We start from the raw sequence: 269,563 nt of genomic DNA, 5'->3' as shown, positions 1-269,563 counted from the left end.
GCAAGAGTACTGGAGTGGGGTGCCATTGCCTTCTCAGTCTAAAAACAGTGAGCAGCTACCAAATATCAGATTTTGCACTAGGGAAGTGGGCCTGGTCAGCGTGGACACGGCCCATATAGTATACAGAAGTGCTCCCGCTTTTTGCCTCAAAATCAAATTTTTAAGTCCTAATAAGTCATCAACCACCCTCACTTCAAAGTTTTATATCTACTCATAGATGAGATTTAAAAGTTGACAGCAGATTGTGTCATACTGATAATGGCTTAACCAAGATCTGATTCCTTAGGGAAAAGTTGCCCCATCCCTCCAGGGCCCCACAGGGCAACCTAAACCTTAGGAGAAAGTCCAGGTGTGGAGAGTGCTGCTTTGTGTAAGCCATCGAGCCCTCAATTTCCTCCAGAAAGCCCCCGGGGTCCCCTGAGTCATCACAGACCTCAATTATTTATTCAACAGGCACATCAAGGCTTCCTCTGCCAGGAACTTGTTAATCATTCAGTAAAGAGCGACTTTGTGCCTCCTGTGTGCTCAAAACACACAGGTAAACAAAGACCCCTCCCTCGTGGACTTTCCGACTCGGGGATAAAGCTGAGAAGGATGGATCTCCATCTGCACGCAGTGGAGAAGACAGACTCACAGAGAACTAGAATACAAGATGACGAGAAGTTTACCTACAATACCGAAAACAGGTCTGCCAAAGCCTGGGGAATAGGAAGCCAAGGAAGACTGCACAGTGTATTTGGCCTTATGGATGGTCCCTAGACTCCACAAACTGGGGCAAGTCTTTGCCCTTCTAAATTCTTGCTAGACTTAGATATTTGTAAAAGAAATGCTTTGGGGATCAGCTGCCTTGTCCTGAAGCCTAGCTCAAAGGCATCAAAAGCAACACTCTTCCGCCTACCAACCTTCCACGTAGCTGGGAAAAAGGTATTATGGAAATGTGTCTTCTCTTTCCAATGGAGAGAGTAACCCCATGGCCCCACACAGGGTCCAGCCTGAGCTGGGCTGAATTCATGAAGCTTCACTCACTGTGACTGACACTCCCTTGGGGAGAAGCCCTTTGCCCACAGAGGAAGCTGGAAAGAGGGAGTTGCCAGGGCTCTGGAGGGCTCTCATCTCAGGAAATAACTCTGGGACAGAAATGGATGACCACTTCACTATTTTTTGGAGAAAGAAAAAAAGAACCCTCCCTGTTTCCACTTGTAGATGGTGACAGAGAGCAGCTGCTATAGACATGAATCCTTTCAGAAAAAGCACAAGCACTGTTTGGGTAAAAAAACAAAAAAAAAATGACATGTTGGCCAAGGAGAATTCCCTCCTACATGACAGCTATTTGGACATCGGCTGGATCAACGTTTTTGTCTTGGCATTATAAACGTTTCTGCCTAAACACAAAACAACTGTGTGAATTCAGCTTTACTCCCCAGCCTAGAGGCATCCATGGGCTTGTCTGAATGCAGAAATGGTTTGAATTCTTGGTAACAGAGGGCAGAGAAGAGCTAAGCTCACTTCCTTGAATGGGAGCCGCAGTGCCCAAGCAGCCAAGACAAAGTGTCTGCAGCGACTTTGTGCTCAGGAGGCAGTGGGCTCCCAGCTTTGGTCCACCCCAGCCTCCAGGTCCACTGTAGCCCCATTGTGCACCATCCCACCGCCCTAGCCCACCACCAGCCCACCAGACACCTTGCCTGTCCATCCTCACCACCCTGGACTTTCAGGATGAAAATGGGCACACCATGCAGAGGGGAAAAAATGCAGCAGTTTGGTTTATGTGGGTATCTTGCATCCAATAAAATGCTTTGGGACCCTGGGGAGCCCTTGGTTCTTCCTAAAGCATGTGATGGCCTCTGACGTCCCGCCCTCCACAAGTCCTGGACACAGGTTGGGATCTACAGGCTGACACTTGCTTCCACTTGGGTCACTCCAGGTGCAGGTCGAGTGACACACAGAAGGAAGGGAGGCAGAGGGCTCAGAGGGGTGTTTCGGGCCAAGGCAGCAGAAGAGCAAGAAACCCCGGGAGACCAGGCTAAGTAGAGGCTGGAACCAGTTCCCCTCAACTCTGCCCCCTGCTCTGCTCCGCTTCTAGGTAGTAACTGTGATGTCACTTATGAGTTTTCATTGGGATTATCATTTTGTTGTTGCTGTTGTCTTTGCGACCCCATGGACCACAGCACACCGGGCTCTCCTGTCCTCCACTATCTCCTACCCATGGACTGCAGCACACCAGGCTGCTGCTACTGCTGCTAAGTCACTTCAGTCGTGTCTGACTCCTAGCGACCCCATGGACTGCAGCCTACCAGGCTCTTCCGTCCATGGGATTTGCCAGGCAAGAGTACTGGAATGGGTTATTCCAGGCTACCCTGTCCGTCACTATCTCCCAGAGGTTGCTCAAATTCATGTCCATTGAGTCAGTGATGCTATCTAACTAGCTCATCCTCTGTCATCCCCTTCTCCTCCTGACCTCAGTCTTTCCCAGCATCAGGTTCTTTTCCAATGAGTCAGCTCTTCACATCAGATGGACAAAGTATTGGAGCTTCAGTTTCAGCATTAGTCTTTCCAATAAGTATTCAGGGTTGATTGCCTTTAGGATTGACTGATTTGATCTTCTTGCAGTCCAAGGGAGTCTCAAGAGTCTTTCCAGTACCACAATTTGAAAGCACCAGTTCTTCGGCCTCAGCCTTCTTTATGGTCCAACTCTCACATCCATACACGATTACTGGAAAAATCATAGGTTTGACTATATAGACCTCTGTCGGCAAAGTGATGTTTTTGTTTTTTAATATACCTTTTAAAAGCCAAAATTATAGTGCTACCAACAAACCCACTGTGATTTAAATTTGACCTTGCCCTCTGGTCTTTGTGCTAGTATTCTAGGTCAAGAATTATGGCTATAACATACCCAGGGTAAGAAGACTACACATGGTAAACACAGAAGTATAAGAAAGCTGTCACAGAAAATATAGAGGATGCAGGTTTTTCCCTTTTCTTCTTTTGCAAGTTGTGCATAATTTAAATAGATTTGCAATAAATGTTTCTCTTAATATCAACAATTTAGAGTTCCTATAAATTTATTTTCCAAGCATATCCTGGAACGAAGGAGAAAAAGAATTTGGCTTCCAATAGCATTTAATCATTCAAAAGATACTTTCCCTAAACAAAAGCACCTTTGCCAAACTTTGCCAGGTGGCTCAGTAGGTAAAGAATTCTCCTGAAGTGCAAGAGACCCAGGAGACGTGGGTTCGATCCCTGGGTCGGGAAGATCCTCTGGAGAAGGAAATGGCAACCCACTACAGTATTCTTGCCTGGGAAATCCCATAGACAGAGGAGACGGGAGGGATACAGTCCATGGGGTTGCAAAGAGTTGGCCGTGACTGAGAAAATGAGCATGCACACACATCCCAAACTAGAGACAACATTGTCACCCATATCACCGAAGCAGCATCTTTCATTTACAATGGGAAGAGTTTGAATGTCTTCTTTCTGAATATAAATCTGTTTTTTAAAGACTCAGACTGAGTGTTACCTCATCTAGGGAGCATTCTCTAAATCTTCTTGTCAATTAGATGGACGTTCTTGATCTTCAGGTTTGGGATTCACTTTCACAATGTACCTAACAAAGTTCAGAGTACTTTCTGCATCGTAAGTTTCTGATCCTGCAGCATAGGTTGCTAGAGTATAGGGACTGTGTCTTTTTAGCTGACACATTGTATTAACAGATGTGCGATATGTTTGCTGACTAAATGAAGAAAAGACCTGTATGTTAATATAGTTAACATACGCAGGAGTTATGTCTCAGTCCCCGAGTATACCCAAGACAGCAGAGATATCTCTGAGACAAAGGAAAAAAGGGACATCACCCGTGATGATGTGTCCATATGTAATTCTGAGGTTAGATTTATTTAATATTAACTGCAAGCAGGACCATATTCATCTCTGAACTAATGGACATAGCCCATTGATGAGTGTATTGTCTCCCATTATTTTCTTTCTAATTCTCATGAGAAGTCCATTTGTAGTTTTCAAACCATTTAAGACGTTCTCTTCCTTGATATGCCAGTGTAACAAAAGCTACCACATCTAATTCTCCAAGAACTCAACTGTAAGCATATTTAGATAGCTGAACAAGCCTCAGTCCCCCAAAGGGGACTGTGGTCACCATAAGCATAAAAGAAATTGGTAAGAATTGAAGATGGATTCTTTCTGTCACTCCTAATTCTTTAAGAACCTGATTTTCTTGCCTGAGTATTTCAACTGATGGTAATAAATATTCCGTCTTATTTCAAGAGCCAGAACCAGACCATAAAGACCATGTTCTGATCCATGGGTTACTGTCTTCTGCATCTTAAAGTCAATTCACCGACCCTTTCGCTAAGTTCAGGAAGCATCAACTCACAGATTAATAAATGTGTCAGTCTTGCTTCTCTCCAGCTTCAGTGCTAATGAGTCCCCCAACTCTTACTTAAACACAGGCTTGAAAATGACTCATACCCATCTCCTACTTCTCTGAACAAGCCTCATCTTCTAATTAACCATAACGCTCTCAGGTTCTGTATGAATTGACACAGCTCAACCAATCTTTCTTAGAATACTAAAAATGGACTCCTGTTATTATATTACAAAAGTCATTCAGTAACATCTCCCAAAAAGAACAGAGACTATAAGATGGTTTTCGTCTGCTTAGCTGTGATAATCAGGGGCTAATCGTGCCTTGTAGACCATTTTATGTTTCCTCCTCCTGGAAAAAATACCTCTCCATTACTCTGCTGGGATGGCGCTGTCAACAGAGGCAGAAGGGGGCATCTCTCGTAAACCTCAAGGGAGTATATTAAAACCTGCCCGCTCTTCTATGTCTAGGAATTTTACAAGCACAATGCCAGTCTTAAGTCTCTGAAACTTTCCGGAAACTAGGGCTCTGCTATTTCTAGTATGGGAACATCCTCTGCAAAACTAAAGGTGACACTCGATCAGCTGTCTGACAATAAAAGTGGCTACAGCCTTGTTCTCAAATGGCACTCCTCATTCTCTATCGCATCCTGAAATTCAGAAAATAACCATGGTTGTTCTTCAGACATACTCCAGTGCCATGCGTGTAGTAGGCACTCAATAAACAACTAAATAAAAAATTGGGATTTGCATCATTCAGAACCCTGTGGCAAAATGAGGGTTTGGCTAACAGAATCAGACAAAGGTAGACTCAAGGATAATTACAAGCCAGATATTGACAATGAGATGTTCTTCTTCATAGCTTTTACTTTTTGTGTAGAATCTAAGCAACTACATTGGAAAGACTGATATTGAAGCTGAAGTTCCAATATTTTGGCCCTTGATGCGAAGAGCTGACTCACTGGAAAAGACCCTGATACTGGGAAAGATTGAAGGCAGGAGGAGAAGTGGACAACAAAGGATGAGATGTTTGGATGGTATCACCAACAGAATGGACATGAGTTTGAGCAACCTCTGAGAGATGGTGAAGGACAGGGAAACCTGGTGAGCTGCAGTCCATGGGGTCGCAAAGAGTTGGACCTAACTTAGTGACTAAATGACAACTAGAGCAAGAAAGGTATTACAGTAAATTTGGGAGAGAATAAATGTGTGAAATATTATCAGGACCAGATTATATTTCCATACTATTGATGTTAATTATATGCAAGAGAAAGTTATGAGTGACAGCTGTTTTTGTCTCCAAGTTTACATGCATGCGTGTCTGTGGCCAAATCACCCTGAACATGCCTGAGCTCATCAAATTTACATGCATGCCTCCAAAATTACATGAATAACAAACATTTTTAGATTAGTCCTAAACCTTGAATGAATAAAATGAATCTCAAATGTGGCAAAAAATAAAAAAAAAAAAAATGGGATTTGATCTAGTTAGCTAGTATTGACCAGCTGCATAGCCCTGTATTAGATGCTATGGTAATTCCCAGGCTGAGAATAAATCACTTTTCTTTTTTATATAGTTATTTTTCTAGTTGATGAGACCTTGCTACTCAACAGTATGGTGGTTCCTCTCAGACCAGTAGCATGGACAAGCACTTGGGAGCTAGGAGAACTACAGAGCTCAGGTTCCATTCCAAAATGATCCATAAGAACATAAAAGTTTGAGAAATGCTGGTGTAAGTGATATATTATGGGAACATAAAAGATGAAGAGGTGACTTCTGGAAAGATGCTGAAGGAAAACTTCAAGAGGAATTGACATTGAAACGGGCCTTGAAAAATGGGTAGCTAGAAGTATGCACAAAAACTCAGAAATAAGAAAACAGATTAGAGAACAAACAATAACCCAGTAGTCAAATGGATTGTAAGGAAGTGGGTGATGAAACTGAAAGACCCTCTAGAACCAAACTAAAAGATTGGACTTTTTTTAGTATAGATATAGATTTAAATAGCAATAGTAGTAGTAATAAACTTAACAATAATATATTATCAAAATTAAAGTTATAACTGGTATATCATGTAATGGAATATTACATAGCAATGTAAAGGAAAGAACTATTGATACACTCAGCAGAGTGAGTGAATCTAAAATAAAGTATGCCAAATGAAAGAAGATTACCTACTATATGACTCCATTTATATGATAATCTTGCAAAAGAAAAACCACAGGGTCAAAGAACATGGCCTGGAGGTGAGAAGAGGATTTGACTATAAAGAAGCATAAGATTTGTTTTGAATGATGGAACTGTTTTATATCTTGATTATAATACATTGATTTATACATTATAAATACTTGATTTATACATTGCCAAAATTTGTAGAACTATACACTAAAAAGGGTGAATTTTACTGTTTGCAAATTATACTTTAATTAAAAAAAAAGTGTGCTGGGGGAAATATAAAGTTATAATACCAAAAAAATAGATTTTTTTTTCTAAGAAACTAGAAACAAAAATGAGTAAGCTGGAAGAAATGATCTTGGCTTCAAGGATAGCTATAGCGGAGGTCATGGTATATGAGATTCTTGGCCACATTGAACCCAGAGAGAGCTTCAAGCTTAAATGTCAACTCTAACCCCATGGTGACTGCCAAAAAAATCCCCAAGGAGCCTAGAAGTTTAAAGAACTACTCTTCAATCCACAGCGCGTGGAGTTATGTCAGATATAATCTAGAATTTAGATATGGCTCTGGCTCTTAAGAAGCTCTCAACAAAACTGAGAGATGCTGTAAATATAAAGATAGCTATTGAGAGAACAATGAATGAATGGAGTCCAGAGAGTTTTAATAATGCCCTTTAACACAGAACGAAGCACACCAGCTGCCTTCAATCTCTCAAATCCAGCGAGCAACTTCTTGGACTATATCTGATGGGCATTTTTCACGGTGGGGTTTTATTTGTTCTATTGCCCAAATTGTAAGTTTCAAATTTCTCAGCATACTGTTAAACAGCTTCCTGGCATGCTTATATAAAAAGGGATTTGGTAAAGTCATTGAATTTTAGAGCTGGAAAAAAATCTCATCAAATCTGTCCATTTTTTATTTGAATGAACTGAACCCAGAGAGGTTAAGTGTTTAGCAGAGTGATAAAGATAGATAGACTGTGGTTGACTGGGACCTCCTTACTGAGTGTGTGTGCGCGTGCATGCTAAGTTGCTTCAGTTGGGTCTGACTCTTTGCAACGCTATGGACTGTAGCCCACCAGGCTTCTCTGTCCATGGGATTCTCCAGGCAAGAAAACTGGAGTGGGTTGCCATGCACTCCTCCAGGGACTCTTTCTGACCCAGGGATCGAACCCATGTCTCTTGCATTGGCAGGCGGATTCTTTACCACTAGCGCCACCTGGGAAGCTCTTACTGAGTGTGAAGACAAATTTCTTCATCTCACAAAGCCTTTATTTCCTCAACTGTAAGATGGAAAAAATAATACCAACCCTTTCAGGATTATTGAGGAGGGTTATATAAAATGAAACCCCTGCAAATTATTTTACACATGGTAAAACGGTCAATAAATAGTGGCTATTATTATTATCGCTGTTTTATCACAGTGCCTGGCACTAGTAAGCATTGACTAATTAATAGTAAGTGTGGTTTTTACTGCAGAGGTTATTTATTCAGATATTAGAAGCAGAACCCAGATAGCCAATATACCTAACTTATCTCTTTCTAAAAAGACTTGTATTTAAATAATCAAAATAGGATTCCCTCCCATAATCACAGGTTGAGTGGCCTTAGCCAAGAATTTCACGAGAGAAAAGCGCCACAATTTCTGTTGAATGGCCGTCTGCTTGTACTATTGTTATGCATAAAACCAAGAAGTAAGCAGTTTTCTTACTTTGGGGGAACAAACAGGCTGAAAGATTGCATAGCACACGGGGGAAATATCCAGCTTCCTTTGATAGAAATGTGAATCTTATGTGGCCTTACACTTTGGCAACAAGATATAATCAAGTTGCAAGCTGCTGAAGGAAACACTGCAAGAGTTTTTGTTTGTTCTGTTTTTTAAAACTTTTTCTTTTTGTTTTTGCTTTTAAACTGGGCTTTCCAAAACAATTTACATAGCAATCAACTAGGAATCACCTGAGAATCAGGTTTCAAGGTACAGCCAGACGGTCTGCATTTCCAACAAGATCCCCTGCGATGCTCATTTTGAGCAATTCAGGAGTGGTTACAACAAGGTGTTTGGAAGGCAGAGCCCACTGAGGCAAGAAGAGTCTGGGCCACAAGCTGAGCAGAGATTTGGTTGTTATCTTAGTTGCCTTGCAAGCCCAACCAGGGAGAAGGTGCAGCCCAGGAGCCGTGCCTCCGTCTCAAGCCCTGTGCCAGGTGAGGGCGAGGGCAGCATCTGACAGGGCTTCCGGCCTTTCCTAAGAAGCCAGGGTTTGAGTTACTTCACCTCGAATGTCAAGAAACTGGCATAACTGCTTTTCCCCCACCCAGAAGAATCCCTTTGGGTTAAGGATCACTAGGAGCTCCAAAGGGCACTATATTTTTCACATTTTAAAAATATGTATTTATTTGACTGCACTGGGTTGCAGCATGTGGGCTCTAGTTTCCTGACCAGGGATAGAACCCAGGCATTGGGAACTCTGAGTCTCAGCCACTGGACCACCAGGGAAGTCTTATTTTATGCATGCTGGACTTAAAAGAGGACTTAAATCTTTTGGAAATTCTTTGCACAATGTTTTGCAACTCTTTGAAGTTCCATCAAAATTTGTCCAAGAAATTCCATCAAAATTTGTCCCAAGAGGGATCGATCAAGAGAGATTTACTGATCTTGTCAACTACACCTTGTAGCATTTCTTCAGTGTCTTCCTAACAATGAATCATTAATTCATAGATTTTCCTTTGGAAAAGAAGCGCAAGTCATGGTATTCTCCCAGATAAATCAACCATTGGGCTAAGCAGAAAAATTTAGCCTGAATTTGAATAAATGCCTCAAAGTTACTAGGTTCCTATGAGACATGACTCTAGCCACAGCTCTGCACCCATATGACTTTGGTCCTTTTTTAAAAAAAATATTTATTGGAGTAAAGTTGCTTAACGATGTTGTGTTAATTTCTACTATAGAGCAAAGAGAATCAGTATATATATATATGCCTTTGGTTCTAATCAGGTCTCACCACCAACCAAATCATTCTGAGTACCAGCCTCAGAGTCCTCATCTGCTAAATGGGAACAAGAGTGCCCACCTCATGGACTTCATTGTAGGTTAAAGGAGCAGCCCAGCCCGTGCAGAGCACAAGGGCCCCAGGATATGCCAAATGCTCAGGAAACTTCAGGGATGATAATCCTTCCTCTAGTGAAGTGGAGAAGACAGGTATTAAACCCAGAGAATCATCAGGATTAAAGATTGAGTTCCCTACAGCTGCATTTGCAGTAGAGCGGGGACAAAGGAGATGCAGGGGCAAATAAATAAGTGGTCTTCGGATCTGGGTTGGCCCAGGAATGAAGATTCCCCTCAAATGTTACTAAATAGTTGTCCACCACACTTATTGTGCTCAAATGCTAAGTATGTTTTCATTTCCGAAAAGAAGGAGAGAGAGAAAGAGAGAGAGGAGGAAGGTGGGGTGGGGGGAGAAGGAGGGAGAGGAGCAGGGAAAGGATGTCCCAGTTCCCTTCTGCTGTTTGATGCAGAAATGGGAGTTTTGAGTGGGTAATTAGAGAAGGAGAATTGCTGTAAGAAACAGATCTGTTCACCAATCAATAAAACCAGGAAATATAGCAGAGCTTGAATTATCAGTAGGAAATCAAGCAACACTTTGAGCCATCACTAAGGGACCTGGCAGTGCCAACAATGTGTTTCCGGAGCATTTGTCTGCCCTCTGACTCACCCTCCCTGGGGACCTGGCACCCACACACCCAATTTGTTACAAGGTTACTTCAGACTCTCCCTCAACCTTATTGGCACTCTTTTCATTCTTCAAAGCTCTAGGCTGTTTACTTCTATTCTCATGAAGTAGGTGGAGCACAAATCATTAGTCACAGTTTTTTTCAGTATTCCCATTTTAGAGAGGAAGAAAAGAAAGCACAGTCACATCAAATTACTTGTTCTCAGTTCCAAAGCCAACCTCTCACAGACCAAAGCCTGCACTAGTGCCAATTCTGACCCCATCACCTTTGAACTCCATTATCGTCTGAGGCAGGCAGTTGGCCCAGATCCATGCTTTCAACGCGTCCTCCAAGGTCACAGGTGACCCCATGTTGAAGCGTTAAACCCTGCTACCCACCCTCCCCCAGGCTCTGCTCTGGGACCCCCCTACACCTCTAATAACCAGCACCTCCATGTAAGCAGCTCTCTCTGGAATCAGGCTTCCCACATCCTCAACGGCGGAACAGGATGGAAGAGACTGCCTGGCTGCCTTTGCTGCTTGTTTTTTCACTCCTGAGTTGGCAAGGATGGAAGTTGTTGATTTACAATTAGGAGCAGCGTGCTTCTTCAAATATTAATATTAATAACGACGGTGCTGAACACATGAAAAGGCCTTTTCATCTTCAAAGCACTTTGCAGACATTAACTCATTAGCTCTCTCTCCCCTCCACTCAGAAACAACAGGTAAGGAAGAATCTCCAGTCCCCCCACCCCTGCCCGGCCCATGCCTGCAGAAGCAAAGAGGTTTCTCCTTAGATAAAAAGAAGGTGTTGCCGTCCAGACTTAACAGCTGTCGAAAGAGTCAGAGTGCCAGGCGTTTTACAAATCAAATGGAGTTGCCAGAGTTGCCATTTCAGAACCTGGATTTCCCGTTGTTTAACAAATATCTCTCTTTTCAGTTGCACAGGAATGGTATGAAGTAGGAGGGGAAATGGCCTTGTGATTTAAAAAAAAAAAACTTACCCAAAAGGTGATTAGGAAAACCTGCAATCAAATGCCTTGATCTCGGTAACCCAGCATCTTTTGAACAGTTCACCTACATGAAACGCAACTTTAAAAGGGGGTGACAGGGATGTTTTCATAACAGATGAAGAGCCCCAAACAAAATGAGATTGCAGACATAAAAATCACCAATGGAAGAGGGTGGCCATCCACACCCCTTGCTTGTGCGCAGAGCTGCCCAGGGATTCAAGCTCTAAGAAATACCCACCTTGACTTTCAAACTCCTCCTGCCACAAGTACAGTCCAAAAGAAGAAGTACAGTCTCTTGGAAAACTGAGTCACGAAATAGGTAAAAAAAAGAAACACCAAAAGCCTAGTCTGATTTGCAAGACTCAAACCTGTAACAATTTTCTCACAATGTAAGCAACTTATGAAGCTGCTGAGCTTAAAATAAAATTTTTCAAAAATTTCAGAAGTCAAACAATGGCTCACTAGGAGTGAAAGAGAAAAAAGGAAAGAAATATCTACATTTAACTACAGCTTTATTTCTTTGGAAGAGCTCCAAGATGTGAAGAAAATTCAGTTTCTGACAAGTAATCGGCAAGTGTCTAAAATGTGCGTGATTTTGCTCTTGTGAAACAGGAGAGAAGGGGAGACAGTCTTGATTTCAGACTATTCTAACAAGGTTAGGAAGTATTTTTGAAAATGGTTCTTAAGCAGTTGAATGAAAAATATAGAAAAAATGTGAAAAGAGAAAGAGAAAGTTGCTTGTATCCTGAAAGTCCCCATCAATTTACCGGTTAATTCCACCAAATGAACAAAAAAAAAAAAGGAAAATGGACCGCAAAGTTTCAGGCAGAAACTCACACCCCACTCACTTACTACTTTGCCGGAGAGACTGGGTGAAGAATGGGTCCAGAGTGAGCTCCCTCAAAGTCTATGGTCTCTTCCCAACTACCTGCGGGAATCCTCTGCTCGGAGGCTAAAGAGGATGCAGAGACCATAATGTTCCTAATAGAGCGACCTCCTTAAACTGGGGGGTGTGGTCAAGCCCAGAAAAGCTGGAAAAAAGGCAGTGTTCCAAGGGCCCCTGACTCCACGAAAGCAGCCACTAGGATAGGCTCTGCGGTCTAGAACGAAATGCAAATCATATTACTTATTGAGATAACACCCGATCACACCTTAACTCATACCGTTGGAATTGCCCTTCAATTAAATGTAATTCAGCCATGGATAGTAGCCTGGAGAGACGTGAACTAAAGAGAACTGCAAAGGGATAACTCTCAGCGTTTGCTCTAGCTTTAGATTTAGTCTCCACTGAATATGTGAATATTCATGACTCACATTTCTTGACTTTCTCAATGGAGACCCCATTTAACCTAGACCAGGGGTCAGGAGAGAGTTGTAAGGGTCAGGGCAGACTAGCAGAGAGCAGACTGTCTACCACCCCATCACCAGCTGAGCTTATCTCTAGGAACCAGGCTTTATCTCTAGTAACCTAACGTGAAATGTGATGTTTCCTAAGGAAATGAAAATAACTCTATGGAAGAGAGCAGACCAAATTGAGAATTGGGAATTCTGAAACTAAGCTAAGTTACCCTCCATGTAAGAGTGGTTTTAGGTGAACTAAAATAGATTAGTTGCAGTGACTCTGACTCCTAGTCCATGGTTCAGGAATAAAAGGGCAGAAATATTGAAATATTCCTCATTTAGAGAAAATCTAAACAGTGAGAAACTCTTGTTCTAGGTGAAAACACACAGATTCAGAAAAATATTAATATTTTTCTGATAGGATTATTTCATTACAGATTTTTTCTTCTTTCAGTCAGTATTTGATTGTGTAATTTAAGACTTTTATCCTAAAAATTTCCATTTACTTTGAGGAATAGATGGGAGTTAAAATGTGCCATGGTTGACTCCTCGCCCTTTCTAAGGAAGACACAAATGCTCAAGTTTGAAAAACTATGAAAATATAGTAAATGTCCTTCCTAGAGCAATATTATCTTTATCCTTTGTTGTACAAAAGCAGCAGTGCAATGAAGATGGTGTTGTCGTGAAAACAAGATTTTACTGCTTATCGTGTGCCTTTGCCCATTCATTGACTTAGAGGAGAGAAGAGATAGTGGTACTGGTTCAGTTTTAATAAATATCTGTGCTGGGCACTGTGATAGGCTCGGGGGAAAATGTCAAGTTCACACTGGAGTGGGAAGACCGCCACATCAATTGATCATCTCAATCGAGTGTAACGCATGCTATGAGAGCATCTGTGAAGAGGGCTACAGATGCTTCAGCCTGTGCCCTTAAGCTGGGTCAGCTCCCGCACACTGCCCCGCATCAAAAGCCCATGGCCAACTGAACCAGTCACAACCAATTATAATTGTATTCACTATATTTGCAAGAGAGCTTTAAAAGAGAAAACAATGTAGAGAAGACCTGGATTCTTGCCTTATGTGGGTGTACAGTGTGATTTTTGAAGAGCTCTGGAGTCTGGCGTTGTCTACACAGAGTTCACATAGACCTTCAGAACCTTAGGGCCAGCCTCTGCCCTTGTGTATCAGGGTGGCCGAGAGCATAAGCTAGAAATCTAAAGAGCAGAAAATAAGCCACAAACCTGCTGAAGATGGCCTGGTGAACACCTAGGAGAGCAGCAAGTGTTACCAAACACGTGTTACCAACTAATGCTATAGCATCGCAAAAGAGTGAAGGGAGACCCGTACCTTACCCCGATGTAAAAATTAACTCAAAGTGGATCAAAGACCCAAATAAAAGCTAAAACTATAAAATTATTAAAGGAAAACATAGACAGAAACTTCGTGACATTGGGTTTGGTAATGATTTATTAGAATCACACCAAAGGCACAGACCAAAAAACGAAACGATAGACAAGTTGGACTTCATCAAAATTAAAAAAGTTGGTATTGATACATAAAAGAACACCATTAACAAAGTGAAAAGGCAACCCACAGAATGAGAAAAAAAATTCAAATCCCTTACAATTTGGATTACAGAATATATAAGGAACACTTGCAACACAATTACAGCAAGAAATAACTCCATTAAAAAGTGAGCAGAGGACTTGAATAGATATTTTTCCAAAGATATACAAATGGCCAATAAGCACTTGAAGAGATAGTTAACATCACTAATCACTAAGGAAATGCAAATCAGAACCACAATGAGATACCATTTCATACCTATAAGGATGTGAAATTTGATATATTTCACACCTGTATCAAAAAAAAACAATAAAATGACAAGTGTTGGTGACAAAGTAGAGAAATTGGAAGGTTTGTTCATTGCTGATGAGAATGTAAAATAGTACTGCCAGTATGGAAAAAGTATGGTGGTTCCTTATAAAATGAAACACAGAATTGCCTTTGGATCTAGAATTCTAACTCTAGGTATATGCTCGAAAGAATTGAAAGCAGGGACTCAAACAGATATTTGTACACTGATATGCATAGCAGGATTATTCACAATAGCCAAAATGTAGAAGCAACCCAAATGTCCTTTGACAGATGAATGTATAAACAAAATGTGGTCTACAAAACAATGGAATATTATTCAGCCTTGAAAAGGAATAAAATTCTTCAACCTGCTACGACATGGATGAACCTTGAGGATAGCATACTAAATGAAATAAGACAGACACAAAAGCACAAATGTGGCATGATTCCACTTATAAGAGGTATCGAAAATAATCAAATTCATGAAGACAAAAAGTAGAATAGAGGTTACCGGAATCTGAGGGAAAGGGGGACTGGGGAGTTAGAGTTTAACGGAGACCAAGTTTCCAATCAGGATGGTGAATATGGATCTGGAAGACGAGGATAGTTAATGCCACCAAACTGTGCACTTAAAATGGTACATTTTAAATTACGTATATTTAACCAAGGCAACCCACTCCAGTGTTCTTGCCTGGAGAATCCCAGGGACAGCGGAGCCTGGTGGGCTGCCGTCTATGGGTCGCACAGAGTTGGACATGACTGAAGCGACTTAGCAGCAGCTGCAGCAACCAAAGAAAAAAATAAATTAATATATATACTGTCCTAAAGGAAAAATGTATAGCATTGGGGTTAAGAAGGCCTCCACAAAGAACAGGTGTTCTCAGCCATATGGATGGTACAGGGCAAAGGTGAGAGACCCTCAGAAGAAGAGGGTCTTGGCTCACAGGAGGAGCAGAGCTCACTCTACACAGAGTCCCCAGCTTCATCATCAGTCCAATGGGGGCTAATGACACCAGCCCAACTGCACGCACGAGATTGTTGAGATTACTGTATTTTGGATGATTACTGAAACAGTAAACTGAAAAAGCAATATTGGTTGTTCTTTGCCATGTTCTGCAATATTACATTCTACAGAGAAGGACCTTAGTTGAGATGATTATATGGTTTAAAACCTTTAAGAAAAAAAATTAAAGCCCAGGATCTTGGGGACATGTATCCATTTTGGCTCCCCTGTCAAAGATTTATATTAGAAGAATCATTTACTCAGAAATGAACTCACAGAGAGCAGACTTGTGGTTTGCCAAGCTGAGGGGGAGGGATGGATCAGAGTTTGGGGTTAGCAGTTCAGTTCAGTTTAGTTCAGTCGCTCAGTTGTGTCTGACTCTTTGCGACCCCATGAATCACAGCACGCCAGGCCTCCCTGTCCATCACCAACTCCCGGAGTTCACCCAAACTCATGTCCATCGAGTTGGTGATGCCACCCAGCCATCTCATCCTCTGAGGTCCCCTTCTCCTCCCGCCCCCAATCCTTCCCAGCATCAGGATCTTTTCCAATGAGTCAGCTCTTCGCATGAGGTGGCCAAAGTGTTGGAGTTTCAGCTTCAGCATCAGTCCTTCCAATGAACACCCAGGACTGATCTCCTTTAGGATGGACTGGTTGGATCTCCTTGCAGTCCAAGGGGCTGTCTAGAGTCTTCTCCAGCACCACAGTTCTATTACACAGGGACCGGATCAACAACGAGGTCCTCTGTATAGCACAGTGTGTGTTAGTGCTCAGACTCTCAGTCTTGTTCGACTCTTTTGCGACCCCACGGGCTGGAGCCTGTCAGGCTCTGTCCATGGGATTTCCCAGGCAAGAATACTGGAGTGGTTGTCATGCCTTCCCCCAGGGGTCTCCCCAACCCAGGAATCGAACCTGCGTCTCCTGTGTATCCTGCATTTTAGGCAGGATCTTTACCCACTGAGCCACCTGGGAAGTCCATAAAGCACAAGGACCTATACTCAATATCTTGTGATAAGCCATAATGAAAAAGAATATATATATATATTTATTTATAACTGAATCACTTTGCTGTACAGCAAAAATTAACACAACATTGTAAATCAAGTATAAAGAAAGAAATTGTTGACTTCTCTGAAATACCCTAGTCTTCATACCCTATTTAGACACAGTTGGAATAGAGCCTGAATGAATCCGGAATAATTACCACCAAGCTCTTTACTGTTTTTACCTTGAAGAAATCTTTTTTCCTTTTCTCAGCATGACAAACAACACTGCAAGTTGAAAGTGAAGGCCGCTCAGTCAAGTTCAACTCTTTGCCACCCCAGGAATTATGCAGCGCCTGAACTGAACTGAACTGGAATTCTCCAGGCCAGAATACTGGAGTGGGCATCCTTTCCCTTCTCCAGGGGATCTTCCCAACCCAGGGATCAAACCCAGATCTCCCACATAGCAGATGGATTCTTTATCAACTGAGCCACAAGGGAAGCCCAAGAATACTGGAGTGAGTAGCCCATCCCTTCTCCAACGGAACCCTGCAAGTTAGTATCTCCTAAGAGGAAAAATGTGGATTTAAATTCTGAGAAACTTAGACTTTCCAGGATGTTCAACCCTTCCACCATCAACCTTCCCGCCCTCCCACTCCAACACCGGAAATGCAGGAACGCACTTCACAGTGAACTACTTCGATTCTTTTTAAAATTTTATATTGGAGTGTAGGTGATTAGCAACATTGTGCTGGTTTCAGGTGAACAGCAAAGTGATTCATATAGTAGTATGGATTCTTTTTCAAGTTCTTTTCCCCTTTAGGTTGTTACAAAGTATTGAGCAGAGTTCCCTGTGCTGTATTGTTGGTTATCTATGTTAAATATAGTACTGTGTGCATATCATATACAGTGATTCTTTATACCCACTGCTGCTGCTGCTGCTGCTGCTAAGTCGCTTCAGTCGTGTCCGACTCTGTGCGACCCCATAGACGGCAGCCCACCCGGCTCTCCCATCCCTGGGATTCTCCAGGCAAGAATACTGGAGTGGGTTGCCATTTCCTTCTCCCCTATCAGCACATAAAAAGGAGTAAGTTCCGAATTGAACAATGACATTCAGTTTAATGAGAAACAGAATGAAATCACCCTTTATTGTCTTCAAATGTTATCTCTTCTTTCCTTCCAGCTCCCTTGGAAAAACTTCTGATGCTTCAGAAGGCTCCATATATGCAAGGAAGCAGTATCTAAATGAATTACGAAAACTGAGGAGGCGGTAAACCCAGAGACCTGTACAAGCGCTGTCGTCACCAAAGACAGAGGAGGCTGCAGATTCTAAGATGAAAGGGAAGCGAAGAGCAGAGAACCCTTGTCTATTCACACCCCAGCTCTGGGACTCCTTATCCTGTACTCCGTAATGAATCGATCTCCTTTCCAGGATCAGACGCCAAGCCTTTGTCTTGCGCCAGATAGATCAGCAGTGGCCCACGTACGTGTGAGCACACATCTGGCTCCCAGGTGCAGGGCCTTCTGTGGGCCAGGGAGCCTGTGGAGAGTCTGGGGTTCTTGGCAGAGTAATATTAGGGCGGGCCACCCTATGAGGGCTTGAACCAGCTTTCTGTTGTTTCCTAGCTCTCCACAAGGTACTTGACATTTTGTGGGTGGGAGAGGAGCCCCAGAGGGACACCCTGCAAAGTAGCTTAGATAAAGCTGTGGAACATGCTTCTCGTTCTGGTTCTCTTGGACCCACCAAGCCTCCTTTAGATTCCGAATTCGCAAAGAGCCAGCACGGATGGTTGCAGGACACACCAGCGCCCACTGAAACCCACCTCTAACCACCTCCTTCTTTGACTCTATTCCTTGCTCTGCAATTTTGTCACGCGGCCCCCATTCCCTTCTCCCTCAAAATACCTTTGCTTTTCCCCTCTGCCAATCGAACTCCTACCAGGTCGTTTTTAAAGCTGCTTTTAATCACAAAATTGGTATGCGGTCCTAACTTATTCACACATTACAGAAGAGGGTGAGTTAAAACCTGAAATTCACCTAAAAGCCCTGCCCCCTTCCACCCAAACTCATATTGAAAAGTTAACTACTGTTCACAGTTTGACGTGCAGCCCTCTAGAATTGTTTCCTACATCTTTTCCATGGGATTTTATTATAGGTGTTTTCCCTCAACTGGCTGTCAAGCACTTGGCAGTGCATTTACTAGGGTCCGCTTTCTGTGTTGGCCCCATCTGAGAGACCTCATTCATTTCAGCAAGTCCTGACCCTTCATCGTATTTCATCAGTTCCAACTCGAGTGCTTTTTCCTCTGTGCCTCCTCGATGCCCCAGGCTTCTCTTCCTTTGCATTCCCACAAAGGCATCATCTTGCTCATATGTTGTCACGTGGTGCTATGGATGCGCTCTCCATGCGCTCTCCCTCTTAGGTACTCCTGCTTATCTCCCCAACTAGGCTGTGATGCTGGGAGGACAGCCATTATCACATCATGTAACGGGCCTCTTCAGCATAGTCCCTCAACATAATGCACATCCACACGGACTGGATGAGTGTATAGAGTTACGGCTTGACAGGTCAAAATATAGTACGTGCAAAACGACATCTTTTTTTTTTGAGATCTAAATGCACAGATCACCTAAGTATTAAGTAGTCTTTTCTGGTGGCATGGGAGACTTTTATTTTATTCATGTTATACGTCTGTGTTTTCTGATTCTCCTACAATGTCTTCTTCCATTCAGGTGACGGAAGGAAGGGCATTTTATTTTTAAATATGTGACTTTATTGGCCTCAGATGGCAGGAGAGCACAGACTGATAGCACAGACTCTGAGGTTCAGTTCAGTTCAGTCACTCAGTCGTGTCTGACTCTTTGCGACCCCATGAATCACAGCACGCCAGACATCCTTGTCCATCACCAACTCCCTGAGTTTACTCAAACTCATGTGCATTGAGCTGGTGATGCCATCCAGCCATCTCATCCTCTGTCGTCCCCTTCTCCTCCTGCCCCCAATCCCTCCCAGCATCAGGGTCTTTTCCACTGAGTCAGTTCTTCACATAAAGTGGCCAAAGTATTGGAGCTTCAGCTTTAGCATCAGTCCTTCCAATGAACACCCAGGACTGATCTCCTTTAGGATGGACTGGTTGGATCTCCTTGCAGTCCAAGGGACTCTCAAGAGTCTTCTCCAACACCACAGTTCAAAAGCATCAATTCTTCAGTGCTCAGCTTTCTTTGCAGTCCAACTCACATCCATACCTGACCACTGGAAAAACCATAGCCTTGACTAGATGGACCTTTGTTGGCAAAGTAAGGTCTCTGCTTCTTAGTATGCTGTCTATGTTGGTCATACTTTTTCTTCCAAGAGGCAACCATCTTTTAATTTCATGCCTGCAGTCACCATCTGCAGTGATTTGGGAGCCCCAAAAAATAAAGTCTGTCACTGTTTCCACTGTTTCCCCCTCTATTTACCACGAAGTGATGGGACCGGATGCCATGATCTTGGTTTTCTGAATGTTGAGCTTCAAGCCAACTTTTTCACTCTCCTTCACTTTCATCAAGAGGCTCTTTGGTTCTTCACTTTCTGCCATAAGGGTGCTGTCATCTGCATATCTGAGGTTATTGATATTTCTCCTGGCAGTCTTGATTCCAGCTTGTGCTTCAACCCAGCGTTTCTCATGATGTACTCTGCATATAAGTTAAATAAGCAGGGTCACAATATACAGCCTTGACGTACTCCTTTCCCAATTTGGAACCAGTCTATTGTTGCCTGTCCAGTTCTAACTGTTGCTTCTTGACCTGCATACAGATTTCTCAGGAGGCAGCTAAGATGGTCTGGTATACCCATCTCTTGAAGACTCAGGCTGAATCCGAGCCCTGCTTCCTTCTGTGTTACAATGGGCATTTAATGAAAAATTTCTGGTCTTTGTTTTCCTCGTATGGAAAATGAGGACAGAGATGCATGCATCTCAGAGTAATGAGTGCTCAGTATTGTTTGTACTCAATAAATATCTTATTAAACAATTTTATTTATTTATTTATCGCTGTGCTGGGTCTTGCTGCTGCGTGGGCTACTCTCTGGGGGCAGTGCCCAGGGTTCCCATTGTGGTGGTGTCTCTTGTAGTGGAACTCGGGCTCTGGGGCATGCAAACTTCAGTGGTTGCTGTGGGTGGGCTCAGTAGTTGTAGCTTTTGGGCTCTAGAGCACAGGTTCAGTCAGGCACACAGGCTCAGTTGCTCCGTGGAAGCATGTGGGTTCTTTTGGGACCAGGGTTTGAACCTGTGTCTCCAGTGTTGACAGATAGATTCTTCACTACTGAGCCACCAGGGAAGCTCTGTACTCAATATTTTTTACACGTTTATTTGTTTGTTTTTAATCGGAGGATTATTGCTTTAAAATGTTATATTGTGGTCTTATTGTTCAGTCTCTGTGACCCCATGGGCTGCAGTATGCCGGGATTCCTTGTCCTTCACTGTCTCCCTTAGTTTACTCAAACTCATGTCCATAGAGTCGATGATGTTATCTAACTATCTCATCCTCTGTCATCCCCTTCTCCTCCTGCCTTCAATATTTCCCAGCATCAGGGTCATTTCCAATGAGTCAGCTGTTCGCATCAAGGGCCAAAATATTGGAGCTTCAGCATCAGTCCTTTCAGTGACTTTTCAGGGTTGCTTTCCCTTAGGATTGACTGGTTTGATCTCCTTGCTGTCCAAGGGCCTCTTAAGAGTCTTCTCCAGCACCGCAATTCACAAGCAACAATTCTTTGGCGCTCAGCCTTCTTTATGGTACTCAACAAATATTACCCATCATTATCAAGAGCATGGCCAGAGCTAGACCCACGGCTACTATTTCCCAGCCCAGCACCATCCTCCTTACACTCCACGAACCCTCAGAGGAAAGTCCAGGGGTTGATCGTCCCTCCTGGCTGCAGTGCTGTCTGCTGATCAGGAAGCAGCAGACTGATGCCGCCACCAGGAGTGCAACAAGATGCCTGCTGAGAGAGGAGGAGTCCTCCTGAGTTTGTAGAAGCAGCAGCTGCAGCTTGGTGAGTTACACCAAGTAACATTGACTGTGTTAATGTGTCCCTTTGAAACTGCACTGATTACAGATGGAGGCCAGTCTTGGAGTCAGACCTAACTCCCAAAGATTATAGCAAGGCTCTCCTTTGAAGCTTCCAATCACATTTTCTACTCTTGATTTAGAAGGCAAGCCCATTTTTTCTTTCTTTCTTTTTTTCTAATTGAATGAAGGATTCTTTGAATTCTATAGTATTTTACAATTTTCAAAAGTTTCACACACAAGATTTCATATAATCCCATAATAACACTAACACACTAATTTGAAAAGATACATGAACCCATTCATAGCAGCATTATTTACAGTTGTCAAAACATGGAAGCAACCTAACACAGTATCAATTGCTCAGACAAAATACGCTTCCTTGAACCAGACCATCATGATCTACTTATTCTAGAAGCCATAAGATCATGAGCTGGGAAGAGTCTTTAGGGATTTTGCAGCTTAACTGCCTTTTTAGGTAAGCAGACAGAATCAGAGAGATCAACCTCTTGGTTAAGAGAATGTTCCGTTCCGTTCCGTTCAGTCACTCAGTCATGTCCGACTCTTTGCGACCCCGTGGACTGTAGCCTACCAGGCTTCTCCGTCCATGGGATTCTCCAGGCAAGAATACTGGAGTGGGTTACCATCTCCTTCTCCAGGGGATCTTCCCGACCCAGGGATCGAAGCTGGGTCTCCCGCATTGGAGGCAGATGCTTTAACCTCTGAGCCACCAGGGAAGCCCCAAGTAAATTTACCATGCATCTTCAAAGCTAAATGATTAGCCTGTCTGTAGGAACCATTGTCAGTTGTGTATGAAGTATCTTGGGTGAGTTGAAGTCTGTTTGCAGCTAGAGGAACCAGGACTGAAGGAGCAAAATTCAGATTAATTGAACTGTTGATGGATTAATTCTCTCATTTTCACATCAAGTGCCTGGGGATTCAGTTGCTAGCTCAGCCCCCAGTAAGCCAGGAAGAGGAAAGAGCGATCTAGATTCCACAAAAGATCATCATGAATTTTGCTGTTTCAAAACATACTTAGGACCAAAAGTCCAATAACCACAGTCAGCCAGAGCCATAAAGGCACTGAGAGATTTATGGAGAGCAACACCATCAGTGGGCAATGTACTCTTTAGTTTGGCCAGGTGCTCATGAATGATTAGCAGCAGACTCGTTTGTTTTTGAGCTTTTTTGGAATATCATTTCAATCAAATGCTAGTATCCTGGATACTTCCCTTTCTTCCTCAATATAGCCAGGATGGTCCCTGAACTCAGGGACCAAAGAGACAAGCTAGGAAGACCCAGATGTCCCAGACATTCATCTACATCTGGTTTCGACCTGAATTCTACCTCTGCAAAGAGACTTCCTCTGAACACCCCTGTCTCTTCTCTCACTGGACTATGTCATCTCATTGTGTTTTAATAATGCATGACTTTCTCTTTTGTAGCATAAATTATACTGTAATTATTTGCGTAATGTCCATCTCCTTTGTTTATTGTAAAATCACAGGGGCAAAAAATAGATCAACCTCATTCACCATTGTCCCTGTAACCCGTATCATTGTTCCAGAAAACTGAAGACTATTTGAGTATCTGATGGGGATGATGAATGAGTGGATAGAAGGATGGATGAGTGGATGAACAGAAGGAATGACAAGTGGATGGATGAATGACCGGATGGATGGATGGATGAACAGATGGATAGATGGAAATTTGAACGTTGGCTCTATAGTATCTAATTAACTCATAATTTCTTAACTTGGTTCTTTGACCTTTAATCTTTCTCCCATTGCTCCTGCTGTTGTCACATAGCATGATATCAAGTTCTGGCACTCAAGTCTCTCTATAGCACACATCTCACCACTGTTCCAACATGAACTTTTTTTTTCAATCAACACAAAAATAAGCATGTCAGAAGAATAACTTATCATTTACATAGCACAAAGTGAAAAACTGACAATTAACCAGAAGATTCAGGCTGTGTAAACAGCAAGAATGAGTCACCACTTTGCACCAGATTTCTTTTTGTCTGTTATCTGGGTAATTCAGCCGACAGCTGGTGTGTTTTTCCCTTACCACTTCAGTAGTTGCCACAACGCATCTTTCATCTTATTTTTCCTTAAGGATAAGCAAAATGGAAGCAATTGACTTGTGATTGCTGGACTGAGAATCTAGAGTTTGGATTTTTTTTTTTTCACTCCTAGTTTGTTTTCTAAGAGTTACAGGTTGGAAAAATTCCTGAAATATCTTACTCATTCTTATCTATGACTATTGGCCACAGAAAACTCCTCACAGCATAGAGGTGTGTAGAAATGGGATCTCAGTACTAATTTGGAATGGGGCCAGCATGAAGAATGGAAAGAAACATTTTGGTTGACAGTCCAGTATTCTAACTCCCCAATAAGCACACAAATGAGTTACTTACAGCATCATTTGTTTTTTCAAAGAGGCGGTGAAGGAAATCACAAAAGCTTAAACTCAGCCTTTGCACCATCCAGAGAGTGGAATAGCAAAGATGCTGTCCTTGCCCCAGGGAGAGAGAAGCTTGTGACCAGAGAGAATCAGACTCATTATCTAATGAAATTGAACTCCCAATTAGGGCTGTTTCTTGCAATGTTCTTCACAGTTCATCCTTGGTCAGAGTACAGCAGGATACATTCCACCACTCTTTATCTTATTTTTGTGGCATTTCAGAAGTGAGTTTTTAGAAATTCTGGGTGTTCAGATAGCAGATACTTCCAAAGAGGTCCAAAAGAAACAAAAAATAAATAAAAGTGAAAAAGGCATTGTTACTTCTAACTTAGAGTAGGGCAAAATCCTGTGATGGGTTAGAGGTACAGAGTCAGGTCTCTAGTCTTGCAAAATCCAAGGAAGCTAAAAGAATTTATATTGAAGTTATGCTCTTACTCTTATATCATGCTCCAAGATTCACATTCAAAGACTTTAACCTTGACTCCAAGAACAATTCTTCCTTCTATCTCTTTTTCCAAGTACTTATTATCCTTTTTAATCCAAAAGTAATCCATGTTTGTTGTTTAAAAATTGAGAAATATGGAAAAAATAAAAACAGATTAAATTTATCTATAATCACCTCCCCCATCCAGAGATAGTCAGTAATAACATTTCCGTGGCTAACTTCTTTCCAGTCTTTCTATGTAGATAGGTATTTTTATTTTATATAAAATAAAAAATAACATATTATACATGGTATTTTAGCCTATTTTTTCTTAATTTATAAATCCTAAACCTACTTTTCACGCTATTCAACGGTTGCCCTTACAGTATTTTATCTGGTACGCTCACATGTATTCCTAAAAACATCTAGAAATTTAGCTTAAGATTGAGCCTTCATTTTATACTGACTCTTTAAGCAATGAAAAGACATGAATTCAATTTCTAGTTCCACGGACTAGTTGTGTGTTTGGAGGAAAGTTCTCTGGACATTGGTTTTCTTATCCATGAGATAAGATTATATAGTTAATTTCTAGGAAGTCCCAGAAGAGGACTTCCGACACAAAAGTCATAAAACGTACCGTTTAACTGCTCCTCGTTGCTATTATGGACACTCCATATGAGAGGGGTTTCCCCTTTCCCTTCCTTCTGTGATTTGCTTTCCCTTTATTTTTCCATTTCCTTTCCCCTGAAACAATGAAATGTGATGCCTTTGATCTGCTCACCAGAAGATGGGTGGCTGGCCTCTTCCCAGCTTCTGCAAACTCAGCACCAGTCACCCGCTGTGAGGTACAACGTCTGTTTTGAGCCCCAAGCTTAAGGCAGGTACTTCCATGTGTATACTGGGGGCTCATCTGAGCTCTGAGCCCCTGGGGTAGAAACTGACTCCCAGAACTTGAAGTCTCTGCTTTCTTTAAGACTCCAGCCAGAGAGAGACTATGAGAAAATGTTAAAGACACATTCATTTTCTTTGGACCAGAAACAGAAACATAAGTATCTTCCTCTTTTAAAGGAGCCAGTAAAGATTCTGTGTTTCGCATCCAAAGGAAGCAAGGGAGAGACAATGTTTTCCACTGTAGAAGATGAAGATGGATGGGAGACCTGATTCACCAGTAATTTGGAATTCAAAGGAATCCCTGAGGTCTGATAACAGTAGTTCACAGTTGTGCCAGGTTTCCTGAGTTCCAGATACGATCCTGCACTACTGAGTTCTTAAGGTGTTTCTCATGCCCGTGGCCTGAAAGAAAGGACATCCCTCTTTGCTTCCCCACCCTTCGGGTCTAACCAAGTTGCTCACAGAGCTGGCCCAAGACCAACAAAGATCAAAAGATGAAATACAGACTTGAGTTTTATCTCTGCCTATTTTCTGGAGCCTGCCAATTTGGGTATCTCAAGAAGAGCCAAGCATCTCATCAGAGAGCCTTTGCAGCACATCTAGAGAAGATATGACGGAGCTTCTGATGTTTTGCTGTTTTCATGAATGCCATTGACCCCAGAGACTTGAGATTCTGGTATGAAATAGGAGCAGAGCAAAGGAATAGCCCTGGTGCATTGCATATCTCAGGAGGCACTGGTATTCCTGCGTATCAGCAAGCAGGCTTCCAAAGCATGGCGGCATCAGATCACTGAGCACCCTAAACATATATCTTGATACTAAACATAAATCTTCACGGAACTAGACATCTCTCCTTGCTGTTGCATACGCTCCTAGCAGGTCTTTTCTTATTGAGATGTTGAAAAATAAAATGAGATAATAGAGAAAATGCTTTGAAAGTGAAATGGTTTGCACATGAAAGGGACTGGAGATTTTGTTTATGATAGCTCCGATGAATCCTCCCTTGTCTCCCTGCAGCAGACTGTCATAATATTTCATTGTGGGAATTGAAATTGCCTCATAATAGACAAGTGTCACAGAACTTGGATCAGTAGATAAATATTACAGGGAAGCATATTTCAGATCAAAATGATGGAGTGCTTTTGAGTGTTTGGAGAGCTTTTAAAGATGTGGAGCCATTCAAATGAGAAATAAGAGCTTGGAAAAGCTTTGGATTTGGAGGGCCAGCCAGCAGGGAGGCTGTAGAGATGTTTCTTCTCCAGGGCTAGATGACAGACAGGATTCCATCCAGCTCTAAGAATCTGTAATTCCACTATTTTTGATGAGCTCTCATGCTATTTTTAAATATATAAAGGGCTGTCATGTGGAAGAGGAAGTAGTTCATTTCAAATGCATCAAACCAGGCCCTGTTGATAGAATTTATAGGAAGATGAACCTTCACACAGCAGAGGAACAGCATTCAAATGTTTGGATAAGCTACACAATTAATTGTTTCAAAGTCAAGTAGATGTGAAGATCCGTCTTGTTGGAAAAGACCCTGATGCTGGGAAAGATTGAGGGCAGGAGGAGAAGGGGGTGGCAGAGGACGAGATGGTTGGATGGCATCACTGACTCTATGGACATGGGTTTGAGCAAGCTCTGACAGATGGTGAAGGACAGGGAAGCCTGGCCTGCTGCAGTCCCTGGGGTGGCAAAGAATCAGACATGACCGACAACTGGACAGCGATGGCAACAAGTAGATGTAACTGTGGGAGAGTAAGGTGACCAAAGCTACCTTACCCGTGTTAGACCACAAACTCCTGATGCTTAATCCAGCTCCGGTTTTCCTGTTTCATATGTCTCCTCCAATCCAAGGCCACACACACTGTATTTTAAAAATCAGAAGAAAGCCATGTGTAGTGACCATTTACTTAGAGTCCTCCTCTGGTCCTGCTACCTTATAACTTCTTAAGCTTTCTTTTTTTGGGGAAAAATAAAGGTAGTTAGCTTGTGTTACTCTTGCTGCTGCTAAGTCACTTCAGTTGTGTCCAACTCTGTGTGACCCCATAGACGGAAGCCTACCAGGCTCCCCCGTCCCTGGGAATCTCCAGGCAAGAACACTGGAGTGGGTTGCCATTTCCTTGTTACTCTTAGATCTATAGAAATTAAACTGAATTGAATAAAAAGTCTTGATGGGAATGTTCTATTTGTTGTTGGGTATTGCATATGGTTGCTGCCATTCAGAATGCTCTCCTCTGCCTTCCCCTTAGCAAAATCATATTCAGTCTTCACCTCCTATCCTCTCTGAATCTCTCCTGACAGATTTACCCTTTCACCAGTAACATCACTACAGGATCAGGTATTCACATTCCCAGTTACCTTGTCCATAAATCCAATAAGGATTTGCTGCCTTGTGTTGGTTTCTCAGCTGTGTCCGACTCTTTGTGACCTCATGGACTGTCACACTGTCACAGCCGCCAGGTTCCTCTGTCCATAGGATTTGCCAGGCAAGAATACTGGAGTGGGTAGCCATTCCCTTCTGCAGAGGATCTTCACAGGGACCGAACCCTGGTCTCTCACATTGCAAGCAGATTCTTTACCATCTGAGCCACCAGAGAAGCCCCTTATATATTGGCTGTTTGTTTACACTTAGGGCTCATTTATCTTTGTATCTCTAGCATCTCAATTAGTGCCTGGCCCTTAGGAGTTTCTCATATACCTTTATTTCGTTGAAAACACGCATACGTTTTTCATTTATTTTAGAGCCTAGAAAGTTAGCTGCTGTCCTCTGACAGCCTTCAATGCAACAAAACATGAGTACAAACTTTTAGATATGTTTATAAATCCCCCAAATGCCTTTCTGGGCTAAGATAGGGATTAGAGAGCAAGGAATGTCTACTGCAGGGCATTTGCACTTGCTCTTTTCGGCTGCAGTTCCATGAAGTTCCCTCCCTTGCTTCACACATATCACATGAAGATGTTGGCTCTTCAGTGGAGTTCTTGCTTGACTCTTCATAAAATAAAACCAACCATTCCAACTCTCAGTACTTCCTATCTACCTTCATCTGCTTTCATTTTTTTCCATAGTAATTTCTACGTAACGTGCTGTGTATCTACGTGTTTATTTGTTTCTTCTTTGCCTCCTCTCTCATCAAAAGAGAAGATACTTTGCAAGTTTTGTTCATTGATTTACCCCCTAGAAGAATGCCTGGCACATACCAAAGGTTCAACAAACATTTACTAGACAAGTAAATGATCAGTGAGTGAATAAATGAATTGTTTAAAATGTGAAAATGTGGAGAGAAACAGGAGTGCTAATTTTCTTCTTTCATATGGCATAAGGTCATAGACATTGTCTAAAGATGATGAATCAAGGAATTAAAAATTGAGGTGTATTATTCAAAGTTATAATGATAACTGAAAGAAAATAAAAACCTTAAAACATTTAAGCATTGGGAAACCTTGGAAAACCCTGGGGTTGGGTGTAGTGTAAGTGAGTGACATATTTTGTTTTATATTGATGGTCAACTGGTATTTTTAAAGTGATTAAGTCAAGAAATAGCAGTAGAAGAGTATTCCATATAATGTGGAATGAGCTAGCAAAAAGCTGAAAATACAAATAGTTGTTACCTCTATGGGGTGTGACTGGCTGTGGGATGAGACTATGGACTTTCACATTGTATTTCATAATATTTTGTTAAGTCAGACTTTTCAGTATCTCATGATTGTATTATTTTTATACTTAAAACAGAAACAACAACAACAAAAAAAAACCCCTCTGACTTTTAAAAGAGAAGGCCATTTGTACTGGGAGATGCTGGCCTGTAACCATGTCCCTTATGACATTTGGTGTGTCAGGATGAGAAAAATCTCTTACCAAGAAAGTTCTAAAAATAAAAATGTGCTTTATTTCTCTCGGACTTGGTGTTTAAGGAAGCTATGAGGACCTTTAAAAGACTGTAGACTTTGGAATCAAAAGAAACAGTAATCCTGGAAAAATCTTTTCGGACATTTATATGCCTTCATCTTCTAACTCTTCAATGGTGGCTTTGCCCATAGCATTCTACTCTTTTATTCAGGGTTCCAAGGAGATGAGATGTGCAAACTCTAAGCTATAGGAAACCCTGACAGCATTTTTCTCAGACTCTATGAGCCAGAAACTATGGTGAAGAAAAGCTAGTTCTCTTGAATTTCAGACATGCAAATGAATGCGTCAAACTTTGTTTAAAGGATGTTGTTGTTATTCGGTCACTAAGTTGTGTCCAACCTTTTGCAACCCCAAGGACTGCAGCACACCAGGCTCTCCTATCCTCCAATGTCTCCCAGAGTTTGCTCAAACTCATCGTCCATTGAGTCGGTGATGCTATCTAACCATCTCATCCTCTGCAGCCCCATTCCTTTCCCTTCACTCTTTCCCAGCATCAGGATCTTTTCCAAAGAGTTGGCTCTTCACATCAGGTGGCCAAAGTATTGGAGCTTCAGCAACAGTCCTTCCAATGAAAATTCAGGGTTGATTTCCTTTAGGGCAGACTGGTTTGATCTCGTTGCAGTCCAAGGGACTCTCAAGAGTCTTCTCCAGCACCACAGTTGGAAAGCATCAGTTCTTTGACAGTCAACCTCCTTTTGGGTCTAACTCTCACATCCACACATGGCTACCTGAAAAACTGTAGCTTTGTTTAAAGGACTCGGTATGATTTCCGAGTCACCAGCCCCGAAGATCTTACTGCATGAAGATATTCTGAGGAAGGTATTGATGTACTGAACATGCTGCATTCAGAGTACACCTGGGAAAGACTCATTCTAGTGCCCTGGGCTCTAAAAGACAGTAAAGTTGCCCTTTAGGACCTCTCCCCGACTCTTCTAAACAAAGGACTCTCCGGTTCCCCTCCCTGGAGGGATGGCCATTCCTCAGGGGTGTGCTGGGCTGGGCTGGACAAGAAATACACCGAAAATAGAAAACAAAAATGATTTCTGCAAATCCTTACCTCAGAAACCTACATTCCCAGTCGCCTGCATTTATAATATTAAGGGGGAAATTACAAATAAGGCAGTCAATGAGTTAGTATGAATCAGATCTTTGTTCCTTGGCAAACCCTGCCTGGAACCCTGAGTGCAGGCTTCTCACTGACTTGCAGCATTGATTTTTATAGAAAATGGCTTTGAAATGTGCCTGACACCCATTCTTCTCCCACCAGGCCAGAAAGTGTAAGAGAAGGTGACTCCATGGCTGGATCCTCTTTGGTCAGGCTTAAGAAAGGAGCAACCGCTATGCAGTGTCTATGCATTCCTCCCAAATTGGGAAGGAGGTGAGAAAATGGTCCCTGGAGGGACCTGGGAACAGAGGAAGGCAGCCAACAGGCACAATTGTTCTGGCTCCATTATGTGTCACCCACATCCGTGGGCTAGATACTGTCTCTGAGGTCAAACCAGCCATCCCCAGTTACCCTGCAGCCAAATGGAGCTGAAGCAGGCACCTGGAACATTGCACAATTCAGACAAACAAAAGAAACAAGACTTTGGGGTTGGAAGAGAGGGAGGAAAATCATTTCAACTGCGTGTTGATTCTTTTCCAAGTTCAAAGTGCTTACATCTTTTTTTATGGCTTTTTTAGAAAAATTTTTAACACCAAAAATATTTTGTACCAGGGTATAGCCAATTAAAAATGCTGTGATAGTTTCAGGTGAACAGTGAAGGGATTCCAACAAAAATCTATTTTATAGCACGTGGAATTCTGCTCAATGATATGTGGCAGCCTGGATGGGAGCAGGGTTTGGGGGAGAATGGATACACGTATATATATGTAGCTGAGTCCCTTCACTGTTCACCTGAAACTATCAAAGCGCTTACACTTTTAACTGATTTGTCCTCCAGGTATATTTCGAAGGCAAGACTGTATTTTCTCCATTTCATAAATAATGACATCAAAGCTCAGATTTGATTCAGATCATAGCCAATTTGCCCAGACAGGACTGCACTCTGTTTCTTGACCGGCTTGTTTTCTGGTCTTTTCCCAAGGCCACGTTACCAGTAGATGTCATTATCCGACCAGCAGACAAGTGCTTGACAATAGAAATTCCAACTGCTTGGCTGGAAGCTAAGGTTTGGGGAGGATGTTCGCTAGAAGGGAAAGACTTGAGCCCCATCTTCCCCACACAGAGTTTGGGGACTAGACCTCATATCAACTTCCATCACTATGACTGCATCCTTTTTTTTTTTTTTTTTACAAATACTCAGTGAATGAATGGCCTCAGCATCATTCAGATTTACTTCTCTCAAGCCCCGCCACCAAAATGGGAGAGGTATGGACTACATGTTTCCCCTGCAGATCTAAAGTATAATCCCAAGGGGTTTATTTTTATATTATTATTATTGTTGCCATTATTACTATTATTTGTTGTTACTTATCCCTTCTAGTTGTGAGAACGACACACCCTAGAACAGGTGGGTTCCAACACCTTCCATCCTAACTTTAATTTCCACACTAACAATACGTGGTGGCCTTGACTCCTTATTTTCCTTTGCTGATGGAAATTAAAACTCAACCTTTCTCACACTGAACAGCTCGCTGTTTTGTTGCTCCTGCCACTGCTAACATGGCAGCTGTCACAGCATTTAGTCATGGAAAGACCCATTAGCTCATCTGATCCCATCTCTCTGCCAGAACAGGATATAGGCCCTAAAAAATGCTTCCTGGTCTAATGACTGCTTAGGAGGGTATTTATCCGAGGTTACAGCAAACATGGCTTCAAAAAACAGGAAACAAGACCTCACCTCAGCTAATTATGATACCAGTTATAACAATGCAGTGGAGGCTCTAAGGAAGCCAAGTCTGCACTCTCAGGCAAGACTGTTGGAACCTCATTGGCTGTCCGGGACTTGAAGTTGCAACTCTGATCATCCTCATAGGATCTTGGGAGTATTGAGTATTCCTACTTTCACATCCCATCAGATGGGTGCCTAATCAGAAATAAAGAAAATTGTATCAGCTAGTGAAGTTCCTAAATTGGTCCCAATTCACAGAACCCCTTATGGGCAAGTCCTTTGTCTCATTTGCCTTTGATTGTTACCAAAACTTAAAATACGCAACAGAATTTTAATTAAGACTAGATGTAAAGGAGCGCACGTTTATCAGAGAGGAGGGAGAGGGGAAAAGGACACAAAGATTCTGGGTTCATTCATCTGGGGAGTGTCTAGGTGTGTAAGAGCTCAAATTCAAAAATAATTTCTCCTCCTAATAACTACCTGGTTGATATTAGGAACTGATGGTGAGATCACTCACCTGGAGCCAGATGTCCTGGAGTGTGAAGTCAGTGGGCCTTAGAAAGCATCACTATGAACAAAGCTAGTGGAGGTGATGGAGTTCCAGTGGAGCTATTTCAAATCCTGAAAGATGATGCTGTGAAAGTGCTACACTCAATATGCCAGCAAATTTGGAAAACTCAGCAATGGCCACAGGACTGGAAAAGGTCAGTCTTCATTCCAATCCCAAAGAAAGGCAATGACAAAGAATGCTCAGACTACTGCACAATTGCACTCATCTCACACACTAGTAAGTCATGCTCAAAGTTCTCCAAGCCAGGCTTCAGCAATACGTGAACCGTGAACTTTCAGATGTTCAAGCTGGTTTTAGAAATGGCAGAGGAACCAGAGATCAAATTGCCAACATCCGCTGGATCATGGAGAAAGCAAGAGAGTTCCAGAAAAACACCTATTTCGGCTTTATTGAATATGCCTAAGCCTTTGACTGTATGGATCACAATAAACTGTGGAAAACTGTTCAAGAGATGGGAATACCAGATCACCTGACCTGCCTCTTGGGAAACCTATATGCAGGTCAGGAAACAACAGTTAGAACTGAACAGGGAACAACAGACTGGTTCCAAATAGGAAAAGGAGTACATCAAGGCTGTATATTGTCACCCTGTTTATTTAACTTATACACAGAGTACATCATGAGGAACGCTGGGCTGGAAGAAGCACAAGCTGGAATCAAGATTGCCGGGAGAAATATCAGTCACCTCAGATATGCAGATGACACCACCCTTATGGCAGAAAGTGAAGAGGAACTAAAAAGCCTCTTGATGAAAGTGAAAGAGGAGAGTGAAAAAGTTGGCTTAAAGTTCAACATTCAGAAAATGAAGATCATGGCATCTGGTCCCATCACTTCATGGGAAATAGATGGGGAAACAGTGGAAACAGTGTCAGACTTTATTTTTTTGGGCTTCAGAATCACTGCAGATGGTGATTGCAGCCATGAAATTAAAAGATGTTTACTCCTTGGAAGGAAAGTTATGACCAACCTAGATAGCATATTAAAAAGCAGAGACATTACTTTGCCAACAAAGGTCCATCTAGTCAAGGCTATGGTTTTTCCAGTGGTCATGTATGGATGTGAGAGTTGGACTGTGAAGAAAGCTGATTGACGAAGAATTGATGCTTTTGAACTGTGGTGCTGGAGAAGACTCTTGAGAGTCCCTTGGACTGCAGGGAGATCCAACCAGTCCATTCTAAAGGAGATCAATCCTGGGTGTTCATTGGAAGGACTGATGCTAGAGCTGAAACTCCAATACTTTGGCCACCTCATGCGAAGAACTGACTCATTGGAAAAGACCCTGATGCTGGGAGGGACTGGGGGCAGGAGGAGAAGGGGACGACAGAGAAAGAGATGTCTGGATGGCATCACCGCCTCGATGCACAAGAGTAAACTCCGGGAGTTGGTGATGGACAGGGATGCCTGGCGTGCTGCGATTTGTGCGGTCGCAACAGTAGGACGCAACTGAGCGACTGAACTGAACTGAACTGAACACTCCGCATACTTCCTTCTTGTTCTGTCCTAAGCTAAGCATTTTAAAAAATATTTATTTTCTTGTTTGGCTGTAAGAGGTCTTAGTTTCGGCAGATAAACTCTTAGCTGCAGCCTGTGAGATCTAGTTCCCTGACCAGGGATGGAACCCAGGCTCCCTGCATTTGGAACACAGAGTCTAAGCCACCACTCTAACAGGGAAGGCCCCTGAGCTAAATTTGACCTGTATTATCTCATTTAACAGTCCTTCAGGGAGGGGGTATTATTATTCTCATCTTGCTGAAAGAATAAATATGAGGCTCCAAGAGGTTCAATAATTTGCTTAAAGTCATATCCAAGCAAATGTGAATTCAAATTCAAGTTAGTCTGGCTCTTCAGCCCATATTATTGACCACTGTATGGTGCCGCCTTTCTGCTTCTGGTTTATTTTTGGAGAAGCGATGCTTTCAGAGAAGAGAAGTGAGAGGTAGTATCATTGTTGCTATTCATCATGTACTTTTAACTCGGCCCTCACTTCTGAGAGGTACCTGTCCTCCTTTCCCACCAGCCTTGGTCCTCATCTGGCCCTCACTATGACTTTCATTGCTCCACTCTCTCTTTTTTAGCCTCTTTTCTATCAAAACCCTAAATCATGGGTGAGCTAGAAGCATGGCCATGGTCAATGACCTTGATGAATCACTTTCCTTCCATCCTTGCCTCAAACTCAGGAGAAGAAATAATCCTCTGGACACTAACTTTTGTGAATCAGAGTTTAATTCAATTTTTGTGTTCACTTCATTCTTACCGTCTTGTTGGATGGAAAGGACAATCATTTAAATTAAGCTAGGCAGGATCGTGTCCAACTCTTTGCGACCCCATGGACTGTAGCCCGCCAGGCTCCACCATCCATGAGATTGTCCAGGCAAGAATACTGGAGTGGGTTGCCATTTCCTACTCCAAGGTGGGATTATTAACCTATTTCACAGATAACAAAACTGAAGCTCAAAAGTAAGATACAGTTGGGATATTTTTTTTTGATGTGGACCATTTTAAAGGTTTAATTGAATTTGTTACAATCTGGCTTCTGTTTTATGTTTTGATTTCTTGACTGTGAGGCTTGTGGGATTTTAACTCCCCGACCAAGGAGCGAACCGACACCCTCTGCATTAGAAGATCAAATGTTAACCACCAGGGCAGTCCCTATAGTTGGGATTTGAGTCAAATCCGGTTCCAGATCTCACTGGTTCTCTACAAAACTATGAGAACCTTTAAGGAGAATCAGTGCCTGCCCGCTGACACCATCCTGACACAATGGTCCACTTCCTCTGGTGGACGTCAAGATTCACTCCCTGTAGCACTGGTGTCATTCGAGCTGGTGAAGAGGTTTCTGTGATTCTCGTGTTTATGTTGGGCACAGGATTATTCTTTTCCTTGCACGTAAACAACATTTTTTCATTTCCTTTAGTCATTTCTGCATTGCTTTAAACATTATCTTGATACAAATGGGAAAATACAACGTCTCAGGTATCAATGTAAAGTTAATCAAAAGTCCAAACAGAAACATGCATCTATAAATATGGAGTATGAAAAGCAGTGAAATGTGATTCAAAAGATCTGGATTAGAGCCTAGATTTCCCAGTGATTGCTGGGAAGCCTTGGGAGGGTCTTCCAAGCTCACTAAACCTCAGTTTCTGCAAAGAAAACAACAGTGGTGGGCTGGTGGGTCCCTCCAGAGCCCTCTCAGCTTTAAAATCTCAGGGTTTTAAAGAGCTCTGGCCATGCTGACTCTGATGTGAGCAGAGGAAGAAGGTTTGTTCTGAATAACTGCTGTTGCAGAAGCAATAGAAAAGGAAGGTGTTTTCTTCCTGGAGTAGCTAGGTGAGAGGTGGAGGTAAGATGATGCCCAAGGAACAGAAGGTGTGCTGCAGGGCTGATGTGAAAGAGCTGGTCTGCTGGAGAAAGGACAGAAGTGCGGAGACCCTTCTCCTAAGAAAAACTCCTAGCAGCCCATGATTCTCTGTGTGTGTCCTCAACTCTTCCTTATCAGAAACCTGTGACACCATGGGCTCAGCAGGGTTAACTCACCCGAACAGCAACTGGGCTCCAGATATTTTATAAGAACTGAAAATAAAAGATAAAGTCCGATCTGTTCTTAGAGCTTGACATTTATCAGGGGGATGAGTGAGAAGATGATCTAAATGGTTACCGGAGGCTTGTATGGAGTTAGAGGAGGGAAGAACTAGGGATACTAAATTTGATCTTCTTGGAGGATGCTTTCATTTTCAGATTTTGTATAATTGCTTTTTCTATTTGAATATCTTATTATCTAGGGGATTTTTAATAGATCAGAATATAGTTAAATAGATCAATTATCAGTTCAGTCAGTTCAGTTCAGTTCAGTCGTGTCCGACTCTCCGCGACCCCATGAATCATAGCACGCCAGGCCTCCCTGTCCATCACCAACTCCCGTAGTACACTCAAACCCATGTCCACAGAGTCGGTGATGCCATCCAGCCATCTCATTCCGGTCGTCCCCTTCTCCTCCCGCCCCCAACCTTTCCCAGCATCAGAGTCTTTTCCAGTGAGTCAACTCGTCGCATGAGGTGGCCAAAGTATTGGAGTTTCAGCTTCAGCATCAGTCCTTCCAATGAACACCCAGGATTGATCTCCTTTAGAATGGACTGGTTGGATCTCCTTGCAGTATAAGGGACTCTCAATTATAATTTAATAAATTATAGTAGATAAATTCAATAAATAATAGACATAGTAGATAAAAGTAAAATATTTTATAATATAAAAATGTGATAATAAATTTAATAGATCAGAAGAATTTTTATTCTCCTCATTTTCTTCCTACAGGTCTGAAACACTGTATCTAAAACCCTACTGTTCCCTACAACCCTGTAGTTTGGCAGGATACATTATTTCATTAATATATCAACTCATTATGTCCATTAACTATTTGATGTATGGTAAGTCTTAGTTCCCCAACTCCATGTAAAGCTTCTGAAGGCAGGACTGGGAATTTGTTCAACAACACCTAACCTGAAATTCAGTTCAGTTCAGTTCAGTTCAGTTGCTCAGTCGTGTCCAACTCTTTGCAACCCCATGACCCACAGCACGCCAGGCCTCCCTGTCCATCACCAACTCCCGGAGTTCACTCAAACTCATGTCCATCGAGTCGATGATGCCATCCAGCCATCTCATTCTCTGTCGTCCCCTTCTCCTCCCACCCCGAATCCCTCCCAGCATCAGACTCTTTTCCAGTGAGTCAACTCTTTGCATGAGGTGGCCAAAGTATTGGAGTTTCAGCTTCAGCATCAGTCCTTCCAATGAACACCCAGGATTGATCTCCTTTAGAATGGACTGGTTGGATCTCCTTGCAGTCCAAGGGACTTTCAAGAGTCTTCTCCAGCACCACAGTTCAAAAACATCAATTCTTTGGTGATCAGCCTTCTTCACAGTCCAACTCTCACATCCATACATGACCACGGGAAAAACCATAGCCTTGACTAGACAGACCTTGGTTGGCAAAGTAATGTCTCTGCTTTTTAATATGCTATCTAGGTTGGTCATAACTTTCCTTCCAAGGAGCAAGCGTCTTTTAATTTCATGGCTGCAGTCAGCATCTGCAGTGATTTTGGAGCCTAAAAAAATAAAGTCTGACACTGTTTCCACTGTTTTTCCATCTATTTCCCATGAAGTGATGGGACCAGATGCCATGATCTTCGTTTTCTGAATGTTGAACTTCAAGACAAACTTTTCACTCTCCTCTTTCACTTTCATCAAGAGGCCTTTGAGTTCTTCACTTTCTGCCATAAGGGTGGTGTCATCTGCATATCTGAGGTTATTGATATTTCTCCCAGCAATCTTGATTCCAGCTTGTGCTTCTTCCAGCCCAGCGTTCCTCATGATGTACTCTGCATATAAGTTAAATAAACAGGGTGACAATATACAGCCTGACGTACTACTTTTCCTATTTGGAACCAGTCTGTTGTTCCATGTCCAGTTCTAACTGTTGCTTCCTGACCTGCATACAGGTTTCTCAAGAGGCAGGTCAGGTGGTCTGGGATTCCCATCTCTTTCAGAATGTTCCACAGTTTATTGTGATCCACACAGTCAAAGGCTTTGGCATAGTCAATGAAGCAGAAATAGATGTTTTTCTGGAACTCTCTTGCTTTCTCCATGATCCAGTGGATGTTGGCAATTTGATCTCTGGTTTCTCTGCCTTTTCTAAAACCTGCTTGAACATCTGGGAGTTCACGGTTCACATATTGCTGAAGCCTGGCTTGGAGAATTTTGAGCATGACTTTACAAGCGTGTGAGATGAGTGCAATTGTGTGGTAGTCTGAGCATCCTTTGGCATTCCCTTTCTTTGGGATTGGAATGAAGACTGACCTTTTCCAGTCCTGTGGCCACTGCTGAGTTTCCAAATTTGCTGGCATATTGAGTGTAGCACTTTCACAGCATCATCTTTCAGGATTTGAAATAGCTCAACTGGAATTCCATCACCTCCACTAGCTTTGTTCGTAGTGATGCTCTCTAAGGCCCACTTGACTTCACATTCCAAGATGTCTGGTTCCAGGTGAGTGATCATGCCATTGTGATTATCTTGGTCATGAAGATCTTTTTTGTACAGTTCTTCTGTGTATTCTTGCCACCTCTTCTTAATATCTTCTGCTTCTGTTAGATCCATATCATTTCTGTCCTTTATTGAGCCCATCTTTGCATGAAATGTTCCCTTGATATCTCTAATTTTCTTGAAGAGATCTCTTGTTTTTCCTATTCTGTTGTTTTCCTCTATTTCTTTGCATTGATCACTGAAGAAGGCTTTCTTATCTCTCCTTGCTATTCTTTGGAACTCTGCATTCAGATGCTTGTATCTTTCCTTTTCTCCTTTGCTTTTCACTTCTCTTCTTTTCACAGCTATTTGTAAGGCCTCCTCAGACAGCCATTTCGCTCTTTTGCATTTCTTTTCCATGGGGATGGTCTTGGTCCCTGTCTCCTGTACAATGTCACGAACCTCCGTCCAGAGTTCATCAGGCACTCTATCAATCAGATCTAGTCCCTTAAATCTATTTCTTACTTCCACTGTATAATCATAAGAGATTTGATTTAGGTCATATCTGAATGGTCTAGTGGTTTGCCCTACTTTCTTCAATTTAAATCTGAATTTGGCAATAAGGAGTTCATGATCTGAGCCACAGTCAGCTCCTGGTCTTGTTTATGCTAACTGTATAGAGCTTCTCCATCTTTGGCTTCAAGGAATATAATCAATCTGATTTCGGTGTTGACCATCTGGTGATGTCCATGTGTAGAGTCTTCTCTTGTGTTGTTGGAAGAGGGTGTTTGCTATGACCAGTGCGTTCTCTTGGCAAAACTCTATCAGCCTTTGCCCTGCTTCATTTCGTGCTCCAAGGCCTGAAATTAAGCATGTCCAATTTTTTTTTTTAATATAGTTGCTTTACAGTGTTGTGTTAGTTTCTGCTGTAAACGAAGTGAATCAGCCATACGTATACATATATACCCTCCCTCTTGGACCACCCATCCACCCCACCGCTCCATTCTGCCCTTCTCGGTCATCACAGAGCTCCGAACTGAGCTCCCTGAGCCATACAGCAGCTTCCCACTAGCTATCTGTTTTACACTTGTCAGCAGCACCTCCAGTTTATTCACCAAATAAAGCTGGCTTTTCTTTTTCAGTGTAGCTTGTGGTAGAAGCTCACTTCCCTGCGCCCTTGACGTCGGGAGTGGCCTTAGGACCTGTTTTCAGTGATGAAATTGGAGCTTTTCTGGCAGACGCTTGGAGAACCCACAAAGAGTCTCAACCATTCTCTTTTTCTCTTGGGCATGTGTCAGGTGGCTGCTGCTGAGTAACCCATGGCCCTGGGTGACTCAGATGCCATGGCACAAAGCCCCTGCCAACCTGCCGTGCTTGAATAGCCTGAGTAGCAGTGTAGCTTGAGGCACTGAGGTTTAGTGCTTGTCACCACAATGTCTCCTGGCCTGGCCCGGTTGGTGCAGAAGTGTTCCATGAGTATTCCCTGAGCTCTGGATCAACTGCTGGATTGTAGCCAATTTAAGTAGGAGGTAAATAAATTAGGTTGGCAACGCCTTAAGGAAAGCTACCGCCACTGGAAAAGACTTTGCTAGGTCTGTCTAATACATTCTTGTTCTGTTTCTAGAAAAGAGCCTTTCAAAGCTGCCGACATTTCATATTTTTCTGCGTGTCTTTCGCTTTGAGGCTATTTTTTTTTAGCAGGGAGGGTCTCTGTCTTTGCCTGCAGAAATTAAAAGTCAGAGTAAAGAAATGCCATAAGTTGTCCTAGAAGATGGCAGAGAACTCTGGGGAGAGTTAGAAAGAGAGAGATTGTCTGAGGGAGTGTGCGAAGACTGAAAAGGGAAGAAGGTTCCACTAGAGAGCTTGCTGGGTCCTCAATCAGAACCCACTGGGACACTGAACTCAATGGTGTCAGCCCAACCTGACCTCGAGTTCCAGCATTTCATTCATTGCCTGGGTGACTCTGGGCAAGTTTCTTCAAGCTCTCTATCCACTCAGGTTTTCTCTTCTGGAAAATGGGGGTAAGACAAGAATTCAGTTCTTAAGGTTATTGAAGATGTAAGAAGGTAATGTTCCTTAATAATAAGGAAAAAAATATGTTATATGCTTTTTAAAAAGTCTTAAATAAAGATAAATGACATCGTTTTCTAGTGCACTTAGCATAGTAACTAACTACAGCATAGTTAGCATTCAAAAAAAAGGTCTAAGGAAATAAAAGGATATGGAAACATTCACCCAGGGCCCTGGAACACGACAGGGAGCTCTGCCCAGGCCGAGCTTCCAGGAAACTCGAACACTCTTGCCCAGACCTCACTGATGTGGCCTTTGGCCCATGCACAGGCAATGATGATGCTTTTCCCAGATAGCAGATCTTACCTCCACCTCCACCAGCTAAAAGCTAGGAAGTGCTCGATAAGGTCTTCAGAAATGAGGGAGACCGTGATGACTGATGGGGTTAAATCAAGGAAGAACCTCATTTTCCCCAGGCTGAGTTCCAGGACATTCCAGAAAGTTAGAAGCCGTTAGCCTTTGTTCTGTTCACCTGACTTTGAAACACTGGCCAGAGGCCTCGGGACCAGTGAGAGCGTCAAAAGTCATTTGTTCCTCATCTGGGGCTGTACTTGTCCTCCTGTTCTAGCTGGAAATGGCCCCAGAAAAGCAGGAGGAAAAGTCTGCTTTAGTTTCCCAGCCTCCCTTTTCATTACCCTTTCAAGGGATCCTACCTGGACCCAGGCATCCAAGGCTGTCTTAAATATGACTCTCTCCATAGAGTGGAGAAAACAAAAGGCTTTAATTAAATATCTAAAGCTGAGTGCTCTCACATCAGCTCTTTTGTTTATTGTCCCAAAGCCTGTTTCCTGGAAATCGTAATAACCACCTCAAAGTATAATAATTACTTGATTACGTTATAGTAGTAACAGATTTTAGTTTGATTTGAACAGCAAAGACCAAGGAAAAAAAAACACTCAAGCAAACTTCATTTCTGCTCCTATAGGTTAAATAAAACCTTTCCAACTGGATGAAATTCCCTAACTTGCTCAATCCCTTTATTCTTCATCAGTCCCTTCTGTCAAGAAACATTTATTCTGTGACTGTTATTGAACTAAACAGTAAATGCTGAGGACGCAATGATAATTAAAACAAAGTCCCCAACTTCATCGAGCTGACAGCCTGAGAAAGGAGCCAGAATCATAAATAAATTGTAAAGCAAGGCAGTACACGCAGTGTTTGAAATATGGTCTGTGTATCTCAGAGGAGGTCCAGCAATCCGCCCTCGAGAGTTCAGGGAAGACTTCCTGGAGGAGGGCACTACTGGCCTGAGTGTAAATGATGCCTTAGACTGAAATAGATAAAAGAAACAGAAGAGAAGAGGAAGCAGGGATGGGATGAGAGAAGGAAAGATTATTTCAGGCAGAGAGACGAGAAAACAAAGTGGCAAGGAAAAAAAAAACATTTCCATGTAGCATCAGGCAGTTGGGGAAAGATGAAAAATAGAGGTTTTCCTTGCACTCAGTAAACCTTCATTTTAGAAAGGAAACTGCAAAATGCACAGCTCTGCCCTGGAACCTCCTCTGTATCCTGTCCTCCATGGATTCCCACGTACATTTAATTCATAGTGAAAATGGCAGAAAAAATAAAATGTGATGGTCTAAATGCTCAAAGCTCTCTTCACCCCTCTCCCTCCTGTTTTCTGTTCCTTGTGAGCACCAAACCCCAATGGTAGGAAGCATTAGTCTAAAAATAACCCCTCTCAAAGACCCAATTTTTTCTGAGTTTCATAAAACATCTGCTGAACAGTTTCCTATAACTGTTTTTGGCCATTAAATCAAAGCAGGGAGAAACAATGTCCTGTTTCTGCCTTGAAAGCAGAGAACTGCCATGAGACCTTCCTCTCAGACCGACGACAATGGAGCCAGAAATAGCCGCGGAGGCTTTGAAACACCTTAAGGCCCCAGTCGGAGCAGAGTTACTGGGGTCTTGTTTTTCTTTCTTTTTAAAGAAGCTGTTCACCTCCCAAGAGCAGAAAAGAAACTCAGATAGGCAAAACCTCATGGGAGAGGGTACACCCCGCCATGCAAATTGCCACCTGCAGGAGCAGAGATGGCAAACGTTTGGTGCTGGGTTGGCAGGAACAGCCGCTTGGGGAGCCTAGGGTGTGGGGAGACGGCATCTGACTGTGGGGTCGGGCTTGGCTCTGGGTTCTCAGTAATTGCAGGGTGCCCACCGGTTCATTTTGCACAGATGTGGGGGTTTGCTGGTCCAGGGGAAAACTATGTCTAAAGACATAGTAGGCACTGTCCAAACAATGCTCCAATTAGCCCAGGGTCCCGGGCAAGACATTTCTCCTCTCTGAGGTGTAGGCCACCCCTAAAATGAACAAGCATTGATGTGAAAGCTTCTGGGACTGGCAACCGCGGCAGATGGAAGAGGAGAAAGAGGAGAAGGCCTGGAGTGATGTGGTCTGGGAAGCCGCCTAGGACCAGACTGGCCCAGTCCAGCAGTTGGGAGGTCAGGGTCAAGTGCAGCTCAGCCCTGGAGGGCCGCCAAGGGACCGATCAGGGCAGAGCTGACCTCACCGGCTTATCCTGGGTACTGAGATGTCGGAGCTCCTGTACAAGATCCAGTTGGGGCTGGGAGCACAGAAAGCTGGATCTGGTTCCCTGGGGAAGAGGAGGCAGAAGTGGGGTAGGGGAGAGGGGGCGGTGGAGAAGGAAAACTCCTCTCTCTAGGATGGGCCTGCAGGCTCTGCGGCTGAGTTGAGGATCAGGCAAAAATGTTCAAGTCAACCTCCTGGTGCCAAGGAGCAGTCGGGACAATAGATGAGAGGACATGTGACCGTGAGGTTCCAGAGCACAGAGGGTTCACTTGTGAGTTGTCCGCTGACCTCCCTTAGCGCGTGCTTCTGGCCTCAAAACGTAATGCTGCCTTAAACAGGCAACACTGTGTCACTGCCCGACAGCTCGGGGCGGAGATGGCCCAGGGACCCAGCTGCAGGCACAGGTGTGGATGGGTGGGCCTGGGCAGAGCCCAGTGTGCCAGGCTGATGGGGGTGGGCTTGGGGGTGTTGATCTATGGCCGCCCCAGCCTCCTCGGGATCCAGCTCCCTGTGGGTCTGTGTGCGATGCCCCCTTTCTCCCAGAATGGCCCTAGCAGGTTGGGGTGGACCCTGGATTCCACGTTCTACCACCTTCTGACTGGCTCGGAAGACCGGGACGGCTGGCCGGTCTCTGTGGGCACAGCTGGTGGGTGCTGGGTCTGAGGTCTTGGAAGCAAAACCAGGAGCTGGAGCTGTGTGCCCGCATCGTGGTTTGTGGGCTTGCCCTGAGCACAGAGCAGAACCGGAGAGACAGCGAGACCGTTTTCTGCCTGTGCTCATTCTTTCCTTCTGTCTTTCTTCTCTCCGACTTCCTCTCTCCCGCCCGCCTTCCTTCCTTCTTTCCCTCTCAGTAGATGCCAGTTGCTATCAGCATTCCGAGAAGAGTGTCATAAAAATGACATCGATTGAGACTTTATCCCCTAAACCTTTATCGGGGCCAGGTCGTGGGCACCGGGTCAGGGCGCGCCCCCCAGTCTCTCGGGGTCACGGGTCAGGACATCCTGCCTTTGGCCGGCGAGGGCAGCCCGGTCCCCCCGGCTCCTGAAGCGCCGGCAGCGCGTACTCCCCACCCTGCCTTCCTGCAGAAAAGAGCAGCGGGTCCTTCTGGGGCAGCTGTGGGCCTGACACCTGCTGCGGGCGGGCGGCTCGGGGACCGTTGGGCGCTCTCAGCTGTGCCCCTGAGGGCTCGCCTCACGGAGCAGGGGCAGCTGCTGCTGCTCAGCTGCGGGGTCTGGACACGATGGACCCTGCGGTGGGAGGGGGCTCAGGTGACCGCCTGTGCCCCGCAGGCTCCAGCCTCCGGGCTGGCCCCGTGCTGTGTCCGAGGACACAGGACTTCTGGTCCTTCGTCCCCTGGGAGGCCCTGGGCTTGGTGGAGCTGAGAGGGCTGCAGGTAGTAATGGGGCCTCACGGGGCTGGGCACCGGGGCCTCCAGAGTAGGCTTCTTGAGAAAGAACCCTAAAGAGGAGGGAAGGAGTCTCTCCTGCCAGCCTTTGCTGTGCCGGGGTCAGTGGAGAAGCCAGCTGTGGATGGACCACCACACGGGATGCAGCTGCCTGCACAGTCTGGCACTGGGGAGAGACACACAGACACTCATGTATGCACACACACACACACACACACAGACACACACAGACATACAGACACACACACACAAACACAGAAACACACGGACAGGGATACACAGACACGCACTCATAGACATACACACATACAGACAAAATACACAGGCACACACACACACAGACACACAGAGACACACACAGAGAGACATAGGCATACACACATACAAACAGAAACACACGGACAGAGATACACACACACTCATAGACATACACACACACAGACACACACAGACAAAATACACAGACACACACACACAGAGACACACAGAGAGACATAGGCACATACACAGACATACAGACACACACACACATACAAACAAAAACACACAGACAGAGATACACAGACACACACTCATAGATATACACACACACAGACACACACAGACAAATATACACAGACACACACACAGAGACACACAAAGATACACACAGAAACACACAGACAGAGATACACAGACACACACAGATACACACAGAGACATAGACATACACACAGACATACAGACACACACACATACAAACACAGAAACACATGGACAGAGATACACAGACACACACTCATAGACATACACACACAGACACACACACACAGACATACACAGACACAGACACACACAGAGAGACACAGACACACACTGAGACATACAGACACACACACTCATAAACACACACACACAGAGACATAGATACACACACAGACATACAAACACACACACACATACACTCACAGAAACACACGGACAGAGATACACAGACACACACTCTTAGACATACACACACAGACAAATATACACAGACACACACACACAGAGACATACACGGACACACATAGAGAGACACAGACACACACTGAGACACACAGACACACACACTCATAGACACACACACATTCATAGACACACACAGGCACACACAGACACAAATATACACAGACACACACAAACAGACATACATAGACACACACAGAGACATACAGACAGACACACACATACAAATACACACACACACAGAGATACACAGACACACACACCTGTCAGGCAGACCCAGGTTCAAGCTTGGCTCTGCCACCTGGTCCTCTGTCTGTGGGCCAAATACACAGCCTCTCTGAGCCTCATATCAAGTAAGATAATACACAGAATGTGTATTCACAGTATTCAACCAAAATGGATCAAGAGTCCACTCTCCGCAGGCCTCTGCCAGGGCTGTGAACACCACAGAGAACAAAGCCGACACGCTGGAACAGGGTCACAGCTGGGGAGACAGACAACAAACAAGTGAGCAGAGAGGCAAATGTGAACTTACAAGTTGTGACAATGGGCCTGAAGGAGAGGCCTGGCAGCCAGCGCGGGAGGGTGGGGTGCAGAGACGCTGCCCGGTCGGGGGTGCTGCCTCAGGAAGTGGGGTTCAGGGCAGATCTGCAGGCGAGAGGAGACCAGCCTCCAAAACCAGCAAAGCTCCATCCACTGCAGAGCCCCTGGGATGCCTCACTAAGTTCTAGAGGCTGGGAGACAAAAGTGGCGCTCCACCTGGGGAAGGAGAGAGGTCGTGAAGGCCCTTGGCAGCAACATGGATGCAACTAGAGATGATCACACTAGTGAAGTAAGTCAAACAGAGAAAGACAAATACCATAGACTTACATGTGAGGTCTAAAATATGACACACGTGAACCTGAGTCAGAAACAGACTCACAGACATAGAGGACAGACTGCTGGTTGCCAAGGCGGGGCTGGGGGACGGGTGGAGTGGAAGGGAGTTAGCAGATATAAGCTTTTCATATAGAATGTGTCCAGTGTCGAGAGGAAGCTCAGAAGGGGCTGGATGGAGACCAGTGAGACAAGAGGAGGCCCAGAGGGAGGGCGTCCCCACGGTCCAGGGAGGAAAGCACAGCAGGGAGGAAAGGAGGGAAGGACGGTGTCCCGTGGCACTTAGGGTATGTGCGTGCATGCTCAGTCATGTCCAACTCTCTGTGACCACATGGACGGTAGCCCACCAGTTTCCTCTGTCCGTGGGATTTTCCAGGCTATAATACTGGAGTGGGTTGCCATTTCAAGTGGAAAACAAAAACAAGGTCATTCTTTTTTGAGTCACCTGAATGCCTCCAAACCTCTTCCCCCAAACAATTGCCTGTTCTTGGTGGTACCCTCCCCACCCCCACCTGACAACTGCAGCATAGAAGACCCCCAGCACGGAACAAGGATGGGTGTTATCTCCGGGGCACCACTAATGGAAGGTCAAGTTCCAAAACTGCAACCAGCCTTTGCCCATGGACTCACAAGTTCACAAACGTAAGAGAAGAAGGATCACAAGGAAGTGGAAAGAAGCCTGAGGCAAGGGGCTGGCTGACAGGAGCATCTCAATAGGGATGGGATGGAGAGTGGAGACAGCCCTCCACACTCTTTCAAACAATTTTGAAACTTCCATCCAGTGCCTAAGCACCTCTCAGCTAAGGGGAGGAAGAAGGAAGGAAAACTAAAGGAAGCCCTGCATTAGCATCAGATAGGCAGCACCTGAGGACAGGGAGGCATGGAGGGAGCACACAGCCCCGGGAGTAATTTTCCTGCCCCACTCCAGGCTGTTTATGGGTAGGAAGTTGGCGGGCTGGACCACAGAGAAGAAAGTCAAAGCCCCGCCTGCTCGCTGCTGATAAGTGATTCTGCAAGACAAGCAGAAGGAGTCCAGACCTAAATCTAAGAAGATCCAGATGCTGGTACAGGGGCCAGTTCCTGAGCTATGACAGTTCCTGGGGTGAAGGGCCCTGACCCCTCAGCTCAGAGCCAGACCCCTAGGCAGAGGAGGGGACCATGTCTGCAACCTGATCCACCCCCTCAATCCTGGCTGCTTCTTCACTATACTCCCAAAGGCATGGCCCACGCTCTGTACAATTTGCAGAATCAGATGTGAGGGGTTAAGTATATGCTTAATAATTGGAATGAGGGGAGTGGGTCTGGCACCTGAATGGGTGTTCTAGATACCTTCATAGAGTCCATCCTCACACACAACCTAGGAAGTCATTACCAGTCTGTTTTCATTTGACCAAGGAGAAAATGGGGCTCAGAAGGACGAAGTAACTTTCCCAAGGTTGCCCAGCTAATTAATGGCCACACTGTGTGTGATTCCTGCTATTTACATGGTACCTCCATGCTTATTCCCTTAGCCAGCCACTGAGCCTAGATCCCTTGATATTCAGGGGAGAAGGACCACTCAGATATTACATGTCATTTTTCTACTCTTTAAGTATTTTGCATCAAGAAAGAAAGGGAGAGAGGATTTAACAAAGCTAGGTACTACTCACCAAGAAGCACAGTCCAGATGTTCCTGGATCCTCCCATCTCCGCGTCTTCTCTTCTCCAGCAAAAGAAAAATAAATTACCCAGTTCCTTCTCCCACGAGTTTCCCAGAACAAAGACAATAGGACAAAACCGGGCAATGATGAAGTGAGAGGCACAGAACTGTGGCAAGTCAACTTGACCCATATCAAAAAGGCGATAATTGAAACAAGATCTCTCCACGTGCCTGAAAAAAAAAACAAGCTGCTCTAGCAGAAAGGCTCTCCTTCATATCTTGTGACCACTTGTCATCCCTCAAGACAGACAGGACAGAAACACCAGGAGGTGAGGAAGAGCAAAGGAATGGAGAGGTGGAGAACGAGGAGCGACAGAGAGAGGGAAAGCCTGGCGGGGGATAAAGATGAAGATCAAAGGACTGGGTACGTTTATCTTTAAGCTCACTTCCAACCTTCCAAGTGTGTGAGACCTAGTGACTTGGGGGATGACCCTGAACGTGGGACTCCAGGGCTTTCATTGGAATAAGCCAAACGATAAAGCAAAGGAAAGCGTCGAGGTTTTCCTTTGATAAATAGGAAACAAAGACATAAAAAGACCAAAGACTAGCAGAGAGAGAGAGAACTTAGCAGCAAATTGGGATGTAAATATATGAGAGTGGATCAGAGATGAGAAAAGAAAGAAAAGTTATTGAAAGACAGGACAATCCTTGGGTGGGGTGGAAGAAGGTAAGCAGGATGAATCTGGTCACCTTAGACATATCTCATACTGTTCAAAGTTCAAAGCAGAGGCCACACATTTCCCCACCCTGAACCCTGTTGTTCCTTCCAGGCCCTAGAATCGATCTGTAAGTCATGATCTGGTGACTTGTTCAGGGTTCTGATATCCCCAGCAGACTGTGAGCTCTGTGAGAACACAAGGGGTAGTGGACACTCAGTAAACACTAGTTGGAAGGATGCATGGATGGATGGGTAAATGAACCCAGCATGACTGGTGCTCTGCAACTGTATCTCAGACACCAACCTTGACCCCCGGGCTCCGAGCTGTCTTTCCCAGGACTGTGCTCCTGTTCAGGCGACTGCTCCTCACCCCTTCCTGATTTCCAGCTCTGCCTCTCCCAGTACTAGGTGTGAGGAGTCTCCTGCAGATCCAGAAGACAGAAAGGGAACTGGCCCAGAGATTCAAGGGGAGGACTGGCAGAAGCTTTGTCTTCTGTGTTCGTTCATCTGCCAGCTTCCAGTCTGTGCCAGGGCTGGGGCGATCAGGAGATGGGGAGAGGAACTTTGCCATGGATATTGAGAGGAATGGAAAATTTGAGCCAAAGCCAGACTTTCTGTTGCAAAGACTGAGAGAAAACACAAGACGGCAAGAACATCCCCTCCAAGCTGACTCCTGGCTCAACACAAGGCAAAGGCAAACAAGCTCACAGTGTGTTTGGAAGGCCATACCCTCAGGTCCTGGACCAACTGGCCTCTGACTTCCAAGTCACGTCCACAGCACATCTTGTGTGGATTTCAATCAAGAACTTCTGCCCTGGGCCTGACACTGTGTGTTCTCAGCGCTAGGGACAAAGCAGAAAATAATACCAGCTAGGACCTCATCCAAATGGTGCATAGGGCCACTGGGGGAAAGCGTGTAAACAAGGAACTAAGCACACAGTTACACACGTGTGCAAAATACTGCGGAAGAAAAGCACGGGATGCTCTGAGCAAGTGTCAGTGGGATCTGACCCAGGAGGGTCAGTGCCCCCCCGGCAGTGACTTCTAGCATCCCCCAGGGATATGGAGGGTGAGTAGGAGTGACCCAGCCCAAGACAGCAGGAAGGGAGGTGGAGTGGGAAGGCCCTGGCTGGAGGCAGCCTGGCCCTCCGAGAGATGAAAAGCCAGAGTAACTCCAGTGCAGCAAATAAGTGCCCAGGGGGCTCCACTGAGGAAGGAAAATAGAAAGGCTGGAGGACTCCCCTGGTGGTCCAGTGCTAAAGAATCTTCATGCCAATACAGGGGATCTGAGGTTCGATCCCTGGTCCAGGAAGATCCCACATGCGGCAGAGCAGCTAAGCCCATGTACCACAGCTACCAAGCCCGCACTTCATGGCCCGGGAGCCGCAGCAAGAGGAGCCGCCACAATGAGAAGCCTGCGAACCACAACTAGAGAAAAGTCCAGGCACAGCAATAAAGACCCAGCGCAGCCAAAAAAATTTAAAAAAAAGAAAGGCTGGGGGCATGATGACACTCCTGCTAGTGTCATCAAGGTGGAGGATGCTGGAACTAATCCAAAGCAGCAGTAGATGTTGCAGTTATGTCAAGCCGAGGCCTGACCCCCCCCCCCCGCCCCGCCCCGGGAGACTGTGGCTCAGAAACCAGGCTAGTGGGCCTAAGTGGCCCGTTGTGCCTTGGTGAGGGGTGGGTGCAGGAGAGAGGGCCAGCTCCATGGAGCCAGAGGCTGGAGGCCCTCCCAGCTAGGGGCTGGGAGCCGCATGTGTGGCATCAGGACCCAGGCCAGGCTTGGGGATAAGCTGTGTGTAAACAAATACTAAGCAATGCAAGGCAGACCAGAGAGACTGCAAGGATTTGCAAAAATCCTTAGGCTGAAAGAAATAGAGGCGTCTTGGAGAAGGACATAGAAGAGGTTAGACTTTAAAAGCAAAAGATGGGCTAATCTTGGGGAGTTCTAAAGAGTGGGGCACATTCCTGGGTGAAGGGGGAGCGCTGAAGGAGGTCTATATCCCCAAAGGGGAGAACCAGATGGAGTGATGGGTCAAACCGCTGGGGCCCCCACCCAGGGCCTTTTGACTTCAGGTCAGAAGATTTCCATGAGGGGCACTGGAGGTTTTGAAAGGTGGGAACCAGTATAAGTGTAGGTGAAAGAGGTTTTGTCAGACAGTGACATAAACAGAGCAGGAGAGGTGAGAGAGGCTAGTTAGATGGCACAGCCGTCTAGGTCCTAACAGGTGGCACGGGGCTGGGGGTCAAGGGCCAAGGGTCTGGGACCACAGCAGGTGGGCAGGAAAGTGCCAAACCCCAGAAGCATTTCCATGGCAACAGGCAGGATCCAAGGACTTCCAGGTGGCTCACTGGTAAAGAACCTGTCTACCAATGCAGGAGATGCAGGAGGTATGGGCTAGATCTCTGGGTCGGGAAGATCCTCTGGAGAAGCAAATGGCAACCCACTCCAGTATTTTCGCATGGGAAATCACACGGACAGAAGAGCCTGGCGGGTCATAGTCCATGGGGTCTCAAAGAGTCAGACACAACTGAGCAACTGAGCAGGCCGCACGCATGCAGGCGGGATCTGGTGTAGGCAGGAACCGTGCTCCTCCCATGCTCTCAGACCTGGGTCTTCATGCTGGGAGGACGGCTGAAACACTGCAGGAAAGCAGGAGGGGCGGTGGGGAACAGATAGGGGTGGGACACTTTAACTAGGGATATTTTAAATTTCATCAAAGACAGTTTCAACCCAAAGTCAAAGGTTGGCAATTTTTTAAGTGGCCGAAAAAATCTTAGGAGGAAACTTAATACATAAACTATGAGTTTGGCCAAGAAGTTCACTCTGTTTTTCCTGTAACATCTTCTGAACAAACCCAGAGGAATTTTTTGGCCAACCCAGTAGATCAAAGGGAGATGTGCTAGACTGAAACTAGGCGGGCCCCCAGACGTTAGCCCCTCCACACACCCCCACATCTCAGATCCCAAGGAGAGAGAGAAGAGTGTTGGTACCCACTGCTGGGGGCAGCTGTATATCAGACTTGGTTGAGATTAGAGTCAGATGAAGATTTGAGGTTCCCAGCACAGAACTGGTGACTAAAGACATTTAGTACATCACTGAGGGAGATGGAGTCCAATGCTGAGCGTGGGACATTGCCATTTAGGGACAGGGAGCAGAGATGACCCTCAGCCAAGCGTCCAGCCTGTGTCACCATTTCAAAGCTAAATCTCATGTCGGAGACTTAGACACGTCTTCTCTCCTGGATGCTCTCTCCCTCCCCCTTCCCCACTCTGAGTCAAGGCTCTGACTCCACCCCTCCCTCTCCTTGTGTGGTCTCCTCTCCCCTTCTCCTCTTTCCCGCTTCCCCCCCCCCTCCACTGCCACCCCGTCCTCTCCCGTCCCCACCCCCGCCCCTTGCCCGGGTCTTTTTGGTCACGGTTTATTTTTAGCTCCTCTGCCATCCTGAGGATGTGAACCGTATTCCTGAGTCATGTTTTTTGCAAGGAAGCAGGGACAGACGTCTCCCTCAACATCTCTGAAGATCGCTTATCAACCTCTAGCCAGATCAGCAGGGGCGAAAGCGTAATTTGCCAGTTCCTCTTCTGGTTGGAGCCCCCAGCTCAGCCTCTTAGGCTGAGAAGCAGCTGCTTCTGCTGGTCCCTGGGATCAACTTGAGCTAAACTCACTAGGTCCACATCGCATCCTCCAAGAGAATCAGTTGCTGTCTGTGGGATTGAAAGATTGAAAGCAGAGAAAAAGCCTGCTTAGAGAAGGACAAGGCGTAATTGACTCTAAAGAGCATTGGATCAGAGTCTGGAGACGTGGGTTTTAGGGTCCTGAATAGCTTGTCAATGTTACTGAACAAGTATTTACAGGATCTCCCCTCTGTGCGAATTGCCAGTGAGGATTCTAGTTTCATCTGGGTGAAGGAGACAATTATACTAGATTCTAAGAAGAGCTGTTATCTATTGATTTCCCTACACAACATGTGGCTTCCCAGGTGGCTCACTAGTAAAAGAATCTGCCTACAATGCAGGAGACCCAGGTTCGAGCCCTGGGTCAGGAAGATCCCCTGGAGAAGGAAATGGCTACCCACTCCAGTATTCTTGCCTGGAGAATCTCATGGACAGAGGAGCCTCGTGGGCTACAGTCCATGGAGTCACAAGAAGTCGGACACAACTGAGCAACTAAGCATGCCCATGCAACATACGAGATCCTCAGAGATGCTCTGACATTATTCATAGAGAGAAACTTTATCTCAAAGAGTTAACAGAACCATAAAGCAACAAATTAGGGTTTAGAATCACCGTGTGTCTGTGCTAAGTCACTTCAGTCCTGTCCGACTCTTTGTGACTCCGTGAACTGTTGCCCGCCGGGCTTCTCTGTCCATTGGATTCTCCAGGCAGGAACATGGGACTGGGTTACCATGCACTCCGCCAGGAGATCTTCCCAGCACAGGGATGGAACCGCATCTCTTATGTCCCCTGCATTGGCAGGTGGGTTCTTTACAACTAGTGCCACCTGGGAAGCCCTGTCGTGCCATCCACATCGGAGGCATTTTCAGGTCTCTGTTTCCACCCTGCCTCCCCGGACCTCTCCCAGCCTCAAGCCTTACCTATGCTGATGCAGAAGAATCACACTGAGTCAAAAATGCATCCACTTGCCGGGGACTCGGGCTGACAGTGTGAAGTTAGGGCGTCAGCAGCTCATGGTGATGAGGGAGTGGGAGACCTTTCTCCCTCTGGACAATAACGGAGCAGATGCCATGTTTGTCTGGCAGTGGGGACGAGCCCCCATGTTAGCGACAACCAGTTAAAGAAGTAAACACACCACATCCCCTACTGGTCAATATCCCCAAATGAGGGAGAAAGAAATTGTGTTTCTGTGACAATGTTTCACCCAGTCCTACAACTTAAACATCTACAATGGTACCACATAGTGTCAAATGTGACAGGATTGTTGTTCTATTGCTAAGTCCTCTATGCGACCCCAAGGACTGCAGCCCGCTAGGCTCCTCTGTCCTTCCCCATCTCCCGGAGTTTGCTCAAACTCATGGTGATGCTATCTAACACCTCATCCTCTGCTTACCCCTCTCCTCCTGCCTTCAATCTTTCCCAGTATCAGGGTCTTTTCCAATGAGTTGGCTGTTTGCATCAGGTGGCCAAAATACTGAAGTTTCTGCTTCAGCATCAGTCTTTCCAATGACTATTCAGAGTTGATTTCTTTTAGGATTGACTGGGCCATCTGTTATAATATTACCGCATTATAATACTGAGAGGAGACTCAGCCTCTCCTTGGCCATTCCACTTCTTTCTGGGTTGTTTCTTTCTGTTTCTCCTTTTTCTTCAGCACCACTCCCTTCCCTTCATCCAACATTTTTATACCTTTGCCTGCAGCTTGAGAATCTCTGTTTGGCTTTCAGATGCTTTGGGATTTCCCAACAGAAGATATAAAATGATGTGTAAACACAGGCAGGGTGAAAGAGAATTTTAAGTCCTGAATCTGTTCTTCTGTGACTAGTTTCTTCCAGATGGACACGGACGGTCCCAGGAGTTTTGCTCTAAGAGGGGCTGATTTACTGACCTCAGTGCGAGTCCTAGGACCCGGAGGATCCCTGTAGGATATTAGTCACTCTATAAAACCTCCAGGCCACTTTCCCAGGCTGTGGGGGCCTATAGAAAATTTCCCATAGGGTTCCAGAGCCTGAGAACATATGCATCTCACAGCTTGGCCATGGGTTCGTGTTGCATCGGATGTGATCTGTCTTTTAAAACATGACTTCGAAAACGTCCCCAGACAAAACTGTAAAGTTTCTCAACTTCTCTCCCACCCAGTCACCCTCCTCTGGGCCACAAAGCACAGCAGAGCCCGGAGGAGTCTGGAGTCTTTGATGCATGCTTGTTTCCAAGATGGCACATGGGGAGCCTGGGGATGGCGGTGGAGCAGATGAGGGGCAGAGAGAGCTGGGGGAAGCAAGTCTGCTCCCCCAGCAGGGAGCAGTCCTCAGAGATTATCCATCATGAATCCTTCCCACAACATCCCTTTCTTGGATTTATTTCTTGGATCTTGGTTTCAAATCCCCCTTTCTCTCCCCAGAAGCCAGCTTCACCTGTGAAGCCCTTTCCAGGTTATGACATTTTTGTTGTTTCTTAGTTGCTCAGTCATGTTCAGCTCTTTGCCACCCTGCAGACTGTAGCCTGCAGAGTCTGCTGCCCATGGGATTCTCCAGGCAAGAATACCAGAGTGGGTTGCCATTCCTTCTCCAAGGGATTTTCCTAACCCAGGGATCGAACTCACATCTCCTACTTTGGCAGGCGGATTCTTTACTGCTGAGCCACCTGGGAAGCCCTCTGCAGCTGATCATCAAATGCAAGGGAAGTGGCAGCCACGTCTCAGCGACAACCAGCGAGATAACACATTTATTCGCTATTTGTTCCCTCTCTCAGACCTCTAGGCCGCTCATTTCCACAGAAAGGAATTCTGATTCAGAAGAGGCGAAGAGATCAGAGTGGATGGAGGTTGGAAGATGAGGAAGACAGAGGGCATGTGTGCTTGCAGCGGACCAGTGGGGAGAAGGCTTATGCCGGTTAGACGTGTGGGCTGCACCCTGTCACCTGACCTGGGGGAGATGATCCAGGCTCAGCCTGCGTGTCTAACGCAAGATGCTCTCGTCCTGACGTGAACACAGGCTGCAGGCGTGACCCCCTGGTCTTGTTCTTTTCTTCCTGCCCTGATCAGCAGCAGTCTGAGTCATCGTGTCTGTATCTTGATCTACCCCCAAAATAGCAGCTTAGGACAAAGTGAAAAGCATTCCTCCTAAAAAGCACGACTGGTATTTTTAGAGTATTTTTACTCCTGATGGTGAAATACATGGATGTATCACTTTGGTTCTAAGGCTGCTGTTTGGAACAAATAACACACAAGCACCCCTAGGTTCTAGGATCTGAGACCTTATCCTCCAACTGTGGGCAAAGAGAGAAGTCTTTAAACCCCTGGGAGGGGCTCAGCCTTCCTGCCACTGTCTCTTCCTCCAGGTCTCAACCAAAAAGCCTGAGTCTGACTCGGAAGCCGAGTGAGGACAGGAAGAAACACTCAGGCGTCTGGAAGAGGCAAAAACACACCAAACTTGCGAAGTTTTACACCAATTTTCTGAGCACTAATGAGATCTAAGCTTCTGGGTTTGGGGCTGACACCAGCCTAGGGTGACTTCCTGTTTTTGAAGAACCAAGGTGGGTAGAAACTCAGAGCCGTGATCTGGGCATCAGGCTACTTTGACACCGCTCTTAACCACCAACGTCAGCATCACTGGAGCTGATACTCTTGGTGAGATGCTGTTAGCCCCAGACAAGAGGTTTCTAAAGCCAGGTGGCCATGGGCTTTCTTCGAGACGGGAGGAGGCCAAGACAGGGTCAGGCCTTGGGTCTCGCTTGAGCTCCCGGCTGATGGCTGGGGAACAAAGAAAACAGTGCTGAAAGAGAGTGACAAGTCAGAGACACGTACTCACGCTGGGAGCTGCTGTCTCACTAATCGCAGGAAAAGATCTAAGGGAGGATGGGGACACCTGAGCAGGGGCCTTGAGACTAAAGGGCACCATCCGGTCAGCAGGAAAACACACCTACTGGATTTCCTGGGCAAGAGCCACTTTCAATTTGCTGTCTGAATGGTCCAGATACAGAACCAACTGGCAGACCACAGGTCCTACTGCCACAGCAGAGGGGAGCTCCATGCCCACGGGCTGCACTGGTGGTCAGCTCGGACCTGGCTGTGGGTCAGGGATGCCCCACTCTGTGAGGCTTCCCAACAGCTCCTTGGAGAACGGTGTGAGCTCCACAGGCGCTCCCTGCTCTCCACACTCCTCATGTACAACAGCCACTGTCACCACCCAATGTGATGCCGAGTGGGTCTTCCCCCCACCTCACCCCCAAAGATAGTAAGGCACTCACTCAATAGCGGTTAAAGGAGTAAGTCCGTGTGTGTGCATGATAAGTCACTTCAGCTGTGTCTGACTCTTTGTGACCCTATGGACCATACCTCCCAGGCTCCTCTGTCCATGGGATTCTCCAGGCAAGAATACTGGAGTGGGTAGTCAGTCATTCCCTTCTCCAAGGAATCTTTCTGACCCAGGGATCGAACCTGCATCTCTTATGTCTCCTGCAGTGGGAGGCAGCTTCTTTACCACTAGCACTACCTTATCCCTCCCCAGCCTAAGCTTAAGAATGGGGCCTGCAGCTTACAATTGTGTCCCTCCCAGTGTCTTGTACATAGTAGGTGCTCTAATGTGCAGACAGGGGTTGATTCTAGTGGATTCTAGCCCTGGAAGAAGGGAGAAGAATAAAGAGGAGCCAAGCAGGCAGGAATCATGCTGAGTCCTTCCAAGAATGCACCCACCTTCGTACCCCTCACTCAGCAGTCCTCAACCAGAGTCCAGTCTGACCCCAGCTCAGAGCAACTGAAGGCTGTGTGTTCCCCTCCCCCGCCAACTCCCAACCCCCTTCCCCCAACACTCCATTTACATAAGTGTTTCCACACTTCACTCAGCATTACCTGGTCTCCACAGAGTACCTGAACATCAGTTCAGTTCAGTCAGTCGCTCAATCGTGTCTGACTCTTTGCTACTTCATGGACTGCAGCACCCCAGGCTTCCCTGTCCATCACCAGCTCCCAGAGCCTGCTAAAACTCATGTCCATCGAGTCGGTGATGCCATCCAATCATCTCATCCTCCGTCGTCCCCTTCTCCTCCTTCCTTCAGTCTTTCCCAGCATCAGGGTCTTTTCAAATGAGTCAACTCTTCGCATCAGGTGGCCAAAGTATTGGAGTTTCAGCCTCAGCATCAGTCCTTCCAATGAACACCCAAGACTGGTCTGCTTTAGGATGGACTGGTTGGATCTCCTTGCAGTCCAAGGGACTCTCAAGAGCCTTCTCCAACACCACAGTTCAAAAGCATCAATTCTTCGGCACTCAGCTTTCTTTATGGTCCAACTCTCCCATCCATACATGACTATTGGAAAAACCATAGCTTTGACTAGACTGATCTTTGTTGGCAAAGTAATGTCTCTGCTTTTTAATATGCTGTCTAGATTGGTCATAGCTTTTCCTCCAAGGAACAAGCATCTTTCAATTTCAAGGCTGCAGTCACCATCTGCTGTGATTTTGGAGCCCCAAAAATAAAGTCTGTCACTGTTTCCATTGTTCCCCCATCTATTTGCAATGAAAGGATGGCACCAGATGCCATGATCTTAAGTTTTCTGAACGTTGAGTTTTAAGCCAACTTTTTCACTCTCCTCTTTCACTTTCATCAAGAGCCTTTTTAGTTCCTCTTTACTTTCTGCTGTAAGGGTGGAGTCATCTGCGTATCTGAGGTTATTGATATTTCTTGTGGCATTCTTGATTCCAGCTCATGCTTCATCCAGCCCAGGATTACACGTGATATACTCTGCATATAAGTTAAATAAACAGGGTGACAGTATACAGCCTTGACGTACTCCTTTCCCGATTTGGAAACAGTCTGTTGTTTCATGTCCAGTTCTAACTGGACATCAACCATCACAATCCATGAACCCACTCCTGCCTGATCAACATCTAAAGACACAAAAGCCTGGTTTCTACCAGCAATCCAGACTCAGCGCACTCCTTTCCCCAGGAATGAGCTTCTCTGAGCAGAAACCATGATGCATTTGGGCTGGGACGGGAACTGAGAGTGGGAAGGGGGTAACAGGCCTCTGGATCTCACTCTCTTCTGATACTGAACAATGGCGATCATTCTCTGATGAACCTGCTTTGCACTTAGCAACTGTCCTGAGCACTGCCTGCTGACACTTCTATCTCATTCTCAGGATTGGAAGGCCAAGGGCTCACACGAGACCCAACCTGGGGCCCAGGTACTCTCAGCCCTGGAGTCCCGTGCCAGGGCCTAGGGGAACCACAGAAACACTCAGACTTTGGGCTCAGACAGACCTCAGTCTGAACTCCACGTTTGCTAACAGTGTGACCTTGAAAAGGAATTAAACTCACTAAGCCTCAGTCGATCTTGTGTGAAAACAAGAAAATAAGATCTAACTCCCTGGGTGGGTGTGATATTTCAGTGAGTTAGCAAACAGAAGGTGCCTGGTTGGAGTCAAGGCACGGAAGATATTTGATAATGCAAAAGTCAGCATGGCCATCTTTCTTTTTTTTTTTGGTAGAATGCCAGGTACTATAGAGGTCCCAGTAGAGATTTCAAAGATAATTTTATAAACTAACAAGAGAGGGAAGACATGAAGAGGAAGACAAAGAGGGAGAAAGAGAAAAAGAAAACAGCACTAACCAGTGTATCTGAGTTGAAATGATAAGAACAATAGTCAGCCAGCAGCTTTGTGCAAGGTGAAAATTGGTAGCAACGAGCAAGGCTGCAAGGCTGTCACACAGTGAAAACTAAAGTGTGTCTTTATAGACGAGGAAGAATCCAACAGGAAAAAGAAAAGGTATTTCAGGCAGAAGGGATCACACATGCCAAACGCCAAGGCGGGATCCCTGGTCTCAGGTGGCCTGTTTCATGGTCTATGGAAGGAAAGCCACAAGAAATAGAAGAGAGTCGTCATGGCCGTACTGTGATGGGCCCACCTTGCCTGAGCAATGGGACTTTAATTCAAGTCAGATTCCCGGTGGGGGAATGGGGGAGATGGTGGCAATTCACTCCAGTATTCTTGTCTGAAAATGCCTTGGACAAAGGGAGCCTGATGGGCTATAACCCGTGGGTTGCAGAGTTGGAAAGACAGCGATTAAACAATATCAGCGGGGCAATGGGGGAAACAGGACCAGATTTGCTTCAGGAAGGCAACTCAGCTCGGTCAGGGGGGATGTGTAGGGGAGGAAGGGGTCCCAGGGGAAGGGAAGTAGGGGCAGAGGGAGTTAGCAGCCTTTCCTAAAAGGAAACCACACAGGCTGATGGCCCCATACAGTCAATGAGTATAATCCACAAAGCCAAAGGTGAGCACCAGACTGGATAAAAATCTCCAGTATGACTTGGGTTTCTTGGTGTGGCTGGTTTCTCCTGCCCTCCTATCTCTGCTTCCCAGCTGCTTTCTAATCCCAGAGATAAACGTGAGTAATCCAAAGGAAAAGGCCCCCAAAACCAAAGGGAATATTTATTTTAAGTAGATTGACGTCTGTAGGAAGGGAAAAAAAATAAAAACCTACCAAGGCCTGAATGGGGAACCATGACATTCACACAGCCAGGCCATTGTGTAAAGAGAAAAATTCCTCAAGATTGTGTTTGTCCAAGAAATCAGACAGTTTACGGTCCCTGAGTCAAAACACTCAAAGATTGGAAGCCAGGGTTTCCTGGGCTGAACCCAGTTACTAAATAAAATGAAAAGGAAGGAGCAATTAGATGCCGCAGATTGTTGGGAAGTGGGTGGGGTCGGTTCCAAGGCTTGAATTCAGCAGATGTGACAGAGAAATGCAGGGAGGAGGCCCTTGGGTTTGCCAAGCCCCCCTCCCTACCCAAACTAGTGCTGCTGTGCCCCACAGCGAGGCTTTCTGGGGGCTGGAGGTGCCCGGGGCCGCGTGGAGGCTCTGAGCCTGGCCAGGTCTTACGAGGCAGCCAAGCTTATTGCAGAAATCAAAAGACACTGGCTCTCTTCTCGCTCATTTGAGGAGCTGTCTTTGCTGGTGTCCTGCAAAGAATGACCCCCATGGGAAGTCTGCCTGTCTTCCTCCAACCTTCCAGAAATGTTGGGAGAGTGGGGATCAGGGACTCTATCATCTGTGAGGAAAGGGATTCATGGCAAAAGTCACCAGGTGGGAAGAGTGGGAAAGAAAGCGGGACAGAGAGAAAGCAGGACCATGGGGAGGCTGCCCGGTAACATCGGGGGCTCCTGCCCTCCTTCCGCCTCCCCCAGACCTGCACCCCATGAGCTCAGACGCCACACTGCATGCATGGCAGCAGGGCGCCTTTCAGGACCACCCTGGCCGAACACTAAGGGAGGAAAGGGGCTGGGTGAGAATAGGACATGTCTGTGCTCCTGACCACCGACTATGAGCTGCTAGTAGGAAGTTAGAGTCCAGCTGCCTCCTGCCTGGGAGGAAAAGACACCAGCCACGTGGAACCTGGCTATGTGTGTTTGGGGTTGCCCAGTGACCTGGCTGTTGCTCAGATGATTCCCAGAGGATCACACCTCAGTGGTCTCCAGAGGGTGCTCTTTCTGGGCTGGGGTTACTGATGGAGCAGTGAGGTATAGACATTGGAAGATTCTCCAGGACTGAAGTCCAAAAGATGGACTCGGAGAGCTCCTCCAAGGGTTTTCTTGAGCTGAATTAAGGACAAGGTTTAGCCCAGTGCTTCAAGTAATGGCAAATTCAGAGGGGGTGTGAAATTTCTTCCCAAAGGTAAAGAGCAGAAACATTTCATAAACAAATGATAGAGGAAAAAAAAAAAAAACCCACCAAAGCCTGTAAAAGATTAACTGTGTCTCTGATTTCTTTTTTTACTCTAAAGTCGTTTTGAAGGAAAGCTCCATTTTTACAACTGACCCTTCCAGGAACAGAAGTAGGTGGTTTCTAGAGTCAAATCTGATTTTCTGTGTCCCTGAGTAGTGTTTCATAGTCACCCATACCTCACGGCAGAAAATAGAATGTACTGTCAGACCTCACCGATGCCTTCAAAGGGCTTAGGAGACGTACCACTAATATTCAGGTCTGTCTACCTTTCTCTGCTGACTTGGGTAGGTGCGGAGGGCGAGGTTATTTTGAAACAGTGTAGATGGCCTGGACTGAAGCACAGTTCAAGTCACCGAGGTGGGCTGTGGACCCATCCTCAGGACCAGGCTCTACTGAAGGCTCTTCTGTGCCTTGGTCCCTGCTCCTCCTCATTCCACTTCCCGCTCCTAATTTTTGTCAGCAAAGGAGCAGTAAGCTAGAATCACACAAAGATGTTAGGGACGAAGTCATTCATCCCTTATGGAGGCATTTGCATTTTATACAGTGGAAGTCATGCCAGGGCTGCATGAGATGGACATAAACATGAAACCAGGAAGGCTGAGGCCAGAATCAGGGCCTGGGGGTGACCTGTAGAGGCCTCTGTGTGCACCCTAGACTCCGCCAGATGGGCACCGATGGCTCTGTCCAAAGGCAGAACCTTTGGAAAAAGGTGAACTTTGGACAAAGGTGAACTTTGGACAGTGAGGGGAGGCATGAGTTGGGGGATGGGGCGGGGGGAGACAGAGGGAAGAAATTTTAACAGCAGGACCCTGGAAAGCCCTGCAAGAAGAGAGGAGAGAGAGCCAGTGAAGCTGAGTGATCCATCTTCAGCTAAGATCTGGCCATTAAAGACTCCTGGACTTACATCAGAGGACCTAGAACCTCCCAAAACCCTCGTAGCTGAGTGGCATTCTGGCGACCTTATCCCTCTGTACCATTTTACGGGGTATAGAGATTATTTACAGAGTACAGAGATGGTCACAGAGATTGTTGGCAGAGACAAAATGGACTAACGTAGAGGTCCCCAACCTTTTTGGCACCAGAGACTGGTTTTGTGGAAAACAGTTTTTCCCTGGATGGTGGCCGGGGGAGTGGTAGGGAGCGGTGATGGTTTGGGGATGATTCAAGAGCACCACATTCACTGTGCACTTTATTTCTAACCTAATGCTGCTGCTGATCTGACAGGAGGTATCGGTCTGGGGCCTGGAGGTTGGGGACCCCTGGTCTAATGCATTTGAAGGTGCCTCCATTCAGAGCTGGGCAGAAAATGCTTGTCAATCACGTCCAGGAGCAGTGGGATTGGAACTGTTTTTTCTGGAGCCGGGAGCTCTTCCATACTTAGCCTATGCCTGGGAGGAGAGAGAAATAGCGACCATACGAGCACGCACCATTTATGGGATAAAAGGGTAATCACGGGGACTGTGACAAGTCTCCAGGAGGCTGCTGGTGGGGGCCGGCATCAGGGGTCAGTCCAGGGAGCGGGAGGGTAGGGGTGTTAATGCCCCAGGTGAGCACAGTGGGTTCTTGGAGCATCTGGACACTTGGCCTTTCTTGTTGAAAGTTTCCAGGGAAGCCACCCGGTTCAGCACTTCAAGTTTGGCAAATAAGCAAAGGGTAAATTGCTCTCAATTATTTCGCAGGACTCCCATTCTCTCTGACGGGTTAGATTCCTGTTAGCATTAACCAGAGACAAACATTTGTCTTTTCTCTCAGTGGTCAGCCAGGCTAAGACTCCGTCCTCCACAAGGTTAAAGCTGCAGAGTCTGACACTGTTTCCAGAGGGGTATGTGTGTCTGTGTGTCTGTGTATGTGTTTTCAGGTAGCTTTATCCTTTTTAAAGTACTTGGAGCAAAGAAAACAACACACGTTGTAATAACCTTCACTTCTGAAAAGTCCCCTTCTTCCTGCAAGGGGGCAGTTTTGTTTTTGTAAGAGCTGCTTGTCATAAAGACAAAAGTCTTAGCAGTTGGGATTTCAGCCTGAGTTTCCTTTTCCTTTCCTCCTGTGTAATTTCTGAGGTCCCTGGGCCTAAACTGGGTGAATGCAGCTCAATGGTGCCCTCTGAAGGCCAATAAGAAGGAGTGCAGCAAGAGGGAGGAACCTGCAGGAACCAGCCTGGAAAGAAGAGGGTCTCTGCAGGAAGGTAGAATCAGCAAAAGCGCTCCTTTCCAAGTCACTTCTTTCCTCCTCAGTTCTGTGGTCACCCAGCTGGCTATGCAGGTCAGAAAGAGGCTGGGCTTTGCATAAAACAGGCTTGGATGAGATTCCAGCAAAGATCAGTTGCTCAACCTGTCCACTTTCCTTTCTGCTTAACATGGATGCAAATAACATTTTTGGGTGGCTTACTGTGCAGTAGGCTGTAAGTGTTTGGCATGTGTTAGCCCATTTCATACTCCCCCAAACCCTGTGATTTCTGTGCTATTATTATCCACTTCACACCAATGAGAAAACTGAGGCCCAGAGTGATTTAGAAATCTTCACAGCTGGTAACTAGAAGAACCAGGTTGGAAGCTGGGTAGTGTGGTTGGGAGCCTAGAGTCATCCTGCTGCCCTGCAAACTTCCAGGCAGGGCCCCTGGAACACTGGGAAGAGAAATGAGAACTGCTTCACTCTGAGCCTGGCACAGGGTAAATGCTCAATAAATAGGAGATAGGTTTAATAATTATTAGGTTATATATACTAGGTTCCTATTATTAGATTCCCAGTTTTAGTCAACTCAATTTCTTCATCTGGAGAATTCTTATAGAATCTACAAGACAAAACTATGTCACCTCTCAGGACATCTCCTGATCAATGAAAAGAAGTGATGTGTGGTCCTTAAGAATACCTCGGGTTCATCCCTAGGGAATTCATGTCGATGTAAGGCAAAAACCACCACAATATTGTAAAGAAATTATCTTCCAATTAAAATAAATAAATAAATTTTAAAAATAAAGGTTATACAAAATTTTCCAAATTTCAAAAAAAAAAAAAAAAAGAAGAAGAGATAGATGGCATTAAGGAGATGGTTACTCACCTAAGAGGGTTCATATCTGGGTTCTTACAAGCCAAAGTCTTAGAAGAACAGAGACCAGCAGCATCCTGAAACCCAAATAGGCACATCAGAGGTGACTGTTCTTCCAGATGTATAAAAGGACAATTTTCGTCTTTCCTATTACAGTTACCCCAATATTTCACCTTGTAAACATCTGTCAATATAACTGGCAGAGGTTATTATAAGGTCTCATAGTTTCATTAACCCATCAAGATAGTTAATAAATCCTGACTTCTTAAAAAAAAAGAATGCCACAGTGACAACTAAGCCATTTCTGTTGACTCTAGAGAATGACACAATGCATCACGTCTACAGATATGAAAGCCAAGACCTGTGGGTTCTCCCCTCAGCTCTGCCCTTGCTCAGGGTTCTTGGACCCTTTGTAACAGGAAGGCTGGTTAGGAGTCCTCACGAAGTGATGAGGACGCAGGCTTGGAGAGAGGGTGGTGCAGGGGCTCACTGGTGTCCTGACCCCCTGGGCACCGTGGGTCCACCGTGTAAGACAGAATCAAGGCTCTCTGCCACCCTCACCTCAACAGGACATGGGGTCAGGGGAAGAATGCGGGCTACGGTATCGTTAGCTGAACCAAGCTCCTCTTCCCACTCTTAAGCGGGAGACAGAACCCAAAACGAGTTAATACTCAGCAATAACAGTTTCCAGTCACTCAGGGAACTGGTAAAAAAGGGTAAATAAGAAGATGCTTGGGCTTCCCTGAGGGCTCTGCAGTAAACAATCCACCTGCCAAAGCAGGAAACACGAGTTCGATCCCTGGGTTGGAAAGACTCCCTGGAGAAGGAAATGGCAACCCACACCAATATTCTTGCCTGGGAAATCCCTTGCACAGAAGCGCCTGGCAGGCTACAGTCCATGGTGTCACAAAATGTCAGACATGACTGAGCAACTCTCTTTTTCCAGCTCCTGCATGACTGGCTTATTTTACTTAGCACACTGTCCTCCAGGTTCATTCATGGTGTCAAATGGCATTTTTTCAGGTTGAATAGTATCCTATTGTATACACAGACGTACCACATTTTCCTTATCCACTTAGCTGTCAATGGGCCTTTAAAGTGAAAGTGAAACTCACTCAGTCATGTCTGACTGTTTGCAACCCCATGAACCCCTATAAGTCCATGGAATTCTCCAGGCCAGAATACCGATGTGGGCCAGAATACTAGCCATTCCCTTCTTCAGGGGATCTTCCCAACCCAGGGATTGAACCCAAGTCTCCCACATTTCAGGTGAATTCTTTTCCTGCTGAGCCACCAGGGAGGCCCAATGGACCTTTAGGTTGTTTGTGTATCTTGAATACTGTGACAGGTGCTGCAATGAACGTGGGACTGCAGATCCTGATTTCAATTCTTTTGAATTGAATTCTTCAAGATCCTGATTTCAATTCTTTTGAACAAATGCCCAGAAGTGGTAGTATTAGGTCGTATGTTAGTTCTATTTTTAATTTCTGAGGTACTTCCATACCGTTTTCCATAGCAGCTGTACCATTTTGCATTCCCACAACAGTACACAAGGCTGCCAACTTCTCCACACCCTCGCCAGCACTTTTTGTCTTTTTGTGTTTTTGATAACAGCCATCCTGACAAATGTGAGATGCTATCTTACTGCGGGAAAATAGAATATGAGAATGATGTGTCAAATTAAACTAGAAAATGAACAGGTAAACGGTGTTTGGTCAATTGGCATACCACATCCAGATAAAATTACGCTATGATTCAAAAAAACATAATTAACACTTACTATAAATTCTTAGTATGCTGACTGTTGATATTAACTCGTGACAATAGGAGAAAAATTCAGTTCAGGAAGAAATTCCCAATGATACATGTTATATACACATACAAATGTTGTTATAAAGAGAAACTTCTTAATAGATGTAAGCTATTATATATAGGATGGATAAACAGCAAGGACCTACTGCATAGCACAGGGAACTATATTCAGTATCCTATGATAAACCATTTATGGAAAAGAATATTTTAGAAAAGAATGTGCATATATATATGTATATATAATTGAATCACTTTGCTGTGCTGCAGAAATTAATATTGCAGATCAAGTATTTCTTCAATTAAAATAAATCATGTAGCCTAATTTATATTTTACCTTACCCCATGTACTACAGTACATGATAATTGCCATCATAAAATAAATTAAAATAATTTAAATAATTAATGTATTTAATAAAATAAACATTAAAAATAAAATATTTAAATTAAAATAATTAAAATGTAAAAAAAATTAAAGAGAGAGAAACTCCTTCCCTGTGTACTTTATTTTCACAAAAAAGACTTTTGAGTTTAGGGCTAGGAGGGAGATGAGAAGCTGTCTTCCATGGGGAAGGGTCTTGCAAGCACGCCTTCCATCTGGAGGCCAAATTTAGGAGCCTTTCTTTGGAGACAGGAGAGGCAGAATTCCTCTCTGTACAACAGTGAAGCCAGGATTGTCCAGGAATGTTGCTCCTCACTAGACAAGGCTCCTCTCCGCAGCTTCCCAGGCTCTAGCTCAGGGAACCTGTGTTCTGCGCCTGGAGAGACCCCTTCTGCTCAAACGCCGGTGGTGCAATGCAGGAGAGGCTGAGATCTCACAGAAGATGCTGAGAAACAGGCAAGGCCCAAACTAGTGGCCCCGCAGCCCCTCTGGTCCCTGATGCGTCAGGCACCGCAATGGCCTTGCTGTGTCCACCGTAGTCCACGCATCATCCAGCAAGCTCAGCCAGGCTCCCACTCTGGGCGCTCCTACTCCCACAGGTGAGCAGACGATAGGACCCTTTCCCTGAGATGCTCAGAGCCTGTGGCAGGCAAGAGTTGGCATGCATGACAATGCCGTGGTGGAGGGTCCTGGCCAGGGGGCATAGCAGGGCAGTGACCACCCTGTTGGAGGCACACACAGAACCTTATCAAAAGAGGAACCACTTGAGCTACTGGGAAGGACCATCAGCCAAATACAACAGGGGAAAGAGTGGTTGGTCAAAGGAGAGTGTGCAGAGTCTTGGGGACCTGGGGAGAGGGACTCGGCACGGGGGAGGAGGGAACACATGGTGGAAAAGGTAGAAGAGGGGTGTGGTGGGAACTCACACCGAGGGTTAACAATTTGTCCTAGCTTCTTTGGTTTTTTAAAATATGCTGGAGATTTATAAGAGAAACCTGAGCCTCTGCTTGGAGGCCTGCCTGGCCTGGGGTTGGAATGATGTAGGGACAAAGTAACAGGGCAGTGACCTCCCAAGGAGCCAGGGACATCTTCTCTTAGCCTGAGTTTCTGTTTAAAAGTCATTTATCACCTCTCTCCTGGGCACAACATTCTGTTCTTATGACGAGGGATCTAACTAAGGAGCCCCAGTCAACTCCTGATCTAAAGCACATAATCACCAAAGAAAAGCCCCTCCCACCATGGGACGCTGGGACAACCAGAATCCAACTAGGAAAGGACTTGCCACAAAACAGAGGCAAAGGGACAAAAAAACCCACAAAACCCCAAAAATGTTAAGAAAGAAAAGCATTACTAAATTCACCTCTAAAACATGCACTGTTTTTAAGAAAGATTAATCACATCCACACAGCAACACCGGGTGACCTTTGTAAGAGAAGAGGTGACAGCTGAGCCAGAAAAGAAATGACTCGTGTCCACAAAAGCCCATACCTTTAGCATCTCTATGGTTTTTTCTTTTTTAATGCCCATGAGGAGTGGTCCCTATGAAACCCAAATGGAATAGCTGATCAGGAATAAGAAGCTTCGATCCCAGCTCAAGCAGACCCTGGCCTCAGGTGGCTCGTTCAGCAGATGCTCGGAGGGGCTGCCTGTTCTTGATGCCCTGGGCTCTGGGCACTCCCTTCTGTCTCACCATCCTGGGAAGGGAGAAGAGGGCAAAGTCCATTTGGCAAAAAGGACCAAATGGAGACTGCCACAGCACCATTCATTTACAAAGAGCACCGTTCACCGAAAACTCATGGAGTGCTACCCCTCGCCAAGCCCAGGGGGTTCCCCAAAGCCTGGCGCCTGGCTGGCTTTCACAAGCTCCTGTTACCAAGCAGGGGCTCCCAGGCAGGTAATGTGATCCTGCCCAGGTCCCCAGCCCATGGCTTTCTCATAACCCTGGCTGCCCCAGGGCACTCAGACTCAAAAGACAGCTCTCTTTCTGAGAAGGAGCAGGAAATAGGGGCCCCTGAGATCCTGGGGGAGTCCCTCCTCAAAGGCTCTTGCCAGACCAGAGGTGTTCACTTGTTAGGAAGGCCGCCCACTCAAGTCCCAGAGTCCAGGGAGTCACAGAGAGCCCCGAGTCTCCTCCCATCCAGGGTGCAGTTCATCCCCACACTCGCCCCACCCAGCACGGTTCTCAGCATGCACCAGGTGCTCAAGCACTGCTCACCGGGTACACTAGGTTGACAGCAGAGGTATGACATCTTCTTCACCACCATCAGCATCTTCATCATGAAACACAGCAGGATCTAAGCTCTCACAGTCCCCATGGCCTGGTACCAAAAGCTTGGTGAAATCTCCCAGCAACCCCATGAAGTAAACACAGCTATATCCCTCTTTACCGGTAGAAAGTGGCTATATGACAGCAGAGGCGGCCAGACCCACCTGCCACCTGCACACAGGTGTGCTGCCTCTCAGAGACACGCCCTCCTTGCCCAGTTCACCAGGGGTCTCAGGCATTGCTGGAGAGACCTGGAGAATGGCCTCCTTCCAGGCCAAAGAAGTAATGAGCCTGGATGGGGCTTCCTCCCCACTCACTATTGAGGATCAAATATCGTGGACATTTGCCTCTTTTCCTGCCTGGGCTTTCATTCACTTTGGCGAATAATCACTGGGTGTTTATGACGTGTTCTGCTAAACATGCCACATGTGGGTCTTTGTAGGTGTGTGATTGTGTGCTTGAGAGAGGAGGTTGAGCATTGGAGAGGGGTAAGTAGGAGCTGCCATAACTAAAAAGCTGTTTTGACTAGTTTTCTTGCCTCTAACTTCTAAAATTCCCTCCCACCTACCCGCAACACCATCTGCTTTTTAGAACACATCCAGAGAGGCATCTAGGTACCTCCCAGACAGTTGGCTCCTCCCATCAGCATCACATCAGGAGAAAGCACAGATGTTAGAATAAATAAAACCTCTGAATTCTAGCTTTGCAGTTTGTTAATTGATGTCTGTCTTGAGCCTCGGTTCTCATCTGTAAAATAAGTCTCCCTTTGGTGCTCCTGGATGAGCTGACGTCCCTTGGAAAAGACAGGGTTTGGAGTGGGTCTGAAGTATAGGTCAGGAGAGGGAATGGAGACCCCAGGTAAAAACTGCTCCGGGGACGGTGGACACAAAGAGCAAGAGGGCGGTGGGGAGGGGGGTGTCCTTGAAAGAGGCGGTGGAAGGTGGGGAGGAGTTTGGCACCTCTATAAGCCAAGAGGGATAAGCAACAGAGAGAGAGATGCTAAGACATAGGAAGAGAAAGCCACAATTCCTGGAAAACACAGGAAGAGTCAGGTGGACAGGGGTCCAAGCGGCACTGGATGGACAAGCCCCACACTGTAGCAGTCTAATCCCTTCTGCTTGGAGCTGAGCAGAAGGAGGTGACGCCATATGGAAAGTTGCAGAGACGCGTGTAAGTAGCCAGTGGTGCCGGGGGAGGTACAAGTTCCGTTCTCTCTCTCTTTTCCTTTCTGTGAAATGGGAAGGACAGCCATGCGAATCAGGGATTGGAATATTTAAAGGGAGCCTGAAGAGAGCGGGGAGAAGCAGGAGGGGAAGGTCATGAAGACAGATGACCCCAAACTGGTGACAGAGTGGATGGAAAGCTCTGGGTCCAGCTGAGTCAGGAGACCACAACTTTGGGTTGAAAATTTCTACTTGTATTTTTAAAATGTCCTTTAAAAGTGGTAGAGGATGATGAAAAGTTGGACTGAGGGTTCCTGAGGCCACACTGCCAAGTGTCAGGGAGGGGGCAGGAGGAGGCACGAGCCTCAGCAGGGCCCCACGTGTCCGAGAGAGAAAGCAAATTGGCCAAGGGCGGGGAGGGGCCCTGCCAGCCGTGACTGTGTTGTAGGGATAAGCAGCCTGGCTGCACACAGCTGACCTCAAATACCTGAGCTTTGGTCCAAAATGATTTTGGAGACAAAACTGACCTAGGATTCGACCCAGAATTAGGTCCTGCCTCGGGCAAACACAAGGTCTGCAAGGCTGCCCCTGTCCCTCAGGCAATATCCTCCCATTTGCTGTTCTATCTCCTATAATAGACTCTGTCCTGGAGGAGAAGGAGGGCCCCCCCTCCCACCCTCCCTGGCTCCTCCCGACCCTGGAGACCCATAGGCAGCTAGGAGTCTCACTCCTGGGGACCAAAAGCAACAAACAGGAGGTGCTGACCAGACACACTTTTGCATCTCCCGTCCCTCCCACTGGATTACTCCCCCTACCTCCAGCCTCCACAGGGTTTGCTTGTAGGAGACCCACAAAATTCATAGGGTCCTCTCCTAAAGAGTCTCTGGTGTCTCAAGGGAGGTGGAGCAGATAAGGCCGGCTGCCCACACAAGCACCTCTGTCCACTGTCTGTCCTCTGTGCCTTAAACCTTTTGAAAAATAATTTTATTTATTTTGACTGTGCTGGGTCTTCGTTGCTGCAAGGGCAACTAGAGAAAACTAGTTGAGGCTCAGGGCCTGTGGGCTTCAGTAGCTGTGGCTCCCAGGCTCTAGAACACAGGCTCAGTAGCTGTGGCACACAGGCTTTGTTGCTTCACAGCATGTGGGATCTTTCCGGACCAGGGATCGAACCTGCATCTCCTTCATCAGCAGGCGGATTCTTTACCACTGAGCCACCAGAAAAGCTCCTGTGCCTTGAATCTCTCCTCTCCCCTTGCTTCTCTCCTACAAATGGATGAATCTCAAGGCAACCAAGGTTGGTACCAACCACCTGGAGAGAAGGGAGACTCCAGCAAATTATATTTCACTTGTGCAAAGCCAAACAGGAAAATCTAAGAAAAATCAAATGGATTTTGGTTTTAATTAGCGCGTTGATGATGAGTTCTCCATTGGTCGTATTTTCACTGTGTTTGATGACTATGTTGACACAGCCTTGGGTTGGAGGGAGAGGTCCTCCATGATTGATTTTCCCTCAAAAACCCCCTCCAAGGACAACCCACAACTCCCAGCAGACTAGCCTCCTCCCTCTTCAGCGCTCACCTCACTCAGAGCACTCGTCCTCCTTTGCGAAACAGGGATTTATAAGAAAAGGACCATTTACGAGGACCATTAAGGACATTTCCACACAATGGAGATGCTTGCTAAGAGGTCACCCAGCGCTTTCTGCTTTATCCAACTCCCTCAGTGCGTGAATGTGGAGAAGTCCACAAAGCCCTTCTCAAGCCCATCCCCTGACCTCCCACAGTGACACTCTCTCCCACTTCTCCTCCACCCCACCCACATCTGGTCCCTAGACTCAGGGGGCTGCTCTCCTCTCAGACCACCTCAGGCTCCTGAACTGCTTCATCCAGAGTTGTTGTTGTTTAGTCACCCCGTCACGTCCGACTCTTCCGTGAGCCCATGAACTGCAGCATGCCAGGCCTCGCTGTCCCTCACCATCTCCCGAAGTTTGCCCAAGTTCATGTTCATTGCATCGGTGATGCCCTCTCCTTCTGCCCTCAGTCTTCCCCAGCATCAGAGACTTTTCCAGTGAGTCGTCTGTTCGCATCAGTTCAGTTTAGTTCAGTTGCCCGGTCATGTCTGACTCTCTGAGACCCCATGGACTGCAGCACACCAGGCCTCCCTGTCCATCACCAACTCCTAGAGTTCACTCAAACTCATGTCCATTGAGTCGGTGATGCCATCCAACCATCTCATCCTCTGTCAGCCCCTTCTCCTCCCGCCTTGAATCTTTCCCAGCATCAGGGTCTTTTCCAGTAAGTCAGTTCTTCGCATCAGGTGGCCAAAGTATTGGAGCTTCAGCTTTAGCATCAGTCCTTCCAGTGAATATTCAGGACTGATATCCATTAAGATGGACCGATTTGAGCTCCTTGCTGTCCAGGTACTTTCAGTCCTTCCACCACCAAGTCCAGGTGGAAAACCTTTATTTCATCTTCAAGTTCCTGCTCAAATGCCCTGAGAAAATGTCTCTGATCCCACCAGAATGGGTATGGAGTGCCTCCAGCTCTCGGAACATTTTTACTGTGCAGGCTCATCATTTGTTTCCTCTGTCATCCTGCTGTACTCAGCTGTTCACCATCAAATTCCCTGAAGGCAGACAGAGCATCACCTGCCTGCAAGGGGCAGGTGTTCATTGACTAGGTGGATGAGGGGAGAGAGAGAGGGGAGGAAGGAAGGAAAGAAGAAGGGAGGGGGCGGGGGAGAGGAAGACAGGAAGGGGAAAACTGGGCACCCTTATTTCCAGATTCTCAAAGCCCATGCCAACAGGGCCTCTGCTGTGGCAAAACCTCTGTCCTTCAGGTAAGAGTCCCCATTCTCCAGATTTTTTCATTCCTATAAAAGCCACATGTTTGGGTAGACACAGACTCACAAGCTTAGAGAATGAATTTATGGTTACCAGGGAGGAAAGGTGGGATGAATTGGGAGGTTGGGATAGACATACACATACTACTATATTTGAAATAGACAGCCAAAAAGGACCTACTGTACAGCACAGAGAACTTTGCTCGATATTCTGTAATCATGTTAATGGGAAAATAATTTGAAAAAGAATGGACACATGTATAGCTACAACTGAATCACCTTGCTGTACACCTGAAACTGACACAGCCTTGTTAATCAACCATGCTCTGATATAAAATGAAAATTAAAACAAAAACAAACAAACAAAATCCCGTGTTTTGGGTTTTATGGCTTCAAGACTGGTGCAGGGGTAGCAGAGGACTAATTCATACTGTGGGATCAGTGACCAGTATTTATCTTCTCTTAGTATCTGAAATCTCAACAGGCTTTATTGCGTTAACCTCAGTGAGTGAGGGTAATTAACGTTCTGTTAGGGCAAAGGGTTTGTAAGGCAGAGGGGAGATTTTGGAGGCTTTGAATGCCCTGCAGATTTTATTCTGTTCATCTGCTTGCACCAAGATAATTGCTTTGTCCAAAGCTGAAGTGGACTCAAGAGGCTCCCTGCCCCTAATAGAGGCCCTGGATCACAAGGTGTCTGAAATCCTCCTTTGGAATCGACAGAGGAAGTCGGAGGATTTGGGGCAAGTGGGGAATGGAGTGAAGAGGTAAGTGGAAAGAAGGAAGGAACCAAGGAAAGAAAGGGAAGAAAGAGCTGCTCTGTGGAGGGCTCAGGGGAGTCTGACTCTCCTGGTGCACGTGCTTTATCCATGAGCCCAGAGTCTCGAAGGATACGTCAGTTCTGATGGAAACAGGAAACTTACAGGGAAGTGTCCAGAAGAGGAAGAAGTGTTTCAGAAGATAAACCAACACGCTGTGGACCCAGACATGGTGCCCATTTGGGCACAAGTTAAGATAAACTAGAGACCAAATAATCCCAGAAACGCCATGTATAGCCCCCAGAGGCTGCGGTCTTGTAGCAGTCACTGCTGTTGCCCCAGGGGAGGGCACTGAGATGATTATTTAAATGAATAAGCACATCTGCTAATAGCTTTGTCCTTAAATCCTTAATATTCCAGGAAACCCAAGGCAGTGATGAGCTGAATGGATCTTGAGTCCTCACTTCCTTCCATAGACGTGAAGGGTCTTGGTCAGTTTCCACTCCACTTTTTCAGGAAATCCTTGCCAAGACTGGGGAAGGGACCCCCTGCTATGTGCTCCCAAAGCTCCCAGGACCAAGCTATAAAATATCTACAGTTATTATTTTATATATAAAATAACATATATATAGATATATATCATACATATGTATCATATCTATATATATATATCTGTATCATGTATATGATGTCTATCTATCTAGCTATATAAAATCACTGTTGTAATCACCTGATTGGGCTTCCCAGGTGGCTCAGTGGTAAAGAATTCACCTGCCAGTGTAGGAGACATGGGATACATGGGTTCAATCCCTTGGTCAGGAAGATCCTCTGGAGTAGGAAACAGCAACCCACTCCTTGGGAAATTCCATGAACAGAGGAGCCTGGCAGACTGCAGTCCGTGGGGTTGCAAAGAGTCAGACACAACTGAGCGACTGAGCACACACGCTCACACAATCACCTGCTTACTACTTGTTTGAACCTCTTACTGTATAAATAAGGTAGAAACTGGATCCTCTTTATATTTTTGCCCACAGCTGAGCACAACGCCTGGCACATGACAGAGATGCATCTGCCCTTGGTCAACCTGTCACAGGACAGATATTCAACTAATATCTGAGTCAGATACTGGCCCTGTGTAACGATAACACCAAATACTTCTCAAGGCCAGCTGGTTGGTCCACTTGACTGGATTAACTCATTTAATCTTTACAGTAACCTTCTGAGGTATACTAGTATTCTCCATGCAGGAAAAATAAGGCACGAAGTGATGGAGTTCTTGCCCCCAAACACCTAGGTAATTAGCATCACAGGCAGGCTCCGGATCCAAGACTGTCTGGCTCCAGAACCAATGCTCACGGAGTTCCACAGCTCTGCCGCTTGTAACTTTTAGGATCTTCCAGTTCAGCAAAATTTGCTCTATATCAACTATTCCAGAACTGGAGGCAGGAAGATGAGCAAGCCACAAAGCCCTGAAGGACTTGACAGGGACCCCTCATGTTAAACAGAGTCCGAGCTGCTTCGAAAGGTTTATAAACTGAGTTTTTCACTCCCAACCATCTTGAATACTCAAAATATTATCCTTGGCAAAATACAAGCAAAAAGACTCTGTGGACATAAAGTGCTCCAGAAACCTGTCATTAATTCAGGTCTCCCCACTACTCAAATGTTTCTATTCGTTCCAGCTTTGGGCTGAAATCTCTGTTTTGGTAATACACGAAGAAAGTAAATAGTATCCATTTAATCTCCATATTACAGGAGGAAAATTATTCTACTACTTCAAAAATGCAAGTATATATTATGACCCTTTGATACGGAAATTTATTGTAAACATAAGGATAACAGGAAAACACCCTACAAATATACCGGTAAGATACCATGTAACCTACCGGAAAAGAGAAACGAAGATTGGCTGAGTATTTTTAGAGAGTATTGAAATAAAAGAACTATATGCTCATCGATGTGCTTTCACTTGTTATCTTCTTTCATATGTTCTTTTTAAAAACAAATGATTTTTATTTTTTAATTTTATTTTATTGTTAATTGGAGTATACTTACTTTACAATATTGTGATGGTTTCTGCCATATAGCAACGTGAATCAGCCATAAGTATACACATAAAAATAAATAAAAATACATGGTGGTCTATCCAGAATATGAATGGAATATCATTCAGTGCTAAAAAAAAATGAGCTATCAAGCCATTAAAAGACACAGACAAAGCTTAAATACCTATTTCTAAGTGAAAGAAGCCAATCTGAGAAGGCTACATACCGTATGATTTCAATGGTATGACATCTGGAAAAGGCAAAACTGAGGGGATCAGCGGTGGCTAGACAGCAGGGCAAGGCAGTGGTGATTTAAACAGACCGAGCCAAGAGTAGCATCCAGGCAGAGAAAATACTCTGTATGGTGCTATGACAAGTGGGCCTTAGAAAGCATCACTACTAACAAAGCTAGTGGAGGTGATGGAGTTCCAGTTGAGCTATTTCAAGTCTTGAAAGATGATGCTGTGAAAGTGCTGCACTCAATATGCCAGCAGATTTGGAAAACTCAGCGCTGGCCACAGGACTGGAAGAGGTCAGTCTTCATTCCAATCCCAAAGAAAGGCAATGCCAAAGAATGCTCAAACTACCGCACAATTGCACTCATCTCACACGCTAGTAAAGTCATGCTCAAAATTCTCCAAGCCAGGCTTCAGCAGTATGTAAACCGTGAACTCCCAGATGTTCAAGCAGGTTTTAGAAAAGGCAGAGAAACCAGAGATCAAATTGCCAACATCTGCTGGATCATGGAGAAAGCAAGAGAGTTTCAGAAAAACATCTATTTCTGCTTCATTGACTATGCCAAAGCCTTTGACTGTGTCGATCACAATAAACTGTGGAACATTCTGAAAGAGATGGGAATCCCAGACCACCTGACCTGCCTCTTGAGAAACCTGTATGCAGGTCAGGAAGCAACAGTTAGAACTGGACATGGAACAACAGACTGGTTCCAAATAGGAAAAGGTGTACGTCAAGGTTGTATATTGTCACCTTGCTTATTTAACTTATATGCAGAGTACATCATGAGGAACGCTGGGCTGGAAGAAGCACAAGCTGGAATCAAGATTGCTGGGAGAAATATCAATAACCTCAGATATGCAGATGACACTACCCTTATGGCAGAAAGTGAAGAGGAACTCAAAAGCCTCTTGATGAAAGTGAAAGAGGAGAGTGAAAAGGTTGGCTTGAAGCTCAACATTCAGAAAACAAAGATCATGGCATCTGGTCCCATCACTTCATGGGAAATAGATGGAAAAACAGTGGAAACAGTGTCAGACTTCATTTTTTTGGGCTCCAAAATCACTGCAGATGCTGATTGCAGCCATGAAATTAAAAGACGCTTGCTCCTTGGAAGGAAAGTTATGACCAACCTTGATAGTATATTAAAAAGCAGAGACATTACTTTGCCAACCAAGGTCCGTCTATTCAAGGCAATGGTTTTTCCCATGGTCATGTATGGATGTGAGAGTTGGACTGTGAAGAAAGCTGATCGCCGAAGAATCGATGCTTTTGAACTGTGGTGTTGGAGAAGACTCTTGAGAGTCCCTTATACTGCAAGGAGATCCAACCAGTCCATTCTAAAGGAGATCAATCCTGGATGTTCATTGGAGGGACTGATGCTAAAGCTGAAACTGCAATACTTTGGCCACCTCATGCGACGAGTTGACTCACTGGAAAAGATTCTGATGCTGGGAAAGGTTGGGGGCGGGAGGAGAAGGGGACGACGGAGAATGAGATGGCTGGATGGCATCACTGACTCTGTGGACATGAGTTTGAGTGTACTCCGGGAGTTGGTGATGGACAGGGAGGCCTGGCGTGCTGTAATTCATGGGGTCGCGGAGAGTCAGACACGACTGAGCGACTGAACTGAACTGAACTGATGGTGCTATGACGATGAATACATGGCATTATACATTTGTCTAAAAGCACTGAACATACAATATCCAGAATGAACCCTTAGGTAAACTATTTGTTGCTATTGTTCAGTTGCTAAGCTGTGTCCAATTCTTTGGAAACCCATGGACGGTAGCCTGCCAGTCTCCTCTGTCCATGGTATTTTCCAGGCAAGAATATTGGAGTGGGTTGCCATTCTCTTCTCCAGAGAATCTTCCCAACCCAGGAATCGAACCTGTGTCTCCTGCGTGGGCAGGCAGCTTCTTTACCACTGAGCCACCAGGGAAGCCCTAGGTAAACTATAGACTTTCAGTAATTATGATGTGTCAATGTAGATTCATCCTTGGTTTTAAAAAAAATTGTACCATTCTAGTGAGTGATGTTGCTCTTAAGAAAGGCTATGCAATTATGGGAGCAGGGAATGTATTGTATTTAAAAATTATAGCTACCACTCAACTTTTTTGGAAACCTAAAACTGCTCTAAAAGAATAACGTCTTTTAAAAATGAAAAAAGAAAAAATCAAAGGGCAGTAAGACCAAAGCGTCTGGAGACCTCAGTTCAAATTCTGTTGTTGCTCTTTGCTGGGTACAAGATTTTAGACAGCTCTTCTGGTCATGCTGTATGTTTCCTGCTTTGTAAAATAACTACCCAAGAGGCCTTTCTCCACTGCCATAGGAAGGAAGAAGGGAAATACGGAGGCAGATATAAGATGCAGATCTGGTGGCCGGAAGTTAAAGGGATTCCCATTTGATGGTTTCCTTTTTCCCAGTGAAGCAGAACCACCTCCATAGGGCAGGAGGTGACACGAGAGCACTAGAGGTCTAGGAGAGCCGAGAAGTTTCATTTTTCCCTGAAACCACAAAGTGGGAAATGTTCTATTCTTTGGATAAGTACACTTATTGAATGTTTCTGGACCCACTTTCCTCATTAACTGTTGAAAGAATCTGAAAACCGAAAGGTTAAATCCCTTGAACACATATTGCTTTCATTGATTAGTAAGAAATGTATAAGCGAAACTGTGATTTTTCAGGTTTTGGAAAACAGTTTAATTGAGTCATAATGTCCGTATTCTAAAATTTGCCCAAGGCTTCCCTGGTGGCTCAGTGGTAAAGAATCTGCCTGCTAATGCAGGAGATGCTGATTCAATCCCTGCATCAGGAAGATCCCCTGGAGAAGGCAACAGCAACCCACTCCAGTGTTCTTGCCTGGGAAATCCCATAGACAGAGGATCCTGGTGGGCTACAGTCCATGGGGTTGCGAAAGAGTTGGACATGACTTAGTGACTAATACCACCACACCACCAAAACTTGTCCATTTTCAGTATACAAAGATTGTTTATGTTTTTTTTAATTTTTATTTTTAGCTTTTTATTTTATATTGGAATATAATTGATCAGCAATGTTGAGATAGTTTCAGGTGGATAGCAAAGGGACTCAACCTTACAAACACATGTATCCATTCTCCATTGAAGAATGCAAATGTGGGAGAGGAACATCACAAGATCACCTTCACAAAACAGCAACTCAAATATTTTCTAAATAAAGGGAGAATTAACTTTGAAATGGTAAGCTATGTCATAGAGTTTTATGATTAAAACAAAAATGAGCTTACTATGTGATATACATGGCACAAATATAAAGAGCATCATGCTAGAAGTCAGCGGTTAATGAAAGGATACACTTACCAGACATTTGCTCTGGATTTTCTGAAATGCAGATGTTCTGTTTCAGTGAGTCATTTATAGGACTATGGATAAGGATTTTCACACGGATCACATGACTCCTATACAAATCGGACAAATGTCTACGTAACACAGTAATTTACTTAGCTTTGAGCATCATCAGGACTAAGCAATTGTTAAAGTTAACTCAACCTGGAAAAGACAGAGAAGTTACTTTAAATACAAATTAAGTTGCATTTTCCTGGAATCAACAGAAGGGGTGTGTGAGAGAAGCCACAGTAGGGGAGCATATGATTAAGGGGAAGGTTCTGTAGGGAGCCTTGAGAAAGTCCTCTGCAGAGGATTCAAGCAAGATGGTCACTAAAATCTTCATTTCTCCACCAGGTAAGGTGGGGGCTCTATGAAGTGCCATCAAACTTTCTTTAAAGACTCTAAGAACTTTACTCTCTCCGCCACCACCCCCACTTCCATCCCAATGAAAACTTTGCCTGCATCCTAGCATTAGGGAAATTAACCCTCATGGAAAAAATAAATTCTTACATCTTGTCCCAACTCTCAACAAGAATACTGTCGCTGTTTCTTGCAAGCACCACAGTCTTGTTTGACAACATAATGAGATCTGGTTAAACAGATGAAAAATGCCATAACCTGAGTGTTTATCTCAACTCTGCCAAAGCTTTCAGCCCCCTAGGCATTTCCATCTCTGCAGAGAGGGTCAAGAACCTTCAGTGGCAGCCCATGGCTCTGAGCTGGCGTCTTGCTACACCACGCAACTTGGGCAAGAGCAGAAGGCAGGAGTTTCTGTCAAGTTGAATTTCCTGAAATGTACTGGCCCCTGTCATGATCTCAATGGTGTACGGGGGCAGTTTCTTCTTGCATGAAACCAGCAGGGGGGCAAATTGGCAAGTGATGCTCAGCAGTGCTCATCTAGAGCTGGCTGGTGTGTGGGGGCTGGGACCCCGCCAACAAATAAACCTAAGGGGGCACCCTCTCGACATTCTAAAGAACCAAACTCCCAGTCTATGCAAAGCCAGTAATTCAGATGACTGACCATTCCCTTTCACGTCAAATCTACAGAGAAAGGAATAAAAGGTTTCTGAGAAATTATCCAGTTCATGCAAACAAGGTATACCACCAATCAGGATCATCTGGAATGAAAACTTCTATTTAACCTCTGAATATTTAGTGTGAGAATTACTCTGACCCATCCAATGATTTCCAACCCATCCTCCTTGGGGTTTTTTACCTTCTAACCAGAAGTTTCTTTCCCCAAGGGGGATGAGGTTGCTCATATCCATTTACACGGCTCTTCTACCCAACTGAGCTCATTGAAAGCAAAGAATTAGACTCTCTCACAGATCTTCACTCCTAGAAGACACTCCATAGAAACACATTGGTTGAATTAACCAATTAATTGGTAATAGAATAAGGTTATTTGAGAAAGGTGGAGAAGGAAATGGCAACCGACTCCAGTATTCTTGCCTGGAGAATCCCATGGACAGAGGAGCTTGGTGGGCTACAGTCTATGGGGTCGCAAAGAGTCGGACACAACTAAGCAACTAACACACACACACACACACACATTTGAGAAAGAACAAAAAATATGCCATAAAGTTAGCACTTTGGGGTCTCCACATCTCTTGTGCCTCCTGCATTGGCAGGAAGATTTTTTTTTTTAAGCCACTGTCAACACCTGGGAAGACCAGGGCACTGGAGAATCTCACGGACAGAGGAACCTGGTGGGCTATAGTCCATGGGCTGCAAAGAGTTGGACACGACTGAGCACACACACATTTGGGGTCTTCAGGAACCACTGAACAAGCCAGATTGTCTGGCACACTTACTGATCATAGTCCCCAGAAAGGAATTTCTTTCACCTCAAGACAATTTCTTCAGCTGGAAATCAGCTTTACCTCTGCTTCCTGTCCCAGTACTGGTCAGTACCGCTGCTCAGTTAAATCACCTGTGTTTCTCCAGCATAGACTTGACTTTAACAGATGATCTACTAATTTCCTAAAAGACTCTTGGAGATGTAGAAAGATATCAGTATAACTAGATTTTCAAAAGTTTGGTAGGAATTATTTAAGCAAGTACTTCACCTGGTAATTAATTTCTTTCAACGGTTTACTTTCTTTTAGAATACACTGTATTGGACCAGAATGAACTGGATTGGACTGGATTGGGTTGGATCTGATTGAAACTGTTAGGGTTCAAGTGTTGCCTTCCCCTTCAGACTGCAAGCTCCTTGAAGACAAAAGAAGGACTTTGAGTTTTTTACCTACTACAGAGCTTGGTGCATGGTAGTTAATCAGTATTTGCAGAATAAACAAGTGAAAGCTGTTTGGGAACAAGCCCGAAAAAATCTAAGACGTACTGGACATTTATATTTGTCTTTGCCCTCCAGTGAGGTGGAGGTGGTAATGCCCTTTCTTATTCTTAATAATGCTGAACGTCGTAACTGAGAGGACAACCGTATACCTTAAGTGCCTTGTGTGAAGGCTTTGTGTATATTTGTGGTGAGGATTTTGCTTTCTTTTTTAAGTGCGCATAATGAAGTGAACACCCAAGGATTTAGACTGGACAAACCGCCTCTCCCCCAGCCCACCCGACCACAGGGAAGCTTTCACTGTGTACCAAGAAGCAGTAGAGAGAGCTGGGAACACACAGAGCAGAGCCCTATGGAGTCAGAGACAAAACTGACCAGAACAAAGGAGACATGTGTCATCATCCTTCCCTGACGATGGTTTCCCAATGTTAGAGCTGAAATAAAGCTGCAATTTCCCCTGATAATTGAGATGTCCCTTTTAAAATGATCTCTCCAGTTATCAGCGGGGCAGTATGTGTCTTAAGGATCATTAACCTTCCACCCTCCACCCCTCACACTGGGCTCTGGGAGTGTTCGTCTAAGAGGGTAGCTTCCAGAGGGGGTCAGTATTCCCTCTTTGGAGCCCCCGGAACAAATGACTGAACAGATTAGGACGGATTAGACAGATAACAATTCAGACCCTTTTACAAGCACATTTTTCACTCGACACTCAAATTCCCTTCTGTGCCCCACAGTCTCACACAACCCAGCGACTGGATAGTATTACTGAAATATCTCTGCGCAGCCGAGTGCGTGGAACTGTGCAAAGCCAGATGTTCTTGTAACCCTGTTTTACTGAGTTATTTATATCCATATAATATTTGACATTTCCTGTGTTGTTAAAGAGTTGGGGCCCTTGACGTATTTTTAAGAGAACATTGCCGACTTTTCATTTTTTTTCTTTGATGCCCAGCACCAGAAATAAGTAATATAAAGAAGGGTTGTATTAAACAGATGCTTTGCTATCCAGAGTCTACCTTATTTTAATGCCTTTCATCTTAAATGATCTTCATGAACAGAAAGATGCTAGAGTCGCCTGAACACATGAATTAAGCCTACAATAAATGCAATAAAAGCACATGCCTGTGGACCTAAAATAAGTCAGCCGACAAAGAAAAATTTTTAACAAATATTAAAAATATAATCCACATTTCTAAGACTAAACTTTATAGAGTACTGATACATGAAATATATTGTCCCTGAACTTGATCGATATGGAAAGGGCTAGTTAAAATTTTTCCAAGCTGAGCAAATTATTTGCTGGAAGATTTCTCCTGCAAAATGAAATAATGGAAACTTTATAGAGTTAAAAGTATTTGGTTGGTCCTGTATGGTAAAGATACTTAAACTGTACATGAAATTTGATATCATAGAAGGTAACCTTCCTTTTTGTTTATTGAGAGGATCCATTCACAAACTATTCTTTTTATTTTGAAGATTTCCAAATTTTTAAAAAGCTTTCTTCTTTGTATTTAGGTTGGTACAAAAGTAATTGCAGTTTCGGACCATGAATTTTAAATCATTATAACTAGGCACAAACACATCTTTATGAATCGAAATAGGAGCCATGACAATCAACACATTTTCGCCAACGAGAAATAAGTTGGTTTATTCCTGAACAGTAAAAATCCATGCTTTGGAATTCAGTGAACTCTTGGAAAGCGTTTTCTGCCTCCTGCTGGTTGTAGAAGTGTTTTCCCTGCAAAAAGTTGCTGAAATGCTTGAAGATGAGTTAGTCAGTTGGCAAGGGGTTGGTGAATATGGCAGATGAGACAAAACCTCGTAGTGCAATTTGTTTAACTTCTGAAGCATTGGTTGTGTGACATGCAGTCGAGCATTGTCATGGGGAAGAATTGGGCCCTTTCTGTTGACCAATGCTGGTTACAGGTGTTGCAGTTTTTGGTGCATGTCGTTAATTTTCTGAATATACTTCTCAGATGTAATGGTTTTGCCAAGATTCAGAAAGCTGTAGTGGATCATATGGGCAGCAGACTACCAAACAGTGACCATGACCTCTTTTTAGGTGCAAGTTTGGCTTTGGGAAGTGCTTTGGAACATCTGCTTGGTCCAACCACTAAGCTGATCATTGCTGGTTGTCATATGCAGTCCATGTTTCATTGCACATCACAATCTGATAGAGAAATGGTTCACTGTTGTGTAGAATAAGAGAAGACAACACTCCAAAGCAATTTTTAAAAATTTCTGGTCAGCTCATGAGGCACCCACTCAGCGAGCTTTTTCACCTTTCCAATTTGCTTCAAATGCTGAATGACCATAGAATGATTGACACTGAGTTCTTCAGCAACTTCTCACATAGTTGTAAGAGGATCAGCTTCCACGATGGCTCTCGATTGGTCATTGTCAACTTCCAATGGCAGGCCACTTTGCTCCTCATCTTCAAGGCTCTTGTTTCCTTTGCAAACTTTTAAGCCACCACTGCACTGTAAATTCATTAGCAGTTCCTGGGCCAAGTATGTTGCTGGTGTTGCTAGTTGTCTTTATAGCTTTACACTCCATTTTGAGTTTGGATTAAAAAATCTCTTGAATTTTCTTTTTGTCTAATATCATTTCTATAGTCTAAAATAAACATACATTTATTTTAACGTATTAAAGCTAATGAAAGTAATGTCATTAGCAAAAAAAAACATAAAGTGAAAAACGTTCATTAAAATGATGTATAATATAACCACCTTTATTCGATGATGTACTCAAATATCAAATGGCAAAGTTCAATAATGTAAAACCGCAATTATTCTTGCACTTAACTAGCAGAATGTGACAGAGAAGAGTCCTGGTTCCCAGCCCCATCTTGATATCATTGACTGCTCCATCCTGAAAGCAAAAGTTGTAGAAATGTAAGAGGTGAACTATTTGGGGGCTCTATGGTCTTCAGAGTTGCTTTATAAGCTTTTTGAAAACTCCCTGTACTTGTTTTGCTTGTTTAAAATCTGTCTCCTCTCCTAAAATTAGAGAAGGTATGAGGATGCCACCTTTTGGAGACACTTCCATAACACATGCTGCCTTCCAGCGTATGTCTATTCCTACTCACCCCACTCTGTGTCCCTCCCCACTCTCTGAAGCTGAGGACTTTCCTGATAAGCGAAATCCTCCAGCCAACTTCCCTGGTGGCTCAGATGGTAAAGCGTCTGTCTACAATGCGGGAGACCCCGATTCGATCCCTGGGTTGGGAAGATCCCCTGGAGAAGGAAATGCCAATCCACTCCAGTACTATTGCCTGGAAAATCCTATGGACAGAGGAGCCTGGTAAGCTACAGTCCATGGGGTCGCAAAGAGTCGGACACAACTGAGCGACTTCACTTTCACTTTCCACCAACTTAGTGAAACAAGACGCCATGGCCTCATCTGAGCACACCGAGCCTGCTCACGCCAAGGCAACAGGCAAATCCCTTGTGAGTCCTCTAAGCTGTGAGAAGTCTCTAGTCTTCAAATAATGGACACGTGTTCTTGAAGGCTCTAGGTCAGGATACAGTCTTGCTCATTTGTATCACTGGTTCCCCATACCCTTACCACTGGCCTTCCAGGGTTACTCTACTGCTACAGTTGGGACTGGGGTGTGGGTCTGGAAGACCAGCTCTGTACCCCTCACCAAGGGCTAGCTGGGTCTGTATCTCCCAGCTTCTTCTGGATTCTAACTCAGCCTCTGGTCTCTGGCTCCCACATCAAGATCTTTTCTGCCCATCTCCTGAATTCTTGATCTCAACACCCTGCTCTTTTCCTTGAAAGATTCTTTGGATCTTTTGTTCCATTCAGCATATATTGTCTGTTTTTACCCTTTTGTTTTTTTTAATACTTACCTTAGAACCTTCTCGTTAAGGTCACTGACAACCTTGGTCCAACTTTAGAAAATCTCCCATCAAGAGACAACTTAATTCATGGTGAATTAAGAGACATGACAACTTAAGTCATGGTGTTTGGGGAGAGGTAGAATTCTGTTCACAGTCATCTCTATTAGCCTTCAAATCCACTCACCAAGTATATCCCTATAGCAGCCTTTCCTTTTTTGAAATACGAATTTGAGCACCAAATTCAATCTTCGATTTCCTCAGCCTGTCTCTGATAGAAAAAGACTCAAGACCCAGAGATAGTCCTCCAAAAACCTCAAGTCCAAGGGATAGTGCTCCAAAAAGCTCAAGTTCAAGAGATATCCCTCCAGAAAAATCTAACCCTTTCCTCAAAGATATCAACTGATTCACTAGTTGCACCCTAGACTTTATGAAATAAAAGTCCGAAGCTTGACTTTGGGGTGGAGAATTTCATTTCCCATAAAGACTTTCACACTCACACTAATACAATGAACCTGGAAACTTCTCTAAGCAAACTGGACCAATGAACATGGACAACTTAAGGCAACCCATCAACACCACATGGGAAACAAGCAAACAAAAAATATTAGGATTGATAGTAGTAAAATTCCTAAATGTGAGAACCACATGTTTAAGTCTAAAGTTGGCCTGTATCCAGATAACGGAGAAAAAGAATAACGTGAATTCTAGAAGGGTTACAGGCATCCTTATGGAGTATCACAGATGAGCATTATGAGACCTACACGTAAATAAGAAAACATAAGCAAAGGGTCTAGCACAGTGGCTGTCTTACACTAAAAAATTTGTGAATTATAGCTGTGGCTATTATATCAGAGAGTCTCATCTTCAAATTAATAAATGGAAGCACAGGGAGCAAAAATTTGCTTCTGCCTAGCCTGAACCACTTCTCCTTACTTCTGCCCTTAATCTCTGTTCTCCTTAATCTCTGCTCTCAAAGCCAATACTGTTTATTAAACTGGTCAGAGCAGCCACTGTTCAACTCCCAGTTCCCATCCTCTGAGCATAACATTCAGAAATGCTTCAAAAACAAACATCAAGTCACCAGATGTCCATAACAGCTGGCTAAACCCATAAAACTATCTTCTACACCACTAGCTCCTTCGTAACTCCAAAGTGCAGGGAGCAAAAACGTATGAAATCTCGAATGCAGTGAAATAAGATCTCGACATTTTCATCTTTTTCATTCTTTCTTTGTTGTGTGTCCTGACTCCCTCGTTGCTATTTAGAGGAATTTACAGGCTGTAAGAAAAATTTCGACCTCAGTGCAAGGTTGAAAGAAGACATTCTAATAGCCTGTTCTTTTCAAAATTCTAATTCAAACTCCTGTGAATGAAAAGGGAAGGTACTGAGTGAAATGGGAAATCGTGTGTATTATCTTGAGGTGTATAAATCAGAAGGAAAGGAAAGTGATCATACTCTTTGCTGTAAAGAGATTTGCTGATGGAAACCGGGGTTGGCAATAGAGAAGCAAAGGTGCTGAGGTCAGGACCTTGGAACGGGTCAGGGACTGGGACAATAGAAGTAAGCCTGAGGGCACAAGGAGGAGGGGGAGGAGCCTATAAAGAGACAGTTAGGAAGCTCAGTGCCCGGGGCAGAGTGAAGGGGAGCTGAAGGAACTGAAAGCCTGAAAACCATCCTTCTTTGTTTAAAAGGTGCTGATCTCAACTCTTTGGGGCAAGATCCTTTCATCATCAGTTTTGTGCAAAAAGCTTGTGGATACTCCAGGAGAAGGACCCTTGACCAGGCTCCAGGATTTTGCTGAGCCTGAACGTGGATATCAGATTGTGAGCATTCCATTCATACAGATCCTCAGAACAGAATGAGTTGCCAGGCTCCTAACCCAGCAGGAATGGCATGGAAAGAAGAGGTTAGCATTGGACCTTGGGGAAGTCTAGACCAGGGCTGGTCCACCTCAGCACGACTGCCAAGTGGGGCTAGATGATTCTCTGTTGTGGGGGCTGTCACGTGTCACTGGAGGGTGTTTGAAAGCATCCCTGGTCTCTCTACCCACTAGCTGTCAATAGCACATCATCACCTTCTGGTTTTGATGCTCAAAATGTCTCCAAATGCGGCCAACAGTGTCCTGAGAGAGTGACAGATGCAAAACTGTCCTCACTTGCAAACCGCTGGTCTTGACAGTAAGGAAGCCCCCACCCTTATTACACGGAATCTATACCCACCTCCAAGATTTCAAGCAAGAGAGTCAATCACTTACAGATACAATTTGTGATCAGTCAACCACTATTTCAGACACCTTGACAGGTGCACTTATTTTAACAGCCTTAAAATATTGGAAGGACCCATTATTTCCATTAATACTCCCACAGTCACACACACACACACACGGAAGGGTGGTGAAAACACCACCAGCACAAGCTATTCATTTTACAAGTGAGGTAAATAAGTAGAGTAGTTATCATGAAAGGGAAATTTGTATTAACTTAAGGAGTTGGGGAGTAGGAAATGGCAACCCACTCCAGTATTCTTGCCTGGGAAATCCCATACACAGAGGAGCTTGGTGGGCCACAGTCCATGGGGTCACAAAGAGTTGGACGAGACTTAATGACTGAGCACAAAACTTGGGGAGCAGTGCAGGAAACTAGAAGTGGCAGCATCAGTGGCAAAACACGGAAAATGGGAAAAAGACTAATCCAAAATGGAGTACTGGGAGTAATTTTTGTGCAATTGACAATTTCTTCAACACATGCTTCAGTTCAGCTCAGTCGCTCAGTCGCGTCCGACTCTTTGCGACCCCACAGACTTCAGCCCGCCAGGCCTCCCTGTCCATCACCAATTCCCGGAGGCTACACAAACTCATGTCCATCTTGTCAGGGATGCCATCCCACCATCTCATCCTCTGTTGTCCTATTCTCCCACCTTCAATCTTTCCCAGCATCAGAGTCTTTTCCAATGAGTGGGTTCTTCGCATTGCGTGGCCAAAGTATTGGAGTTTCAGCTTCAGCATCAGTCCTTCCAGTGAATATTCAGGACTGATTTCCTTTAGGACTGACTGATTGGATCTCCTTGCAGTCCAAGGGACTTTCAAGAGTCTTCTCCAACACCACAATTCAAAAGCATCAATTCTTTGGCTTTCTTTACAATCCAACTCTCATATCCATACATGACCACTGGAAAAAATCATAGCTTTGAGTAGACAGACCTTTGTTGGCAAAGTAATATCTTTGCTTTTTAATACACTGTCTAGGTTGATCATAGCTTTTCACATATGCTTAGCAAGTATCATTATCCTCAGACACTAGGAAGGTCCCTCACATATCAGATGAATAGTGTTGAAAAAAGTATTAATTTTTCTAACACTTTTACTTCATCTGTTTAATGGGAACATAATAACATACTTTATATGATTGCAATAAGATTAAATGAGCTCAGTCATTAAGGCAATTAGCACAGGGCCTGACACATTATCACCTCTCGGTGAAATTAGCCACTGTGATTTTCATTATGATGGAATGATAGAGTTGAACTGAAAAAGGGTGGTAATAACATTTGACTCTATATGTTTAAAGCTCTGACTTATCTGACCGACACGTGGCCTTGTGACATTGCAAAAATGATCACATTCCTTTAACATGGGAATCAAACATGAAAGTTTGACCCATCTTGCTTCCAGGCCCATAATTAGTACATGGTAGCCCCAGACCCCAGGCTAAAGCCTCAGATTCCTGTGTTCTCTTCCCCTGGGTGAATTCTAAATGTTAGTCACTCAGCCATGTTCGACTCCTTGCTGTCCCATGGACTGTAGCCCACCAGGCTCCTCTGTACATGAAATTCTCCGGGCAAGAATACTGGAGTGGGTAGCCATTTCCTTCTCCAGGGGATCCTCCTGACCCAGGGATCGAACCCAGGTCTCCTGCACTTCAGGCAGATTATTTACTGTCTGAGCCATAGGAGAAGCCCTCTGTGCTAAGAATCTACACCCCTAGATCAGCTAAAATAATTTCAGCTAAACAGCTTGAACAATAAAGAATTTTATTGGCTCCTATAGTGGGATGTCCAGAGGTTGGGCGGCTTCTAAGAACATGCAGTCAAGACTCTGGCTACATTTCCCTGAGAGGCTCTCAAGCTGTCTTCCTTGGGGCACCAGCCTTGTTCTGAGAACAGCTTCCTTCATGATCTTAAAAAGGCCATCGACAGAAAATGAAGCAGAGAGAGAAGTGAGAAAGAGTGTTTCTAGGAGTCTCTGTGATCTTGGCCTCAAACAGGAAAAGGTCTCGTGACCACTCCTGAGCCAACCTTGTTCAAGGAGGGAACTATCCTGGAGTCAAGTCGTGGCCCATCCCTGGAGTGGAGAGTGGCTCAACAGCGCAGGATATGGCCAGTGCCAAAGGAGGGACAGGAAGGCATGTAAGCAGCCATCAGGCCTTCTATGGGATCCAACTTAGTGCTTCCTACTGAGGGCATCGTCCAGATCTGCTTTCTTTGCGGTGATCACCCTCCACAAAAACAGTTTTAGATGAATCTGATCTAGTCGGCATCACCGACTCGATGGACAAGAGTTTGAGGGAACTCTGGGAGTTGGTGATGGACAGGGAGGCCTGGCGTGCTGTGATTCATGGGGTCGCGGAGAGTCGGACACGACTGAGCGACTGAACTGAACTGAATCTAGTAAAGAACCTGCCTGCCAATGCAGGAGATGCAAGAGACACAGGTTCAGTCCCTGGGTCAAGAAGATCCCCTGGAGGAGGGCATGGTAACCCACTCCAGTATTCTTGCCTGGAGAATCCTATGGACAGAGGAGCCTGGCGGGCTACAATCCATGGGGCTGCAAAGAGTCGGACACAACTGAAGCAACTTAGCATGTAGCACAATAAAACTCTCAGCAAGAAAGTGAAATTGGGGGAGAGTTCTGCAAGATCCGCAAGAATTGTATACCCCAGAAGATCTCCTGGAGACTTTATCAAAAACAGGAGAAGTAACGAGTCTGAAGGAAGAGCAACCGAATGCGTGAAATCCCCCCAAACGTGAACATTCCATGTACTTGAATTCCAAGGACATCCCACCGACTGCTTCATGGTCTTTCCTGTCATTTAATTTGCTCCAAATAACAAAAAACAGCTCTCTATCCTCGGTTTGTTATTTAACACATTGCAGAGAAGTTGGCTGGCCAGCTTTTTATGAACAGTTTCTCCTCTGAAACATCATAAATCCTTAGCAGTTCTTCAAGTGTTGGGTTTACTCTGCTTCCAGGTTTTAGCAGCAGCTGATCCATAGATACAGCCTCCTAATGGCCTGAAGATGTCCCCTGAGAACAGGGATGAGGAGCTGAGAAACCACTTCCCTGTGAGCCGAAGAGAGACGGCTACTAGGAAATGCTTTCCTCATGGGTTTGGGGCTTACATTCAATCCTGTGCTGAAAGCCGCTGGTGGGAGGCGGAGAGAGGGAGTCCAGGGCAGGCAGAAGGGAGAGAGCATTTTCACAGGTCGAAGAGAAAAGAGAAACATGGAAGTGACGGGTGGGTTTTGTTACTACTCTGCTTCCTGAGCGGCCACCTTCCTGCCCCTAGCTCACATTGCAAGTACTGCATGAATCCTCTAGGTACTTGCAGGCCACCAGCTTCCCTACACCTTGCCCCCCACCTCTCACCTAACACAAGCCCTCACCCACTCCCAGCTGAGCCCTAAGAAATGACATCATGAAGAGGAAAGACTAGCAGCCTGAGAAAGCTGAGCTTAGAGTTTCTATAACTCAGTTGCCCATTTAGTTCTACCCAAAGCACCCAGAATGATAAGTCACCATCACTCCTGCAGGACATCCACTCTTTTGAGCACTATCCACTCGGTCAACAAATCTGGAGCCACAGCATCCAGAAACTAAGCCATGAGCTCAAGTCTCCATGAGCAGAAGAACCAAAGCTAAAGAGCAAGGAGGCAAGAGAGAGAAAAGGGGATGGTGTTGGTGAGATTTTTCCAGTCTGCCATATTGTTGGCTTGGGGACCCGTGTGCATGCACGGTGGGTCTCAGACCTTGAGCCCACGTCTGGGGTACCATGGTCTCCTGGAGACGTTGCCTGCCCAGCCAGGCACAGTGGCTCCTTTTCGCTGCACACATGGACTCACTAAGTTCTGTGAGCTCAAGCCTTCTGTTTCTGTTTATTTGTCTTGCGTTGTGTTGTTTTATTAACCAGAACTTGAAAAGGAAGATTTCTTTGTTGTATTGCCATTTGGCAGAAGACTAGAGGTTACAGTAGCAAGCAGAGCCTAAACATTTTTTTTAATCTCGATGAAAGTTCCTTCCAGAGAGAAAAACTATATCCGATTCTCTGTCTCCTATTGAACCTCTGAAGGACTTCCCACACCTTACCTTCAAATAACAGAACCTTGGCCAAGGAAAATGGAAAAACATAAATTTTTGCATGAAAAGTAAAAAATCAGAGGGTGCAGACAGGCCTGTGTCAACAGGGTATTTCTAGCTATCAGTAAATTTTTAGAATCAAGTCATAAGGCATGGTGCTCTGTACATGGACCTAGGGTGGGGTTTTTTTTAGGACCTCTGCTACCCCTGGCTAGTCTCACCTCATTTCAACAGTGCCTGATATCCCCACTTGAAAGACTGGGTAAACAGAGGCCCAGATGAAGGGGAAGTGATTAGCGTTAGTTTCCAGTGCTTGAATAGCAGAGATGATGGTCTAGACAGGATAGTTTCTTGATAACTATAGCTCTTAGGGCTAGGACTCCAACTTGCATCATTCTTCAAATCCATTTCTCAATATTTGCTTGCTATTCTGGCTCCCTCCCTAGAATGATACACTGCCCCTTGGTTGGGCATGACTTCTGTCTTTCTCCATCAGAGACAGACTTCCTCATCCTTAAAGCTCAAAAAAGACAAGAGAGAAAAATGCAAAAGGATCTCTTTTGTAAGATTCTCAGAGTCTCTTTCCCAGATCCTAAGAGAACAGTTTTAAAATGGAGGGTGACAGTGAGTGATGGTCTCTGACTGGGCCCTGCCCCTTGTGCCAGGAGGAGATGAATGCAGAGGCTCAATTTTCCCTCTATTTCCCTCAGCAGTCACGGGTGGCTAAGTCTCAACGATCAAGCTGTGGCCGTTAGAGGCAGGAAATGGAATTGGAGAAGAAAGACGAATACTTACCCACCATGGAGAGCCCCCGGTGCTTCAACTCTTCCAGATCCCTGAGCCCCATCAGGTTGGCACCTGAGCAAATCTTCCAAGCTCAGGGGCCACTGCATTTTCTGGACTCCTGTGAATCTGTGTCTAGGTCCCCACTTGCTGAGGCTGCCCAGTCACCCTTTGAGAGGCTGTCCTCAGGTTCCTGAAAAACTGACTCCATAGGATCCAGGAATGCACCTCGCTTTAGACTGAGAATCTGGTGATATAGTTCCAGCTTGGTTCCCAATCAAACAAAAAAATCTGAATGCAAATTGCTTCACTTTTGTCACCAGGGTTCACCAGCTCCGAGGACAGTTCTGTGGGAAGAAGAACAGAATCTCGTGATGGTGGGATGGTGATAGAGAACTTTTATCAACATCGTTCACTCAAATGTTCCTTTCTGTGGCCAATACTGTCTTTGATAAAGTATTCCATGATGAGGACTTAGGGCTTCGTAGAGGCACTAAAGTAATTATTGCTTAAGGTGAAATGTTAAAATTAATGAGCAAAAAGTAAGATCTCAAGGTATTCTCCCCCCAAAAAAAAACATTTGTTAATTACAGAGGAAAAAGTTAGTAACTTTACGGGGGGTCCTGGTCAAGGTGCTCAAGATCAACATCACCAGCAGTGCATGGATCCCCCAGAATGATGACCTGTGGGAGACACCTCATCTCTATGTGTTCTCCCCCAAAACACATAACCTCAATCTAATCTTGAGGAAAACTTCAGACAAAGCCACAGTGGGACATCATACTTAAAACCTCACCAGTGCTCTTCCAAAATGTCAAGGTCATGGACTAGGAGGAAGGATTGAGTTACTATGACAGAGGGACCAGGCTCAGGAGACCCTACAGGTCAGTGTCATGTGGGTCCTGGACTGAACCCTGGAGCAGATCCTGAACACTGCAGGAAAACCGGTGAAACTGGAAGAGTCTGTAGTTTGTGAATGGTGTTATACTGATGCTAAATTTTTGTAGTACTATGGTTATTTACATAATACAGGGACATTTGGGGAAGGGTATGCAAGCTCAACTGTACTATCTTTGCACTCTTCCTTTAGGGATGAAGGGAAAGAAAGTGGAAGGTCACATTAGATGCCTTAAACATGGAAAGAGAAAAGGAAGTGAGGAAGTCAGTGAACTGGCATTGTTAGTGAAAAACCAATCCCAACTCCGCCTAAAGGAGATGGAAAAGTACTTTATTTCATGGGTCACGTTGATAGAAACTCAACAAGGAAATATGAGATTAGAGGTTAAAAGATCTGGGTTCTAGCCAGGCTCTGCGGCTCCCCCTGCAAAGTTTGACAAACTGCTTATGTAATTACTTAGATAATGTCTAAAACACGTTACTTCGATAATTGTGTAAAAGACTCGAGTTTCTCACTTGCGGTTCTATTTTCATCAAGTCCAAGTAAAAGATGGTGATAGCAATAATCGTGTCACGCACTGAAAGAGCATATTTAAATATTGCTGTAAAAAATGTAATTTCTGTTTCAGATTCTGTTTCTTCATCTGGCAATTGAATGTGAATTCTCTAGAGTCCTTTCCAATGGCATATGCCTCTAAGGGCTGCATAAATCATATCATGTAAATGTTCTGATAGTAGAACAAAATCAAGTTGCCTACATGCACTGGTGTCTCTTTGATAGAAGTAATATGTGAAATCTTTATTAGCGTAAATGACCTTTCAGTAGCACTCTTGTTAAAATGGGAATAAAAGTAGAGGTGAGGAGAGACAATTCGCTTTGCAGAAGCAATATTTATTTATAAAATTTGAAAAAATGCTAAACCTTGAAGTTTATAGAACAGCTTCCCCAGTGCATTAAAATATGACCTAATTTTAATATCACCAATTTAATGGTGTGAAGTTTGTTGGAGCATGTCAGTTTTATTAGTTTATGTCAGATGAATATCCACGCAGTACATATGTGTGAGTGAACTTGTGTGTGTGTGTGTGTGTATGTTTGTATTCAAGCAAGTAACTATGGATTCTGTTTTTCTTAGTTCATGTGTAGGAAAGCTATGTGGAAAATGTGTCTGGAAAATAACCACCTCTGTAGCTAAAACATACACCGTTGTTGATCTCAGTGGGTGCAGTTGAAAATCACCTAGTTCGTGGCCTCAGCATCAGTAATGTGTTCCCTCCATCCTTGCCCACTTTGGGGCAGGCAGGAAATGCCAGCCTCCTCACAGGAAAGCCTGTTGCGGTGAGATTTCCCGATTTACTTTATAGAAGCAAGAAGGCCAGATACAGGAGGAGATAAGCACACAAGATTGCTAGTCCTTATCATCACTGAGTCCTGGGCCCCACAGCTATGACTAGTCTCTCTGCTTGAGATGCAGGCCAAAATTTATTTTGGTTCCAGATCGAAAGGACTGCCCAACTGAAAAAAAGTGATCATCACCCACCCCTGTCAGTCCTTGCAGGGAAACCAAGCCAAACAACCTGCTGAATGGTCGCCCTAGGTGGTATTCTGACCTGAGGAACTCCTAAGGCAATGAAGAGACTGACTTTCCATGTAGCTGCACATGGCAATCACCTGGGGGTGTATAAAAAGGTTGCCCCCCTAGCTAGTAGCTGAAGACATGTTGCCCATTTGCCACTTGTCCAGCTAACTGGAGAAATGTTTGGTGGGCACACTGCTACCTGGTTCTGATTTTTTGCTGCTGGTGTCCCTTAGATAAAAATGTTCCTGGACTGAAAAAGGTAGGGACCTCAAAGGACAAGCCAGCCAGCAGAGGTGGTCAGCTGAGTTAACAAAGGACATTGGGACTAGTTGGACTAAAATCAAGCAAGTTCTGATTGCTGCACCCAGGCCGTCTCACTCTTTGGTCAGAACTTGGGGAACAGGGTGAGAGAGGGCAAGAGGGAACACTATCCACTTGAAGGGGAGCCCGATGTCTTCAAGGTCCACTCCACACCACCCTGTTGTGTTCTGGACAATTCTTGTAAAAGAGAACCAAGGTACCATCATGCAAGCTTCACAGAGAGTGACATATAATTTCTTTCTTTTTCCGAGGCCAGCTTACAGATCCCTTCGAAACAATGAGAATTCCTGAATCAAATACTCAGTTCATCTACGTGCCACCCAACCGTCTGATCTTTTACAAAGATAAAACAGGACTTGGAATACATCTATGTCCCTCTTGCCCTTAGCCAGAATTCTAGGAGACATCTTATTTCACAAAGTCTGATTTAAAAACACACACCAAGAAAATGAAAACATACCCTCCACTTTTGATCTCTTATCTAAGAAAGTCAGGTTCCCTAGAGGAACTCACAAGGCAGGCAATGGGTCTCCAGTGTTTATTGTGTTTAGTGGGGTACATTGTTTTGCGTGCATTGAAGTGATGCTGAGCGGCCATACTCTCTTCAGGACCCCCAATGTCCACTGTCTGTCAAAGCTGAAGGTCACCAAAATAATAATAATGACACTTCAGACTAGTATTTGATCAGGCAAGTATTTATATAGCATCTTTTTCCTCTGGAAGTTGGAAGCGCTTGGCCAAAATTCTCTTGGTTCTTAAAAGACTCTCCTCAGGCATTAAAATATGAGGAATATTATCTATATGTGTGTGCTAAATTGCTTCAGTCATGCCTGACTCTTTGGGACCCCATGGACTGTAGCCCACCAGACTTCTCTTGTCCATGGGATTCTCCAGGCAAAATACTGGAGTGGGTTGCCATGTCCTCCTCCAGGGGATCTTCCTGAACCAGGGATCGAACCCTTATCTCTTATGTCTCCTGCATTGGTAGGTGAGTTCTTTACCACTTGTCCCACCTGGAAAGCCCAATACTGTTAATATTTCTCCTCAGTTTTCTATTCATCACCCCACTACTATCATCTTCATTAAAAAAAAAAACACCAAAGACCTTCATGTCAAATAGTATTGGCCTTGGCCCAGCTTGGCTTTTTCTGTTTTTTTCTTTTCTTTTTTTAAATTAATTTTTATTGGAGTACAGTTGATTTACAATGGTGTGCTAATTTCTGCTGTATAGCAAAGTTAATTGATTTTGCATATACACATATCTTTTCTTTTTATTAAATTAGGGTCATTAAGGAAGGAAGAGGGCAAATAATACAGAATCCTATTTCTCTGTCCTATCCTAGGCAGTCAGGGTGAGTCCACTCTCATTTCTGTGGCATTTTTCTCAGAGAGTACCCCTCTGGGCTTTGTTGTTGTTTTTTTTTCAACCCACACAGTTATCTTCTACCTCAAAGTTGCAAGGACATGGACCAGCTGCCCCACTCTGTGCAATTATGTTTCAAACCCTTTAGTTACCAATTCATTCCCCCCTAAATTGTGAAGGCAACTCTTTCCACAAGAGGTCCTGAACCAGATGCTTTCTTTTTGTTCTATTCTCTTTCCTCATGGGAAATAGATGGAAAAACAGTGGAAACAGTGGCAGACTTCATTTTTTTGGGGCTCCAAAATCACTGCAGATGCTGATTGCAGCCAGGAAATTAAAAGACGCTTACTCCTTGGAAGGAAAGTTATGACCAACCTCGATAGTATATTAAAAAGCAGAGACATTACTTTGCCAACAAAGGTCCGTCTAGTCAAGGCTATGGTTTTTCCCGTGGTCATGTATGGATGTGAGAGTTGGACTGTGAAGAAGGCTGATCGCCGAAGAATTGATGCTTTCGAACTGTGGTGTTGGAGAAGACTCTTGACAGTCCCTTGTACTGCAAGGAGATCCAACCAGTCCATTCTAAAGGAGATCAATCCTGGGTGTTCATTGGAAAGACGGATGCTAAAGCTGAAACTGCAATACTTTGGCCACCTCATGCGACAAGTTGACTCACTGGAAAAGACTCTGATGCTAGGAAAGGTTGGGGGCGGGAGGAGAAGGGGACGACGGAGAATGAGATGGCTGGATGGCATCACTGATTCTGTGGACATGAGTTTGAATGAACTCCAGGAGTTGGTGATGGACAGGGAGGCCTGGCGTGCAGTGATTCATGGGGTCGCGGAGAGTCAGACACGACTGAGCAACTGAACTGAACTGAAGAGTTGACTTGTTGGAAAAGACCCTGATGCTGGGAGGGATTGGGGGCAGGAGGAGAAGGGGACGACAGAGGATGAGATGGCTGGATGGCATCACCAACTCGATGCACATGAGTGGGTGAACTCCGGAGTCAGTGATGGATAGGGAGGCCTGGTGTGGTGCAGTTCATGGGGTCGCAAAGAGTTGGACACGACTGAGAGACTGAACTGAACTGAACTGAACTGAAGGCCAGACTGCAACTCACTTCAATATTCTTGCTTGGAGAATCCATGGATAGAGGAGCCTGGTGGGCTACAGTCCATGGGGTCACAAAGAGTCAGACAAGACTGAGCAGCAGCAGAGACCAGACTGATAGAGCAAAGATGACAGTCTTTGCAAACCTTTGCCTTCTCAGAAATAGCAAAGTGATACTACTCAGGTCCTTTTATGACTCATTCTTCCACCCCTGACAAATGAATGAATGATTTAATTCATTGTGATGAATAAACATCACCCTATCTGGAATCACACTGGAATTATTTAAAAAAAGAAACATTTTATACTTTTTAAACAGAGACAAGGAAGGAGACCATCTCCCAATAACCTGGAAAAATATAGCCACGGATGGAATTAGTAATATGCTCCTTGAAAGTACAAATTAAGTCTCTCCGTCATGTCCTACTCTTTGTGACCCCATGGAGTGTAGCCCCCCAGGCTCCTCTGTCTATGGGATTCTCTAGGCAAGAATACTGGACTGGGTTGCCATTTCCTTCTCCAGGGGATCTTCCCAACCCAGGCATCAGACCCGCACAGAAGGTAAACTCTACTGTTTGAGCCACCAGGATTCTTTAGAGTTATGAAAATTTAAGCTGGAAAGACTTCAGGGATTATCTATTAAAATAAAATTAGTTAACTGATATCCATGAAGAGAGAACTTTAAATGGAGGGAAAACTTGCTTATGGCTTTAGAAGAATGAATCTAAACTATATAAAAAATCTTTGGTCTTCAGAGCACCACTTTGCTTTAAAGCATGGTCCCATTCATTCTCCATTAACCTCACCTCTTCATCCCCAGTCCTGGGAAGCTTTACACTTGTTTGATGTATAGGTGGGGGTGAGGAGTGAGTCTGTCAGCTGAGGGAGGCACTTTCTCTTCTACCTGTTTGGGTGGCTGAGCCCCAGTCACCCTCCACCCTGGCTCTGAATGCTCCCTGCTGTGCATCCCACGCTGCTCATGCTAAGGTAGATCCTCTTTTACACTGAGAATATGTACGAATGTGCCTTTGTGTGTGAGTGTGTGTATGTGTTGTTCTGTGATGGGAACCAAAGACTCAATCAGATCACACAAACCTAAAGAGCCTGGTCAGTCTGACTGCTCTACTCACGCATTCTGTTCAACTCACTGCCTCTATTTCCTGGACTTATCTCCCTGGGCAGACTTCCCGCCCTTCTCTCTCCTTGTAATTTCTAGGAGATCAGTCTAGGTTTGCACTCTGTCCACCAGAGAACACAGACACTGAGAGATAAGGTGCATGACACCTCGCTGGCTAATCTTTAAAATTTGAAGTTGCGCCTTGGAAGAGCAGGAAGCAACTTCCTTCCTTTCTTCCTCATCATTATGAGCAAAGGCAATAAAACAAAAAACAAAAAAAAACTCCTTACAGGACACTGAAACTCAGTGTAGTTTTGGATCTTATCTGGGGCAGAATCCCTCACTGGCTACACTTTAAAATCTGAAGTTGCATCTTGGAAGAGCAGGAAGCAACTTCCTTCCTTTCTTCCTCATTATTAGGAGCAAAGGCAATAAAAAAAAATAAAAAAAAAACTCCTTACAGGACACTGAAACTTAGTGTGGTTTTGGACCTTATCAGAATGAACCCCAAAGACAAGAACACTGCTTTGTACACAAGGCCATACATGGCCCCAAACAGAGGGGATATACAATAAACAGATATTTATCATCACAGCAGTTTCTAGAAATATTCAATCAACATAGTCAATTCCTTTTACCTGCTTGAAGAAACCAAATCATAGCAAAATTCCATTCCTAAGTGGTACTAGACTGGCAGGATTGCCATAAGAAAATACCAAAGTCTTAGTGGCTTAAACAATTTCTTTTCTCATAGTTCTGGAGACTAGATGGTCCAGATCCAGGTTTTGGCAAGTTGGGTTTCTCCCGAGACCTCTACGCTTGGTCTGCAGTTGGACACCTTCTTGCTGTGTCTTCAATTGGTCTTCCTTCTGTGTTCCCACATTTCTGTGTCCTAATCTCCTCTACTGTAAGGATGTGTGTTCGTGCTAAGTCACTTCAGTCGTGTCTGACTCTTTGTGACTCATGGACTGTAGCCTTCCAGGCTCTTCTGTCAGTGGGATCCTCCAGGCAAGAAAACTGGAGTGGGTTGCCATGCTTCCTCCAGGGGATCTTCCCAATCCAGGAATCAAATCTCTCTCTTGCATCTCCTGCATTGACAGGCGGGTTCTTTACCACTAGTGCCACCTGGGAAGCCCCACTATAAGGATACCAGCCCTTTTGGATTACGGCCCATCAATTTTACCTTATTCACCTCTTTAAAGGCCCCATGTTCAAATACAGTCACATTCTGAAAAGTAATTAGGGTGTTGACACGTTAATTTTAGGGGAACACCATTCAGCTCCTAACACCAGTCGTCAGGAGCGAAACCAGGACTGGAACTGACTTTTTAACCCTAGCGTGTGAATTTCCCTTTGATTCACAGCCTTTCCCGGGTTAAATAATCTCACAGAATTATAGCATGCTCCGATTGGAAGGCATCGGGTGATGATCTAATCATATCCCTCTTATTTGCCAAGTAAGAAAACTGGTCTGAATTGTCTTGCTTACAACCCATGGATGGCCCAATGTGGTAGGCCTGATCTCTCAATTCCACACCAGAGTCACCTGCCACCAAGGCTCTGGATTGCAAATCGACAGCCCAAGCAAGCAGCTTGGTGCAGGCTTGTACCCGGAACAAGAAAGTTCCCACCCCTTCTCCTTTGACAACAGTTGGAGGGACAAGCTGGCTTTCTTGAGTCTTCCTGCCTCTTCTCCCTTCACCCTCCTCTCATTCATGCCTTCTTAAGGCAGCTGTTCCCATTTCAGCAATTTTCTTCTGGCCAGTCAAAGGCTCCAAGTGACAAAGGGAGTTGGTCATGTCCTCCAGGAAGATAAAAGAACCTGGTTCTACTTCCATTCCGCCTCTGCTCCCAGACTGCATGGTTAGGGCCATAGGCACTTCCCCTTTGGGTATCCCAAACCCTCCCCACCCCACCACCATACCTGCACAAACAAGGCAGGCTTCCAGGTCTACATCCAGCCCTGAGACCCTTTCCGAAAGGGAGTCCAGATTATTCTTCATTTCATTCTCAATTCATCTGTTTCCCCAAAACCAACAAGATTTTATTATTTGCATGACCCTTGAGATGAATGCCCATTATTGGCTTTTAAAATTACCAGAAAAGTAGAAAACAGTACAACATGCTCAAACCATGAGTATGCACCTCCTTATCCCTACCCTCCACACACACACACAACCCTGAGTTTGGTACCAAACCTGGAGATGGGATACTTCCACCCACTGACCATACCCAGAGCGCTTGGGGAAAGGGATGATCACATGCCCCTTGGTTAAGCCATTTATATAAAAATGAAACCAAAACATGAGCATTGATTTCATGTAACCCTGCAAAGCAGAAAATGAATCAGGATTACTCACTCAGGTATAATTTTCCTGTTAGTTTTTCCTTAATAACAATGTGATGGTTTCATTTGTTTGTTCTGCATTTTTTTCTTTAGTTTTTGGTCAGAAAGGAAGATTGTAGCTAAAAAACTGGGTTTCCCAGATGGCTCAGTGGTAAAGAATCCACCTGCTGATGCAGGAGACACAGGAGACATGGGTGTGATCCCTGGCTTGGGAAGATCCCCTGCAGTAGGAAATGACAACTCACTCCAGTATTGCCTTGAAAATCCCATGGACAGAGGACCCTGGAGGACCACAGTCCGTGGGGTTGCAAAGAGTCAGACACGACTGAGCGACTGAGTTTGCATGAGCTAAATAATTGTTCTACTTCTTTGCTGGTCAGTTGCAGTGTGGAAACTGAATATCCAAACAGACTCAGTTCCTGCCTTCAGGGAACTTATAGTCTAATGAAGGGAGCAAATCTTAGATAGTATGTATGTATGTGCTCAGTTACTCAGTGGTGTCTGATTCTTTACAGCCTTATAGACTGTAGCCTGCCAGACTCCGTCGATGGGATTTTCCAGGCAAGACTACTGGAGCAGGTTGCCATTTCCTACTCCAGAGGATCTTTACAAACAAAGATTTAACACCAACGGTGAAAACATAAAGAAGAAAGGGTTAAACATCTAGGGGCAGGTACTCAAGGGATCTCTTAGAAATCACCTTCAAGAAAAGGAAGGTAGGAGAAAGAGTGGAGGGAGGGAGAAAGAAAGTAAAGGAAGGACCAACGATGGAAAACCTAACCCGGGTGGCGAGGCATTAGTTAGACAAGCTGTCTAGATTTTCATCTCCTCTATGACAGCAGAAGTCTTCATTTTCAAATCTCTAACTTTCCTAAAAAGAACTTACCTTAAAATGCATGACATTGATGTAAAATTATTACCTAACGAAGCACTTTCTGTTTTACTCATGGCTGTGTACAGTAGTGTTTATTCCCTTTGGGAGGGAAGACGAGCTCTCCAAGAATCCCAAGAACCAAAGCGCGGGGCCATGGCCCTGGTACTTCAGCCCCTTCCCCTCCCCAGCGCTGTCTTGTTTTCCTAAGCCATGGCCAGGAATGTGCTGGGTGGGGGTAGCCCTGCCTTCAGCGCAGAGCCCGGCAGCCCCAGCAGCCCCAGTCACGGTCCAGGGTTGGCCTTTCACCTCCCAGCTCTCCCCGGCCGCTCTTATTAAGCAGCAAAATGTTTCAATATGTTGAGCTTTGGGGGAGGGATGGAGAGAAAAATCGGGATATTGTTGAGAAGGAAATAATGAATAACCCTGCCGCCGGTGTCCATACCCCCCACATGGGGAGATCTGGGTGATAAGAGTGCTTTCTCCAGAAACGAAATCCAAGCCATTGCCTTTTGGTCAGAAATTTCCAGAGTCAGTTGGGGGAAGCGGGGAGGTAGACACGAGGGAGCTGGTACTAAACAAAATTTCAGTGTCCAGTGTACTGAAGTAGCCTCTGATCAGGATACCCCAGGAAGGAAGAGGAGGGGAAGGCTGAAGAAACTAATTCTCAGAGGTGCACAGAGCTGGAGGTTTTGCTGTTACAAATTGACACACTCTCTACTCTTACCTGTGACCTCTGCTCCCTTCTCTGTCACTTGCATCCCCACCCCAAGGTTCTGGTCTGGGGCCCGGTGAGCTGTGTTCCCTTTTGCAGGAGGCTCTGGAGAGAGGAGCCCAGGATGTGGAAAACGGCCCAGGCTGGAGGGGACCATTAGCCAGGCCAGGTCTGTGGAGAGTGGCCCTGGGATGGGGCAACTGAAAGGCTCTGTGAGCATGAACCCAAAAATCTGACCCCCAGGTCTACCAGTGGAAGGCAAGGAATAAGCAACCTTCCAAATTTCAAGGAAACACAAATCTGAAGACCCAGAAACCACTCCATAACCAGAGTATCTTTTATTTATTTATTTATTAAAATATAGTTGATTTACAATGTTGTGCTAGAGCAAGAGTGTTTTTAAATGTGTATTTTAAAATCAAAATCCCATAATAGCCTTGGTTCCCTAACACAATCCACTTTGCTCTTAGAGATGCCGCCTAGAAAATGTAAATCAAGAGGGATATACCTGGGGAGGATCAAACAAGAGAAAGAAGTAGGTAAGGGCTTGAAAAACCAAAATAGAGGTCATTCATCTTGTTTAAATGTAAAGACTAATTCTTTGCATTGCAATCACTCGAAAGTAAATAGCCAGCTTAAAGAAGGTCCTGGTTTCCACCTCCCCTCCTGGCTGGACTGAGCTGTGTGTCTCTACATTTTTGAAACATTGTGGTTTATGGTGATCTTGGACATTTCCAAGTAACACGGAGGGGGGGTCTCTGGAAAAGCAGCTAGGGGCAGATGGGTGGCTGTTCATTAGAACAATTCATCAGACAGCAGTTGAAATATTGATAAGAAAACGGAAATCAAATTAAAAGACGGAAAAGAGAGAGGAAGCGGGAGTGGGACCAAGAGAGCTGGAGAGAGGCTGGAGGGGAGGAGACGCATAGACTTGAGTGGTTCCTGAAGCCCCGAGGATGTGCTGGGGTTGAGAGCGCCTGTCTGGGTATGCTGGAAATAAAGGCACAAGTCACAGCCAGCAGATTTAATTTCGCTCTGCCAAGGGTCCGGAGTCTAGGGGCAGAGGATTCGCACCAATAACTTGAACACCCTGGAGTTGCCAGAGTCAGGATCCTGCTGGCGGAGCAGGAAGGGTCATCGAAGGTGAGTGGCTGTTGGTTCGGGATCTCTGGGGGCCATGCAGCGTCCCAGCTGCCTGCTCGAGTTGCAGCCAGGAGGCTTTCTGGGCTCTTTCTTTCTCTCATTCTCTCCCGGGTTTTCTTTTCTGTCCTTTCCCCGTCTCCTGCTCTCTCTTCTTGCAGATTTCACTCCAACTTTGAGGGCAGTGGGAGAGAACCTTGCGTGGGAATGTAGGAGCCTGGATAGACGTACCTGGTCCCTGAACGCGTATGTCTGTTGTGACTTCAGGAGCCAAAAAGCTGGAATTTGTTAGTGGGGAGAAAAGTGTTTTATCAGAAACACATTGGCTGCCGTAGAAGCTGCACCCTGCCACGTTAGAGATGGTTTAAGAGAGGAAGGGAAGAAAGGGGAGAAAGACAGCAGCCAGACTTGGCCAAGCAGAGAGAGACTCACTCACGCAGAGGCACCTGGCACCCAAAGGCAGTTTTCACTCCCTTCAGTCCAAATATTCAAGCCTCAAACAGCACCTCCCCTGCCACTAGAAACGAGGCCACCTCATTCATTGTCTCTGCAGGAAACCATATTTTCTTTCTGAAAGTGGTCGGGGGAGTCACTCTGGGAAAGGGGCCCCTGTAGACCTCTGGAAGCTTAGCCAGGGTTCCTTTCTAAGTGGTCCCCCAGTAGGGAAGAGGGACACAGAGGATCATTGGTGGAGCCCTAGGGGTGGTAGGTCAAGCAGAAGGTCTGTGCTCCCAGGGCCCCAGGGTTGGCAACTCTATAAATATTTGTTTCCTGGGGCCTTCAGTGGCACTGGTGAGGAGGTCTATCTCTATACTAGCTTCCACCTCTTCTCTGGCCAAGGCACCCTCCCACCCCACTGCGCCTCCAGGTACAAAACTAGGAAGGCCCTGGGGGAAAAGGGTGTCTACAATTGCCCACAGGAGAAGGTTACAGGACTGTAGGAAAGAGACACCCCTTAGCCTGCAGCCTGGGGGATAGAAGCATAGGAAGGACAAGGGTACCTGCGTTCCACCCTTCCTCGCTGGTCCAAGTGGATTGGAGCCACACACTCCACCCTGAAGCTTTCCTGTCCTCTCTCTTTTTTCCTTCTCCCTTCATACCCCCACGGACTCACCCTGCTCCACTCGCCAGTGACTGAGGTTTCTTCCACACAGGTTGGTTCTTGGGCCTTCCTGACCTTCCCTCACCAACCCAGGATGTTTCAGACAGTCCCTGACACGTCGTCTTACGTCAAGGTAAGACATGACAGCGTCTTTAAACAGGTAATGATCCCCCACCCCCACCCCAGCCCGCCCTCCACCTTCTGCCCAGGCCTAGAGTCCCTTTCCCCTTTCCCCGGTTAAAGAGGTGGCGGCCACGGACCGCTGTCTCTGCAGGTGTGTCTAGACTAGGGGCCCTAACTAAATCGGATGGGGGATCCTTGGCTGAGGACCAAGGCTCTTGGCCGCTTCGGTTGGGAGGATGGTGTGCGAGGGCCCTGCAGGGAAACCCAGACCCGCACGGGGACCCGCGGGGCCAGCGTCCGGCCCCTGGAGGTCGTGCGCCCCGCGCCGCGCCGCGCACAGCAGGTTCCCCCAGTCGACGGGTGCGTGGACGCGAGTGTGAGGGTGTGGGCGTGCCCTTGTGTGCGTGTGGATGCAGGCGAGTGACCGCGGCGCGCTCTTCCTATGAGCTCGATAGCCCCCAGTCCTCAAGCCCAGCTTCCTTGGCCCCACCGGCCTCTCGAAAGCGCAGATTCCTATATTTGACAGTATGTCGAAGGGAGTTAGGTTTTTTTTTTCCTTTTCCACAACAGTTCCCAAGAATGTAAACAAACCGAGGCCAGGACATCTGGGTTACACGTTTAGTGAAAATCCGCCAGCGGGGCGGGGCCGAGGGTGAGGACCCGCCCGGGGTGGGGACCGCGGGGAGGTCCTCTCGCCGCCCGGGCGCGACCTCCCGCCTTCCAGGTACCGGCCCAGAGCCTCCCCAGCTCGGAAAAGGAAGGACCACTGCGGTTCGTCAAAAGTACTCCCAGCTTCTTGGGTCTCCGCCCCGCCCCCTCCTCTCGAAACTCCGCCCTGAGAGTTTCCTGCCCCCTCGCCGCCCCCAGTTCTGCGTCCAGCGTCCGCTAATGCCGCGTGGAGTGACCGTCCGAAGGGATCCGGAACCTCCATGGCGTGGGTACTCTCGGGTCTCATCCTGGGGCGCCAATTATGCGTCCATCGCTGCTTCTGTTTCTCTTAAGGGAAATCCGTTCACACCAAGTAGCGTCTTCCCCGCCTGCGGTCTGAAGGTGTCTCTAGGCACTTTGGGGAAGCCAGATTTTGGAGGCTTGGCGGGGAAGGGGTGTTTAATCTCTCCGTGATGAATGAATGAAAAATGACTGAATCAGTGGATGGCTAGTCAGCGAACGGCTGGGTGGACCGGTATCTCCCAGGAGGTGGCAGAGCAGACTCAGACTACCGTGTGCTGGGTTCGCGGTGTCCAGCTTTCCCGAGAGGTTAAGGACGCGGTCACCCCTCCCAGCCAGCCGCTCCCGGGACGCGGGGCACGGCTGACCCAGCTCTCATTCCCGGCTCTGCCCTGAAGGCTGCAAAGGGCCCCGGGGCGGGCAGCTGTCGTCTCTCTTCCATCCTCTGGGACCCCTCGAGTGTGCAAACACCCGGGGACCCTCAACCTCAGGGAGCCCGGGAGCCTGACCCCGGGCCAAGAGTCAGAGAGACAGCAAACGGGCCCGGCCGCTGGGAGAGGGCCGCTGGGGAGGGGTTGGGGGCGGCAGTCTATGAGTTCTGGCCGCCAGGGGAGCCGCACGCCGCAGGAGCTCTTTTCAAGGGGAAAAAAATGGATTTTTCAGCAGCCACAAAGTTTGTATTGTTGCACAAAGGGGAGCATTGATGAGTGCGAGAGGTCCGCGTGGCGCGGACAATCTTGGGTCTGTTCCGCTGGCTCCCTACGCCTGCCATTCGCCAGAGGGGCACAAACAGTCCCCGGCTGCCAAGCCCCTGCCATTCCGCCTCAGGCACTCGGCTCCGAGCTTGTTGACAAACCCCGGGGGTCCAGGCGCCCGAGCCCCAGGAGTCAGGACACGAGCCGGGCCCTGGGGAACCAACAGTGCCCGCTGCACTCGGGCAGTGATCTAGATTCTAAGTGCTCAAGGAAGACCTCTCAGGAGAGCGCGTAGGGCGGGCTTGAGGCTGGAGAGAACAAGGGAAAGGGGGACAGCATTGCATCTGTACTAACTTGTTGAATAGTGATAACAACCCTAGGAGGTGGTCCATTTTGCAAATGAGAAACTGAGGCATTGGGAGGTGACTGTGACACAGGTGGCCAGGGACAGAGCCAAGATACAAACAAGGAAGGCGAAGTTGTGCTGACCGCTAGGCGAGGTCTGAACGCTCACTCCAGCTCTACAACAGCCCTTTGAGGTAGATCCTCTTAAAATGCCGACGCACAGAGAGGTTAAGCAACCTGTTCAAGGCCACAGAGCGGGTAAGTGCACAGCCAGAATACAAACCCACGGAGCTGGGTTTCCCAGTGCGAACGTCCAAGCAGGACATTCCACTTGCTGATAGCGGGGAGGGGCAGGAGACCCAATGGAGTAACCCGGACCCCGTCCTCGCGAGGTGCCCGCACGGGACAAGGCACTTGTGAGTCCGAGCGCAGGGAGCCCATCCCTGAAGGCCCCAAGCCGCCCCACTCGAGACTGGCAGGGTCCTCCACGTTCCGTCTCAGACTCCTAGTTCTTGTTCCCCCACCAACCCGCCTGCTGGTTCAGCCCACCCCGCATTCTGGGGGAGACACACCCCTCCCCATCAGAGGAGAGGAGGCGGGTAGCCCCAGAATGTTCGCCGCGTCATGGCCCAGGGGTAGCATCTGGCCGGCAGGTCCTGAAACGGCGCGTCAAGGACACAGGTCTGTACTTTGAACGCTGTTTGGAGTGGCCAGGAGGCCGTCGGCTGGGAGAGGCCGAATTCTCCCCTCCCCCAAGCCCCCCATCCAGGCGCCGCCACCGGGTGAGGGTCCCGGCACCTGGCTGGTCTCCACCTCTTGTCAGCCTGCGCTCTCTGGTCAGTCTCCGACTCCCTCGGGATTTCCTCCTCGACGCCGCGTGGTCTGGGGACCCGGCCCGGGAGCGCCACGGGCTCGGGGCGCAGAGACCCTCCCCCTCCGGGCCCTCCCGCCGCCGCGGCCTCCCACGTAGCGTTTTGAACCCTCTTGGCGCTAAGGCAAGAACGAGCGTGGGGAGCGGGCCGGGCCGGCAGAGGCTCTAAATCTTCCTTCAATCTGTGAGTAGATGAAGTCTGAGAAACAAATTCAAAGCAGGCGCGCCTGCAGAGCCTTCCTGCAGAAATATTCCCCGGCATTCAAGCGCGTCCAGGGGGCGGCTCGAGCTGCCTTGTTTGGCTAAGGTCAGACGAGACTCGAGTTCTCCAATAAAAATAAATCTCAAATTAATTATGGCCTCGAGCGAGGGGCCAGACACTTGAAGCTGCAGTTGTGCAGTCTGGAGTTTTGGCGCTCGCTCGCCCATCCCTCCCCCGCTGCCCCCTCCCCCAGCCGCCTTGCCCGTTCGAATACCCGCCGAGGCGGCCCGACGGGAGGGGCCGCGAGGAGGGAGGCGGGAGAGGGAGGGCCCGCCCCGGAGGGACCCGCCCCCGCCCCACACGCTCTGCCAAGCCTGGCATCTTTCAGGGGTTTCAAGTGACCGGCCGTCCCGAGGTCTGGAGGCACCCCAGGGACCCGGCTCCGGTTGTCGCGTCCTCCCACCCCCAACCCGGGCCGGGGCCGAAGAAACCCGGGGAAACTTCGTCTGGAAAAGTCTTGACCGGGTCAAAAGGGCTGACATTGAGCGAGCCAAGACACGTTTCACCCCCGCCGCTCCCCTCCCGGGGGAAGCAGGACTTCCGCATCTTTGAAAATATTGTCAAGTGCGTGCGGATGGTTAGAGGCAAGTCACCCCACCACAGTTGCAGTGAAAAATGCCCCAGGTCCTAAGGTTTCCTGAATATGCGCCCCCCTGGGCATGCTTTCTGCAAGTGACCTTAGACTTAGAACCATGTAATGGGCTGTTTTGTTGGGCCATCCACTCCCCCCGCTCCCCCAGTGGATAGTTTTTGTTTTAAGCGCTGGTCCAGGGCTCCCTCGGCTGTGAGCTTCTTCGGACTTGAAAGCCAGCAGGGCTGGTGGGGGTGGGCAGGATGGTAGCAGGCACCAGGTGCTGCTCACCAACCCTGCCCAGTCTGGAAAAGGGAGAGGCAGGGCAGTCTCTGGTGAGCCAGGAAAAGGGTGTGAGCAAGTGTGTGGGCTGGGCTAACCAACCAGCCCCTAGCTGGGCCTGGAGAAAGGAGAGGGCAAAAGAGGGTCTCAAGATAGAGAAGGGGTGGGGAGAGGCAAGAGAAGCGGAGAGGTTTCCCCCCTACCCAGCTCCAAGACAGTTTTCATCTGCAGCCGCCTCACCACAGGCTCTCTATCAATTTGTCTCAATGCAAACATTCGAAATATTCTCTTTGGCTGCTCGTGAAAACAATGTGAGCTGCCAGGATCAAACCATCTTTCCAGATGTCTGGTGGTAACCACATTAAACAGGGCAGACTTGTTTACTGTTGTGTTTGGTTAGGGCTTCTTTCCCCCTTCGGGATTTAAAAAAGCAGCAGCAGCAGCCATGGAGTGGGACTTCAAACCCAGAGTTACATAAGTGGGCAGCTTTGCCCACCACCATGCCAACACGGGTTGCAAGGAGGCTTAGATTCTTTCTGACGGCTCTTCAGAGTTGGGGTGCGGGCTCTTCTTTCTGGAAAGTCTAGCTTGTGAACCGACAGGAGCTGCTCATGGAGGGGCTGGTAAATACCAAAAGCCAGGGCATCAGTGCCAGTCAGTGACTCACTAAAGGATGACAGCTATGCCAATGCCAGCCTCTTCCCCCTCCCCGCCACCTTCAAAATTACGAAATTGCCAGAAGCTTTGGTTTTACAGACAGAAAAAGAAAGTGCTGTTGAGTTCCACAGCTCAGACAGGAGGGCAAGTCTTCATTTCAATCTCGTCCCCCACTGAGTTCTACCAAGGGGAGAGGCAGCTTCTGCTAAAAGGAGTTGAGGGGGTACGAGGGATGTTGGGGTGACTTACTGACCAGAGCAGTGAATGCAGTCTGTTATTAGCTGGTGGGATAGGGGCTGGGGAGAGCTGCCTGGCCAATGTTTTGCCACAGGGGTAGCTTCTCAAGTACCCAGAGGACTGCCTGTAGAAAGGGGAGCCGCTGGCTGGCCTGCGGTGGCCATTAAGGGCCTGAGTGTTTGCCCAGCGCCAGGAAGGGGGCTGCCGGTGGTAGAGTGGAGTTCTCTCTGCCTGCAAGAGGGGGAAAGTGGCCGAGGGTGCCGGGTTTCTGGTCGGATCTGGGTGGGAAGCGGTCTCCCAGCGCCCTCCTGAAAGCCTTGTTGTCGTTTGAAGGTCGGCAGAGTCTGGGCTGAAAAGGAAACAATTTGGGGTTTGAAAGGATGTAATTCATTCTTCCTTTCCCTTTAACCTCTTTCCTCTCTGGAAAGCATGTGGAAACGCTGAAGAGAAGAGTGAAAGGGAGGGCGGCGGGGCCGAGGGGAGGAAAGGGTTAAGCCTGATTTCTTTTAATTGAACTCCAGAACTGGTGGCCCCAGGCAAGGGGGGGACTGACCCCGCTAGCGGTAACCAGATGTGGCGGTCCCAGGGGAGCCCCCGAGCAGACCCCTGGATTGAGAAGCAGACAGGAGGTGGGGGGGGCCGGCCCGGCCCCCATCCAACCCCCACCGCATCCCCCCACCCCACTCCCCCTTACACACACCAAGTCTCAATTGCTGGCAAGCTGCACCCGCCACTCCAGGTCTGGTCACGTTCAGACCCGTGTCTGTATTCGAACCCAAAATTGGAGCTGAATTGATGAGGCTAATTTCGAGAGGGGGGTGGGGGGAGGGAGGGAGGGAGGCCAACGAGCTCTCGGGCTCAAGTGCTCCTGAAGAAATAAAGAATTAATAAGTCACCTTTTTCGCCGCTGTGGACACCCTTTTGAAATTTTTTTCCTTCCAATTGACTCGGATCTCCTCTGGATTTTTTCCCCCCTGCTTCTCCGGATGGACTCTTAAATAAAAGTGAGAAAGTCCAAAGCGTGGTCTGGAGAGCGTGGACAAGGTAACCTGTTTCGGAAGTCGGTGAGACAGAAGCGAGGACTCAGGCCGAGAGCACCCGAGGGTCCCCCTCCGTGCCCCAGCTAGAGCGGGAGGAGGGCAGTGCTGGGGGACCCGGGAGGCCTCCGGGTCGAAGGGCTCTGCAGGGCGGGCCGAGGGGAGGCTGGCCTTAGGACTGGATGGGGTGACTGGAGCATCGGCCCCGGGGGTCTCCCCACGAGAAGTCTGGGGCGGTTCATGGATGCTGCCTGCTGGGCTTTGCAGACCCGCCGGCCAGCCTGGACGGATCATCTCGTCGTAGCGTAGGTTTCTTGGGGCCCGAGGTGGCATTACCTGGGCGGCTCAGACCCGGGCGCCAGGGCTTGGGCCATCGAGTCGGGGGTATGCGCCAGGGGGTTGACCTAGAAGGCGCGGAGAGGTGGCCTGGGCTGCCGCAGGGACCGGCCCTCGGCGGGCGCTGGGAGCTCTCCAGTAGCCCAGGGCCGAGGCGCGCCGCCCCGAGGGCGTCCCTCGGCTCGCGGCGCTCGGAGCCGAGTCCACGCCCCCGACGGCCGGGGTCCGTCCGAAGCCGCCCGGCGTCCGCGTCGCTGGGTGAGCGGCTGCTCCGCGAGTCTGCGCGACTCCGCAGCCGAGGGCCCGGAGTGGAAAACTTCCCATTGGATGCACTTTCGAATGGTCGGTCGGCTTCGGTCTGCGTCCGGATCTTCCCGGGCGGTAGGCTCCAGGTTATCCTTAGCCCCCGTAAACTCTTCCGCCCCCCGCTCCCCCCCAAAAAGGTTTGACTCCGGCTGGAAAAGACATTAATGAACGTATCTGTGGGAAGAAACGGAAAGTGAATGAGTCAGGAGGGCCACCTTCGGCCAATGGCCCCGGGAAGAGGAAGGAGGCCAAAGGCGTTCGGTCTTGGACTTTGGGGGAAGGTTGGGCAGGGGGGCGGCGGGGGGGGTTCGTGCAGACTTTGGGAATCAGGGCGCGAGCGCCGGGCGTGGACCCCGGCATTGTTCCCAGCTCGCTCTTATCTCCCGGGAACAAGTATCCTGTGTGCGCAGCGCATGAATGTATCTGGGCATCTCCGCGTATATTTATATAGTGTGTGTGATGCGAAAAGCAGGAGCGGCTGGTGCGGGGGGAGGGCGAAGAAGGGGTGTGGGGGGAGGGAAGACGAGGGAGAGCAGAGGGGAGAGAAGAGAGGAGAGGAGAGCGCGAGACAGAGAGAGAGAGATAGGACTTCCTCCCCATTCGCAAAGTGAAGTCACTTCCCAAAATTAGCTGAAAAAAAGTTTCATCCGGTTAACTGTCTCTTTTTCGCTCCGCTACAACAACAAACGTGCGCCGGGGAGCGAGGGCAGGGCGCTCGCGGGGGGCACGCAGGGAGGGCCCAGGGCGCCGGAGAGGCCGCGCCGGGCTAATCCGAAGGGGCTGCGAGGTCAGGCTGTAACCGGGTCAATGTGTGGAATATTGGGGGGCTCGGCTGCAGACTTGGCCAAATGGACGGGACTATTAAGGTAAGCGACCGGTCGGTGGGCGCGGAGCCGGCTGGGGCGGCGAGGCGGCGGGCAGGCTGGGCGCGGGGCGCCGGGGTCCCGGAAGACGTGGCCACTCTCCCTTCCTTCCGCACCCCGGCTTCGCGCCGTCTCCTCCCGCGCTCCGGTGGCGAGTCTCGCAGGCGGGGACGACCCGCCGGGCTCCGCGGCGAGGGCGATCTCCCCCGCACCCCTTGCCTCCGAGCGGAGCCCGGCCCCCTCCCTCGGCGCTGCCGGCCGGACTGCGTGCGGGCGGGGCCGGCGGCGTGAAAGCCGGGGAGCCGGGCGCCCATCGCAGCCGGGGGCCGGAGACCTCCCGGGCCCCTACTCCCGCCCGGCGAGCCGGGCACCCTGGTCCCGGCTCTGGGCACCCGCCCGGCGGCCGGCGGCTTCCTCTCCCCCGAGGCCGAAGGCGGCGGGGGCGGGCGCGCAGCCGCCAGCAGCCGGGTCTCCTGCCGGGTGGGCCCAGGGGCGAGCAAGTGGATTGGTTGCAGGCGGATCGGGGTGCGAGTGAGTGTGTCCGGGGATCTGTGTGAGCGGGCTCCTCCGGGTGGAAGCCCTGTTTACATGTCAGCGCGGGCCGGTTTCCCTTCCTCTTGGTACTTCTGTTGCCGGGTTCTTGGCGCTCGGGAGCTGCCGACTCCCTGGAACTAACGGGCCAGACTCGCCTTGCCTTTCCTCCGCCCGGCATCATTTTCCCGGACGGCCCGCGCGGCTCTCCGCACGCCCGGCTCCCGCACTCCGCGCCCGGGCTGTGCCAGCTCCGGGGAAGGACTCCCTCTCGCCTCTCGAGGAGGGTCCCTCGCCTGCGGAGCCGCTCCTCCTAAAGGGAGCAGCCCTGAGCTGGTCGCCCTGGGGGCTGCCAGGTGGCCAGATCCTTCCTACTCCCACCCCTACCCTCGTCTCGCGCCCGGGTCCAGCTTGCCAAGTGCAGCCCAGAGGGACGGGTCAGGGTCTGGGTTTCACCGCAGACTTCAGGAGGGTTCACTGCCTGCTCCCTCTGGAAGGGGGAAGTGGGGTCAGGAGCAGAGAGGCGGGACAGCCCCTAATGTGACTGGCCTTAGAGGACCGAGAGGAATGAATGGGACCAGGAGTTGGCTGCGAGGCTATCCCACAACTGCAAGCCCGAGCCGGTCTGGAAAATCTATTAGGCTGGTGAGGAGGGGACTGGCAGAGCCCACCATTCCCCGAACTCAAAGGAATCAAGTCTTTGCTCAAGGCTGAGTAAGAAGAGGCTCAGATGTTGGGCTTGGAGAATTCAAGAGATTTTTATCATTTGGGTGGGGTAGTGGTTTTATTTTCTAAGTTTTTTTCTTTCTTCTGAGAGTTTGAAATATGCTGACTTAAGTAAAAGGCACCAACAGCAGGAACTTGAAAATCTGGAGATGAGATTACTGATTGTATTGGGTTAAAAGGAGCCTCTGTGAGTCTGGGTTCCTCCAGTTTAACGTGTGTGGGTGAGGAGTCAGTTGAGGAGATGAGGTTCCTGTAGGGGGAACCAGTGGATGGGGGTCCTGTCACTGGTCATTTAATGTCTGTCTCCCTTCTTTTGGTGGGTGTGTGCAAGTGTTTCGGTATGTCTGGTTTAGTAATAAGATGCTCCAGTCTAGAAAACTTCCCTCACCAGGACACTTGCCACTGGCCCAGAAGGCCCCCCTCTGACCCGGAAGGGTGGTAAGATGGCTCCAGGGTCTTGATGTGGACACCCTAAGGAGAAGTGAAGCAATGCTCCCCAATGCTCAGACCTCTCAGCACAGGCCCTGAGGGTAGGGAGGAAGCTGTGGTCTGTGTACCCAGAATGTGCTAACCGCTTTAGATGCACACGCAGGGATTGGCATGGCCAGCAGTCAGAGCAAGCTTAGGCCAGGACCCTGGTGGGGGTGACAGGCTTCTTTGTTGCAGGGGTGATGGAAGCCTGTCAGTCCATCCAGACCCTCCCTGGGGCACCTTCCATCCCCCATCCAGCTTGCCCGAATATGAGACCGACCAGCAGAGCAGTGGCTTTTCAGGTCGTCATCTTCTGCCCAGCGTTCAGAACTGCCCAGCGTTCTGAAGGACTGAGTCTTTGGTGTATACTTTGGTATTTAAATTGTGTGAAAGCCACAATTTCCTGTTCATGTGTGACCTTCGGATCTTGGGGTTCCCAGACCCCACTTCCACAGGGGTTCACTGTGTGTGGAGAGGCCCCAGGACTTCTGGGCTCTGTGTGAAGATGCACAGTCCACGAAGCCAGTTTGAGCTTCAGACTCTGTAAAAGTGACACAGTGGGACTGAATCACCTCTGCAATAGTATCTTTCCAATCCTTTCAGTTCCTAAGATATCTTGCTCACATGCTCTTGCAAGAACATGGAACTCCAAGTCCAGGAAATCCAATTCTAGACTGAGAGAGCTCAGAAGACAACAGATACCATGTTGAATTTGTAGACACAAATCCAGAATATGTGTTTCCAGTTTGAATGGCCTTGACACATCATCTTTGACTGATGTGGGGATGTGATTTTTATGCACCTGCATATTTCTTCCTCATCTATAAAGCATGCTGACATTTCAGAATATCTCTGGGTCTCATCACTGGGGAAGCTATTTGGTCCAGCTTGCCAGGAAAGTCTAGATTCCTTTGCAGGAGCTTTTTATTTTGTGATTACAAAATCTCAACCTCATCACCCTTGTTATAATGAGTCCTTCTGTATCTTGCTCTCTTCTCCTCTCCAAGAATGTCTCCTGGGAAGGCTCTGCACATCACGTTGGGAGCACCAACATTTGCTGGAGCCCTTCCACTCTTCACTTGCCACAGGCAAGTCCGTCCAAATATTAAACAACACCTTACCCTGCCTGCTCCCCCACGGTGATGCTATCAGTTGTTGAAAAGCACGTGATACTGGTTGCTGCTTTAAGAATGATCTGGTTTCAAATACTGCATCTGAGATCTAGGAAGTCTTCAGTTGAATCTGCTTATTTCATCTATGGAAGCTTGATTTAGTCAGTGCATATGCTCCCATTAAAGATGGGGAAACAATCAGAGAAAATGTAGATGTGGTGAATGGAATAGGGAAATGAACTGGGGACATGGAGTCAGAAAAGCCAGGCTCAGTCTCCATTTTGGGAGACTCAGTTTTCTCCTCTGTAAAGTGGAGCCAAAGTACCTTCTTACCATAAGTCACTGTAAGGATTCAATAAAGTGTGGTACCTTCACTGACTGTATGTTAGTTGACTTTCTCCTTGGGGACAGGGCTTGTGGGGATCGACTGGCCAGAAAATTGGATCATAGGTCTGGATTTATTATATACATCTTTCATTAATTCTACAAATATTAATTAGGTGTCTCTTACCTTCCAAGGCGCTGCTTTATGTGTTGAGGCTAAAGTGAAAAGTGAAAGTGTTAGTGGCTCAGTCGTGTCTGATTCTTTGAGACCCTATGGATTGAAGCCCGCCAGGCTCCTCTGTCCATGGGATTCTCCAGACAAGAATACTGGAGTGTGTTGCTGTGCCCTCCTCCAGGGGATCTTCCTGACCCAGGGATTAAGCCTGCATCTCTTGCATTGTGGGCAGATTCTTTGCTGTCTGAGCCACCAAGATAGGAATCAAAATCTTGCTGGAATTTATGGTCTGGCGGAGGAGACAGACACATACATAAATAATTGTGTGTCCAAAATGATAAGTCTTCTGAAGAACAATAAAGTGGATTAGGGGATAGACAGGGATGTGGTTAGATAGCCAGGATGGTCAGGACGGTGCTTCCAACAGAGTCCCAGGTGAGCAGAAATACAGTCAGTTTTCATCATTTACCTCGGGAAAGCACCGCACCACACAGTAGCACATGTGGGGAGAACAAAATGGGAAAGGAGGGCTGAGGTGTCAGCTGGGCCTTGCAAACCATCAGAGTCCATAAGCCATACTGGCCCATGCGGCAAGTCACCATGGACACTGCGTGTCTGGTTGGAAAACTTCCGGATGGGCCCGCTGGAAGAAAGCAGCAGGGTGAGGGGTACCCGGGAACGAAGACTTTACTTCTGTCCTTAAAGATGGACGCTGCCTTCACTCTGGGAGTGAACCGTTCCCCTACCTGTGCCTTTAATTAACCTTCAGAGCACCTCGACTCACACAAACTCAGGGCACGACAGGCTGTGTCTCTGTCTGGTGACCACAGAGAATTGCCTCCCTTGGGAAGTCACCAAGTGGTGAATCCTGTTTTGTTCCCGAATAATTTCTACCAAAAAAGCTTCCTCCCACGTCTGCTGCTGTTCCACTTCAGGCTTTCAGGACTGCAACTTTAGAGCTTTAGTGGTTATTTAGCTCCATATCCTTGCTTTATGGGAGGGAAACTGAGGCCCAGAGGTGTTTGCTGAATTATCCAAGATCACACAGCTGACTAGTGAGAGTCAAGGTGAGAGTGCAGGGTCCTCACCCTCAGGCCAGTGTTCTTTCCACTTGCCAGGAACGTTTCATTTGCTTTCATTACATTATTATGAATTGTAGGATCCTGGAAGTGGTGTGTATGTGTGAGAAAGAGAGACAGAGGCAGATAAGCCGTTAAAAAAATCATGGAGAATCTGACAGTTTGGACTAAAGACTATTTCTCTTATTTAATAGAAATGTTTTCCCATACTTCAGAAAAAATCTCAAATGTTTGTATAGGAGTTTTACATAGCTGTTCTCCAAAACAAATCCTCCTCTTTCTGTAGACAAATAAGATCTCCACTACCAGGAGACAAAAAGAAATAGTATTTTACTTAAATAGCCAATCGGAGAAGGCAATGGCACCCCACTCCAGTACTCTTTCTTGCAGAATCCCAGGGATAGGGGAGCCTGGTGGGCTGCCGTCTATGGGGTCGCACAGAGTCAGACACGACTGAAGCGACTTAGCAGCAGCAGCCAATGGGCCTCTTTACAGACCAGGGACAGGTGGGCTGGATTACTATTTCAGTTCTTTTAATAATTGAATATTTGACTATTGCAATAGAATGTATTCAGATGCATTGGAACGTATCTTATGGGTCTACCTTCTAATCTGTGTGGTAAGTAGGTCTTTAATAACAGCTGCATTAAATAAGATTTAGAATTTCAATGTCTCTTTTTATTTGGGGTCAAACAGTTACCTTGGCACTGGCTTTAAAAAGTTGTTCATTTAAACCAAATCTTTTTTTTTTTTTTTAAGAAATGCAACGTTAGACAAATGTTAGCATTGAGTTGCCCCAGCAAAAGAAAAAAGTTGGAAAAATTTTTATGATGATGAACCACCAGGCAGGATTTCTAATGGTTTGAAGCCTTTATTGTCCCTCAAATATCAGAAAATATCCCTATGATGTAAAAAGTCAACACTCAGGCCCTCAGCAAGGTCCTTGTTTTCTTGGGAAAAGTCTTATCCTGTCTGAAGCTTGATAAGATTTTCAGATTAGGACCTAACTATCTAGGGTTGGAATGAAAAACATCTACTATTTTCATTTATTTGAGACAAGCAGTTGCATTATGTAGGTGGAGAATAATGTTTTTGTTGTTTTGTTTCGAATAGCAAGTCTTTCTTTTTTGGCCTATCTTGAAACAGGTTTTCTAAGTCTTATCTTTAGTTTGTTGCTTTGTGACAAATGGAAAAGACGAAAGGACATTGGTCTCTATCTACACACACACACAGAGTCTCACAAGATCTTCAACCAGCCATAATAGGTTTTTTTGAAATCTCAGAGCTGTGCAGGTGTCTTTCTCTCTGCAGAAAACTACACCCTGTTTCATTTTCTGTTGCTTCAGTGATATTTATCTATAGTGTTCATCCCATTCATGGGATGCATTAGATGTTTATCTATATTTCCCATTCACAGGAAAGCAAAACAGTGGGACAGTTTTGCTAAATGATGTCACTCTGCTTTTTCTACTGACCTGATAGACCCAACGTCAGTGGCCCAGACTTTGAGATGTTCCCCCAGAGACAATGGATGGGGTTTGTCTATCCCCACATTGTCACTTTTAGGGGCATCTTGACAGATGTCTTGGACATTTGACAGAATTAGGCAGTCTATGGACTAACCCTTTTCTGCGCGATCTGGTCTTATGGGAACTTGTCATCTTGGTCTCCTGGGCATCATAAGCTGATGCCACCTGTATTAATGCAGGTCAGGAGGTCTGCTGCATGGCTGTTATGCAGGGGCTGAACTAGGTTCTAAATGCTGTCAAGACACCAGGCTGGTGGCAAAAGGGCTCCTGCCCTAGAGACAGAGCTGGAGGAGAAGCTGTGTGTGTGTGTGCATGCACACCCAGCGGAATGCAGCAGTGTGTGTGCAGTAGAAGAAGGAAAGAGCAGTTTCAACTGGAGAGACACAGAAAAGACAGAAGTAGTCACGTGTTTACCCCTTTCTGTTTGCAAAGCATTTTTACTTACATCCCTGTATTTAATGTTCACAACAACCCTTTGGAAGGTAGTATCATCACATCTCTGTTTTATCAGGGAGAAATGAAAGTTCAGAGAGGTTAAGTAACCCTAAGATGACAGCGAATAGGTGACATACTTGGTTTTCAAGCCCAGTGTGTTTCTGTTTCCAGAATGCTTGTTTGTTTGTTTTTCTTCACACCAGCCGCAATGCCTCTCGGCCCAGGTAGACCTTGACTTTGAAAGATGGGGAGGACTTGCACAGGAAGATATGGGTCAAGGGCTTTCTAGGAAAGTAGAATGCTGTGGGGGTGGGGCATATGAAGGAGAAGGTAAAAGTGGAAGTATTGGATGGAATAGATTATGGACGATCTTAAATACTGTAAGAAAGAATTTGGGTCTTGCAAAACACATGGAAAGGAGGAATCACAAAATTTTTACTAGAGGGGTGATCTATATAACTATAAAATTTTGTCAGGAACGGAATCTCATCCTAGTCTCATCCTGCTCCTTAGGAGATAGAAAACAAAAAAGAAAAAGCAATGGAGATGGAAGTGACTCTATCACTTATCAGAGGCCGCAAGAATTAAGTAGCGGAAGGGATTAGACAACCAGTCATAGAGTCAGGCCACCAGACTATGTTGTCAACTGTTTGTTTATTAAATATGGAGTCAAGGCAGAGAGGAGAAACTATTTCACCAGATCCGATAAAAATATGATTCTCCTTCCCTCCTCTGACTTGTCTTCTTTCACAGTGTTCTAGAGACTTCACCACAAGCTGTCTTTTCAACCAGGCCATCCATTCTGGGCTACCAACTTAGTTCCTTTTTAGAATGAGTCAGCAGATAGTAAATGAGAAGAGACAAAGGGAAAAGCTGTTTCCTGAAACGCAAATCCAATTTCTATGGAAATTCAGACAGTTCTGACATACGTTCACAGACTGTCCGGACCCATCACCTCACTTAGAAATACTGACATTTCCCCTGCGCAAGCCAAAACCTACGTGACTTATCTTTCCAAGGACGACCAGAAATCAGGTGCTCAGATGCCTTTTCAGATCTTTCAGATCTACTTCACAACAGCTTCAAAATGGCTTCTATCCACAAAAATGAAGCAAATTACTGAATATTTGAGATATTTTCCCTCTTTGGGGAACAGTGTGCCTGCCGTTGAGGTAATGATCAAAATTCCAGAGTATGTAAGTTTTCACTTCCAAGAGAATGCAGACTTGAAATGTGAAATGCATTCCCCACAGCAGGGCCCATTTTCTCAGACGGTGCCTTGTGTCCCCGGGAATGAAGGACCGTGTGTCACACCCTAGTGTGCACGTGTAGGTGATCAGTGTTACAAGTGCCGTGGGAGCTTCCGCTCTGCATTTCTAGACAGCCGTGGGTTTCGGGTGTCTACTGGAATCTAACAATCCAAGAGGAGACTTTTTAGGTCTCATATATGGGAATTCATTGATTTTCCATGAGAAGGAGTCAGAGTGAACAGTTTTGCAGTGTTGTAGAAGAAATGTGAAAACAAATAGGTTGATATTATAAAATTACCCAGTTTGTGAGTTGTCAACGCTGTTACAATGTATATTGATGCATGTATTTAGACGGGAATTGTTTTTTTAATTTTTGCTTATTTGACTGTGCTGGGTCTTAGTTGCCGCATGCAGGATCTTTAGTTGTGGCTTGCAAACTCTTAGTTGCAGCATGTGGGATCTAGTTCCCTGACTGGGGATCAAACCAAGGCCCTCTGCGCTGGGACCATGGAATCTTAGCCACTGGGCCACCAGAGAAGTTCCCTAGATTGAAATTCTTATGCCTAAAGAGTTCTTCTGTCTTCAGGGATTTATCACTTAATTCTTACTCACGCATTTACTCATTCAACTAAACACTGAAAACTATCGCCAGGCCCAAAGCCTTACATAAACGAACAAGAGCCGGATGTCTTTACTGCTTCTTCTAGGCATCTAGAGGGTAGAGGTTTCTCTGCTCACTGATTTTAAAGTTTCCAAAAGAAGCAGTACTCACTAGGGGCCTCTTTATCCATGGCTTTGTATTATAAGGAAGTGTAGGCACATTTTCCCAAGGGTAACACCCAGCCTATACTTTTTTAATTGCCCTTTTACTCTGGGTGATACTAGTCCTGGAATGGACATTTTTGGAAATCCAAGGTTTCAGCCAAGGAAATTCTTTCTTATTATTATTTTCCCTTTTTCAGCTCTAGTTCCTCCTTTTGTATATTAACATCAAGAAAAGTACCGTAAGTAAAGGGAAAAGACAAATGAGAAACCGAGAAAGACTATTTCCCATCCATCAAGCAGAGGGCACATGTCTTAAAGCACAAAGATTATGTGGAATCTAGAAAAATGGTATAGATGATCTTATTTACAAAGCAGAAATAGAGACACAGACATAAAGATCAAACATACCAAGGGGGAAGTGGGGTGGGATGAATTGGGAGATTGGGATTTACATAAATACATTATTGATACTGTGTATAAAATACATTAACTAATGAGAACTGACTGTATAGCACCGGAAACTTCCCTCAAGCCCTGTGGTGACCTGAATGGAAAGGAAATCCAAAAAAAAGGGGATAAATGTGTGTGTATATATATAAACTGATACAGGGCTTCCCTGGTGGCTCAGTGGTAAAGAATCTGCCTGCCAGTGCAGGAGACGCAGTTTTGATCCCTGGGTCAGGAGGATCCCCTGGAGTAGGAAATGGCAACCCACTCCAGTATTCTTGCTTGGGAAATCCCATGGACAGAGGAGCCTGGAAGGCTGCAGTCTGTGAGGTCGCCAAGAGTCAGACATGACTTACCAACTCAACAACAGAAATTAAGACAACACTGTAAAGCAATCATACTCCAATAAAAGTCAATTAAAAAATAATAATGAAGACTGTTTACAAATAAATAAGAAAAAGGTAGACCACATAGCAGAAAAAAAGACCAAAAATGCTATAAATAAATGCTATAAAAAGAAACATAAATGGTCAGAAAGCATATGAAAAGAATCTCAGGCATCTATATATTCAAATGAAATTAATGAAATTCCAACATTTATCACCTATGAGGATAGCAAAGATGAAAACAGCTTACTATTGCCTCATGATAGAAAGAGTAAAGGGAAATGTCTCTCACTATTCCTGCTAGTGGGACTCTAACTTGGTACACTTACTCTGGGAGGCAATTTGGAAACATTTATTGAAATATTAAGTGTTTATATATGAATTTGATGATAATTCCAATTCTAAAAAATTATCTGACATATTCAGTCAAATACCAAAGATAAATGTACAAGATGTCTTTTGGAGCATTGTTGGTAAGGGCAAAAATTGGGAAAACTCTAAATATCCATCAATAGGGTACTAGACAAATTGATTTTAGAAGACCCAGGTAAAAAATATCATGTAGCCGTTAAGTGGAATAAAATCAATTGTGTATACACACTGACTTAGAAAATTCTCCAAAGTATATTAATACATGGAAAAAAACACATTACAAAATGTGTGGTTCCATTTGTGTAAAAAAAGATGAAAATGTTTATTTATTTATTTATGGATATACTTTTCCAGAAGTTGTCTATAAATAAATAATCATAATAGATATGTGTGTGTATGTGTGTGTGTGTTTTCATTTTAAACACACTACTTTATGGCTACTTATGGGCAGGACTTTTACTTTTCACACTATAAACATGCAGTATTTGACTTTTTAAATCACTAGTATATATTACTCTTATCCTTTTAAAAACTGATGTAAAAGAGGGACTAGAAATAGATTTGTAAAAAAGAATAAGCTGAACACCATCATTCTATCCCCAGTGTGTTGATCTCAGAGACTCTGGGATTCCACTTTGCAGTAAAATACAGAGAAAAATTATCCAGCCAAGGATCTGGGGACCTAAATTCTAGCCCCAGCTCTACCCCAAAGGAGTTCTGGTATCTTAGACAAGTCATTTCCCTGCATCAGTATTCGTGTAAATTTCCTCGTGTTAAAGGTTTTCTCATGTATAAAATGAAGGTATGATTTCAAAAGTTCCTTTCACCTCCCATGTTTATAAGACTCTAATCCCAGGCAGACTTTAAAAGCATTTCTCATTTGAGGGCTTGGATGACTGAAGCTCTCGCAGCAGTTCTGTCTAGCCCATGTGGTTCTTCTTCATAATCCAAGGATAATTCGTAGAATGATCTGGGAGCCAGTTGGAGGCTGGGCAGGGAGGGGCTGGGTCTCGCGAGGGCCTTCCTGAATTTCTGGGAGCTGGTGTTTTTATTACCAAGTGACACTGGAGCTGTGTTAATCCCTTTGCATTAATGTAAACGAAGAATAGGGCCTTACGCTATTTCCCAAAATTTGGTCCCATTTAAAACCCAAAACACATTTGGTCCCAAGTGCCTTTTCCTTGGATTAAAAAAAAAAAAAAAAACTGTTTAATTGAAGGGAAATTGAATTCATCTGGTTTTGATTCATTTACACTTAATTCTTTAAAAAAAATTTTTCGAGGACATATTTGATATCCAGGAAGGATTTTGAGCCTCTTAATGAGTTTTCTGGGAGGCTTTTTTTTCTTCTTCTTCTTAAAACAGGAAGTGGTGCTAGGCTTTGGGCAAACACAGTCAACCCTGAAAAGCCCCAATTCAGTTTGAAACCATATCACCCACCATTTTGCATGAGCCCCAATGGCCCTTACTAAGACCTTTCTTCTCCTGCTCCTCACCTGAGAAAAACAGACACACTTACCTTCCACCTGAGGGGAAGAGTGTGGAGGGCAGATAATCAAAACCAGAAGAAGGGAGAAAAGGGGCAATTTATTGAGCTCTGACTGTGTACCAATAGCTGTTTTTGCCTTTATGGGCATGCTCACTTTTTAAAAAATTTTATTTTATGCCAGGATAGTTAATTTCTGCTGTACAGCAAAGTGATTCAGTTATACATATATGTGCATTCTTTTTCATGTTCTCCATTTCGGTCTATCACAGGATATCGAATATAGTTCCCTGTGCTATACAATAGGACCTTGTTGTTCATCCATTCTCTATGTAATAATTGGCATCTGCTAATCCCAAACTCCCAATCCATCCCTCCGCTTGGCAACCACAAGTCTGGTCTCTAGGAAATAGTCCCTTTTGATCCTTGTAAGGACCCTATGCTGCATGTACTCTTTTCATTTTGGAGAGGTGAAGTAACTTGTCCGAGGCAAAGAGGACAGAAAGTGGAAAGGCAATGATTTGAACCTTATCCTGTCTGCCTCCGAAGTTCACAGAGTTTAGCCTCTGTGATCCATTGCCAGTTTGACACACACACATCCATAAAACTGAGGCTCCAAACTCAGTCCACCTATGGAGGACTGTGCAGGTGGCGATGGGCTTCCCAAGTGGCTCACTGGTAAAGAATCCACCTGCCAAAGCAGGATTCCCTGGAGTATGAAATGGCAACCCACTACAGTGTTTTTTGCCTGCGAAATCCCTTGGACAGAGGAGCCTGGTGGGCTACAGTCCATGGGGTCACTAAGAACTGGACACAACTGAGCGACTGAGCACGCAGGCAGTAGTGTTTGTCTAAGTGGCCCCCTCTGCTCTAGACAGGTCTGTGGTCTCCCTCTATCCTCCACACGCTGTCCTTAAGAAGGCTTCAGCCCTCTGTTCCCCAGGTAAGAGTTCCTGCCTGATTCTGACTCTGCTGGCAGGTGGACTGGGTAGCAGGCGGGCAAGGGAAGATGGAACCGCTAGGTTCTATTTTGCTTTTTAAATTTGTTTTTCTTAGAGTTTAGTTGCTTTACAATGTTGTGTTAGTTGCTGCTGTATGACAACTGAATCAGCTGTATGTAGTCGTGTATCTCTTCCCTCTTGAGCCTCCCTCCAACCCGCTCCCAACCCAGCCCTCTAGGTCCTCAGGTTGGCAGAGAGCACCAAGCTGAGCTCCCTGTGCTGTATAGCAGGTTCCCACCAGCTCTCCATCTTACACATGGGGTGCGTATATGTCAGTGCTCCTCTCTCAGATCATCCCGCCCTCTACGAGCTGGCAAGATGATTTTGATTAAAAAAAAAAAAAAAAACGCTCTTGTAGCTCAGTAGATAATAGCATATTCTTTGACTCAATGATGCTTCCTCTTAGACCATTTTATGCTTTCTCTTCTCCTCTCTGGCTCTAACTCTGGCTGTCTTTTTCATTCTCTTTCACTTACACATGCACACATAAATTACACATACTTAAAAAAAAAATTTGATGGGGGGACGTGTTTCTACAAAAGACAAAGAAGGGGACATTTTGCAAGGTTAAAAGGGAGTCGTCAAGAAAGGCTAACTTCAGGCTCCAGTTTCTCCCAAATAGCATTTCTTGTTATTTCAAGGCTGATTGACTTATAACTGCATCCCCAGCCACCTCACATCAATTCCTTTTATCAGCTCAAGTGAGACTTCCTGTGGACTGGCCCAGCTTCCTGATGTATTTCCTTTTTCCTTTGGCAGAACAAAGAAAACCATAGCTCCAAGGATCCTTGGAACCAAACATCATTTAGCACTGAAGAACCTATTATTTAAAAATTTTTATTCTCAATGTGGAGGCCGTGTGCCTGGCTTTGGGTTTTTTACCCCCTCCGGCGTCCCCCACTGCCCTGGGTATGTCATCACGGGGACCTCAGGGGTCAAGGAGGCACTCGAACTCATCGTAGTTGTAGTTGATTTCACTCCAAGAGGGAAAATTAACCCATTCTCCTCCGTAAGGCTGCCTGAGCACCTTTTCCACCCCATACACACATATTCCTCCAGGAGTCACATGAAGACCTCTGGGTGTAGGGTTTATGTTTTTGTCACCCTAATTCAACATAATCTGTCAGCAAAGAAACTCTTATTTAGAGATGTCAGCTTATCTTTGTTTGAAGTTCTAACTGCAGAAACATGCGTATAAGAGAAGAAACTTCAAATTGTATCCCATGGATCACTGGTGTTAACCGAAGAGGAAATTCCAGAAATTGGGATAAAGGCGTTTCTTCCCTCTTTTGCTTAGAGGACTCCATATTACCCATTGCCACTGGTTTCCTCCCACTCTACACCTTATTTCTGAAAGGGCTTTAGCTTAATTCCTGGTAAGCAGAGAACATTACTAAGAGAGCTGCCTGGGGATGTCCTGGTGATCCAGTGGCTAAGACTCTGTGCTTCCAAGGCATGGGTCCCAGTTCGATCCTTGGTCAGGGAACTAAGATCCCACAGGCTGCACAAAGCAGTCAAGTTAAAAAACGCTGCTTGTATTTGTCATATTGCCCAAGGCAGACATCACATGTTGCTGAGTTCCCACCCCTGAGATTGCTAGAAGACAAGAGGCCATCATAACAAAGAAGTATCTAGGTTTCAGGGTGTGATGTGTCTAAAGATGAGAACTGGACAGCAGAACGCAGGTATCCATTCCCCAAAGCCATTCCCCACATTTCACGATAAGAGTGTTTCCACAAGCAAAGATATCAAGCCTTATTGGATCCACAGGCGAACCTGCTTTCTTTGCCTTTCAGTCTTACTTCCTGGCCATTGTATAATTCTCCTGTGGAATCAAACAGGGCACTTTCCATAGGAACCACCGAGGCATCTAAGCAGTCATCCAGCCACTCAAATGCAGCCTTTCTCTTTACAAAGTTCACTGATTTGAAATGGGAAACAGTTGAAACTGCAATGTAACTCCCCTTGGCAAAAGATTTATTTTTCAGACAACAGGAATTATCATGGATAATTCATACTGATTTTTCCCAACCCAGTCCTCAGTGCAATCATTTCTAGATGTAAATACTTTGAAGGGTGATCTCAGAGAGGAAGATCACTCAGAAACTATACGGTGTGAGGTGAGTGTGTGAGGGTAGGTAAGGGCTCAATGAGGCTGCTAAGCCTCAATAACCTGCTTTGAGGATGCCAGGAGAAAAGGGCTAAAAGTTCTGCACTGATACAGAAAAACATGAGATCTTTCTTTTCCTAGCTCTGCCACCAGCCCTGTACCTAAGTCTGTGACCAGTCAGGAATCTTAGGTAACAAAGACCAAATGCTATCTGTAGAAAACCATATACGTCCAGTCCACCTCTGGTACCACCCTGTGCATTGGCTCCAGGATTCCAAAATCAGCAGATGCTTAAGTCCCTTACACTTTGCTGTCCATATCCTCGGCTTCTCCATTCGGAGGATTCAACCCACCACAGATCAGAAATACTATTATAACACGTCCGTGATCAGTTGCATATAGGAATAAGGAACCGTTAGAAACAAAGGGCAGCCTGTACTGACCTTGGTTTTCTCTACCATAAGGGCATATTGGGAGCACCAGATATAGGCAGTCTTGATCAAACAGGGTCTTTGCTGCAACACAGGACTTCCTTTGAGGTCAAGGACTCAAGGGACACCTGTACTTTCTGCACTTTTTAAGAAAAAGGAGAGAGAAGGGGCAGACTGCTTGTCTGGAAACATGCTTCAGGAAATTTGGTGTGCAGAGAATTTTTCCAGGGTGCCTCATGGAAGAGGCATCGAGGCATGTGGACTTACTGCTCTGGGCACCGGGGCCTCTGAAGTCTTTGGTTCTTCAGATCAGTGGTTCCCTATCTACTTTCTGATCTGTACTGTTGTAAAGGGAAATCGCAGTCCTCCTTCTCTGCCTTCTCAGAGTTTGCCCTGCAAGGTGTTACGGGCGAGCCACGATCAGTCAATGGGGCTGGGTTTGGATCACCTTGAAATTAATCATTTCTTCTCATCAGTTAGGACTGGGCAGGATCTAAATTCTGTTCCGCCCAGAGCACCTTTTTAAAAAACTATTTAGGCCCTGTGTGTATTTCATGGAAAATTTCACACGCCTGTTTTTGATTCACTTCCAATTAAAGGCTCAAAATGCTGGTTTTGTAAGAGTGCTTTGATGATTCAGATTCTTGTTGGTTGATCTTTTTTTTTTTCTTTTTCCTCAAAGTCTACAGAAGTTTAATAAATGTTGCTCAGGCATTTGCATGCTTAATTGTTCAAAATAATTGGAAACAGGAGAGAATGTTTACTGTATGTGCACAAAACAAGGATATTTATGAGCCAGATGCCTTGGTGAAGGTGACTCTTATGGGAAAATAAAGAATATGATGGAAGGTTGACACCTCGGTGTCCCCACCGCTGGAGGGGCAGGATGCTCTGAGCTCAGTTCCTCCGGAATGGTCAGGGACGTGTTACGGGAAACACAGGACTCCCTTTTAATGCAGCCAGTCAGCATCAATGGGCTATCCGTGGGACGGTCAGTCTCATGAGATGGACCAGGTGGACTGGCATTCCAGTGCTACTGCTGGTCCCTCTGATTGGAGGCAGTCCATTGTCTGCAGTGACAGCAAGTGCATCCCTCGCCTCCTTCTTCATACTCTTTAAAATGCCTCGATGATGAACCTACCTGCACACACCTCTGCACTAAATGCAAAAGAGATGAACGCAGCAGGCCCCCTGGGACCTGCAGAAGCAGTCCCAGGCTCTGCCTGTGTACGGGTCCCTCTGAAATGCTGACGAGGGCACGGGGTGTCTGGTAATCTGATTTCTGCTCCTGGCTTTGCCTTTGGCTGGTTGGGTGACACTGGACAAGTTCCTCTCCTTTTCTTAACTTCTCTTGTCCATCCGCTCAAAAGGATAAAGAAGAGCAATAGTCAGTCCTCTTCTCTCTTGGCTTTGGTGAAAATCTGGCCTGCTAGATTGCTTTGAATTTCTTGAAAAAAAGCATTAATTAATTATTGCCATTTGCCCAGCAACTCAGCAACTCCTTACATGGTGCTTCTTGTTGTCAATTGTAAAGCAAGCATCATTTCCAATTCTGAGTCTTATTTGGACAACTTATTCTTCTCTCTTTATTGTTACGGGCTGGTTAGCCCTATTAAGCCAGAGTTACACAGTGTAATTTCATGTTCGCAGTGTCATGTGGGGATACAGTGTGGGGCTTCTTCGCTGAGAAAGGTAACAAAAACCTTTATTCTGGCGGGCAGTGAGATTCTATAGTGTTTTGCAGATTGCCATGATGCTGGCAGAATGGCTCCTGTGCAATTCAAAGTGTGAAAATCTAGGTTTGAAAGCAGCTGATTAGCTGTGTGATCTTGGGCCAGATATTCTGTCATCTCCTCCCTTCCTGTCTGTAAAATAAGACCAGTCATAAGTAATATGAAGTTTTCTACCTGCCATACTGACCAATAATAAGAATCAAAATAAGTGTGGAAGGAAAAACACTTTGTAAAGAGCTATAGGTTTCCCAGGGGGCTCAGTGGTAAAGAATCTGCCTGCCAAGCAGGAGATGTGGGTTCATTCCCTGGGTTGGGAAGATCCCCTGGAGAAGGAAATGGCAACCCATTCCAGTATTCTTGTCTGGGGAATTCCCATGGACAGAGGAGCCTGTGGGCTACAGTCTATGAGACTGCAGAATCAGACACGACTTAGTGAGTAAACAGCACTGTAAATACTGGTTATTATTATCTTAGTTATTATTCTCATCCAGGTGGATGTTTGAACATAACAGGCTCCTCTATCCATGGAATTCTTCAGGCAAGAATAGTGGAGTGGGTTGCCATTTCCTTCTCCAGGGTATCTTCCCGACTCAGGGATGGAACTCATGTCTCCTGTGTTATAGGCAGATTCTTTACTATCTGAGCCACTAGGGAAGCCCTAACAGATAATAAGTGTTGCTTAAATGGAGTCCATGGGTTACTTTTTCCTGACTTTCATGGTTCCCAAGACTTACTTGCGTTTGGTGAAATTCGTCAGTTATTTATTCATAGCTCGTTGCCTGTAGAGACACTCTCCCCTATGAATGCACCAGAACAGACCAAACATCCCATATTCCTCCTCTCCCCTCCCTCATATCCGGCCATTGTTCTCCATGTGAAACTCCCATCCCCATCAATGGGGGTTTTACGTAAAACCCGATGGCAGGATGTGAGTGCAGCTTCAGGAATTCCAGGCTTGTGCTGCTGATAAAGAGTTGTGTCCAACTGAAAACACCAGTGAGACAAAATTCCCTTGTCCAAACTGTGCTACTCAGGTTTTGTTTTTTAACTTTTGTCTCTGCCTTTAAAGAGTCAAAAACCCTCCTAGAATATAAGCCATGTATCTGGTACCACTTCCCCTTGTGAATGGTTTTTCGATGTTCATCTAGTAGGCAACCACTGCCCCCACCACTTGTCCACCTGTACCAACTCCTCTGTCTCCTCCCTGTCCTTCTGGGAACTCAGGACCAGGCCTGAAGTGGGTTGACTCAAAGGGATTTCAGTCCTTCCATAGGCTCTGCTTTACCTTCCACTTCCAAAAAGAAGAGTCTTGCAACGTAGGAGGAATGGTAGGACTGAACGCTCCTGATCAAGGAATCTGGATTGGTTTGGGATGTGATGGTTTAAGTGTGAAAGTAACTGAAAGCTTAAACTGACTTGAGTGTGAGTGAAGGGGTGACAGTGTGGAAGAAGTCATCTGCTTTGAAGATGGTCCTCTGCTGGAGCAGAAGGCAGAGATGATGGTGGCTCTTCCCCCAGGCATGGAGACTCAGCAGGCAAGCTGTGTCTTTGTTCTCATCCTGCATCAATAACATTTTAGGAAAGCTTGTCTCTCTCCTTGTTACACTACATAACCAGTATGACTGTGTGGCCAGAGGTGGAATGACGGAGAAGAATGTTTACCCCTGTTACATCCACACTGAGGCAGCTAAGCAATAATGAGACACACAAAAAAAAGGAAAATGAAGTTGGCCCTTTTCATTTTAAAAGGCTCCTCCAGACATTTAGGATTCTGATGAAAAGCTTCTCCTGACATCTTTTTCTGAACATGTTGAATCAGGTATTAGGGCTTTCTTCTTAGTCAACAGAATTGGGATTTCAAAGTCCACAGGGTGGACACTGAGCCCCTCAGACGTTGATCTATTAGTTCTTTAGGAACCACAATCCAACTAAGATCAACCCCACCGCTTCTTTCTCCATGAAAGCAGATGACCACCAAGATCTGTGGGCTGTATTGAAGGAGTTTTCTGTGCTTTTCCACACCGAAACCACAGTGTGAAGGTAAAGAGACTAGAGAGCATCTCAAATATATATTTCAAACTATGGAGAGCATCTCACACATGGAAATTAACTCAGCCTTGCAGAAAATTCGCTTTGTTTGACAGTGGTATCTATCTTTGGGAGGTTAGATTGTATAAAGGTTTTCTAGACATACTTAATATCCTACCATCTTCAGTTCAGTTCAGTTCAGTGCAATCGCTCAGTCGTGTCCGACTCTCCGTGACCCCATGAATCACAGCACGCCAGGCCTCCCTGTCCATCACCAACTCCCAGAGTTCACTCAAACTCATGTCCACAGAGTCGGTGATGCCATCCAGCCATCTCATTCTCTGTCGTCCCCTTCTCCTCCTGCCCCCAATCCCTCCCAGCATCAGAGTCTTTTCCAGTGAGTCAACTCTTTGCATGAGGTGGCCAAAGTATTGGAGTTTCAGCTTTAGCATTAGTCCTTCCAATGAACACCCAGGACTGCTCTTCTTTAGAATGGACTGGTTGGATCTCGTTGCAGTCCAAGGGACTCTCAAGAGTCTTCTCTAACACCACAGTTCGAAAGCATCAATTCTTCGGCAATCAGCTTTCTTCACTCTTGCCTAAAGATGTTACACATTTGGAAATAGCTAATTAACACGTTCTCATCTTTTTCAAGTAATTCTAACATTCTGGTTTTAAATTTGTTTGAGTGGAAGGGAGAATTATATTTTCCTGGTCTGTAGAAGGCTTAAACATCTGTTTTTGGAAAAGACTGATGCATTGGAAACCTTATGAGAGATGCGGTTCTTATATAATTTTTAAGATAAGAGATTTGGGAAACTTCATTAATACTTCTCAGCTTTCTTAACCTGATCTTAAAGGCAAAGTGGAAGATTAAGCAAACTGTCTTCATCTGGGATGTCCAGTAGAACTTTCTACAAAGGAGGAACATGCCCTATTCCGCACCATCCACTTAGTAGCCACTAACCCGCGAGTTGGTGACGGACAGGGAGGCCTGGCGTGCTGTGATTCATGGGGTTGCAGAGAGTCGGACACAACTGAGCGACTGAACTGAACTGAACTGAACCTAGCTAGAGGCAGCTTCTAAGGCCTTGAAATATGGCTGGTGCAAAGAAGAACTAAGTTTTTTATTTCATTCCATTTCCTCCTAGTTAATCTACACTTAATTCATATGTGGCTAGTGGCTCCCGTATTAGACCATGCAAGACTGTATATTTCAGGTCAAAAACGGTCTTAAAACCTGAATTCAGTTGGAGAGTGTATTTATGTGGATTATTTTTATTTGAGTCAGCAATGTGTGGTCCACATAGAGACTAACATTTCCATTGATTCTTATGACTGACATTAAAGCAAAATCAAAGGAAAAGTAGATATCTGTCTTTACACAAATATTACCAATGCTGGCCTGGGGCTGGAACTAAGGCTGCCATCTGGTCTTTCAGCTTCATTGACAATTCTACACTGGCCTTTAAGAGTATAATGCTGTCTTTTCCCATCTATAAAATGGGTGCACTCGGAATCTGTCACCGGGATACTCACAAAAGATGATTAAATTTATATCAGGCTTGTCAAAGAAAGGTGTGGGCTTTTCCTGTAGACCTTTACACTGAAAATGACCTCAGCCACAGGGAATCCTGGTGATTTCATTTTCCTCATTTGTAAAATGCTGGCATGATGGTCAATTGTTTTTAAGGTCATTTTCAGTTCTAATGCTTTGTCCTGCAATGAATATATGATTTTCTCTGACAGCAGATTCCATCCTTTGAGACTTGGCTTTCTGAGTTCCAAGATCCCTTTAATTCATTGTAAGTAGATTTCTCCTTAAGTTTAAATGTGAGCAAAGCAACTTATTTAGCAAACAGAGAGGTAGAATGGTGACTTTGAACCCCAGTGTCCCTCCAGTGCATGTTCCCTGGACTTCCATTGCTTTGTGTTGTTCTCAGTTACCGGGACCCACGTGCTTGATATGGCCAAGACATGGAGCAATTTCTCTCCCTCCTTCATGACCCTGACCCATGGAAAATCGATCATATGACATGCTGTACCTGCTGTGGATTTGGAATGACTGTGAGGAATAAACACCTCCTTCCTAATGCCTGATTTTTTTTTTTTTTTGGCTGTGTGGGCTCTCTCATTGTGGCTCACAGGCTTAGTTTCCCCACAACGTGTGGGATCTTTAGTTCCCTGGACCAGGGATTGAACCCACACCTCCTGCATTGGAAGGAGAATTCTTAACCACTGGACTGCCAGGGAAGTCCTTCTAAGGCCTCTTCATGAGCAGAGTTGTGGTGGCTTTTGCTTTGGAAGTCTTCAACTGGAATCACTGAGAAGGTTCATCCTGTATCTGCCCCTGAATCAGTGGCGTGCATTTCTGAGCCGAATTGTTTAAAATCAAGATGGACAGATGCCACAGAGAAAATAAAGCAGAGCTCCCTGCAGGCTAACTACACGATGGTTTTAGTGGTGATGAACCACTGTGGTCCTGCTTCTTACACTTGCCCTCTAGAAAAGAGAAAGTACAAATCAACTCCCGGGCACCTGTGAATGCCCAATTCACGTCTTGGGTCATCTCATGCTGATTATGTATAGAATCTATCAAGAGTCTGGTATTTCTATGGCTCATACATTTTCAGAAAAATCTTTGCAGTTTGAAATCTTCCATCCTTGTTCTTTTCAGATTGCATCTGGAATAAAGTAAGGATGTGCGAGCAGAATATAATGCTGTGATGGTGATAGTTCAGTGACTCCTGGAACATCATGGCAAGCACTGAAGTGTTTCACTGTTTGCTGTCAGCTTCTTGAGGGCAGACACCCCACTAGTTTGTCTTTGAGACCTCAACTCCCGGCTCATAGTTGCATATTTATTTAAAAAATTTTTTTTTAATTTTATATTGGAGTGTAGCCAATTAACAATGTAGTGACAGTATCAGGTGAACAACAGAGAACTCAGTCATATGTATACATGTATCCATTCTCGCCCCAACTCCCCTCCCATCCAGGCTGCCGCATAACATTGAGCAGAGTTCCTGTGCTATACAGTAGGTCCTTGTTGGTTATCTGTTTTAAATATGGTAGTGATATTCGTGTATTTATTGAGCACTTTCTGTGTGCCAGGTCCTGGGATACAGTGGTTAGAAAAAAGACAGACAAGGCAGTTCTTGGTACAGAAATTGTAGTCAAGGTGGGAAAAGAGATACTGAGTATGTTGCTATAAGGGCAAAGAGTTCTGTGAAAAAGGAAGTAGAAGATGCTTCAGGAGAGGGTATTATGGGGACCTAACCAGTCTCAGAGGTCAAAGGTCTCCCCACGGAAGTGACATTTAGGCTGAACCCTGAATGATAAGCACGAGCAGGCATGAAGGAGAACAGGCCTCCGAGAAGTGTTCTCGGAATGAATGAATGAAATGCTGCCTTCCTACCACTCCGCTACATTTCGTGCCTCTAGGCATTGTCTGTGGGTCCATAAGCCATTTTCTTCAGTAAAGGGAAGAAAGAATATCCCAGGAGGCCAATGACTTTCAAGGTTTCAAAGACATGATCAGAGTAGTATTTGACTGGGCACATAGAGTTCCTTTGTATTGGGTGATAGACTTTTTTTTTAAAGTGTATTTAAGTGGAGGATTGATATGTTTTGAATCTGCAGTGCATCCAGAAATGTCAAGGGCAGGAAAATTCTCTAAGGCTTCTTTCCATCTTTGATGATTTCCACAGCATATGGGTTGGACTTGCTCTCGGCCTGGCAGACCTCCTCACTGGCAGAGTACGGCTGCTCGTGGGCACACAGGGCTCTGGAAGTCATGCTCACCAGCCTCAGTGTGAGCTGCCCTCAGCCCTTCAGCAGGTCCTGGACCTCCTCATGCTTTGGTTTCCTCAACTTCAGAGCAAAGAGATTCTGACAATGATAATTTTACCTCGAAGTGATGTTGTAATGAAAATGGCTGTAAGTGCATTTTGTAAGATCAAAAACAAAAAGAAGAAAATAAAAAGCCCTGCTGAAGACGCCTGCTATCTATATCGAGTGTTTGCTAGAATTTCAGAGAAGGCCATCTGGTCTAAAACTTTACAGAGGTTAAGAACTGGGATTGGCTTTTAACGTCTTTTCTGGAGTGACTGTGTCCTCTACCTATTTATTTACTTTAAAACAACTTTCCAGGAGATTTCAATAATGTCAGTAATGATGGTGGGATCTTCCCTTGTGGTCCAGTGGCCAAGACTCAGCACTCCCAGTGCAGGGGACCCAGGTTCGATCCCTGGTCAGAGAACTAGATCCTGCATTCGCAACTGAGAGTTTGCATGCTGCAACTAAAAAAAGATGATGATGACAATAATAATAATAATACTAATTGAGTGCGAGCCAGGCACTGTCCTGAGTCCTTCAGTGCACGTTAGCACTTCATTTCTACCACAGCCCATGGGTTACATCTGTCATTAGACTTAGCCTAAGAGGAACCAAGTGCAGAAAACCCAAGTTTCTTGTCAAAAGTTTATGCAACTCATAGGGTCTGTCTGATTTCAGAGACTTTACTCCCTACATATGTGAAATATTTTGAACTTTTCAGAATAAGGGCTCAGGGTTGCTAAGTGACTAAACATATACAATTAATTATTTCTGCCCCAGAATACAAGAGTGTTAACATTAGCAGTTGATTTTTGCAATTCCTTTGGCCTTCTGGCGTTCCCACATGCCTCCACCCCTCTTCCTAACTATTCGAGCAGACCTCCGAGGCGACAATGGTTCAGTTCCAGGCACTCCAGTAAATTTTTCTTAGGAACAGTTGCGTTTATCCTTCAGTCTATTAAGTGTGTAACTGTATTGTGTCTGAAACCCTTCATTAAAAAATATTTTATTGCTAAAAAGTGCTAACCAGGATCTGAGCCTTCAGCAAGTTGTAGAAGCAACATCAAAGATCACTGATCACAGATCCCAATAACAAATATGATAATGATGAAACAGTTTGAAATATTGTGAAAATTGCCACTGTGACACAGACACACGAAACGCTATTGGAAAAATGGCAAGGAGAGACGTGCTTGACATAGGGTGGCCACGGACCTTTAATGTGTCAAAAATGCAGCATCTACAAAGCCCAGTAAGCAAGGTATGCCTGTACTGCTTTTCTGTTGTTTAAAGGGGAAAAATATTTTCCGAACTTGTTCAAATACAAATGAACTGCCTGAAAACTAGCAAAAGCAGTGCTGAAGAACAGACTGTATAGAGAGTGGGGGATCCTAGTCTACATTTTATTCCCACGATCTTAAACTGTTTCTGAGGGTCTTTTTATTTCCTCCTCTATCCCCCACCCCATCCCGTTTCGTTGGATGCCACGCGGGGAGAAGGCATTTCTAACCTTCTTGAAATGGAAACAATAGGATTTGCCTGTGCTACTTTTATTTCCCCGCTGGGGAATCTGAGCGATGACCTGATTGAATTCCACCCATAAAGGTCAGGCTTTGAATTCGAGGCAGAGGAAAAAGCGAAGAAAACATTTTGCAATGATACCCCCTGGGTCCAGAGCATGGAGGGGCCTCTGCTCCGTGCACTGTGGTCTGCTGATAAGGATAACATGGATGACAAGCGGAACATTTCCAGGACAAAGGAAATTCCCTGTTTCATTGTTTAAAGGAAGCCCCGGTCCACTCAGGAGAGCCAGGTTTGGGGCATAGACACAGATTTCTGCCGCAGGGACAGAAGAGGCAGAGAAAAGCCAGGAGTGCGGTGGGAACGCGGAGCAGCCCAGCCCCCTTGCGTGCCTGCTGCTCCCTAATTTCATCTGGGGAGCACTGGCAGGGTTGGAAGTCAAAAAGGGGTCATTGCAGTTTATGGGATTCGTCGCAGCTCAGAGCCAGACTGTTGGTGATGGGGGCGCGCAGGCTGGGAGAGTTAAAAGCCCAAATCGTACAATGTGGCCCATTGAGGAATCACAGAAAAAGCACTAGGAGATTTAGCGAAGCTGATCTGGTTTTGAGTTTAAATTCTGGACCTCCTTCTCTCCCCACCCCCTCCAAGCCAAAATGTCAGCGAAGGGCCTGGTTTCCCTTTATGGAGTGCAGAATAAACAGATCTACGGCGGCAGGAGAGGGGCCCAGTCCCCCAGCCCGTAATGCCAGAGCTGGGGGTGGGGGGCTGTGGGGAAAAGCAGTTATTCTTCTGTCTGGTTAGTATTTGGCATTGACTTTCATTTTCTCCAACCTCTGTTTTCTAGAAGCCTGCCTGTACGGGAAGTACAGGAATAAAGAGAAGCTGATCTGGGGTGGGGGTAGGGGGGTGGTTCTTGCCAGACTTCAGAGGAGGTGGACTTTTGGTTTTCTGATAGTTTGGGGAGGCATTTGCAAACTGAAAACTGCTTTGGGGAATTGAACCCAGAGACGGAGCTCTTAGCCGTTGGCCCGTCTGAGCGCCTGGCTATGGCCCCGATGGAGGCCAGCGCTGGGCCTTCCCTCGGTCCCCTCCCAGCCCCGGGAGCGCGCCGAGCCCTGGGCATGGTGGGGTCAGCTGTGGTTAGCCTGGCCGCAGGACTCTGCATTCCTTTTGGGCTTTGCTTGGTTTGGGTGGGTGTGACCACGAGTTTACTCTGGAGAAAACTGAGACAAAGGTCTAAATTGGGCAGGATCTCGAATCTAATGACTTGTTTACAGATCCTGTACTTTTTCCAGGGCAGGGAGGAGGAGGGGGAGGAAAGGGCAAGCTGGCCACTGCGGGCACATTATTGTTTTCCACTCTAAGGAGGTGGGATCATTTCAGAACCCAGCAGGGCATCTCCTGGCAGCCAGTGGGCAGAGCGGCACTCTGTGTAATTTTCCAAGGTGGGGAGGAAGCGGCGGCCGTGGCCTCTGCCCACCAGCTTGGCTTCCGGGGCACAGACGCCCGCCCCTGCCACATGAAAGGGCCCGTGTCCTCCCGCTGCAGCTTCCAGCAGTGGGGTGGGTGGGGGGCTTGCTCCAAGTGCACGCCAGCCAGGGTACCCAGCAAAGCATGTGCACCTGCCGGGTAGCCAAAGAAACAAAGCAGGACCTGCCTCAGGATGAAGCGATGCCCAGAAGGCCATCTCGAATGGAAGAGCCGTCTCATTTAAGGTTCTGCTCTAAGGTGGCATTTATTTAATGACTGTTAAGTGTAAGAAATTCTGCTGCCCTCCCCCGAAAATTGCACTGCAGATTTGAGGACTTGTGCTTCTAGATTCTGGCCGTTCTTCTGGAGCTCAGAGGGCCTGCTTCTGAGACATTTAGGCCCCCAGGGTTTACCCTGCAAAGGGTAGGGTTGGACCACAGGGCAGGCGGGAAGTGCCTGCACCCACGTGTGCCCTGAGGCTTTATAGAAACGTCCCTGTTGGGCCCACAGCCACCCACGAGTCAGATGTTGTCATTAGCTTTTATGAGGGGGAGACTGAGGCCCAGAGATGTTCCGTGATTCACTCAAGGCCACACAGCGGCTACGTTTGCTAGGCTACACCTCCTTTGCCCAGAGTGCACAGATTCACAAGGCGAGGCAGGAACCCACGTGTGCCTGCGCTCCTCAGAGTGAAAAGGGGGTGAAGGAGGGGTCTGCAAGGTGTGGTCTGCCCTTCTCCTGGACTGTTTCAGTTGGGTGTGGCTGATTCAGAGCTGCACTGCAAGAGAGCGTGCTCCAGTCTGTGAGCAGAGGAGCCAGACCACACGGCGCTGCAGATTCTTGCTTTGCAGAAATCTTCCAGATGTTGATGTGGGGGCATCTAAGGTGGTGCGGGGATGGTGGGAGCGGGGCGTCCCTGGGACCCTCTAAATACTCTGGCAGGATTTAGATACTGACTTGCCCAGGGAACTCAGGAATGGAAGGGGACTCCAATTAAAAATAGCATCAGCTGTAATAACCACCCTTCTGTAAACACTGTAAGAGCTAACGTTCACTTTATACCCAGTCACTTAGAAACTGTGATAGGTGAACTCATCTGAATACAGAGAGGTGGCTAGGGGCGCTAATACAGCTGGAAAGACAGGCAGCCAGAAGCCATCCACCAGGTTCTAATCCCAGTTCCTGCCATCAACTAAACGGGATACAGAAATTATTCTCTCCCCATCTTCTGAGGCTCCCCCCAAAGCTGGCGACCCAGGCCCGCTGTTGGTCCACTTCCTTCCCATCATGGGGAGGCCAGGTCTGCGGGAAGGAGTAGGTGGCAAGATTCCTTTCCACTTGTTTCCTGCACCTGGAAACAAGCACAGAGGCCATTATTTGGATGACTTATTGTTTAGAGCTTTTGTTTGTTTTGGTTTGGCTTTTAAGAAACCTTTACAGAAAAAAATGTGCAGATTTTTCAAATTTCAATTGTTGTCTGCTGCCCGGCCCCACTGACCACCTCGCCACCGGCTGATTACTGGATAAATCTTAGTTAGTGGCCACAGACTGTGTTATTTATCTGTACCCCCGTAGGTGGAGAGTCAGTGAAATGGGAGAAGCTGCAGAGCAGCTGAGGTTGGACTCAGTGGAAAATCCAGAAGTGCAGATGTGGATCCAAATTGGGCTGAAAAATCTCATGAGATCAGGCTTTCTTGGACTTCCTGCTTTTCGCCCAAGCAGTATGTTCAACATAAACGAACTTTCGGTATTTTGAAACTTCCGTTTCTGATCTCAGAACCTGGAAGTGAAGAGCTGTTGTGAACATTTCCACAAATTTTGTCATGGTTATTCTGGAGGCCAAGTCCAACCCGGTAATTATGGAGCTTTTGGGCTCACTAGGACCACAACAGCCTGCCAGGACTTCCACAGAGGAGGGGGAAGGGCCCTCTGCTGAAGGGTCCAGGTTGGGGAGATCGGTGTTCAAATTGTAGCCCTGCCACTTCCGGCCATGACTTAACCTCTTAGATGCTTAGTTTCTTCATCAGTTGGATGAAGAAAATATACCATTTCATAATGTTGTGAGGAAAAAATTCTGCGTGTGTGTGTGTGTGTGTGTGTGCTCTCAAGCTTTCCCCTCTTTGCTCATGTACTTGCGTATGATGTGTGCGTATATGTCAGTATGGTGCGTGCTTATCTCTGCACCTGCACATACCAAACAGAGGTGTGTGTGTGTGTATGTTTATGCATTATTAATACTTACTCTTACCTTGAATATGTTCCCCTGGGGATCTCGGGCAGCCAGTTTCTGAGAGAAGCTGCATGTAGAGGTCCGTGAAATCTCCCTGATTCACTGTCCAGTGGCACCTCACACACAGGCACCAAGGGCTCTGCATGCAGAAAGGATGAGCCCCTGTGAGGCTGGAGAAATCTCAGGTGGTGTAGAACGAGAAGCAAGACTTACCTTGCACTTTGGGAGCTGAGTTATGTTCATCACATCCTCTTTTGCTTTTAGGGGCTCTCGCTCTCCTGCAATAAGCTAGCAGGAATGGCAGGCTGGCGGGTGCAGTAGGAAAGCAAGGTGTGATTGGAGCCCTGCCCAGGCATCGCCTGGAAGGAGCAGAGCTGGGTCCGGGTATGGAATGAGAAGAGAGACACAAAGAGGCAGGGACCAGAATGAGAGGTACATTAACCCACCCTATGCTGCTAATCCATTCCCTGGGCAAGCCTACATGCCATAGACTGTGACTTCCTTGCTTCTCTGTTTTTTGGCTTACATTTTTCTTTTACTCGTTACATCTATTGCTTATTTTTAAGTATTTTTTAAAATAGCAATTTCCAAAGTACTACATTATCTTTGTATTAAATTTAGAAAATATGGAAAAATCCAGGAAAATGCCAAAGCGCCTGAAGTCCAGCAACCCAGAAAACAACCTATTAATATTCGGGTGCATTTCCTTCCAATACTTTTAATGCAGGCATATAGACATCCATGTCTTGTTTTTGTATAACCAGAATCGTATTGTTTTGCAATCTCCTTTTATTCTCTTTGTATGTAATTATGGCTGTTTACCTGTATCATCAGGCGTTGCGGTAGGTCACTGTGGACTGACAGATAAACCCTCCTTGAGTGTTAAGTGCCGCGTTTTTGGACAGTATGTGTCATCTTGCTACTCTTCAACTTCTGGAGCTGGGATGGTGTTTTATGACAGGGCTGGAAAAGTGTTAGTGGCTCAGTCGTGTCCGACTCTTTGTGACCGCATGGACTGTACCCTCTCTGTCCATGGGATTCTCCAGGCAAGAATATTGGAGTGAGTAACCATTTCCTCCTCCAGGGGATCTTCCTGACTCAGGGATCGAACCTAGGTCTCTGACATTGCAGGCAGATTGTTTACTGTCTGAGCCACTAGGGAAGCCCAACAGGGCTAGAATTCTTTCTTTTCTATTTTAATAAAATATCCTTTACAGGCTTTAGAAATGATCTCACATGAAGTGCTGAAAAAGGGATATTGAAGCAGCTACAGGATCCCCCTTCAGTCGGAAATCAGGAGGCACAGGGGCCTGGGTTCACTCCCTTGGGTCACCCAGAGGGAGGCTGGATTGAGGACTTGCAGGCCAGCCCAGGGCCCAATCTGATAGCACCAGGACACTCACATCTCTGAGTTTGCTGCTACCACAAGGCTTCATTTTTGCATAGGCTGTTTGACTTACACAGACGTGGAAAGCAGCCACTAATAACAGAAGAGCTGCCTCTTCCGTCGTCAGGCCCAGCAGTGGCTGCTCAGAGACTTGGCGTCTGGGGCGGTGGCTGTCTGCCACACCTCTGCCCTCGCAGCAGCAGGGTCAGCCGGTCTGCTTGTCAGAAAGAGGCTGAGCCTCCCTGCCCACCCCGTGTGTGCTGGAGGTGGGGGAGGTAGATTTCTGAGGGCTCTTTGTCTGGCGAGGGAGCCAGACCTGTCTGCAGCGGGAGCCCCTCTGGCCACCCCCTGCTTGTCCCCCTCCACCCAGCCAACGACCTTCTTCTCCTCCAGCCCTCATGAACCAGAGCTCAGTTGGCCAGCCTTGAGAATCTGGAACCTCCTGGCAGCTTCGAGAGAATCTGTCCTTCCCAACTGGGTGCTGGCAAGTCTGTGACGGAGAATTTTCTGGGAGGACCAGGAGCTGTGCCGTTTATCCCGGCATGATGCCTTGCAGAGTTGAGTCAGCCAAGCCCTTCATCAAAGTCTGAACTCACGTGGTCTGACTTGTCATTCATTCCCTCATTCCATTGGTAGGTATTTAGTGCCTCCCGTTGCAGGATTGGACTTCCCAGGTGGCGCTAGTGGTAAAGAACCTGCCTGCCAACGCAGGAGACATAAGAGACACAGTTCCATCCCTGGGTTGGGAAGATTCCCTGGAGTAGAGCATGGCTACCCGCTCTAGTATCCTTGCCTGAAGAATCCCATGGACAGAGGAGCCTGGTGGACTACAATCCACCAGGGGGTCACAAAGAGTCGGACATGACTGAGGTGATTTAGCAGGCATGCAGCACATTGCAGGGCCAATGATGGGGTGGAGGATAAAACAGCCAACACCCCTGCTCTCATGGAAGACACAAAAAATATAAAAAAAATATAAAGTGACTAGAGTCAAAGAGTCGATGGTGGGAGTCTCGGGGAGATACCTTCCAAGTAAGACCTTTGATCCTCCTGTCTTAGGTTTGACAGTGGAATCCTGCCCTTAGTCCAGCCCCAGCCTCGCCTTAGCACACAGCTTTTCCAGCCACTGAGCTGTAGAGAGACCATTGCTTTGGGTAAGATCAGTTACGGGCAGGAAAGGAGCCTGGCTCGAGCAGACAGCCCCACAGACCCTTGTGGTCAGAGAGTTCCTAAATGAACTCGAACTTTGGGGGCTGGGATCTGTTTACTCTTGGCACACTGGGATTTCCTGTTTCTAAGAAAATGGGCTTAGATGCTCAGCTGCATTAACCAAACAACATGTTGACGCAAATGAATCTGAAACTTGCCAGCTCCAGACTCTCTAGAAGGTCAGATTTGGGAATGAGGCGTTCGTGTGACTTTCCAAACCCTGAGTTCCAAATCAGATGACTCAGACTAGGTATTTATTGGGGGTGGGGGTGGGGGGGGCTCCTTTCCAACCCTTCCAAACTGAACTCCTGCCAAGTGGCCTTCAGGTCGGAGACTCCCTGATCGTCTTGGAGGGAGCATGGGGTGGGGGAACCTTTCCCCTGTCCACAGCTGGGGTTAGAAGCGGGTATCCCAGGTAGCTTAGCTGAGATGCTATGAAAGATCCAGCCCCAGCATCCCATCTGCCTGAAATGATCATCATGAGCTGATTCCTTTGAGCCCTGGGAAGCTCGTGTCAAAATGCAACTTACTCATTGACATGACTGTCTGAGCCAACCTTAGCACGGTCCTGTGAATATGGCAAATCTGGCAAGTTTTGACAGGACGTGGGGGAGGGCAGGACAGGAGATGATGTTGATGATGCTTCTGAGAGAAGCCCAACTAAGAGAAGGGAGCGCAGGAGGGGGATGTTCAGACAAGGAGCATAACAGGCTAGCGACACCAGTTCGGTTGAGTGTAGACTCCAGAAAGCCCCGTGATCCACCTGGCTACAGGTGGCCCTCACTTGGGGAATTCTGTCTCTTCTCTGTGGCCCCAGACTCCAGCACACCTTGCCGAGCTGTACCTGATGAAGCTTCTGGGAGAAGCGCTTTCTCTGCTGGGAAAGATTTCACAGTTTTATCGATATTTGAACCAAGGGACTAAGTAGTGTGGCTTTACATATGAAACTGCAACTGTGTGAGTTGTTGCTGTTCCTTCTCCAGTCGCGAAGTCATGTCTGACTCTTTGTGACCCCATGGATGGCAGCGCTCCAGGCTTCTCTGTCTCTCACTTTCTCCCGGAGTCTGCTCAAACTCATGTCCATTGAGTCGGTGATGCCATCCAACCATCTCATCCTCTGTCGCCCTCTTCTCCTCCTGCCCCTAGTCTCTCCCAGCATCAGGATGTTTTCCAGTGAGTCAGCTCTTTGCGAAACGTAGTCAGTTATTGAAGATCTATTCCATCGCAGAACTTATAGTCATTGAGATATTGCTGGTTACTGCTTCCTGACCAGCGGCTAGTTGGACCAGGTCAAGTTCCCTTGGGAAAACCCATAGTCCAGGGAATGGTGAATGTCAATCCACAAAGTCAGCGCAGGAGCATTATTTTGTATTTTGATTGTGTATTAGGTATTGTGAACCATGGTGGGGGAAGTCTCTGAAGAACCAGGATAAAAACACATCTGCTGACAACTGCATACAAGTTCAAAGTAACAGTGTAACTATGAAAGGGAACAGAGGAACAAGTAGGGGATCAGGCAGTGTATGTGGATAAGCCAAAAAGAAAACAAGAAAAGGAAAGTCCCTGTAGGTTCAGACTAGTGCAAGAGGGCTTCCTGGAGGAGGTGTGTTGCGATCCAGAAAGGTTCATCTTCATGACTGTCCACATCATTGGAAAATAAAAGGCCAGAAGGAATGTCTTTACAAGCGTTGGCAGCCTGTGAGCAGTGGTGAGTAGTAGTGGCTGTGGGCGGTTCTGTGGAGCGTGTGCATAAGGATAGAGATAGTTCAGAAGTGGAAATAAAAGGCTTGTGTTCCTGGTGCCATCTATGTGCTGAGCACCAGGAGAGGGCATGGTGTGGGAAAGAGAAGAAAGGAAGGAGAATGGGTACAGGAAGCCTCTGCTGGAGATTTCCAGGGAAGGGGTGGATGGAGCCCATTCTTTCTTTCGTTAGTTTCATCATCAGACATGTATTGAGCACATGCTGCATTGTGACTGCAGTGATGTGTAAGGTGTGGCTCTTGTCTTTGATAAATTCACAGTGTCCTGATGGGCACAGGCAGACTCTGAAGGAAGGCAAGTGCTTTCTTTCACAATACTGTGTACTAAATGTCACAAGAGACCAACCGAAGAAACAACCAACTCTGGAAATAGCTGGGAGAGTTGGGGAGGGCTTCGTGAAGGGCAGCTCGTGATGGAGTTGGCTTTTTTAAGTGACTTCAGATTTACCTGGCAGGATATTCCAGGACACTGGTTTGATCCCTGGGTTGGGAAGATCCCGTGGAGAAAGAAATGGCAACCCGTTCTAGTATTCTTTCTGGGAAATCCCATGGATAGACGAACCTGGCGGGCTATAGTCTATGGGGTCGCAAAGAGTCAAACATGACTGAGCACGAGCGCGCACACACACACATATTCTAGGACGAGGGAGCATGAAGGGGAGAAGGATGTCAGTAAGTGCCCACATTTACAGGGCAGTGGGCGGGGAAGCTGGAAAGTAACTTGGGCTTGACCCCAAAAGCTATCACTTTCATATCAGATTCTAGAGAATTTGAATTTTATGTCGTGGCCAACAAGAAAATCAATACTTGCTTTTATAAGAGAGTCGGATCAGCAATATTCATTCAATTCCATTAACTATGCATTTATAGGGCACCTACTACAAGCAGTTTGGGCTTCCCTGGTGGCTCAGATGGTAAAGTGTCTGCCTGCAATGCGGGAGACCCGGGTTTGATCCCTGGATCAGGAAGATCCCCTGGAGAAAGCAATGGCAACTCACTCCAGTACTCTTGCCTGGAAAATCCCATAGACGGAGGAGTCTGGTAGGCTACAGTCCATGGGGTTGCAAAGAGTCGGACACGACTGAGTGACTTCACTTCATTTACCCCAAGCAGAGCGTACAGTGTGCTGGGTATTCCCAGCCCTAAAGGCGGACACGACTGAGGTGACTTAGCAGCAGCAGCAGCAAGGGACCCCCCAGTAAATCTGGGGAGGAGCAATGGAGACAGTGAGGAAAAGACCGCAAACAACTAATGCAAGATTGTTGAGGAAGAAGCACAGAGGTTCACAGAGACAGAGATCCCCAGAACCCCACTCAGGCCTGATTTGGAGATTCCACCATTTCTCATTTCTTTCCTTGGTAATTATCCCCAGGACTCTCCCTCTTTCCTCCAAGAAAACTGCATTTATTAGCCCCAGAAGGAACTGTGGGGGTTCAGGTCGGACTGCCAGCAAATGGGGGACTCCCCAAAACCACTCAGTACAAGTGGCCGGGGCTATGACTCCAGGCTGTGACTGGAGGTGTTTGGTTTAGATAAAAACTATAATTAGCTGCCACAAATGCCGGTGGATGTGGGAGGGGGGATGGGAAGACTTGAATGTGAGTAGTTGTTTCTGGGTTCCTTTATTTCTGGCTCTTCTGGTCTGGAGTCTGTGTTCAGCTAAATCCTTCGGTTTGCATATGCAAAGTAACCCCCTAGGTAGGCCTGAATGGCATCCCCTCCTGGGAAACTCAAACAGGCTCTTCCTGGGCCTCCCTCCTCCTCCTTCCCTTTCCAATCCCAGCTTGCACACCATGCCATATCCACACCCTCTGTGTCTTCAAGCAGTACCAGGGGGCTGGCCGGTCCCCTTCAGATCATAACCCACGTCTCGGCCCCTCACACTCACCTGTGATCACAGGCAGTCAGGGGTGGGGGATTCACACTCACTTCCTCAAATCTATCCTGCCCGCATGCCACCAGGGGACTGTCCCAAGAGAAGCCTGCGGGGCTGACAGAGCAAGGCCAAGCCTGAGCCCAGACCTAACTATTGCACTGCCCGGTTTATCGAAAGATAGCTTGTCCTCCCTTTATGTGTTCACCCTCCTTTTCTTTTCTTTTTCTCTTCTTGCTCTCTTTCTGAGTTGCCTCAGGGCTGGTGGTTTCAAAACTAGCAGCTGCAAACTTATGAAGGAAAAAAAAAAAAAGACCAAACCACAAAAACCCGTCTTGTGAAAACTGTGTGTGCCAGTCTAAAAGCGGCAGGCCGTATGGGAGGAGAGCCTGCTCACGTGTTAGCCGCCAGGGTGTGGGGATCACAACTGGGTCTGCATTGAGGCAGGACTTGCAGCATGTCCCGGTCCCGGGGGAGTGGGGGACAAGGCAGGAGAGGCCTCTGAAGGAGGGTGGACTCCACGCTGGCTGGGAGCCCATCAGGAATGACTGTCTGCCTTGGAGGAGCTGTTTGAAACAGTCTGGCTTCCCAGATGCAAATCACACCCGCTGTCACCACCACATCACTGGCGTCTTCCTCCCAAAAACCCAAGGTCCAGCCTCTTATCCTGGGTCCACTCGGAAGCTGGGGAAGCACCTGTACCTGCATCCTGAGTCCTGAGTCCCCTTGTCCCCAGCTAACACCCACTCACACTTACCAGTGTGTTCACACCTTTTGGGACACTCTGATTAAGCAGAAAAGCACCTCCCCTAGCCCAGCCTCAAACTTTGACTCCGTTGTTAGTTTCAGCCTGCCACTCAAGATAAGAAGTAAGAAGGACCTGACAGGAGATCCTCAGACGTTCTCGGAGGAAACTGAGTCCTGATCTGGCCCAGGTTTGAAAAAAGAAGTCCTCAGAAGTTTCAGGCTGGACAGGAGAGCTCCTTGAGTGACCTTGACAGGCCTGGGCTACTTCCCCTGACCTCCTGCCCAAACTCCACATGACTATCCCCTTTGACCAGAACACAGAGGGTGCTCAGGTCATTTGGCCAGATCACTGGGAGATCTGTGGATGGCTAGGCAGGCCACTCATAGACCTACAGACAGAGACCACAGAGGCCGCCCCAAGAGGCCCACGTGGAGCACACCCGTTGCCAAGCCCCGTGGGGAAAGACTAAAGACGGAGGACAAGACACAGCTCAATGCACAAGAGCCCAGTGGGCTCCCGTTGTGAAAACAAGGCAGAGGAATCTAGGGTAAGTGTGTCGGTATTTGAGGAGAAACCAAGTTGGCGAAGTGATCAGCACTGGGTGGGGTTAATGACAGAAAGCTTCAAGGAGGAAGTAGGTTCTGAGTAGAGGTTGATGGAGGGGAGGGACAACGGCCAGGCCAGAGGAGGGGGAAGAGGAAGCGGGTCCTGTGGGGGGAGGGGCTGGCCTTTGGGAGGGTGACCGTGCTCTCCTGCTGTCCCTGGGAGCTGGCCACTTAGAGTGGGACCACTTGGTGGTCCCACTTAGAGTTGATATCATTTGGGTATATATATATATTTTTTTTTTTTTTAAGATTTTTTTTTTTTTTTGGCTGTGGACCATTTTTGAAGTCTGTTGCATTTGTTACAGTATGGCTTGTGTTTTACGTTTTGGTTTTTTGGCCATAAGTCATATGGGATCTTGGTTTCCCAGGTGGCTCAGTGGTGAAGAATCCACCTACCAGTGCAGGAGACTCACGTCACGTGGGTTCAATCCCTGGGTGGGCTATAGTGTCACAAAGAGTTGGACACAGCTGAGTGACTAAGTACGTATGCACATGTGGAATCTTAGCTCCCCAACCAGGTAATGAACCTGCACCCCCTGCATTTGGAAGGGGAAATCTTAACCACTGGCCTGCCATGGAAGTCCCATTTGGGTGTATTCTTAAGGAGGAAGAATAAGATTTATAACAGGCATGCTGTGTAGCGGCAAAGATGTAGACTTGGGAAGAAGCATATTTTAGCATCAGACAGATCTGGGTTCACACCACAGCTCTGCTGCTGATAAGCTGGGGAACCTCCCAAGCTTCACCTTCCTGAACTATGAGGAAATTGTTTCATAAGGCTATGGCAACAAGGAAATAAGATGAAATAACTTACACAAATTGCTTGGTTCTAGAATCCCAGGGATGGGGGAGCCTGGTGGGCTTCCATCTATGGGGTCACACAGAGTCGGACACGACTGAAGTGACTTAGCAGTAGTAGTAGTAGTACTTGGCAAAGAGCAGCTCCTAAATCGATAGTGGTCAGTAGTATATATTTTATAGCTTACAGTTTAGAAAGGCAGCCACTGAAAACTGTTTAAGGTCCCTAGAGTGTAAGGCTTTCAGATTCTTGACGTCGCGTCTCAGCAGGTCAGGCCTGTGTCATCCTTTTAGTGGGATGAAGTCAGCCAAGCTTTGAGTGCTGGGTCCACAGCAGTGGTCGTGGACAGGGCTGATCCATCAGCTTTGAACATTGGCCTGCTGCAGCCAGAGGTCTCGAGGCATGGGTTCAAGTCCCGTCTGATTGAGAAGTAGGCACACCCACCCACCTGCATGCATGCTCAGCCGCGTCTGACTCTGCGACTCCATGGATTGTAGCCCACCAGGCTCCCCTGTCCATGGAATTTCCCAAGCAAGAATACTGGAGTGGGTTATCATTTCCTTCTCTAAGGGTGTTCCCGACCCAGGGGTCTAACCCACATCTCCTGCGTCTCCAGCATTGGCAGGCAGATTCTTTACCCCTGAGCCACCTTGGAAGCCTTCCTATTTAACAACTAACTCTCTGATGTACATAACCTCTTTCCCTGGTATAAACACTGCCACAGTAGCCAACTGCAAGCTGCCAGTGATACTGAACCTGAACCTGGGGCTGGGAAAAGGCATGCGCGGTGAGGTCTCCCCTCGTAATCCTGGCCCAGCACCTGCCGTCTCCCGCAGCTCCATCCAGACGCGGGGAAGGACGCCCGTCGTTCAGGCCAGCCTGGCTTTGCTTCTTATTTGTTTGTTGAGCGCGAGCGTTAAAGGAGAGCATCCCTGCCGTCTCCTCCATCCTCCCCTGGGTAGAAGTAAAGATTCCCTCCCAGGACCCACTTCCCCTTGGGCCACTTCCATCCTGACTAGCAAGTTCACTTTGCTTACAAGCCGAAACAGAACAAAAGCTCTCTCCAGGGGGCCTTCAGCTCTGCTTTAAGAGAGACGAGCAGGTGCAGCCCCCAGTTCTACCACCCTCGTTCTGGGAGCTGCGGTCCTTCCGAGGTGGAGTGGCCATCCCAGGAGCAGATGAGGCTTCACGTCCTTTGGGAAGTGGCCGCAGCATCTGCCTTCTCCCTCTGAATTTTACGGAGCTGCAGGAGATCTTAGGGATGGTCTGGGTGCCCACTGACTGCCGTGAGGATCAGACGGGGGCGAGACCCTCAGATGGGGCAGGTCTGCACCCTCTGCTCCCTTTCTGGCCTGTGCTGATGTGCACACATTTTCCTCAACCATTTCTTCCTCATTCCTGTGGTCCCTGCGGGTGTGAACTCCCTCGGGCAAGCCTCCTCTTCTTTGTGTGTTCCCCACAGGCACCCAGCACAGTGCTGGGCAGACCACTGGACTAAGCGATGAACAGATCTGCTCCTGTGTGCAACGAAGGAACTGACAGGAGTGGTGGGAAAAGGGAAAAAAATCGGGGCACCTCCCCTGGCAAATTCTGTCTTTGGATTCCCTCCTTCAGTTATGAGAAATATTAATATCTTGTTTCTAGTTCCTGTTTACCCCAGTGGGCATCACCAACTGCACCTGAATGTCAGGCGGGTCTGCACCACCTATACCAGGCCGCGGGATACAGCGTGCCATGTAAAACCAGCCACAGTCAGTGAGCTCCCTAGCTGGGGAGTGGGCTCAGGGGAAAGCCCACGACTCCCCAAACCTCCGTTCCAACCACCAGAGCCACGCCTTCTGCCTGCGGCTCTCTCATTCCTCGAGGTGACCCGTGCTGGGCTCCATGGTGATGCAGAGCTGGTGTCCGTCTAGGTCTATGAGGAGCTGGCTTGACTCCTGGGGGCATCCTAGGGCACTAGAGCTGGGTCGCGTTGGGGCTTCCTGCCGCAAGCACCTGCCTTCAGCCGGGGCCCTCACCCTGTGACCCAGTGTGGGTAAGGACACAAAGGGGGCCTGACCAGGCTCTGCTCAGAGGCCTTATTAGGCTCTGAGTTTAGAAGAAAAGAGGGAGGGGGAGGGATTAATAGAGCGACAGGAAGTGAGCTTATTATATTTATAAACAATGAACCCATGTTCACGTTTCAGGTGTCCTGATTCATCTCGCAGGTGGGAGGGAGGAACTGCTGGCAACCTTTCGCTCGGGGCTCCGGCTTTTGGAACAGGATTTCCTCTGCAAGTTGTCGAAGATCAGATAAAAGTCTTAATCTCAGGCACACACAGCCGCAGGCCTTGGGCCCTGCCACTGTGTGCTCGACTTTCAGTGATGAGACTGAACAATGGCTCAGGCCACGGGACAGTTTAAGAGGTGGGAAGAGAAATGGGTGAGGTTGGAGGGATGCGGGGCTTCCCGTGGGATATGTGGGCCCACTAAGCAGGAACACTGGCTGCGGTCCAAGCAAGGTCTCTTTTACACCCTTGGCCTCCTTGTGCCAAAGAGAAAGTATACAAAAGAGACACACATCCCTACCGCTTGTTTTTAAAGGATGGAAACGAGAGGCAGTCACTTCTGCTTCTCAGCTGGTTTATTCTGAACTGGCTGCAGAGCACTCCCCAACATTAGCTGGGAGGGCTGGGATGTGAGGACAACTTGTAAACCGTTCTCCAGAATGCTTGCACTCAAAGGATGTCCCCCCCTTTTTTTTTCCAAAATGCATCGTTGACTTCAACATCTCAGAATCAAGATGTTCAGGCTCCCTTTATGGAGCGGCACGCTGCTCGGGAGTGCTCGGCTCTACTGACCTCCAAGCTATTCTCCTCTTCCAACACAGAGTTCATTTGTGTTGGCCAAGCCAACTAAGTCAGTTTTAGAAATAAGGAAGGGGTCTTAGAAACATTGATGATCTTGGAATCAGGGTCTGTACTCTGCAGGATTCTTCCCGCTCAGAAGTCCCTCTTCTGACTGTTATTCTCACCACCTCCATTCTGCCGGCCGTGTATATCTTTGGTTGTGTGGGTACCGTGCTGAAAACTTCACCCATCCTCGGTCATCTAATCCTCCCCACCTCATGATCCCCATCTTACAGATGAAAACCCAGGTCTCAAAAACATCTCCTAACTTGCCCGAGGTCTGCCAGTGCACACATTAGACCAAAGTGCTTCCATTCTCGCTTCGTGGAAACAGTATTTCAGTCACTCCACTGTCCTAATGGGATTTTCCTGGTGGCTCAGCAGTCAAGAATTCGCCTGCCAATTCAGCAGACATGGGTTCGATCCCTGGGTTTGGAAGATCCCTGGAGGAGGAAATGGCAACCCACTCCAGTATTCTTGCCTGGAGAATCCCATGGACAGAGGAGTCTGGCAGGCTACAACCCATGGAATGGCAAAAGAGTCAGATACCACTTAGCGGCTGAGCACAAACGCGCGCGCGTGCATACACACATATACATTGTCCTAATACTCATCCGGTGTTCATTCAGTGGAGAGAGGATTGTGCTAAAGGGCAGACCACCACTACTAAAGCCATGGCCCAATTCAAGAATGTGCTAGAAGGCTGACAAATAAGCTGGCCTTCCCAGGAAGCCACTTCCAAAGCGGTGAAGAAGGGCTCTTCTCAGAGGAGAGACCCAGGGTGAGAGGCTTTTCTCCTTCCCTTTGACCACTCCGATGTGAGGACAGGGGTGACTCCCTGAGTCTTGACACCACTGCTGCCCTGTTGACTCTGCCTCTGATAGGGTTCAGGGGAACTAGACCAAGCCTGTGTGATGAACACACCACGAAGCGGGGCGGGTGGGGAGTGTGCTTAGTTATTTGCCAGGAGGATGCAGTGGGGAGTGAGGGGAAGTAAAGCCTAATTAGTGAGTTTCAATCTACGGAATCAATGATTTTCCCAGATGGGCTGTATTTAGAGGCTCCTGGAAATCCTGCATTTTTCTACCGCTGGTTCCCATCCTTTCCAAGCCTCGGCTGAATGGATCCGGAAATCCCTTGGGAAAGAAAATGCACGGGTCTGTTCACCTTGAAAATGAAGAAACCAAAGAGGCAAAAGGTCCCTCTTCCTTCTCAGGTGGACTGATTAGTTTTACAAGCACCTGGGAGGCCCCGAGGAAAACTCAAATGCCAAGTCGTCTCCCGGTGAAAAAGCACATAATAATCTGTGCAAAACAGCACCTCTGGATAAACACAATGTGGCTATATATATATATATATACATATATGTACCATGGTCATTTCCTGTTGCTCTGCAGCTTGTACGGCGAAGCTGGGGTGAGGCTGCAGCCATAAGCCACATGGTGACATGTACATTAGCCGTGCCCTCTGCTTCCGGTGCTGCTGATCGCCCGAGGGGGACCAGCCTGGCACTGCTCAGAGCTGCCCACAGGCACGGAGCCCCTGAGGTCTGACCTGGGGTGTCTGTCTGTGTCTGTGAGGCGCACTCCCATTCTCCCTGGGTATCGGCTGCCTTGCTGCAGAGAGATGTCAGTGCACAAAGCACCAAAGAGCCAGCAGCCAGCATGCATGTCTAACGGTCTGCTTGTGTAACTTCTGCACCACGGAACCAGAGGTCTGGGAAGAAAGGGTAGTAACAGATGAGCAGCCCTTGTTCTGTTAAAAGGGCAGTTTCAGAAAAAATTAAAAAAAAAAACCCTTAGTGAGATTGTATTAAAAATCGTTTTGGTGAAACCCAAGGCTCACAGCCCATGTGCTAGAAACCCACAATGCCAGGAATAGCAACCATGATTGGACTCTCAGAGTGGCCTCTCATCTTAGGATTTCAAAATGCTTGAGTAGACATCTCACAGTGTAATTTTGGAGTTGCAGATCAGACTCCCACTTTACTAAGCAGTGAAATGTAGGCACTAAAAATGCAGAGACTGGCCCCACACCTAGAGCAAGTCAGGAGAAGAGACTGGAATAAAATTCACCAGGACTCCCTGTTTTCCATCTGCTAAACCAGGGATCGCCACCCCATTCCCAGGTGCTGCCTGCCTCCTCTTGTGGGAGGTCCAGGATGGAACCTGGCATTTTTCAAAACTGTCACTTTTTAAGTTTGGCATTTTAAAAATTTTCAGGAAATTCTGTTGTGCGGACAGAATCACCATGGGTCTTAATCACTTGGCCTGATGTGTTCTACATGAATTGTTAAACTAGAATGCTGTAATTTACCAAGGCAGTAAGCAAATATTGAGTGCATACTGTCTGCGGGCTTGGTGCTGAGTCTTGGGTACAGAAGTGAACGGATTAGACCAATGATTCTGCTTTAAAGAGTTTTCTAGTGGAGGAGACACTAATCCCAGTTTTGAACAGATAAAGTTTAGTTTTGCACGTGTATTTCTAAATATGGTTTGTGTGATGACGACAGGGTGGAGAGAATAACTCAAGGCTGGATGTAAGTTTGTCTGAGGATTCAAAGCAAGACCCTCTGAAGATAGGATATTTACACGTAAATGACAAAGATGAAAAGAAGGGCCATGCATCCCCAGGCTTTCAACACAAAACCAAAGCCAGTTATGATTCTAAGAAGCAATTAGTTACCAAAAAGAAAAAGAAAAAAGCGGCAGGGGTGGGGTGGGGTGGATTGCTGTTTTGAGCTTAAGAGCATTTGAGGGAACCATGGCTCCTCCTCCCAGTGGCGGAGGTGGTTTATGGCAGGACAAAAGGGGAAAATGAAGTGCAGGGACATATGGTCCCCTGGTGATTCATGATGAAGGTTCTCTTAGGGCACTGATTGCTTCCAGAGTGAATCTGGGGGATGTTCACAGGTGCGTTATGCAAACAGAAGTGTGATCAAATTAGTGTGGAAAGCACTGGCTTGTGCACACATCCAGAGGCTCATGTCTCAGGACTTATCAGATAACCTTGCACATGCTGACATAGATCATGAATCTCTAAGGGGAGGAAAGGGCTGTTACGGTCTGCCGTGTTTTCCAAAAATATGTCATGGTGGCACAGTTTTTCATGAGCACCTAACCAGGTTCTGAAATATGATTCCGCCTCAGATCCTCTTGGGAAGAATAGCAGATGGTGACACCGAGACTCTGGTTCTCTCCTTCTAGAATGGTCTTCGCTAGCTTCCTTTTTAACCAACACCTCAAGAGACTTTGAGGCAGCAAATCCAGGAACCATGCTTCATGAAAAACTAAAAGGACTAGAATTCCACGGAGCATCTCCGTATCTTTGCTCATTGCCATGACGGGCTTACCTGGCTCTCCTCTGTTCTGTTAAACCTGACTCATGCTGAGTGGACACAGCTAAGTTATTGGGCCAGGATTAAACTTCTTACAAAAGCATTTATTTACTTATTTGGCTGTGCCGAATCTTAGTTGAGACCTGTGGGATCTAGTTCCCCAACCAGGGATCAAACTCAGGCCCCCTGCATTGGGAGTATGGGGTCTTAGCCACTGGAACACCAGGGAAGTCGCAGCATAGACTTTTTTGAAAGTAATAATGATAATAAGTAAAATGAATCTCAGCAAATTCACCCTTGGTCTAGAATCTGCTGGGTGTCCCATGTGGGGTTACAAAGGCCACGTTGGTCATTTGGACTCAGGTTGGCAGGAGCATCATATGTGGTGTGAGATGCTGTGTGTCAAAAATTCCTGAAGCTGTGCAAATACTGGGTCCATCAGAAGTTTGTATTTTTTTTTTCTGCAGAGTATACCCACCTGCCTTTGTCTGATTAGCTCCATCTCTTTAGCTACCTCCCTTGCTTTCCAAGGAACACAGGTACTCAGAAAGACCCTTCTGGATACATTCATACGCACAGACGTTTGTGTCTTTTATTCTATTCCTTCTGTCCTGGCCACCAGAAGGAAGCAGGCTGGAGAAATGGGCTCTTTGCAGAGGGTGTAGAATCCCCAGGCCCCTTCTATCTGGGTTGCATTTAGCATCCAGAGGAGGGGGGTACCAAGCACGTGATCAGACAAGGCTTGTTGCTAAAAGGCAAGGTTCAGATTACTTACCTGGGCCCCAGCAACTCCCCACCCCCACCCACCAGAGCTCCAAGTACTCCACGGCTGCAGACAGAAATCACGTGCAGTGTTACACTCCGAAAGCATTCCAAAGATCAGCGTACCAGTGATCTGAGTCAGTTAAAGAGAGCGTGGAGATGGGAAGAGGAGATGCAGAAAGAAACGTGAGAAAAATCGTGTGTTCCTGCACATTCAGTAGCCCTGCCTTGTCCTTCTCAGAGCAAGCAGCCAAAAAAATTTAGAGAAATCTGTACTTGTGTGTGGTTTCTCAGGCTGGTGCAGTGGTAAAGAATCCGCCTGCCAATACAGGAGACTCAGGTTCGATCCCTGGGTTGGGAAGATCCCCTGGAGGAGAGAAGGGCAACCCACTGCAGTATTCTGGCCTGGGGAATCCCATGGACAGAGGAGCCTGGCAGGCTGCAGTCCATGGGGTCACAAAGAGTCAGACACGAATGAGCACACACAGACACACATATAAAACTTTTGTGCGAGGCAGGTCTAAAGATGAGTTTTGTGTGGGAACACAGACACGGAACCAGGTTAAAAGTTGAGGATGGTTGTGACTGAAACCACGGTGAGAGAAGTACCTTTCCTTCAAGATGACTGCGTACTGACTGTGCTTGTCTTTCTGACCCACACGTTCTGCAGCTTGGTGTAAACGTTTTGCTTGGTTTGCACTAGTCCTTTGGCTGGTGGTCATTTGCTCTTGGTGGCCAGTTTCACTTCCTGCTTTTGCGAAAATGGCAGTGTGGCCTGTCCCTCGGGCACACTGTATCAGTGCAGGAAGTGTGCAGTTTTAAAATGTCAAAGCCAGCAGCCTCCTGTCTGGTGCCTGCCATCAATCAGCAATGTCTCTGGACCCCCAAGGAGCCCACTGCCAGTTAAAACGGTAGCACGCAGACAAAGATCTTGCCTCAAGACTGCCTACCATCTAACCGAGGGCATGGGATCGAAAGGGAGAGAAAGATGGGATCAACAGAAGAAATAAATGCACTCACTGCTACAGTGTTTTAGGGCAAAGCATGAGTCAGAGAAAGGGCTGCCCATGGGGAGGGCGGGGTGTCTGGGGTTCAGAACATGGGTTCACATTTTTTTACTGATGGACTGTGTGACCAGAAATGAGGTCTGAGCCTTCCTGTATCTCCCTTTCTTTACCTGTTCAATTTATTCTGGTTATTAAGCAAGGTCATAGGTGTGGGAAGCTTCCCAGGTGGCTCAGTGGTAAAGAATCCACCTGCCAATGTAGGAGACGCAGGTTGGATCCCTGGGTCAGGAAGATTCCCCTGGAGAAGGCAATGGCAACCCACTCTAGTATTATTTCCTCGGAAATCCCATGGACAGAGGAGCCAGGTGGGCTACAGTCCATGGGGTCATAAAGAGTCAGACACAACTTAGGGACTAAACAATAATAAATAGGTATGGGAAAGCTTCTATTAAGATAAATGCCTTACGCTGTAAAATTGTCTAAAAGTTCAGTTATTATTATTATTGCTACAGTAACAGCATGGCAGGGAATCAGTCTGGAACATGCATGGTCAGCCATTTCCCCTAAAAAGCGAGAGAGGAGTAGAGACTGCGTTGAATATAGGGATTAAACCAGCCCAGGACTCTGTTCCGGCCCCCTCACTCTTTGCTCGGAATTCCTGTATCATTACTGAAAGATAATCATGGTTATCATTTGTACTGAAAGGTTTAGGATGAACATATCACATCTAAGATCTGAAGAAATCCAAGAAAAGCATGTACTTCCTAAGATATCACTTGGTTTTAATTTTTACTGAGCTACCTTCAATTTAGGAGAATTTTGTCACTGTGCGGTTGGTGTAAATTCCATAGAGATCCATTTGATGATCAAAAATGATCATAGTAATTATGAGTAGTATTATTATCTAGATAAGAGAGGCAAATGTAAGGTGACCTTATGACATCTATGTGATTGTCATTTTCTAGGTAGCTAGATGGGTTTCCTGGTATCTCAGTGGTGAAGAATCCACCTGCCAATGCAGGAGACACAGGCTTGACCCCTGGGTGGGCAAGATCCCCTGGAGGAGGGCATGACAACCCACTCCAGTATTCTTGCCTGGAGAATCCCCATGGACAGAGGAGCCTGGTGGGCTACATTCAGTGGGGTCACAAAGAATCAGACACAACTGAAGTGACTTAGCCCAGAGCACACAGGTAGCTAGATGAACCAGGAGACTGTATTTGGCTATGGTTGGAGAATTAATTGTGAAATGCTAATGAATTTCGTAGGCCTTTCTGAGCCTTCTCCTCCCTTATATGCTAGGTCCTGTTGGAAATTCATATGATTCCCACAAACAGAAAATAATATTGAGAATAATTTTTTGTTAATTTTCCTTTAAGGATCTCATGTGCTGGTCTGAGAAATTGTTTAATCCCACTTTAAAGGGAGGACCTTGGAAGGAATAAGACAAAGACCAGTTGAAAGAAGCAGCTTGAATTAGGGACTGGTTGATCCTGAAGATTCCTGATACTAAAATCTCCATTTGGTTTCAGAGGCCAAATGTCAGGTCCACACACATCTCCGAAGAGGCCATCTATCTGCTTAGGCGTTGAGACGACATTAAGACTGAGACTTTCTTCCTTCAATCCTTCACCCAACCCCACTAAACAGGAAATGCAAACCACTTGAGCTGAACAAGCAACCGCCCCCTGGGCCCCACCCCCACCCCACCCAGCATAAGTACTTTGTTCTCTGCTTTCCATTCATTTTGATGAGCTATGGACATTCATTTCATAGATACAGGGCAATCAGTTAGAAGTTGTTAGAAAAAAGAAGACCGGGTCATAATTGTTACCCTCAGATATCTTACCTTCAGGAAACTTCCAACCAAAGAGGTCCTGTGAATTGATAAGCTACAGCTTTTGATGGTGATATTAGCAGCTCTTGATATTTAGAAATTCTTGGGGCACGTACTTGTAGCGGGCGCATCACAGTTAAAGTTCTGATTGTTGACTTGATATCCTGAATTGGTTGATTGACTTTGGAGAGGCAGGAACCTGGAGAGATTTCTTGAGACACATCCATTTCAGACACTCCCAAAACATGCCAGGTACAGATAAAAATCTCCTCTGAAGCTACCTCATCTAAAACCAGAAGCCTATGGCTAATCGTCCACCAGTAAACTGTTTACTGACTTTCCAGGGCAAATGTTCAGCAAATACTGTATGATCAAAAGACAGCAAGAAAGAATGTTTTGCTTTTTTTTTTTAATTCTAGAAGAGATAGATGATTGCCTATGTGCATTCTTTCTTCTGTAATACTATTTGCATATATTAAATATTTATAGCTCAATTTTTAGTAGTTTTCCAAATGCATTGTAATTTGTGGGTATCCAAGTGTGTGCAGGTGTGTGTGGGGGAGACAGTGAAAAGACAAGGGCCTCTTGTCGTTAGGGGTAGAACCTGACTCAGCACCCCAGACCAGTCCAGCCCAGTCTGAGTTCCAAAGGACGATACTAACCAGATGAGTCCCTCTCCAAGCCCCAAACAAACATATTCTAAAGGATCCATCAGTGTATGTAAAAGAACACGGGCATCTGCACTCTAGATGCACACTTAACTTGTTAAATAGATGAGGACTTCTGAAAACCCTTAATTAAATTTGTTGAATCTAGCCAGTTTCTTCGGAGAAGGCAATAGCAAGCCACTCCAGTACTCTTGCCTAGAAAATCCCATGGACGGAAGAGCCTGGTAGGCTGCAGTCCGTGGGGTCGCTAAGGGTCGGACACGACTGAGCGACTTCACTTTCACTTTCACACATTGGAGAAGGAAATGGCAACCCACTCCAGTGTTCTTGCCTGGAGAATCCCAGGGACGGGGGAGCCTGGTGGGCTGCCGTCTATGGGGTCACACAGAGTCGGACACGACTGAAGTGACTTAGCAACAGCAGCAGCAGCAGCCAGTTTCTTATTGATGGTGGTACGGGCTTTCGGTGGGAGCCAGATATAGAGACAGAGGGAAGGAAAGAACCCGGGGCCAGCACAGCTCTGTCCCTGCATCTGTAGAGGGAGGGGACACTCTGATCACCTCCCAGCATTATCCTTAGGTCTTAACTGGGGCTTCGCCGGTGGCTCAGTGGTAAAGAATCTGCCTGAAATGCAGGAGCCATAGGAGACGCAGGTTCAATTCCTGGGTCAGGAAGATCCCTTGAAGGAGGGCATGACAACCCACTCTAGTATTCTTGCCTGGATAATCGCATGGACAGAGGAGCCTGGTGGGCTACAGTCAGTGGGGTCGCAAAGAGTCAGACAAGACTGAAGCAACTTATCACACACACACATGTCTTAATTTGGAGCTGAAAAACCAGACTATGGAGCCCAAAGTCAAGTATTCATGAGTGAGATTATTAGGATAGACATAACCTGGGCATATTTTGCATTTCTCCAGACTCCCACTACGCAGGCTCACTGGCCTTCTGCACTGGGCTTCTTCCAGGGTCAGTGAACTTAAACTTTACAGTCCTAAATGGGAATCTCATCCAGCACTCTGTCTCCAAACCACGAAGTCAACCATGAACAAGATCTTCCTTTTTTTACCCCTTTTTTCAATTTGATTTTTAGTCAAATAAATAATACAAATACATTATTGTAAAAAAAATCAAATAGAGGTAAAGTCAGAGCCTCCTGACTCTGAGGTGAGACCACACCCTGTCTCACTTCCCATCCTAGAAGTGGCCATGGAGGGTTTATTGAGGGCCTAAGATACATCTTTTGAATGATGCATCACTTTTTCCCTCAGAAAACTTTCTTTTTGGCTGAGTTCCAGTTACTTTTGCTGTGATGTGACTGGTGAGGCTTTTGTGGAGAGTTTACTTTCTATCCAAATGCAGATGGCCCATATTGTATGTCTAATACTGAAGCCTTGGCAGTCAGGTGCAGAACTGCTTAATTGAAGTTTGCGTGGAAATAACTTATTATCTTTATGGACGTAAATAGCCATCCGTAGTTCCTTAAGTAAAAGACTTCTACATCAGCACCCTAGAACTTGGGAGCTGGGACGGGTGGCAAAGTTCTACCATTGTGCTTCCCATCTTAGTCCTAGTAAGCCATGTCACTATTTTACCCTAGTGTTGTCATTGTGGTTGTATAATTTTGTAAAAACACTTTTTATTTTGTATTGCAGTATAGCCAGTTAACAGTGTTATGATAGTTTCAGGGGAACAGCAAAGGGACTAAGCCATACATATGCATGTATCCATTCTCCACCAAACCCCTCTCCCATCCAGGCTGCCACAGAACATTGAGCAGAGTTCCCTGTGAAATACAGTGGGTCCTTGTTGGTTATCCATTTCAAACATAGCACTGTGTCCATGTCTACCCCAAACTCCCTAACAATCCCTTCTCCCTCAGTCCTCCCACCAGAAACCACAAGTCCGTTCCCTGAGTCTGTGAGTCTCTTTCTGTTTTGTAAGTAAGTTCAACTGTGTCACGTGGTTGTACAGTTTTTAAGAGAATGTGCTCATAAGGAAGCAAACATGCTTCATGCTACCCTCACTAGCCTCCACCCTCCTGCATTCGGTGCCATCTTGACCCACTCCTTCATTTTATGAAAGGAGTTGTGGAGAATCAGAGGAGCGGTCTTTGCCTAACACCACCATAACTGATCACTGATAGAGCAGAGGCCAGAGTTCTGGATCCCCTTTTCCAGGGTTCCTTCTCCTCTCACCACATCTTCCATGTGGGCTTGTTGCTAACATCCAATACTAAAAAATCAGCCACCACCAATACATGGAAATCTAGGATGGCCAAGGTCCTACCTATTTTGCCTTACTCAAGTGCTGCAAAGCTCAGAGTTCCCCTCTACCCTGGTTCATCCACTGCTACCCAAGCTTTCCAAATCCTTCCAGATGCTATGCCCAGGCTCAAGGCCATTCTAATTTCTGAACATCTTCTAGCCACTGAGACACTGCATGGGATGGAATGCACAGAACCCAGTTTGATAGCCAAAGAAAACCTGGGTTTGCCCCCTGCCACTATACCTCAAGTTGTGTGGCATTGGACAAACCACACAACCCAGCACAGGCTCACTTTACACACAAACTCTCTGCCCTGCCTTAGAGGGTTGTCATGAGGGCCAGATAATACAGCGCCTGTAAAAGCGCTTTGGAAAATGCTGCAGATAGATTGTCATTATTATCAACGTTTGACTCATCCTCTTATATCCAGGACTGAAAATATTTCTTCCATTGATGTCAGAACAAAACACGTTGAACAAAGCCAAGCCCCAGGGCTGCATTTCTGCTCTGGAGTCCCCTGTGTTACAGTATCTATGTTGGGCTTTCCAGTGAGTAGACTGAAACCAAACAAAACAAAACAAAAAAGAAGAAAAAGCAGCAGCAAATACTGCTGGGTTTTGCATTTTCCCTTCTGTTTTCTGATTAGCGTCTCTACGGCCTGTGAGCGCAGAGAGAACCTCAAAAGATTGTGTTCGCTGCGGATAAGCACCCAACCCGATGTTTATCAGCGCTTATCTCTTGCAAACTCACTCTCTGGAGGCTTCAAAGCAGTGGGGAGATCTCTCGGCCTTGTTCTGAGGGAAGGCAAGCTCCTGCAGGGCTTGGGCTGCAGGTGTGGCTCCACAGCCCTAGCTCCATCCTTGGAACATGGCTCTCTTGTTCCTCCTAGTGCAGAAGAAGGAAGCAGGAGGTTTACCCAATGTTTGAGAATGGGTAGTAGGGTAGAGGGAGCTGCATGAAAAAAGGAATATTTTTAAACAAGCTCTGAAAGGCTGAAAAAGTAGGTAAAGCTGGGTTGGGGAAGGCAGGCTACCTCCACCTACCGACACCCCCCACCCCCGCAACTCCACCTCACCCCCACCTGCCCCAGCCCTTAATCTGCCAAACAACCCATCACACCTTCAAAAGGTGTTTTAACTCCCTTCATCTGCTCCCAGTTCACCATCCCCTACCTCCTTGGCTGCGCCCACTACTCTCAAGGCAGAGCTGTGGTCAGCCGAGGGGGACCCTGGGAGAGAAGGAGCGGGAGAGGGGGAAGGGGAAGGCAGCATTTTATTAGGCTGTTGAATTTGATTTATTAGGGGGGAAAAATCCTTCGCTTGCTTGCCACACAGGTTATTCTCAAAGTGAAAACTCTATTTTACTTTGAAAAAAAAAATGGTGAAAGTGCCTCCAGTTATGAATGGAGCTCTTTGTTACCTTCCAGATCGACAAGACAGACTGTTTGGTTCATGTCTGTGAGCCGGCAGAGAAGTGCGGGGGCCTGGGAGGCAGATGTGGCCTTAATTGCATGGAAATATTAGAAGATCGTTAAGCCATTTTGACAGGATTTCCCTCCTGCTGCAGGAGCAAGGGGCCACGTCTGAGCTGCATCAGGTCTGGCCCGACCCTCTGGCTGCTACGCCTCTTGTCCCCACATGTGAGGGACACGTGGGTTTTGAGTCACTTGCCATGATGGTACAGGGAAGTAGATATGTCCTTGCTATTGACTTTTATGCGTGTCTGTGCTCCAGGAGTGCAGAGAGTAACCTCCCAAGAAACCCTCTGACCTGGAGTGGGAAGAACAGCTGGATAGTGAGATAAACACTCGAGAATGTGCATACACATACTGCAAGGGCACGATCAGCAGTCTCTGTCTGAAAGGTGTGCTCAGAAAGCTCCCACGGGACTGACCCACAGAGGTCCTGAAAGAGTAAATCTGTGATCATATCAAATTGGGGTTGTTATTCAGTCGCTAAGTTGTGTCTGACTCTTTGTGACCCCATGGACTGCAGCATGCCAGGTTTCCCAGTCCTTCACTGTCTCCTGGAGTTTGCTCAAATTCATGTCCGTTGAGTCAGTGATGCCATCCACCCATCTCATCGTCTGTCACCCTCTTCTTCTGCCCTCAATCTTTCTCAGCGTCAGGGTCTTTTCCAATACTGGTGTCTTAAAGACAATAGCTTCCCTATCTTTTTCACTCGGAGCTTATGCTTGATGCTTACAGGAACACTGGTTCACTGGGTGTCCTGAAGTTAAGTCCAGAAATCCTTGAACTCTGTTGGGTTGTCAAAGACCAAAGCCCGTGAATGTGGTCAACCTGGTTTCCTGTCCGCCGGCCTGACTGTGGCCCCATCGCGCTTTCACTCCCCGCTCTTCCCCTTCTCATCTTAATTTTCTGTGTGCTTTGTTGTTGTCTAGTTAAGTCATGTCCGTCCGACTCTTTTGTGACCCCGTGGATTGTAGTCCACCAGGCTCCTCTGACTGTGGGATTTCCCAGGCAAAAAATACTGGAGTGGGTTGCCATTTCCTTTTCTATGGAATCTTCCTGACCCAGGGGTTGAACCCACATCTCTTGCAGGGCAGGCAGATTCTTTACTACTGGACCACCAGGGAAGCCCTCTATGTGCTTAGAGAATGCATTAAAAAAATTGCCTAAATTAAAAATACTTAAGAGGGTTAAACTGCTCAGAGGGAAGAGGAAACCCCTCTCAAATTGTAGTTCAGAGATCTCTTTGGATTAAAAGAGTGAATATTTTAGATCAAGTCTTGCTCAATGAGCTCAGATCATCAGGTGTTAACAGTTGGGGACCTGGGGTGAATCCACGCTGTAGGTGTCCTAATGTTCAGGCCACCTCTTAAAGTTGGGGTGGTGGATGGTGGCTTAGCTGATGTAGGGCCACAGCCTGGGAGGGGTGGGGACAAGGTGGCCAGAAAGGAAGAGTGGTGTCAGGGAGGAAGAGAAGGTGTGGCTACAGAGATCCTGTTTTCATGCAAATGTTGATTTTGTGGGAAGAGGCACTCCCAGGCAGAGTTGGCACCCAGAGTCCCTGGCTGCACCCATCAGAGCTGCCACTCTCCTAAGGGCTGAACATTTGAGAAGCATCTGTGAAATGTCTTGGGGCCAAGAGTGCACAGTCTGAAGCTCTGGCTTAAAGCACAGTCACCCGTCCACTGGTACTTGGGCTCCAGAGCTGAGCAACCTGCCAGGATACCCGGCATCTCCTTGCTGATCTTCCCACCACGCTTCCAGAGTGCTCAAAATCTCAGTGTTTGAAGACCCAGGCGTGAGAGCTACCACCTTCTACTAAAGGAAGGCAGTAACCTTCCAAATCCTTAGGAAGAAGCCCCCAGGGGTGGGGGTGCCGTGTCTGTACCCCCTTCTCTCTGCAGCATGCTCTTTAGACACGAGATGAATTATTTTCGTGAGGTCCTCACTGGCTATTTGTGACCAGGAAAGTCCCTGCTGTACATTTGCTGACAGGCAATGAAGTGTTAACGCCCTCCCCTCACCACGTTCCTGCTCAGTTCACTGCTCTCCCCTCCCCTGAAATCCCCCTGCCTCTGCAGTGGCCATCTCTCTGCTTCACGCGCTACCACCTTCTCAGGAGGCACTCCTCTGCTGTTCTAGTACTTTCTTGGGGATGCTACACCGAGGTGTCTGGGAAAGCCATTGGCTTGGATTGTTGTATGAAAGGCAGCGTTTTACACTTTCCAGACTTCTTTTCAGACTTGTTCCTTTTTAATTCGATCCTCACAACATATCCTAATTCCGACCTATTTAATTCAGGATTTCCTCCCTCTGTCTCCTACCACCAACTCCCTGGCCCTGGGCAGTGATTTCCACAGCAGACTTGGAGAGGCTGCTGGCTTGTCAGGGGACCCTCTGCTCACAGAATCGCCTGCAGGTATTTACTTCACTGCAGAGACACACCAGATCAGTGGGGGAAACTACCAATCTCCTAATCCACCATAATCAACAAGTGCTGTTAAAACTCTTTGTTGCCATTTTCCACGGACACATTCTCGACTTCGGTCACAGTGCCTTGTACAAGGCATGTTTCCAGTCAATATTTGTCAGATGAGTGAATGCCTCAACGAAAGAATGCTTTTTGTGACAAATATGTTTCATGATCCCATAATGAGACAGGACATGTTCAAGAAGTATCCAAAGTGACCATCACATGGTTTGAGTAGCCTATAGTCCAGCCATCAAGCACGCGTGTCTAGAACCTGTGCTGGTCAATATAGTAACCACTAGGCAACGTGGTTATGTAAATTTAAATTAACTAAAGTGAACTAAAATTTAAAAATTCAGTTCCTCAGTCACACGGGCCACATTTCCAAAGTTTGTAGCCACCCAGGGCTAGTGGCTTCTGCATTGCTCAGTGTAGATTACAGAATGGTTTCCTGTAGTGGAAAGTTTTTCTAGACAGTGCTGGTCTGCAGGACCAAATTCAAGAGTTCAGTTTCTTTCTACATTGAAGGATCATAGGTTTTCTATAAATGCTCTTTGTTTGTTAATTCTTCTTTTTTTAGAAGTTTATTTTATTTTGGCTGTTCTGGGTCTTCGCTGTGGTGTGTGGGCTTCTCTTGTTGAGGAGTGCTGGCCCTAGAGGACATGGACTCAGCAGTTGTGATGTGCAGGTTTAGTTGCCCCACGGCCTGTGGGGTCTTCCTCCCCGGACCAGGGCTCGAACTTGTGTTCTTTGCATTGGAAGATGGGTTCTTAACCACTGGACCACTGGGGAAGTCCCAGTTTCTTAATTCTGAGTTTATCACAAGACTGAGGTTGAAGAGTATACGTATACCTATTGCTCCTTTCCACAGTCTTTAACACTTTTCAGAAAGTCCTTCAGGACGTTGTCTCATGTTTTGTGTGGTCTGTTCATAAAATTCCCTTTTTCAGTTTATAAGAATATTCATCTACCAGAAGAAAATGCTGTAAATATTTGTAACAACATTGTTTAAAACCAGGCCACAAAAGGGGGAAAAAAACGATTTGGGGAAATAAGTTGACATAAAAGTGATTTTATATATATATAAAAGAAAAAAAAACACAGGCTAGAAGACCTGAAACCTTTCTTGGTTCAGGATTAGAAGGAGCAAGGTGACCACAGGTTCCAAGAAGGGCAGAGTTGACATCGTTGGCTTTAGCTTTTTCATGAGAATCACCAAGCCCCACAGAACGTGGGATACCCCATTGGTGCAGAAACCCAAGCCGAAGTCACAGCATCATTGACAGCTGGCGACAGTGGATCCTGGAGTGAAGGGACCCAAGCGGGGAGAGGAGCTTAGAGGCTTTTTGATGAAGTTTGAACACATCCTCATGGCTTCACCACCTCGGAGAGTGGTTTCCCATTTCCCGTAAGGATTTGGAACGTCAAGGATTAAGCTTCACGGCCATCATGACTCCTGTCCTTGGGACAGACAGAGAGGCCTGGCTCCTACGGGGTAAGGCTGGTCCCTCCTGAAGCTTCCAAGAATCGAACACTAAGTACCTTTTATAGAGAAGTAACCAAATCAGTCCCAAGGCCCTAGGAACTGTCAGGGGCCTTCAGCTGGGGTTTCTGCTCAACCAACTTTACTGAGAGTGACAAAGGAAATACCTCCCTGTAACCCCACGGAGATGTTTTCATTGGAAGCCCTTGGCAGGACTTGTTCACAAAATATCTGCTGTTCCTATAGATGGATGCTGAGAGACAGGAGACCCGGTGCCAGAATGCCTAGGCTTGGCACTCAAGTCACACGAGGATGAAGGCCAACCCAGTGGGCGATGGCTTTGAGGGTGGCTGCCAGCCGAGAGGCCAGCTGTGTACCGGAGACAGAGTCTGAGCTCCAAGAGAGGTGATGCTTGGCTCCTTGTGTGGGGAGCAAGCTGTCCTTGGATCCCCTCATCTCCTTTCAGAGGGGAGGGCGGGGATGATGAGCAGTGGGTCCATGGAGCTGAGGCACACACTGCCATCTCTGAGTTACCCTCAGGTGGGGCAGCCCCACAGTGCATCAGCCAAACTGCGATGATTTTGAGAGTGAAAGGAGGCATTATTAAGCATGTTCTGGAACAAAAGGTATCAAGTGGGACAGTCCCAGACAAACAGGGCTGTCGGATCCATCTACTAATCGATGATAGGCATCTTGCTCTTACCTAATTCAGTCTTCCGTGTTTTGATAAAGATACAGGGCTTCCCTGGTGGCTCCATGGTAAAGAATCTGCCTGCCAATGCAGGAGACCCGGGTTCGATTACTGGGTTGGGAAGATCCTCTGGGGAAGGGAATGACTACCCATTCCAGTATTCTTGTCTGGGAAATCCCATGGACAGAGGAGCCTGGCGTGCTGCAGTCCATGGGGTCACAAAGAGTCAGACACAACTTAGTGACTGAATAACAGCATCACAGGACTGACAAGTGGTGTCAGAAGCTGATTCTCAAAGGGGCAGCATGGTTCCGCTCAGAGCGGGGACACAGTGAGGAGCCCCTTACTTCATCTCGTGCTCAGCTTGACCCTTTGCAGTCATTTCTATCATTGTGCTCATTTGAGGGGTGAGGAAGCCAAGGTGTCTGAAAGCGTGAATAATGTCTACAGAAAACAAAGAAAATCCATCCACGTGGGATTTGCTGTCTGGAGAGATGGAATATCTGGATACTACCGTATCCAGAAAGAGTTAAATAAAAATAAAATCGATGTGACAAGGCAGTCTAAAATAAAGGATTGAATCGGTGATGAGTTAGAAAGTACTCCAGGGACTTCCCTGGTGGTCCAGTGGCTAAGACTTCACCTTCCAATGCAGGAGATTTGGGTTTGATCCCTGGTCAGGGAGCTAAAATCCTACATGCCTCCAGGCAAAAAACAAAAACATAAAGCAGAAGTGATATTGTAACAAATTTCACAGAGACTTTTAAAAAATGGTCCACAAAAAAAGAAAATCTTAAAAAAAAAAAAGTACTGCAAATTTCTGCAGAGTGAGAGCTTACTGAAGGGGATTGAAGGAGGGTAAAACTTCCTAGGAGAGGTGATGGAACCCCAGGTGTTCTGGAAGGTCCCCTCAAACCCATCTTAGGCTCTACCTGTCCCAGGAGGGCCTCCCCTGAGCCTTTACTCACTGCCCCCTACCCCAACATGGGCCCCTGTACCCATATCAGCCTTCTCTCCAGACTAAGCACCTTGGGCTTATTTATCTTTGCATCCCCCTGAACAGATGTTGGCATGTAGTATATCCTCCAGAAAGGTTTGGTGAAGAGCTGAGATTCAGTGAGACAGAGGGGATGAGGAAGGCAGCTCTGTGGGATGTCTGGATTGAGCACAGGGACAGGAAAGCTGGTAATCACGAAGGTGTGTTGTTGTTGTTTAGTTGCCCAGTTGTGTGCTGCTCTTTGGCGACCTGATGGACTGTAGCCCACCAGGCTCTTCTGTTCGTGGGATTTCCCGAGTGGGTTGCCATTTCCTTCTCCAGGGGATCTTCCCGACCCAGCGGTCAAACCCACGTCTCCTGCATTGGCAGGCGGATTCTTTACCACTGAGCCACCTGGGAAGCCCATAAGTGTTTGCAGACACCCAAAGAACAATCCAGAAATGTGTATTATAGAGACATCTACAAGACAAGAGTGCTGGGAAGAAACAGGTAAGAGGTCTTATTTGAAGAGAAACCATTTAATAAGCACAGCAAAAGAAATGAGAAAGACAAGAAGGGATGAAAGGGACAAATGGAGTGGAGGAGCAGAGGACAGCCAACCTAAGAGGTGGGCAGAGACAGGGCGGGCATCTGGGCCAGCCCAGAAGACAGGCTCCGTGGGCACCTCCTCCGGTCACTCCCATTCTCCTGTGTCTGCAGCAACCTGGTAACCACATGCCCTGGGACCACAGAAGGACTAAACACCTTGGGTAGAGTGGCTCATGCAGACGTGGAAGTCAGAAATCCTGCACAGTCAGGATGGGGTAGGCCTAAGGTCACCCAGCATGGCCTCCTGGGCACGAGTCACCAAGAGGAAATAGCCATGAAGAACCGAGAAATGGATCTGGGCTCTTCTTTGCCCAGCGCCCTGAGGGAAGTGACGTCAAAAGGGGTCTTGTGCTAGGACCCAGGTCTCCATCAAGGTGAAGTGGACTTTTCTGTCTCCCTGGAAGGGGCCAGTGGGGCTCGTGGATATTGACACCTGCTCCTTGAGGCTGGTTTTGCTTTTGTCCTCCTGCCAGGATGCTCCCTGGGTGTAGCTGGAAGAATAGAGCAAAGGGCCCCTATGCGCTTGTTTCCTCCTGGGCTTCCTGTGATTATGAGGGCACCCGTTACCATGGAAACCATCACATGAGGACATCAGTGGATCATATCACAGCTTCTAGGAAAAGGACTTCAAGTGCTTGTCGGGGGTGGCGGGTTGGGGGAGCCGTCAGTGGCTTCATGTTTAAACATGAACAAGAAACGGTCACTGGGTGTGGTTGGCTGAAAAGATGGACAAGCCTGGGTGCAAGGCTTAATGTCTCGTGGCCAAGAGCAAGTGGGAAGTCTGGCTGGTGGCAGGGGCACTGGCAATGGGAAGGGAGGTTCTTGGTGTTTCTCATCCTGCTCTGGGGTTCCCATCATGCTCTGGGGTTCTTATCCATCAGAAAAATCTTTTGCACACCTACTAGGTGTGCCAGGAACTATGCAAGCTGCTATACGCAAGCAGTGATTATGATAGACGTGTTCTCGCTCTTTGGGATGCTTCTCTGGTCTTTGAAAGGATGAGAAAGTTCTCAGGACACCTAGAATTGGAAAAGCTCCTGAGGGTACACACTGCCTACATTTCCGCCTCTCCCCGAGTTTGCAAGCATTGGCAGAAAGTGTCATCACCGCTGCAGATTAGTATCTTCCCCCTGGGGGAGCCCATTGGTCCAGATCAGAGCTGCCTATGCCCCCTCTTCCCCTGTCATCACAGACCAGACTGAGATCCTCATGGTCCATCTACCAGGCCAGAGCCATGAAGACCAAGCCCCAAAGGGACCGTGTCCCTTCTCCCAGGCCGTTCCATCACCCCCATGGTGGGGGAATTCAGATGCTTCGAGGAAATACTGCAGTCACCCCTACCAGGCTGCTTCTTCCAAGCTTTCAGCTTTCTGTGGTCAGGGCACTGCAGCCATTCATCATTGTCAAAGAGCATTAAACGTTCAGTGGAAGACAGTTAAAATTTTCCAGGAACCAAGAGGTTAGGTAATTTGCCCAAAGTTGCACAGCCAATAAAACCCCGCATTGTCGCAGCTGGCACACTGTGCCTTTTATTGAAACAGACTTTACAGCATCACACTATGGAGTGAAGAGAGTGGTGAAGTGGTTTGCTTCCTTTACCCATTCACCTTTGACCTCTCCTGCAGCAAACCTGCTCAGGGATCCTCTGGGGGACAAGGCTGCTCCCAGCCCATCCAGATCCTTAACTGTCCTCTTGTGCCACCACCTCCACAGTCAGAAAAGCGCACTCCAGGGCAGGCTGTAAGGAAACATTCTGATAAACCTCCGTCTTGGAGGACCTGCTGTGCCAGTCCTCGGCCCTTTAGTTCATCCCAGGGCAAAAGAGAGCAGGAAGAGGTCAGAGCAGTGGCCTTCAGCCACCAATGTGGAAGCATCCAGTATTGTTAATGAAGAGTGCAGCCACCGCTGTGCAGCCACCACTGTGCAGCCAGGCAGGATACAGTCCCAGTGCAAGTGATGAGCAGTGAAATCTACTGGGACCCTATGTCTGGTCCATTATCCAGGATGAATGCCTTCCTTACCAGCTTCTCCCGTGGCTTCTGCGGGTGTGTTTTGATGGTTGCAGTTCCCTCTTCATTATCATCCCTTTGTACCTGGCAGGGCTTTATTTAACCCTTCTACTCCATCAAAACTGGCAGAACACAGGCTTGATTACACAGGCTTGATTTCACGAGCTCCACCTAAACTTTCCAACCAGGGTCAGCCCTCATATCCCACCCTCATGCTGCCCTGTCCCTTGGGCACGGTGGGGTCCACCTCTGTGATCAGGTCACTCTTTATTATTGGAGAGGGGCGTGGTCCCCGGATTGTCAAATTACACACAGCAGATCATGGCTGGCCTTTTTCGTGCTCCCCATTGTCATTGAGAAAAAGCAGCTTGAAGTGTGGCCAGACCCACTGTAAAGACACAGAAAGGTCAGCATACTGTAAAATGTTCCCTTCTTGGAGCTCAGACTAACCTTCAATCCGCCTTCCTGTTAGTTTCCACATTCAGCACTTTTCTTCTTTTCAGCAGTAGACTTGTTCTCCGTGGGAGGAGATTTTCACTTTGATCTTCAGAGATGCCCTTTAAATGTGGTTATGGTCAAAAAAGTGACTGTGAAAACTCAATGTCAACAGGCAAAGGTAGAGACCCACGGGAGACGTGGAGAAGCCTCTAATGGGAGACTATGATTAACAGGGGCCTCCGGCTCTGGATTCTGTTACGTGGCCTGCCTGTATGGAACGCTGAGCCCCTCTCCTCTGAACGCACTTAGGTTCATTCCCTTAATTTATTAAACTCCATTAAATAAAGTACTTTCATCTGCAAAGGATTCCAATTCCATCTTGTAGGAACTTGGCTGACTGCCTTTCTCTGGGCCGGTCATGGCAGAAGCCCCCACTTCCCCAGTTGGTGAAGATTTAAGTGACAAGGTGGCTGGTGGAGGCCTGGAGGTGGGGGTGGGGATGGTCTTAGAAATTTAGTAAGCTACTTTGGAAATCAGCCTGGCACTCTGAGTTTCCAGGGCCATTTTGGCTATGCGACACAACCCAGGATGGGGCGAGACCGAGTTGCCAAACTGGGAACAGTTTAGGGGAAGTAACCTCTTCTTTAGAAGTTGGGCTACAGATTGGAGAATCACTAGTTGAAGGATCTAAGGCAAGCACTGAGCCTCTGGACACTTGGGTTTCTTTCCAATAATGGGAGGATCCTAACATCCTTGGGCTTCCCAGGTGGCGCTAGTGGTCGAGAACCTGCCTGCCAAGGCAGGAGACACAAGAGACACGGGTTTGATCCCTGGGTCGGGAAGATTCCCCTGAAAAAGAAAATGGCAACTCACTCCAGTATTCTTGCCCAGGAAATTCCATGGACAGAGGAGCCTGACTGGCTACAGCCCATGGGGTCGCAAAGAATCGGACACAGCTGAGCACGCGTGCATACATATCATAGTTAATTTACTCAGCTGCCTTGGGTCTTAGATGCAGCATGCAACAGTTTTCACTGTGCTGAAACACTCTCGAGTGGCGTGTGGGCTTAGTTGCCTCGTGACATGTGGGATCTTAATTCTCCAACCAGGGATTGAACCCACATTCCCTGCATTGGAAGGTGGATTCTTAATCACTGGACCAACCAGGGAAGTTCCCTGCCACCTTCCACTTGTGGAGGTATTATAAAGTCCCCTTTGGGTTCACAGGGAGGGGAATAGACCTGGCCTCTTGGTGGGGAGTGGCCAAGATTGTAAATACTGCTGTGGCCGTTTGGGGGCAAAGACAACCCTCCTGACCTGAGTGGGAGCACCTGCACTGCTCTATGCTAAAGAGCTTTCAGGTCAATTTGGGTGACTGATCGATGTCTTCAGCTTCTTCCTAATCCATCATTGCCAATCATGTGCCTCCTCTTCCCTTTCACACCTGCCTTCCCTGTATTGGAAAAAAATTAGTCAGAATCAAGCACAGGGCTGGCTGTTAAAAAGGAGGGAGAAGCCAAAGGTTTGAGCGATCTCATAGGAGCCACCTCTCCTGACACTTCAGCTGTGACTGTGCAGAGCATCGTCCATGCCCCGCCCCCGCCGCCTCCCACCCCGCCCTGCCCTGCCCCCGCACCCCCCACCCCCGCCCCCGACTGCTGCGGAGCCTGCTGGTTTCCAAAAACAGAGAAGCTGGAGAACTTTGCTCCCTGGAATCCTGTCTGCATTGTATATGCTCTCTGACTGCCAGGAGAAGGGACTTTATGTCATTATGCAAAGAATGTAATAAAAAGCCACAACTCGTGGCTTCCTGTGGTGACCCAGGGATTAGCTTTCCAGAGGCCTGGTCTGGGAGTCTTGGACTCCTGGAGCAGAGGCAGCGAGCGGCAGGGAAGTCAGTCTGGTCAATTTTGACATCTTTTCAAATTGCCTCTAGCACAGCTCATCGGCCACCAAAAGACTCAGGGCAGCACCAGGGAGAGGTGGGCAGCGAACCAGTGTAGGGCTGGTTGTTCTGGGGCCCCGTCTTTTGGGCCATTCCCTGTGCTGGAAATAAACACTCAGCCTTATTGTAAGAATCAGGGTCTCTTGCTTCTCTGACTCCATCTGGCCCATCGCCGTGGCTCCTGTGTGTCCTTCCTGCACATGGACTATGGCAGACACTTCTTTCCTGCCTTCCTGCAGAGAATAGAGGACATCTCACATCACCCTCTTCAGCCTTTGGTGGCTGCTCCAGAGGCTTTTTCGTCTCTGCCTCCATCTCTGCTAAGCTGTCTGGGGACGCGGTCCTCGGTTCATCACTAATGTCAGCCAGGCTGTCATGTGGCCAGGCTCTGACCACATCCCCCCCATCGCTCAACTGATGTGAGCATGGAAAATAAGCCTGGACTTAATCTAAGGAAAACAAATGGTGGGAGACACATCTGCTCTGAGAAGAAACAAAATGTATACATGACAAATTCCGAAATAAGGCAAGTTTATTTATTTATGAATTCACAGTCATGCACGCGGCATTCTTCTGATACTTACTGCAAGACTGATATAGGGACAGAAGGATGAGCGGGTGCTGCTACTGCCTCCTGTCTTTTGCAGGATTATTTCTGAGCCTCATCTGTGCCTCCTAGAGGCCTGAATTCAGAAACTAGAAAGAGCGCAGACAGGCTGTAAGGAAACAATCTGACCGTTTGCATGGAGGAGAAGCACAGAATAAGAAGTAAGCTCTCTTCTCTAGAAGTCCGTGGAATCCACATTTCAAATCTGTTATCAACAAACCTACTTGTTTTGAACCCTAGGTAAACTTGGTTGCTTTTAATTAGCCAACACTTTTGAGAAGGAAGTACCTCTTTGGTTTTATCTGTCTCCCTTCTCCAAACCTCCTCTACAACCCAGAGGTTCCCATGGCATTCCCATGGAATCTCTCTGCATTATTCTTCTTTTTGAATTAAAACAAATTTTTATTTATATTTATTTGGCTGTACGGGGTCTTAGTTATGGCATGCGGGATCTTTTAGTCGTGGCACGCAAGATCTAGTTCCCTGACAAGTGATCAAACCTGGATCACCTGCATTGGGAGTGTGGAGTCTTAGCCATTGGCCCATCAGGAAAGTCCCTAAAAAAATTTTTTTTGTTGTTTGCTATGTCCTAAGAACTTTAGTAACGTGTGTGTGTTCGGTTGTGTCTGACTCTTTTGCAACCCCTTAGACTGTAGCCTGACAGTCTCCTCTGTCCATGGGATTCCCCAGGCAAGAATACTAGAGTGGGTTGCCATTTCCTTTTCCAGGGGATCTTCTTGACTCAGGATTTGAACTCACTTCTCCTGTATTGGGAGGTGGATTCTTTACTACTGAGCCACCTGGGAGAACTTTCAGTTCAATTCAGTTCAGTTCAGTTGCTCAGTTGTGTCTGACTCTTTGCGACCCCATGAACCGCAGCACTTCAGGACTCCCTGTCCAGCACCAACTCCCGGAGTTCACTCAAACTCATGTCCATCGAGTCGGTGATGCCATCCAGCCATCTCATTCTCTGTCATCCCCTTCTCCTCCCGCCCCCAATCCCTCCCAGCATCAAAGTCTTTTCCAGCGAGTCAACTCGTCGCATGAGGTGGCCAAAGAGGAGTTTCAGCTTTAGCATCAGTCCTTCCAGAGAACACCCAGGACTGATCTCCTTTAGGCACTTGATTTAGGGAGTTCATTTATATCATCTCATTTTATACTTATTCTAAATCTGCCGGCTTAGGGACTGTTGTTATCCCCATTCTACAGATGAGAAAATGACCTTTGTAAAGTATAAATGAATTTCACTGGGTGGTGTATTGGTGAGTAAGTGATGGAACTTGGATTGGAACTCAAATCTCTCTGACTCCGAAGGTCGAGCTGTAGATGTGTTTCAACAAACGTAAGAGTTGCCCTCACAGAGGTGACCGTCTAACCGGGAGGCGGGTGGCCGCGGTTCATGCCCAGACAGGTCTGAATTAGAATCCCCGGTCACATTCAGCTGCTGTGTCACCTGAGCTAGTTAGTTCACTTCTCTGAGTGTCTATTTCCTCATCCGAAAAAAACAGAGGTGGTAACAGCACATCCCCTATAGGACTGCAGGGAGAATTAAATTAGATGGCTCAGGGAAACACGCACTTAATACGATAATTATCTGCTACATTGATCTCTCTTCTGTAATGAGATGTATTAGAGTGATGTGCATTTAAGGCAACCTTACCTAAATTGGGTAAAAAGGAGAATCTGCCCCAAGACAAGTGCTCCCTAGCTGTGCATGTCTGCAGGCTTGCAGAGCCAGCAGGGGATCCTGGGGAGGAAGGCTGACATGGTTCGGTCAGCATTTTTACAGCCAGTATTACCATCCTATTAGCTTGGAACTCAAGCTACCGCTCCAAGACGTTGCCCTTGCCTGAGTGCTCTAGTAAATGGGTCAAATAGGATACTGATGTGCTCGACTATTTCCCTATTTGGAGTCCAGGAGCCCTGTGCTTCCCTCTGGCTCTAGGACCTCCCTCTGGCTCTAGGATGCAGTGGAGAGGGGCCAGAGCATCCTGATCAACAGGCTTTTTGTTCCCAGCATGCAGCAGAGAGAAGGCATGTGCTTCATAGAATCCCAGTTACTAGGCAGTTGAGGGCTGACTTCGCAAGGACAGTGATGGGGGCCATGAGAGACCTCAGACTGAGACCACACACGGGATTAGGGCCCTGCCTTCTGTCCTTCCAACTAAAGGCAGTTTCCCTGCAGGGTGCTCTATGGCAACCTAGACTCAACAAGTCTTTGAAGAATCACTTGTCTCCCTCTGAATGAAGGGATCAGTGTCATTTCCAAGGTCAAATGGAGAAGTGAAGGGACCCAGCCACTGTAGGAGTAGTGTGTGAACTTTCCTGCTGATACTCTTTCTATAATCAGCCCATCCTCCCAGAGTTAAACATTTAGAAACCATCCCTCAGTATAAAAGACTTGAACACCAACTGTGGACTCATTCCTGTAAAGAGTTTTAAGTACTAGTGAAGAGTTTCACATTGAAACTTTTATAAGCTTTAAGTATTTAAGTAAAAGTAAACAGCTTCTGAGCTTCCCTGGAGGCTCAGTGGTAAAGAACTCATGTGCTAATGTAGGAGACATAAGAGATGCAGGTTCAGTCCCTGGGTTGGGAAGATCCCCTGGAGAAGGGAATGGCTACCCACTCCAGTATTCTTGCCTGGAGAATTCCATGGACAGAGGAGCCTGGCGGGCTATAGCCCATGGGGTCTCAAAGAGTCAGCATGACTGAAAGACTGTACAACAAGCAACAACAAAAACAAACAAAAGAGCTTCTAAGACATGGAGAAAATAGCAACAGCCACACATAGGTAATAAGTTACAAGTATGTCATTGATCTGTCTGCCTTCTCAGCTGAGAAAAGCAGCTCCTTAGTGCCCGCACCCCATCTGGTCACCCCCAGGGACTTCTGGGACCGCCAGTGGGGACATGAAGCTGTAGCACAACATGATGGCAGCCCTCAGTCTACATCGTGCCCCTGCGGTGTCTTCCTGTTCTATGTCTGTCTCCCTGAAATGCACCCACCACCCCCAAAGCAGTTTAGAGGAGACCTGCCATTGGCCACAGAGACTGTACTGCGGGTGTGGTCTCTGGACACCCTCAAAGCGCTCAGCCTTATTTTCCTTTAAGATTTTTTTTTTCCAGGTGGACCATTTTAAAGTCTCTATTGCATTTATTACAATATTGCTTCTGTTGTTTATGTTTTGGTTTTTTGGCCCTACGTATGAGGGATCTTAGCTCCTTGACCACAGATTGAACTCACGCCCTCTGTATTGGAAGGCAAAGTCTTAACCGCTGGACCACCAGGAAGCCCCTGCACTCAGCCTTGTGTGACAAAGCACTGCTATTTCCTTTCAGACGCAAATCCTCCCCAGCTCTCATGCTCCACCTGAATCCCAATCCACCTGAATCAGTTTGTTTGTGCCCTGGTCTCCCCAAATGTATGATTCGCATTAATGGTCCCCATGTCCCTCCCCTGCTTGTGTTCGGTTTTCTGATTCAGTCCAGGCCAGGCAAAGAACCATTCTCCTGCATTTTCTCTCTCTCCCCAGCTTCTCCCAGTCACCAGTTCTTTTCTACACACTGTGATAAAATTTGTTTAAAAAGGCCATTTCGTGATGAATGGTTGCAAACAGGGGTGTGTGTGTGTGTGTGTGTGTGTGTGTGTCTGTGTGTGTCTGTGTGCACACACATGCACATGTACATCTACCCAAGCAATATTCTCACTAGGCCTTTAAAAGTTCAAGTGAGTCAGAGGGCATTATTATCAGGGAAGGTTTCACGGAGTAAGGGAGATTTCATTCACCTACAGAATGGGTAGTATTGGATGTGCGCCTGGACAAGAGGGCAAAGAAAGGATGCTCCCAGCGCAAGGACTCACAAAGGGAGACCCAGGAGGGCACTGAGGGCCCGTTTAGTGGAGCTGTGGGAACAGCGAGCCCAGGGCAGGAGCTGCAGTGGTGAAGCCGCGAATGAGGACCATGGATGGTGGGCAGCTGGGACGACACCTAGTGCTGGGACGACAGGCAGACAAGAACAGACCTGTGATGACTGATGTCAGGGATGCTCTGGAGGGTTCTGAGCTGTGGTTGTTTACAGCTTGCAAGGGAGCTGGATCTGGCAGGGATGAATGAGCAGGGTGAACTGGAAGAGGGGGCATATGCTGACAGAGGAAAGAGGCCGGAAGAGAAAAGCAGAGGGAATTGCCGGCAGGACTGGACAGGGGACAGGAGATGTGTCCTGGAGTAAACCAGGGTCCTCTCCTCCCATGACGTGGCCCCTTGACTGGAGTTTTCTTTGACTGTGAACTAAAGGAAACTTCTATTCCAACATGAGTTCAAACCAGTTTTGTACCGTTTACCACTCTGCACTTTGTTCTATAAAATCTTTTTCTCATCTACTTGAGAGGTCTCTCCATGGTCAGCCTCTGGAAACCCTAGTTTGGTCTTATCCATCCTCTGTTGCAACCTCTTTGCTGTGAATCCTGGTTTTGCCATCTGCTAGGTCTGCTGACTTGACAACCCTGCTTCTCTGCTTCCTGACCTGACCTCTCCAGGGATAATGATGCTAGGTGTCTTTCGCCCCTTACCAGAGCATGACTATCGCCGGTCCTGCCTCCCAGACCTCCGTTATTCCTTCATTTTCTCCCCTAACCCAGAGGAAAGGAAATGGAAGAAATGTTTTAACTGGAAACTCCTCGATTTGTGCATGGTCAAGCATGCATGTGAGCCACTCTCCACGGCCAAAGAGAATGCCCAGTTCCTTAGGTATAGTCCCTTTCTGTAGCAGAGCTAACGAATGCTTACCACCGCTATCACCAAAAGGGCATTTATAGTTTCTAGCTGGTAATGCGTCTTGGCTCCTGGTATAGAAAGAACCCCAGGAAGTTCATGGGCTCACACTCAGCCCTCTGCAAGATAACAATGCCACACTTTTCAACTTGGAACCACTATGTGCTTGGCTACCCGTACCCCTGGTTTGGGATGTGCAGTCAGGGCAGATCCTTAGTTGTGAAGAACAATGGATTTAATAACCAACAGACAAATGGCTCCAAGAAGCACAGCTCTCCTCTGAACATGAAACCAGGTACCTGCTGTGGAGAGTGGCTCACATGCATTCTTGATCATGCACAAATCTAGGAGTTTCCAATTAAAGCATTCCTTCCATCTCCTTCCCTCTGGGTTAGAGGAGAAGATGAAGAACTAATGGAGGCCAGGAGGCCTGGGAGGCAGGACCAGGGATAGTGATGCTCTGGTGAGGGGCAAAAGACAACAAGCATCATTATCCCTGCAAAGGGCATGTCAGGAAGGAGAGAAGCAGGTTGTCAAGTCAGCAGACCAAGCAGATGGCAAAACCAGGGTTCACAGCAAAGAGACTGCAACAGAGTATAGCATGGCATAGGACAGCTGGTGGAAATTGAAGGAACCCAGCTGATTTCAGGTCTGAGTCAAGGGACCCCCTTGTCCTTTCTACTCTGCCAGCAGCTCAGCTTTGAAACTGCCGTCTCTGGCCATGTCTATACTCTGCAAAGCCTCCTGTGCAGAAGCAGACTTCCTGGACTGTGTTCCAGTAATTCTTCCCTGATCCCAGCCGGAAACAGCCACAGAAGAGCCTTCCCCTTTGAAGTATGGCTGTCCTCCTGCTGGGGTTGAGAATGGCCCTGCGAGAAAGTTAGCTGGTAGAGTGGATTGTAATTTTATAGGTCTGGGGGCAAAGGTGTCATAGGGCTGCCACAGCAAAATGCCTCCAACAGGGTTCATGCAACAGAAATGTATTTTTTTCCTCACCGTTCTGGAAGCTGAAAGTCCCAAGTTGGGGTGCTGGCAGGTTATGAGGTCTCTGTCCTTGACTTGCAGATGGCTGCCTTCTTGCTGTTTCTCCACGTGGTGGTCCGGCTGTGCCTGCCATTCCTGGTGTCCCTCTGTGTGTCCAGATACTTTCTTCTTCCTTTTTTTTTTCATTTTTATAGAAAAAATTTTTATTAAAAAAATTTTTTTTCAAACTTTAAACTTTTTGTTTTGGGGTATGGCCGATTAACAATGTCATTATAGTCTCATGTGAACAGTGAAGGGACTCAGCCATACATACACATGTATCCATTCTCCCCCAAATTCCCCTCCCATCCAGGCTGCCATATAACACTGAGCAGAGTTCCATGTGCTATACAATAGGTCTTTGTTCATTATCCATTTTGAATTTAGCAGTGTGTATGTGACGTTCCCAAACTCCCTAACTATCCCTTCCCCCTGGGTGGGCAGCCATAAATCGGTTTTCTAAGTCTGCAAGTCTCTTTCTGTTTTGTAAGCAAGTTCACCTGTATCGTTTCTTTTCAGATTCCACATATACGGGATGTCATATGATAGTTTTCCTTCTCTGATATTTCACTCACTATTACACTCTCTAGGTTGATCCGTGTTGTTGCAAATGGCATTATTTCATTCTTTTTAATGGCTGAGGAATATTCCATTGTATATATGGAGCACATCTTCTTATCTATTCCTCTGTCAATGGACATTAGGTTGTTTCCATGTCTTGCTATTGTAAACAGTGCTGCAGTGAACACTGAGGTGCAAGTATCCTTTTGGATCATGTTTTTCTCCGGACACATGCCCAGGAATTGGATTGCATCACGTTCACTTTCATGGTAGCTCTATTTTCAGTTTTTTAAGGAACCGCCATACTGTTCCCCCTAGGGACTGTACCAATTTACATTCCCAGCCATACTGAATTAAGACCCACCCAAAGGGCCTTGTTTGAACTCAGTCATCTCTTTAAACATCTTATCTCCAAACACAGGTTCTTAGGAACTGGGGTTAGGGTGTCAACATATGAATTTTAAGGGAACAATTCAGACCTTACTAGGTCTGAGAGAGACCTGCTGGCCTAAGAGAACCTTTAGCTGAAGCTGATAACCATCGAAGGTAACTTTATTGGGTGTCACTAAGTGCCAGCAACCATTCTGGGCATTTCTCCCATAATATTACATCTCATCTCCAAGATTACAGATTGCGTAATTACAGATGGTATTGATTATAATTAATCCTAGATTATAGATTGTGACCTCCTTTTCTGAAATGCGATCAACTTAATTCGGTGAAACTGTGTGACCTAGTGACCACCACATCCCAGGCCATGACCTGGTCCCTGTGATCTGCTGTGACTGGGATGGAGGGGAGAGTTTCATTACACTGCTCTGCTTGGTAGACGTCTGGAAAGTGTGATGCTGCCTTTCTCTATCTGTCATCTTCCCTGTCCCAGCAGGTGATGGGCCAGCACACGTGGGAAGCCCAGCCTTGACCCCCCCAACCCCACATCCACAGAGCTGAGACTCCACTCTCTTTCTTGGGTGGGCAGGATCATCCCACTTAAGACTGGAAACTGTCCTCTCAAGGAGTCAGGCAGGAAAGGATGATGGAGCACTCTGTACCAGGGAAGCAGGCAGTCCCCTACCTGGATCTCTGATATGTAAGAAGCTCAGCACATCCTGGAGCACCTCTAAGCAAACAAGCTAGACACCTGTACCAAGGTCTTCTCATTTAATCACCCATCACCTCTGAAAAAGCTATTCTTATGCTTGTTTACAGAGAAGGAAGCTGAAATGAGAGGGGCCCCACCCTTCCCCTGTGTGACCCTGAGTCACATACTTAACCTCTCAGGGTGGGTCTCACTGGCCTCACCTATAAGAGCAATGCTCCCTCTCATATGCCCTGTAGCTTGGTGGCTTCCTGGCCAGTAAGGGGCATTTCCATCTATCTGTTTCAAGCACCACCTCAACATCACATGTGTGTACTGTGTAACCATTCTTCTTGGCCTCAGCCTCCCCAACCTCCTTTCTGGGGGTCCCAGGCTACAGAACCAACGGAGGAACACGCTCCTAGGGGTCCCCATTCCACAGCCCAGACTCCCTCCTCACCCAGGGTCATCTGCAAAAAACACATCAAGCTTACATAATTGTGGGCTAGCCCGCTGGTCCCCAGGGAGGGTGGTGAAGAGTGACACTGGCTAAAGAGTGACCTGGGGCTCTGTGTCCTTCTCTGCCCTCCAGGAGGCTCTGTCGGTGGTGAGCGACGACCAGTCCCTCTTTGACTCCGCGTACGGAGCGGCGGCCCACCTCCCCAAGGCCGACATGACCGCCTCCGGGAGCCCCGACTATGGCCAGCCCCACAAGATCAACCCCCTCCCCCCACAGCAGGAGTGGATGAACCAGCCGGTGAGGGTCAACGTCAAGCGCGAGTACGACCACATGAACGGGTCCAGGTAAGCCCGCTGGACCCGTGCTGCCGGGATGGGGCCAGGGGAGGCTGGAGGCCTGGGGCTGAGTCAGAGATATGGCGGGAAGTGTGTCTGCAGCAGATGGAGCTCTGGTGCTGGGCCGGGCGACTGATCCAGGCTTTAGTGAACTGGGGTGAGAGGGCTCCCTGGGGTGGGGCGGCACAGAGCCAGGAAGCCCTCTGGTTCTCTGGGCCCCAAAGCAGCCCTCAGGCCCACGACATTAACAGACACTTTTGTAACACCTGCTTTATGTCAGACCCAGGCACCGCCCCTCTTGGGGATAATTCATTAATAAGATATTCTTCTGTTTCTTGTTGAAGATTCTTGACCTCTCTGGGTGGGTCTCATCAGAGCAAAGATGAGCAAACCGTCCTTTGATTTAAAGTCTAGGATGATGACAAAGATGAACAAATCTGAGGGCTCCCTGTGCGAGGGAGGGGACACTTAGAAAGTGGGTTGGGACTCGGTGCTGCCCAAGGCCAGTAAGACTTTGATCATAGAGCTGGACAGGAGAGGACCACAGAGAGGGAGACCACACCTGGGGGCCGGGCAGCCCAGGCTGGAGTCCTGGCTCTGCCTGTGGACCAGTCACCGCTCCCTCTGAGGACCAGCTGTCTCCTTCTGCACGGCTGGAGCGTCACTTTCCCATAGGCTTGTTATGAGGGTTGATCCTGATACTGTAGAAGTGTCCCAGGACAGGGCCCAGGAAGTGACCCATCCCAGGACTCAGAAAGTGCTGGCTATCCTGAGGGTGACTGTCACGAGTGAAGTTTGAAAGTTGAGAAAACGTTAGTCTGGTTCACGAAACATCAGGCAAGCACAGGGAGATAAAAACAGAGACCAAGGGAGCCCTGACTGACTGGCTAAGAAAACAGGGAATTTATTCCACGTGCAGATCCCGATTTGACATGACATTTGATCATCAGACGTGTGACTGAACACTTAAAAGCTGGGCATCATTGTATACAGAGAGTGGGGAAGGGAGAGTCAGAAAGATAAGAAGCTAGTGAAATATTCCAGGTAGAAAATTACAAAATTCTGAACTAGAGTCATGGCACTGATTGTGGAAATGAAAAGGGGAAGACACATGAGGGACAAATCAGAGGGATAATTAACAGGACTCAGGTTGATAACGGAGAAGGCAATGGCAAACCACTCCAGTACTCTTGCCTAGAAAATCCCATGGACGGAGGAGCCTGGTAGACTGCAGGCCATGGGGTCGCTAAGGGTCGGACACGACTGAGCGACTTCACTTTTACTTTTCACTTTCACACGTTGGAGAAGGAAATGGCAACCCACTCCAGTGTTCTTGCCTGGAGAATCCCAGGGACAGGGGAGCCAGGTAGGCTTCCATCTATGGGGTCACACAGAGTCGGACACGACTGAAGTGACTTAGCAGCAGCAGCAGCAGCAGGTTGATAAATATTGCACTGGGGGCGGGGGAAGGGGGTTTGTGCGAGGAAAGAATCGAAGATTAGCAAAGGTTGGGTGTTTTCCAAGAAGGATGGTGCCAGTGGCACCCACGGGGGTGGGAGGAGGAAAAGCTTTGAGAAAGGATGTCAGCACCCCTGTGTGATGCATCAGGAGCCATCAGTACGTAGGACATCAGATAAAAACATCTATGAGTTACTGGAAACCAAAGATCAGATCCTACTGGGGGATGCAGTTGGAATTTAGACTTGGGCATCATCACTAAAGAGTTCTACCTGTGCTGGCAGATGAAGAGCGTCAAGATGCTCAAGATGAGGAGCAGACAAGACTAGAGAAAGCAGGAGAAGGGGGTGCTCGTGTGGTGGGCACCCCCCAGAAGGTCCTGGTCTCAGACCTGCCTGTGAATACATCTGGCCCCACCACACTCCAACCGCACTAACCAACACCAGGACCTGGGATCCCGGCCACCTTGCTGGCATAGAGGATTTCAGGGAGGCTTAGGGGTTCTGAGCCAGGAGCCCTTCTGGTGAGTCCTCCACAGACATAATGAGGGTACTGACTCACTCTCTGTGGAGGGACATCAGAGTTTGTCAATCTTTCCTTGTCACCATTTGCGCTCCATCTGCCTCCCAGGAGGTCCGTGTTGTATTTACATCTTGACCTAGAGAGGCCTGCCATGCTGCAGTCCATGTGCTCACAGAGTTGGACATAACTTAGCAACTGAACAACTAGAGGGACACATTGGGCCTTGAGGGGGTAAATGACTTGCCTAAGGATTCAAAGGTGCAGTGAATCCTTTTCAAAGGTGCAGAGCTGGCCCTGCACCCCAGCTCTCTCATCCTGGCCCCGTGGCCACTCTTTCCATCCCCTCCCCACCCACCTGCACCCACCCCACACGTGGACAGCATTCAGCAAGGCCTCCCACACGGGCCTGACCATGGTGCTCCCAGTGCTTGCTGACAATCCAGACTCACCCTTGGACAAGCTGGAGCCTGAGTCCAACCCCTGCTCACCTCCACTGCCCACCCATCAAAGCCAGCAGCACCTCTCCTTCTAGGCCATCTGGGAGCCTCCTCCTTCTTCCCCTTACTCCTCTTGTCTTTCTGACATCTCCTCATCAGAGAGCAGCTTGAGTCTTCTTTTCAAAACATTTACCTTTTTTGCTCAAAATCCTTTAATGGCTTTTGCTGCAGGGAAGCCTCAAGCACTGCTGTATATGAATCCTGGGCAGAGGAGGTCCCCCCAGAGAAATCAGTTTTCAGAACCTCCTCACCAGCTCCACTGAGGCTCCTCCCACCACACCAGAGGCCAGCTGGAGGGGAGCTGCGTGAATACCCCGGAGACCAGACGTGGTATCTACCTGGCTCTGGTTTCACAAAGCAGCCCCTGCTTTTGATCTGCCGGTCTTGACCAGGGCCAGGAACTGGTGACAGCATAGGTTCAAAAACTGATGTCTCCTAGCCCCTCCTGGGAAACCAAGACGATGCAATGAACTCTTGAGAATCAGGCAGGCTAGGTCTAGACATCACCAGCACCTCATAAACATCTCCTAAGTGCTCACATGGAAGCTGGAGTGGTGGGCAGCAGGGAGCTAGGGTTTTCAGAAACAAATGTCTTTGCTTAGTATGGAACCTGTTTGGATCACATTCTTGGATTACGCAACAAAGAACCAGTGTGATGAAGCAGATGCCACCCTATTTAAATCTCTCACCTGCCACGCTGTGCTTCTGTCCTCTCAATACCACTCATGACGTGATTTTAATGCAGAAGATAATTCCTAACTTCAGATGAAAAGAAACAGAGTATAAAACTTGGGATTTCTTGGCTCATACACTGAATCTATGCTGTCCAAGGCAGTAGCCATTGGTCACAGTTGCTGCTTTGGAGCACTTGAAATATGACCTATCCAAAATGGGCATGTGCTTGATGTGTATGTTAATACACTGGCTTTAGGAGACTTAGTGTAGGAAAACAGTAAAATTCACCATTAATTTCTTTTTTATATTGATGATGTTGAAATGATCATCTTCAGGCTGTACTGAATTAATATATTTGAATATATTATTAAAATTAATTTTACCTGTTTTATTTTTAAAATGTGGCTAATAGAAAATGTTACATTATATATGTGGCCCCTTCGATTGGACAGGGCTGGGCTAGGATGTTTTGGACTGAATCAGGGCTTCCCTGGTGGGTCAAACTGTAAAGAAGCTACCTGAAATGCAGGAGACCCTGGTTTGATCCTTGGATCAGGAAGATCCCCTGGAGGAAGGCAGTATTCTTGTCTGGAGAATTCCATGGACTGAGGAGCCTGGTGGGCTATAGTCCATGGGGTCGCAAAGAGTCGAATACGACTGAGCCACTAACACATTTGTGGTACTTTGTTATGGCTGCCCTAGCAGATCAACAAAGTACCCAAAGATGTATTTCTCTCCTCTCTTCATGATTCACTGTGAATTCACCCCATGTTCTTCGATAACTTGGAATTCTGAGTTACTTGATGCTTCTCAGAGACCCTACAGATATTTATGTCTCTAGAGGAGGTATTCTGTGCGCCTAAAGCTACAAGGTCCTTCTTGCTTCTGATGCTGTCGGTAAGTCATCCAGGCCAGTGGAGAGACCGAGATCTGAGGAGCTCACAGAAATTCGATCTTGCCCACGTTGGGGCAGGTTTGCTCCCTTTCTCCCTACCTTCCGCTTGTGGTTGAATCTGTTTCAATGAATTGTTCTTCAAACGGTGTGACCCATAGGCTGTGCTGGATGTAGACTTCAGCAAGATGATCCAAGCTGTGGTCTGCAACTAACTCTCAGCTGCATCCTGTCTCAACCACGGGTTTGGGGGAAAACATCCCATGAAGGAAAAAATATATATATATCAGCTTACAGAGGGGAATGGCAACTCGCCAGAGTTGCTGGACCAGAGTTCGCTGTTAGTCTGCCACCGTTAGACTGGCCAGCAGGATCCAATGCGCTTGTTAGACACCTACAGACTTAACATCCACACACAGGAGGATGAGCCTCACACACCCTGTCACTTCTGTGTCTGACTACACAGTCTTGTGCTAAAGTGCCTCCTAACACTCTGAACCTTGCAATGAGAAGCATGTCAGGCAGAAAGCTGAGTGGGAGGGGTACTCAGGGTTCTGGAGAAGCTGTGAGCATCTACTCAGTATAGGTTAGAGTGAGAGCTTTACTATGGGTGATTTCTTTTCTTGAAGTTTGCTTTTGTATCTCCTCTTCAAAAGCAAAAAGGTCACATATACACATCTCTGCATGGCTCCTACAGAAATCCTGAAGACAACACAGATTGGCGCAATTTCCGCAGTATGCACATGATCTATAAGGCACGCCAGATATTGCTAACGCTCCAATAGCCCTGGGGACCTCCTTTTAGCTGTGTGGACACTGGGTATCCATCGACTATAAGCTTGGGCTGCAGACCTGTGGGTCTAGATCCCATACTTTGAGTAAAGTTGCTCTCAGTTGAACCAGAAGGTAGAGAAGATCTTTACATATTTGAATGGGATTATCTTCAGGTAATTGGGCTTCCCTGGTGGCTCAGTGGTAAAGAGTCCGCCTGCCAATGCAGAAGCCACAGGAGACGCAGGCTCAATCCGTGGGTGAGGAAGATCCCCTGGGAGAGGAAATGGGAGCCCACTCTAGTTTTCTTGCCTGGAGAATCCCATGGACAGAAGAACCTGGCAGACTACAGTCTATGGGGTCACAAAGAGTCAGACATGACTTAGCGACTAAGCAACAACAGTCTTCAGGCAAGGTCTTTGAAATCTCCTGTTATCCAAATGCTCAAGATTTCTCATTGTGTTTTAAGTTGCTTGATATGCGAGGCACTTTTGGAAACCGGCAGCCGCCTTTTTAAAGCAATGATCCCTGAACACAGAAATAAAACCAGAGGAGCAAAGACCTTATGTCCTTTGGTGAAAATAAAGGACAAGGCTGCAGGGCCCACATGACCTTTGCTGTGGCCTCCAATGTGTGGCTTTCTGAGCCATGGGTGAGCAGGACATGCTCTGAGTTACACTTTCAGAGCCACCACCTCCTCCCCACTCCATTGTGGCAGCCCCTGGCCCTCCTGTCACCTGTCCCAGTACTGTCAGCTGCCTGCAGACCCCAGCCCCATGCTAGCTGTAAGCTCAGGTCTCAATACAAGTCAGCAGCAGAGTGGGTGGGCTGAATGGCAAAGCCTCCCCCTCCATGCGTGTCCCCCTTGTTTTCATCGGTCCTTTCCACAGGCGCCAGCTGCCTCATTTAAGAGCAGCCTTTATGCTGTGCTTTACCTGTATTCCTGGCTCCTTCCAGTAGCTGGCTGGGCTCTTGGGAGGCCTGTGCTGTCTGCCCAGGCGCAGAGTCCCACAACCCTAGAGTGGACGGGGGGCGGGGGCGCAGGGCATGGCAGGTGGATGGGGAAGACACGGCTCTCTTTCCTTCTCTCCTAGGAGTCAGAGGAGGGCCGCCCTGCACAAGGCAGAGGTCCAGGGTGAGGGCCAGGACGTCTCACTTAGGGTGCTTTTGCAGAGTCTGGGATCAAAGACAGAGCCTTGTTCCACAGGACAAGCACCCAGGCAGGTGGGCGGTGGGCAAGCAGATCACCTTGCCCTGCCCGGGGAGCAGGTGCAGGTGAGAACACAGGAGTAGAAGAGACAGGAGGGCACAGAAACCTGGGAGCTTCTGTGGGATGGGAAACGAAGAGGCCCCCACCACTGGACGACCCCAGTGGTCACCCCAGCTGGAAGGGCCCAGGCTTTACACTGTTCAGACGTCCTCCCCAGGGCCCCCCACCCTGCACCCAGCAGGTGCCTTTCTCACCACGGTGCTCAGACTCCTTACCGGGAGAGGTACCAGGTAGCTTTTATTAAACGATTCCTTTATTAAAATTTTTATTTTTCTCTCCTCCTGGTACCAGTGACTGGCCCCGCCCTGGGGCGCCGATGGCATAAGGGGCCATTTCATTGCGATGCTTTCTGAGGTCCGACTTTTCACCTCTGAGTGGCCAGAGTTCTGTTTTGGGCTCAGAAATCCCCAGAGGCCCAGCTGATGGTGGAAAAGAATGTTCACAACTCATCTATTTCTCCGATGTTCCCAAAGAGAGATGCAGCCCACGGAGGGCAAGTCCCCTTCCGCCACGCCCGCCCCCCGCCCCAGACCCTGCCCCCTCACAGAAAAGTGCTCTCCGTCTGCCCAGCCGGAGGAAGCGTGTGCTCTGGCAGCCCCACCCTCGGCACGGCCTCTCCCAGCCAGTGAAAACGTTGCTGTCTTGGTTAAAGGCCAACTTAATCCTCCAAACTTCGGCTGCACTTGGGTTGTTTCACAGTGGACAAATATGCTGGGGAAGGCTGCCAGGCGGTGGTGGTGGTGTGTGTGTGTGTGTGTGTGTGTGGGTGCGGGCGTGTGCATGCGTGCACGTGTGTGTGCGCGCCTGCACGGGTAGCCTGTGTGCCGCTGTGCGTGTGCCTGCACCGGAGGCGTCCGCGCCTGTGTGCGCATGCGCCCACTTGCGGTTTGCTTGGATGAGGGGACCCGGCCAGCTCCACCGGAGCTCAGCTCAGACACGGGACTGGGGTCTTTCCGGGACTGCTTCATCTCAGGCCAAGTCCTGCTCCAGCAGAAGCCAAAGGGCCAAACCCTGGTGCAAAGCCCCGAAGTGCTACTGCCGCCCCTCAGACTGCCATGGGGACATTAAACCTTCAACAATCTGGGGCTCCGACGGCTGGTTCTTGGTTCTCTGCCTGGAAAAACAGTAGGCGAATAGTAAAACCTTAAATTCTAACATGTGTAAGTTATACATCTTATTTTCATTTTCAGCCCATGTTCCCCTCTGTAAGACATCAGGAAAAAATTACCGTCTGACTTCTAATATCTCAGTGGAGCATTTATCTCCCAGCTATGATAAGTGATCTTCAGTATTTTTTTCCTTTCAGATTAAGAAACAAATTCATTTAATTTTCTTTATAAATGTGCTCTGGCCTCCCCCCTCCCCTAGTGTGGACCCACTCTCCCTCTCCTCTCGGGCTCAGGGACCATTGCTTGCCTGCCCTCCGCGTTGCTGCCTTTTCAGGATGGGCGGGTCCATCTGGCACAACCCTGCTCCTAGCCTGCTCCTTTAGGCTTCGGCATGGTCTGTTCCTGCCCACGGCAGAGAGAGGGAGGGCAGCGGCCAGACCTCTGGAAAACTTTTCGAGGTTCTTCAGCCCAGAGTTGGCCGGCTGTAATCTGAACCTTATCTGAACTCCTGGGTCTGAGGGCCTGGTTTGGAGCTCTTGTGTAGACTGGCTGTCTCTCAGGTTGCCAGAACTGATGCTTCCTGCTCTGGACAACCGGGAGGGTGGGGTGGGAAAGCTGCAGCCTCTCCTTGGTCTCTAGTCATCTCCTTCGGCCCTGGCGCTGGGGGAGTGGCTGAGCGGAAGTGGCAGGGCAGGATAGCACTGCCCTAGGCACACCAGGAGAGTCTGTGACCCCTGGCTGTGGGTAGGTGGTGTGCTTTGCCAGCCTGCTGAGGCACCAGGTGGCCACAAGGGAGATGTCAGCTCCATCTCCAGACAGATAGATGCTCCTTGCTGAACTGAAGCCCTATGCTCCCATGTTGCAAAATAGCGGGGGCTAACCATGTACTTTATACGATCTGATGCTAAAGCTGAAACTCCAATACTTTGGCCACCTCATGCGACGAGTTGACTCACTGGAAAAGACTCTGGTGCTGGGAAAGGTTGAGGGCGGGAGGAGAAGGGGACGACGGAGAATGAGATGGCTGGATGGCATCACCGACTCTGTGGACATGAGTTTGAGTGTACTCCGGGAGTTGGTGATGGACAGGGAGGCCTGGCGTGCTGTGATTCATGGGGTCGCGGAGAGTCGGACACGACTGAGCGACTGAACTGAACTGAACTGAACCATGTACTTCTCTGTTTTTTTAGCCATAGGAAAGAGGTGTTAACCTTTGTCATGTCTGACCTGGAGAATGATGGGGAGATTCAAACAGAACACTGTGTGAGAAGCACGTTGAAATGATAGACGTGCAATTGTAATGAGTGATTCAGGACTCAGTGATTGTTCGACGCCTCTGGAAGGCACTATAGAGGATTGCTGTTGTGTAGTCACTCAAATGTGTCTGACTGTGCAACCCCATAGATTGTAGTCCGCCAGGCTCCTCTGTCCATGGAATTCTCCAGGCAAGAATACTGGAGAGGGTTGCCATTTCCTTCTCCAGGGGATCTTCCCAACCTAGAGATCGAACCTGAGTCTCCTGTACTGGCAGGCACATTCTTTACTGCTGAGCCACCAGGGAAGCCCAGTATTACAGGATACTTGAGGTTAAAAAAAAAAAAGCCATGGCATCGATCCAGCCAGGGGAAGGGCACCTGCCAGGCTAACTATCCCACAGTGTGGCAAGTCCTAGAGCCACGGCTGAAACCGGGTGCAGTGGGAGTGGGGGGAGGCCTGTCTGGGAGCCAGGTCCAGTGCTTGCGCCTCGGGAAGGTCGGTCGCCTGGCAACAAGGCTAAAAGTGTCAGCTGCAGGCAGAGCCGAACTCAGAGGTCCAGACTCCAGTCTGAGGGCAGTGAGGCTGCCAGAAAGTGTTTAAGTACCGTAATTATAGGATTGGGCTGGGATTTGGAGAAAACGAGTGGCCGTGTGGATAGAAATAAGGCAGCGTCAGCAGCACCCCCGTCGCCCTCGTTCCACCCAGTGGGGCTGGGCAGAGGCTCCATGGATGCCCCGGCAGCAGTGGTGACAGTGACACCGATGACTTCCCCTGAGCTTTGTCTGTTCTCGCTCCAGGGAGTCTCCGGTGGACTGCAGCGTCAGCAAATGTGGCAAGCTCGTGGGCGGAGGCGAGTCCAACACCATGAGCTACAACAGCTACATGGACGAGAAGAACGGCCCCCCTCCCCCCAACATGACCACCAACGAGAGGAGGGTCATCGTCCCCGCAGGTACTTTGGGAACCCTTTCACTGGGTGCCACCCACGTCCTCAGTCTTCTGAGCTAGTCGTCCTTGGGAGGGGCATCTATGTCTTCACCTGGTACCCTGTTCTCTATGGAAATGCTTACCTGTGAAAGCTGCACCTTCTTTCCTTGCCACCCTCCAAGACAGCTTCCCAAATGTCACCGGAACCCTAACGCACAGTTTTAGGAAGCCCCGCCCTCAACAGGTCACATCACACTTTCTACCCTCAGTGCCTGGTTCCACGGACGAGGCCTGCCAAGAGAGGAAAGGCAAGATCTTCTGAACCCCAAAGGAATCCTGGGAACACCCAGACATGCCCACCCTTGCCTTTAAGGACAAGAGTGACCCGGAGGTCTGTCCTGTCCATCGGGCATGCACTTCCTGGCATCCGCAGGGTCCCACCTTTCCAGAATTACAGCCATCTCTTCCAGGTCCAAAATAGAAACAACTATATTTAACAAAAGGAGTGCCTGAACATGTGTGCAGCACTCTTTGTCATTCTGTAAAAATAGGCTATTTTTCCTAGGTATCGGTGCTGTTGGTCACAGAATATAAAATCATTGTTCAGGCCTTCTGTGTGCCGGCTGGACACTGGCCTCGGCTGGCGAGCTCAGCTGCCTGAAAAGGGAGGAGAAACTATCCCGTGTAGAGTCTATGCCAGGTAGAACGAGCCAGAGTGTTTAAATTTGAGGCAGTCAGTGACTTACCAAAATAAGTTTACCCGAAAGGCAAACCCCTTCCATTTGGGAACGTGTAAATGCACTTGTGAATGAGAGCCAAGGATTAGATGTCCTTTTGAGGTAATCCAGAGGAATTTGCGGGTCGGTCTAGAAGGTGTGGTTCTGTAACAGGCCACTCCATCCTCGGCCCTCTGTATTTCCTTTCCATGGGAAGCTGTGTGTCACCATCTCCTAGGACTACAGACACATGCTTGTGCTCCAGGCCAGACTCCAGGTGGCAGGGGCAGGAGGGGTGGGGCCAGGTGAGGCAGGGGACGGGTGGGCTCTCAGGAACTTCTCTGTGCCCTGCAGGACTTGAAAACTGCTCATAAAGCATGTGTATTTCCTTCTTCCATAAACATGTGGCCTCCCAGAGGAAGAGGAAGAATAGCTCCGTATACTGACTGCCTCCTGGTGCTGGGCACTGTGCAAACAGCTTCGTCCTTGTGATGTTACTTCTGTCTCTAACATCGAGAAAGAGGCATCTGTAGCTGATCTCCCCTCCCTCGGGACACCAGCTAGGAGCATTTAGCTCAGGTGCATCTGTGAGAGCCAAGAGAACTGTGCCTTCTCCCTTCTCATAGAAAGAAGGCAGAAATGAAACTGAGCTAAAACTGGCCTGGAGAGAAACTTCAGGACTCCCCACATTAGAGCCAAGCCTCTCTAAGCCTTTGCTCACTTGGGACCAAAATCTCCGCCCCCGCGGCCCCCACTTTTCTCAACAGTGGCCAACATAGGGAGGAAATCTTGAGGACAGAAGAGTTAGGGGGCCAGAGGTTGTCTCTGAACCAAATGTTGACAGCATCTCATTTCCGAAGTCACTTTGGGGAGAAGATAGGGGAGAGAAGTGGGGGGAGTGACCAGACTGGTTGACCCTTCAACTCTGAAGTGGTGTTGAAGTATTTTTGAAAAGATAATCAAGGTGGCAGCCTTATGGGACCAAGGTCACCAGAGCAGTAATAGTGAAAATAGCATAAATTCCCATCAAAGAATGTTCCAAGCACTTCATGTCATGGATCCGCTAGCCAGGGCTTCACTTCATTACTTTACTCCTGGCGGGATCTTGCAGCATTATCCTCACGCGTTTTGGCTTCCTCCTGGTCAGCCTCCTAGACATAAGAGAAAGTCTCACAAATCAAGGCCATAAAACATCGGTGGAACAACCCATTGGATTTATGGTGGGATTTGAAGACAAGCATAAACGAGGGCCCTAGTTCATCACCAGTTCCAAGTTCAGATGGGAAGAAACTAGGACTAAATCATCCGGGAAATACATTTGGAAGAGCTTAGCACGCTCCGGAGTGGAAGATTTATAATTCATTGTGCTGTAAAGGGAGAGAAATAACATTGTGATAGAGCCCAAAGCAAGGGCGGAAATAATAAAATAAATAAAACCTACAGTGTAAAATTGAATTGGAGGCCTTGGATATTCGAAGTGAGGAATTAGGAGAAGCAGAGACGAGCTGATGAAATAATATGTGACATAATCCAAGTTCCCCTAGGACATTTTTCTTTAGAATTCTGAAACGGTGCAAAATCATTTCCATTTACCAATGGTCCATGCCTAATTGTTCCTGGAGAGTAAAAGAGTGAAACAAAGCAAGAAATTTATGTGAGATTCAGAGAGGGAGAGAGATCCAGACTTGTACAAGGAAGCCCTGAGTAGCTCTGCTTTTGGAAGTGACGGCAAAGCACCTCCTGAATGAACTGAATGATGGTGAGAGGGGGGAGACTTGGGGGGCAGGGGTCCTCAGCTGAGTGCAGTCCTGGGAGGCTTTCAGTCAAACCCCAGCTCATACTAGGATTAAAGGTCAGGTTGAGGACTTAATGTTTCAGGTCCACTTCCCACCTGCGAAATGAAGATAGCCATTTTTCAGGGCATTCTTGATGAGTAAAAAATAGCACACCTGAAGCAGTGGGCACCTAGGAAGTGTTCAAAATCTGGACTGTTACAAGTTTCTGGGCATTGGGTGGTTAGTATGAACCCTGCTGCTCTCCCCACGGCCCTTCCTAATCATTCACACCCGCCCCCATTTTTACCAAGAGCCTTAACAGACCCTTAGAATGAGAATGTGAGGTGGTGGAGAGGTAGCACAGATATTCCTACCAAATGACAGGCTAAGAAAACAGGTTCAGTAGAAGCTAGGGGCTATTAAGTCTCCTCCCCTCCTCCAGGAAGCCTTCCGTGATTGCAAATTCAGTCACTCCTTCTGCCAGCCAGTCCTCAAACTGCCACCACAAGGATCTGTTGCTTAATTCTGTCCTTTCCTGCCTGAGTTTTCATGGGCATGGGTCTTCCTCTGATTAGCATGTTTAACTATTTGTTGGACTCTAATAATTAGGTGCCAAGGAGAGAGCTGGTTATCAAATTGTGATATGTGACAAGATATAAGGGCTCCACCTACTGTGGAACCTGCTAGAACTCATCACAGCGCTCAGAGTACACGTGTTCCCCCCACCACACACAAACCTGTTTAGGAAAGAGTCTGAGGGTCCCAAGTGGAGATCTAAATCCTTCAGGTCCTAGGACCTCAGCCTTTACATTATTTATCCTTAAGAGTGAAAACATTTTCTCTCTCCGACACCATTTCCCGTCTTTGGGTATTCAAATATCCTAAAAATTCTGGGGGGATGATTTTAAAGAACTTTCAATACAACTGTCCCCAAAAGGAGAAAATCCAGGTTGGAGTTAAGCTAAAGACTTCACACCACTGGGTTTTCCACCTGCACAGATGGAATTGTGGTCTAAGTGTCCGTGCACGTCTTTTCTGCAGCCACAGGAGAGATTGCTGTTGCTCCATGAAATCGCTGATGTTCTTAAGATATGGATGGTGGCCCTTTCCAGAGCCATTGGTCCCTGCTCTAGGAAACGGGGCTTATTTTGATTCTGATGCCATGATTTCTCAGGCAGAGGTTTCAGTTGCCCTCCAAAGACTTGAAAGAGAACGTCCTGTCTGGGTGCATCGTTACACGTCTAAGAACCTTTTCAGAGCACTAAGTGGTTCAGGCAGCCCCAGATGCGATGCAGCCAGATGGGTGTTCTGGGAGGATCATCTGGGGCGGGGGTGGGAGGACCAGTTTCCCTCTGCAGGAGGGGCACTGAGGAGGGAGGAGACGGGAGAAAGGTGGAGGTGGGGAGAGAGACAGACAGACAGAGAGGGGAGGAGCCCGCCTCGGGCAGCCTTGCTAACAGCCTGTCTCTCCTGCAGACCCCACGCTGTGGACACAGGAGCACGTGCGGCAGTGGCTGGAGTGGGCGATAAAGGAGTACGGCTTGATGGAGATCGACACGTCTTTCTTTCAGAATATGGACGGCAAGGAGCTGTGTAAACTGAACAAGGAGGACTTCCTCCGAGCCACCTCCCTCTACAACACGGAAGTGCTATTGTCGCATCTCAGCTACCTCAGGGAAAGTAAGTGCCCGGTGCCTTCCGTTTCTGGGCAGCGAAACGCCCCCAGAGGCTGTAGCGCCAAGTCCCCAAGGCTGGAGAGAACTCTGCCTGGCCACTCAGGATGCAGACTGGTTCCCATAGTGACAGCCCAGGGCAAGGAGATAGGGTCCCTGCCTCAGTTTATGCTGGGTGGGCACTATAGGAGCGACACCTCTGGGTGTCAAGTTGCCAAGGTCACACTGGCTCCCAGGGACCCTGCGAGGGGGCTGACCCAGTCCTGCCATGTCAAAGGAAGGAAAACAAAACATGAAGAAAAACTAGGGAACTGTAGCCATATGTGTGTGTGTGTGTGTGTGTGTGTGTGTTGAGGGCAGGTCTCCTGGAGGCTGGTCGCACCCTTCCCATGAGAATCCCTTTCTGGGAACTACTTTGCTCCACATTATAAATAGATGGATGCCCTGGCTGGCTCTATCTTGAGCAATGATTTCAAGTTCCTCCAAAATTCTAGATTCACGGGTTTACATTTTTGAATATTTACATGTGAAGTTCTTATTCTTGGGTTTTCTCTGGCACTGCCCGCTGTTACCTACACAACCTTCTCAGCTAAATAGGAAGAGTAGCAAATGCTACAGATAGGTTAGGATCTGTTGGAGACTTTCCTGTCAGAGTGAGAAGGAAAAGAACTTTGGAAAGGGAGAATCTGTAAAAGAAAAGGCACAGTTGTCCAAAGGATTTATCTAATACGAGGATTTTCTAAAACCAAGCCCCATCAGTTTGATATGAATTTCATCTGATATGAAATATACACAGAGATAGGAACAGAATTTTGATAAACCCACTAATAATCTCAGCCTTAACTCTTTACCAGAAAAGTGTAAGTCGTTCAGTCGTGTCCAACTCTTTGTGACTCCATTGAACTGTATAGCCCACCAGGCTCCTCTGTCCATGGAATTCCAGGCAAGAATACTGGAGTGGGTAGCCATTCCCTTCTCCAGGGGTTCTTCCTAACACAGGATTTGATCCTGGGTCTTCCACATTGCAGGCAGATTCTTTACCGTCTAAACCACCAGGAAAGCCCCAAGCAGGTGGAACATCAATCACCCCAAGTACCAAAGGATTGTTCTGTGACCGGAAGAGATGGTACTAAGATGGGGAAGCAGAAGCTACAGGAGAACAGATGTGGTTCATTCTACAAGGGGTTTTCTAGCAGTCAACCCTGCCTGAAGATCCACCGGCAGCCTCAGGATGCAGGGTTTGCTGTCTGTGGCCAAGGCTGCAGGGGTTCAGCCTCACAGTGAAGGAGGTTGGTGATTTGATAGCCCCTTTAAAACTGAAATCGTTGGACAGCGTTTAAAGGCCGCTTTTCCTGGTCTTCTGGGCTCTGAGTGGGTTAGGTCTTCATTTGTTTTCTGTGTTCAGTTTGTCTTCAGCTTGCCATTCCTGGACCCTTCTATCTCCTTCTGCACCAGTGCACTCTGCACGGTGGGGTGGGGGGCAACACACACTGGCTGTAAAAACGAAGAACTTTTAAAATGCCTTCGGAAGTTTCCACTGGTGCCTCCGGGCTCCCCGGTCACCCCTCCAAGGCGTCTGGTAGGCAGTGGGATTGTGTGGGTGATGCAGTGTATGTTAACACCAGAGGAATTACCTCATGTCTGAGTCTTGCTGCAACATGAGGTCAGCCCAAGAAACGATCGTTTCAAAAAAAGGGGGCAATTTTCCACCCAGTCTTTCTGAGCTTTGGAGAATGTGCATTTTCTAACAATCCGCATTTCTGTAAGTGTTTATAGGGTTTTTTTAAAGAAAGGATCTTTGCACAGAGTCCTGCAGCGATGCTAGCTGGGCAGGGCAGGGGTGGAAGTGGGCACATGGAAGCTGAGCGTGATGCGTGATGAGGAGAGTCCACCAGCAGAACAGAAACACTGACCGATTCTGCCTTTCTGCACCTCCTGGCCTCATACGGCGGATGGTCTAGGAATCGCTGGTCCCTTTTCTTTGTTTGTGGGAGAAGAGATGGCCAGTAGTGAGGCCAGTGACTGGGGGGCCCTTAAAGGGCCCAGTTATCAGATTCCCTTGGTGGGGAGTGTTCAAGCACATTCTGACTAACCTCACGTGAGTGCTGTGCGTTTTAAGTCACTTCAGTCGTGCCTGACCCTTTGCGATCCTACACTGTGGCCCACCAGGCTCCTCTATCCTTGGGTTTTCCCAGGCAAGAATACTGGAGTGGGTGGCCATGCCCTCCTCCAGGGGATCTTCCCAACCCAGGGATCGAACCCTGGTCTCTCCTGTCTCTTACATTGGCAGGCAGATTCTTTACCACGAGTACCCCCTGGGAAGCCCTGACTGATGTGGGGAGATGCCATTCGTGCCGTGTGGTCCCAGCCCCTGCCTTCTGGTGGATCCATAAACATACCCAGGTCCTCGCTAGGACTTCCTCTCACAGAAGAACCCAAGCCACAGACGCTGAAGCAAAACCAGCCTCTGCTCAGAAGGCCCAGGAGTTAAACATGGTGGTCGTGGATAAACCGTTCAGGAGGCTTCCTGTCGGAGGAGAGCAGATAACAAAGAGCAGAGGGCCGAGCAGCCCGCGCAGAAGTGGAGACCGGATGGTTTGGTTTGGGAGTTGCAGGTAGCGGGGCATGAAAAAGGATGGATTTCTTCTTTCCTTCTCAGAATATTTGTAGACATTAAAAAAGGTAGCCCCAAAGCAATAAAAATATGAAATTTCCAGAAAGGAACTTAGGAACAGAGCAAATTCCCATAGCTGAGTGGAGATGAACAAACCACAGATAGGTTATAATGTTGGGTGAAACAGCAAAATATAAAGGGGTCTGTGCGGAGATAGAAAACCATGTCTGCCTGCAAAAGTGAAAATTAAAATACTTGTATTAAGTTTCAAAAAAACTTGCCCCAGCATAGCCTTGTAGTCTGGAGGCCTTTTGAGGACTTTAGGCTTAAAATGATCCCCTATCATGAAAATAACTTTTGATTCTTGCCTCTTTTTCATTGGTGTCTAGTCTCTGGGAACCCTGGTGGTGGGTGGTCCATTGAGACCCCCGCAGGAGGCCATGTTTGTGGTGACTGTCCCCTTTCAGTATTGTGGGGAACTCCCCAGGGCCCAGCAACTTGCCTTCAAACTCTGCTTTGTTTTCCCAGACTTGTCTCCAGCGGATATTTTGTGCAGGGGCAAGGAGGCCAGCCATCAGGGGAGAGGCCGGGGCAGCTGAATGGAGGCCATTCCTCGTGTTTTGTCATCTGTCTTTTCATGGAGGAGGGGATAAGGTTCAGACAGTTCCACTTTGGCAAGGAGGTAGAAGGAAAACAGCTGAGCTTCTCAGCGCAGAGGGAGGAAGTACTGCAGAGCTAAGGAAAGTGGGTGGAAGAGAGTCAGAGTCCTTGTAACTTAGCCTCGGTCAGAAGACTGTAAAACAGTTGAACCTCTCAGAAGTCTCTGAGCTTTCTGGACTTTAATGGAAAAAAAGACAAGGTTGAATTAAGAAGCTCCCCAGTGACTCAGTGGCAAAAAATCTGCCTGCCAGTGCAAGAGATGTTGGTTCAATCTCTGGTTTGGGAAGACCCCCTGAAGAAGGAAATGGCAACCCACTCTAGTATTTGGCCTGGGAAATTCCATGGACAGAGGAACCTGGTGGGCTACAGTCCATGGGGTCGCACAGAACTTAGTGACTAAGCAGCAACAACATGATATTTACACTTTCACAAAAGGTGCTTGAGTATTTATTTGGTGATCAGGGAGAGGAGCTATACTTTCAAATTTTAAAAACCAAGTTTCAAATTAAAATGTATTTCCCATGATGGAGAAGAAATATCAATGTCCTAAGCACTGCCTAGCATGCTAGGATGTACCTGGTCTGCCCAGAGGCTTCTGTTCTCCTTACCCTGGCTTTGCAGCCAGCCCGGACGAAGTGGCTGCCCCTGATACCGCCCCTCTGTAATGTCACCCGCTCTTGAAATGGGAGGAGGACAGGTCTGGAGAGAAGCCCACAGTGCTTGGGATCATTCTGCTTGGGACAGCCCTGGGGACACCAGAGCTCACACTGCATCTGCCCAGGTGTCGTCCACTTTACGGGGACAAGATGCCCCCTTGTGGACACCGTGGACAGCTGATTATAAATTCCCATTTTAAAGCCAAAGCCACTGAGGCCTGGAGTGCTTCAGAAATTGTTTCAAAGGCACCCGGCCCATAGAGAGCAGCTTGGTATCTAAGACCCAGGTTTCCTGAGTCCCAGGCTGCAGCCAGGCTCACAACCTCACACTCTAAGAGGCTAGGCCTTACAGAGAATGCCCGCTTACCTGGGCCACCTGGTCTTCCCTCTCCTGCTGTGGGGTTAGCCTCAGGCCCTGACCACACACACAGACACACCCGTGGAAGGCCAGGCCACTTTCCCCACAGCATTTTCTGTTTTCATTTGTACCTAGAGATAAATGCTTTCTGAAAAACTTCCCTGTGGCCTCCCGGAATGAGGCCGATTAGGCTAAACCTATCTGGGTGCCAGCCCTGCCCTTCTGCCTTCCGCGGGGCGCCCCACACCCTGGACCCGCCAGGCGGCCCCATCAGTATCTCTCGCAGGCATACCCTGTTTGGCAGAGGCCGTATTTACAGTCTCAGGCTGCGGGAAATGAGATTGGGTGTCATACGGCAAGATTGGGACGGACCTCAGAGGAAGTGGGAGCTGTCCCCACTGGCAATTCAGACCCAGGGCCACTGGGGGGAGTTTGGGCCTGAAAGGTCCCCGGCCGGGTGGCTGGAGGCAGAAGAAGAGCCTTTTTCCATTCTACGGCAAGTCGTGTTCTGTCTGTCTATCTGCGTCTGACCTGGGAAACAGGCTAAGAAATCGCGTTTTGAAATAGTGGCAGCGCTAGAGACATGAAATAAATTGGGTGACAGGGAGACCACAGCAAAGGTATCTATCTTGATTCCCATTTTTAATTTAAACTTAATGGAAAACAGATTTTGCGTTTTGTGGTGCTCCCACCGGCTGCCTCAGATGTTCGGGCAAAGGTGATGGGTCCTGGCAATTAAGCGGGTGAAGTATTACCCCTTCCAGGCCGGGTCTGGCCGGTGAAGGAGAACAAAAGGCCAGGTTTCCCCAGACTCAGCCATCAGCCAGGCTGTTTCGAGCACAGAGCCTCCTTCCTCCTCCCTCCCCACCTGCACCCTCCAGCCAGAGCCATTGATGGCAGTGCAGAGAAAAGGGAGCCCAGCTTCAATAGGCTGGCGGGGTCTCTGCAAGGCGTGAGACAAAGCCTTTGGCGCTCAGACGGTCATTGTCTCGGCTGCAGGTGCCCCAGATGAAGACCAGGTCCGTTGTGGGGGGGCATGGGGCTGAAGAAAGCCCAATTGTTGGGCTCCCCACACCTGCAAGCTTCCCTCTGTTCATTTCCATCCTCTTTCAGATCCCAAACACTGTGCCAGTGACGGATGGACTCGACAATGGGAAATGATTTTGCCCTTGTGCTTTCACGTGGGGAAGCCTGTTCCATTAGCAGCAGCCCGTCTGTGCTTTCCAGGGCCCCCAGTACGTAGATAAACATGGGTGCCTTCATGCATGCATAAAGACATCAGCAGAGAAGGCAGCAAACGTTTTAATTAAAGTATTGAACAGAGAGAAGTGCAAAAATCATAAATGCACAAGTCAAGGAATTATCACAGTGTGAAGCCACTCACTCATATGAGCACCCCCCGGTCAAGGAGGAGGCTGGAAGCCCTGGTGTGTCCCCTTTCCATCAACCGCACCCCCCTTCTTTCCCCAAAGCAACCACTGTCCTGATTGCAGCACCTTAAGTGACTGCTGCCTGTCTCTTAGATTTAGCCTGGAGGCGGACTGAGAGCAGGTTTTGTAGATAGACCAGAATGGATAGCCTGTGTCTGGGGGTTGCTGACTGTGTGACCCTAGGCAGACTGCTTGACTTCTCTGAATGTTGATTCCCTCATCTGTATGAGGATTAAGTGAGAAAACAGAGAGAAAGCATCCGGCACAAGACAACAGAGCGTAGGCTTCCCTTCTCACTGCACAGCCTGTTTCCTCTGACCAGGTGGCGTTCACCACACACAGAAGGGTCCCCAAAGCAGGAGGGAGAATTCCCAAGCCACGGAGTGAGAGGCCAGGCTCCAGGGAGGACCTTTCTGCCTCTAAATGAATTTCTTTAAGGAAAGAGTGTGCCTTGCCACTCTCTGTAGCCTGAGGAACTGGCTAAATAAACTGGTTAAATAAAAACAGGAGGAGAGAAGGAAAAGTTGGTCCCTTGGGAAGGAGGTCAGACTCCTTGAATCAGCCCTCCACGGGCAGGCGGGCAGCCTCTCCTTCTAGAGGGGAAACTTGAACCAAGAACAGTCTTCAGGGTAGAATCCTTCTCCAGGGTTACCATGAAATATGTATTTCATGCAGGCTTTGCCGAGGTCAAACGACCCTTTCTGTAGGCTTTCTGGGAGTTTCCTGTGGAATTCACGTGTGCCCAAAGAAGAACTTTCACCAAGGGGAGAATTTAATAAATGCGGTTTATCTAAGCTTCGTGCTCTCTGCTGCATCTGCGCTAATGACTCAGGCAGTTCGGTCCTCTGAGACCATCATTTTTCTTTATTTGCTCCAGCCATGAGGTTTCCGCCCGAAGCAGAGAATGTCGGGGACAGAGAGGCAGACATTCTTGGTCTTACTCCGGAGACTGTTTTCGCTTCCCTCGGAACGTTTGCTTCCTTTCTGTAACCTCCTTCCAGTCGTGGAGGGTTACTTCTTATTGCAGCAGAACTCATTCATAACTCTAATTCCAGAGGACAAGACAAATGCCCAGTGAGCTCTTTTATAAAGAGTTTATTGTGTGTCATTATGGTGTCTGCAGGAGAAGGGATGTAAAAATAATCATGGTAGTGCCCAGCGTGCTTTGAACACTCATTGTGAGCCAAGGTCTGTTGCGAGCAGTTGCGTGTATTACTTCAGTTGGTTGTGTGTATTCAGTCTTCACAACAACCATATCAGGTAGGTGTTATTATTATCCTGTTTCATGGAGGAGGAGCCTGCGGCTTGGAGAGATGAGGTAGATTGATGGAGGTCACCAGGCTGGCAAGTGGTGAGAGGCAGGTCTGACTCTAACCTCTCATTCGCATAAAGATCTATATTAAATGAAGTGTAAAAATCACTTTGTGCTCGACTTCTTTGAGAATGGAATAACCAAATGCGTCCGGTTCTCGGATATTCCAGGCACGTGACTGCCTTCTTTCTAAAAGTATCTCCATCTAGCCGCACTTTGGCACAAAACTGTCTCAATCCCACCAGCATCCCTTCACTTTTTTTTTTTTTCTTCTTTTTTTTTTGCCTGGAACTGTTTCAGAGCTGAAAGGCATAGTCGCCTAAGCCCAGAGTCAGTGATTCTAGCCAGTTGGATGGTTCTTCCAAAATTCTCTTGGTCGCCCGGCCTGAAGGGCCCACAGCTTCTCTGAGGCACACAACCAAACGCCCACGGCTGGGTGAGGCAGGCGCTCCATTCCATGTCCCTTCCGTGACTTGAGGCTAAAAATAGGAATGTCTGGCAGTCCATTCCCTGCTCCGAGTCCTGGCACCTAAGTCTGTCCACTTGGTCCCAGGGATCAGGGAAAGGATTATTTAGAAAGACTTTTTAGCCTCCAGCACTCATATCCAGCCTCTCGTGTCTTTTGTAAAAACGGGTTCTAGCCCTCTGGATCAAACTTCAGAGCCTCAAGGCGGAGGGCAAAAATGCCTACATTTCCCAAAATAAAGCTCTTGGGCTTGCTGGAAACAGAGGAACAAGCCCAGTTTTAGGAATGGGCTCAGTTGCTCAGTCATGTCCAACTCTGCGACCCCATGGACTGTAGCCCTCCAGGCTTCTCCTGTCCATGGGGTTTCCCAGACAAGAATACTAGAGGGGGTTGCCATTTCCTACCCCATGGGATCTTTCTGACCCAGGGATCGAACTTGCCTCTCCGGCATTGGAAGACAGGTTCTTTACCACTAGTGCCACTGGGAAGCCTAGGTTTTCAGAAAGAGAGGAGAATTTATTTTACATGCTAGATAAGAGAAAACTAGAAAGTGCCCAGACTAGTGTTTGCTAAGAGTAGTTCTGCATGAACATTTAATTTTAAAAGATTGTATATCAGCAACCTTCAATGACAGGAAATTCAGTGTATTATGGCTTATGTCTAGTTGTGTTCTCTTAGACGTGAGTGAAGGGAGACAAAAGTTGCTCTGAGGAGCGCTGCCACCCTCACCCTATTCCCCGCTCCCAGCACTCCCTCCACCAACGTGACCATCCAAGCACCTCGCCCACATGTCAACCCAAAAGGACATCAGAGCAGGAAGGACCTGGCCAGGCCTCTCCTCCAGGGCATTGCAGCCGAATCTGGCTAGCACTTGCTCGTGGACAAAACAGAGAGATGTTGCACAGAGGTGGTATTTACTCTCTGGTCTTGATAAAACATTTGCCAATCCTTCTTGCAGTTCAAGATGAAGAAATCAGGGTGCAGACCAGTAAAGCCCCTCATTCACGGTCACACAGGGAGTCGGTTGCAGGACCAGAACACTGTCTGCAGCCGTGTGTCCCTGTTGGATTGTAGTGTGGCCCCAAGAACTCCAGATCCTTAATCATGGCCACTGCGAGGCCTTGTGTGTGACCCCGCCACGAGCATTCTGTCCTAGCTTCCTCGGACCCTGACTCCAGGAACCTGCGAGAGTCTTACGTGTTGGCCCCCCAAATGGCTGGCATTAACTTTTTCTCTCAAGGAGTCATCTGTCCCTCCATTCTCCCTGTCTCCTCCCCTCCCCTGTTCATTCTCATCCATCACATTTCCTGGTCTTGATCTCGGAAGTTTCTGGACACAACCTGATATTTCTGCTTTGCTTTTCAGGTTCACTGTTGGCCTATAACACGACCTCCCACACGGACCCGTCCTCACGGCTGAATGTCAAAGAAGGTGAGTGTGTTCTCTCAGGCACATAGAGTTGTAGACGTGTCCTCTGTACCAGTCCAGCACTGTCTGTGATGGGAAGACTGGGGTGGGGAACCTCAAGTGTGGGCCCCAAGTCTCTTGTCCACTCGGCTTTTTTAGAAGCCTAAGCTGATCCCCTTTGCGCTGCTCATTGCAAAAACATGACAGGGGTGTAAAATACCTTGTGATAATATCATAAAAATGTGATCTGAGGCTGTTACTCCATGAAATAAAGCTTGTTGCTCTTGGAAGGAAATGGATGCTACTCACTCTCAAAGCTGAAAGGCAGGGGCTTTCTCTGTTGAAGAAAATGAAGTGAAGATTTCGAGGATTCTTGCAATGTCACATTTTCAGGGGTTTTTTGGTAAGACATTTTAGCACTACCAATTCATTTTTAAAGTACTGACTTGAGGATATGGTCTAGTTTGCTTGGTTTGGTTTGGTTGAGAGAGAAAGAAAATCATCTCAGCAAATGGTTTTCGCTGGTGAGGGTTTTAGCAAACATTATAATACATTTCTTATCATCTATTTGTGAAACAGTGTTGTAGAGATTTCCTGTTCCAGATACTGTTAGATTCTGGGCGTTTAAACCAGTGAATAATTCATAGTACCTGGTTTAAGGGAGAAAAAAAATGTAAGTGAAAAGATATCTACCCGAGGCAAAAGAAAAATTTCATGGAGGAGTGGCATTTTGAGTGGGGCCTTGCAGAATGAGTAGGAGTATGATGAGCACTCTCTTCCTTGGCTCTCTCTCCTTTAATGCTTTTTCTTTAATGCACACCTGCCACATTGAATGAAGGCAGAAGTTGTCCATATTGGTTGCACGGAATTAGCACAGCATAATATTGCAGAGAAACATAAGGCTTTTCTGTGGGAAGAATCTTAGAGATCATTTAGTTCAAAATTGTCATGGAGGAAGCAGAGACCCAGTGAGCTCGGGTGTTTTGACCAAGTTCACACCTTTCTTCTATCACATGAGACTTCCTGTTTCCTGTTAACAATTTATAATCAGATGATGACCAGACAGTCTGTGGAGAAAGTATTCAGCATAATGAATCTGTTTGTGACCTTTCCTGGTTTTCTGCAACTTTCTTCACCTCCTACCCCACCCTGGGTAGGTCCTATTTATGCTGCTGTTTTCTTTCAAAATCAGAGTTACTGGCTTTTGCCATAAAAAACGTGAAGTCATATTGACTCATTGTACAGTCCAAGCCACATTTTATTAGGTGACCCACTTAACCATCGCGCTGCAGACATCCATAAAAGAAAAAATGTGCTGCAATGACAAACACATTAGACTGAGGTCAGAACACCTCTGGTTTACTTTGGGGAAATCACTTCATGCCCCGAACCTCAACTTCCTGTCAAGTAAAAGGGCAAAATTAAGCCAGTAAGAGGGCTTCCCTGGTAGCTCAGTGGTAAAGAATCTGCCAGCAATGCAGGAGCCTGGGATTCAATCCCTGGGTTGGGAAAATCCCTTGGAGAAGGGAATGGCAACCCACTCAGTATTCTTGCCTGGAGAATCCCATGGACAGCCCTGGCAGGCTATGGTTCATAGGGTCTCAAAACAGCTGGACATGACTGAAGCAACTGAGTACACACACACGCAAGCCAGTAAGAATCCTCCCTGACTGTGGAGTTATTGGATTTTAAGGCGATGACCCTGCATCCTCAGGTGAGGCTCTGCTTCCATCCAGGGTCCCCCCTCTGCTCTGATCTGGTTTGCTTACTGAGCTTTCATTTCACCTGCAGGTAGGGATCCACTTCTTGCAAGGAAGGAGGAAGGGAGAGAGGAAGGAAAGGGTGAAAAAAGGCAGGCAGGAGACCCCTGAAGTATCCGATATTGGACTTTAAGTACAGATTTCTGTTAAGAAGCAAGTGTGTCTGGGTTGAACTGATTATTATTGTGCTGGTTATTGACTCATGACTCCTGCAGGGATCTTAGCTCTCAGCCTGTCCTCTACCTGCACTACGCCCCTTCCTTTCCTGGGTCCTTTTCTGTGTGTACAGTGCTGTGCCGGGCTCTCTGGGGCTTCTGCAGGAGCTGCTCCTCTTCTGAAATGAATGAACTGCGGTCTCCAGGCAAGCAAGCGCTGTCAGACTCTCAGTCAGGTGGCGCTGGGCATTTATCTCCCAGCATTGGCCCTGGTCTCCAGAGAAGTCTGCGCTTTGCAGGTGCATCTTTTGTCCACCCGTAAAGCTTTCCACTTGAGATGTCTTGCTGCTCCAGCGGCTCCCCCCTCAAGAGGTGGTCCGAATCTGTCTAAACAGCCTATGGTCCACAAAACAAAAGTACATTAGCAAGACAAAGCTAGCCACACTCCTCGCTCCCTCCCTTTCACCCTCCACCCCACCCCTCTCTCTTCTGCTTTTCTCTAAGAGCAATCTTGAGTTCTTAAAATTTTAAATGGAAAAATAAAGGGAAGGCATGGTGCAACCTTAGCTCTGCCTTCTTTGAATAAGGCACACACACAGCCCCAAAAAAACCCAGAGCCCCTCAAGAGATCTGGAGCTCTGTGTGGTGTGTGTGTGTGTTTCACAAAGGACAGGTGCTGGCATCAAGCACAAAAGAAAGAAGTTGAGGAGGTGAACGCTTCTGTGAATGCTTCTGCACTGTGCTTATGCAGTGAGAATGGCTTTTTACTGTAAAATGGCGTAATCACCCTTCTAGCTTGTCTCTTGAAAACCGTTTTACTCTCTAAGGGTTATTGGTGCCCAGGAAGTAAGGCTAGCTTTTAAAAATCAATTTGTAACAGCCTTTAAGCTTTTTTTAAGTTTTTTTTTTTTTTTGATGTGGACCATTTGTAAAGTCTTTATTGAAATTGTTACAATTTTGCTTCTGTTGTTCATGTTCTGGTTTTTGGCCCCCAGGCAGGTGGGATCTTAGCTCCCCCACCAGGGATCAAACCTACATTCTCTGCATTGGTAGGCAAAGTCATAATCACTGGACCGTCAGGGAAGTCCCTAAGCTTTTTAAAATTAAATATTCTGTGGTCACAGATTGGACCCAGCTAGAACAGTTATGCTCTTTCTACCTGTTATCAAGGCTAATGCACTTAGAAAATAAATTAGAATGGAAGCAATTGTTGAGATGATAGCATCACTGACTCAATGGACATGAACTTGAGCAAACTCCAGGAGACAGTGAAGGACAGGGAAGCCTGGCGTGCTGCCGTCCATAGGGTCACAATGAGTCGGACATGACGCAGCTCCCAAACAACTGCAACAATTGCTACCCATTGGCAAGCACAGCCTCCACTGTCACCTGTACAGGGTTCTGCAGTGCCCCAGGCACTCTCACAAGCTTTGCCTCTGCTTTTAAGTCTGGCAATGTCCCGCGAGGTAGACAGAATCAGCCCTGTTTTTCAGACAGAGAAACTGAGGTTCAGGACTGTTAGTGGTTACTTGAAAGACACACAGATATTTAACAGCAGGACAAGGATTCAAACCCACGTTGTGGGATTCAGAATCCCTTGCTTCAGATCATCCTCGTGACAAACACAGCATTTCCCTTCTAGCTGGCTTTTCATGAAGCAGCACCTTGTCTAACAGTAGTGTGGGTGGAGACTTGAAGTTTTTCCATTATGTTTCTCTGTCCCTGCAGTTTTCTCACTGTCATCTCCAACCACATCCATGCATTGTCCTCTCTTCCCAAAAGTGACTTCATACAAAGCCCCTGCTTGGCCTGCTGTCTCGTCCTGACTGAGCAGAGAATGAGCTGGAGAACTTCGTAAAATAACTGATGCCCTAGGACAAATATTGTATGACGCCACTCACAGGAGGAACTTTAAGTCAACAAATTAATAGAGACTAGAGAAGTAGTAGGGTGGTTGCCAGGGGCTAGAAGGAGGGAAGAAAGGGGAGTTATTGTTTAATGGGCACACGGCGTTTCAGTTTGGAAAGATGAAAGAGTTCTGATCGTGATGATGGTTGGACAATGTGAATGTATTTAATGCCACTGGAATGTACACTGAAAGATGAGCAAAATGGTAAATTGTAACGTATGTTTTACCACAATGAAAACTGCAAGAACACATGAAAAGATGTTCAGCATTGCTAATTATTAGAGCAAGGAATATCTAAACCACAGTGAGGTACCTCCACACAACAGTCAGAGTGGTCATCATCAAAAAATCTACGTCTGCTGGACGGAATGTGGAGACAAGGAAACCCTCCTTCACTGTTGGTGGGAACATAAATTGTTGCAGCCACTGTGGAAAACAGTATGTAGGTTATTTAAAAACTAAATCCAGAGCTACCATATGATCCAGCAATCCCACTCCTGGGCATAAATCCAGAAAAGACAAGAACACTAATTTGAGAAGATATGCACACCCCAATGTTCATAGCATCACTATCTACAATAGCTAAGACAGGGAATCAACCCAAGTGCCCATCAACAGATGAATGGATAAAAAAGATGTGTTATATATACCATGGAATATTAGCTATTAAAAAAGAATGAAATAATGTCATTTGCAGCAACATGGATGGACCTAGAGATTATCCAACCAAGTGAAGTGAATCGGTCACAGAAAGACAAATATATGATATCACTTACATGTAGAATCTAAAAATAATATAAATGAATCTGTTTACAAAAAAGAAACTGATTCATAGGCATAGAAAACAAACTTGTGGTTACCAAAGGGGAAAGGGATAGATGAGGAGTATGAGATTAACAGATACATACCACTGTGTATAAAATAGCAACAGGAATTTACTGTATAATAATCCTAATTTATCCCTTCCCCTTTGGCAACCATAAGTTTGTTTTCTTTGCCTATGAATTATGTATATATATGTGTATATATATATATCTGTATGTATATAATCTGAATATATATTATATAACTGAAAAAAAATACTGGAAAAGTCAAAATAAAAAATGTTTTAAAATACTGATGCCCAGGTCCCAAACACAACTTACTGATTCAGAATCTCTAGGAGTGACAGGTGGGACTGGGAATTTTTTCAAGATCTCCAGGTTACTCTTAAACATGCAGCCGCAACTGAGCAGTGCTGTCCTCCAGGGCAGACATGAACCAGACAGAGGAAAGGGAGACCCATCTCCTTGCCACCCAGGTTTTCTTGGAAACACACTGGATGGTTGATCTTGATCTTTCCTGGCCCCAAACCAACCTTGAAAAGGAAGGGCAGGACCTCCTGTTGTACTTATGAAAAACAGGTTAACTTGACTACAGGAATATTTGTTCTGTTTCATCCTTGTCATTGATGAGGTTAATCTTTATTGATCTTGACCTGAGCTTTACCTGAGTCTATCACTTCAGCCCTCAGAAGCCTCCACTCCTCTGGTGGTCCACTGCTTTAGACTTCATGCTTCCAGTGCAGGAGGCGAGGGTTCGATCCCTGGTTGGGGAACTAGGATCTCACCTGCCACACAGCACAGCCAAAAAAAATTTTTTTTTTAATTATTAATTGGGATTGAAATTGGCAACCTGATTTTATCAGGAGGGCACTGGGGTTCTGGAAGTTAAATGGCTGTTTCGAGCACATAGTGACCAAGGGCTCGCTCAGCCTCATCCTTTGACCTCTGCGCCCAGGGGCGAGTGTGTCCATCCTGGATACAGGTCAGAGCAGCCCTGCCCTGGGCCTTCCCAGCGCACCCCTGATATGCTGGTTTGCATCCTAAACCCTCATGTCCTCAGCTTCTCATGCCGGATCCATTTAAATGCCTTTGACTCTCCAGAAGTCGGAGGATACTGAGCTCGTTGTTTATGAACTCCTGGAACTCATAAACCATAAGCCCAGCCCGTGGAGCCTGAGCCTCTACCCTCAGCCCGGGAAGCCTTTCAGGACCTGCTGTGGAATGCAAGCTGCTCCTCCTCCATGTGGGTCGCTGGCGGCCTGCAGAACAGCCCTGGCTTGCCGTCACCTGAGCTGATGGATAAAAAGTCTGTCTGCTCGCACGCTGAGTGTGGGAGAGAGAGGGGGAGAAAGCAGCCTTCCGTGTCCTTCAGAGTGAAGCGCCTAACCAGTGCTGAAGATCGTGCTAAGGAGAGCCCTGCTGGCTCAAGGAGATTTCCAGATGGTGGGGCCTGTGTTACAGCCAGCACCGCCATTCTGCAGGCCCTCATTGTTTGCTGAGCATTTGCAGGTCTATAATCTCATTTGCCCCTCTCACCCTCCATCCCCGTGAGCTGGCAGCGCTGGTATTATTATCACCCTGGATCTGCAGATCATGGAACCTAGGCACAGAGAGGTTACAGGGTTCATTTGAAGTCACCGACGTCTCGGGACAGAGCAGGACTCAAACATACGTCCCTACTGTTCTTTCCTCCCTCTGGTCTGCTTTTCATCTCAGCATTCAAGCATCTGACGTCTTTTTAAAAAATTTATTTTATTGAAGTATCCTTGATTTACAATGTTGTGTTAATTTCTGCTGTATAGCATCGTGACTCAGTTATACACATTTATACAATCTTTTTCGTCTTTCCCATTACGATTCATCACAGAACATTGAATATAGTTCCCTGTGCAATATGGAAGGACCTTGTTGGTTATCCATTCTTTATGTAATAGTTTGCATCAAGCATCTGACATTTTAAACATTTTTTAATTGATGCTTTTGATTTCCCCAAAGCAGGTATTCATCTCATATTTCAGCCTTATAGTATATTGGTGTAAAACTCAGGCTCTGGGCTCAAGCTAGGTAAACTTGGTCAAGTCAATTACTTTTTTCTACCTCAGTTTCCTCATGCCTAGAAAATCCCATGGATGGAGGAGCCTGATAGGCTGCAGTCCGTGGGGTCGCTAAGGGTTGGACTCGACTGAGTGACTTCACTTTCCCTTTTCCCTTTCATGCATTGGAGAAGGAAATGGCAACCCCCTCCAGTGTTCTTGCCTGGAGAATCCCAGGGACGGGGGAGCCTGGTGGGCTGCCGTCTGTGGGGTCTCACAGAGTCAGACACGACTGAAGTGACTTAGCAGCAGCAGCAGCAGCAGATTGAGGACAGTCTTAAGGCCCCTTCAGGGGTGATATCACATGCATAAATCTCTTACCCGGTGTCTGACACAGCAGTAAGTGTTCAATGTCTTAGCTCCATGAATTACAGTAGTAATTGGTAGTATTATCACAAAATCATTAGAATACTCTTGCAGGTTTACTACCTATTGACATAATGCCCAGGGTTGGAAGGACACCATATCAGATGGCATGGGAACACTGTAGATAAGATGGACAAGTTGTTTAAAATCTCAGCAGGGATATTTGCATGTGGAACGATTAAGGAATAATATGAAACTGCTTTAATCAAATGGAAAAATGCATGCGACCTACAGGAAGTTCCCTAAGAGTAATGAAGAGTTGGAAAATCATTCAGTGTTAAAGTGGACCATTCACTCTGAACCTTGCATGGGACAGAGGCAGTGGGAGGCTGGAGAAGGCGTGGGTCCCCCCACGACCACACGAAGGGTGAAGAGCTTCACCCGGGACCTCAGTCAGAACTCGTGCCCTCCTCCGCCCAGCCACACATCTCTTCATTTATTAAGAACCCACTTTGTATGGAATGCCAGCCTGAGCCTCAGAAATGTGGTACCCAGCCAGCTACCCTCAAGGGGTTGTAGCAGAGACAGATGGGCCAGTAAGTCAATGTTGTGTGTTGTTATGGCTGATACAACACCACGTCTCACCACTTCCCCCTGCATTTTCAGCCCCTATGGGGTGTCCTTGATGATTTAATGATAGAGATCGTAGTGAAAGATGGGAGAAGATCTGGAAGGACCCAGCATGGTGGTGCTGGAGATGGGTATTAAAGAAGAGAAGGTGGGCATCAGAGACACCAGTCAGCCCATCAGGGTCTGTCCTGTGTGGGGGCTGCGTGTGCACGGGCTGGGTTTGGGGGACAAGACCCAGTGCTTTCCCCTAGTGCTCCTCAGTGTGCCCCGTGGGAGCGCCGAGGTCCAGGTTAGTGATGGGTGCACGATAGGGGAGGCTTGGGGGGGATTCTCAGTGGTGTTCATGAAACCGATAGACAGGTACAGTCTTGCTCTGTGAGAAGGAAGCTTAGCAAAGGAACCAGGAGTTTGCTTCAAAGTAGTTGGGGCGGAGAGGGGGCATGGGTAAATGCGGGGCAGAGCTGAAGTCAGGCCGGCCGAGAGTTCATGCCTGTTAAAGCTGAAGGGCCCTCCCCGGTGCAATACATCTTTCTCTCTGCTTTCCTACACCTTTGACATTTTCCGTGATTTAAAAGATGCCGCAAGAAGTTGTGCTTTGATGGAGAAGGTGTGGATGCACGCAGAGTGTTGATTCCTATGCCCTGTGTGTGTGGCTGTGAACAAGCGTAGCAGGTTAGGGGTTCAGCGCAGGGGGCGGGGTCGAGGCAGCATCCTCGAGTCTAGGCGGGGTGAGTGTGTGTTTGGCGGGGCCTCGGGCCTGTGTGCATTGCCCTGCACAGGGTTGGTCTGGAACACGTGTGCCTGAAGGAAAAGGCCAGTAATGCTGTGAGGTCATGGGCTGTTATTTTTAGGGAGTAAATAACATCTCTCATGGAGCAGGTTATGCGGCTCCACAGGCTCTGTCTGTGTCCGCTAACGTGCACTTAAAACGTGAGGGTATCGAGGCCTCCCGGGAGGGCCTGTTAAGAACTTTGTCATTATATGTTTTCCCTTTATGATGAAATAGCCCTAATCCATTTTTAGCAAGGATGATTGCTGAGTGCGTGTGTGTGTGAGTGTGTGCTGTTTCTGCGTCCAAAGGCAAGATTTATGATTCTAGAACAGACGGTAGCTTGCTCTCTCTTTTATTTTTTTAAAATTGTTTTCCTTTGAAATTCCAGAGTTAATGTTTTGTCTACTTTCGATCTGACCCTCTTTGGAGAGCTGCATGTTGTGTGTGTGTATGTGTGAGTGTGTATTTTCACCAGAGAGAGATTGAGAGAGGGAGAAGGAGAGAGAGACAGTTGGAAACAAAGAATCTTTGTCTGTAAGCTGGAGCAGGCAGGAAACCCCAGTCCCCAGAGACCTGAGCCAGCCAGCCCTGTCCTGGAGTCAGACTCCAGCTCTCTGAATTCAATTTGACAGCTTGTCTGGGACACTTTCTAAGTAACCATTACCCTTCCTTTCTCTGAGTAAAAGAACTGTTATTTTGTTCCGTGGGTGTGCTGTGTGTGCCGTTATCACATGTGTGGGTTCCACAGCGACTAAGACACGCTTTCTCTAAAATGATTGGAAACACTTAGCCCGTTTCCTCAGACAAATGTAAATTTGTTTCAGGATAATGAAGCAAGCAACTTTCTGTGTCACACCATCGCTGTTAGAGGCAGGTAGAGACGGATTTCGCTGGGGCGTTTTTAGTTCCAGCTAAGGCAGGAACCCACTTACTTGAAGGAGCTTCTCCATCTCAGGAATAATTCTAATTGTGCACATTTTATTCCTTTAAAGATTTTTTTTTTGAAACGAACATAGAAACAAAGATACCTTCTGATGAACATTCCCTTCTGTTTCTGTTTGGTTGATTAATTGATGACTTTTAAAGAAATCCACCGTCATAGGTCTCTCTCACCTCAGAGAACAATTCCAAGGTAGGTGCATGTCATCCCTGAGCCCTGGGGGTGGGGAGCCAGGCAGGCACAACTGGATAACCGCCGGGGGTACAGCAGGCACTGCTGTCCTGTCTCCCCCAGTTGCTCACATCAGTTGACTTTGCCACAATCGCCTGATGGATTGTGAGGCTAAACCCACCTTCTCCAGGGTGTGTATGTTTGCAGGCCATGTAGGTCCAGCCATGCAGGATGGCCAGACGCGTCATCTAGTATGGCCAAAGTCAATTCAGGGTCTAGGGCCTGACAGCTTGGCCAGCAAAAGTCTTGCACACTCAAGTTCTGACCACCCCCCCCCCCCCGCAATTGTATCCTTCAAATGTGAATGGATTCCTGTCTAGACTATTTTCAAACTGAACTTTGAGTGTTTCCTGTTCTCGCTTTGCCTGGTATACTTTCCTTGGTTGCCTCACCCCCACCAAATCCACACTCTATGAGCTCCACTCACTCTTGACGGCCCAGGTCAGATGATGTCTCCTCAGCCACCCCTGCCCCATGGCACCTTGCTTGTGCCCACTGTCCTCCCAGGACAGCATCCCGATAGTCTGTCCAGCAGACTTTGGTCTTGTAAGTCTTGAAGCATCTTGTAGGCAGGGACTGTGCCTTAGAAAAGGCCGTGGGATGGATGGATGGATGGGTCAATGATGAATGGGTGAGTGGATGGATGGATGGGTCAGTGATGAATGGATGGATGGGTAGATGGATGAATGGATGGATGAAAATTATAGACAAAGGGCCTTAAACTACTCCCCAAGAGCTTACTGTAAAACTCACCCTTTGTGATGTTTCTAAAGAAAAGAGTGAAGTTCTGGCCTCAGTCATTGACGAGCTCAACTCAGGACTGCCTTCCCTTCTCTGTTTGCCATAATTTCCCCTTCATTTGACTCCAACATGATTCCTTCCAGGCAGAAATAGAGGGAGGAGCTTACTGAGAACCGATTTCAGTCACAAGGTGATGGCTCCATGTCACCCTTTTGCCCCATTTTTTATTGGCCCCTTGGAGGCCCTTCAGATCTGGGTCCTCTTGCTATGGGTGCTGATGAGAAAGAGGCCAAGGGCAGAATCAGAACAAGGGGAAGTCATGTTGCAGGAAAGGTTAACTCCTGCTCATTCAGACCTCCTTTCCTGACCTTTATTATCACCCCTCCCCTTGCCCCATGACTATGACAGCTGCTGTTCACTGAGGGCTTGTGCTAAGAGCTCTTCTGTTCACTTCATCTTTACACTTCATAATCACCTTATGTAGTTGGTACAGTTATTATTAGGACTTCTCTGATGACCCAGTGAGTAAAGAATCCATCTGCAATGTAGGAGACATAGGTTCAACCCCTGGGTTGAAAAGATCCCCTGGAGAAGGAAATAGCAACCCACTCCAGTTTTCTTGACTGGGAAATCCCATGGACAGAGGAGCCTGGTGGACTGTGGTCCAAAAGGTCACAAAGAGTTGGACACGACCGAGCGACTAAGCACACACACAATTATTCTTCCCATTTTGCACATGAGAAAACTGAGGCACAGATAGATTAAGCCCAAATCACAAAGCCTAGTAGGAATCAAAGCAGAATGGAGCCCATTTCCAGAGTTCCCTCCCCACCCAGCAGTGACAGGCTCTATGGCTGTGTCTCCCTGTTCCATCCTCCACCCCATAGAATGGCCCATATTTTTCAGGAAGCTGATGTCATCTAGTTGTTAAGATGATATGATGAGATTCACTGATATCCACTATCCCCCCCCAAATTAGGACCCTCACTTGGGTACTCAGATCTTGCATTTCCAGTAGCGTATTAGATGGCCTCACAGATGTTCTTTTCATTACTGTGCTTGATAATTTACACAGCCTTACACATTTTATGTGTGTTTAATATGACATTTTTAAAAATCAGAGAGGACTTCCCTGGTGGTCCAGTGGTTAAGAATCCCCCTTCTAATGCCTGGGACATGGGTTCGATCCCTGGTCCAGGAAGATTCCACAAACCTCAGATCAGCTAAGCCCATGTACCTCAACTACTGAGCCCACGCTCTATAGCCTGCACTAGAAACCGCCACAGTGAGAAGCCCATGCACTGCAACTAGAGAGAAAGCCCTCCCACAGCGACAGAAACCCAGTGCAGCCAAAAAAACTAAATAAAAAAAAATATTTTTTTTAAATCAAAGAGGAAAAGAAGAGATTTAGAAAATGAAAAGCTATCTCTGTTGATCAAGGAGTGCAGTAAACTTCAAAGAAATAAGGATAGTGGATGTTCGTTTGATAAGTCTAGTTGTGAAATTTCCTCAGTTACAGGAGTTAACCAAGGCCTTGACCCATGGCTTTCCAGGAGAAGGAAAGGTGTCGGCATCACCTGGGCCATTTTAAAGACAGAAGCCGCCTGCCCCAGCATCCTAGACCACACCCGCTTCTCAGTCCATAGGCATCCTTGGCGAGAATTGGAGGTTGGAGGCGAGGTTGGAGCTGAGTGTTCCCACTGCTTCTCAAATCCTCTCCCACTCCATCACCCCGCCACCGACCCAGGCTTTACTTGAATACTTAATGGAGATGCAACGTGTTTTCGTTGCTCTGTATCAACATCATTCCGCAGCATTGTTTTCTCCTCATCCCTGTGCCCGCAGGCATTCCGGCGGCCCCTGATACCGTTCTGGGATGCTTAGAAATGCACACTTTGGCCCTCCTGCCCCCACCCGGCTTGGGCTTATATGTTGTAGTCCTGTCTGTCAAAGCTGCTCCTACTTGCTCCCTGGAGAAATCGAGAATCTGATAGGCACCACCTTGCCGTGCAACATGAGTGAAGGTGACAGTGAAGGCATGAGCCCTGATGCGTTTTAATAAAAATGCTCTCAGTACACCTCAGGACGGGGAAAGAGGCGTGAGGCTGTGGGAAAGGTATTTGGGGCCACCTTGACCTCCGGAGCACCCTTCCAACTGGGCTCAGCCTGAAAACTGCTCCGCCCACCCCTGCGGACGTGGTGCCCAGTGGGCGGGGCGCAGCACCACTCAGTCCCGCCCACTTCTCAGGCGTTTCACACTTACCGAGTGGGCCGTTTGGGTTTTGCATTTCCAATTCATCTCCAGACTCGTAACTGTTACTATTTTAAACCTCCCATCTCTACCAGGTTTCACTTTGACTCAGATGTGTCATCCCATTCCAGATAGCAGAGCTAAGACTCAAAATGAAATTGGCCTGGGTTGATGTCACTCCATTTCCGTGACCACGGGGTCTTGGTTTGTAATAGAAACTAGAAGTGACCGCTGTTGCCTCTGTTGAGGAGTCGGGTCCCAGGGTCCTTTGGAAAGAAAAGCCGAGGTCCACAAGTGCTCCAGATAACCCACTGGTGGACACCTCCACATAGAACATTCTAAGTGCCTTTGTTTTTGCAAAATACACTGATTTAGAAATTGCAACAGTTGTTTGGAGGGACAGTAGTTACTGAAAAGGATTTAAAAGGCACTTGTTTATTCTCATGCTCATAAACCAAATTTCTCTCTCTCAAGAAAGAAGCTTGTCAACCAACACAACATTGTAACAACTTTTTTTAGTATTTAAATTTTAAAAATAGGAAAAAAAAATGAAGCTTCTCTTATGCCAGACAGAGGTGAAGGGACTTGGGAAATCTAGTGAAAAGCCAAGGCAAAGATAGCATCATTTGTTATTTAATTGTAAAAACTTTCCCAAATTCTTTTTAAAGATGTAACAACGAACCCTCTTCAGAAAAGTCCATGTCTAAGATAATAAATAATTATTTCTTGTGCAACATCCTTTTGGGAGAAGCTGACATCTTTGAGGAAGAAATGCTATAGTTAGAAACACTAACCAGGACCCACATGAGCTTCTCCCCTCCAGCCTCAGGGATCTGTAAGCAATCACACGTGAGGATCAATAAAAAGTTTAACATGCCGCTGATGAAGTTCAAATTCCTGTGTTAGGCAGCGAGTGGCAAATTAATTGGAGTTACTACTTTATCAAAATCCAACACATCCTTCAAGACCTAACTCAAGTTCCATCCTCTTCAAGATAATTTTTTCTTTATTCGCAAAGACTACATGCAATCACTTCTCAGGATTCTGCCTTACTCACAAGCCATATGTGGACCTAACTACCATGTTAAGGTAACTACAGATTACTTTGTCATCTCTAATTCTGAGTTTTGTTCTTTATCCCTTTTCCCAGCCCTGTAGATATTCAGTAAATAGCATTGACAGTTGATGGATACACTGGGGAGGGAAAATCTGGTTTGTCAATTTAATTAAATATATACTCCATGCTTCTGCTTCCCTAAACAAAGAACCAGAATAAATTAGCCTTTTTGACACGGGAAAGATTAACTTATTTCCACGGAATAAAACTCTGGAAAATAATAGCAGCTATAATCTTAAATGATACTTTGGAGTGTAGAAAGCATTTTCACATGCATGATCTCATTTATTCTCAAAAGAACTCTGGGAGGATTAAATAAGCCATTTGCTTCGCTAAATTCTTAAATTTTAGGAGAGTCATTTCTCCCCTGTTACAGATAGGTGGACTGAGAGGTTCAGAGAGACTGTCACCTGCCTGAGTTCACACAGCCGGTAACTGGCAGAGATGGAAAGCAACCCGAGAAGTTCTGAAGCCTCGTGTAGAGTTCCTTCCATGGCAATGAACTGTTTCCCTAACAGGAATGAGTTAAAGAGGAATCATGGAATTCCTTCCCATGAAGATCCCTAAGAGTCCTTAATTACATCACACGTGACCTTAGACGCAATAAGATTTAGGCATCCCTCTTCCAAAGAGATGAAAATTGTTCTCACTCTTAACTTTGAAAACTGTTTGAGCTTCCAAAGTCTTTGGCCTGCCTGTAAAAAGAATGATCCATCCTGCCCAATATCCTGGAGGAGTTTAGAGAAAGGCAGTTTTTTCTGCTGTGAGTCATACTTTCAATTTCTCTTAAAATTCTTATATGGTCGCATATGCTTTCTCTCAGGCTTTGGGCCTCCAGGCCTGTGCTAATTTGCATGTCTGGTTTAGATAATGTCTGAAGTCCATTCCAGCCTGAAAAGAAGCCTCAGATTCTATTATGTAAGTGAGACCACACTCCACCTGCCCTGAGCTCATGGTTCTTTGTCTTTAACTCCTGTGCTTTTTTTTTTTCTTTAATATTTATTCGTTTGGCTGCATCAGGTCTTAGTTGTGGCATGCCGGATCTTTAGCTGCCACTTTTATTTGCAGCACAAGGAATCTTTTTTAGTTACAGCATTCAAACACTTAGTTGTGGCATGTGGGATCTAGTTCCCTGACCAGGGATCGAACCCATGACCCCTGCATTGGAAGCTCGGAGTCTCAGCCACTGGACCACCAGGCAAAACCTAATCCCTGTGCTTCTGATATGTGAATGCAGAACACAGAGGTGGGGGTGTTCTGGGGCTCATGGGCTAGCCACACAGATTGAGTGTTCCATTGAGGAGGACTCACTTGTCTCTTTCTCATTCACGGTGACCCCAGAGAAATGCCCTTTCCTGCAGTCCACTTTCAGTTCAATTCAGTTCAGTCGCTCAGTCATGTCCGACTCTTTGCAACCTCATGAATCACAGCACGCCAGGTCTCCCTGTCCATCACCAACTCCCGGAGTTCACTCAAACTCATGTCCATCGAGTCGGTGATGCCATCCAGCCATCTCATTCTCTGTCGTCCCCGTCTCCTCCCGCCCCCAATCCCTCCCAGCATCAGAGTCTTTTCCAGCGAGTCAACTCGTCGCATGAGGTGACCAAAGTATTGGAGTTTCAGCTTTGGCATCAGTCCTTCCAATGAACACCCAGGATTGATCTCCTTTAGAATGGACTGGTTGGATCTCCTTGCAGTCCAAGGGACTCTCAAGAGTCTTCTCCAGTGCCACAGTTCACTTTAGACGTGGCTCAAAAGAAAGGCATAGGAAGTGTGGGATTTTTTCTTTGTTTAAATGGCTTTCCTATGTCAGTATGAGTCTGGGACCATAGATCTGACAATACTTTGATTCTAAATATGCAAAAATTTGTGAACTCTTTAATTGTTGTGTTGAGTTGCTAAGTCATATCCGACTCTTTGTGACCCCATGGACTGCAGCACACCAGGCTCTCCTGTCCTTTACTATCTCCCTGCTGCTGCTGCTGCTAAGTCACTTCATTCGTGTCTGACTCTGTGCGACCCCATAGACGGCAGCCCACCAGGCTTCCCCATCCCTGGGATTCTCTAGGGAAGAACACTGGAGTGGGTTGCCATTTCCTTCTCCAATGCATGAAAGTGAAATCACTCAGTCGTGTCCAAATCTTCACGACCCCATGGACTGCAGCCTACCAGGCTCCTCCGTCCATGGGATATTCAGGCAAGAGTACTGGAGTGGGGTGCCATTGCCTTTTCCGCTATCTCCCTGAGTTTGCTCAAATTCATGTCCGTTGAGTCAATGATGCTGTATAACCATCTCATTCTCTGCCAACCCCTTCTTCTCTTGCCTTCAGTCTTTCCCAGCATCAGGGTCTTTTCCAGCGACCCTTCACATTAGGTGGCCAGAATCTAATAGAGTAGACTTATTTCGCCTTTTACTATCTCTCATGCAAACATACAAAAGATACTATTGAGTTTTTTAGCTAATTTTTTTTCATCTTCTATCAAAAATTAATTCTCACCATCTAAAGAAAACTCCCAAAGAAAGGCAATGCCGAAGAATGCTCAAACTACTGCACAATTGCACTCATCTCACACGCTAGTAAAGTCATGCTCAAAATTCTCCAAGCCAGGCTTCAGCAATATGTGAACCGTGAACTCCCAGATGTTCAAGCTGGTTTTAGAAAAGGCAGAGGCACCAGAGATCAAATTTCCAACATCCCCTGGATCATGGAAAAGCAAGAGAGTTCCAGAAAAACATCTATTTCTGCTTCATTGACTACACCAAAGCCTTTGACTGTGTAGATCACAACAAACTGTGGAAAATTCTGAAAGAGATGGGAATACCCGACCACCTGACCTGCCTCTTGAGAAACCTGTATGCAGGTCAGGAAGCAACAGTTAGAACTGGACATGGAACAACAGACTGGTTCCAAATAGGAAAAGGAGTATGTCAAGGTTGTGTACTGTCACCGTGCTTATTTAACTTATATGCAGAGTACATCATGAGGAATGCTGGGCTGGAAGAAGCACAAGCTGGAATCAAGATTGCCGGGAGAAATATCAATAACCTCAGATATGCAGATGACACCACCCTGGTGGCAGGAAGTGAAGAGGAACTAAAATTCCTCTTAATGAAAGTGAAAGAGGAGAGTGAAAAGGTTGGCTTGAAGCTCAACATTCAGAAAACAAAGATCACGGCATCTGGTCCCATCACTTCATGGTAGATAGATGGGGAAACAGTGACAGACTTTATTTTTCTGGGCTCCAAAATCACTGCAGATGCTGATAGCAGCCATGAAATTAAAAGACGCTTACTCCTTGGAAGGAAATTTATGACCAACCTAGACAGCATATTAAAAAGCAAAGACATTACTTTGCCAACAAAAGTCTGTCTAGTTAAGGCTATGGTTTTTCCCGTGGTCATGTATGGATGTGAGAGTTGGACTGTAAAGAAAGCTGAGCACCGAAGAATTGATGCTTTTGAACTGTGGTGCTGGAGAAGACTCTTGAGAATCCCTTGGACTGCAAGAAGATCAAACCAGTCCATCCTAAGGGAGATCAATCCTGGGTGTTCATTGGAAGGACTGATGCTGAAGCTGAAACTCTGGTACTTTGGACACCTGATGTGAAGAGCTGACCATTTGAAAAGACCGTGATGCTGGGAGGGATTGGGGGCAGGAGGAGAAGGGGACGACAGATGATGAGATGGTTGGATGGCATCATCGACTCGATGGACATGGGTTTGAGTGAACTCCAGGAGTTGGTGATGGACAGGGAGGCCTGGCGTGCTGCAGTTCATGGGGTCGCAGAGATCGGACACTACTGAGCGACTGAACTGAACTGAGCTTATGGCTCAGCTAGTAAAGAATCTGCCTGCAATGAAGGAGACCTAGTTTCAATCCCTGGGTTGGGAAGATCCCCTGGAGAAGGGAAAGGCTACCCACTCCAGTATTCTGGCTCAAAGAATTCCATGGACTGTATAGTCCATGGGGTCGCAAAGAGTTGGACAGGACTGAGCGACTTTCACTTCACTGATGGCTCAGTGGGTAAAGAATTTGCCTGCAGTGCAGAAGATACAGGAGACTTGGGTTCAATCCCTGGGTTGAGATGATCCCCTGGAGGGAGAAATCGCAATCTACTCCAGTATTCTTGGCTGGGAAATCCCATGAACAGAGGAGCCTGGCGGGCTCCAGTCCATGGGATCACAAAGAGTCAGACACAACTGAAGGACTAAGCACAGCGAAGCACTATGTGTTTTGAATGTCAGCTCCCAGAGCAAGGTTGTGTGTCCGGCCACCGATGCATTCTCCAGACACTGAAGAGGGTCCGGCACCATAATACACATTCACTAAACCATTGCTGAATGAATAAATGTTTGTGGACTATGAGATATCAGCTAGGCCCAATAGCTCATGCTGGAAGAGAAGAGGAACCTGGGGTGGGAAAGGAAAACCAGGTGATAAAATACAGTCCTTCCCTTCCCAAAGATGCTCACCAAGCAAGAGGCATAAGTGCACCAAGAATCACAGCAAGAGGCTGAACAAAACGAGGGTGATAACCACGAGACCCTCACCAGTGAGCCTTTGCAGAACTTTGGGAGGAAAAGATGCAAAAATTGAGTCATGCATCCCCTACAGGACTGTGTCCCGAATAGTCAGGGAGAGTGAGGGCGATCCCCCCAAGGAAGCAGATGGGAGAGCATCAGATCCGGGCTCTCAGGGGGTCCAGGGGGCTGAACACAGATGGCCACTCATTCATCTCAAGCCTGATACCTAAGTGAGCAACCGGTTAGGTTTTATTGTTCTGACCTGGAATTGTCTTAAACCTGAGGCAGATTTGACCCAAGAAGTCTGCAATTTAGTGGCGTCTACACTGCCTAACATAGAGGGGAGTTCTGGCAAACACCCAACTAATCGAGTCAGTATGAATTGCTTTTCCACACAAGGCTGGCCTCCAAATCCCACTTGGAGGCCTTATCAAAATAAAGAGGTCATTGAGGCTTGTGTGTCATTCAGACTCAGAGCCCCCTGGGAGGGGCGGAGCCAGGGAGGGCCGGCCTTAGCAGGTCCAGCCTCGTGGGACCCGGGTGAGGCTGTGCAGGGAAGGTACCACTGGCCTCTGCAGCCATCATCTTTGAAAGCCGACCATTCTTTAAGCATTTCTCTCGTGTGTCCTTTCTTCCCTTTGCGTGTGAAATATCTGAAACAGTAGCTTCATTCTCCTCCACGCAGCGGGGCTGGCTCCGAGGCTCAGAGGCTGTTTGGATTCCAGGTCAGGTCCTTGAGCAAAAGAAATCTGATCCAGGATGTTGGTTCTTTTTTCTTCTCCATGCATTCCAAGTTTGAGGAAAGCCTTGCCTAGATATTTCCCTCTTCTTGAGGTCTCTGTGGAAGCCAAGATCCCCTGATGCCCTTTAGAACATAGGATGCCCCCACAGTGAAGGCTGAGCTGCCCTTGTAGATGAGGTTGCAAAGAGGTGAGGACCCAGCTCAGAGCTCCAGGGCTGGCTGGGCAGGGAGCTGGGGGAGCTGACAGTTGGGGATGGCGGGAAGGATGCTGGGTAAAACCTCGGCTAGTGATAGACCAGCAGGCAGCCAGAGCCACGGGCCCTCACCGGCTTCTAGGCCAGCGATTCTAAACTGGGATCCAGGATACAGCAAGTCCCCTACATACGAACTTTCAAGTTGTAAGCTTTCAGATGTGAACGTGCGTTTGCATTTCCAGTCACTTAAGTTAGTTCATGTGCCAGCATTCTCTACAGGTAATTGTGTTTTCATGTTCTTTACTGTACAGTCCTGTAAAGAATTTGGTAGTACAACATCTTTATATCAAGCCCAGGATGTCCAGAAAGAAGAGTAAGAACAGCAGTGATGTAGCCGGTACTGCTAAGATGCACCGAGGGATAACGATGGTGTTAGTTGGGTACCTAGGCCAACTGTGTTTGACTTACGAATAGATTGGACTTATGAATGCTCTCTCGGAAAGGAACTCATTCATATGTAGGAGACTTGCTGTCATCCATTCTACTTCTAAAAGAGAGCCAGACTTTATTCCTGTTTGGGAATCACTGATCTCAGAGCACAGGAATGGGACTTTTCTTCCTCCTTTACAGCTTCTCTTCTTTTTCAGGGTTTTCCCTGGTGAGCTTTCTAACCTCACTTCACCAAGATCAACATCTTAGAGGTGCAAGCAAGATTGTATAGACTACGTGAATATTGTGTATATTTTTTAAATTGCCATTGAATGAATCCTTATTTAATCTTTCTAGCAATCCTATGCAGCATCTGTTACTAATATTTTTAGAGAAGGAGAACCTGGGGTTCAAAAAGGCAGAGTAACCTTTTGATGATGATTATTCGCCAGGGCTGGGATCTGAAGCATAACCACCGACCTTCTGGAGAGAAAGGGTGTCTGCCCAAGGGGGCCCATGCCCTGTATTACCTTGCACAGCCCAGGTGCCCATTGCCTTAGCACAACTTTGAAAGTAGGAGGCCAGGCTAGCAGGTCGGCTGTCTGCTATGGTGGCTGGCAGGGGCTGTATGGCGATCGTGGCCGGCACAGGGTTGGTCCTGAGTCTGGAAGGTTCGGCATGCTGGGCAGGGCAGAAGAAAGAGCCCAGAGAAGCAGAGCTGGGCTGGTGGCCAAGCCAGACCTGCTACTCCTCTTAAGCTGTACCTCTTATACCCCAGGGCCTCAGAGGGATGGGGGGGTATGGAGGACCATATCGTTGAGTCCTCTGCCAACAGCAAGGATGTTAAGAATCCACCTTCCAACACAGGAAGTGCCGGTTTGATCCCTGGTCAGGGAACTAAGATCCCACAGGCCTCGTGAACACTCCCCCCGCCCAAAAAAAAACAACAACAACGAAAAACATGTCACCTATAGATGGGGGAGTTTGGACAATGGGTCTTCCTCCTGGTGGGTTTGGCTTTTTCTTGGGAAGCTTGGGGCTTTGGACTCAGGGGTTCCCTTTCTTAGAGCTTTTCTCCTTGGGCAACCTTGCTCTTCCAAGAAAGGAGGTCTGGATCAGACTGAGAGTAGCTTCTACCCTGAGCTGGAGCCGCCTTGCCTGTCCTGCTGAAAGGTCTGCACTCAGAAGCTGGGCTTTCCAAGGATAAACAGGGTGAGGTGCTGCCAACCAGAAACTCGAAGAGAAGTTTCAGGGAATATTCATCTTTTTCCATCAAGTAATCGAGAGCACGGGCTCATGCCGGAAGGGAGGAAGAGAGAGGCTTTTGTGCTCGCGTCTCCTGCATCTCTGGCCCCTGGGTGAGGTCATGACAAAGTGTGGAGCTGCGTGTTGCCTGGGACACTGGGCCTTCAGACAGTGAACCGTCGACATCAGAGCAGAAAGAAAGCTTTCCTGAGATGTTTGGCTGGGTTTCTAGGACCTATTTAATAGCTTCACACAGAAGCTGAGTTAACACTGGAATGTCTGTGAGAAGGTCACGTCCAGAGAAAGTCTTCCCCTTCCCACAAGGAGTTTTCAGAAAAAAAAATCTCCATGCTCATATTTCTCCACCCCAGGAGGCTCCCCTGGAATCTAACAGGCCATTGAAGGTCAAGTCAGCCACACCAGACACGCTATAATGAAGATACTGTTCAGACCATTATATACGTGAAGCTGAGTTATCCACAATGCCTAGCAGTGCCCAGAAGGAGGCTCAGTCTTTCTCAGCTTTGGCCAGAGTGGATGTCAGGACTGCCTGAAACCATAAGCTCCAGGCAGAGCCCTTCCGGGAAGAGTCTCTGAAAAAGCTTATTAGAATAAGATTCATTATCAAGCCAGGGGTAGAAGGCATCACTGGAGTAAAAAGTGATTTTCTACTGATCAAGCATCTGCCACCACCTGAAAGTTCTGAGACCAGCTGCTCTGAGGGCCCCTAACAGTCACATTTTCGCCTGTTGTACCCTTGGTCAGGGGCTTCCCAGGTGGCGCCATTGGTAAAGACACCACGTGCCAGTGCAGGAGACATGAGATATGGGTTCGATTCCTGGGTCAGGAAGATCCCCTGGAGGGCATGGCAGTCCACTCCAGTATTCCTGCCTAGAGAATCCCATGGACAGAGGAGCCTGGCGGGCTACAGTCCATGGGGTCACAAAGGGTTGGACGTGACTGAAGTGACTTAGCACACACACACACACACCCTTGGTCGCCCACTTAAGTGCATGTTTTCAGAAGTCAGTTCTCAGAAAGTAGACAACGGGGCCCAGGGAACACTCAAGCCCGCCTCCTGAGCCAGGCACACCCCACAGGAGAACGGCCCGTATGCTGATGGGCAGCTGGGCACCAGGGAGGCAGAGTGTGCAGAACTTTGAATTGTTGGATAGCTCCTGGGTCCAGGCTTTTCCATTTTGGTTGTAGACATATTTCTGTTTGAGTGTCTGGTACCAGAACTGACCATCATGCTGAGTTCTCACTTGTATGACTTTTAGGAACAAAAAACAAGTCTTCATTTGAACACTGACATTGTTAAAATATATATAAGATACACGGCAGGTCACCTGAATGAGTGGCATCTAGTCCTGGGCTTCCTGTGGGGACAGGTTTCTGCCTATGCTTTGTTGTAGGAGGACTGTAGGCCATTCTGCTCAGAGGGCAGCCCGGGTTAACTGTGTACACTCATATATCACCCATCACCCAGACTGGAATGGGTTTCCCAGGTGGGGCTGGTGGTAAAGAACCTGCCTGTCAGTGCAGGAGACATAAGAGACTCAGGTTCAATCCCTGGGTCAGGAAGGGCATGGCATCCCTGGAGGAGGGCATGGCAACCCACTCCAGTATTCTTGCCTGAAGAGCCCCATGGACAAAGGAGCCTGACTGTAGTCCATGGGGTCACAAGGAGTCAGACACGACGGAAGTGACTTAGCACACACACAGAGTGGAATCACCTGGTGACTTCATTTAGTGGGGATGAGTCTGGGAGAGGCTTTGAATGCCCATCAGCCAGGAAAATAGTGAACAGCAAGAGGAAGTGTGTCAAGAAGGAGAAAATGTTGGCTGGGCATTCATTCATTCATTCAACGAATATTTATTGTATGCTTGCTCTGGGCTGGGTGCCTGGTTCTATCAGAGAACCAAAGAGGGGTCCTGACCCTAATGGACCTGACGTTCAGGTGGGAGATGCAGATAATAACCATCATGAATTCAGTTCAGTTCAGTCGCTCAGTCACGTCCGACTCTTAGCGACCCCATGAACCACAGCATGCCTGGCCTCTCTGTCCATCACCAACTCCCGGAGTCCACCCAAACCCATGTCCATGAAGTCAGTGCTGCCATCCAACCATCTCATCCTCTGTCATCCCCTTCTCCTCCTGCCCTCGATCTTTCCCAGCATCAGGGGTCTTTTCAGATGAGTCGGCTCTTCCCATCAGGTGGCCAAAGGATTGGAGTTTCAGCTTCAACATCAGTCCTACCAATGAACACCCAGGACTGATCTCCTTTAGGATGGACTGGTTGGATCTCCTTGCAGTCCACGGGACTCTCAAGAGTCTTCTCCAACACCACAGTTCAAAAGCATCAATTCTTCGGCACTCAGCTTTCTTTGTAGTCCAACTCTCACATCCATACACGACCACTGGAAAAACCATAGCCTACTTGATTAAATTAGGCGATACATGGAAAAATAAGTAGAGCAAAGTAAGATGGATGGAAGCAAAGGGAGGGAGGTTAATGTATACTTGGTAGGGCTGGCCAACCTGTTTCTGGGTTTGAACATTCATAAGGTATTTAATGATGCAAATATAGCAATAGTTGCAATAATATTACTTGCTAATGATGGCTGGATGCATCACCGACTCGATGGACATGAGTTTGAGTGAACTCCGGGAGTTGGTGATGGACAGGGAAGCCTGGCGTGCTGTGATTCATGGGGTCGCAAAGAGCTGGACACGACTGAGCGACTGAACTGAAGGTTCACTGAGTTTCACTCTGTGCTAGGCACGTGCCAGCTGTTTGCCTGGGTATCTCATTTAATCTGCAGGACTGCCCTGGTGCTTCCAACCTCTAAGGCAGAATGCTAGATCTTAGCTCTTGATCTTGGCCTTCCCCATCTTCAGCTCTATCCTTGCAGTAGGACTTACTCCCCAAACACTGGCTTTCATTTCAATCTCCCATTTAGTAGGTGCCCTCGCTTACCCCAGTGCCCACAGACGGCACTTGTTAAACTCCTCAGTAAATGGACCCAGGTGTCCTTCGTGGACTCAGATTCCAGGGGCAGGATTTTCCATGCAAGTGGGTGGAAATGAAAGAGCACGTGGGAAGGGAGCCTTGTGGTCTTTGCTGCTCTGATTTCACACTCTGCTCTGGGACCCTTAGCTGTAGGCATGACCAATGCTCTGTTACCTTCGCTGGAGGATGCACTTCAGGCTGATTGCTCGTGGCCTTTCTGTTTCTGTCACTTTTTTTTTTTTGGTACCTACTATAGGACTTTAGGGTTGGTGAAGACCTCAAAAGTTGTCTCAACAAGGCTTCCCCCAGAACCCCAGAGCATTGCAGGAAAAGACAGGGCTACCAGACACTCCTCTCATAGAGTATCAACCATCAGAGAAAAATCAAGCCACGACCTGCCCTCTGTTGGTTACAGGGAATTCATCCAAGTGTCCTGTAACTTTTGCATGTCTCTACTGTTAGAATAAAAGAATAGGAGGGGATATATGTATACTTATGGCTGATTGCTGCTGAGGTTTGACAGAAAAACAAAATTCTGTAAAGCCATCATCCTTCAATTAAAAAATAAATTTAAAAAAAGAATAGGAGGAATATCTGGTAAGAAGTCAGTGGTAAATATAGCCAAAGCCTTAAGGCGGTCCTTAAAAAAAAGTTTCTTCTGAATGAATGTAACATAGCTTTCAGAGAGGATGGATTCCTCCAGTAAGCTAAGGATCTAGAAGAAAAACTGCTTAGAAAACTCTTGAGTCAGAGATCTTATCAGTGCAGAGTAAGTCAGAAGTCGAGTCAGAACTTCAGATAACACACACCAATTCCTGGAACTTGGTGATTTGCTGTTTCTCTTGCATGAACTTGTCACTTTCTATTCCAGTTTCTATTCCGTTCCTGCTGGGTTCACCTCTTGTCCCCCCGGTACCCACTGCTCCATCCACCACGGGCTGCATGCCCCACCACACCTTGGGTTCACGGTGTTGCCACCTGCCAGGGGCCTCTCCTGGCTTCTGCTGCCTGTGACCCAGGGCCACTAAGCTTGTTGATCGGCCATGGACACGGTCCTGAGCCCGACCTCATCCCCCCCACTGCAGACCCACAGGTGGTTGTCTCCCACCCGACACGTTCACATCTCAGTGCTCACGTCTGCCGCATGCCCACCTCTGATGAGTGCTCTCTTGTCTCCAGAGAGGCCTCACTCAAGCCACCTGGCCCCAGTTAGACTCGCTTCTCCCTTCTTCACCCCCAGGATCTCCAGCACGCCTTTGGCACATGACCTGTACATCCTCACAGTCTCCTGTTTGTTATCTTCTCCTATTTAAAGGCAAGGACAGGGGTCTATACACATCTCTACAAATGATATTCACATCTCTACAAATGACCCAGCTGTGTTCCTTTTTATGGCTGAATAATATTCCATTGTGTGTATGTCCTACGTCTTCTTTATCTGTTCCTCTGTTGATGGACACTTACTTTGTTTCCATGTCCTGGCTACTGTGAACAGTGCTGCAGTGAACACTGGGCTGTATGTGTCTTTTTGAATCATGTTTTTTTCATACAGAGTGAAGTCAGAAAGAGAAAACAAATATTATATATTAACGCATATATGTGGAATCTGAAAATGTTGGTATAGGTGATCTTATTTATTTACAAAGAAGAAATAAACACGCAGATATAGAGAACAGAAGAAGTACGGATACCAAGGGGGACGGGGGCTGGGATGAACTGAGAGATTGGAATTGACATATACACACTGCTGCTGCTGCTGCTGCTAAGTCGCTTCAGTCGTGTCCGACTCTGTGCGACCCCATAGACGGCAGCCCACCAGCCTCCCCCGTCCCTGGGATTCTCCAGGCAAGAACACTGGAGTGGGTTGCCATTTCCTTCTCCAATGCATGAAAGCGAAGTCGCTCAGTCGTGTTGGACTCTTCACAGTCCCATGGACTGTAACCTACCAGGCTCCTCGGGGTTTTCCAGGCAAGAGTACTGGAGTGGGTTGCCATTGCCTTCTCCACATATATGCATTACTACATATAAAATGGTGCTTCCGAGGTGACTCAGTGGTAAAAGAACCTGCCTGCCAGTGCATGGGGTGCAGGGGATGTGGGTTCAATCCCTGGGTAGGGAAGATTCCCCTGGAGGAGGAAATGGCATGGGGTCCATGGGGTCGAAAAGAGTCAGACACGACTGAGCACACAGCACACACGTGTGTAAAACAGATAACTAGTGAGAACCTATTCTGTAACTCAGGGAACTCTGCTCAGTGCTCTGTGGGGACCTAATTGGAAAGGAAATATAAAAAAGAGGGGATATATGTATACATGTAACTGATTCATTTTGCTGTACAGCAGAAATTAACACAACATACTGCAATAAAAAATTTAGCTAACTAATAAAAATAATAAAAGCAAGAATAGCAGACTTGTTTCATATTATTTCACTTGCACTCTATAGCCAAATACACAGTCCATTGCCGAAATCAGTCCTGGACAAATGCCTGGAGGCCTAACCAGCACCCCAGCCCCAAATAAGAATTTTGGAAGAACCTGGTCTTTCCTCATGGGTCCCCCAGCCTCGTACGCACTGTTGCCCCCTGCCAGACAGTCCAGAAAATACCCATGAGAACTTTCAACCACATACCCCAGCTTGTAAACAAGTTAGGTTCTTTGTTTGTTTCTGTTCTGCTTTGTTTTTAAGCAAGCACGGGAATCTATTTGCAGAAAGAATTGTGAAAAAAAAGAGTCAAAAATAAAAACAGACAACTCAAATGAGCCAGGTCTGTCTCTTTTGCTCCCTTCCCTCCCCTTCTTCCCATCTCCATCCCTCACTTTCTGTTTTGCTTTTCATGCCAAGTGCTAAAGATTGTAATTTCAAAACTGCCCTGGCTTTTCCAAAACTAGGAGGAATGTGCATCTGCCCGTGGATTTTTCCACCAAAAATCTGTTCCTGTAGTTGGGCTCTTCTTAGCCAGAAACAATCAGAACAGGCCATGGGACCAGTCAGCCCATCTTCATAGTTCTTATTCTAATTTGTTTGTGAGGCTCAGAAGGGGTAGAGGGGGATGGTTTGCGTTTCACCCTGTCTGACAGTCGTTTGATGAGGTTTGCACTCCATTTGTCCGGATGGTTTTTATGGTTTCTTTGTTGTCCATGGAAAGACTTTGAAAGTCATAATTCTATATCCCTAAGCTCTTCTGCTATTCCTGCTCCATGTCTCCACGGGACTCACAGCGTGAGAAAGGAAAAGACGTTTCCAGCCAGTCGGTTAAGCAGTTTCTGCACAGGGTTAGGGAGGTGTGTGGATTCTTTCAAGAAAAGGGTTGGGATCATGAATGTTCAGATTCAATAGAGTGTCCACCAAGGTGATCTGGAAGCCTCTCTGCAGTCCAGGTGGGAAGTGTCTCTCCAGCTCCTTGTTTCTTGGTCGAGCCACACCTCTGGCCCTTTTCCTTTTGCTGTGGTCATCGCCCAGCTCTCTCCACTATCAACAGAAAAGCTGAGAGGCCAAGGAGAGTCCAGAATGTGCCCAAACGTGTGCTGGAATGAGAGGCTAGAGCCACTGCTGGGGCCTTGAGGTATGGCTATGAGACAGTTTGTCCATGAGCCTTTAATCTAGACATGACTATCTCTGCAGAGCTGTTTAAAGGGTTTTGCAACACAGGCTTTGGAGGCTTTTTTTCTTTCTAAACTTATAAGATTATTTATTAAGATTATATTTGTAGAATGCCTTATAAGATGCTTCACACGTGTTATCTCATTTCATCACTACCTGCCTTCATCCCTTGGGGCTGCTGTAACAAAGTATGATAAGCTGGGAGGCTTATAAACGACACGAACTTCTGACAGTTCTGGAGACTGAAAGTCAGGTCATGTGCCAGCATGGTCAGGTGTTGGAGGGCCTCCCGTCTGGATTGCAGATGACTGCTTTCTTGTTGTGCCCTCATGTTGCAGGTGGCGTGGGGGCAAGCTACCTCTTTGACCTCTTCTTCTCAGAGCCCTAACCCTATTCATACGGGCCCCACCCTTAAGACTTAGTTACTTCCCAAGACCCCACCTCCTATTACGATCACATTGGGGATTAGACATCTGCATATGAGTTTGAGGAGGACACAGATATTCAATCGATAACGTTCGCACACCCTTTAAGGTAGATTAAATCATGTAAAATCTTATTTCCATATTTTAAAAAAAAGTGTTTGGTAGTGCCGAGTCTTTGTTGCAGTACACGAGATCTTCAGCCTTCACTGTGGCATGCAGGGTTTCTTTTAGATTCAGCATGTGTGATTTTTTTTTTTTTTTTGAGTTGCAGCATGTGAACTCTTAGTTGTAGCACGTGGGATCTAGTTCCCTGATCAGGGATTGAACCCAGGCCCTCTGCGTTGGGAGCACGAAGTCTTATCCACTGGACCACCAGGGAAGACTCTTAATCACATATTTTGAAAAGCTGAGGCCAAGGATGTCTAGATTCATCCAAGGTCTCACAACAAATGGTGGAAGGGTAGAACCTGAACCAACCCTGTGACTTCAAATTCAGAGTTCTTTCCACACCTTTGACTTCCAATCAGTGTGTCAGTGTTCCTTCCATTCGTCCCCATTTGCCCCAGGGAAATGCACTTCTGGAGTTTAGTAATGCTTGAAGTTATTGCTAAATTAAATTTAATTTTTCTGGATCACTAAAAGATAATCTTCAGGCAACCTTTCCGAAGAGTAGGAGATGCTGTCGTTGTTGTTCAGGCACTCACTTGTGTCCAACTCTCACCCCATGGACTGTAGCATGCCAGGCTTTCCTGTCCACCGTTTCCTGGAGTTTGCTCAAATCCGCATCTATTGAGGCTGATGTTATCTCTATTTGTTTTTTCCACTAGACCCTTCCTATGACTCAGTCAGGAGAGGAGGTTGGGGTAGTAACATGAATTCTGGCCTCAACAAAAGTAAGTAAACGTCACTCTGTGCTTTGGGAGAAAATGTTTTTCTGGGGTGGAAAACAGGGTCATAAGAGAAAGGAAGAGAAGAGCGAGCATTTTTTTTTCCTGCTTTTTGAATGGACATCAAAATTAATTGCCAATGTAGAACCTGTCAGTGATACCTAGTCCCAGAAGGATAATGGAATTTTCACTCAGACCTTTGAGTTTTGTTTTACTACATTTGGCTTTAGAATGTTTGAAGTTGTCAAGTTTCTTAGGACAAGTTTCTGTATGAATGAAAAAATCCCTGGATTTGGATTCTGCCATTTAAGTTTCAATAATGACCCTCCATGACTTCGCCTGCTTCCCTAATTGTCAAGATATAATCATACCAACATCTCTACCCCATTTCGTGGAACGCTGAGTTGGGGTGGTAACCGGATGAGGAGATGCTAGTGGTATAATATCAGTTTGTGTTGAAATCTGACCCAGAATCTCCTGTGAAGAGTGCAGGGGAAAGAATGATTCATGAAGTCCTGACCCAGAATGTGTCAGTCTTGCAGTCTCTAGGAGGTAAATATCAAGCACAGAAATGGATGGTGAAGGGAATCCTTTCAAGATAGAGGTTAGGACTGAAAGTTAATGCCCAAGCAATAGCCACAAGCCCTTTGAATAGTAGGTCTTATCTGTTTACTCTGCCTCCAGCCTTGGGCAGTGTGGGTTTCACATGGTGAACCAGGTATGGACCAGTATCTCCAGGAGGGGAGAAGAGTTGAGCATGCGTACACACACACACACACACACACAACCCTTTCTTTCCGGGTGGCATCAGGAACGCCTTGGGGAGCCGTAAGAGTTGATTCTAGAAAGAGAGGCAGGATTTGGACCCAGAGAGATGGGAAAGATGCCCTCCCAGGAGAGGCAGGGTCAGGGAAAGACATCAAGGTCAACATGTCTGAGAGTCAGGGAGGACTTGGGTTCCTGGAGTTTAGGGTGAATGAAGGAAAAGAAAAGTCTGGAAGGGTAAGGAAGGGGTTCAAAGATGCTCGGACCATAGCCCTCAGTGCTTTAGTCAACAGGGAGTCACTGAGGTTTTGGATGGTGGAGGGAAGTGGTTTATGGAGATTAAACTGGCTAAATAGCATTTGATGGGTCAGTGAAAAGGGAGAGGAGTGGTGAAGATACCAGTCAGATGAAACCAAAGACAGTGCAAGAAGCAACTCAACTCTCACACGGAGATGTGACATGATGGCTGGAGCAGGAAGGGTGTACTAAGAGATGCGGCAAAGAGGGGAGCTCACAAGACGTGGAAACACAGGAGCAGGAGACGGGCGCTCAAATGCCACCTTCTCATTAAAGACCTTTCTCAGTTTTCTATTTGAAAATGAGCTCTGCAGCCCCAGTACCATCAGACACGCTCCTTCTACATATTTATTGCTGTTTATCATTGTCTCCCCCATTAAAATGTAAGCTCTGGCAGGAACCCCTTGCTCAGTGCTGGGTCTCTAGCATCGAGAACAGTGACAGTACCTAGATTCTGGATAAGTATTTATAGCATAAAATGAATAAGTGAGTAGAGTGGCCGAGTGAGTGAGTGAATGAGAAAGTGCATTTGTCCTCCTTGGTGGGGATGTGCTTGACAGGGCGTCCTCTCCCCTTCACGGAGAATGGCTCCACTTACCGTCCGTCTCTTCTTGCTGCAGGTCCCCCCCTTACTGGAGCACAAACAATGAGTAAGAATACTGAACAGCGGCCCCAACCAGGTACCTGTCCGTGATATTCGAACCCTCCTTTGTTTCCCGTGCGGCCACTGGTGCCACGTGGTCCGCAGAGGATTTAGACAGTGTCTTGTGTTTGACATCACTGTTCGTCTTCATAGAACCCTATGTTTGACACTGTACTAGATTTGTGCGTGGCATGCCTAGCCCTGGAATGTAGAGAGACTCACGACATATCAGAGGTGAAAGGAACCTCAAGATTAACATGCTTCATGTTGTAAAATAAAGAAACCGAGGTCTAAAGAGGTGAAGTGATTTGCCAGAAGCCACATGGCTGGATTCAGGCAGTACAAGAGCTATCATCCCAAACTCCCAATTTGCTTCACCTTCTTCCATCCCTATAATGAATCTCCTTAACAATTAAGGCAGAGCAGCTTTGAAAACCATGACATTGGAGACTCTTCGTATGGCAAGGGAACCTAGAGACATCTAGGTCTACAACATCCTCCTATAAATCTCAGCCTTGTGACTGCATCATCTCCACTTGAATACTTACAGCTATGGGAGCTCAGTACCTCACTAGGCTCAATTCCACCATTTGAACCAGTCCCCCCAGTGCTGTATCTTCCATTCAAGCTTCCCAGTTTGCCCTGTGGAGAGGTCTTCCTCTTGTTCTCTGTGAAGGTTCTTCATGAATCTGAAGACAGCCATGTGCGCCCTCCCAAGCCCAGCTCAGTCTCTCTTGGGACACAGCTTAGAGTAAGCTCTGAACATGCTGTTGAACAGACTTGGTTTTCCATCTCCACTGAAGATAAGCAGCAGAAAGTTGACCCTGCATTTCTTCAGGAAGGCTGAGAACTTGCTGACTCTGAAACACAAGTCAGACAGAGAGGGTTTGACATGGAGGATTTAGAGTCCCCAGCAACAACAAAATTAGACATTGTTGTCCAGTCGCTCAGTCGTGTCTGACTTTTGCGACCCCGTGGACTGCAGCTCGCCAGGCTTCCCTGTCCTTCACTGTCTGTGGGAGTTTGTTCAAACTCATGTCCAGTGAGTCAGTGATGTTATCTAACCATCTCCTCCTCTGTCGTCCCCTTCTTCTCCTTCCCGCAGTCTTTCCCAGCATCAAGGTCTTTTCCAATGAGTCAGCTTTTCGCATCAGGCGGCCGGATTACCTTCCCCAAAATATTTTGACTGTCACACCGTGAGGATAGAAAGGGGTTGACTGAGAGGGCTTAGGGACTCTTCAAGTTAATTTGTGGTTGTGAGCAAAACCCCCAAAATCAGGTTGATTTTTAAAAATTATAATTATAGAAATTGTAAAATTGTATCAAACATATGACATCACCGCCAAGCTGCGATCCAGCTCTCCACCGTGATCTCGGCTGAAAAGAAGAAGACAGTCCTCACTATGTCAGAATTGCAAAGGTTTCTTTGTAGCTAAACTATCATATAAGTTTTACGTAAACTGAGATATTAAGAATAATAATTTTAAGGACTGCCCTGGCTGTCCAGTAGTTAAGACTCCACGCTTCCACTGCAGGGGGCAGGGCTTTGATTCCTGGTCAGGGAACTGAGATCACACATGCCACATGGTGAGGCCAAAATAAATAAAGAGATGTTATTTAAAAAAAAAATTCAAATGAATATATAATCATTTTATGGCTAAAATACAAATTCTGGTTGGTTGGTGTCAACATGTCCAAGCTTAAAATCATAGAAGGTTGTACTGGAGAATCCAAGAGCCAAACCTGTCATTTTGCAGAGGAGAAAAGCAATACCCAGAGACTGTCCACTGAGTTATTTAGCTGATAACTTAGCTGGGCTAGAACCCAGGCTACTTGATCCAGGCATGTGTCTTTTATGCTGCATCAGAAAAAGAGAGACATGTAATAGTAATAGAGCTATTTAAGGCCAGTCAGGGATTCCCAGGTGGTTCAGTGATAAAGAGTCCGCCAATGCAGAACACACAGGAGACATGGATTTGATCCCTGGGTCAGGAAGATCCCCTGGAGAAGGAAATGTCAACCCACTACAGCTTTCTTGCCTGGAGAATCCCATGGACAGAATAGCCTGGCAGGCTACAGTCCATGCAATCACAGAGTCAGATACAGCTGAGTGACTGAATAGCAACAAAGGAATTCCCCGGTGGTCCAGTGGTTAAGACTCAGCACTTTCACTGCAGGGGCATGGGTTCAATCCCTCATCAGGGAACTAAGATCCCACAAGCTGCATGGCGTGGTCAGGAATAAATAAATAAATTCTTACAAAGACTGTTGTAAGACCTTTACAAAGACACTGTTAGACCTTAAGTTCTTTTAATAAGCCATGCTGCTGCTGCTAAGTCACTTCAGTCGTGTCCGACTCTGTGTGACCCCATAGATGGAAGCCCACCAGGCTCTCCCGTCCCTGGGATTCTCCAGGCAAGAACACTGGAGTGGGTTGCCATTTCCTTCTCCAATGTGTGAAAGTGAAAAGAGAAAGTGAAGTCGCTCAGTCTGTCCGACCCCCAGCGACCCCATGGACTGCAGCCTACCAGGCTCCTCCATCCATGGGATTTTCTAGGCAAGAGTACTGGAGTGGCTTGCCATTGCCTTCTCCGTTTAATAAGCCATACTTCACCTTATTCATGTGATTGGATATCAGCTAGCTTCTTTCCAAATGTTTTTTATTATTCTGTTGTAGGTAATGGCAGCATTATCTATAAATTTTAGACACTAAATATGAAAAAATGATAATATCACTATTTCATGTTGTTTCTGTAAGAATGGGTATATAGACCATAACTCTGATCGTGATCTTTAAGGTTTGCAAGTAAAAGCAGTGCTGTTTTCTGAAATCAGGCTTTCCTATGATATCGAAATAAAAGTAGAAACCCTTAGGGGTATTCTTATTGTTAATCCTGTTGTTTTTATATTTTTCATAACAGTGAAGCAAATTTCTTTTCTTGTCTCTTTAGATCCATATCAGATCCTGGGCCCAACCAGCAGTCGCCTAGCCAATCCTGGTGAGTTTACTTTGGCCTGAGAGGTTGTGTTCCAGAATGTTCCATAGTTTTATGAGATCACTAAGGTGTCTTCAGTTCAGACACCTGACCGGGGAGGGACATGTATGCCTTTCCTTGAACTGTTTGACCCCTGTTTCTCGAGCGCACAAAGAGAGACCAGGGCTTGTCATTAGGTGGTGATGATGTCCATAAGCTGAAGATGCCTCTGGACCACAAACAGTTTAGCCCCGTGTATGTGCTCTGAGGTTGAGAGAAGTTTCCGCAGGGAAAGATGGAGGGGGTGGGTGTGGGAAGGGCCAGCTCTCGGTGAATACATATTCTAAAGCAGCCTCGGTATTCACTTTAGATGGTATTGCAGCATTACCTGGCTTCATAAAAGAGATTGCAGATAAAATAAACTTGACAGTGTATTTTAAGGGTTTGTGATTCAGGTAACTCTCAAGCGAGTTCTGAACCAAGCGCACCTCCCATGTGAGTTAGTAGGCCCTTTGGAGTTGCAAGGCCAGCACCGTCCCACCAGGGAAGTCCCATGCTCCTGTCTCCAGGCCGTTTCTGCTCAGAGGGTGAGAAAGCCACCAGCTCTCTCTCCTCTCTTTTTTTTTTTTTTTCTCTCTGCCCATGTTCTTCTCTGTGGAACTTAGAGCCAAGAGCCAAGCACAAAGGCTAAGGAGCAGTTCAGGTTGCTTCAGCCTAAAGTGCTGTCACACGTTCCCCTGGGACTCTGAGGGAGGCCAGCACTGAATAAGGAGTAGACAGTGATTCAGGCCTTTACAGAAGAAGAGAGGCAAGCATCTTCCCCCAAAGGGATGGGGCGTGCCTCGCCCCAAGCCACACAGCTGGCTCTGGGTGAATTTCACCAGGCTGGGGGCAGCTTATGTAAAGATCTAACCTTGCTGATTATGCCAGTCTGGATGAGTAGTGGATTCTGACTGTAGAAGGAGATCCTGGGGTTCCTGTCCGGGGTGAGTGGACCCTGGCACTTAGGGATCAGGTTCTGATTTCTCAGGCGGAGCCTCTGTTTTCTCTCTCCTGCAGGGAGCGGGCAGATCCAGCTGTGGCAGTTCCTCCTGGAGTTGCTCTCAGACAGCGCCAACGCCAGCTGCATCACCTGGGAGGGGACCAACGGGGAGTTCAAAATGACGGACCCCGATGAGGTGGCCCGGCGCTGGGGGGAGCGCAAGAGCAAACCCAACATGAATTACGACAAGCTGAGCCGGGCCCTCCGATACTACTACGATAAAAACATTATGACCAAAGTGCATGGCAAGAGGTATGCCTACAAATTTGACTTCCACGGCATCGCCCAGGCTCTGCAGCCGCATCCCACTGAGTCGTCCATGTACAAGTACCCTTCCGACATCTCCTACGTGCCTTCCTACCACACCCACCAGCAGAAGGTGAACTTTGTCCCTCCCCACCCGTCCTCCATGCCGGTCACATCCTCCAGCTTCTTCGGAGCAGCGTCACAATACTGGACCTCCCCCACGGGGGGCATCTACCCCAACCCCAACGTCCCCCGCCACCCCAACACCCACGTGCCCTCACACTTAGGCAGCTACTACTAGATGCTTCCTCATCGGTGGCCTTCTCGCTGAAGCCCCCTCCCTTACACCTCCCTTTGGACTTACGTGGCCTTGGAGAGAAAACAAAACTGGATGCTCTTTCTTATTGGATAGAACTTTTATACCTGTTCTTTAAAAACAACTCTTTTTTTTTTTTTTAACATTGGTAACTCCTGCTTTTCTCTACCTTGAACAAAGAGATGGATAATTCCATGGGCCAGTATGCCAGTTTGGAGTTCCAATCTCCTGTCAACCTATGAGTTGAATATTTAGATTACTGGAATGGTTGTGTCATGGTTCTGGGAAAGAAACTGTATGTAGATTTATATTTTTAGGACCAAAAACAGTTTCTTACAGACACACGGGTCTCATCTTGAACCTTGAAGGGTTCAGTAGGTTAAAGAATCATGGACTTAACCAGTTATGCTCTGGTTTGAGATTTAGTGAACTAGAGGCAGGAAGCTTATCATCTTATCTTAGGAAGACCTAACTCAGTGGAGGGCAACTGGAACATTGGTTGTAAGGCCAGTGAAGTTTTCACCCAACTGGAATTTAACAGAAAGAAACAAGTGTGTATTTAAGAAGCCACGGGCATTGTAGAATCCCTCTCAGTGGGCAGTAAATATGCGCTAGGCTGACCGTTCTGTCTAGAAGTAGTCAAAATACGAACTAAGAGATGTTAATGCAAATACAGACATTCCTGTAAAGTCAGAGAATTAAATAACTGAAAAAAAAAAAAATGACAGTGGGTCCCAGTACTTTGAAAAGTCCTAGGGATTTCTAAACACAAACAGATTCGCAAGTGCTGTGCGCTTGTCAGACGATCAGTCCAGGGTCCACCAACCACAAGGCAACTTACTGTATAAATTATGCAGAGTTATTTTCCTATATCTCACAGTATTAAAAGTAAATAATTAAAAAGTGAAAAAGAGTAAAGAAACGAGTTGACCTCGGTCACAGATACAGTGTTCCTATCAAATCAGTCGTTATTTTTTTTTAATGTAATTTGTACATCTTTTTGTCAATCTGTACATTTGAGCTGCTTGTACGTTTTTATAGCTGGTTTTTAAAAAAGCATAATGTGACTTGTTGCAGAAAAGAGAACAGGACTTTGAAGTCACTGACTTACCCGAAAGAGAATCACTGTAATTATTTAACAAATGAGCAGAAGCAAGTCAAGGCAACCCCTTTAAACCGTTAACTGCTTTGGAGATGTTTGTAAATAACTGAACTACAATCATCACAACTTGGAAAACAGCAACCAAACTTTCCCTTGTGGATACGAGGGATTTTCTGCCTTACATATACAATATATTTTTTAGATATTAAAATATATATAATTTTTCAGGTAATCATTGACTCTTTTAAACTATATTAAGTGTTAAGTTGACAACTGTCCATGAAGACTATGTTGTAAAATAATTTGACTAAATAAATTGTGCCTTCTTCTCTCAGAACTGAAGAGAACGTTTTCTTATTTGCAACCAACCTTCTGTCCCCTGTCCCCCGCCCCAGGTCCAAAGGTTTTCCCAGGGAAAGTTTCCTATTGACCTCTTCTGGCACCATGAAAACTTTTTCACATGTACATACAGCAGAAAGTATAGAATTATGTGGATTTTAGTGTTGTTTGTATTAGCTCTCTCCAGAGAAACAGAACCAATGGGGATATATATACCGAACTTTATTACGAGGACTTGACTCATGCAGTTGTGAGGGCTGAAGAATTCCCCCGGTCTGAAGCTGGTCACCTAGGGAAGCCATGCTCAGTTGCTTCAGTCGTGTCTGACTCTCTACAACCCTGTGGACTATAGCCCACCAGGCTCCTCTCATCAAAGGATTCTCTAGGCAAGAATACTGGAGTGGGTTGCCATGCCCTCTTTCAGGGGATCTTTCCAACCGAGGAATTGAACTCGTGTCACCTGCATTGCAGCTGGATTCTTTACCCACTGCGCTACTTGGGAAGCCCTCACGGGAAGCCAGTAGTGTGTGATTCGAGGGAATCAGGGAAACCGGCTGATGGTGTCAATCCCAGTTCAAGGGCAGGAGAAAAGTCCTGCTTGGGCAGGCAGGGAGGGAGCCCAGAGGGTGAAGTCCTCCTTCCTCTCCTTTTTGCTCTATTCAGACCCTCTGTGATTAGAGGGGGCCCTCTGGCCTGCACTGGGGAGAGGAGTCCTCTGCAGTGAGTCCACACATTTAGCGCTAATCCCATTCAGAAACACCCACACTTACACCGGAAATACTGTTTAATCTTGGCCACAGTCAAACTGATACTTAAAATTAACCTTTACATTGTTGATGATGTTTGCAGAGATTTTTAAAAATATTATTTAAATCTTCCTCCAGCCTAAAAGGGTTTTAAAGGAGGCTAGCCAAGGCCATGGATATGTGTCCAGGAACCAGAACAAAGCAAGCAGATCCATCCAGGGTAGACCTCATACCTTGGACTTCACTCTTGCATCCTCTGAGCATCTCCAACCCAAGTAGCTGCCCCCCCAATCTATCCTCCAGCAGAGAGTAAGATGGTCCAGGCTCCTCTGGTCCTGCACTGGGAGTTTATGCCTCGTGCAGATTTTTAAGATCTTTTTTCTTCCCAGGGAAGAAATTCGCCTCAAATCGTTTCACTGTGAGTTGGCTCATTTTCATTTCCTCTATTTCATAATGAAAATGAATGAGCCCTGGAAAGTCCTTGATGTTGTGAGAAAAAATTAGACTCACAGCCTTGGTCACCCAGTAGACTTCCTAGGGTGACACTGAGTACCTTCTAGACAACTTGTCTACTTAAACGAAAGGAAAGAAAGATTGAGGACAGGAAGAGAAGGGGGTGACAGGATGGATGGCATCATCGACTCAGTGGACATGAATTTGAACAAACTTCATAAGATAGAGAAGGACAGGGAAGCCTAGCGTGCTGCAGTCCATGGGGTCACAAAGAGTCGGACACAACCAAGCAACTGCAACAACAAAACGAAAGGAGACACGTTCCAAATTTTAGTGTCTAAATTTTTGACACTTGATCTTAGCCAAAAGGCCAAGAAGCGATGTGCCTAAGTTTTTTAATGTGCACCCTACCATTAAAAAATGTAAGGAAATATTCTCATTATAAACACATTAATTTATAAAGTATAAAGTGAAAGTCAGTCAGTCGTGTCTGACTCTTTGCAGCTCCATGGACTGTGCAGCCCATGGAATTCTCCAGGCCAGAATACTGGAGTGGACAGCCATTCCCTTCTCCAGGGGATCTTCCCAACCCAGGTTTGAACCCAGGTCTCCTGCATTGCAGGCAGATTCTTTACCAGCTGAGCCACAAGGGAAGCCCAAGAATACTGGAGTGAGTAGCCTATCCCTTATCCAGAGGGATTTTCCCAACCTCGGAATCGAACCAGGGTCTCCTGCATTACAGGTGGATTCTTTACCAACTGAGTTACCATTCTCATTATATGCACATTAATTTATAAAGCATATATAAAACTGTTATGTTGTTATTTAGCTTATAAAACAAACACGAAATAGAAAAATTTTAGGAGTGATAGAAAAATAAATTGCAGATGAAATTCTAATTGTTTCTTCCTATTCTCATTGTACTGCATTTCTCCCACTGTCAATACTCAACAAGGATATTAGTCTTTAGAGGAATAAGTCTGTATGTATACTTCTATGGGGTTTTCTAGTGGACTTCTAAGAAAGCAGAAAATAAAAACTTGGTATAAGTGGCCTAAGCATAGAAAGAGAAATGATAAAGGCCAGGGATGTTTAAGAATAGTCTAGCTGGATTTTTTTGCAAATCTCTATCTCAGGCAAGCAGTTTTCTCACCAATTGGGAAATCTGCTAAGTATTCATTAGGGAAAAATCAAGGCGCACACTTCTGACTTCTGTGAGAAAGATGGGATGGTGAGGCATTGGAGGTCATCATTTTAAGAGGTTTTCGTAATACGCCCTGGCTATTCAAGCACTGGATAAGGTCCATCACCTTTAAGTCTTAGAATTTGATCTTATTGCCCCTAAAATTCATTTCCCAATCATTTATTCCACACTTGGAAACTTGGTCCACTCATAACAGGACCAGGACACCATTTCTTCCTTAGAAGCATTTGTATGGAGTGATAGCTGGCACTTATTCCCTGCAGTGCTCAGATTTACGATTTACTAATGGGAACCCACTCCAGTACTCTTGCCTGGAAAATCCCATGGATGGAGGAGCCTGGTAGGCTGCAGTCTGTGGGGTCGCTAAGGGTCGGACACGACTGAGCGACTTCACTTTCACACATTGGAGAAGGAAATGGCAACCCACTCCAGTGTTCTTGCCTGGAGAATCCCAGGGATGGGGGAGCCTGGTGGGCTGCCATCTATGGGGTCACACAGAGTCGGACACGACTGAAGTGACTCAGCAGCAGCAGCAGCAGCAACTTACTACAAGGGAGCTGGCTGACTGGACACGAAGGACAAACAGGAACTTCACCATCCTGGCTACTAATCCAACCTTTCCCCTACTCAACCGTTCTGTACAGATGTCATGAAGTGCTTTGAGTCTATCAATGCAGATATGTGGAGTCTAGAAAGATGGTACAGATGAACCCATTCCCAGGACAGGAACAGAGGCAGACTTAGAGAACGCACGTGTGGACGTGGCAGGGCTTGAGGGAGGTGAGCTGGGAGAGTAACATTGACACACACACACGACCATCAGTAAAACAGCTAGCTGGTGGGAAGCTGCTGTACATCACAGAGAACTCAGCTCGGTGCTCTGTGGTGACTGAAAGAGGTGGGAGGGATGGTGAGGCTCAACAAGGGGGGGGATATATGTATACACATGGCTGACTTCCTTCGTTGTATAGCAGAAACGAACACAACATTGGCAAGCAGAAAAAAGAAAAGAAAACAATTTAAAGAGGGCAAAAACACATGCCAAGCAGAGAGGAGCATGGCAAGCCTGCGGGAAATTCCAGTGGAAACCGTCTTCCCCATAGTTTGAGACGCTGCTCAACAGCCCTTTCAAATAAGAGGCCATTTTGTGTGTGGGGGGAGAGGGGGGTCAAAAAATGTTGTGGATTCCCATGCAAGGGAAGCTATATTTTCAATATCTGTTGTTTTGCAAGATTCTTAATGGTCAGTGACCACTAGAAATGTAAGGACACCTAAGATGATTGCTATTTTATTAAACCAATGAAATCTACATGCTCCTGAGCCATCCACGTGTACAGTGTTTATTTAGTCCGTGAGTTGGGCTTCCCTGGTGGCTCAGAGGTTAAAGCGTCTGCCTCCAACGCGGGAGACCCGGGTTCGATCCCTGGGTCGGGAGGATCCCCTGGAGAAGGAAATGGTAACCCACTCCAGTATTCTTGCCTGGAGAATCCCATGGATGGAGAAGCCTGGTAGGCTACAGTCCACAGGGTCGCAAAGAGTCGGACACGACTGAGCGACGGAACGGAACGGAGTAATGCATCAAGTGTGGACCCTCACACGGGTTGTTACTAGCTTAGACCAAATGAGAGCATGAGATTCCAGAATGCCAGGGCCAAAAAAAAAAAAAAAAATCTGACTGCCCTAAGCCAAGGAGCTGCCAGGCCAAGGCAACAGTGAGGGAGGAAATTAGAAAAACAAACCAAAACAATATGCAGTGCTTTCTGCAAGTGGTCTGTGGACTTGGTTTCGCACTCTTACTTCCTCTAAAATCTATTATTAACAGCCATCATGTAAACAGGTCACCTTAGAAACTACTGAAAAGGTACCGCTTTGGGGATCAACCCCTGGGCAAGGCTCCTCTGCCGCTAAGAACTGCTCCAAGCCTGGCAGGGGATCTGCCTCCAGCAGCAGCACTGATGAGACTGTCGGTCGTGCTTAGTCTCTTTGGAAGGAGAAGGGAGATAATAAAGAACTGAAATGGGGGACAGGGGCAGGGTTCTGATCTATAAACAGAGGCTTCAGCTCTTAGCCTGGAAGAACTCTGTGTTTTGCAAAAGGCACACTGGTCACTTCATCATACAGAAAAGCTATTGAAAGCCAGTCTGTACTTCTTCAACTAGGGAGTCCAGCTGAAGGATTCTGAAAGTTCAGCTGATTTCAAGACTACACATCCCAAGCTCCCTTGGGGAGGACAGATACTTCTGAGAGGAAGTGGTTTAGCCAGTCAACCCTCTAGGGTTTCAGCCAATCGAGAAAGTGGCCAAGGGAAGCTTTTAAAAGGAATGTCGGCTCAGCTCACATGCTTGGGGTCTGCCTCCCTCTCTCACTCTTACTTGGCCTCCTGTCTAATTGTTTCAGTCTGTCTGAGCTGGTAAATTCCTAAGCGCATAGTCAATTTACACTTTGCTTACAAGCTCTAGGGGGAAGCTGAAAAAGTTTCCAGAGAGACCACTCACCTATCATTGCTCAACTAGCACTCTGGATTTTAGCCGTTACCTTGTATGTTTTCTTAGTGGGAGGAGAGAGACGATTTAGGCAGATAAGTGAGCAGGGATGTAACTCCAGAGGCCCTGGCTTCAAATTCTGGCCCTTCTACCTACCAGGCAACTTATCCCCACCTACGAATCAGGGAGCTGAGTAATACCTCCCGCCAGAATTCCTGTGAGGTGTTAGATGATACACATGGAAAACCCTTTACAAAATACTGTACAAAAAGTGTGTGTGTGTGTGTATATATATTATATATATATATATATATACATGCTCAGTTGCTCAGTTGTGTCCAATTCTTTGCAACCCCATGGACTGTAGCCCACCAGGCTCCTTTGTCCATGGGATTCTCCAGGCAAGAATACTGGAGTGGGTTTGCCATGCCCCCCTCCAAGGGATCGTCCTGACTCAAGGATCAAACCTATGTCCCTTATATCTCTTCCACTGACAGGAGTTCTTTACCACCAGTGCCACCTGAGAAGCCCATAATCATATATATATATACAATATTTTTTATTACGTATTATTTTATATAAAATATAAAAAGTAAAATAGAGTAAGTACCCTGGATCCAAATGAGTTCCATGCTGAGAGCCCATACATTAAGTCCAATTTTTTTCATAAGTGCAAGAGAGTTAACCTAGATGCCCAACTAACACAATCAGCTATATACCACTGTTTTTCCACTTGCTTCTGGACATCCTGGACTTGAAATAAAGACTCTGTACTACCATACTCCACACAGCACTGTGCAGTGAAGGACACAGAAGCACAACCACTTGTAGAGGATACAGGCACGTGAGTCACCTTCTGTGACATGATTGGACATGCAAATGCACCTTCACAGCTTTGAAAGTTCACAAGTTGAAGGTTCAGACCTAGGGGCTTACTGTATATATATATATATATTATATACATACATACATGTGTATATATACACATGCATCAACACTTTATATACACATGTTTATGTATACAGATACATATACACTGTTATCTGTTAGTATTTGTTAAGTTTTTCCAAGAACTTTTATTCAGTCCTTGGTAATCAGTAAGCACTCTGTTTAGGAGGGAGTTCTATACAGTATGGAGTTTGTTTTACAGTCACAAAAGCATTGTCCAAATGAGTGAAAAGTGGGTGTAAACTGGGTTTTCTCATCCCCAGTCCTCATCGCATCCCACTTGGGCGTCCCCCTTTCACGGGTTCTGTGTACACCTACAGTCAGCCCACCAGGCTTCCGAGCGGCAGGACGCTGCAAATAAACTGAGACTGTTGTGAAGGAATGCTAAAAATGCACTTTGTCAGAAATGCTGGGTTGGGTTTTCAAATCAGCTAAGAAACAGAGGCTGGGAGCTGGGATTTCATTCCTAGTAAGCTTGGATCCAGATTTTTTTTGCAGACCCAAAGAGCCTCTCAGCTCCCGGAGAGAAGAGACAGTTTCATTTGCTGCCTTCCTGACCACACAGCAATTGGTCATTAACTATATGCTGAGTGAATACGTAAAAAACAGTGATGGAGTCAGGGGAATTTGGGCATAAACCCAGCATTTCCACCACACTAATTATAACTACTGTCTTTGAGCCTGACTTCTATCTGTACAATGATTATAGCCACAACCACGCAAGGTTATCACAGGAGTTAAGTATGAGTAACAAAGAATACTCTGCATGTTGAAATGCCAGATACTGTCTTGGTTGATGAGCAGTCCCCCTGTGTCACTCAAAACTCTGGTCTCTCCTCTGTCATCCTAAGACAGAAGGGTAAATCACACTTCTCTCTTTTTTTCATCAGTTACAAGCATACCTTTTTTAACCATAAAAGAGTAAAAGTTTGTAACAGCCACTAACTTACAAATAAGCTGGGACAGCACAAAGAACATTTTCAGGGAATCATCTGAGAGTGTCTAGTCCTTTGCAAAGGGATCTCACTCAGAATTACACACTCACTGGGAGAGTAGCACTGACATACACAGGCCACCATGTGTAATAACACAGAGAGCTAGTGGGAACTGCTGGAAAGCACAAGGAGCTCAGCCGGGTGTTCTGTGATGAGCTAGAGCGGTGGGATGGGGAAGTGGGAGGGAGGGGACATGTGTATACTATAGCTGATTCACTTTGTTGTACAGCAGAAACCAACACGAAATTGTAACGCAATTATACTCCAATAGTAACTTTTTTAAAAAATTTAAAAATCACGTATTGCATTTAGCTATCACATACCTTTGGTCTGGGATACTCCCAACTTTCCTTAACTTCCAGGACTTTGACAACTTTGACTATTACAGTCCAGCTGTTTTGCAGAATGGTCCTCAATCTGGGGCTGTCGGGTGTTTCTTCATGATTAGATGTAGCCTAGGCATCTCTGACATCACAGATATTTAGCCCAGGGTTGATGATGTTCATTTCGATGATGTGACTAAGGGATGGTGTCTGCCAATCTTCTCCACTGTAAAGCTACACTTTCCCCTTTTGTAATTAACTATCTTGTGGGGAGGTACTTTGAAATTACATAAATATGCTATTCATCATCAGATGTCAGTGGATTCACTCATGTATCTCTAAAGACTGGTGGCTTCCTATTTTACTCAGTGGGTATGATAGTTCTTATTTATTTTGATGATTACATTGCCTGAGTAAGGTGCCATTCACATTGACCTCTGTGTGCCTTGATGTGTTCCCCTCAATCTTTCCCGAACAATTACATATGTGGGGCTCCCAGTTTCAGCTCTGGAGTCAGTATCTTCTCCAAGGATCACTGGCTCTTTTTCGTGGAAAATGATATTCAGAAGTCAATATCTGGGTGCTGAATCTGCTCAATGCTTCTGCAGTGTTTTTGCTTCCAGGTCCTCTCTAGTAGACAGAACTTGGAAGCCTGTGTGTATGCACACATAAACACCATGTCTACAGACATAGAATTCTGTAGACGTACATTTGCTGTGTGAATCAGGTTTCTCCAGAGAAACAGAACCAAGAAAATACAGTCAGAAAGAGAAAGAAAAATGCCATATGATATCACTTATATGTGGAATTTACAATAGGACACAAATGAACGTTATCTATGAAACAGAAACAGACCCACAGACATAGGAACAGATTTGTGATTGCCAAGGGGAAGGCAGGTGGCAGAGGGAAGGATTGGGAGCTTGGGATTAGCAGATGCAAACTAGTATATGCAGGATGGATAAATGACAAGGTCCTACTATCTAGCACAGGGAACTACATTCAATATCTTGTGATAAACCAGAATGGAAAAGAATATGAAAAGGAATATATATGTGTATATATACATATGTATGTATATATATTGCTATTGTTCAGTCACTAACTCAATGTCCAATTCTTTGAGACCTCATGGACTCAGCATGCCAGGCTTACCTGTCCTTCACTGTCTCCCACAGTTTGCTCAAACTCATATCCATTGAGTCGGTGACGCCATCCAACTGTCTCATCCTCTGTCACCCCCTTCTCCTCCTGCCTTCGATTTTTCCCAGCATCAGGGTCTTTCCTAATGAGTCAGTTCTTCCCATCAGGTGGCCAAAGTATTGGAGCTTCAGCATCAGTCCTTCCAGTGAATATTCAGGGTTGATTTCCCTTATGATTGACTGGTTTGATCTGCTCGCTATCCAACAGACTCTTGAGAGTATTCTCCAGCACCACAACTTGAAAATATCAATTCTTCAGTGATCAGCCTTCTTTATGGTCCAGCTCTTACATCTGTACATGACTAATGGAAAAATCATCTCTTTGACTATATAGACCTTTGTTGGGAAAGTGATGTCTCTGTTTTTAATATTCTATTTAGGTTTATCATAGCTTTTCTTCTAAGGAACTTCAACCTCAGAAGATGGTATTCCGAAAGAGGCAAGCTCCTCACCTCTGTGGGTTCTAAGTCCAAGAAGGAAACCCTGAGTATTTGCAGAGTTTCCAGAAAACTTTCAAGGTGCCATAAACATCATATTTGCATTCAATGTGCATGTAGGTTATATCTTGCTTTGCAAGAAATAATTGTTTTCAGGAGGTCAGTTATTCAGTTTGTTGAGTTAATTACAAATGACCCCACAGCTTTGCATTAACAAATGTCCAAAAGGCAATGGAAGGGAACCTGGAGTCAAAACTATGGCACAAGGAGTTCCCTGGAGGAAGACTTTCCCCACTCCAGCATTTTGGGTAATCATGGTGGACGGATGGATGTCCTTTAATTATGAGTGTCTGCTGGATTTCCTGGGAGAAACTGTGACAAAAAGACAGAGGGAGGAACACTTGGTTTCCAGGACATAAGTTTAATAATCTTAGTGTAAAAACATTTAGTTTACACAATGTCTGTATCTTTAGAATATGAAAGCCATCCCTAGTTAAATCTTCAAGCTTCTTGGTCTCTTGAGAAAAAATGGAAAGATTGGCCTAATGGTGGAATTTCCTGGTCTTAGCGGATTTACAACCAACGATGCAGCAGCAGATGACCCAGGTCATAACTGTGCTGGCTGCACAGCAAATTCAATTATCCCAAATTCTGACACACACCCCCCTCCTTCCTGTCCCTTACCCCTTGCTTATCATAATCTTTTCTGGGCCATCAACCCCCACTGGTTTGTCTGAGCCCAAGTTTAATCTCAGCAAACTCAGAGCTAGGAGAGGACATTTCATCAGAGGGAGAAGGCCACATTCTTTTTTTCTTTTCTTTCCCTTCAATTGCGTGTTGTTGAGAGACTTCAGGGAAGGTGAGCTCTGCATTGTAAGAGGCAGGCACTCACTCAGGCTTCCTGGAAAACTGGAAATTGACTGTAGAACACCCACGGTGATGGGGGTGATGGGGACCTCCTAAAAGTGAACAGACAACCTCCTAGAGTCCCAACAAGAAAGTCACTGGGGTCCGATAGGTGTGAGAGAGAGCATCCTACATCCCCATAACACCCTCCTCTCATCTTTTCACCTGTCACCCCACTACCATGGGCCTCAACCTCTCCATTTAACCCAGGTAAAGTGTTTAAGCGGAGAAGGCAATGCCAAGCCACTCCAGTACTCTTGCCTAGAAAATCGCATGGACAGAGGAGCCTGACTTGCTGCAGTCCATGGGGTCGCTACTAGTCAGACACGACTGAGCGACTTCACTTTCACTTTTCACTTTCACACATTGGAGAAGGAAATGGCAACCCACTCCAGTGTTCTTGCCTGGAGAATCCCAGGGACGGGGGAGCCTGGTCGACTGCCGTCTATGGGGTCGCACAGAGTCGGACACGACTGAAGCGACTTAGCAGCAGCAGCAGCAAAGTGTTTAAGAGAAGGACTTCCCTGATGGTCCAGGGGTTAAGACTCTGCCTTCCAGTGCAGTGAGTGCGGGTTTGATCCCTGGTCAGGGAGCTAAGCTCCCACATGCCACAGGCTGTGGCCAAAAATTAAAAAACAAACAAATGTTGTTTTTTTTAAAGGAGAGAGAGAATTTCATTAAAAAAAAAAAAATGTTTGAGAAAGAAGGCTTACCAAGTAAATTACTGTCACTGACTCTGACCCCTCACGGCTAACTTGAAGTCTATGGATTGACTGTCGTCAGCTCAGGGCCCAAGGGTGGCAACAGGGAGGGGAAGGGTCACCTGTTTCAGCACCCCAGACTTCCCCAAAGCAAGTGGGGCTGTGGGCACAGCAGGCAACTGGATTGGCCAGCCTGGGCCATCCCTAATGCCAGAGTGATGATGATCCGAGTGCAGGACCACCTCAAATAGCATCTCCCGTGAAGGAATGCCAAGGCCCAGTGTCCAGGACTTATTTGATCTCCAGTCTGTACCCCCAAATCTTAAATTCTGTTCCCAGGGGCGGGACTGCACCTCCACTGGGCCCAAACTGAACCATGGCATTTGGGGCCGGGAGGAGCTAACACTGAGTGAGCTGTGGCATTGATTTCCATTTCAATTTTCACATCACCTCACGATCCTCCATGAGATGGGCTTGAGCCCAATTCCCTCTTGAGGATTCAGAGGTTCTGAAATTCATTTGTTGGTAGCTGGACTTGGACTCCGGCCTGCTAGGCCCACTACCTGAGACATCAGGAGCGTGCGGGGCCTTCTGAGTCTTCTTGCGACTCATCTGCATAACTCATCTGACGCCTGCAGGGGGGACCAGCTAGCCTGCAGGGAGAGGCTTCTCCACCTTAGGAGGGACACACGGAGCACTTTATAGTTTTCAAAACACCTATTCACTAGCTTCCTTCTTCCTGTTCATCACTAAATATTTTACCTGTAGATTTGTCTGTCTGTCCATGCTGGAAGGGCTTCCCAGGTGGCTGAGTGGTAAAGAATCCACCCGCCAATGCAGGAGACGCGGGTTCCATCCCTGGGTCAGAAATGGCAACCCACTCCAGTATTCTTCTCTGGGAAAGCCTGGGGACTGGGGAGCCTGGAGGGTGGGAGGTGGGCTACAGCCTGCTGCTGCTGCTAAGTCACTTTCAGTTGTGTCCGACTCTGTGCGATCCCATAAAGGGCCTCCCACCAGGCTCCCCCGTCCCTGGGATTCTCCACCTATGGGGTAGCAAAGTCAGGCACGACTTAATGACTGAGCCCACTTGCCTGCCGCGCTGGAATGTCAGCTCCACGAGGGCAGGGTGTCTGTGTTTTGTTCCCTGCTGCACCACTGGGAACCCCTGGGTGCGGGGCACGCATCCTTGTATGAGTGGCTGTCTGGAGAGACGAGGCTCACTTAACACCTAAGTGTGGGAAGTCCCACAGCCACCTCAACCCTGAATCCTAATTTGACAAGTGAGATGCTCTTTGTGGGTGGAAGAGGAAGCTGCTCTCAGAGTTTCTAGAAGTTTACCTCCCTAGTAACATTTGACCACCAAAGAAAAGTTTGCAATTTGTTTTGAGAGAGGTCCCAGGAAGCCGTCCCCGCCCACACCGGGCAGCCCCATCCCCCTACCCGGTGGAGAGCCAGCCTGGGAGGAGCCCGCCACCTGGCAGCCTCACCCGGCTCTGGCCTGACCACCCAGGTCCGCGGGCTCCCCGCCCCTTCCCCCGGGGCCCCCAGCCGGCCCGCTCCTGCCCGCTGTGAATCCAGCCCATTTACAATTCCCTTTGAAAAGGTCTCTGTTTGGGTGAGTTCCGTGGGCTCTGCCTAGAGAGCGGCAGATTATCTGAAAATAGGTGTTATTGATCACAACCAGGTGGTCTTTGTGGAAAGGGGTCCACTCGAACCAAAATAAATATTTGCCGCACAAAGAACAAGCCGGGCCCTGTTGCGGGCGGGGCGCTCCCGGCCCCTCCGGCCCCGCTGCCGCCGGGCGCGTCGAGCGCAAACCCGGATTGTGTTTCTGCAATTAGGAAGGGGCGCGCAGGGGGTGGCCGAGGGCTGCACAAAGGGCCGCGGTTCCCGTGCCAAAGGCTCGAGGCCGGGCCAGGCTGCAGGCCCCAAGCCTGCCCGAGCCTGGGAACTGTATTTTCTTTGGCTTTCTGGCGCGCTCCTTATTATTTATTTCTTTTCCCTCTGTTTTATTTGTATTTTCAAGTTGCCGGTCGAGGCTGCATGCTGGCCATCCACCCCGCTGCCTTGGAGCGCGGCGCGCAGACGGCCGGAGCCGCTGGGGGAGGCGCGGCCAAGGGCGCGGGTGCCAGGCTGCGCCCCTGCCCGGTGGGGCCGCTGGGATGGGGCTGGACTCCGAATCCCTCACCAGTCCCGCCTCACGTGACCTGGCAGTGATAATGTGGCTTTCTTGGAAAGACGATGGTAACTGGAGGTGAAACCTGGGGGATTGATCAGAAGGAAGCTGAAACCTCGTCTGACCTTTACTGGGTCCCTTCTCCCCATTCTCTGGGCAAATGAGGTTCCTGCATCCCGCCCACGGTCAGCACTGACATCTCCCCACCCCAACCAGGAGTGCTCCTCCTGGCTCTGAGTATTCTTTACCTGCATCTTCAGATCCCAAACCTCCCCCTTCTTCTCAAGGTCAAGGGTGGTTGGGTGGGTGAAGGTTAAAGCAAGCAGAGAGGGTCCCATTTCTTAGTGTAGGGAGACCAGAGCCTGGGGCCATAACCAGCATCTTGAAGAGGCTTTGGGGAAGGTGCCCCTGGCCATCCAGAGGGCACTGTCCAAAGCCAAGGGTGGAGGGCTGGAGACTGGAAAAGGTATGGGCCATAGGAAGCAGGAAAGGCCTAACTCAGAGGAATCTGGAGGGCAGATAGAACAGCTAGGAGCAGAAAAAGAGAGACAAGGGGATAACCTAAGGACAATGAAATAAGATGCAGTAAGACTTTCCTGTTAAGGAAAGATCACAGGAGGGCAGGTTGCTCTCCTGACCAGGACCAGAAGGAGTCCAAAAAGAACTCCACAGCCATGGAGGTGGGTACAGTCCCATTGCTACCCTCCCGCTCAGCCACAGACCCCTCCCTAACCCAAGCAGGCCCTCGTGTCAATGAAGGATACATTCCTGGGGGCTGCTGTTCAGCTAGTGGTCTGTTTGCTCGAGTGTGCTAAGTTAGTCACTCAGTCGTGTCCAACCCTTTGCGACCCCATGGGCGGTAGGTAGCCCACAAGGCTCTTCTGTCGAAGGGATTCTCTGGGCAAGAATGCTGAGAGAGTGGGTTGCCATTTCCTTCACCAGGGGATCTTCCTGACCCAGGGATCGAACCTGGATCTCCTGCTTTGCAGCCAGATTCTTTATCATCTGAACCACCATGAGTGCTCACATAGAATTTCAATATAATGGTGTCTGCCTCAGGGCTTCTCTGTGTATCTTTGATTCCCTCTGCTCCCCAGATCACAGCAAGGGCTGCCGTTGAAGCCAACATGGCATCAGCATCAGTCCATGAACCAGCCCCTATAGAGCTAAGACCGCTTCCCAGGGCCTAGAGGACACACTGTGGGCCTCACCTTGCCTTGTGCTTCTCAGCTTTTTCTTGGGAAGCTTCTTCTGAAGGAAATCCTGGTGACCTTTCCTGCTCCCCCTCCAAGCCCCAGGAGGACAGGCTAGTTACAAGTCCTCCCTCCCAGGATCAGACCCACTTAAAGACTAGCGAGCAGGGATTACTGGTCAAGGTGGAGACCACGACTCAGCCACTGAGGCAAGGTAGTCTCCAAAATTGCAAGAAAAAGATGGCATAAGTCGACATGTCTGATATTTGCAGTCACAGTTTCCAGTCTGTGAACAGGGGACAACCAGAAGCAGATTGTTTTAGAGCTAAAAAATGACCTTGAAGGACGTGTAATCTGTGGATTCTAGAACCCCAGTGTACAGGTGTTTGGAATCACCTGGAGCATCTAAAGATTCTGATCCCAGAGGAGGGCAGTGAGGTCCAATGATTCTGCACTTGTGTTTTCTTTTTTTGACTGTGCCGGGTCTTCACTGCCATGCGCAGGCTTCTCTAGTTGCAGGCTTAGTTGCCTTGTGGCACACAGCATCTTAGTTCTCCAACCGGGGATCCCTGCATTGGAAGGCAGGGTGACAGCAGGGGCCCTGATGCATAGCATTTGCTGGTCTCCAGAGTATAAAGACTTTTACATGGCTGATTTCAGATGACCAGTATGAAAACTTTGAACTCAGAGCCAGGAAGAGATGCTCCCCATCGGCTCTTGTCACTTGGACCTCCCCTGAGACCCACAGCAATGAAGTGATGGCCCCTTGGGTCTGGAGTCAGGAGAGGAAAGTGAATTCAGGGCTGTGCCCGTAGCAGAGACTGGCTGTCCCCTTAGTCAGCAGAACTCTTGACCACGTAGCTCTGGGGTGAGCCTCACACCCTGGTGCCTTTGACCACAGCCAGAACGAAACCAGGAAGCAGAACAAGAAGCAAACTGTCGCCGCCTGCCTTTCCTTCCTCTTCACCTTGTGATGATGAAGTTCCGAAGCATGTGGGGTGGCCGGGGAAGAGTTTGAGTGCCCGACTCCTGGGGATCCTGTTCTTTGGAGGGGAAGCAAAAGAAGCAAGACAGTGATTCTGGGAAGTGTGGGTAGAGTCTTGCTAAAGATGGGAGCCAAATAGAAGGCACTTCGCCAGATGGCCTCGGATGATTCTAACCAGGGTCTCAGAAGCACTGTCGGTGGTGTTGTGAGGGGTGGGCTGCAGAGTGAGGTTATGCTGGGAGAGTTCATCCTTTCGAGCTTCCTTCAGAGCTGACATAAGAAAACAGCAGAGGGTCTTCCCTGGTGGTCTGGTGGTAAGAACCCGCCTTGCTATTCAGGGGACCCAGGTTCAGTCCCTGGTCAGGGAGCTGAGACCCCACATGTCAAGGAGCAACTAAGCCGTGATCCAATAGTCTGTGTACCGCCACAAAGCCCCTGCATGCTGCAGCTGAGACTTGATGTGGCCAAATAAGTAATTAAAAAAAAAAGAAAACAGAAATGAAGTTCAAATGGCAACTCTATGAAAGAACAAAAGAATCTGTTGATGAGATTCTCCCACACTCTGAAAGTTTGGAGTTGCCTGTTTTTGGAGACGTTCACTTATATGAAGTCAGGTTTGTAACTGTTTAGGTGTCTGCTAGTTCCTCCTCGTTCAGAAATCTAGCTGCTAGAATCATGAAATTGTAGAGTTCATTCTAGAGATGAGCAAAACCTGAGTCCCAGAGAAGTAACAGAATTTGCCCAAGATTGTACTGCTGTCTTTTCATTCAGCCACAGCTTTAGAATTCAAATTTTCTAGATTGAGTCCAGGTCTAGATCTTTACCTAGAACCCTAGACACTACAATGTACTACCTCTAAGTTATCCTTTTAATTGAAGTATAGCTGATGTACAATATTATATAAGTTACAGGTGTACAGTAGAGGGCTTCACAGTTTTTACAGGATATGCTGCATCTGTGTGTGTGTGTATGCTCAGTTGCTCTGTCATGTCCGACTCTTTGTAACACCCCGGCCTATAGCCCTCCAGGCTCCTGTGTCCATGGGATTTGGGGGGCAAGCGTACCTGGAATGTTTATAAAACATTGGCTATATTCCCTGTGCTCCAGCATATATGCCTGTGTTGATTCTATCCATAATGGCTTGTGGGTCTCAACCTCCCACCCCGATCTTGCCCCTCCCCTCCCCCCTCTCCACTGGTAACGACGAGTTTCTTCCCTATATCTGTGAGTCTGCTTCTTTTTTTGTTATATTCATTTGTTTATTGTCTGAGTTATCTTTTGTTTCAAATTATTATGAAAGAAGTGCATGGCTATAATAGAAAATCTGTAGAATACAGAATATTAAAAAATGACAGTAAAAATGACCATTATGCTACCATCTAAAGATGGTCAGAAACACTTGCTACCGCTTAGATAGTGGTCCGCAGCCTCACCGTGTATTAGTGTCACCAGGAAAGCTTAGAAAAATCTCTATGAAAGTGAAAAATCCTAATGCCCAAGCTGTACCCTTATGGCATTAAGTCAGAATCTGGGAGGCTGGGAGTGGCAAGCATTAGTATTTTTTGAAGTTCCCCGCATGCTGCCAAGTGCCCCGGGTCGAGGACCACTGGCCTTGAATATTCTCCTCCCATATCTTTGCATAACTGGCTCCTTCCCTTTGGCCATTTCTCAGCATTGGTTTCTGGGAGAGGCCTTTGTCCCCACTCTGTTAAAGCCCCTTCTTCCCATCCAGTCATTCTTTATTCTCTCTTGAACGTGCTCTGCGACCTGCATCATCACGCAGAATCTTCCTAAAGGAATGCATGTGCTGTTCATTTGCCACTTACCTCCATTGGAAAGTAAGTCCCTAAAGGTGAGGACGCTGATCATCTTCCTCACTGTGCATCCCACCCCCACCCCCGACCCTCAAAGTCTCAGAACTTCGGGCCTTCTGAGCACGTTTGGTGAATGAACGAGGGAGTGAAGGATCTGTGGTTACTTCTGAGTCTTCCTTCATGTGTGTGTACACATATGTGTATGTACTGGGTGCTAAGGCACTTCAGTCATGTCTGTCTCTTGGCGACCCCAGGGACTGTAGCCTGCCAGGTTTCTCTGTCCATGGGATTCTCCAGGTAAGAATACTGGAGTGGGTAGCCATTACCTCCTTCAGGGGATCTTCCCAACCCAGGGACTGAATTCCCGTTTCTTATGTCTCGTGCACTGGTAGGTGGAATCTTTACTACTAGCACTGCTTGGGAAGCGCCAATGTATACATATGCAACATGCGGCATATATTTATGTATAAGCCCCATATGTGTGTGTGTGTGTATAAGTCTATATATATGCAACAATATTGCATGTTTTTAAAAAAGTATTTAAGTCTAATTTTTAAATTTAATGAATCGATTTTTATAAAATTTAATTTTATCATTTTTGATTAATACTTCTTTCATAGGACATTTTTGAGAGATTGTGTAAAATGATTACATTTGTTAAATGTGATTGGTAACGAGCGTGGTGTCACATCTGGGACTCTGGATGCATCCCTGGAGCATCTCTTCCCCCACCATGATCCTTCCTCATCCAGGCCCCATCACCTGGCTGATTTTCCTTACCACACAGGCTCCACCTTGGTGTCTGCTCCTCAGGCAGCTCTCCTTGGTGCCCCCGACAAGGTTGGGACCCCGTGTGTCTGGTCTCCCCTTGGACAACTGTGTCTCCTGTCTGCTGCCTCTGGACTCTGAGCTGCGTGGTGCTCCAGGTGCGTTTTGTTTCCAGCCATTCCCAGGGCTCTGCTGTGTGCCCAGATGTTTGCTGAAAGCAGCTAGCATCTCACCTGATTCTGATCCACACAGCGTCTCCCTGTTGTGGAACGCTGAGGTCTTTCATGACTGCAAATAATTTTGTGACAAATGTCTGTGTATGCGTTTTTATGTCAATTGAGCTATTAGATGCCTGCAGGAAAAATAATCCCGTAAAATAGCATCTTGCTTTATGATGAGCACTGAAGATACACGTTGATCTCCACAGCCTTGTGTGGTTGGAGAGAATGCTGCTGCTGCTGCTTTTGCTGCTAAGTCACTTCAGTCGTGTCCGACTCTGTGTGATCCCATAGACGGCAGCCCATCAGGCTCCCCCGTCCCTGGGATTCTCTAGGCAAGAACACTGGAGTGGGTTGCCATTTCCTTCTCCAATGTGTGAAAGTGAAAAGGGAAAGTGAAGTCGCTCAAGCAACTTCCAAATTCATAGGAAAGCAAGCAGAAGGGTCAGGATTGGACCCTGGAGACAGGAAAGCCATGAATTTTGATACAGCTTGACCTGTGCTTGCATGGCTGGATTGTTCCTACCTCTTAGTGTTGCTGAGAGGATTAAATGAGTAAACAGACATAGGTGTTTAGTATGTAGGTATATACCAAGCTCTGCCCTCACTAGCCATCTATGGACCTTGGGCAAATATCTTGATCTCTTTGAGCCTCAGCCTTCTTATTTTTAAAATGGAGATAATAATATTATTTCAGCTTTGTTGTAGAGAAAATGGAAAGCAACTGGACTCTAGGAGACTCTTCATAAATGATGACTTTCTCTTCTGCCACCATAACCTCCCTAGAGTTATAAACTTCTACTTTTATCACATTTATTTTTTCAAAGGCTTTCACAGTCGTTTTAACAGCCCAATAATGATTAGATGACCCAGATATTTTATGTCTCTCTGTTCAATCTTTAAACAACTAAATGGTTATTAAAGAGCTTTCTGGGTCGGCCAAAGCCCTCCCTCCACCCGCTAACTGTTGGCGGCCGACTTCACTTTCACTTTTGTGATCTGGAAGTGGATGGCGCCACCTGCTGGCCAGAGGCATGCTGCACTAACTGGAAGGTACAGGCTTGCTTATAACTGACCCACTGACCTGTGTATGCTCCCCCTCCCTATAACCTTCCTCTCCAGGTAGGTCTTTAATAACACCTGTTCCTACTCCCCTGGCCACCTTGGAGAGTGTCTGAAACACAGGTGGAGTCAGAAACGTACGCTTTCTGAGGTTCATCAAGACACACTGGACACACCATCTCCTCCCGTGACCCTCAGTCTCTCCACGTATGGCTGGGTCGAGCAGTGTTTTCTTCAGGTCTTTTGACCACTAAGCTTCTAGGATTTAGTGTGTCTGCAGTAGAAGCAGAAGCAGTGATGGGAGGAAGGGGAGCTATTTTATCTCTGGTTAAGACCAAGAAAGCAAAGGGCAGTGGTGATGCTCATGCTAAGGGAGTAAGGCACAGTGCGGGACCAACCACAGGGCCAGGCACACCTTACCTTCATCATCAGAATCATCACCTCGGCTGCAGCATCACTCAAGCTACCATCTCCTGGGAGCCTGCATCAGGCTCTTTGCTCGATACTTTGCATACTATTTCATTATGTATTATTTCATATAGTTGTCCTTACAGGGACCCTCTAAGATGGGGGATCATGTAAATCAACTCTACTCCAGTGAAAATTAATTTTAAAAAAAATTTTTAAGTGGTTCAGAAAGGTTAACTAATTTGAGGCTTCCCTGGTGACTCAGTGGTACAGAATCTGCTTGCAATGCAAGAGATCTGAATTTGATCCCTGGGTCAAGGAGATCTCCTGAAGGGGAAAATGGCAAACCACTCCAGTATTCTTGCCTGGGAAATCCCAATGACAGAGGAGCCTGGCGGGCTACAGTCCATGAGGTCACAAAGAGTCAGACACGACTGAGTGACTCAAAAACAGCAAAGAACTAGTTTTAGACAACACGGCCAAAGGGGAAAGCTGTGTCTGACCAAGCATGTCTGTCTTCCAAGCCTCTGAACTTCACATTGGCCTTCCCGCCTTCACCTCTCCTCTTCATCACCTCTCTTCTTCCATGCTATCAGCAGGGCATGTCCTTCAGAGGTGGCCCCGGGCTCAGGTGGGGTGTGGTCACTACCAATGTGAGGAAGTGAGAGAGCCGTTGGGATGAAGGCGGTCTCTCACTGCCACTCAGAGTGCAGCCAGAACCAGATGGGCTGGTAGTGCAGAACCCACTCATCGGTGAGCCACTTACTTTTCACATCACCCTGTGAAGTGGACAAGCCACTCAGCTTCTCAGGCTCCTTGGCTGCTCGGTGCCAAGTAGATGTATGTGGCTTTCTTGTCCCCAAGAAAGCAGTTAAAGGATGTGCCTCTCCAGTCCCCAGACTCACTCCCTCTGGTCCTGCTGAGTAGCCCCCCGACCTTGGCTTCCACTTTCCTGGTGAATTTTCCTTCAAGAACAGTGAAGGAATGATGTATATGGATAACTCTAGGAAAGAGCCCTGAAGCGACTTGAAAGCAGAAGCCCAGGGCCCTCGCCCTTGCTTCCCCCTGCATCGCTAGTGACCTGGGCGTGTGCTATCTGAGCAGGTTTTCCCCTCCTGGAAAACGAATGCTAACACTTCCCTTCCCAGTCCCTGGAAGCTAATTTATGGCTCTGATTTCTCCACTCAACCCAGCACATCAACACCAGAGACAGATTCCTAAAACACCCATGTAATTAGGTCACTGCCCTTCAAGGACTCCAGTGGTGGACTGGCAGAGCCAGGGTGCATACTTGGGTCACACAACGAGCCCTCTTTGACCATAGAGTAATGCTGCCCTCCTGTGCCTGTGCTGTGGCCATGGAAATAGTACGTCACCTCCCAGGGGCCCCAGACAACCATGCCTCCTGCTCTTTCTGGGACACGTGCCCACCTGGTGCCCAGCTCTCTGTCCCATCCTTTCCCTATTTTAAGTCTTACCCATCCAATAAGCTCAGGTCAGCTGCCATCTCCTCTGGGAAGCCTTCCCCTTTCTCCGTCTCCCTCGGCATGTTTTTTATACTTCCATTGTAGCATCTTATTTATTTGACTCATTGAACTCAGTACCTATGCACAAAATTTCACATACAGTGATGGGTTCCATAACTTCTATCCCCTACCGGGTCCCTGGATCCTCAACAAAAGGTAATGACCCAGAAGCCCTGGGAACAATCCCCCCTTGTCCTAGCAGAGACCCCAGATTAGGTACTATGGGAGCAAGGCTGTTTCTCTTGAGGACACCAGTTCTGACTTTTTTCACCAACCAAAGATCATGGGAGTTTTGATTCTTAAAGGGCTGCTCATCCAAGCAGATTGGATTCGACTGAAAACCCTGGTTCCAAGAGACCAGCTCATTTCCAGGCAGCTGGAGGCACTCTGCAATGGAAGAATGCAAAACAGGCACAGCCAGAATCTCTCTGGCACATAACAGCAGAGTAGGGGGGCTCTGGAGCAAGATCCCAGCAAGTGCGGCAGAGCAGTGAAGGCAGTGGTGGTGGGGGGGAGAGCCCACAGGAGCTGGTGTTATCTATCAGCAATGGCCCTTACACAATTATCTGCAGGGTGAATTATCAAGTGAACAGTGTTTTTAGAATGCTACCTTTTTGTTTAAGAATGGGAGCAGGATATAGATATGTGTGTACTGCTTATATTTTTCAAAAAGAAACAGCAGCATAATAAAAAAAAGAATGGTTAGCTTGATATAAGGCAAGGAAAGGAGAGGCCACAGGAATAGAAATGAGTATTCTAAATCCTGTTCCATGATTTTGAAACCATAGATCTGGTCTTTGCATGATTAATCAAAGAAAACAGTTAACTCCATCGAGGAAAATAATGCGCAAGCTCTCATCTTCAGAAATAAGCTTAGGCAGGGACTTCCCTGGAAGTCCAGTGGGTGAGACTCTGCACTTCCAATTTAGGGGATGCAAGTTCCATCCCTGGTTGGGGAGCTAAGATCCTGCACACCATGCAGTCAAAAAATGTTAAATAACAATAATAATAAGTAGAAATAAGCTTAAAACAAAAGGACCTAACTCTGTGTCAGATTGTTGCATGGTCACGCAGAGAAAAGAACTCCCACAAGTGACTTTACAAGCACTTTGCTGACTGTACATCCCCAGTAGGATATATTGTAAAGAATTTTTTAATTCCCAATAATTATACGCTCCATAATCAATAGTCTTACTGTTAGCAGTAATGTCAACACCATTTTTTGGAAACATAAGCATGTTTCATAAGGCAAAAAAAATAAAATTTCTCCACACTCAGCACTTCTCCCATTTAGCTCTGGTCCCCAGGCCGGTTTAAGCCCCTCAGGATCCTTTATCCCAGTGACAGAAACCATCCTTGCATCCTCACTCTCGCATCACCAGTGCCTGACTCACAAGAGGTCCTCAGCAAACATCTGTTGGGTTGAAATGAAGTCCAGGGTACCAAGGTTCTACTCAAATGCCCCCATCTCATAGCCTGTGCCATGTTCAGGAAGCCTCTGGTCTTCGTCACAGCCCCACTCAGCTCTCAGCATCCTTTACCCATGAAGCATCAGGGCTCCACCCCGGGTACCAGGGCTCGCAGCTTCAAACCCACGATCCTACCCCACTGTGCCACACCGGTAGTCATTTACTTCTGACAAAGAAAGTTTTCCACCTATTAGTTCATCGAATCCTCCCCCACCCCTATTTCAAAGCTTGCTTTTACTAATAAGGAAACTGAGATTTGATGAAGCGAAGTCATTTGTCAAGGACCCTCTGCAAATGAATAATGTATTGGTCAAAAATTCTCTGGGCAGATGTAGGATGAAAGCCACCGTTACCCATGTTGTCTTGAGCAAATCGTTCGTTCGTTCAATTTTACTGATTCAAATCCCCCTTACTGACTACATGAGGCAGTGTGTTGGTAGCACAGGTACACAGAGGTGAATACGGAATATAAACACTGCCCTCCAGGGGTATCCAAAGCTGCATTTCCCCATCTATCCAAATGAAAATATCAGTTTCTCCCTCAAATGACGGATTACCAACAGACTGAAATAAACCAACATATATCTAGTTAGTACAGATACTTAGGCCCTATGTAGACCTAAGAGATACCGCTATTCCTAGAACACGCAAGTCCAGAGATGCTTGTTAAGCACTGGCCAGGGGCTCAATCCAGTGCCAAGCAATGTGGGATTTCTCCCAAAGCATGAGACAGAACCAGAAACAGGTGCTGACTATCCATGGGATCCAGGTAGATGTCTAGCAGCCCTGGCGAGTCCTCCCGGGGGGTGACCCACATTAGAGGATGTAGACTTGAGTGATTTTAAACCCATGGGCTTTCAAGACAGATGTGGGTTTGGGTCCCAGCTCTGCCATTGACTAGCTAGTGACTCTGGATAAGTTACCTGAGCTGCCTCTTGTGGAAAATAGGGGGAATAATAGCACCTCACTGGATCATCGGGGAAATTAAGTTAGACAGTGTGTAAGTAAGTAAATGTTAGTCGCTCAGTCATGTCTGACTCTTTGTGACCTCATGGACTTGTGGCCTGCCAGGCTCCTCTGTCCATGGGATTTCCCAGGCAAGAATACTGGAGTGAATAGCCATTTCCTTCTCCAGGGGATCTTCCCTACTCAGGGATCGAACCTCAGGGCTCCTCCATTGCTGGCAGACTCTTCGCCATCTGAGCCACCAGGGAAGACCAGATAGTGTGTACAATGTGCTTTAAACGGAACCCCAGACACAGTAAGAACTCAGGAAGTAGCCTCTGTACTAACCTTCTTCTACTATAGCACTAGACAAATTTGGGGTTCTTCTCTTGCCTGAAAGATGCTCTGGCCTCGACGACACCCAGGGCTGTGGAAGTTGCTTGGAATGGAGTTGTGGAAAGACCCACACCCGCCCTCACCCTGCCTTGCGCCCCCCAGCCTCAGCCCCCTTGCAAGCCTCCCTCTCTGCAGGGCTCAGCTCCAAGGAGTCCAGCTGGGTGCATCTGGCTGGGGAGATTAAATTATTTTTGAATTCCTAACTGAATGTTCTTTTAATGGAAACTTAATGACAGGCATTGAAATAGATTTCCTCCGTAACCCCTCCTCGTGTGGCGCCCCCCACGCGGCTCTGTGCAGCGCAAATTCCGATAACCTTTATTCCCTACCCCTGGACTTTTATCTCCCCAGTGACAAACAGCCCTTGCTGGACAGAAAGAGGAAATTCCAGTCATTGTTCTCAAACTTCTGGCTTCCAAAATAAAAAGCTCTATCTCCCCTGTCAAGCTTTGATTGACATGCACTTCCTGGAATGGGGAGGACAACGGCCCGGGGGCGGGGCCAGGGCCTTATTTGCATTCTGATCATCTGACACAGGGGACGCGACCCCGTGCCAGTCAGTCACCCTGTTGAGGACCCATCTCCCGTTTCATGCAAAATCTCCTAGGAAGACACCTCCTCACCTGTCCCCGTGATCCACCAGGGAAGTGGTCTGCTGTCCATGGAAACAGACAGGCCTAGCATCTCGCTCTTTAAATTTGGCAACTTGGAGAGGAACTTTTCCTTCCACCTTTTCTCTCTTGAAGAATAAAATTTTAGACAGTCCCCCACATCTTAACTCTAAATATTGGAGCTTGAACCACCCTAAGACCTGGAAGGTTAAACCAGGATCAGACTCTGCAAGTCAAAACCACAGGGCAGCATAGCTAAGCAGGCCATTCAAGGGGAATCAGTACCCACCCACCCCCCCAATAAAACACTTTGAATATGGTGATGCACCATGCGGTTCAGTTTTTCTCGAAAGGACTAAGAAATGTTGAATACCTTTTAAAATGGATAAATCAGTAAATGGAATCATAGAGCACTCCCGTAGCAATTGCAGTCCCTGTATGTTCAGGCCTTGCTCCCACCTTGGGATGAATGTTTAACACTGGCATTAAACTATGGGCAAGTTGGCCCTCTGGAACACTGTTTCCTATTCATTTTATTTACTCACTGGGTTCTTGTGCCTGTCATTAACTCTCTCTCTTCGTATGTCCACAGTTCTTAGGCTGCTTTGGGGTTCCAGCCATCCCTTAGGTGCCTCCAGGGACTTATTTCATCTGGGTGTAAGTATGTTCACAGTCGCTAAAGATTCAATGTGATTACAATGGTGGCTCAGCAGTAAAGAATCCAGCTGCAATGCAAGAAATGTGGAAGGAGCTGTGGGTTTGATCCCTAGGTCGGGAAGATCCCCTGAAGTAGGAAATGGCTTCCCACTCCAGTATTCGTGCCTAGAGAATCCCATGGACAGAGGAGCCTGGTGGGCTACAGTCCATGGGGTTGTAAGAGTCGGACACAACTTAACAACTAAACAACAATGACCACAACAAAAGTTTCAATGGGAATTTGCATTAAAAAGTGATCGCCGAAGAATCGATGCTTTTGAACTGTGGTGCTGGAGAAGACTCTTGAGAGTCCCTTATACTGCAAGGAGATCCAACCAGTCCATTCTAAAGGAGATCAATCCTGGGTGTTCATTGGAAGGACTGATGCCAAAGCTGAAACTGCAATACTTTGGCCACCTCATGCGACAAGTTGACTCACTGGAAAAGACTCTGATGCTGGGAAAGGTTGGGGGCGGGAGGAGAAGGGGACGACGGAGAATGAGATGGCTGGATGGCATCACCGACTCTGTGGACATGAGTTTGAGTGAACTCCGGGAGTTGGTGATGGACAGGGAGGCCTGGCGTGCTGTGATTCATGGGGTTGCGGAGAGTCGGACACGACTGAGCGACTGAACTGAACTGAACAAGTGGTAGAGTGCCTTAATCCTCAGGAAGGAGTCCTTGGAAGCAGACAGTCTTCCATCAAATAACCTGGAAAGAAAGGTCATTTGCAAAGGTTCTGGTTGTTCTGCTCTGTTAACAGTCAAGAGGAATGGATCGCCTATGATGACCTATTGATCGCCTATTCACTGCCAGTATCCCCTAGCATCAGCTAAGAAGCAGAACGGACCCTCCAATCTACAGAAACACTGGAGTCATAAACCTTCAAAGCAGTGGGTCAGCAGAGAATTCTAGCTTCCTCAAGCTTGTTGCACCTGATTTCCTTTTGCTCTGTCAGCAGATTAAATGGCAAGGCCAACACACTTACAGTCTCGGAGTGATGGGCCAGTTGGGTCCACCATTACGGCCACAGACAAAGTGCACAACTCTGAACCCAGCGGACTCCTCACTCGTCTTCGTCAGAAGGACCAGAGACTTCTGGTCACCTTCTGTGTGCATCCGTACAAACTCCACCTCAGGCCTGGGAAAACAACGCCATAAGTACCTGCAACTGTGTGCCAAGACTCACATGGAGAGTTTTGAGGGACCATGAGGGAAGGGGGCATGTCCGCACCTGAGGTCGTGTCCTCCTGGGGACTCTGGAGTCAAGACAACAGGCCACCCCTCACGCCTCCCGGGAGAAAGCCCACCCTCCCCAAGAAGACTGTCACCAGTTGGTCTTTCACACTAATACACAATGACTGACACTTGGGGAAAGGACATCACAACTTCAGAGATTTAATGTGTTATCAACACACTGAAAACATTTTGATTCCTACGCAGTTTTGGGTACCGTCCTCTCCAGAGTACATTCAAAATAACGTGGGGGGTGTGGAACTAAACAAGACATTCACAGTTAAATCCCCTCCTTCAGAGGAAAATAAAATACTCCGCTGTCCATGGAATTCTCCAGTATTCTTGCCTGGAGAATTCCATGGACAGAAGAGCCTGGCGGGCTACAGTCCATGGAGCTGCAAAGCGTTGGGCACAAGACTGAGCGACTAACTCACACATAATATAAGGATATCACAGTGGCCTCTTTGAGGAAGATGTGGTGTTGGCTCTCAGAGGCAGGAAGGCCTAGCACTTTTCTTATGGGGAAGTCACATCCCATTTTCCACCCTTCCATGCTTCTCCTTTAAAAACAGCATTTCAGTTACAAGCCCTCAGGCGAAAAACATAAGACATATTTTTCTCAGGAGCGTTAGCAGTGTTTTCCCTTCTAAACTGCCTTTCCACTGTCAGATTCCTCATTGCCTTCTTGGAAGATCAGGAAGTACTGTTTTAACAGATTTGAAGCCAGCCCCTTCTCCCATCGAACACAAATGGGAAGAAATATCAAACCTATTTTCAAACCAAGCATCCTTTCTTACAGGAGAGTGTTCACTGAGATCCTAGAGTGGTGCTTTAGCTTCTGTCTAAAAGTACATGGGCCAAAACTCTGGCTTCACTGCAGGATATCGGGATGCCGTGGAGCAGGCTGTGTCCCACGCTCCTCTCCTCATTGGGTACTTAGAGATGTGGGGTCCATTGACTGGGTCTTCCTTGCTCTGGGAGAGCAGCGTGACCCAGACTAATACAAAAGCTCCAACAGCCAGGGCTGGAGAAGATCAGAGCTTCGCAAATGTTCACTGGGCAGCCGTCTTTTCTCACTGTCATTGATTGGTTCATCTCCCCCAACTCATGAGGCAACTTTTCCTTTGATAAGAGCCAATGTTAAAATAAAAGTGATTTCTTTCTTATCAGTAGAATCAAAGTAAGAATATAGTTTTCCCCTGATCCTCAATAAAGCTCATAACTGCTTTAGGGAGACTCTTAGAAAGATCTCATTTGGCCTATCTATGAGGCTTTCAATGATTTTTGTCTGTGCCAATCAACACTGCATGATTTCAAATAATCCTATTGGAGAGTTTATGTGAGCTCCTATGGCTCCCATCCTGGAAAAGGGAATGGCAGCCCATGCCACTACTCTTTCTTGGGCAACCCCATGGACAGAGGAGCCTGGAGGGCCATAGTCCACGGGATCGCAGAGTTGAACATGACTGAGCAACTGAGCACATGGCCCCCATATTTCAGTTTCCTGTAAATCCATCTCACATTCTCACGCAATTAACTTGTAGAGCTGTGTGTCTTGTATGATCATGGTTTTGGGGTTCAGGGGCATTGTGCAGGGAGATTTTAAAGGCTCTTGTCCTACTGTCATACCCCAAATTGTTGATTGTTTCATAATGTTTCTAGTCAACTAGGTATCTTCAAGATTTCACTCTACTCGTGTTGAAAACTCAATGTTACATTTTGGTGTCGTCTGTTTCATTGACTTCTGACAAGACGAAGTTGGGGTTGTCGTAGCCCCTTTTCATCTTGGCTCGAGCGTCTTTCTCGTTATAAAGGCACATGGCACAGTGAGGCGTCTCCACTTCCACAGTCTTGCTAAAGTTATGGAAGTCCACTCGGTATTTCCCTTCCTTGGTCTTGGACACTATGGGAGCAAAACGGTAACCCCAGAGGACCTCTTCTGGGACGTAGGATGTCCGGACTTGGCAGGTGGCACTGGTTGCCTCCACTGTGCCATCTAAAAACACCACTAGTTCAAAGTCCTGCTGGGGAAGGGTTTCTGCTGCCATGTGGAAGAAGGGGCTGGTGTGATCAATGACATGGTAAATCGTCAGTGGGGAGATGAAGAATAAATTTTCATTCCCTGCATCAACCACAAAGTTGATATTGATCTGGTCCAAAATGATGGTCTCTCCTTCAGGAGTGATGGTGGTCCTCAGAAGCTTTCCGTATATGTGACTGCCGATGAGGAGGCTCTTCCGAAGATTAGCCACTCGGATCAGGAGACAAAGCTTCCCACCCCGCTTGCTGATCACTGCGTTCTTGCTGAAAGTAATGGTCTTGGCACGTTTTTTGGGTCTGGAGATCTTGGCTAAAATAGCACCACACATGAAAGAATTGATGATGACTCCGAGTATAGACTGGAAGATAAGCAGAAAAATGGCAGTGCCACACTGTTCCGTCACACACCTGAATCCATAGCCAATGGTCACTTGCGTTTCCAGAGAAAACAGAAAAGCTGAGGTCAGGCCATTAATGTGTTCTACACAAGGGGTGTGATTGGCAGGGGGATGGAACTCAGGGAGGTCTTTGTGGATGTAGGCGACCACGTACCAGAGGAGGCCAAAGAAGAACCAGCTGCCAAGGAAGGCTGTGATGAAGATGGTCATTTTGTATCTCCAC

General features: G+C 47.0%; 2 protein-coding genes and 2 long non-coding RNA genes across 6 annotated transcripts in view; 1 reads left to right on the top strand and 3 right to left on the bottom strand.

Annotated features, from left to right (window-relative positions):
* Positions 1–48,135: 48,135 nt before the first annotated feature.
* On the bottom strand, positions 48,136–58,065 carry LOC148773868 (uncharacterized). Its single transcript, XR_016036419.1, has 4 exons — positions 57,360–58,065; positions 49,559–49,671; positions 49,134–49,251; positions 48,136–48,342 (listed from the first exon to the last, which is right to left on the bottom strand). It is a non-coding gene; the product is annotated as an uncharacterized LOC148773868 (long non-coding RNA).
* A 50,361-nt stretch (positions 58,066–108,426) lies between these two features.
* Positions 108,427–112,160, bottom strand: LOC129548938 (uncharacterized). Its single transcript, XR_016036337.1, has 3 exons — positions 111,346–112,160; positions 110,869–111,021; positions 108,427–110,321 (listed from the first exon to the last, which is right to left on the bottom strand). It is a non-coding gene; the product is annotated as an uncharacterized LOC129548938 (long non-coding RNA).
* FLI1 (Fli-1 proto-oncogene, ETS transcription factor) lies at positions 111,706–241,000 on the top strand. 3 transcript variants are annotated; one of them, XM_055415888.2, is made up of 9 exons: positions 111,706–111,726; positions 181,835–182,046; positions 191,286–191,440; positions 195,383–195,586; positions 204,441–204,506; positions 233,217–233,282; positions 234,959–235,018; positions 237,933–237,980; positions 239,016–241,000. In XM_055415888.2, the coding sequence occupies exons 2-9, from the start codon at positions 181,916–181,918 to the stop codon at positions 239,543–239,545; spliced, it is 1,260 nt and encodes a 419-aa protein (XP_055271863.2). In that variant the 5' UTR covers positions 111,706–111,726; positions 181,835–181,915; the 3' UTR covers positions 239,546–241,000. The 3 variants fall into 3 exon arrangements, with proteins under 3 accessions (XP_055271863.2, XP_055271860.1, XP_088688261.1); XM_055415885.2 differs by lacking the exon at positions 111,706–111,726 and adding an exon at positions 112,330–112,517; XM_088832135.1 differs by lacking the exon at positions 111,706–111,726 and adding an exon at positions 150,566–150,750.
* Positions 241,001–268,614: 27,614 nt separating this feature from the next.
* The window catches only part of KCNJ1 (potassium inwardly rectifying channel subfamily J member 1), a 7,666-nt gene continuing 6,717 nt past the window's right edge, over positions 268,615–269,563 (bottom strand). Inside the window, exon 2 of the mRNA XM_088832326.1 lies at positions 268,615–269,563. This exon is cut by the window's right edge and continues 191 nt beyond it. Within this exon, the coding sequence (XP_088688452.1) occupies positions 268,615–269,563 (949 nt within the window).

Source organism: Moschus berezovskii, chromosome 25 (genome assembly GCF_049115385.1).
Source record: "Moschus berezovskii isolate FMDL1 chromosome 25, NW_MosBer_1.0, whole genome shotgun sequence".
Taxonomy (NCBI): domain Eukaryota; kingdom Metazoa; phylum Chordata; class Mammalia; order Artiodactyla; family Moschidae; genus Moschus; species Moschus berezovskii.
The sequence above is the reverse complement of the archived record's forward strand: the minus strand, read 5'-3'. Positions and strand labels throughout refer to the sequence as shown.

Bases quoted from the DNA above. Each gene is read 5' to 3' on its own strand.
- FLI1 (XM_055415885.2), top strand. The intron at 182,047-191,285 runs GTAAGCCCGCTG...TTCTCGCTCCAG, and splicing joins GACCACATGAACGGGTCCAG to GGAGTCTCCGGTGGACTGCA. The intron at 235,019-237,932 runs GTACCTGTCCGT...TTGTCTCTTTAG, and splicing joins TGAACAGCGGCCCCAACCAG to ATCCATATCAGATCCTGGGC.